This window comes from Haemaphysalis longicornis, unplaced genomic scaffold (assembly GCF_048455015.1).
Source record: "Haemaphysalis longicornis isolate Haplotype H1 unplaced genomic scaffold, Haemaphysalis longicornis Haplotype H1 scaffold_9, whole genome shotgun sequence".
In the NCBI taxonomy this organism is placed as follows: domain Eukaryota; kingdom Metazoa; phylum Arthropoda; class Arachnida; order Ixodida; family Ixodidae; genus Haemaphysalis; species Haemaphysalis longicornis.
This window is the reverse complement of record NW_027526460.1, coordinates 145,574,200-145,862,557: the sequence shown is the minus strand read 5'-3', so window position 1 is coordinate 145,862,557 and position 288,358 is coordinate 145,574,200. Positions and strand designations below refer to the sequence as shown.

The 288,358-nt window shown below is 48.7% G+C and overlaps 2 protein-coding genes and 1 non-coding gene across 3 annotated transcripts; all 3 read left to right on the top strand.

The window, feature by feature from the left end:
- Positions 1-45,013: 45,013 nt before the first annotated feature.
- On the top strand, positions 45,014-45,084 carry Trnaa-ggc (transfer RNA alanine (anticodon GGC)). Its single transcript has one exon. It is a non-coding gene; the product is annotated as a tRNA-Ala (tRNA).
- A 42,076-nt stretch (positions 45,085-87,160) lies between these two features.
- Positions 87,161-226,374, top strand: LOC144152804 (uncharacterized). Its single transcript, XM_077684269.1, has 6 exons — positions 87,161-87,569; positions 152,881-153,307; positions 157,046-157,445; positions 161,262-161,735; positions 165,085-165,456; positions 223,574-226,374. The coding sequence occupies exons 2-6, from the start codon at positions 152,928-152,930 to the stop codon at positions 224,075-224,077; spliced, it is 2,130 nt and encodes a 709-aa protein (XP_077540395.1). The 5' UTR covers positions 87,161-87,569; positions 152,881-152,927; the 3' UTR covers positions 224,078-226,374.
- Positions 226,375-272,498: 46,124 nt separating this feature from the next.
- LOC144153474 (F-box only protein 11-like) lies at positions 272,499-288,056 on the top strand. The gene is made up of 2 exons (XM_077685115.1): positions 272,499-273,722; positions 288,009-288,056. The coding sequence occupies exons 1-2, from the start codon at positions 272,499-272,501 to the stop codon at positions 288,054-288,056; spliced, it is 1,272 nt and encodes a 423-aa protein (XP_077541241.1).
- The last annotated feature ends 302 nt before the right edge of the window (positions 288,057-288,358 follow it).

Below are 288,358 nucleotides of genomic sequence, written 5' to 3'. Positions count from 1 at the left end.
AACCTAGAGGGGGGGGGGCGGATTGCTTATTAGTACTGTAGTACGTTACGAAGCCATATGGTGTGCCGCCTGCCCCATCTGATGTAAGGGCAAAACCGCCCTTCGGAAAACCCAGGCACCGTAGGCCTGAAAATAAACAAAAAACATACAGGTGACTAAAAGAACATATGTATGAAACACACGAAGAAGAATAAAACGTAAAAATTCGGTTGATCCCTCTTTCATAGGAATCGGTAAAACACGAAAGTGAAATGTGCCTTCACAGGAGCGTTTAAATGATTATTGTGTATCGATATGAACTTGCACATCGCTATTTATATTACGTCGGTATGGCACCATTAAACGTATCAACGTTAGACACTGCATTGTACGCGCCGGAACAGTGCGTAAATCCGACGGAAACTCCCGCCGCTTGAAATCCTTGCGAACAAAACCGAACGCAGTGTCAGCGAATCGTTTGGTGCACACACTGTCTGTTGCAGCGAAAGGAGCATAACTTCTTGTCTAGCTGTCTTGTGGGCATTCTTGGCGAGCGACGTCCTGTTGGCGGGTAACTGCAACAAAGGTGCGACCACTTCGCTCCTGCTTCGTGGCGTGTACGGCAGACGGTTGTGTTGCCACGAGCTCAGGTTGAGGAACGCGAGAGGCACAGTTCGTGTCTTTGACCGTGAATGCGTGAAAGCGTTCCGCTTCCCGCTGCCTGTTCTCTCGTTGCACCGAAGCAGTCACGATCGCGACATTCGACTGTCGGCTTCGTTGCCTTTCTGCAGTGCTTAATGAAAGTTTTCTCACACTGGGCCATCAGCAGCAAGTGGCGTAGGGGGCCTGAATTCACGCGCGTTCTCTGCACACGAAGACGCTGGCATCGAGGCGCCCACTGTCGGCATTCATTCGCGTCATGATGAACTACTTTTCTCCGCCTATCCTAGACGGCAGCACCTTCTGAATAAAGGAGGTCATGGGCATAGGTCGGCGTACTCACTCGTGAGTCCACTCATTTGTACTCGTTTGTACTCAAACTCACGAGTGAGTAAGATGACGAGTGAGTACACGCCCAGATTAAAAAAAGTGAGTACGATGACGAGTGAGTGCAGACAGTAAGTGCACTACTCGTGAGTACAGTACTCACGGGTGCACAGTACTCATGAGTATGAGTACTCATGAGTACAGTACGTGTGAATACTGTGTACTCATAAGTACGCAGTCCTCATGAGTGCTGCATTTGCGAGTGATTGCACTCGTGAGTACATGCACTCGTGAGTATATAGTGCAAACAAGTTTTATCACGAACTTGAGTCGGGAAGCCCGTGTACGAGTAGCAAGCATTTAGGGGTGCCACTGCGCCGCTTAAAGAGACACTGACATGAATTTGTCAAGCTCCCGTTTTTGCTTGCACTGCGTAGATTGGCTCAAATTCATCGTTTATCCGGTTTATTTTATCGTTTATTTCATCGTTAATCCGGTTGATAACTCGGTAATTATTTTATAAAGCGTGATAGAAGAAAAATTGCCATGCACGGTCAGCGGCAGCCGCACCAATTAAAGGTTGTGACGACGGGAGGAGATGCACCTGGATTGGACGATATCCAAGTTTAGCATTAAAACAAGTTTCCGTTTCTGTTCTGTAAAACAACATCCTTCACATCCGACGGCATCGTTGGATGGGCATTCTCGATACCTCAGTAATCGTCGTACCGCGCTTCTGCCATGTTGTCGGCTGTAATATGCCTAACATAAGCCTCCAAGGACGGCTTGGAATTGAAGCAATCACTAGCCGAGGCCTACCCAGTGGAGAGAGAGAGAAAAAACTTTTTTTTATTTGGCAGATAGAGCTTAGTGGGAGTGGAGCCTTCTTACAGGTAGCCATGAGCTGTCCTTAATGCTACCGCTCTCTCAACCAGCAGGAGCAGATCGCAAAAGAGGGAGCTAGACAGCAGCGTCTCCCACTGCTCGGGGGAACGGGGAAGGGTTGGAGGTGGCAATTCAAGGTTCTGGGTGCATTCAAGGATAATGTGCCTAAGTTTTCCTGATTGCGTACAGAATTTGCATTGGGCTTCATGTTGATTTGGAAACATAAGGTGCATCAGTGTTGGGTGGGGATACGTGTTTGTTTGCACACGTCTGAGCGTAGTTTCTTGTGTCTTTGTTATGTGGGTGGGGCAGTGAAGTGTTCTGCGACCGAGTCTGTAGTGCTCTTTAATTTCCTGGTAAGTCGTGAGTGGCATAGGTTCATTTGAGTCCTCCGCGGCCTGGTCGACGAAACCTCAGGCCTTGATGTGGGCTTGATCATTGCCCTCCATGGAGGAATGGGCCGGCGCCCACACCACTTCGACTACCCTGTCTGGTGGCTTGCTTGACAATATGCGGTATGTCATTGGAGCTACCCATCCCGACGTGAGACTCCTGCATACTTCTTGGGACTCAGTAATTATGACAGTTGCTTTCGTTTGTGAAAGAGCTAAGGCTACAGCTAGTTCTTCCGCTTCTTTTGTTGAGGCTCGTGGCAGGGTTGCTCCGACGACGAGGTCTGTCTTCGTTTTCCCCACCGCTACTTTGGCTTGTCTTTGGGGTATGCGGCTGCATCTGTGTAGACCACTGTGGGCAGAGATCCATAGTTTTTGTCCAGAGTTTTCGCTCTTGCTTCTCGCCTACCCTGATGGTGAACGGGATGCATATTCTTCGGTAGAGGACAGATTATGATGTGCTTCCGTCATTTCTCCGGCATTTCCTTTGTTGATACAGCGTCCCCCACTGGCATCAATTTTAATTGGGCAAGTACCTTCCGGCCCGTTTGGGTTTGTGCGAGGCGAGCTTTTTGGTTAGACAGGTGACCTTCAATTAGCTCATCGGCAGTATTCTGTAGCCCAATGCTAAATACCCTCTCGGTGGTCACGCTCATTGGAAGGCCCAGAGCTTGTTTTGTTGCTTTCCTGATAACGGTGTTAAGTTTGTCGGTTTCTTTCTTATTTAGAACTGCATACGGCACTGAGTAAGTTATTCTGGAGAGGATGAAAGCCTGGAGGAGACAAAGTGTGTCTTTCTCTTTCATGCCTCTGTGCCGGTTGGTGATTCTTCTGATCATGTGTGGAACCTGTTCGGATGTTTTTGTAAGCCGCTGTATCATTTGGTCGTTCTTCGCGTCCGATTGCATCACAAGGCCTAGAATTTTTTGTGATCTGCAGAATTTGATGATCTGTTTCTCAAGGGTCACCTGGATGTCATCTTCTCGTTTGCTGCGGTGGCGTCGAACCACAAGAAGTTCTGACTTTTGGGGTGAGCAAGCCAATCCGCAGTCCTTCGCATACTGGTTGACCGTATCGGCGGCGAGTTGCAGAGTGTCTTGCAGACCCCCTAATGAACCGGTCCCCGTCCACAGGGTTACATTGTCTGCATAGAGAGCGTGTCTTATGTAAGGAATAGTCTCCAGCGGCCCCGGGAGGCCCAAGAGCGCGATGTTGAACAATAGCGGAGACAGGACTGAGCCTTGAGGGGTCCCCCGACAGCCAAGAGTGATGGGGTTCGAGGTGACGTCCCCGATCTTGATTACGACTTTTCGGTTGGACAGGAAGTCGACAATATAGTCGTATGTTTTCTTTCCGTAGCCGGTGTTGTTCAGGTTCCGGAGGATTGCCTCATGTGCCACGTTGTCGAAGGCTCCCTTCAGGTCAAGTGCGAGGATGGCCCGCGGGGAGTGACGGGCGGCGGGGACGAGGATCTCTTCCTTCAGCTGAATTAGCACATCCTGGGTCCCGAGGTGTCTTCTGAATCCGAACATTGTGTCCGGAATCTGCTTGGTCTCGCCCAGGTGTTTCTGGAGGGGCTTTAGTATTATCTTTTCCATAATGTTGCCTACGCAGGACGTAAGATAAATTGGTCGCAAGTTTTCGATGTGTGGTGACTTCCTCGGTTTTGGTATAAAGCGGATTTCCGCCATCTTCCACTGTTCTGGAACTTTCCCCTCAGTCCAAAAATTGTTGAAGTGGTCCGTGAGAGTTTCAAGGGCTTGGTCGTCACAGTTTGCCAGAACTTTGTAGGTGACCTGGTCTAGTCCTGGGGCACTGCTTTTTCTGCTTTCGGCGATGGCTGCCCTAACTTCGTAGAGCTGTATCTTTTTATCAAGTTTGGCGTTCCGGTTCCCGGTGTATGAAGGAGGGGTGAAGTTACGTTCGGTCTTCAGGTATTTGCGTTCCAGATCTTGCAGAAGTTGGTCCGTAGTTTCCTGGTCTGTGCTGAGTGTGCGGGTCATGCTACGTTCTGATTAGCCTTTGCTCTTCAGCGGGTCGATTAAGTGGCGCAGCAGCTGCCAGGTCTTCCTCGTGGATAGAGTGCCCTGGAGGCCATCACACAACTTCAGCCAATTTTCCTTGCATAGGGCTGCTGCGTACTCTGCTGCTTGCTTGTTTAGCTCAGCTATTTTCTTGCGGAGCTTGCGGTGGTGCCTCTGCCTTTTCCATCTTCTGGTGAGACTGTGACGGGCTTCCCAGAGGAGGTTAAGTTTCGGGTCTACACAGGGATTCTTGTATGTGGTGGCGATGACATGGCTATGCGCCTTCACGTCTGAGACGATCTGCCGCACCCAATCCTGGTACGAGAGTTCTGTGCATTCCTCCCGAGATTCTCTGGTCTTCCGAAATCGGTTCCAGTCGGTAATGCGGGCTGTACCGATTTGGGCTTTATAATTTCTGCCTTTAACTACAAGACGTATAATATAGTGGTCTGATCCGAGGTTAGTTTCAGTAGTCATCTACGAGACGTCGAGCGAACCTGCGAGCAACGAGAGGTCTGGGCTCGTGTCTCTTGACGTACTGGTGTCAAGTCTGGTTGGGGTCTCAGGCTCATTTAGTAGGACAAGGTTGTTTTGATTGAGTACACTCACTATCGCCTGTGGTTTCTTGGTGTTGTTCTTGTACCCCCACATCTGGTGTGGGGCATTAAAATCACCCAGTATAAGTGCTGGATGATTCCTTGCTAACGCTAGGGCTTCCTGAACGGTTTCCTGTACTCCGGGTTGCTTGCGCGAGGGGCGGCAGTAAATGTTGAGAATAAATAGGTTCGTCCTTTCCTTGGTCGAGCATGAGTGGATCTCCACAAGCGTATGCTCAGTCCCTCTGTGGGGTCAGATGCTGTGACGCCGAAATGCTGCTCCGCACGAGGGTTGCTGTTACTTTTCCGGATGGGCCGGCGTATGTTATATATCCCGGCAATCTGGTGTTTCCATTCGTTTCTTGGAGGGCTATTATATCTGGTTGTGGGTCCAAGGATAAACGTATTGTAGAAATGCACCCGTCTTGTCTTTTATGCCGCGACAATTCCATTGCAGAAATGCCGTAGCGTCGGGCCTATTGTTTTGTGGTGGCATCGTGAGATCCAGTGATATCCTTGTATTCCGGCCTTGGATCCCTTGTGTATGGGGTGGGACGTTTATTTGAGCGGGTGTTAGTGCTGTAAACTCGTTCAGCGCATGCAAAGCCAGCTTCCAGTCATTCGATGCGAGCTACGTGGTTCTGCACTTCCTGCCCGACATTGTTGAGGCCTTGTTTGATAGCTTGTATGTCCTGTCCGAGAACATTAAATTGGGCGTCCATGCCATCGGTAAGTGATTTGGCAAAGTTGATCATAGCTGTTTGGAACCACCGAGGTTGTGTCGTTTGCTGGTCGCACTTTGTCCGGCTAGTTTCGGTGGCTGTGGGGTTGGACGTCGGCCTTGGTGTCTCAGTGTATGGAGGTGGTGGGAGGCTTGTGTCCATTGACGCGTCATGCTGTTTGTCCTGTCTATTCGGCCGCTTGCGCTTTTCAATTGTGTTGGCGGATTGAGCTTGCTCATCTGCTTCTAGGAGGGCTTGGAGAGTGGCTATGAGTGTGTGCTCTTCTGCAATCTGTGCGCGTTGCTGCTCGAGTTGCGATCGAAGTTGTGCGCATTCCTGGTACCCTGTGTGAGAGCTCACCTGTTTGTTCGTCGCGCTCGGGCCGGATGCCCTGTTCCTTGACGTGGATCCGGACTGGGAACCCGAGCTGTTCCCGCGCCTCCTCCTTTCCGGGGGGGGTAGACCGGTCGCGTGGCCGTCCCCGCTGCTCGTGCAGGTCCTTCCTGGAAGCCCACTCCTCCGCTCGACGTTTCTCCAACTCCCTCTTCCGAAGCAAGTAGGGCTTCTTGAACCGCTTGGGGCAACCCTTGGCCGCTGTGAGGTGGAAGCCGCCACACAGGTTGCACTTGGGCTCGCAAGTGTGACCCAGCTGGGGATCCCGGAGGCCGCACTGGTTGCAGACGTTCACACTTGGCTGTGGGCAGGCCGTGGCTCGATGACCGGACTCGTGGCATTGGGTGCAAACGGGGAAAGTCTTCTTGTACAAGGAGCAGGGGTATTCTACCCCGTACAGTGTGACGTAGTACGGGACCCTGGTTCCGGAGAAGGTGAGAACGATGATAGAAGATTGGCCAAGTCGGCGACAAGCGTAGACTTCGAACTCAGTTTGGTCAATGTTGGCTAGAATCTCTGCTTCGGTGAAACGCAACGGCACCCCTCGAATTATGCCCTTGGCGGAATCGTCTGGCGCCAGTCCGTACAGAATAACAACATGAGCGGAAGTCCCAATCTTGATTTGGGTGATATGGGTCAAGGCTTTGGCTGCTTCTGCCGATGGTGTGCTTATCGTTGCGATGTTCTGCGTGGTGTCGGGGCGCACCCTAATGTAGGCCTGGCGCCACGTGAACTTAATTGCGTTGAGCAGAGATAGCGAAATTTCTCCATTTTCCACGCTCCCGAGCTTTAAGCACTAGCTTAAAGTCATCTCTAAGAAGTGGGTTGGGTCGAGGAGTGGTTTTCCGCATGAGCGGGAGAGCCTGAGTTGCGGGCGAAACAGCCGCTGAACCAGCCCCTCTGTCTACCTTGCGCTGCCGGCACCGCTGGGCTTTGGTGACGACGTCGATCCAACTTGCTTTACAGTCTGATGAAGATTCTGAATATTCACCTTCTCTGGAGTCTTGCTGCATCGCAGTATCTTCGGTCGCGCTGGCGCTGAGGCTAGGGGAGGCTGGGGCACGCTCCCCGTCGGCGGAGGGCGAGGTCTGCATATGGTCGTTCTCGTACTAGGCCTACTTGCTGAGGTTAGGCCTAGCGCACTCGCCCGATGCAAGTGGTCGAAGTTCTGTCCAAAATACACCCACATGGTCCAAAGCGGTATCCACAGGTGCACTACATCGAGGTGAATCTGATGGAAACACCGAAGTTCAACCGGAGTCTGTTATTTCGCTCACTTAGATAGAAAAATGCGGAGCCCATACGAGGTGCAACTGCTCGCTGCGGCAGCAGGTGGCGCCCCCTACCCAGTGGATGAACGCCTTCCGCGTCACCGCAGACGCTCAAATGCCATGCGCTTTTCCCTCATATTTAGAGCTTGCCTCACTCATGCCTGTATCGTAAAAAGCGTGTTCGCTCCAAGCCAAGGGTCTGCTGATTCTGGCCTGTGCCCACTGCCTGCAAGCAGTCGGTGCTTATGGCAACAGCACGCCAACGAGAAGTGGCTAGCGGGTCAGTGCCAGTCTGCGCGCGTTCTGGGAACTCGCTCATGGAGAAGTGAACGTTACCTCCCAAAAATGGTGAACTCAGTATAGGAAACATCGGCCGAAAACAAAAAAAAAACATTTACTTACAAAAAAAAAAATAACCTCGGGGTTTTGAACTTGCGAATTCATACCTAGCGCTCGGGACCATTCGGCCACGGGCCAGCGCTGCTGAAGGCGGAAATATAAGGAATATAACGTATCACCAGTTTACACGTTCATTTAGTTTTAGCGTTTTAAGCAGCTTAGGTGACTATTTGTTTGAATACCGCTCGTGCAGTAAGCGTCCCCAAATTTCCACACTATCTCATGTCTAGCAATTGCATTACTTAGACGGAAAATGGTTCGCAGATGCGTAGTCGTGCTGCTGACCGCTGTGCTTGTTCAACCGGCCAGCGCAAAAAAGTGCATCCTGCTCCCTAGCTTTACGCTGTACGGTAAACGTTTCAGTTGATTTTACTTCCTTAGTACCTATATTGGCTTTGCTGACTTCTCATGCCTTCAAGTGGCCTTAGATATTCCCACTAGCGTACCAGTCAGCGAAGCGTGGCATGTGCGCTTGTGCAGCGCTTGTGTGGAGCTACCTGGATTTGGGGCTTGATACAGTGTACAAACTAAAAAACTAAAGAAACGCACATTCTTCCGATCACAAACTTGTCGTGGCTTAGTTTTAATTGAGCGAACGGATTGCGACGACCCGTCGGCGGCCGGCGGCTGTACCATAAACGCCGGGCCGACTGACTGTCGGAAAGTCGGCGAGCCGTGCAGTAGCGCAGTCAAGCCAAGTCATCTCCTCCTGACGTCACACGAAAACGCCACAGAAAATTCGCGAGGATGCGGAGACGAGGACAGCATTTTCGAACTGATTTTTCTACTAAATAAATTCGCGCAAGCGCGCTCAGAATGGACTAAACCTGGCCTGTGGACTCCTGACTACAATTTGCGCTAGTAATCCCGCAATGATTACAAATCACTTCAGTGTCCCTTTACTCTCACAGATGGTAAAATCATAAAACGAAAACTGTGCGCCTCTCTGCTTTTCTGGTCCTTGTTTGGCACTGTTAGCCTTTTTCGGCGGTCGCTCACCAAGGGACCGCGGTAAAAAGGGGGAAAAATTGGCCACGTATGTGCTCCTTTCGTTGAAAATGTCGGCAGAAAACTATAGTCTTTACCGACTTTTGCCAAGTACATGCCTCCCTTCGCTTTCCCGCTCACCTCTCATGTTGTTCCTCTTGCGTCGCGCTCCTCCCAAGGTAAAAACGCCATAGGTTTGCTTAGATCATTTTAAATTTACCGCGTTGCTCCCCGCCAGGCCGGGTGTCGCGATGCCAACGCTTGTTTTAGGAGAGAGGCGGTAGAGGTGGCTAACAATGCATGCACTAAGCGTACTGAAGTACCTCATTCTCGGTCTTCAGCAGTTTTTCTAGACGAACGTGGCGCTGTGTAGTCGCTTCGTGAGCCGAACCGCTCATTTAAACCGTCGCGATTAACGTGATTCGCGTCAAATCGACTGCATTGTTTCTGGCACCGTACCATTCCGCTGTGCGCATTCAAGCGATAATTTTGCTGATGTACGTGCTCCAATGTGGTTTTATTGGGCTCCCGCTTTGAAACATTGTGCTCGGGCTCGCTAGGACTACGGTGTCGTGCAGGGCTATTTACAATTGAACATATAGCGACACTGTGCAGGCACGGTGGTGGAATTGTCCCCTACAACGGAAACAAAACAGCAGAGTACAACTGAAGCCATTTGTGGGTTGTGAATCGAACAACATGATGCCACCTTCATGCGTGCGACACCTTGTTTTGCCTCGCTTTGTCGAAGAGCTCTGGCACCTTGCCACTGGAGGAGCGTTTCGCTTTCGAATGGCTTTGATCTGTCTCCTACACGATGCGCCGCTTCTTTATGCCACCGTGTAATGAGGAAGCTCACGACGACGGTGAATTTGGGTGGTTGTTCTTCCCCTACCTTCATCTGCTGTTTACTGGCGGGCTACCAACCCTCGCCAGCAAGTACAGCCGAATTTAAGCTCGCACTGTGGGAGGCCTCGTGAAGGGACCGTTTTTATATGATGAACGCCAACGCCAGACGCCGAGTTTTTCGCTTAAGCTCGCGTCTTGGAACGCCTCGTAAAATATGTGGCTTGCACATAACACACCACCGGTCGTTTTGATCGATCGCTGTCAATTTCATCAGTGGTGATCGATATAACAGCTGCAGATTTTCACTGTGCAACCAACGCACCAACACGGCAATAAAGCGACGTTAGTGCAAGCTATCACGCCTCCGAAAAACGCGTCTGAGAACTTTTTTTCGATTACACGAAGCACGGCAGAGCAGTTGGACAGTGCTGTAACGGCTGCCAAGCACCGGCAGCAACTGAGTGCACTGCAGCTCTCGACCACTGGTCAGCGACTTTGGCTAGTTCCGGATGATGATATGGTGAGGATGATGATTAGCGGCGTCCCGTTCGTAACGGGATGGCGTTGCGAATTAAGGAGATCCTAGAGGCAGGGTGCTGCGGCGTGGTCCCCCCTCCTCTTTCCCTCAGCGTTCCTTTCTTTCCACAAGGTCCACGATTCTGCGCCTCCTAACGCATGCGCAGCAGCTCCCTGGCGCCGATTTTTTTTTTCGTTCTCTCAGCTTGCATGGCGGGCGAGTTGGGCGCCTGAGCGAGCGAGCCAGCGTGCGCAGGGTTGCGCGGGTTGCCTAAACGTCTCTGCAGGCTGAAAGTTTCACTGCTCTGTAAAATATATTCGACTGCATTCCAAACGTGGGGCCTCGGAGAAAGGAGCGTCGCCAGTCCTGCGCAGCTCTGTGGTGCAGCAACACAGGGCAAAACACTTCGCACAAGTTTTTCGTCTTCCCCGAAGATGACAGGTAAGCAAATTAACTTTGTACATACAAGTTATAGTGAATTTAAAAAGAAGCCGACCGACGGCACTCTTCTGTTTTCAAAGTACTTCGCGCATATTGTGAAGTTATTGAGACATGTCAGTTGTCTTGGAGTGGAAACTAATGTGCAAATGTATCCTAGCCATTGCAGTACGCGATGCTTCAATAAAAGTGAACGCGCCTTCGGCACGCACACTCTTGCTCGTAAGGTGAATTTTTAGTGGAATTGTCGTTTTAGGAATGCCTTATTAACTGCTTAAACGTCGATTCACGTTTCTTATAAATGTATTTTTCTTTGTTTCGTGCAGCATGTTTGAGGCTTGGTTAGGGCCCCAAGTTGAGGACGGTTGAGCCTTCTTTCCTCCGGTGACTCTCCTCAAACCCATCCAGAGTCATCACGACGCACCTGCTGACAAATAAGGCAAGCTCAACAGTACGCGCTTCTTGCCGGTCACTGCGTACCTACTACCATGGCGATTGGTGGCGTGGAGATGCTGTGCCCTAACCAATTTTTCTGCGCCCTCTTGCTCCAAAACGTATATTTGCGACGAGAGTGCTACCAAGCGTTGCTTTAGTGCTCCAAAAATCTGACGCAATACCGCGGTGTTCAATTCCAGTCGATTTGCACAGGGAGCACTGGAAGGCCACCCCGAAATGCATGCGTTGTCTGCAGCCACAACTGCAATCGTTTCGCTCATTGAAAAAAAAGGACAATTGCTAGCTTTGCTGTTCAATCTAATCTGCGCGCTCGCGCCTTGTCATCTTATCGCGAGTGGGTTTGCAATCCAATAGCTTTAAACTTTGAGTATTTGAGTATTTGATTTTTATTTCTTGGCCAAACCAAGTTAGAACCACCGGACGGGAAGACAGGAAGAGTTAAGAGGCGCTGCTCAGGCACCGGCTGGAGGGTAGCTTGTGGCAAGCTAGTCGATATCTGCAAGTAATGGGCTCGGTAGATGAGGCTTACAAAACAGGAACCCTTTTTTTTTCTGCGCGTCTTCTCCCCTCCTCTCCCCCTTCCCCCTCCCCCATGGTGAGCAGATTGTTCACGCGCCCACGCACGCGCCTTTAAAAAGACGGGTATGTGCGTTCGATTTGTGTTCTGCGAAAATACGACGTTGTCACGCATTATTTTTGCACGCTGATAGAATCCAGCAATGAGTGGTCGATAAAGCGGTTATTGTGTTGCAACACTTTTTTCACGCTGCATTTTGTTAGTGTTAACATGGTTTCGCCGAAGTTTATGCAGGTTAATGGTCGAATCCACGGTTTTTTTTGGAGCTTGCCCTAACTGGCCCAAAGGCAGGCCTTGACGCATATCTCCGCATGGTTTTTTTTTAAATATAGCTGGTCGAATATTGCCTCTGAAAAGAAACGAATTTTTTGAACCTCTAAGGAATGTTCCTGTCTCGAGGCGTGCCCAGTAAACAAGTATACATTAAGCGGAACATTCAAGTTCTGTTCTTCTCGCGCCGAGGCTTGCGCGAGAAAATCTGTGTAGCGACTAGAAATTTCGAAGTTCGTCTTTCTTAATCAATTATTGTGTGCCTAAATGTGTATGTAGCACGTGTTTGCCTATCGTGCAATATTGTATGCCTAAACTTGCATATACCAATAGTGTGTACATAAAATGTTTATGCAATATATGAGTGTAGTACATGTGTTTTCATGCCTTAGAATCAAAGACGTGCTCATGTGAATTTTGAATAAACGAAAAGCAAAAAAGAATGGTTCTGTGACGCTCGAATTAATACCGCGACAAAGAGAACAATTCGACACCAGAAAACGCACTATTACGCGCATGTTTTCTTCCTTCAATTACTCAACACGTTAATGCACACACATACCAAACGACGGCAGCGGCTAATCCGAGGCATCGGCCGCCGCTCGCCCAACTTTCGCGCCTGGTGGGCGAGCGTCGGTTGCGGAGGCCGGCCAAGGTAACCAAAAAAGAGGCAAGGCAGATTGGAACGAATAAATGGAGAGAAAAAAATGGAAGCTAAAACGTCGTCAGAGATATACAGGGCTGAGAAATTGAACATCAGAAAGGAAAATTTCTACGATAATTCCCAGGGCAGTGCTTTGCTTTTTGAGGCTAGAGCAGGCTGCCTGCGAACTAAACGTTTTGTGGGGAAGTATTCACAAAATGATGGGGTATGCGTGGTCTGCGGAAAAGAAACAGAAACTATGCGGCACATAGTGTTAGAATGTGAGGGTATCCATCCAAATCTACATGAAGGGAATATTGGGCTTCCAGAAGCCCTAGGATTTAAGGGTATCACAGAGGAAGTTAACTTCGAGGCTGTCGAGGGGAGGAAAAGAAGATTAGAATGCTGGTGGACGAAAAGCAGAGAGGGGGACAGTTACCACCTGTAACAGGGAAAAAAAAAGTATTTCGGGCCTAATAAGCTTTAGTGCCTGCCCTAAGCAGCGCTCGTATTAAACCAAGAGTGTAAAACATGATTAGATTAGTCCTTTTTGGTAAGATGACATGTCATCACCCCGCTTCAAAGGGGAGACCAATAGCAATAATAATAATAATAATCATCATCATCATCACCGGCGGGCAGCGGGCCGGCCCGGCTCCCGCGGAAAAATGACGCCAGCAGCGCCCACGACGTCGCCAACCTCCTTTCTTCCCTCGCCCCTCGTTGCCATGACGAATAATGCAGCGTTTTTTAGACTCCATTTGCACTAGGGGAGGATTGGGCGCTGTTGGCGCGAGTTCACTTGATGTCACAGAGTATATAGAAGGGTTAGTCGATAGAAGAGTTCACTTGAGGTCACAGATTATATAAAAAATGACACCTCGGCGGGGTTTGCTTTTTCCGTTGACGTTGATTATTCGGCCCATCCGTCGCGAAGGGAAAAGGGGGCAGACACGGAAGCGCTCTTTCCCACCAAGTTGCGGCTTGTTTGCCGCGGGCGGTTTGACCAAGGCGCGAATCGTCCCCGCCGTCGCCGCGTCGCCAGTTGCAGCGAATTTGTGTCGAGCGCTCTGGCACTACAATTAACACACACGCATGCACAAATGCGTGGTAAAAATCAGCATGTGTGGTTTTTGCCCAGGGTCTTCACAGAAACAAACATAACGACGCGTTGCGCCGCTGTCCTTCGGCTTTCTCGCGGCAGGACCTTCCTCTCTGGCTTGTCGCGCGCTTGCCGGTTTTCGTCTTTGCGTTTTTCTCTTATTTGGGGGTCGGAAGCGGTGGCGAGCGGCACGGGTGAGCAATGGCGGCAGCGTCTCTTCGCAGCTGGTTATAAAGGGGCCATGCAGACAAAACACAAGTTTGGTTCATTCGGAAGATTCCCTCGTTCGAATCATAGTGACTCCAGTTTTGACGTAAACTTTGGTCGAATAAGCTATGTAATAACAAACAAAGGGAATGGCCATGCCACCAACTAGCTCATTTCCCGCAACAGAACCTATGATGCCATACGTGCCCAGCAGTGCGATGGAAGCAGACGGGCAAAAGCAAACGCGAATTAGGCACGGCTAATGAGCTTGTCGAACGAGCTATTTGCGCTTGAACGTAATGCATATTCATTGCACAGCAGTGAGAATGGCGTGGTAAACAATGAAAGTTACGGAATTACACGTAAACATAGAAGTACCAATGCGCACTGCTGTTGGTACTGGACGGACTACACTTGTTTTAGCTGCACGGTAGTCCTCTGCTTTCCACTATACCTGTTTTAGCTGCACAGCAGTCCTCTGTTTTGGAGTTGTCCTACAAGTCACTGGCCCATTGGCGTAAGCGATCTTGTCTTACATGACCCTGTTTGTCGAGTATACCCAATGTTTCACAGAACGACTACTTTCTATAGTAACAAAAATAAGCCAGGGGCAAATACGGCAAAAAACAAAGCGACGGCGGAAAACGGTCCGTGGATGAGTATGGTACCGCCATCTGGTTGGACTGATGGCAAGCAAGGCTGCTGAGCCGAACGACGCAGTAGAAGATCTTTCTATACGCGCACTTATGACTTCATTGCTGACGTCCCGAAAACACACGATTTGGCGGGAGAGTCAAGCTTTTAACCTAAACAGATTAATTTCTCAGTGAATACGGCATCATTTGCTCACGGACAAGCACTTGGGGCCCTATAAAACACAAAATCTTTCGTATAAAACAAACTTGTTTCTCTCTGCATGGCCCCTTTAAACACGATGGTGTTTTTTCGGCTACTCAAGCGCGCGAATGTTAGCCTGTCTTTCTGTCTGTGTCTGTCATAAACATAATTTATTATTGCAACTTCATATCAGGTCCCGCTGTATACATGTACTGCAGGAGTCGCCGCCACGTAGCTTTATGTATATAATGTGCATTCTCTACGACTGCACAACTCTATTTCCCGCGATTCAGCCGCTCAGCCAAAAGTTAACAACAACAGCTTCATTTCGGCAAAATATTCCCCAGCTACTACATCTGGTACCATATTTTCTTTTTATGAACATTGTTCAGCAACAATAAGACATTAGGTATATTTGAACCCAAACAGAAATACGGTAGTGGTATTCGCACTGTTCCTTTAATTAATATAGACGTCGGTGTACGTTTTGTGATCGCAAACAAACAAAAAAACGCGTTAAAATCAATGTCTCAACGGCAAACACAACAAAGTGGTGCAGCTTGTACTAGTGGTGCAAGGTTGGAGAAACAGCAGAGCTGGCGTTCCCCCTCCGTTCGTCGGAGGCCCGGCTGTCGCACCTCACATGTATTTTAGAACTAGCCGCAGAAGGTTCTCCATGACTGGCAGGACCGGGCCGTTTTGCCTGCAGCCTTTCACATCTCTCCCGAAGCGGAGCGCGTGCTAACTCGCTCCGCTTCGCGTTAGCAACCCACGGCAATCGGCTTCGCGAACTCTTCTGTAATGCCAACACGGCGTCTCTGCCCCACCATTTAGCCGCGAACGCGCTTGAACTGGCAAGATGAACAGCACGCGGGAGATGACGCCACGAATGCTGGACAGAGTGTTCTTGAAGGTCGATCTGGCCGACGTCGGGCACTCTTCACGAGGCGCAAGCTCAAGTGCGCTCTTTATTTTTTAAGTGCGAATGCACTTTATAAGCGACCCCAAACCATCCACCGCCGGCGTCGGCGGCGGCGGCGGCGTCGGCGTCCGCAGTGCTCCTCTATATTTAAAAAAGAAACAGCATCCGGCGCCAGGTTTCGATCCGAGGACTTTGCGGGCCGCAGCCCGACGCTCTACCGAATAAGCCACGGACGCTTTTTTTTTTTCTTTATTGGAATAAGCCACGGACGCGACGCTTATATCGGTGTCAGTGGCGCCTTATATCTTTAACGCATTCAAACTACGTCGTCAGCGGCGTGCGTTGGCGACTCAGCGGCGTTATAGCGGCTTGATAACTGCGTGGTGTACACGTGATACTACAAACCCGATGGAAGAGATGGAAGAGAAGGCGGCGAGGCGGTGGGCTGCGGGGGCCGAGCGCAAGCGCCGCAAGCGGGCCGACAACCGTGCATTCGCACTTTCACATTCTCCCCCTCGGGGAAATGCGGGGGAATTTTTCTTTGTATTTTAGATGAAAGCATCTCTTGCTCTCGGCTCCGTCGTCCGTCGTCCATCCATCCGCCGGCCCAGGAAGACACCGGCAACACTGCCACTCAAAGAGCCCTTTAAGGGGAAGCGTGCTCGTCTCGTGCCGGCCCAGGAAGACACCGGCAACACTGCCGCTCCAGCATCTCATGGTAGGGGCTATGTCCCTCCCTTGTTGTGGTGCCGTCCACACCCCCACTGCACATGCTCGGCTCATCTCGGGCCGGCCCAGGAAGACACCGGTAACGCTGTCGCTCCAGCAGCCATTAAAGGGTAGGACACCACCGGGCGTTCAGCAAGCCGAGCATGCGCAGTGGGGGTGTGGACTGCGCAACAACGACAAGGGAGGGACATAGCCCCGTCGCATCTAATAGAATTACACCATCTTCCCGTAGGGGAATCCTGAGTGGTATGCGGAACTGCCATGGGCTCAACGCAATTTCCCATTTCGTAGTTCCGGTAAGTGAAAAGTGTGGTAGTTACCATGGAAACCAAATTGTAAATAGAACGGTAGCTACGTACCTCAACCTAACGGAAACGGCGAACTGAAAAATAATGGGCATTTGAATCGACCCCATGGCTGCTTTGCATACTACTCAGGGTTCCCCTACAGGAAGATGGTGTAATTTTTTACGAGCTCCTCACGGGGCGCAAGCGCACGCGTAAGACTTCACGAGGCGCATGATCACGTGCGGCTAGTGAGGAGCGTTATGCGGCAGGGGCTACAGAAGACTATCGTCTTTCGATGAAATTTCGATGAGCAGATTCGAAGACAATTTTTGTGCTGATCAATTGCCTGCTTGTTTCCATTAAGGAACTTTCATTTTATTGAAGTACCGTTTTAGTGAAGTGCCGAAGAACCCGCTTGCTCTGACACCGAGTCAATCGACAAGCTACATCCTCCACGCGCAGGTCTTTCCAGCGACAAGCAACTAGACGCACAACGTCCGCAGCGCGCATAAGCCAGAACGCAGCACATGCTTGGCACCCGCTCTTCCGGACCAGACCTACACGAACGCAACATTCTAAGTGCGGAACGCAGCGGAGCCAGTACGAACGACATTTTCCGCGCGTGCTGTCCCAGCTCCGGTCCACGCAACCAACGACATCGCAGCCGGATTGGTGGACATGGCTACGACAAGCGGGACACACCGCGCACGAAACGCACCATACATGCAAACGACATCCAACCCGTACCGGTGGAGCTGGCCACGGAGAACTAAATCCACAGCGCACGGAACGCGACCAAGGCAACACACACGGAGGAAACGCTATTCGCGGCATCATACGCTCCCACTGCTGCTATCCGGGCTTGGCGAGCGAATGTCAAAACCGCAGAAGTCAACCTTGCCATAAGCAACAAAAAACCCGGCGCATACGGTTCACCCCTACCGGAACGTACCAGCTCTCCTGCACCCGCTACTCACAAACAAGATTTCGTACAAGAGGACGCAACCGCGAACAAGCGGACTCAAAACGAACGGAACGCTTTCGAGCCTGCTTGTAAGGGAATATTCTCAAAACGACGGGCAAAAAACAAGAACTTGAGTGACGACACGGACACAGCAAGAACGACAACGAATGAACCCGATCCAGATGTAGAAGAACGCATGGAATGCCCTAACGATGAAGTGACGCTTACGACGCCCAAGGAATGTGGGACCGAATGGACGAGACGGACTATGCCCGCTTCCCCACCTCAACGGCTTCACTTCCGATGCAACCACGGCATAAACGACCACGGGGTCGCAACGACTTTGGCCGATCAGCCACGCCAACCTACGACAACGCCACGCCACCGCACGCTAAAAGAAAAGACAGACGGCTCCCACACCATACGCAACGTACACCACAATCGAAGCAACGTCCTCAATGCCCTCAACTACGCCATCCCCGCACACCGCAGCTGGCAACCGGACAAAACGGTCGCCTACGCTGCAAACGCATCAAGCACGCAACGAGGTACACGAACACAATTGGCGACGGAAGCGACATGACTAACGCAACGCCGTAAACACTGCTGTGATCAACTCCGACGAAGTGAATTCCACGGTACGCAATAAAAATCAAGCCAATATGAAATTCCACGAACTTTTCATCGAGACGAACGCCTTCTTACGAAGTTTCTAGCGTCCGGAAGAAAGCATCAAGCAACCGTGAATAAGGCCGGGTTCAGACTGTGGCCGCAACTGTCGTAATAACTTTAAATAATTACGTCATTTCACGTCTCAGCCAACCGAACTGAGTGACATGCCGTTTTTTTACGTCCATAGATCACGATATGGCTTTTGCGCCGGTAGTCTGAACATAAACTAAGCGGGCAGTGATCTGGATACGAACGGACGTTAATCTACGCAGACTCTTGATTTTTCCTTGAGGCAGGCACAATTCTGATTCGGAGCAAGAATCGGAGGATATTAGCGCGCCGAGAAACGAAATCGGATGACAAAATCTCCCACCTGAAGAAAGGAACATAAAACAACAATTTACGGCCATGGCCGCGCCGAGAAGCCTCGAGCCCTCGCGAGAGCCCGAAGCGGCCCAGGCTTCGTTATTTTGATCCTGAAAACAAGAGGAGACGCCAGACGCAACGCGAATGCTTGCGTTCCGTTTCGCTCTCACGTGCACGTGCCTTCGCGCAGTGAGTCGCCTTACGAGAGTGCACCGCGTCAGACGTTTTCTTCCCGTGGCCCTCTGTCCTGACCTATATGTAACCTCAGTTTTTCTACTCAATTAGGCATTTAAAATTTTTCTATTTAGTCTTTAAAGTGCAATGCACTTCTTAAGCGACCCTGAACCTGCGTCCACCGGCGATGTCCGCGCACGTGGAGATGGGCGCGCGCAGCCTGGCCGCTGACATGGCACATACCCACGTGGGGGATTGGCCAGGAATCTCCTCGTCTTCCTTGGCAACAGGGGGAGATGGGCGCGCGCTGCCTGGCCGCTGACATGGCACATACTCACGTGGGGGATTGGCCAAGAATCGGGCGTGAGAAGGGCTAATGCACCTGCTTAAAGGAGTACTGACACGAAATTTTAAAGCTGAGATCCGCTCTAGCAATCAAGTACAACGACAACACAAATAGGTGTCTGTGAATAAATGCATCTTTCTTTCTTTGTAGTTGTGTGTGTGTGTGTGACCTCTCTTTCGCGAACATTACCGAACCGCGCAAATTCAACTCGTGCATTCGCACTTTCACATTCTTCCCCTCGGGGAAATGCGGGGATTTTTTTATTCGAGCCACGACCTAGCTTAGCTAACAGTACAGATAAGTTGAGTACTCGTGAGTACAAATTGAGAAGGCATGAGTACAGATTGAGTTCGAGTGCTCATGAGTACCGATTGAGTAGCCATGAGTACAGATTGAATACTCGTGAGTACAGATTGTGTATGGTTACTCGTGAGTACAGGTGAGTTGTGCACGAGTGACTGCAGATGAGTACGAGTACTCGTGAGTATAAATTGAGTATGAGTGCAAGTGAGTACGATTACAAATGAGTGTGTGATGAGTGAGTACGAGTGATATTGAGAACAGATGAGCTTTTTGAGTGTGAGTTTGAGTGAGTACGGCTTAAATGAAAAAAATTATGATTGAGCCTGAGTGAGTTTTGTTTTGCCGACCTATGGGACTCGTTCGAAAGATGTAAGGCGCGTACACAGAACTACTTGCACTTGAGTTCATAGCACAGTCGGCAGACCGCATTGTACTTCCCGTTGCGGCGAGAGAGTTCGTGGAATGAATCTGGGCGCAGCCGCGACAATGGAGCTTTCTCTGGCGATGTCATTTCCGTGACGGATACGACGTGGGCGAGATCTTGGTATATCCCGGCATAAAACAATCTCGTGTGAAAAAAATCAAAGGTTTAATCATTATAAGGCTAGATGTCATGAGCGATAGGAAAGACAATGCATACAGTATTTTGTGAAAGTTTGCCTCTGCTTGAGATTTCCCATCCTGCCGTCTACCTACATCTTATGGATTAATCTCTTCGCTTGCTTTGAAGGGTGTGCACATACAGCTCAGTCAGCGCACTATCGATGGCGCAACTGAGGGAGCAAGCACCGACAAAGAAGCCCTCAAACACATGGCCTAGTCACGTGGTTCGCTAGCGCGGAAGCCAACGTCGAAACGGCCCCACCGACGCTGCGCGATCAAGCGCAGGCGGAGCAGCCCTTAAACCCTCGACTAATCACGTGGTTCGCGGTCACGGAAGTTCATGCAGGGGCGGCCCATCCAGCGCTGAGGGATCAAGCGCAGACTCAGCAGCCTTTTCTACCTGGCCTAGTCACGTGGTAGCACAGCGCGAGGCTTTCTGAGAGCGAAGCGATCAGAATGGCGCAGGATGAGCGCCGGCCTCTGAAGGTGACTTGCGACGCGAGGAATGACTTCGAGGGATGTAGTATTGTGAGCTTTCGCTCTAAAACCATCGGCTGTTACGAGCAAAATTTAGTTTGAACCTTCACTCGACGCTGTGGCTCAGTGGCGAAGCTGCTCAGCCCAAGGTCACGGGTATGATACGACCGCGGAGGCTGCTTTTCTCAGGGAAGGAAAAAGCGAATGCACCCGTGTGGCGTGCTTCAATATCCCTAATTGGTTAAAACATTAAATATCCCTAATTGGTAAAAATTAATCAGGAGCACTCCACTGCTGCGGGCTTCATAGCCCACAAGTAGTTCCGGCGCGTTAAACGCCACAATCGACCGATAATTTTAAACCTCCCGAGGAAGTGACTGGGCGCGTTGGGTTCTATGGCGAGGTGATACACGTCATAAACTGTACGTGATGGGGATACCAAACAACCATGATAATCTCGTCTCTTACGGCCAGTGTTCGTGCAGAGAAACTCTCGAGCGCTGACAGAGGCCCCTGAGTCCCGCGCTAAGCCACAGGCTCGGGCATTCCCTCTAAGGTCACGGCGTGCAACATAGGCATAAAATGGCTTAGTGTGTTAACATGGGTGGAAACTCACCTTTGGCCATGGGGAAGCAACCAAGGGCTCGTGGGACCGTGCAGGAGCTGAACTGGCCCAGAAAGAGTTCGAGGTAAACCATGGGCACGCCCACGGTGGCGATTAAGACCCCGTACACCATCATGAAGACAACTGAAAAGAAGCCGGCGCATATGACGCTTAGTTCAAAGCCGCCCCCTTCTGAACTATGGCTTTGGTAAAACATGTTGTGACTCTCCATGCGGCCTTCTCTACAATATAATTTCGCCTTGCCAGTGATAAAGAATTTCTCTTGTAACATATATATTAAAATGGCTAAAAACCGTGCATCCAGAACTAATGTTGAACTTCCTATTTCGGCTACGCTGCGCACGCATCCAAATGCTCGTTCTAACCGTTTAAGTCCACCGAGACGAATACAAGGGGCACTGGCGCAACGCGGTCAGCAGTAACAAGACGCGCCCCTCATCTTCGCATTTCACTTCGTCCTGCGTACAAAAATAACAAGAAAGAAAATGAGAGAGTGATGATGAAACGGTGTTAAATTGAATAAGTGGACATTGTCATCAGCCCTGTCTATTCATCTAAAACACTGGGTAGGACACCGTGACTGCACAAACGCATGTCACACCACGAAAAGAACGCTGCGTTTTTTCATGGAAATGACGCGATTCTGTTAATACTACTTACACACGGTGACAGCATATATATCGACGTCCCTGTGAAGCAATAACAATGCCTTTTCATTTAAACCAGGGTGTCGAACCGAAACCGAACCAAACAAAAAGCGGAACCGAACCGATCGTTTTTCCTGAACTGAACCCGAATGCAAACCAAAATGCAATTGTTAACTGCGAAGTTGTTTAACAAATAGCATTTTTTTCCAGTCCGCACTTTAATATGCCAAGAAAATGTCTAGCGGGCGCACATAAAGCGCGTCTCTCGCGGCGACCGTAAGGCAGTTAAAAAAAATTAAAGCCGCTCCACTCGACGTGAACGCTGTCAGAAGTGCAGAGCAGTGATTCGCCATAATAGTCTCTGGCGCCGTTATCCGCTCACTGCTACCACAAATAACGCTCTTCGCCTGCCTGTCTCACTTCTCTCTTGATGAATTGAATGTAGGTTTGTCCAATGCAATTCAAATTTCCCGCCTTAGGAGTGTTCGCGCGCCCATGCCTGGAACAGAGTGAGCGGGAGTTTTCTTTTTGTGCTTGCATTCATCCCACACGAGACGGCGCCTTACTGTTTTTGGCGACCACTTTTTTCGCTTACTATCGTAAAAACCAACCTAACGGGGGTTCCTAACTAAATGGACACGGGGGCGTTCGTCAAGAGAAGCATGCCCACTTGGGGACATTGGCCAATATTGGCTGAAAAAAAAAAAAAAAAAAACTCCAGCGTTCGCCGTAATCATGGGCACACGTGCTCGGGATTCGAGAAAGACACGTCATAGAGAAAGCCACTCCAAGATGATGTCCAATGATTATCACTTCCAAAAAAAGTTAAAGAACCTCACACTCATAGTAACAATGATGGAGTACAGGTCGTTGCGGCAGCGAAGAAGAAGCAAATCGACTGCAATCGGGGACATAAATTGTCGTGATGGTCGTGCAAGTTGCGTACAGCTTCGCTACCTTCAAGTCTTACGCGTCAGTGTGAGCATCCTTGAGTTTCTTTGAGTCCGCTGAATCTGAAGGGTAACTAAACCGGAAAAAGAAATAACGGTTGCCGTTTCACGAGAAAACGGTTTAACCGTCCGTGGTTGATAATGAGTGGAGAATCCCATTCCGGGCGTTTCTGTATCACGCACCGTCAAATTCAGAACTTCTCACGCACTTTCCCCTTCAGATGTGTGACAACTTTTCCCTTCAGACTTGTCACAACGAAGACAGCGCGCTCTCTTAGTCGTTACAACATCAGGAAAAATGTTCCCACAAACGTTCCTATGGTTGCGCGAGCACAGTTCAAGGCTGAGTAAACGAAATGTCATAGTCTCGGGCAGCGATAAGGCATCAAGATTGTGCACTGCGCAACGGCGAAGGCCAACACACGGAATGTACATACTTGTTGCATTCCATATTATCTTTAAAAGGGTCGCATATCTGCAAGGTGTAAATATTGGACAAGTATGGCCAAGCCGATGGCCGGTGACCCCAAGGATGCGGGTTCGATCACCGCGCCCGGGTGCCGATTTTGGGGCGCTGTCAAAACAGCACACGACGAAAGGGCACGCGACAGAAGAGCACCGACAAAACAGCACGCGACAAAACAGCACGGCGTCAAAAGCGCACGCGACGGAACAGCACGTTGACAAAACAGCACAGCGTCAAAACAGCACAGCGACAGAACGGCACGATTTTATGGAACGCCTAAATGGGCAAATATTTTGATTTTAACGTGGATAAAAACACTTTAGTGGGCGCAAACTGTTCTCTCTGAGGTTCTCTTCACGTTTCGTTACTCTTTCTCGGGAAAAATACTACGGCTTTAATTATTAAAGCATGTGGGATATCTAAAATGAAAGAAGCAAAAGCCAGGGACGACATTTGGTAAAATTTTTGTTCCTTTTTAGGTAGCCCTACAATTTTTATGATAATAATAATAATCATATTAATAATAATAATAATAAGAAGAATAATTTTATTGCGATACTATTGTTCCTAATTGCTTCGTCACTTCTGTACTTCATCTGTACAGCACTCTGAAGCCTGTGTTTCCGGTGTTCCCGCGCCTTAAGATGGAGGGAAAGCCAGGGATGCCTTATCAGTGAACTTTGATCGCCCCCGCCGCGAGCTCGACGTGTAGGTGGCGACAGCGTCGCGCTGCTAGTGTGGATGCTCCGCTGAGCGGCCCGTAAGAATGCACACTGTGGGCGCGCTTCGTGCCTTTTTCTTGCCGTATGTGCGCACGACAGGTGCAAACAAGAGTGGTATGTTGTGGTTCGGTTACTCAACGTTCAATGTATAGCATGGAAGCGGCAGTCAGTTTTAATTATTACGCCAAAAAACGCTACGACCCATCGGGAATCTCAGAATGGCCGTAATTGTGACAATAAACTTGTACGCTGTGGCTCGTAGCAAGCTCGATCTTTCCAGACTATGGCTTTGAGCCTTCAATAAAAGCATAAATAGAAACAAATCAGGAAGCCTCGATCTCTGAAATTCAGTTTACAACGGCAATCTCAATCGCTTTCACTGGTAGCATGACGCATTCTTGCATTTGTGGGATGCTCTGAAATGGTAACACTACTTAACTGCCCCGAAATTCCTTCTAAGAGCTTCCGATATTTTTTGTGTGTTCAAAAGGCAACATAAAATTACTGAATTTTGATCAGCGCAGAGATATAAATGTAACCGCTCTAACGGGTCTTTTAAATGAAATTTTAGCGACTCTGAAGGAAGGTTTCATGAATAACGGTTTCGGATCACCTATTTACGGCTTTCGTCGCAAGTGAACTTGCGAATTGAATTGTCAACGCACGCAGTACAATCAACATCTCATGTTTAGCTAGGTTTTCGCAAAGTGACAAGCAGGCTTACAGTGTGCAAACCAAGCTTCTGGGACCTCACAGTGAGCAGAAATTTTCTGTGATGGTTGCTCTGTTGAAGATTTGCGTTCTTTTAGAATCTAACAGGTGCCTGCAACAGCGAGATGTGTTTGCATTCTTGCGTATAAGGTCGCTTACGAACCCTAAAGACGGCAATAAATGAAGTTGCGCTGTTGCAGATGTAGTAAAACATTTCCTTTTTACTTATCGTTGCAAATGAGCGTAACGGGTTCTCTGTAATACTTTGTTTTGTAAACTGAATATCGCCTTTGTCTTGGCATTTAATTCTTGAGGTTGGTAAAAAATTAAATTCTGCGCATTTCGTTTTTTTTTCGGGAAGGGGGAGGGGGGGGGTCCTGCCAACGTTGCAAGAGCAGCGAGAAGATAACGCATGTAACGCGCGCGAAAAGCCAAACTATGGTTATCAGTATTATTTACAATCGAAACTGTAGCGGTGAAAAAGCAGTACACGTATTTTCCAAAATGTATAACCCCCCTTTGGTCCGAGATTGTCCAGAAATTGTGGGATGCCTTTTTCAAAATTGTATTGAAAGCAAGCATTGTGGAAAAAAAAAACCAGAGAGTCATGGCACACACCCCACACACATGTGGGCAACAACGTGCATTATATATTACGCGTTTTCTCCTCTTTCTTTAAACTTAGGTCTACCTTAAGAGGTTAACACGTGACCAAATTAGGCATTTGGTTATGCTGAGTGAGACACGTTTCTGGACAAGGTGATTCATGCCGGATTTGAAAAAGATATATATGAAAATGACACACAAAATGCCACATGACTGATGCAAACTCACAACTGCTTAATTTTACCGAAACATTCCCCCTAAATACTCTTGCGCATCCATAGAAACGTATTTTAAATAATACGTAAAATTAGCAACTCGATACAGTTGAATAAGTGTTTATTCCTCCTCCTCAGTATAACCAACGACGGTCCAAAAATGGTATTTATTTTAGAAAAGGTACGGGAAGGACATGATCACACAGACGCTTGCGGGTGTAAAATACGTGTCCGGTAATGTATGGGTGATAGCGCACGGGTCGTGTGCAGTGTAAATGTTTTTGTTTGTTTCTTCTTTGTATAAGGACACAGCGCAATTTTACAAGGGTGTGGAGTTTGCACGCGTATGCACAGGTCTTGTCGCTTCTTACCCGTTTCGTGTACTAAACTTTTATCCTTTAAATAATCGCCACGCCACCTTCAAAAAGCACCCTTCGACGTTCCCGAAACGGCAGACGACTTCACTCAACAATAAGAAAAGTGCAATGTGTGGAAGCAATGTTTATAACACGTTTCGCACTCAAGCGGTGACCACAACGAAGATGTTTCGTGGAGTTAAACCAGCGCATTAACCCGCAACGGGCGCTGATTATTGCGTTTCTAGAGGAAACGAGCACGCAGAGGTTACTATGTCATTGCTTACTGCCAAACGAGCACACATATTGGTTGTTTTGTCGTGTGCAGCACGCGCCTTGCGCCGCACGCGACGTGAAAAAGCAGACGACGCGAGAGCGCCGTCCACACTAGGAGCGGGTCGTACCGCCGCCGCCAGGGGCCGACTGTGTTCGCGCTCGGGGCGAATAGCATTGGAGCAACAGCAACTCATTGTACGTCTCCGCGTGCGCATTGTACGCTCTGCGTTCCCCAGCAGCCACTGCCCCTTTGTTCGTCTTGGCGGCAACAAAAGCCGACCCAACCCTCGTTTTCGCTGAGGAGGAGGGAGGAGGCCGAGGGGAAACGAGAGGGGGCAGTTGCTAACATGCGCATTGAGTGGAGGGATTTTGAACACGAGCCAGTTTATTTTGAGAGCGGGACTTGGAAACAGGCAAAACGCGTTCGGGTTGTTTCGTGGTCCACCCGTTCTTGCATCAATCGTTGCATGAATCGTTGGCTTTTCGTTGTACCATGACAAGCGACAGTCTTTGATTCTCGCAATTTCTGGGAAAGTAAAGCCGTCAGAAAGATGCACACGAACATGTTTATATATTTTAGCGAATGAACTGCATATGTTTCTGCACAAATGCGGTTCCCAACAACAGAGTTTGTTGTTTATGGTGGGTGGCCTGTTTTTATGAGCTCACCTGCTGCCGTCAGCAATTGTTAGGCTCCCGCAACACGCCGGCAAATTGAACAAAGCATGTTAGCCAGCAGTCTTCTAAGCCTTGCAGCAAGATAATAGGCGTCATAGATAATAGCTATATGTCATATTTTCGGGGAAAATCAAAAGTATCGAAGCTGCAAGCTGCAAAAGTATCAAGGTCCAAAACCTTAGTGCCGCTTCGCTTGATTCTAACTGCAGATATCGAAGCATTTCAGATGAAGAGCACAGTATCGCAGCTTAGGTAACGCAATAAACCATTCATCGGGTAAAGTTCGTTTTTTTAAATAGCGAGAAATCGGCGAGCGTGATCGCTAGTACAGCTTTATGTTGTCTGATATTCAGTGGTGCCGGCCCACTCCCATTTTCGATACATCATGTAACCTAAATAATATTGTGCCTGTAAAAGCGCTCACTGCACAGCCTGAATCGTGATACTCGCTTCTCAAGCGTTAGTAAACGAAAGGATACAAGCAATGGAAGCACAGGAGAACATACTCGTACGACGACAAATTCGCATGCAGCATTTATTTCAAATAATTTCAGCCTTAGCAAATATATTATGTACGGACCGATGCAAATACATTGTGCACAACATGTAAAGACAAATAAACTGACCCCCTCCCTGCTTCCCTTATACAGGCGCTCATGCATAGGTGAAGTAGTGGTGGGACATTTTTTTCCTACTTTGAAGTTGGGACATGTTTTCCGGCACCATTTGTTCCGGGACTATCAGTTCCGGGGCCAGTAGCTCCGGGACCATTTGTGCCGGGACCATATCGCCCGCACATCGTGCGTATGGTCTTCTGCTTAGCAGTTACACAGGAAAAAAACAAACACGCGTCAAGTTTAACGTACACTGCGATGACGTACACTGCAAACACCCCACGAGATTAGCGTTGCACATCCTATAGCAGTTTTTTTTTTCGCAATAAGGCGGGTGTTCGCGAACCACTTCCGTGCGGCCGGAGCCATGCACAGCGGATTGCGTATAACGCGGCTCTTTTTACGCTGCACCAGGCACCCTGAAGCAAATTTAACGTTCTCTCGCATTTAGCAACATATGCCTGCGTTTATCTTTAATAAAGTAATTGTTTCTAGTACAATCTTAGGCAAAAAGGACTAAAATAGGGACTAAAATACAGCCGTTAGTCTTCCCGGGCAACCGTTCATCTTCAAGGGGAGTATCTGCGGCAGAGTACGTGCCGTGTGCATAAATACGGACTAACTGTTCGTCCCCGCCGATCTATAAGGAGTAACGGGAAGACGAAACGCATGCAGTTAGTCTCTTTGCTGCGTCGTTAATCCCCTAATGGCGTCGTCGTTGCCCTTTCGCGCATATGTCTGCGAACAGTTTTATATTTCCAAAACACAAGCCATTGCAGTCACTGGGTGCTTTAGATGGTGCCACCGGAGAAAATATTGATGTTAGTTATAAGAAAATCGCCTAGGGTTAGTAGACCGGCGGGTAATGGCAAGGAGCGGCGAAGCGCGATTGCCATACGCTTCTCGGCGAGGTTTTGTTGATACGCTGTGTTGCATACGATTCGTGCGAGGTAAAAACGGCCAATGAAAGCTTTCAAGCGCCTTAACAGTAACGCAAAAAATTAGTGACAATAGCAAAAGTGGATTCCTGAGCCTAATGAATATATGTATGTTTAACAGACGAGAAAAAACGCATGTTGCTGATGACAACTGCAAAACAAAAATGCTCGCTACAGGTAAGCGTCTCGAAGTTATCTTTTACACTCGGTACGTAACTGCCTTGGGCACCAAAGCTATGACAATGCTGCAACTGCTGTGAAACCCGCTTGCATTTCCCAGTGGCAATCGTCTAGCGACGCAAATTTGAAGAACTCAGGCAAGCAACACCGAATTCGCTTTCGCCGATGCAGGAAAATATGGCATGTTTCCTTATTCTGACACTCACACAGGCGACACCTTTCACATACGTTACAGAGAGCAATTAACATATGTATCGAACACTAAGAATGCACTTAGCTTGCGCTAATTTGTGCGGAAACAAATGAGTCGTCCGATCGCCCAGCTACCTATCTCAACTAGGCGACGACAAGTTGATTGTTATTTACGAAAAAAACTATGGTTGTGAGGCTCTACTTCGAATCGAACTGAGCAATAGTCCCTAAACCTAGCAAAGCGCTAAGCGCAAGGAGCAAAACGCGGTCACGTTCGCTTGCACAGATAGAAAATCGGGCACCAGTTGCAATGGATCTATTGCGTTATGCACAGAACTACACGCTATACACTGGAGTATTATCTCCCACTTTACCACCCGGCGGCGTGGTCCAGCGGATAGCTCGTCGGGTTCTTGTGTATATTCCGGGCGTCAGGGGTTCGATCCCTGCCGGTGCTGCAGTTTTTTCTTTTTTTCTGCACTCTACGCAGTTCGTCCTTGGGGAGTATCGGAACGGACCATCCGGGTGGGGGACTAACCGTTCGTCCCCTCGCAGTTAGTCCCCAAAGGGACTAATGATTGTGGCAGAGGCCGTTAGTCCCCGAAAGGACGAACTTTTAGTCCTTTTTGCCTAAGAATGTATAGAGCTACGGGCTTTTGGGCCTCTATTGATGCTGGCGCGCATGTTGGTATGAAGGCCGGATCACAGTCTAGCTGGTACGCCATGATGATTAAGATGATGATTATGATGATGATGATTAGAAGCCCTCCATCTGTATCGGGACGTTCGTTTCCACCAACCAACTTGCCTGTCTTACTCTACTCATTAAACCTACCCTTTATTACCCTAACGGGTTAGCCCTCCGCCTACCGGTTTTAAACTCACTTCTCCTATTGCCGTTTTCCGCAGCGCCACCTGTAGGGGCTGGAAAGAGCGGATAGCGTTGAGCCGCTGAGCCAAAGAAAGCGAGCTAGATGCCCGCAATGGTGGTTGCATTTCAAATGAAGGAGAAGAGCGAACACGCCGGAGTGTCGCCGTTTAAATGCACGCGAAGAAGTGTGAAGTCCTTCACTGCGGAGCATCCCATATTCCAAATTTAGCGCTCTGGTTGTGAAGCCTAAAAAAGCTGAGAGAAATGAAAGCTTTTGTGTGCTTCTTTTATTGAATCCGCACTGCGAATACAAAAAAAAAAACGGCATCAAGGCAAGAAAAGACCTTAACCCGGTACCGAGGCATGCTTTGCAGCGGCCGTGATCTTTCGGCTCCCACAAGAAGATCTTCTCTTGCTGCTGTTTTCTTTTTCTGCTGTTTTATCGAAAGTGTAAAAAAAGAACAAGTACCAGTTGCAATAGGCATGCCTCAGGTTATCATGAGCCGCTGCAACCCAAATCACCTGGAATATGATGGAAGCGAAAAGCCGAAGTGTAATCCTTAAGCGCTACTATTCTGACGGATAATTTGCTTCTTACTGAAGTCCTACACCACTTAATTCTAATTTATACATGGGGGTTTAATTTGTTTAACAGCACAGAGGAGCTCTTAGCGGGTAAGAAATATTTCCGCAACAATATTGCGCGTCAAAGCAGCGTCCGCGAATATGAGCTACTGTGGATCGTGGCTCATTGGTGACCCGGCAGCTCACATTCTTCACTTTAGTGAAAAAGACCGTCACTATACATCGAAGTTTTCAAAAGAATGACGTCAATGAGCAAATGAATAATTCAAACAACATTTATAAGAAAAGTAATTAAATAATAGAGGATCCAGGAACAATTCCCAGTAAATTAACACAGAAAAAAGTGTTCACGAAATATGCAGATTCATGGCTCTGCGTTAAATTACCATGAAAAGGGCACAGATGCCGTCTTCATAAAAATAGATCCCTGAATTCATGACCAAAAACCAATTAATACAACGGGATCGAGGAACCACCTTTAATAGGCAATTACTGGAGTAGTCGTTTCATAGAAATAATTGCACATATAACCATGCGTGAAAAAGAAAATAATACGAACAAGTAAAATCTGTAATTGATATCAACGGCTCACTATGTTGTGTTGCTTCAGCCTATCACAGGCACACCTAAATCTCTTCCTGTACCGAAATCGCCCTCCACTGGAATATGCGGGTGCCTAAATGTCCATGTACTGATATGTTCCTGCACAGATAAGTCTTGTAAAAATAAGTTCAAATGAATGTGCTTTTCTATTCCTTACTTGCCGCAGAATTTGGGTTCCGTTCCGGCGAGTGCACTATGCCATACTACCTAGCAACGCCACCGCACCCAACTTTTACAGTGCTCATCTCTTGCAGTGTGCTGTTTTGTCGCGTGCTGTTTCGTCGCCGTGCTGTTTTGTCGCCGTGCTCTTCTGTCGCGTGCTGTTTTGACGCCGTGCTGTTTTGGCGCCGTGCTCTTCTGTCGTGTGCGGTTTTGTCGCTGTGCGCTCTTGTCGCTGTGCTGTTTTGACGCGTGCTGTTTTGACGCGTGCCCTTTTGACGCCGCGCTGTTATGTCGGTGCTATTCCGTCGCGTGCCGTTTCGTCGCGTGCTGTTCTGTCGGTATACCGCCGATTTTCTGATGTATACGAGAAACGAAAACTTTTATGTGTAGATTACGCTCGTTAAACATTCTTCAAGCGTTCTTAATTGTTTTGCCGGCCTCCAATATACGGTGTGCCTCATACCACAGCAGTAGCTTCACGGCATCAAACCCACCAATATTTTGGTAAACTGTTTCTGCGCGAAAACCAATAATTTAGTGCCCACCACTTAAATTATTTCACGCTGAATTCGCGCACGAATAATTTCTGCCCCTGTTTCGTCTCTTTCAGCGGTGCTTTGTTGTTGAAGAGGCACTTTCACTTACAGGTCCATCTTGCTCCGTTGCTCCTACTATTCGTTCCGAAGCAAGATTGCGGGGAGGGGGGGGGGGGTACTGTTGCCGTGAAATTAGCGTCCTTCCAAAAGAGTTCTACCTGGTGATTCATGTGTCCAATTACCCTTCAATTCACAATCGCATAATCTAATACAAGATTCTGCAACTTAGCTGCCGGAAAGAGGGTGGTGGCCAGGCGGAACAGCGGAACACAGACGTATTGATGGTGACGCACGCATTCGTAATAACAATCTCAAAATGCATTCCAGTGATAAAGCAATATAAAGTCGCTATATAAAGCTAACTTTTAACAGGATTTTGTCTTACACCCTACAGAAGGTGACTGCCAACAAATTTTCCTAGGGGACCAAACAAATTCAATTCATATATAGCATTCACGTGGCCATTCCATGGTTTTTTCTTATGCTATAGAAATGTAAGAAAAACTATAGCGCTGGTATTTAAATACGTCCCCTGCTAATGTACGTAGGCGACTAACCGCTATGCAGGCCAAACTCTAGGGGTTTAACATTCACGATGATGGGTGATTCCAAAGAGGAGATTGCGATTTCAACAACAACAAACAAAAGGAAGAGGGAGAATTTATTTCCACGGACAGCCTGACCCTTCGTGGTTGCTTTAAGTAGTCTCTACACACAAAACACAAGTTAGCCTGAATGGGAGTTTCTTGGCTGGAATACGTCTTTTAAACTCCTCACGACAGGCGGCCTGCTCCCACATGTGGTAGTATGATGGTGGAAAAACTGCCAGTTTACACCGGGGGCCACAAGCCGTCGTAAATAAGCGCATTTACCACGGTTGTACCTCTTCACAAAACGCAGTATCTGGCTGTGATTACTGCGTTTTTTCTAATGGGAGTATTAAAAACTCCCACGCCACCTCCATTTCCTTCTCCTCCTCCTTCACCCCTTCCTCCTCTACGCGTCCTTACAAAATGGCTGCCAGTTGGTGTCGTGTGTCGTGTGAGCTCCAGCGTCCCCGAAAATTTATTGCCAGTGTGAACTTGCGGCCGGACGAACGGATGTGAAGTGATCCCCAACAACCGAAGCTCGTTGCGAACATTGTGGAACCAGCCTGGACTGACGTGCGACGGACTGCAACGTCGCCTCCGTGTCACCGACCTTCGAGCCGACGGAATACGCCAGCGAGCCGACGCGAGGCCTAAATGCAGTGATCGCTGAGAGTGGCACGTTAAAAACAACGCGGTTGTGCCTCTGCGAGGTGGTTGAAGGTAAGATTTTCACGTTTTTTATTGTACGCAACATTTTGGGAGACTTGTGCCCCTTCTAGCGTCAAATAAACTCAACGTGTTTCCCGCGCCACTGCACGGGCGATTCTCCGCCACTGGAGGTGAGCGTTGTGCGTGAAAGATGGCACCATGCCCGGAACGTCATTGGGGAGGCCGAACGGTGTGAAAGCAATGCGTATTTGCGCGGGTCTCGAGCAGAACACTCACTGGTTCACACTCGCAAGCAGAATGAAAACTGTCCGAACTCCGGACGGCTGTTAGGTGTTTTTGTTAGGCTGTGTCTGTGGCTTACTGGCAAGCGAGGGTGAAGTTGGCCGGTCAAACGTCGCAGGGCGGCCGCTTTTTTTGAGAAGTAGGTGTGGTGCCAGCCGCGCCTGCTACGAGGAGTGTGACTGCCGCGTGCCGCCGGCGATGAATTGCTTTCACTGGAAAGGGAGACTGTCGGGGCCCCGTGGGAGCTCTCCGTACGCTAGGCGCGTGTAACTATAACCAGCAAACGCCATTCGAGGGAGCATTCTGTAGAGTCGACAGACGGTTGCTTATTTTTTTTTTTTTTTGAAGGGGGGCACGCGCAGGCGTCACACCTTTTCCTTAACTTTCGGTGAGGGGGGAGAGGGGCAGTGTGGGGGGTAAAACCTGAAGCTCGTTCCCAGAACACTACACGCAAGGAAAAGAGGGAAAGGAAGCATTTTGAGAAGTTGGTCGCCACAAGGGTCGCGCACCCTTTTGAACAGCAGAGCACTTCGTTTTGACGAACTAGTGAGCGCAGGTGTCTCGGACAGAAGTGCAATTTTGCGTAGCTTTAAACAAACATTCAGACATTACGGAAAGTTGGACACAAGAGGGACAAGTTCAGCGTCTTTACAGTGCCGTTTCTTTTTTTTTTTTCAGGTCAGATGCCCAATATGCTTATGTATTTGTTACCGCAGATTTAAAGCGTTTTGCTATCCCTCTAATGAATGTGCTGCTGTGGCTTCCAGAAGAACGTGCCAGGGGGTGCGGCAACGTCACCGTTTGGGAGGCAGGTGCAAGCAAACAACGCACCGACGACATGCTGACCTCATTGTTTGCAAATGGCTTAAATTTTTTTCGTTGAGGAGTGTTGTAGTAGATAAAGTTCTTACCAAGATACCTTGTGTTCTCGATGTAGGTGTTTTGTTTATTCAGTGTTTTTATTGTCTTATTAACGCGTTCACACGTATATCGTATCCATGTAATTTTTATGCAATAAATTGACTGTGCAGAAAAGAAACTTTTCACGTTTCGCCATTCAACGTTTGAAGCGGAAAAAGACTAGAAATTACGTGATCCCCTACGAAAAATAAAAATGCGGCCTGTGCCCTTATTAGAACTCCCAAATGCAGTAATAAATTCCACTGCAGCGCATATATATGAAGCGCACAAAAACACACACAAAAAAAAACCTCGAATGCAGGTCAACACTGCTCCCAATGCGCCCCCTGAAAACTCCCAGTTGGAGGAAACAATACACTCCCAATGGTACCCCTGGAAACTCCCATTGTAGTGGCAGTAAAATGAAACTCCCATATGCTACTGAAAAAACTGCCGAAATAATGGGAGTAAGGCGAAACTCCCATTGGAAGGAGTTTTGAAAACTCCGAATTGGTACTGAGTTATGACACAAGCCATTTACTCCCATTCCGGCTTATTTGTGTTCTGTGTGTAGGACAACATAAGGGGCGGGTGGGAATGTAGCTGGTAAATCGTCACTACTTCACCTCTTTTCCCTAATATCTGGCCTCATTGCTAACTATTGCCTGTAAACTAGCACAAATATGATCGAAAAAAGCAAACGTTTGATTGCCCGCCGCGGTGGCTCAGTGGCGAAGGCATTGCGCTGCTGAGCATAAGGTCGCGAGTTCGATTCCCAGCTGCGGCGGCCGCTTTTCTGATGGAGGTGAAAAGCAAAAACGCCCGCTTGTGTGAGATTTCGGCGCACGTTAAAGATTCCCAGGTAGTCAAAATTAATCCGGAGCCCTCCACTACGGCGCGCCTCATCGGCTGCGTTGCGTCAAACTTGCAATCAAACTTTTGATTGAACCAAAATGATATTTAATTTTAATCGTCGCTTTAAACTAAAAACGTTTTTCGCACTTCAGCAATAATTTAACTCACCGAAAGGATTCGTGAACCGGTTCATGCTTCCGAACCGGTTCGCGAGCCGGTTCGGACTGTGATTTTTTCGAACCGGGACTGACGGGAACACAGTGAATTCTCCCGAATCCGAACCGTAATCGAACCGATATTAATGCGTAGCATTCTTTGCCGAGTATCCCAACAGCAAAGACCGTGTAACGCCCTTCATTTCCACAAAAATGCAGATATCACGGAAGCTTCACCTGTAATCGCTATAATAGCAAATGGAGATGATTGTTCGAACAGTAGTAGTAGTATAAACGTTTATTTGCCACAAATGAACAAAATAAAATAAAACACCCGCCGCGGTGGCTCAGTGGCTAAGGCGTTGCGCTGCTGAGCACGAGGTCGCGGGTTCGATTCCCGGCCGCGGCGGCCGCTTTTCTGATGGAGGCGAAAAGCAAAAACGCCCGTGTGTACGAGATTTCGGCGCACGATAAAGATCCCCAGGTGGTCAAAATTAATCCGGAGCCCTCCACTACGGCGCGCCTCATCGCCTGCGTTGCGTCGGCGCGTTAAACCCCACAATCACACAAACAAAACAAAACAAAACAAAAATAAAATATATATATAAAATACGAAAACTGCGGAATCGTGTAACCCCCTGAATTCCCACAATAATGTATATTTCGGGAAAGTACCGAATGTAATCGCCATAATTATGTAAATGGAGATAATTAGTCGAACGCAATCTTGAAAAACTGAAACAGAAGAAAAATAGAAAATAATTGCCGAAAATGTCAAAACATATAACGCATGGCGTTTCAACAATAATGCAGATATCGCGAAAGTTCCACCTGTAATCGTTATAATAGCGTAAATAGAGATTTTTTGAAAAAGTAAAAAAAAATTTGAAAAGTTTTGAAAATATAAAAAATTTAGAAAAATATTACATAAGTACGAAAACTACCGAAACGTGTAATGCCCTGCGTTTCCACAGTAATGCAGATTTCGGTAAAGTTTGAAATGTAATCGTTATAATACCGTAAATACAGATAATCGGTCGAACAAATTTTGGAAAAATAAATATTAGGATAAATATAGAGTAATTTTGGAAAATGGCGAACCGTGTAGCTCCCTGCATTTCCACAATAATGCAGATTTCGGGAAAGTTCTGAATGTAATCGTTATAACACCGTAGATTGAGATAATAGGGGGAACGAAATTTCGAAAAAGTAAAACAAGACAAATATTAAGCAATTCAGGAAACTATCAATCCGTATAACGTCCTGCATTTCCACCATAATGCAGATTCCGCGAATATTCCACTTCGAATCGTTATAATAGCGTAAATGGAGATAGTTGGTGGGACAGGATTTGAAAAAACCAAAAAATTGACTGTAAAAACTCACACTCAAAACAAGCAGCATAAGAAGGTAGATAATTCTCTGAATGCGTGCAGAATTTTTTTTCCGCTTCGACACACTGATCATAGCCTGCCGAAATCCAGCACAACAGCGACAAACCTAACCTAACCCAGCCCAACGACACGGAACACAACCTATATTAAACCTAATTCAAGCCATTCTAGAATTCCTGTGCCTCGATCGTTGATATAGTAATAACCGGAATAAACAAAACCTTAACAAAATTACGATGAGCGAAAAACATTAAAAATACCGAAAGCTAGAAAAAGACAATTGGCCCCTGGCGGACTCGAACCTGAGCCTCCCCGTTTCAAAGCAGGTTCTAATCCACATCGCTACAGGAGCAGTTGTAGGAACGCCTTTCTGGGGTATATGTGTCAGAGAATATCCGGGTGGCGTGCTTAGCCGATCAGAGGTGACTGCCGGGAGACATTTCTGACGCTAATTCTCACGGTTGCCGGGAGTATAGACACTACTTTTTTTCGACACAGCCAGCACCTTTTTTCTCACCTCTGCCATTCCTAGCATACGACTAAGAGCCACAACTGCGAACCCCACCGCTGTTCCAGCCTCGGTGTTCCTGCCTCGCCTCAGGAGCGTTTCATGCTCTCCTCGAAAGGGAGTAGCTGTCGCAGCGCCAAGTCGCTCGACGGATTCGCGCCTTCCTTTTGCAAGAGACTTACCGCCCCCGTTCTCGTACACGACGTATGGGAACATCCACAGGTTGGAGAGTCCAACGGACATCGCTGAAGAGGCGTACACAAATTCGGCTTGGCTTCTCCAAGCCTGCCTCGACGACAGCGTCATAACGGCCGTGGGGTACCGTCGAAAACGTTTCTTCTTCTGCTTGTTCGGGCCACGGCGCACGAAATATTTGAATTTTTTTCTTCTTCCATGGGTTCCGCATGCTTACCTAGAGGGATTGGCTTCTTTAAGCCAGTAGTTGTATGCTTCAGCCCCTTGCGGCGAAGTGGGCTACTTTAGCCCACTTCGCCGCGAAGGGCTAAAGTATACAAAAATTTAGCCACGGTGCTCTAACAAAACGCACTAAGGCAGCTTTCGGACGGCTCTACACATTTTCGATAATGTTGAGGTCTGAACCTTTTGGACACCGTGCCAGCAGCGGTATTTGTTGGTGCGCCAAGTAATCGTTTACCGCCCTGGAGTAATTAACCGGCGAAACGTCTTTAATTCCCATCGGGGAATAAGCCTTGGGCATAAGGTTTCAGACCACCGCCAAGGAGTTGATGTGCCTGCAACGCGGTACACAGGACCGAGGTCATGTCATGATAGCACGTATACCATTTCATACGTATGATTTCTAAGCACCCACGGTGATTTGGCTCTGCTATCCGAGGGTATCGCCTTGGGGCCATACCAGATGAATCACTTGTGAACAGTTATCTCCAGCAGTGCGGAAGCAGCGAAGAAAATGCTGGCTGCAGGTGGCATCAAAGTGAAAGCGCGTCGGTGCTTGGTCAGCGACCCAAGCAATCTCGGATTGCGTCTCAAAGTGCACTGGGCCTTTCGCGGAGTTGCGGAACGGAATGTGAGGGCAAAGTTTGCTCTACGCGGGAATGTGACCGACGCCTCTCAAGAACAGTGGCGAGTGTGTGTGGTTGCGTCAACGAAGGGTCAACGACGCGCCACGTTACCGTGAGGCTCAAGCCAAGGGTCACACTGGACGACCTCCGTCATCAGCCGCGAATAGCAAAAGACAACGCCTTCGTCACTGTACCGATCGTTCTGCCTCCGCTCTGCCACCACCCTGGTAGACCACCGCTGTGGTAGACCACCTCTCTGCCTCCGGTGCCATCGGCCTGGATGCGTTCGACGTGAGTGCCGTGTTTCACGGTGTTAAAAGCGCTATTGATGCCTTGTCCCTGAGCACGTTTCTACGGTTGTTCCTACGAAGTGTTTAAATGGGAATTTTCAGGGGCCTGTAGAGTAGTTAGGAAAGCCTATGAAGTAAAACAGCTGCCCATATCTTTCGACAAATCTCATATTGGTCCCATGCCTAAATCAGAGGAAACCATTGAATTATTATGGGTCTCAGCTCACCGTCCAAATAGCCTCACAAGCGTAGACTACAAGACTTTTATGAAAATCTTAGGAAAGAGATTAAGAGCCTTATAACATCCATTGTTGGCCCACATCAAACGTGTGGGATTGAGGAATAACTATCACGACAAAAATCCAGGTTTTGAAAGGCAGTTTAGAATGTGTAGACGCATTAGGTGCAAATGCTGCAATTTTGCTACTGGATTAGGAAAAAGCCTTCGATCGGGTAACGCATCGGCAAAACATTGGAGCATGTCAATGTAGGCTCTGTCATCCTACACGATGTAAAAATGAGTTACTGAATGTATGAGGCCAGTCTAGTAGTAAACAAAAACGTCACTGCCAGTTTCCCTGTCCCATGCTCGGCAAAGCAAAGCTTCCCCTTGCGCCCTTGCTTTTTGAATTATTCCTCGAACAGTTTTGTTTAAGGATTTTACACTATACTCGGTTTGAGGATAGGCTCAAAGATAGTGAAGTGAAGATGCTCACATATGATAATGAAATCGCGGTTGTTTGTGGTGACAGAGGAAGTTTAGGTGCTGCCGTTAAGTACGCAACAGTATTCTCCAAATTAATGGCACCTTGACGAACTGGAGCAATTATATTGCCTTCTGGCATGGATATTGGCGACCTAATCCAGGTTGTCTGAACAAAGCCAGTGGACCAACACACCAGTTAAATATCTCGGCCTTTCGTTGAACACTAGCCAAACACGACGCAGTACTGTGCGGGAGAAGCCCAGCGTGTTAAAGAAAAAAAAGAAAACGTCCGAATGGGGTAATCATGACCTGTCAATATTTTCGCGGGCGACGTTTCGTAATTTATTTTTAGTGAAAAAACTTGGTACACCCTGCACGCATTGTGTATTTTCCGCGTCAGGGTACAAAACCTTCCCAGAGTGTTCGGTGTGTTACTTTGGGGCTCTGCGTGGGAGCGCATGAGTCGCGCAAACTTGTTCCGCTCTGTTAATACCGGAGGGGCAGATCTCGCTAATCTTTTTTGAGAAAAGTCGTCTCAAGGTTTATTCTTCTCGCAGAGATTGACGTGACGATTTCCCACGTACACTGTGGCAAGGGCGACTCAGAGATGCCTTGCCGGACCACGTTGTGTCGGCGGATTGCACTGGAGGGGCAAGCAATTTTCTAAAAGTCCCGTTCCCGTAGGACTATTGGAGTGCTGTATACAATAATCTAATTGATATTACTTTGCCGTTATTTTTCTACAGGTAAATGTACTGGTCCGCGCAGAAGTAAACGGAGCGGGGGAGCGGTGGCCGCACTGCATTGCTGCCCCGCGTATGGGCGGTCTAAAGAGTGGGGTCGCAGCACTGCCCCCGCCGTCCTGTCTGATATGCTTAATCCCCGATCTGCTGGCGTGCAATGCTGGGGGTGACGGTTTTCTAAAGGAAGCGGTGGGCTACAGAGGGGCACTGGTTGCATTGGCGCTCGCAGGCATCAGCGGCGACTGAATCCGGTGCTCATGAGCTGGACGAAGCTGCGCGCGTCCGGAAACGTGCCTTGTTGCGCGCTGTAAAGGACGGCATAAAGTTGTAGGCCGGTGCGGTTTGACATAGGATGTCATTACGATATAATTAATTGTAAGCCGGCAACAAAATTGCAAGGTACAATATAGACAGCACATTCAACACATTTCAGTTGTGCGAAAAAAAAATATCGCTTACGAGATTTCTTCTTATATTTCAAGTTTGTCCCAAGTTATTGCTGCCGGTCAGTCCAGGTCTGTCCTGAAGAAAGTGAAATAAAAAAATATGCATGCCGTGGAAATTCCGTATTAGAGAAAACCATAAAGAATAGGTACAATCGTTGCCTGCTATTACAGCGGGCCTAATAGGGCGCATATTTTAAGTGCGAATGCACTTTATAAGCGACCCCAAACCTTCCACCGCCGGCGGCGGCGGCGGCGGCGTCCGCAGTCCTCCTCTCCCTAGCAACGGCGTGGAGCGGAGAGGAGCGTCGGTAGCAACGGCGCGGTGACGTCACTTCACCACGTGACCGCGCTCGCTCCGCCTCCTCGCCGTGGCTACGCGGGTGCGCGCCGCTCCCCGCACCGCTCCTCGCTCCGTGACGTCATGGTATGACGTCACAGCGCGCCTCCTCTCCCCAGCAGCTGCCGCGCGCCTCTCTCTCCACCGTGACGTCACACTCTCCCCTCTCCCCCTCGCTCGGCTGCAGCTGCCGTGCGCCGCTGTCCCTCTCCCCTTGCGCTCGCCTCCTCTCTCAGCCACCTGGCTAGGCGCGCTCGGCGCGGCGTACTCCCCTATATATGCAGCGATAAACTGCCAGACCTCCGTGGGTCGGCTCGCGCGCGCTCACGGGCGAATGCCAACGGATTTTAACTTTACTCCCCCTCATAGCATCACCCCGTGCATTCGCACTTAACCATGTTCACCCTCGGGGAAATGCTTGGGAGTTTTTTCTCTCTTCAGGTATTAACTGTCGCGTGTGCAGAAAGCCTGGGACGCTGGAGCACATCTTTTTGGATCGTTAAGATGCTGTTTTTGCCTTGGACATTCGGCAGAACACTTAAAAAAGATATTACCTGCCGTGCCTTAAGGCATACGATTCTTGATGACTCATTATGCGGCGGGGGTGCCATACGACATGTTTGTGGCTTTAAGCGGGCACAGTGTGTTGAAGATTTGGATAACTCTGCTACATGCAGACCCCCAGCGAACGCCCTACCAGAGAGTACTTCATCGAGAGGATTGTATTCATTAGAGTATGTAGAAAGCCCAGGCCGAAGAACCCGAAATGTTATCGTTCATGGACGTCTCGGTGATTCTCAAGCGATTTTATTCCTCCAGCACAAACAACCTGAAGGCTGGCAATGGTGTTATTGTAATGTTGTATTGTCTGACAGGTATAATGGTTTTTAGTTGAAGGCAGGCAGTAAAAAAAATCCCGGGTTATTTTCACTACAGCGAAACCTGGGGAGGGGCGAAGCATTCAGTGCATAAGTCTATTCTTGGCGCCTTGGCGATTTTGCCAACGGAGATGAAACCTTTGGGGGTAGAGGTATACACCTTTGCTGTAAAGGTCTTGTATCTTTGAAGCACGAAGCGTTCTATCGTGAGGCGTAAACGAGTTTCCCGGTGTTTAGCACCGCAACTACATGAGGCGACGATTACAACGACGACACGAGACGCCAACAGCCCGGAAGGGGTTCAGTGGTTCACAGGTAGAATACTCGCCTGCCGCGCCGGTTAGTCCCGGTTCGATTCCCGGCTACGCAGTTGTGCCTTTTTTACACGAATATTGTTTTAGAGGCGGAGCACCTTAAGGCCGAGGCTAGTCCGTCCGGCATCCGGCGTCTGTGCTCACAGCACAACACCGTGTAAATGGAAACATCCGTGAAGAAAAGGTTCACGAAAAGTTAACAAGAACAAAATAAAAGGTTCACATGAGGTTAGAGAGAGAGAGAGAGAGAGACGCACAACACCGTGTCAATCAAAACACCTGTGAGCAAAAGGTTCACAACAGGTTAACAAGAACAAAATAACCGGTCACAAAAGGTTAGAGAGGGAGAGAGACGCCCAGCACCGCGTAAATCGAAACATCTGGGAACAAAATATTTACAAAAGGCTAACAAGAACAAAATAAAAGGTTCACAAAAGGTTAGAAAGAGAGAGAGGGAGAGGGACGCACAACATCGTGTCAATCGAAATATCTGTGAACAAAAGGTTCACAAAAGGTTAACAAGAACAAAATAAAAGGTTCACAAAAGATAGAGAGATACACGCACAGCACCGTGTAAATCGAAACATACGTGAACAAAATATTTACAATAGGTTAACACGAACAAAATAAAAGGTTCACAAAAGGTTAGATGGAGAGAGAGAGAGAGAGAGAGAGAGAGAGAGAGAGAGAGAGAGAGAGAGAGAGTGCTCCTGGAGAGCCATGCTGTGCATGCGCGAGGAGCATTGGATTGGATTGAGTTTAATTGGAGTTGGATTTGGACTGGGTTGGATTGTATTGGACTGAAATGGATTGGATTGGATTGGAAATCATTTTTGCAGCAGTAAGCACTCTCACGGGTGATTTACGGTAACAACGATCCCCAGTGCTTCGCCCACTGGTCATGATTCACTTCGTGGAGATGCGTGAATTTTTTTTGGCTGCAAGACAGTACATTGCTGCGAAGAAGTGTAAGACAGGCTCACAATGCATGTCATGCGAGGAGTATAGTCTGACAGCTCTGGAACGAGTCAGCAGAGCCGCTTAAAATGCTCATCGAAGCAGCAGGCTGTGTGAAGTGGCGGCGAGTTTGCCCACACCCGAAGTGACGTAATTAGCACACCTAACCGGGAATAATTGCGAGCAACTGTTGCGACATCAGAAGAGTAATGCGTTCCGCTTACGGGGAAGTTCGTAAAGCGTGCGTTGTCTGATGAAAAACGTTACGCGAAGAAAAACGAACTCAAGGAAAAACAGTACAAAAACGTTGTTACGGCCGAAAAAGAAACGATTGAGCGGGCGTTCTTCGAGTATTACACTGAGCTGTTAGACAGACACATTCCAATGAACGATGGCTTTGCTGATGAATTTTTATCGCGTATGCCAAAGTTAGAACCAGAGCTTTGTGAAATAATGGAAGCACCAATTAGTGTGTGGGAATCAGAAAACGGAATAGATGATCTGAACACCTGTAAGTCACTCGGGCCAGACGGGTTAAGCGCGGAATTTTACAAGGCTTTCAGAAGGGATGTAGCAGTATCTTTTTATGAAGTATTGGTGGAGGCTTACAAACTACATGTTCTCCCACAGTCGTTTAAGGAGACGCACATCATCTTGATACCGAAGTGTTAAGATGCAGTAAAACTGCTGACCGTAAAGACGTACAAACCCATTAGTCTAGCCAACGTCGACTACAAAATTTACATGAAAGTCTTAGCTAGACGGTTGCAAAACGTAATTCAGTTTTTGGTAGGAACGCATCAAACTTGCTTTATTAAGCATCGCACGATAAGTACCAATGTGCACATCGCCAGAAGTGTGTTAGAGTGCTGTGATGCCTTCTCAGGTCGTGTGGCGATGGTACAGCTCGACCTTGAGAAGGCGTTTGACCGGTTGTCCCATGACACACTTTTTACAATCTTAGAATATACGAATGTTGGGTCTGGTATCTCGGAGGGTATAAAGATGGCGTATGCCGGATGCAAGGCAATTTAGTGAAGGAGTAAATGTTGGTTGTTCGGTCAGGCAAGGTTGTCCGTTATTGCCACTTCTTTTTGCGTTGTATCTCGAGTATTTTCGTTTAAAAATAACCAAGCATGAACGAATACGGGGGTTCGCATTACAGAACACTGAAGTAAAACTGCTCGCATACGCAGTTGATATAGAGGTTTTCTGTCGCGATCAAAAGAGCATAAGCGAAGCAGTTAAGATGGTTAAGTCATTTTGTGAAAAATCTGGGGCGGCAATTAACTGGGATTTTGGCACGGGAACGGGTGCTCACCCCCTTCCCCCCCGTTTTTGAATGCATACAATGGACCACGCGCCACCAACAAAATATCTAGGGGTGCCTCTGGAGAATCATAGGGATAGCCGAGACTACTGGAGTAACGAGGCCGAAAATTTGAGGGACAAAACAAGAAAATGGCAGGGCGCAATTTTCTATGTTTACCCGTGCCACTATCTCCACCCTTTTTTGTTAGCCAAAGTGTGGTATACGGGCTGCAAGTGTTGTGTATGTCACGTGCTAATGTCCAAAAAATCCACAGAGTATTTGCTTCCTTTATTTGGTCTTCCAGCTGGCAAAGAACCAGTCGCTCTAATATTTTTCGGCCAGTAAAAAGGGAGGACTTGGTCTTTCTCATTTATTTTTACGACAAGTTGTCGACAGGTTTTGTTTCGTGCGGGATCAAAAAGACGCCTTCTTTCGCACTATAATTCAAGTGCGATTGAAAAATGTGCTACCTGACTTTGTTTTGTCCTCAAGTGATATTGTTTGCAGGGGGGTTAAGAATATTTGAGAGAAGTGGCTCTGCCTGTTGAATTCTTGAAGGTACGGTTTTCTTTCGACTACCTGTGTAGTGTTTCCAGGAAGTGCCTGTACAAAGATTTAGTGGATGTTTGTTTGCAGGTGCCACTGTATAGGTCCTTATACGGTACAGGCACTGGGCTTGATGTTTTAAGGAGGGTGAAAAGTATGCCGGTGAAACCTGCAATGAAGTCCTTCTTTTGAACTACACAGTGAAACCTTTCCCGTAAATACTCTGTTAGCGGAAAGAGGCATTTATGTGCAGTGGACAACACACTTCAGTCTGTGCAAAAAGCCGGAGGCTATTAACCACGTCTTCATCGACTCTTGCGACCCAGTGTTCCACTGGGACGTCCTCCAACGTACGTGTAAGAAAGACGTACCCATAACACCACACGGAATTCGGTTCCTACCCGTGAAAAATGAGGGCGGTGTGCCGTACGATTTGATCATGGTCCTCAGTCTTCATAGTTTATGGAGGACGAGAATGGCGGTGAGGAATGCGGATGTAAATCCCCGCCTGTCAGGGAAACTTTCATCGAAAGCGTACAGTATATACGGGAAGTGTTTAATGCAGATGATGGACACCTTGAGGATGGACGCCTGTGCTTGACGATTTAATGTGTCTTAGAAAGTTTTAAAGCCAGTGAGTCAGCCAAGTAGGGTTGACGGATAATAACAAAATGACATGATGTGTGATCTACTGTAAAATGTCGAAGCCGGCAATAAAAAAAAGTCGGTGGTTCAGTGGTAGAATACTCGCCTGGCACGCGGGTCGCCCGGGTTCGATTCCCGGCCGACGCAGTTGTGCCTTTTTTCCACGAATATTTCTTTTTTGATGCAAGATGCTACATTGCTGTGGAGCAGGAGAGATAGAAGGGAAAACGTTCCGTGTTCCATTTTTTTCTTTGAAAGTGCAAGACAAGCTCCAATGCGTATCATGTGAGGAGTATAATATCACAACTCTGGAATGAGTCAGGAGAGCCGCTGAAAATGCTCATTGAAGCAGCAGGCTCTGCGGAGTGGCGGAGAGTTTGACCACACCAGAAGTGACCTAATTAAGACTCTTCACCGGGAAATAACACGAGAAACTGTCGCGACATTAAACTAGTAACGGGTCCCACTTACAAGGAAGTTCGTCGGCGTCGGTGGTTCTTTCCGCCACCGAAGCGAGCGGACGCGGAATCATGAGCTCCCTTGGAGCGGCGTTTGCTTCCCAGTCTGGCTTCGGTAACAGGATTGAAGTGAACGGCGATGACGAGTGACGAGTACCAAGTTATTTTTCCCCAACTGCCGACAGGACGTATCGTGTTGAATACGGTGTTTCTTCACGGGGACGTGAAAGCCAGACCGTTCCGCGTCGAGGACTTCAGAGACATGCTTTTGCGTGTTGGTATGCTCTCCGACGTGATAGCGTTGGGGGCGTACCAGATCAACCACGTGTGGGCTGGGACCTTCAAAAGGGCGGAGGCTGCAAAGAAGATGCAGGCGGCCGGCGATCAGGCCGTTAAGGGACGCCGGTTCCTCGTCGTGGATCCGCAGGACCAGCAGGTGAGACTGAAGCTTCACTGGCTGCTGCACGGCGGGGAAGACGAAGACGTCCGCACCGCACTTGCTTCTTATGGCAAGGTCATTGAAGTCACCAAGGAAAGATGGCGTGTCCACGGAGTGCAGCACAAGGGGTCCACAACGCGGGCGGTTACGCTGAAACTCAAGGCCGGGTTGACAGTGGAAGATTTGCCGCATCAAATCAGGGTCACAGACGAGTTGCCCCTCTTGGTGGCGCGAGGCAGGCTCATGCAATGTTTGCGCTGCCAAGGGAATGGTCATGTTCGCTGAGACTGCAAGGTGCCTCGCTGCTCGAAATGCCGTTGGTTCGGCCATGCAGACGCGGATTGCGTCCGCGCTTACGCCAACGTCACGGGGCCTGCGGGGAGAGAAGAGATTTCAGAGCACTTGGTGGACGTGGCCGAGGCGGAAGCAGCAGCACAAGGCACGGGAAACCTGGAAAAGGCGGAGGTGACCTCAAGTGCTAGAAGTAATTCCCATGACACGGAGCCAAAGAACCGGGAGGAGGCGGCAGCGTTTGTTACTGCGATTCCAGCGGACAGCTTAAAGAACCAACAGCCCACGGAAGCCGAGCCCGAACCAAGCGCGGATGAGACGATGGCGGGGGGCGGGCAAGCAAGCGCCGTCAACAACGCCAAGAGCGGCCTTGACAAGACGGACGAGAAAGGGGAATATGGGGCCACGGCCAGCAGCGAGGAGCCGCCGCTGAAAAAACCCGGGGCGACGCTCTTCCTCTGTGAAACCAAAGTCGTGACCAGACGCGGACGCCCAAGAACGCCGGCAATGCAACAACCGTCACCAGCAACGCCGTCAACGAAACGCGGTCGCGAAAGGGTGAGCACCATGCCCGCGATCTCTCATATTTTAGATGCGACTGCATCTCATTCACTCGCCTTGTCCTTGCATCCGGCGTCGGCGTTGTTGTCGGCGTCCGCCCCTCCCCCATTTTCCTCGCCGCGTGAGCTGCGCTCTCCGCCGCTCACCCCCTCTCCTCTCCGATAGCGAACACTCGCTGGCGAGGGGCATTGGATTGGATTCGAATGAATTGGCTTGGCTTGCCTTGGCTTGGATTGGATTAGATTGGATTGGATTGGATTGGATTTGAATTGGATTGGATTGGATTGGATTATAGTGGATTGTGTTGGATTGTGTTGCGTCATAGCCGCGGCAGACGCACTGGCGCCGGCGCGTCCCCTCACCGTTATGCGCGCTATAAAACGCGGTGCCTGCGCCGCTCCGCTCCATCGTTCCAGCGCCGTTCCTCCGCTGTCCAACGCTGCAACGTGAACCCCCTATGCGTCGCATCTACACAGTGGTTCCCGCGAGGGGAGGTGGGAGTAAAATGGAACGGTCTCTGAATGTAGCAACATTAACCGTCCTGGGTCTGGCTGCAAAGAGAAACAAAGCCAGGTATATCGCCTTTTAATAGTCCAGGACATCTATAGGCTTGCACTTCAGAAGACCAAGGTGGACGGGGAGGAAGGGACCGAGGGCATGGTGCGCCGTTTCACGTCGAGTTACAGCGCTTCTGTAAGTCCCTCTGTGGGGACGTCGGCGGGTTGTGTGTTGCCAGTGAAGAATTTGCCGGGCCTGGAAATGCGAGCGGTCACTGCATGTCTTTTTGGCCGCCTTGTTGTGTGCGATTGCCAGTGTAACTCTGCCAAGTGCAGAATTATTTGTGTGTGTGCGCCAAACGCATTGGAGGCCAGGTTAGATTTTTTTGATAGCCTCAAGCAGCACTTAAACACCGAAAGGCGGCTTATGTTATAGGGGGAGTTGAACTGTGTACTGTTGAGCCGCGATAAAACAAGCAAAACCACCTACATGCAGACGCTAGCACCAGTTTGCTGGCTGAGATGGTAGACGAATTCGGCTTCATCGATGTCGGGGAATGCCTTGGTGGTACGAGAGAACTGAGATTCACACATTTTGAAGGGTGCAGCCACGCACGGCTAGATAGGATTTATTTTTCACTAAATTTGACCCAACAATGTCACGGCGATGATGTACAGCTGATGTCTTTCTCGGACCACTGTTTGGTTAAATGCAGACTGGGGAGGAAGCAACAAAACACACCTTTCTAGTGGGATCTGTCGAAACTGAATGAAAAGCTGTTACAAGACGAAATGTTCATGGGTTTTGTAGTAGAAAAAATTACCGAAGTAGCTGAATGTCACAAAAATAAAATTGGGGAGAAATGGGAAGTGTGTAAGCAAGACGTTAAAATAAAAGCCATAGAAAGGTCTAGCTGTATAAAATATGAGGAAAAAAGAAAAGGAAACCTTTTGCGAGCTGACATACAAAAGTTGATTGCACTGGAGAACAAACATCCAGGCATGTTGGAAGACGACATAGGGCAGATTGAGCAAAAAGTCGAAATCATTGATCAAAACCTTTATCGCGGGACGCTAGTACGCGTGAGGGCGGAACATTGCACGACGGGGGAGGCACCCACAAAACGGGCATTAGGAATAGAAGTCAAGTCAAGTCAAGTCACCTTTATTTGGTATCAACAACAACAACAACACAGATACCAGGGGCACAGACAAAAAGCCAGAGAAAGAAGGCTTGACGGGGTCTGTGCCCCTTTCGTAGTAATGTACAAAAAAAAACTAATCGTGCGTGTGAAAACGGTAACAAGCTAATACACACAGTTGAAATTTTATACAGCAAACATTCTTGATCAGCACATGCGCGAAGACACATTTCAGACACAAAAATGAGAAATACTCTATAAATAACAGATTCACACAAAGGAATATCTATGTACCCAGCGAGTTAAGTAATGACGGCAATGTAAAGGAGAGCAACTGGCGACCATAATTTGTGCGTGTAAGGGGAACCACCCATGTGTCAGCATGGCGAGTATGACGAACAGGACAGTTTCGTTTCATAGTTGATAATTGATCGATGATAATGTTGTTTCGCTTCATTCCTGCGTAGTAACGCTTGAGGAGCGTGTCATTATAAAATTGTGGAACAGCGCGGATACAAAGTTCTTTAAAAATGGGTGCAGTGTGAGCATCATGCGGCAAATTTGAAATAGCTCTCACAGCTTTCTTTTGTAAGATATGAAGTTTGGTTATGTTTGACATTGTTGTGTTTCCCCAGACCAACTGGCAGTAATTTAGTTTGGATACAAAAAGGCAATTATAAATTATTAGCTTAACACTTGTTGGGAGATAGAAACGCAGCCTTGCAAGAACACCTGTAATACGCGCCAAGTTTGTTGAAATCGCTGCGATATGCCTATTCCACACCATGTGTTCTTCGAATATCACTCCCAGGCTTTTCGCGTGATCTACTATTTCTATTTTAGACGTACCAAGCATAAGATCCCCATCAACATTTTCTTTTCGGTTTTTTGCTCTGAAAAGGACAGCCTTCGTTTTAGTGGTATATATGTTTAACGAGTTGCATACGCTCCAACTATGCAGTGTACTTAATGCACGATTTGCTTCAACCAATAGCCTTGTACCATCCTTACAGGTTAGAAGTAGTGTAGTGTCATCAGCATAGATGACGAATTTGATTGATGGGGCAATGTTCACTAAATCGTTTACGTATAGAATGAAAAGTAATGGCCCAAGGATGCTACCTTGAGGAACTCCGGCTGTTATAGGTTTAATTTCGGACAAATGAGTGTTTATTGCAACGGTTTGGCAGCGGAACTGAAGATACGATTGAATCAAATTATAGAAAACTCCCCTGAAGCCATAATGGTCAAGTTTTCTTAGCAGCGTCGCGTGATTTATCCTATCGAATGCCTTTGAAAAGTCAACAAATACACCCAGTGTTAATAATTTAGCTTCGAAGGCGTTTAAAATAAATTCTTTTTGCGTTAGAAGAGCATACTCGGTCGATAGGTTTTTGCGGAAACCGAATTGGGAGTTTGTTATTATAGAATGTTTGTCACAAAAAGAAGTCATACGCTCAATTATTAGTTTTTCTAATCCTTTGGAAAAAACCGGCAGCACAGATATAGGGCGGTAATTCGAGAAATCATTCTTGTCACCCGCTTTAAATACAAGACAGACTTTTGCATGCTGCATGCGGGCTGGAAAGGTTCCATGCTGAAAGACAAGGTTGTAAATGTGTGCAAGGGCAGGGCAGATTATATCGATTGCGTATTTGACAGGCCCAATCTGTAGGTCATTTACATCAAGTGCTTTGCTATTTCGGAATGAACTAAACGTGGAAATGATTTCGTGCTCACTTGTAGGTGCTAAAAACGCACTTTTGCAGTTCCTGGGTGCCATATACTCTAAACAACGTGGGTCGTAATTACTCTCACCAACAGATACAAAAAAGTTATTAAAAGGGTTGGCCAGCTGCTGACCGGACATGCGTATCCCATTTTGCATTACTTCGGTGCCCACTGTGTTATCTTTCTCACGACCAAGTAAAGTGTTTAGATTCTTCCACAGTAAATCGCTACGTCTTAATATTTCAGGGCTAAATAGATTGTGTAGGTTATTTTGTTTGGCTTGCCTCAAGTAACTTGTAACTTTATTACGAAACGTTTTAAACGTGCGCAGGTCGGTAGGGTCTCTTGTCCGTAAAAAGTGCCGATAAAGGGCACCCTTTTGTTTAATTAATTCAAGTGAATGTTTTGAAATCCATGGTTTCCGCGCTTTTTTATTTGTTAAGGGCGTTTGAACGAAAAACTATTTGTAACTAGCTGTGAATAGGGACAGAAAAGTATCGTACGCAGTGTCAGGGTTTGTTTGCTGATGCACATCATCCCAGTTTACTTCCGATAGGTCCTGTCGAAATTGCTCCAGCAGGAGTGGGTTTACGCTTTGAAAAGTCCTTTGGGGGGTGCACTTTAAAGGCTTGGTCGATACATTGCTTTCTTCTATTAGGAATATTGGAAGGTGATCGCTGATGTTGACGCCAATAACGCCCGACACTGTTTTTTCAGGGTTAATATTTGTGATGAAGACATCAATTAGCGTTGAGGACTCTTTCTGAACGCGAGTGGGCGTATTAATGGCGTTGGTGCAGGCATTTGAATCCAGAAGCGTCATAAGACTACAGTTTTCTGATGACGGAAGTAACATGTTTATATTTATATCACCGCCCAAGACCACGTTCAAACCGTTATCGTTAACCCAGCCCAAAAACTTATCTAGAAAGGCTAGAAATACAGATACATTCCCGCTTGGAGGCCGATACACCACAGCATAAACATAGCGATTGCAAGAAAGTGTTAAAATTTCATAATCACGTGTGGTTTGACAGAACTCCTCAATGACGTCGCAGTGCAGTGTATCTTTCGTTTGCAGCAATATGCCTCCTCCCCTTTTGTTCATACGGTTCAAGCAATGCTTGTTATAGCCAGTCATCCTAGGTACTTCACTCTGGTCTTGGTACCATGTTTCCGTCAACATGATCACGTCAAAAGAAAAATTAAAACACGAGAACAGTGCATTGAGGTCGTCATTCTTATTCCTGGCAGACTGCGCATTTAGATGAAAGAAAGATGCAGGGCGTTTCTTAGTCTGATACAGACGAGATACATCAGAAGTGGAATACACAGCATTCGCCATGTTTGTCGTGTGCGATAAGGGCAACGCTGAGTAGGTATCAGGGCACTTATTGAATCTTTTCTAGGTCTTGTGAGCGGGTCACGCGCAGCACACGCGACGAGTCACTTTTGCGGGCAAAGATTTTGCCATCCCGCGTCCATGCGTACTTCCACCCTTTTTCATTTTTCCGTGCAACAACCTGGCCAAGCAAAATTTTGAGTGTCGGGCATAGATGGTCATTCACGAACACCGGGGAATGATTAACGTGCCCAAAGTCAGAGGTGCTAAGACGCTTTTTCCGTGATTTTTCGATAACCAGGTCGCGTTTCGCCCGGGAACGAAACTGCACCACAACGTTAGGGCAGCCCTCATCCCTCCTAGGCATGCGGTGACAGGCATCGATGTCCTGTTCGGTTATTTCCTCTGTGATGACATCACCTAGCTGCTTGAGGAGCTGTGGGAGGCTTTCATTTTCGGAGAAGGGTATACCTTTTATTTCTACGTTCTTATTTCGGGAGTATTGTTCAAGATCAGTTATGCGTTGCTCAGGGCTGGTTGCTAGCTCTTTCAGTGATTGACATTCAGTCAAAAGGGAAGCGTTTTCCTTTTTCAGCGCAGCATTTTCCTTCTCTAGTTTGGTATGACGCTTCGCCATTGCATCAAACTGTTAGCTAAAGAAGGTGATTGACGACTTCAGTTCTTTGTATTCCTTACGCAGTTCCTTCTCGAGTGCATTCCGCATTTCGCGCATCTCCTGCCTAAAATCTTTCAAGAATTTTTCCATTTCAACCGGAAAATCACATAAAGACATGTATTGTTACACTTTCACATTCACTTTTGGCGCTTTTGGCAGCAGCGGCAAAGCATCAAATGGGCAGTACACTAATGAATAGCGTGTGAACCAACCTGGGTTTAGAATGACATGCGTGAAGACGGGCGTCGATTTCGGCCGCTGCTGCCAAATGAGCCTCAGGCAGGTTCCAGCTGAACTTTTCAAGCCGGCGCGCTGGTCATTCCACCAATCGGAGGTTCCGTGGCGATTGACGTTTCAGTGCAGGCCCAGACAGGCTGCCCCCTCGCGGGTTGCGAGAGCAGTCCACGAAATGCCGACGTCACCACCACGTAGGAGACGTCACGGCTCGGGCGATGCACGTGCGCGATGCAGCGGTGAAGTGACAGCGGATGAAAGCAGCCGAAACACACCAGGCAGCAACGGGGAGGGACCTGGGTTTAGAATGACATGCGTGAAGACGGGCGTCGATTTCGGCCGCTGCTGCCAAGACGCAAGCCCGGCGACATATGACTAAAGAAATAGAAACCAACGGTTATGTAACTTTGGAAAGAGAAGAGGTAGAGCGCGCAATTTTAAATGCAGAGCATTTTAGTAACTCACGATGTCACCCGCGTTGGCGTCCGTAGTCCGCACCCTACACTGTATAAAGAAATAATACCTTCCGGCGCCAGGTTTCGATCCCACGACTCTGCGGGCGGAACGCAAGGTACACGGCACTTTACCGACTGCTCCACGGAGCCGACACAGAATGGAAGGTTAGCACGCGCCTTATATCCTTGACTCATTCAACCGTCGGCCACAGGTGCGCCCTCTCCCCCGCGTCCTCCTCGCCTTCTCTCCGCTCGCAACACCCTCTCTCGCCGCGTTCGGTTCGCGTATGTGGTGGCGCGATTTCGGCGCTATAACACTCTCTCGCGAAGGGCATTGGATTGGATTCGATTGGATTGGATTGGATTGGATTGGATTGGATTGGCTTGGCTTGGCTTGGCTTGGCTTCGCTTGGCTTGGATTGGATTTGGATTGGGTTGGATTAAAGTGGATTGTGTTGGATTGTGTTGCGTCATAGCCGCGCCACGTTGCGTCGTAGCCTCTCCACGTTGCGTAATAGCCGCGGCAGGGGGTTCACGGCACGTTTCACGTTTCACCATCGACTTCATCGACAATGTCTACGCTGGAAGACAACAATTACAACAACAACAACAACCAATACGTAATCCATAAGACTTGCAGGCACGCCCCCCGCGGAAATGCTCTGCATTTGATCGTGCCCCTCGCGAGGGGGATGTTTTGATTTTTTTATTACTATCAGGCACTGTTTGCTTTCAGGGGACTGCAGATTTAGAAAATTCAAGCTAGATTTTATCGGTGCGTTGACACGCTTGGATGGCGAAACAAAGGAATGGCTGGAACAACCCTTCTCGGCCGAGGAAGTTAAGTGTGCCATCGAAAACCTAAATTCGGGCAAGTCACCGGGTCCTGACGGGCTTAGTGCGGCGTTCTAGAAACTTTTGAAATCTTTGGTATCTCCTGTTCTTGCCGACATCCACAATCAAGCCTACGAAATTTGAAGCGCTTTGTCCATCTTTTTCTACCTCCCATACAATACTAATTCCGAAAACACACGACAAGCAAACATTACGGGATGTTAAAGCATACCCCGACCAATCTCGCTAACAAATGTTGATTACAAAATATTTAAGAAGGTTCTGGGGAAAAGGTTACAAATGGTAATCCTGAAAATATTACGTCCATATCAGACCTGTGGCATCAGGGGTCGTAACATATTCACGAATATCCACAAGGCGAGGTGCGTGCTGGACTGATGCGATGCATAGCGCTCGGGCATGGCAATTGTCAAGCTTGACCTGGAGAAAGCCTTTGACTGCGTCTCCCACAAGATCCTGTTTTATGTTTCAGAGTACATCAACCTTGGTTCTGTCATTGGACGGAAAGTGGCACTGGCGTACCGGAACTGCGCTATACGGTTGATAGTGAATAAGGAAATGGGAGCGGTCATCGAGGAGCAGCGTTCGGTGCGCCAGGGTTGCCCCCTCAGCCCTTTATTATTTTGTATATACGTTGAAGGGCTGTGCCTGAGTAGCAAAGTAAGCGGATTTAAGCTACAGGATTTAAAAAGCGGATTTAAACTACCCATTCATAGTTGCAAAATAAGCGGATTTAAACTAAAGGAGACAGAGGTCAAACTTCTAGCCTATGCTGACGACATTGCCGTTGTTTGTTCGAACAAAGAAGACGTGATGTTCGCCGTGGAAAGAGTGAAGCTTTTTGGTGAGGTCGCGGAAAGTCTGGTGAGTTGGGGAAAAATGCGTGGGTTTTTGGCATTCAATTCAATTCGAGTTTACTTTTCCAGAAACTGGTGTGGTTTCCCGGGTATAAGCTGCCTTAGCAGCTTGACAAAGCCCTGGAAACCACATACAAGGCAATAGCAGCAAGCACAGGAAAGTGTAATGAAACTCTGATTACTTAATCACGTAGAGTAACACAAGAAGCATATCATACAAACTGTAGGAAAGTACCACGGACAATGAAGCATAAGCTATGTAAGTTAACAAGATGTGCAAAGGTAACAGTGCATCTACATTCTTCCTACAGGTACAGTATAACAAGTAACAAATACTAGTAACGCTTTATACCAATCACGAAGAAAAAAATGAAATATGAACATTACCATTATGAGCAAACACGCAAGACATACCTAAATTAGGATGTAACAATTACAAGTACAGGATAGCAAAAACATCAATAGCAGGAAAAAACAACCCTGTACTTAAAATATCAGTCCAACTGAGTGAAAAAGCTCCGTAATTCTTTTTTGTTAGCTTTCTTTGTATGTCGATATTTATTGAGTAATATTGGGAGATTATGAGATAACGACTGCCACTTATAATCTGTTCGAAAATGAGGTATATGCCATAAAGCTGGATTACGTGTGTTTATTATGGTACTGGGATGTGTCAGTCCTGCTAGTGGTGTTAAGAAGGAAATCGAGGATGTTGATGAAAACAGCATTTTCTGTAGTAGACAGAAACCATAAAGACTGTCAATTATGATAATATTCTATATTGCGAAAAGATGCTGTGTGCTCTGGGTACGTTCAATATTTTCGATATAACGCATCATCTTCTTTTGAAGTGAGTTGACATGGTGAGTACATGTTAACGCCAGCGATCTTTGCTAATGTAACTTGGGTAAACACCCCAGTAAAGTACTTGGGAACCCCTCTGGAATACCATCGCGACACTGAGCCCTACTGGCGGGGGCAAGTGCGAACGCTGAAAGAGAACGCGGAAAAAGTGAAAGCAACTGGGCTGTCAGTGTTCACGAGAGCCACGACTTCGACTGATAATCTTTTCTGTGTGCAAAGCTTTGGTTGATTATGAAAGTGCTTCATTGTTCATATTTGAATGTCCAGAAGCTACATCACGTATGTGCTGTTTTTGTGTGGGGGTTCACGTGGGAGAGGAGCAGTAGGACGAATTTGTTTCGGCGAATTCGTGACGGTGGTTTATGACTGACTGACCTGTTTGTACGGGAACATGTAAACCGATTTTTGTTTTTGCGCGACGTACCGGACCCTTTTCGGCGCACTGTAATGCAAGTTCAGTTAATGCGTGCTTTGCCAGAATTTGTGGTTTCTTCAGGTTGCATGACAGGTGGTGTTCATGGATATTTTAAAGAAACTGTTTTGTCGTTCCTATTTTCAGCAACCCGTTTTTTTAATGCAATATCTGGCCAATGTAACCAGGAAAAAATTATATAACAATGTATGTGACGTAGTATTCCCAGCGCCAATGTACAAAGGTCTATACAACAATGGTCCAGGACAAGATCTGTTAAAACAAGAGAACCGAATGGAAATGTCACCTGGGGCAAGGACTTTCCTTTTTAAATTGCACACTGGTACACTTTCAGTCACCACTCGGATGAAAGAAAGCGGCTCTCATTGCCATGGGGAACTGACTGTCCTATTTGTAAACGTCTTTCTTCATTTGCGGGCAGCAGTGTTCCTTTGGGATGTTCTCCAACGGTTCCTTCGGAAAGATTTTCCACTTAGCCAACATGGCATACGTTTTAGATGCGGAGCGTCTTATGCTCGGAGGTATATCCCGCGGCGTCGGCGGTGGTCCGGCGTCCGCACACCACCGTTTCTTGGCGAATCCCCCACGTGGGTACGTGCCATAGAAGAGGAACAACAACAACAACAACTCCGGTTATGCTTGCGCTTGACTCCGGGATTCTTCAGATGAAAGCAACAGCCCCGTCAGTGAGTGTGCTGACGCAATTAAGTGAGAGCATCAGCGCAAACACTAACAGCAATTACACCCACCTACAATCCACGGAACGTGTATCGATCTCGTCTTTACCAACTGCAACGGCGACGACTACATACAACCGCTGCTACGAGATCCACTGACTGTGCACTTCAGCGACCATGAGGCCGTCATACTCACAGTAAGAAGACGTGCAAACCTAAATAAGGACCTTTAGATACCACTTCAATTTCGTCTCACTCGCGTATATACGCATACAATAAGGAAAATTACACCCATCGCCCCGAAGGGCACCATGAGTAGGATATATGAGCATTACGGGGTTCACTACATTTCCACCAAATTTGGCTAACAAACATAAGGGAAACGCAAACGGAACCCCCATGACGCTCCTCATCCTACTCATGGTTACCTTCGGGGAGATGGGTGTAATTTTTTTGTGCATTGATAGAGAGGACGGTGTGCCATTTCACAGTGCCATATTGTTGGGCCTGCACAGCATTTGGCTTGCCTTCATTTGCATGTAGACGTGCGACCAACGCGACAGTATTTTCCGGAAAGTGTCACAGTTTATTGAAATTCTGAGAGTGAAGAACACTCCACCAGAGTGGTTGTCAAAAATTGAACCCCTAGAACGACGACGAAGACGAAGCTAGGCTGAGTCAATCGCGACCTTCTCTCTGTGTTATTTTGTCTTATTAGACTTCAGTCGAACAAATTACTGGCAATTTGGTGCTTAGAGGCTTAAATATGCTCCCGGCGACGGGCGAGGCCGTGTGTTTGCCGCCGCCAACACCACTTCTTGGCCAACCATCGGGTGACCCACCAGGCCCTGCCACGGAGCCTGGAACCATCGCTGCCTCCATTGTTGCCGCCTCGTCAGGCCCGCCGACCGCATCAAGCCCCTGCAGCAGCGATCCTGGACCCTCCGGTACGTCGCTTCCTCCTCGACAAGTGAGCCCTTTTGTGGTACCTTCCGAGCAGCCTCTGCCGGACGACATGGACGATTTTTCTGACATCACTGACTCGACTTCTGGGACCATCATTTATGGAAACGAAAACGCATCTCAGAATGAAAAGTCCCAGCCGTTTCAGCCCGCTGCTCTGAAGCGCCACCGTGCCTCTAAACGTTCCTACAGGCCTCTTGACGTGAGCGCAGTCCCGAGCCCTCTTAGACACGGGGTTGTCGTGGTCGTAAAGCCTCTCGATTCCTCGAAAATATTCACACGTTACAATCCCCTTGTTCTCAAAGAGGGATTGGAATGCTTGGCTCCAGGCGGCGTGCTACAAGTACGTCCCAGCTATCGGCTGAACCTTCTTGCCATCGACACGCGCAATGCTGATGCCACCGAGCGCCTCTTGATGATTTCTAGCATTGCGGGGATCAAGGTGCAGGCATATGAGCCAAGGCCCAGCAACTGCGGAGTGGGAGTGATTCGGGGAGTCTCTACGGACCTTTCTAATCAAGGCATTCTTAATGCCTTGTGCCTGAGGGTGCCAGTAAAATCTGCCCGCAGACTGGGGAAAACATCAGAGAGTGTTCAGATTGTGTTCGGCACAGAAACAACACCCGAGCACGTAATCATCGGATACACGCGCTACCGGGTGTACAACTACATTGAAACACCCAGGCAGTGCAAAAATTGCCAGCGCTTTGGGCATGTATCTGAAATGTGTAAAAGTTCCTTGCGATGTTCCCGGTGCGGTGGCCGCCATGATCGTACAGGCTGTTCCACTGAAAATCTTCGCTGCCCGAACTGCAGTAAAAAGCACGAATCAACATCTGCTCAGTGCCCAGCCCGGCGTGATCAGAAGGCTATTTTTAAGATCAAGTCTGCTAACAACACTGACTACAAGTCAGCAAAATCGGCTTTTATGCAAGGGCGTGGCACAGGGCGCAAGGAAGCTTGGACCAAGCAAACTGCGGGTCCAATTTTCAAGAACGCCGAGGAGGACTTGCCGGCCTTACCGGTTCTTCAACACGGGCCAAAGCAGCCACCCCCTGCGGAACCAGCACTGGCAGAGCGCTCTCCAGCAGCTCAGCATGATCCTACTCCCAGGCACGCGGAACCACCTGCATCTACAGGGGTGCCTGTGATAGCACCGGCTACGACTCCAACTGCGCGGTCTTCAGCCTCTGCTCGCCGAGCTTCACTACAATATCAGCGTGAACCAAAAGACGAGCGAAACACTGGGGGCCTGTGTTCAGTGCTGTCCTCTCTCATTGAGGCTGTACGCATCCTCCTCGCTCCCCTTTCATCTCCGATAGCCGCGGCTGTTTTGACGCTCCTGAACTTTGTATCGCCTCTCACACAATGCCGGTAGCAGTCCCTAGAGAGCAGCAAACTCGGGACAACTCAAAACTCTCAACGTCAATACACCCAGGCATCCTACAGTGGAATCCTACAGTGGCCTCGCAAACAAAATCGCAGAACTGAAATTCCTAGTGCAATACGGTAAGCTACGGATATGGGCACTGCTCTTGCAGGAACATAATGCATTGCACCCACTACCTGGCTTTTTGGGGTATCATTTCCCTACCATACCAGATGGGGGCAAGAATTCCACGGATTCCCATCCCGGCAAGGCTGCCGTGTATGTATCTGCTCAATACCCACATACGCAGATAGACCTTAATGCTTGGTGTAACACCAACCAGGAAGTAGTTGCTGTCCACGTACGTCTTCCGTGCGGTACGGTTATACTCATCTCGATGTATATACGCCCTGCACCGTCGGCCCGTATTCGTCTTGGCTGGTTTGCTCATTTACGAAGAGCGTACCCGGGCGTCCTAATCCTGGTCGGGGGTGACTTTAATGCACCACACATGGAATGGGGATACGCAATGACCTCCCGTTGTGGCACAAAAATTTACGAGACCTTTTTCGACGCGGCGTGTCAGCTTCTCAACGCTCCTTTCACGCCTACCCGCACGACTGCTACAAATTCTCCCAATATAACGTGGTGGATGAAAAATCGGACGCCCTACTGGCAGGTACAGCCAGACGCCTGGGGCAGTGATCACCTCCCCATACTTATTTATTTATTTCCAATACTGCCACTCTCAGCTTGAGAGCATTGCAGCTGGGCACAACAAATACAATGCATTCATATGCCACAGTAGTTACAGGGAACAAAACAAACATACGTCACTCGTAGACGATTACTCACAACATAATTTTCTATTTTGCACAAAACCGCCGGCATGAAGTGTGTAATTCTAACATTTTCAACGGAAGATATCAAAAGAAGCAACCAAGATAAAACATTACAGAGGCTAAGACACTTAAAAAAAAAACACAATGAAAACGCAAATATTTCATCATTGAACATAGGGAAACCTAAGGCGGAACACATGAAAATGGGGCAAGGGTGCGAGAGAAATACGCTTTTTAGTGAGACAATAATCAGAGGATAATAAACATGTGTATCAGCCCACAACGTCAGTTAACAAAAAAAAAACAGTTTAGTGTCAGCTTTCACATAACTCATCGATAATTTTCGCGAATTCAGCTGATGAAGTGATTCTGGTGATGTCAGGATCTAACTGGTTCCATTCATGTATGGTACGCGGGAAGAATGAATATTTAAATGTATCATTGTGACAGAAATATTCTGTTAAAGTGTAGTCGTGTTGACGTCTCGTTCGGCGGGACTGTGGAAGTGAAATATACTTGGTAACGTCGATTTTGTAAGCGTTATGAAGGAAGTGGAACAGAAATTTAAGACGCGCCTACTTTGCCCTAGTTGCCAATGTATGCAGGCCAGAGGCCGACAGTAGGTTGGTGGGTGAATCAGTGCGCCTATACATATTATGAATGAATCTAATAGCTTTTCGTTGGACATTTTCTAAAGTCATTAGATGAGTTGTAGTATGTGGGAACCACACTGTATTGGCATATTCAAGAAACGGTCGAATAAACGTAGTGCAAGCTAATAGTTTGGTAGATGGTGGCGACAGTCGTAAGGATCTTTTAAGGAAAAATAGTTTGCGAAGGGCCGATGCAGCAATGTTCGAGATGTGGGTATCCCACCTGAGCTCGGATGTAATGGTTATTCCTAAGTACTTGTGTTGACTTACTTTGCCTAGTGGGGTGTCGGTAATTTTGTAGGTGAAAACAGACGGATTCTTTCGTCTAGTTACAGACATGGATACAGACTTCTTAATGTTAATGGACATTTGCCAGTTAGAACACCACTCGGCTATTTGGTTAAGAGATTTGTTAAGTTGAATGTGGTCATGGTTACTGGTAATTTTTCTGTAAAGAATACAATCATCGGCAAATAACTTGATATTACAGTCAATGTCAGAGGCGATATCATTAATGTAAATGAGGAATAATACTGGTCCGAGAACAGAACCTTGAGGAACCCCGGATGATACAGGCAGTGCTTTGGATGCCACGTTCTCAGATGAAACAAACTGTGATCTGTTAGCGAGATAATCTTTCGTCCATTCCAAAATTTCTCCAGAACCAATGGCATTTTCAAGTTTGGCTAATAATTTGCTATGACATAGACGGTCAAATTCTTTCGTTAGGTCTAGTAGGATGATGTCAGTTTCGCCGCCGTTATTAATGCTCAGGGCAAGGTCATGGACTACTTCGGTCAATTGAGTGGTGGTAGATAGGCCACTGCGAAATCCGTGTTGGTTGGGAGTAAAAACATTTACTTGTTCGAGAAATAAAAGCAAGTGCTTCAAAATAATATGTTACAGTAGCTTACACGACGTGCAGGTAAGGGAAATAGGCCGAAAATTACTAGGCTCTGCGGTGTCTCCTGATTTATGAATTGGGGCTAGTTTTGCAATTTTCCATTCGTCTGGAAGCTTGGATGTTGAAAGTGACATGCGATAAATTATTACAAGATACCTGCTGCACCACTCAGCGTATTTTTTAAGAAATTCATTTGGGATATTGATCTACGCCCGCACACTACCTCTAAAGTCAAGCGGAAGGCCTGTATTACCAACTGGGACAAATTCCGTTCACTTACTGCGGACGTGCCGCTATCGGGGTCTACATTACACAGTACACTAACTGCAAAGCTAAAGGAGGCTACGATCGAAACGTGGGTAGAGGAGTCCAAACAGAACCCTGACATGCACCTCCTTAATTTGTGGGCGGCACGGAAAAGAGCAGATATCGCTGCTCGGAGAAATCCGGACTCCCTCCCGGACAGGATAAGGGCTAACCGCCTTACAGCCAAAGCCCGACAATAGCAAAAGGTTCTTTCCCGTGAAAGGTGGCTACGGTGGTGCGACGGTATGAATAGCCGTACATCAAATCGCACACTTTGGAGCACATTCCGAGCAATGGAAAACGGTCGTCGACCACCCGATCCGGTGGCAAGCTCCCGCTTTCGGCTCGGGAGACTCCAGAAGAATTTGCCGAAGGGGCAGCTCGACAATTCTTCCCTCTACACGATGTGCCGCACACGCTCTCCCAAGATCCCCCTCTTCCTGCGGCAAACACGGACGGCCTGGAGACTCCGTTTACACTTCAGGAACTACTCGACGCTATTGAATGTTCCAAAAAGCGTACCACCCTAGGCCCGGATGGTATATTGTACAAGGTTTACCAAAACGTGGAGGGAGATATCCTCAATACTATTCTGGCTCTAATTAATGAAACCTGGACAACCTCAACAATCCCGGCCGAATGGAAGCACTCAATAGTTATCCCTTTAGCTAAACCTGGAAAACCTCCTAACCGATTAGAAAATTTCCGCCCAATCTCCTTGACACTCACCATCTGCAAACTAGCAGAACGAATGCTGGCGACACGTCTTTCTTGGTGGCTGGAGAAGCATCGCCAATATCACCCAGCACAAATCGGGTTTCGTCCTGGTCTTGGCACGGAAGATGGTTTGGCGATGTTGTCCGAAGACATCTTGAATGTTTCCTCCTACAGCCACGCCACTCGTACAATACTGGCAACCGATATTTCGAAGGCGTATTATAATCTATCCCACGACGCTATCATACCTGCTATGCTTGAGTTGGGCCTGCCACGTCATGTGGTTGATTACGTGGCCGCCTTTTAAAAAACCGTACATTCGCTGTCCGTGTAGAAGGGAAGCCAGTAGGACTGTTTCACTCAGTGCGTGGTGTCCCCCAGGGAGCTGTTCTGTCACCAATACTCTAACATTGCATTTATTTACTTATCGTGGCAGCTCGACACTGTGCAGCACACACGCTTCCTCATCTACACGGATGATATCACAGTATGCTCGACGCACAAAAACGTACAGATGCAGTATACAGCGCTGCAGAAGGCTCTTGAAGTTATCCAGGCACTTGCAGCGAAGGTTGGTCTAACTGTGTCTGCCGAGAAGACGAAGTACATGACAGTCGCTAACAAAGCTGGCCGCAAGAAGCTCGCCGTCCACCTTCCATCTATACGCATAGGCGCTCATCAGCTTGCTGAAGCAACAGAGCTCCGTATTCTAGGTCTGCATATTCACCAGGCTGGTACCGCTGCAGCATGGCTGAAAGCAGTGAGGCAAACGGCTGCAAATACCATTCGCCTGATTCACCGCATTGCGCCAAAAGCGGGTGGTGCAAGAACTGAGGTCGCTCGTAGGCTGGCGTGCGCTGTGCTCCAACCATGATTGGTTTATGAAGCCTAATTTCAGCGTCTAACCGTATCCCAACATGCTAAACTGGAAGCTAATAATATAGAAGCCATGCGAGCCAGCACCGGTCTCCCTCGCATCACCCCGATACCGGTCCTTCAGGAACAAGCTCAGCTCAACACAACTGACGAACTCATAAATCAACGCTGAGCTCTGCGACTGTGAAAGTATGCATGTCTACAGAACGGCCATGCACTGTACGACCACTTCAACCCGGGCAACTTGGCACCTCCGGAAAGTCAGGATGAGCTTCCACCCTGAGGTTATACGATTATAACCTCCAACAAAACAAGCCACCTGCAGAGAAGGCGGACCAAGGAGGGTAAGGCGCAGCTCTCTCCCCTCCCAAATCGCCCGGGACCAGACGATCAGTGCCTCCTCTACACCGACGCTTCATGCACAGGAACGCATGAAGTCACTGCGTGGACCAGCCCCATTCATCCCAGCATCGAAGGCCGTATTCCCTACGCCTCTGCCACATGCACCCCAATCCTGCTGGAATTGCAGGCTATCCACGACGCCCTACTATGTGCAGCCGCTTCCAATGAAGACTTTAATACCATCAATCTTCGTACCGACTCTACGCAAGTGATCCACTATTTGAAACAGGTTGCGCAGGCCCCCATCATCTGCCAACGCATCCACCAGCTCCACAGCAAAATGCCATCCAAAGTGGTTGTGTCATGGGTTCCTGGTAACACCAGTATTGCAGGAAATGAACGGGCTGACTTCCTGTCACACAACTGCCCGGCCCCATCATCCCCCGCCCAGCTCCCAAGTGACCCATGGGCCACAAGAATGGCTGCAGAGGAGGATCTCCGACGCCAAACGCGTGCTCTCATGCCTCCGTGTTCGGTTCTCCTCTCCCTCAATCTTACCAGGATGGAGGAGGTTGTACTACGAAGGATCCGACTGGGCGTGGCTCTTACTCCTGCCCGCACGAGTCGATGGAAAGGAGACTGCCGAGGACATGTGAAATGTCCAACCTGCTGTGAAGAAACGGTTCCGGCAGACCTTCACCATCTAATATGGACATGCCCTGGAACCAAGGGCATTTGAAAGAAATGTTTGATGGCAACAGGCCTAAATTTGCAGCACGACACGCATTACCATCGGTGGCTCCATGGTCCTGCCTACAGTTCCCTACTGGACTATATCCGGGAGGCCAACCGAGTTTCCTGGACATAGATCTCGGACCCACTTGATGTCTACTAAGCCTTGAGGCTATTAAATAAACGAACAAACAACAACAACAATTGAACCCCTAACTACGCTTAGGGAATTTTAAATGACAACACTGGCCCAGGGGTTCCTGCTGGCATTACTGTCGTTTTTTCTTACCCATTGTACCTGGTGTTGCTGTCCGAGATTGGCAATAAAGAAAAATAAGCGTCGGTGGTTCAGTGGTAGAATACTCGCCTGCCACGAGGGTGGCCGCGGTTACATTCCCGGCCGACGCGGTTGTGCCCTTTTTACACGAATATTTGTTTTTTGCTACAAGACACTACATTGCTGCGGAGAAGGAGAGGGAGAAGGGAAAATTACACCCATCTCCCCGAAGGGATCCATGAGTAGGATGCGGAGCGTCATGGGGGTTGCGTTTGCGTTTCCATTATGTTTGTTAGCCAAATTTGGTGGAAATGTAGTGAACCCCGTAATGCTCATATATCCTACTCATGGTTCCCTTCGGTGAGATGGGTGTAATTTTCCTTATTGTAGGCGTATATACGCGAGTGAGACGAGATTGAAGTGGTATCTAAAGGTCTTTATTTAGGTTTGCATGTCTTCTTACTTTGAGTATGACGGCCTTATGGTCGCTGAAGTGCACAGTAGGTGGATCTCGTAGCAGCGGTTGTATGTAGTCGTCGCCGTTGCAGTTGGTAAAGACGAGATCGATACACGTTCCGTGGATTGTAGTTGGGTGTAATTGCTGTTAGTGTTTGCGCTGATGCTCTCACTAAATTGCGTCAGCACACTCACTGACAGGGCTGTTGCTTCCATTCTACTTCATCTGAAGAATAACGGAGTCAAGCGCAAGCACAACCGGAGTTGCTGTTGTTGTTGTTCCTCTTCTATAGCACGTACCCACGTGGGGGATTGGCCAAGAAACGGTGGTGTGCTGACGCCAGACCACCGCCGACGGCGCGGGACATACCCCCGAGTATAAGACGTGGGGGATTGGCCAAGAAACGGTGGTGTGCGGACGCCGGACCACCACCGACGCCGCGGGACATACCCCCGAGCATAAGACGCTCCGCATCTAAAACGTTCCGTGTTCGCTTCTTTTGAAAGTGTAAGACAGGCTCACAATGCGCGTCATGCGAGGGGTATAGTCTGAGAGCTCTGGAATGAGTTAGTCAGCAGAGCCGCTTAAAATGCTCATCGAAGTCACACGCTGCGTGGAGTGACCGAGAGTTTTCCCACAGACCTAATTAGGACTCTTCACCGGGAAATAGCACGAGAAACTTTTGCGAGATTAGACGACTAAGGGTTTCCACTTACGAGGAACTTTTTTCGGCGTCCTTAATTGAAAGTTTATTTACAATGTCCATTTACCGTCAACCATATCTGATGATTTTAGGTGACAGTGTGGTGAAGCGCGTCAAGAAAATTTACATTTAAGTGGCTTCAAAAACTTTCTTGTTTAAGTTACACACATCAACATTGCCTGTTAAAAGATGGCTCATTAGTAAAGGTGGCTATGTGCCTTCATCTCTTAACTGTCGCTTGTGTAACCAGCCTGATACAATTGATCACTGCTTTGTTTTATTTCGGGATGTTGTGTTTTGTTGGGATGTTCTGCAGCGGACTCTTAAAAAGGACATGCAGTATACGATTCATGCCAGGGATGCAGAAGTGTTCCATGCCATATGATCTTTTCGTGCTGATCGGAGTGTTTACCCTATGGAAGTGTAGCATGATTGACCACAATGCCGAGGAACCTCGTGGAATTAACTCAACTTTTCGCGAACAATGTGTGCTTGGTTACAGTGTCTATGCGGCGCAATCGTAGCCGCCGGACTGATTGCATCATCTTAAGGCGTGGGTGTGCCTGCCGGACTTTTAAAATATGTGTCAGTGAACGTACCGTTATTGTAGTTAGGGTGGCAGGGTGGCACTTTAAAGCTCTTCGGGCTAGTTTTCCATGCAATAAAGAGGAAAAGAAGGCGTCGGTGGTTTAGTCATTCTGCTTCCGGCCGCGCTAGTGTGCGGACGCAGGATGCTTGGTTCCTCAGGAGCGGTGAAAGTGGCCATGTCTGGCGGCGAAAACTGGTTTTTTGGCCAGGAATCCGGATATTACCCAGTCAGTTGATCAATGCTGCAAACAAGTCGGTGTGTTTTAAACACCATTTTTCTACATGCGGACGTTCGTGCGAGGCCTTATCGCGTCGAAGACTTCAGGAACACTTTGGCTCGTTTGGAACTGCTCCCCGAGGTGCTTGCCTTGGGGGCGTATCAAATGAACCACGTATGGGCCCTGACATTCAGGGACGAAAGCGTTGTAAAGCGCATGCTCGCGGCCACCGACGTGAAGGTGAAGGAGCGCCGGGAGGGGCTAGCTTCGGCTAGCTTCGGTATCGCAAAAGAAAGTGCCACCATGACGCTGGTAACCAAGCGAAAATTCAGCAACTTTTGCATATGTAGCTTTATCTTTTCAACATAAGTAGAAATAAATTAAAGGGATGCCATTATGCGCGGAAATAACATGTGTTCTTTCCTATTTCCCTATTTGGCAGCCTATTCATTTATTTAGACGCTTCATTCGTTGTGCCAACGGGCGGTGCTTTCGCTCTTATCTCTTCTGCTGCCATCCTGTCCGTCTGCTCCTGTCGCTTTCACTGTGTGCGCATGTAAACGTTTTGTAGTATGCCTTGAAGTTGAAAATTTTGGTGACTGTGAGTGCGAACGGGCTCAGAATGTCAAGAAACTGAGAAAATGACACAACGCGTGCTTCAGTGCTGTGCGGTGCGACAACTCGGGAAGGAGTAGCGCAGCGAATTATTTCCGCTTGGACGGCAGGTCAGCACACTTTTTATTCAGTCAAAGTTATGAAGAACCAAGCGCTATCCTTATCAAAAAAGCTGCAGGGCGAACCGCAAAATCTTCTGTTGTTGCTTTACAGTGAATTTCTTTTTGTTTGGTACAAGGTATTTGTCAGTAATGTAGTAAGCTTGTGAATCTGCTTGTCGACACTTTCTCATGAACGGATTAATGCCAGTGGACACGCAGACGGAAAGCTCGCTTCGGTATCGGTTTGGTGAGCGGTTGCACTTCATTTTCCTTTCACCAGAGAAAAGCTTGGAAAATGTTTGCCTAGTGTGCTTAAATGCTTCTTCGACGAACTGGTTTGGCTTTAGAGCATTCCGACGATCAGTTTATTATACTTACATTACCACCTATGAATGCTTATTAACACGAAAGAAGCCCCCAAAATTATTTACTGACCGCTTGCATTCCGTGTTACGAGAAGTTCGAGTTACCTACGCGACGGCTGAACAGCGCTCCGCTTTTCAACCTGTGTCCCGACACATTTTTTGTTCCTTCAAGAGAGTGGATTGCTGGGCTAGTTGGTTCATATTGTTCAGTTGTTAGTCTAGTGGTGTTGTGTGTGTGCCTCCTCTTCTCGTCCTGCGTTCTGCAGGCTGGTTTCCCCTTTTTTGTACCTTGTTTGCACTCTCAATATTCATCTCGCTTTTACGTGTTGTTTTTTGTATCCATGGTGGTATTTCTTCCATTTACTAGGTTAACGTATGGCGAAATTACGCAGAAAAGTTGCTAGCTATAAAAGGTCTTTTGGGTGAGCTAGATTACGAGAATAAGAATATGGAGCAGTTAATAGTGGCGAAATAAGCTGGTCATCTGACTTCATAATCATTTTATTATTCACAAACACGTGTTTTTATGAAACATCGTTTCTGCAGAATTCCATTGTGTACAGCAAATGAACGTGGTGACCTCTGCAGCAATTTTCTGTGTACGATGAATTGTACGAAGATGCCTCTTATGTTTGTGTAACCGACACAGAATGCGGACATTTGTACTTACTATACGAGATACACAGCTCTGTGCTATTGTGGCATGAATAGAACTTCCCTTGCGATACGTTGCTAATAAAATCAGTGAATAAACCACATTTCCCGCCTGCTACTTTTTCTGACCCAAACAAAATTGTCACGCTTCAGGACGTGCTGGCTCGCGCGTATTCAACTAAGAAAGATATCCAAACAAATGTTTTGTGAACGTGCTGAAATTCCAAGAAATTAGCAACTGAAAGTTGTCGAAAACAAGATGTGCAGCAGCAACACAATCTGAAAAGCAAAATGCAAGCGGTGTTTGTTCACGCTTGCGGCACACAAAAACAGTAGCGCTCGTTCAGCCCATAGCAGACGATAAGCGGCACGGCGTTTGCTCCTCGCGCACCAACGAAAGCGTTGCCATAGAAGCATCAGTGAGTTTTTTTTTTTGTTTTTTGGTTTGCCAGTTTGGCCTACCAAGCACAAGGGGACAAATTGGTGCTGGTGGCGAAATTCTCGGTTACCTGCGGGGTATACCAGCTGTCCTAGCCGTGGCGCCCGTGCCTCGTCATCGATCCGGTGAACCAGTATGTGCGGATGAAACTGCACTGGATTCTCTACAACGTGCCGGACGACGAGGTGCGAGCGGCGCTGCTTCCCGACGGGCGTGTCGTTGACATCGAACGCGAGGGGTGTCGTGTCAAGGGCATGAACGAGAAAGGTTCGACGACGCGATCGGTGACCCTCAGGCTCAACGCCGGCGTCAGGATCGACGACCTGCCGCACGAGCTCCGGGATGCGGGCGGCCAGGCGCTCGTTTTCATGCCAGGCAGGGCCCCGCAGTGCCTTCGCTGCTCGGGGACGGGGCACATGAGGCGCGACTGCAAGGTGCCGCGCTGCTCTGACTGTCGCCGCTTCGTCCACCAAGCGACACAGTGCGTGCGGACGTATGCAGATGTCACCGGACCTGTCGGAGACGCGGACTCAGCCGAAAACCGAATGGACAAGGAGGAGGCGGAGGCGGAGGCGGCGGCGGCCGGAGGAGGTGGTGCGGCCGCACCACAGGACACTGGCGGAGCCAGACGTGCAAACGGAGGACGCAACACCTGCTCCCGCGGGGGAGCGGTCTACCTCCCAAAACGACCCAGCGTCGATAACACCTGTGCTCGACGTGAAAAGTGAGGAGTGTGTTGGGGCGGGTTCGACGAACACCGCCTTAACTCGTCAAGTGCGTGACGCCGCTGACGACGAAGGAGACGACGCAGAAGCCACCGCGAAGCGGCCGCGGAAGCAGAACGACAAGCGCGAGGGCACTGGTGACTCCGGCAACGTCAAGGCAACTGTGGGCGGGGTTATGCCGAGGCGCCCAAGCTTCAAGCCAAAGCCCAAAACCACGCCTTACGACAGAGGACCTGCGGCGGGGAAGCCTCCGTAAGCGAAACGTTTGCTGGTTTTTAGGGGAGGTCTTCTAATGAGCGTTACGGCACGGACAACACTTTTTCTTTTTTTGAGGGGTAGAAAAGGTTCCTGTAACCTGTAACCTGCCAGTGTTCCTGTAACGTGTGTGTAACATTGTGCGACTTGCCTGCATCTTCCATTCATGCGGTGTTCATCTGATTATTTGCATTGTGCCATCCTTAATGTACGCGGTCTTTCTGAGCGCAAACGTTTGAGTCAATTGTACAGACACATCAGCGAAAGGGAGTTAGACGTCGTAGCCTTCCAGGAGACGAAAGTAGAGACCGAGCAAAGCACGGAAAGGATGGTGGAAGTGTTCAGTTCTAGTTATGAAGTCTGTGTCAGCCATACCGTCGGTTTATCGGCTGGTTGTCTCATTTTAATACGTCGGAGCAGCGGCGCAGTAGTGCAAAACGTTGTTCCAATTGGTCTGGGCGATTTGTTATTTGTGATTTTATTTTAGCCTCAAAAGAATGGAGTACTGTTTTTGTGTACGCACTGACAAAAGGCGATGAAAGAAAAGTGTTTTAGGGGCGAAGCTCCTCTTGCTCGGGCCCTGTCACGTCCCTCGTTGCTGCTGTATACGGCACGGCACATTAATGATGATTGTGGCAGGATCCCCCTAGGGATTGGCCAATCAAAGATTGGTCGAAGAGGTCAAAACGTTCAACGCGTTCGTTGCTACCCAACAAGGAGAAGAGGAAGAACAGGTTGTCGTTCGTCTCCTGCGAGCTCAAGACACGTACCGGGGGTACACGACACAAGACGCTCTGCAGAAGGCGACGGCCAAGGTGGTTAAAATGTGACACACCGAATTCGCCAACTTACCCATGGAGATTCTCATCGTCCAAAACAACCCCTACATAACCACCACAAATATCGACGTCGACGACGGGCTTGTCAACGGAGCGGTGAAAAGCTTGACGTGTCGAGTCTTTATATGATGTTTGGGCGAATGTTTCACGGTTTTACCGATAAGCAGTATATAATTTCATCGATATGTAAATGATTACATCTTGTGTGTATATAAGTGTATATAATTGCATCGATATGTAAATAATAAACACCATGTATACAAGTGTGCATAAAAGCACCCCTACAACAACGTGTCGAGTCTTCAAATGATGTGCGGGCGAATGTTGCACACTTTTACCGATAAGCATTGGAGTTTCGCCCCTCTCATCATCATTCACTTCGTGGAGATGGCGGAATTTTTTTCGAAGAATTATGGGCGTTGCTTTGCACAGAACGGGTCGTCGTGTTAATGGGAGATTTTAACTGCGTGTGCTCGGCTCGCGATAAATCTACTTGTACTCCTTATCGCGACGGAAGCACGACTGCATTGAATGGTATCACGACAGATTTTGGTTGGTAAGACGTGGGGGATTCTTACATCGTGGGGATGCGTTGGAATGTAAGACGCAGATCGAGTTCAAAGTACGAGCCGCGCAAGATTAGACCGAACATATATATTTCATTAGAACTTCTGCCGGAGTGCTCGGAGTATAGTGTTACACCCGTGTCGTTCAGCGACCATTGCCTATTGTCGTTCTTGATTGGAAAGCGCAAAGATAAAAAGACGTTCCACTGGGACTTATGGAAAATGAACAGCCTATTGTTGAAGGATGAAGAATTTGTAAGAGAAGTAACGAAAAAGATTAGGAACCTTGAACAGGATTCATGTGACTGTGCCTCTAAGTGGGAATAAAAATGCTATTTCCTTTCCCAGTTTTACGAGGTATCAGCTCTGTGAGAGTTCCCTCCGTTCCGGATTGCCGTAGAGTGCGTTGCACTGCAGTTACCCTCTTGCTGACAAGCGTGTTAGTGTCGCCCCGTTCCGGGTCACCGTATGTGACGTAGCCAGGGAGTCTGGCATACGAATTGACTTCCTGCAATGCGATAACGTCCGGTTTGTCTGTGCACGACTCAATGTACTGTGAGAGTGTCCCAAGTTTACCTTTGATGCTTCTCGCGTTCTATTGCCACACTATAAGTTTTTGCTCTTGCCTCCCGTTGCGGCTATCCATGAATAGGTCGAGTGAAGTCTGCCTGGTCATGGGTATCTTGCGAGGACGGACGAAGATATGGCTTCTCCCTACGTGAAGTTCGCACCGCCGGTGCGCTTTGGTTTTCCAGTGCGTCTAGTCTGCTTTTTTATTCTTTTTTTATTCTTACTCATATTCTTATTCTTAATCTTATTCTTATTCTTATTCTTATTCTTATTCTTATTCTTATTCTTATTCTTATTCTTATTCATTTTTATTCTTATTCTTATTCTTATTCTTATTCATTTTTTATTCTTAACCTGTACTGCAGGCCAAAGAGGAAGCTGTCAGATCTCCGCAGTCTCATACAGCAAGCAGTACAGATGGCTGACGCATGTCCCTTGCTAATTTTAGGTGACTTCAATGCAGCTCACCCGGTATGGGGATACCACTACTCAAATAGGCGAGGAAACGAACTCATGGCTTCAATTGAAGAGCACGAGCTCACGCTCCTCACCGACTGGACTGCACCTACCAGACTGGGCAATAGTGTATCCAGAGACACGTGCCCGGATCTCACGTTTGGGCGAAACGTCTCTCAAGCCACGTGGGAAAACACCGGGGAATACCTAGGTAGTGACCACGCAGTTATAGTTACCGCTGTCGAAGGGGAGGAATACCGAGTACATACTGGTGTAGCCCGAATCGTAAACTGGACGAAGTTACGGGAGCATCGGGCGATCCAATCTACCTCAGAAATAGAGAACATAAATTATTGGGTTTCATCAATTCGAAAAGATATTAAATCGGTAACGCAAGAAATCAAGACTACGGTTCAGACTCCATGTGTTGACCCCAAGTTGTTACACATGTGGGAGGCCCGCCGCAGCCTCATCAAGAGGTGGAAGCGGCAACGCCACAACAAGAAACTTAAAAAGAGAATAGCCGCACTCTCTGAGCAGGCCTCAAAATACGCAGCGGAGCTCTGCAATCAAAACTGGCTCCAGCTCTGCGACGGGCTGCGGGGGACCCTCAGCGCATCCAAAACCTGGAAACTGCTGAGATACCTCATTGATCCGGCGAAAGGCAAAAGCGTGACTTCCAAGATAATTCAGACCATTATACACAAGTTCAAGGGATCGCAAGAGGATCTGCTCGGCAAACTGCAGCAGAAATACCTGCCCACGCACCCCCCTTACGCGGCCCCTGATTACACGGGACATCCGAACCCGCAACTGGATGCGCCCATTACCACGGCTGAAGTGAAAGCAGCGCTTCATAAAATCCGCCGAAATACCGCGTCAGGTCAGGACCAAATCACAAACAAAGCTTTGGCCAACCTCGATGAAGCCTCTATCGCATCCCTTACGCGCTACTACAATGGCTGCTGGGAGCGCGGAACATTACCACTCGAATGGAAATCCGCCGAGGTCCGCTTATTACCTAAACCAAACAAGGACCCCGGCATCGAAAACCTACGGCCGATATCGCTCACGTCGTGTATCGGGAAGCTGCTCGAACACGTCGTGCACATCCGGTTGCAAAACTTCCTCGAAGACACGAAGCAGTTGCCACCAACCATGTACGGGTTCCGACAGCATCTATCGACGCAAGATGTATTGCTTCAACTGAAGGAGGACATTATAGATCGCGCCAACAGACACACACCTAAAGCCATCCTAGCGCTTGATTTAAAAGGGGCCTTTGACAATGTCACTCACGAAACCATACTGACTAATCTCAATGAACTCGGATGTGGAACCCGCACGTACACTTACGTCAGGGACTTTCTCTCTGGACGCCAAGCCACCCTCAAGATTGGAGACTTTCAAACAAAACCCATTCGCACCGGCGGACGCGGCACGCCCCAAGGAGCGGTCTTGTCGCCCCTGCTTTTCAATATTGCCCTCATCGGCCTGCCTGCAAAACTGGCGTCAATCCCCGACTTACACCATAGTCTTTACGCCGACGATATCACGGTGTGGACCGGTGTAGGCTCGGTCGGGGAGATGCAGGACCGCATCTAAATGGCGGCTGATACGGTGAACAAGTATGCCAAGAATTGTGGACTCTCGTGCGCCCCAGAAAAATCGGAACTGCTCCTAGTGCGCCGTAAAGGCGGTAGGCGAGCTGATGCACCTTCAATGCACATCATGCTGGACGGTGCCACCATCACCCCGTCTCCGCAAATCAAAATTCTAGGCATGATTTTCCAAGCAGATTGCGCAAACACAACGATGATAAGGAATTTGGAAAGCACGAGTAGACAGATTGCTCACATGCTTCGTCGGATCACGGTCAAAGGAAGAGGCATGAAGGAGGCTGACACACTTCGACTTGTCCAGGCATTTGTCGTCTCAAGGTTCACCTATGTTACGCCCTATTCTCTACTAACGAAGACTGAGAAGAACAAGTTGGATACGCTCTTGCGAAAGGTGTACAAACAAGCGCTGGGTTTGCCATCCTACACCTCCAACGAGTGTCTCCTCAAGCTTGGGCTTCACAACACTGTGGACGAGCTGATTGAGGGCCACCTGCTCAGTCAGCGCTACCGGCTATCAAGGACGGATGTGGGCAGGGCCCTTCTACTGAGACTGGGGATGAACATCCCTGATCGCCCTCTAGAATCGACGGAAAATATCCCTGGTGAACTACGCCGTAACATCACAGTGGCCCCCTTGCCAAGAAACATGCACCCGCAGTTCCACGAGGGACGGAGAGAGGCGCGAGTTAGAGCCCTGGAGAAAAATATGGCTCCAACGAAAATGTTTTTTACACGGACGCTGCAGATTTTGCAAGACGCGGAGTCATGGTGGCGACCGTAACTAAGATAGACAGCCACGTCACGAGCCTCACTCTCACGAAAGTAACGACGCTACAGGCCGAAGAGGTAGCTATAGCACTGGCGATAACGCAAACACCTGCGGAAGTAGTCATCACGGACTCTCAGTCAGCGGGTAGGAGCTACCTTCAAGGCCGCATCTCACACACCGCAATGAAGATCTTAAGCCAGAACCCTCCAAAGAAAAGGGTATTGGTTGTCTGGACACCCGCTCACACTTCTCTCCGCGGCAATGTCTTTGCCCACGAGACTGCTCGAGGTCTGACCAGCCGAGCGCCGCGAGAGAGTTGGCTAGAGACGGCCATCCCCTTGACATCATTCCAGGAGGTAACGCAATACTACAGGCTAGCCCGGCTAACGCTTCCCCCTGCACACCCCTCTCTCAGCAAGAAAGAGGAGCGCTACTGGCGTCTCCTGAAAACAAACACCTTTCCCCATCCTACCAAGCTGCACTTTATCTGGCCTACGCAATACCACCCGCAGTGTCGATTCTGCAAAGCACCCTGCACTCTATACCACATGGTGTGGGAGTGCGAGCTCAACCCCTCAGTTTCCGCGATTTCTAACTCCTCGGTTGAGCAGTGGGAAGGAGAACTGGCCAGCTCGAGCGCCGAAGAACAGCTTCGGCTGATTCACCGGACTGAGACGGCTGGACGCTCCAACGGGGTCCTGGACTGAGGAAACGACCACTTAGCTCTTTTTTCTTTAATAAAGTTTACTCTGTCTCTCTAAGTGGGAGAACTTCAAAGCAGAAATTAAGATGACAGTATTGGAAAGGTCAACTGGTTTAAATTATGAGAAAAGAAAAAAGGAAGTCCTGCTGAGAGGAAACCTGGAAACGCTTTCTGCACTAGAGTGCAAGTCACCTGGACTGTTCAAGGACGACATTAAAACTTTGAAAGATCAGATAGAGGCTATAGAAAAAGAAAAATATCATGGCGCGATAGTGCGAGCCCTTGCGGAAAAGTTCATGTTATGGGAAGCCTCTACAAACAGAGCACTGAGCTCTGAAAAGAGATACGCGACCCGCAACTGTATGGCGGAAATACAGTATAAAGAGCAGGTTCTCGATGAACAACAAGCAATTAGCAATGCTTTTTGTGAGTTTTATGATGGTTTGTTTTCGTGCCAACCTGTAAACTCAGAACGGTTTAAGGAGAGTTTTTTTAAGATTCGTGTCGACGATAGATGACGAGGTGAAAGAAAAATTTAGAAGTACCAATTACACTGGAAGAAGTTAGGAAGGCTACAGACGAATTAGGTCCAGGAAAGTCTCCAGGCCCTGATGGGTTGTGCACGGCGTTCTACAAAGCTTTCCGCAATGACCTAAGTCGAGTGTTATGTGACCTGTATATAGAAGCCTACACACTGGAAAGACTGCCCCCCTCATTCTCACAATCGCACACTATTCTCATACCCAAAACACATGTAAAAGAAGAGCTCAGAAAAGTTACTGCGTATAGGTCAATATCTTTAACGAATGTAGATCATAAAATAATAATGAAAGTCTTAGCAACGAGGTTACAGAGTGTGATAATAGACGTAGTAGGCGAACACTAAACAAGTGGAATAAAAGGAAGGTATATAACTAGTAATATACACTTAGCACGGAGCATTCTAGAGTGTTGTGACGGCATGAATGAGGTTGTAGCCATGCTACAAATAGACCTTAAAAAGGCCTTTGATAAGGTCTCTCATCAGCTACTCTATAGGCCTCGAGCGCGGCCTGTAGGGGCGCAACTGAAATCCTCCTAGCGGCCCGTTTCGAAAGTGGGAGTTTCCGGCCCGCTCCCCACTGTCACCGCTGCTTTCGGGGCCCGTTCACGACTGAGATTTACCGTTTGTAGGCGCTGGAAATACACATTTATGTGGAGCAGTCACTCTGTTCGCAAATGTGGCACATTTACGAGAGTGTAAATGTGTCTGACGCGACATTAGTCTGGTGCATTCGCTCTGTACAAGCGCCAGGTGTGCATCACAGGTCGGTGTCGCGAAACCGGGATATGCATTTGGAGATGCTGGGATTCCACTGCCCTGAAATTTATTAACAGTGTCTCAGTCAGCAACGTTTCCTCACATGGTCACGCCATACTACGATGTAAATCAGTTTTAGGCGCTTATATAATTCAACGGAGCACTCATACCTGACAACACGCCAGTTATGCTTGCCAATATCCTATCTCAGATATTGCTCACTACCCTGGACATAACTTTCACCAGCATTCTACGAAATAAGTACAATGGATAATCTAAAATCATACCCGGGATCAGCGCACCACAAAAAAAAATCAATGCTGGGGCGTCTTTTCGCGAGCTGAGCACACATTCTTATTAGCTACATATATCCTCCGCGAGCAGCGCGGAGAAGGGCTTCTAGAGTAATGCGCGTCCGCGAATAAACGTTTCTTCGAAGCATAGTCATATGACGCAGGGATCCTACAGAATTCTAGCACAAACGGAAATCGGAGGGCTTTATCAGATATCCCGGCTATTCTAACGGCACCTTTTATCAGGTGTGCACTTGTATACCTCAAAAAATGCGTCCGCCATGTGATAAGCGGTTCGTTGAAGTCTAAAACTAGAGTAAGGTGGACGCGTAGCTTATTTGTGTGATTACTACAACGTTCATCCCTTAATTTCGCTCCACATTGGTACACAACGATAGTTAAACGTTCCCCTCCCCCCCTCCTTATGTCTCGCGAAATAGCAGTGAATTTCGAACACTATATTATAGCTGGTCTCGTGAGTCCTACCCAGCTTAAGTTTAAACGAACGTCTTTAATATTTCAGAAGCTGCACTGAGTTGTTTTTTTTTTTCATTTCCGTACGAGCTGTTCTGTTTCTTCCGGACTTGCAGACCATTTATTTTTCCGTGGTTTAATAAACTTTTAAATGCAGAGCATTTCTTTAACTCACATGTAGCGTCCGCCGTCCGTCCGCAACAGCTCAGCGCGCAGGTGCGCCCTCTCCCCCACTCTTCCTCTCCCGCATCACGCTACCCTCCTCGCTCTCAACAACAGGTCCGCACCCCTCCCCTTACACTATATAAAAAAATAATAGTTATCGGCGCATGGTTTCGATCCCACGACCCTGTGGGCAGAACGCGAGGTACATGGTGCTCTTCCCACTGCGCCACAAAAGCGACACAGAATCAAAGGGTACGAATGCGCCTTACATCCTTGACTCATTTAAACTACGTCAAGAAGCTGCTGATACACGGCAGCAGTTGCATCGATCTCGTCTTCACCAGTTGGTGCAACGCACGACCACTGCTTAAAGACCCCTTAACAGTACACTTTAGCGACCACGAAGCCGTCGTTCTCAGCGTCCAATACAACGACAACAGCAACAAATAAATAAATAACGACTTACAACAACCTACTCCTTGCCTACACTTCTTGCGTCACAAAAAAAAAGAAAAACCCATCTCTCCACGAGGCGGGATTCGAGTCGCAAAATCACGAAAGTAATAATTAATATATGAAAGAAATAATAATAATTAATAGTAATAAGCAATTATTGTTAACACATTCACTACCACCCCACCACCACCCCCCAAACACTAACGTTAACGCAATACACCCACCTCCTACCCGACGCATTTACTCGAGTCCCCTCTCGTGGGGAGATGGGCCCTATTTTTTCTTGGTTCTTGCTATAAGGCATGCAAGAGTGCACATCTTTCACGACGCAGAGCCTTGGAATGTACCTAACATTTTCGCGTGGCTTATATTCTTATAAAACGCAGAAGTTATTATATTGGGTAATAACATCCTCGAAAGGTATTTTTCTACGACGTATGTATTCGAAACTGGGCGGCATTCGTTGTCCGCGCTGTGAAACGAAACACACTTGTCACTGTGCCAGCATCAGGTCCAAATGAGGCTGCAATAAAATTCACTTGTGCCGCACATATTTCGAGGTGGCAGCGGTGGAATGCTGCGGCCGTCGTCGACACCGTAGCAGCGCCAAGAAGGGCGCAGAACCGCGTTCCCGGATAGCTATTGTTGGCGTTTGAGCACCCTACCAAGACGCAGCGGCTTTTGAAGTGCCCTAAACGTACTAATACTTACAGACGTCACCATAACAAGTTTTTTATGGCGCAGAAGGGCAAAAAGAAGCGAAAGAGAACCAAAACGTTGCATGAGCCCCTATCAGGTTGGGGCCACCAACACAGGCCCTATTCTGGACTTGGTGAATTCTCCGTAAATTCGCTTTATTTTTTGCGCAGGTGAAATTTAAGCATATAGTGATGTGTGCTCTGACGGCCTGCAGCGTAATCGGACGCCTAGCTAACAAAGACCACTACCAAGGTATCAGATATTGCGCACAACAGATACAGAAACACTAGCTACTTGCTCTAAAAATTACTACTGATGAGCAGGCTGCTAAAGGAAACACGTTTCTTGGGTTAAAATTACGGTCAAAACCACAATATGGTCAAGGAAGGTTGCCCGGAATGCTAGCGAAAGGCCAGTGTTAAACTAAAGAACCTGACACAATCTTTTTTTCGCTTGCCTGTTTTTTTTTCCTTTGGCTTCCTTTTAGTAACACAACTGAGCTCTCCGTCTCAATGTAAACTTACCAGGTGTGTTCACCCTTTTCCCATTCCCGGCCGTCGCCGCCGTCACGCTGTTGCTTACTGCTATGTTAGAAGTTTTTTTCCGTGACCACATAAAAAGGAGACTCGGTTCTCTAATGGGCTAAGGACACCGCCTGATAATGGCAAAACGCACTCGTTCATCCTATTCCCTTATTCACCTATTTGGAACAGGATCAACGTAATAGTAAAGCGAACTGCTGTTTTAACTCTTATATTTTTTTGCGGACTATGTCTACATTACTACCGACAAAAAAGCGTGCTGGAAAACCTTGGATGACTGCAAAGCTCCCTTCTTCAATAACAACAAAGTATCGGATATTCAAGAAGTACCGTAAAACAGACCATCCTGCCCTCTACGCCAATATAAAATCTATAAATAAAAAACTGGAAACCGAACTATGGCAAGCACAATTATCCGAGACTGGGTTGGGTAGCTTTCAGAAAATCGGTATGAACCTGCCTTCCTGCGAGAGACGGGTGCCTATGGCGTTCTGTTTGTGCCAATGGGCACGTTATAGAACATACAAAAGTATGAACGAGTGCGAGTATTGTTGAGGTAATCAAATGTGGTTGCGTTTCGTTTCTTGACTCATTGGTTGGTCGTAATCATCAGTAGCATTTTTGAAACGTATAAGAGGGCTAAATAAACATCGAAAGTGCATGATTGCTGGATTTTGAAATTTGAACCACGCCGTTGAAGGAAGCCGGAAATGTGTGGCCCCGCAACATGACCACGTAGTTTTTTATACATTGCCAAAAATACACACGCGCGCTGCTTTTTATTATGCCTGCTAAACTTATGGTGCGTATGTTCCCATCGCTACACTAAGTGGCATCAAAGAAAATGACTGCATGTACTGAGGCTGCCTATTTCGTGTGCAGTGTGGAATTTCTCATAAGTGTCGTGAGCTGTTAAAGTTGTTTTGAAATAGCTGAATGCGTTTAGTAGGAATGAACCAATTGTTTATCTTCCCTTTATGTTCATGCAGTTTGTGTGATGGGCTTTATGAGTTATAAAAATTTGTCTATTGCAGCTGTGTTTCATAGTGATGGCTGTACTTTAATGATTGCATTTTGGTGCTTGTGCAGTTTAAGTTTCAACAAAGGGGTTACAGTGTATTGGCAGACATTCAGATTTCCAGTGTCTCTGTCATGATAGACTGTTATTATACAGAGTGGAGGACATGTTTGAGCGTCTTATCATGGAGCATACTTTAATTTAGATTCAACACAGCTTCCCAGTTTTAGATGTTTTTACTGTTCCAGCAACTGTGGAGAGCCTTCAAACAGTGACTGAAGGTGCTTCAGGTTTAAGAGCTGCAGTAATAATTGCTAACACTTGTGTATCAGGTAGAAATTAGGTATGTCACCCCTTCAGAATGCTATGTTCATTATTTTCAAGCATTCACTGTTGATTCTGGTTATACAGCTGCAAGAATAATAGAAATCAGTGATGCGGCATATCAAAATGGTTCACCTTCAGGCCTCCAGAGTGTCATGTCGCTGCTTTCTGTGCGCACTGTTGCTTCCGGCTGGTTCAGACGCAGTAAAAATTGGAAAAACTTACTCAGTAGGTCACAACGATTTTACGTCACTTCTTCAAGATGCTATGTAACTCCTTTGCAAGGTTGAACTGTTCCTTCTAACTAGAAAGCTATGGTGAGAAGTGAAAGCTCTAATAAAATACGTTGGAATGTGTTTATGCCAGGCCTTCAAGCTGTGATGTCGCTGCTTTTTATGCACACATTGTAGCTTCTAGCCATGAAGTTGTGGTGAGGGTTGAAGACACTTACACAGTATGTTAGATAAAGTTCATGCCACACTTTCAGGCTATGAAATCGCTGCCTCTCTCGCGCACACATTGTAGTTTCTGGCCATGTAGTTGTGGTGAGAGTTCAAGATGCTTATGTAGTACGTTAGAATGAATCCATGCCACACCTTCACGCCGTGAAGTCACTGCTTTTCACATACACACTGTTGATTTTGGCTTTAAAGCTGCATTAGGCATTGAAAACACTGGTGCAGCAAATCAAAATGGATCCAATGTCAGGCTTTCAGGCTGCCACTTTGCTGCTGCTGGCTGGAAAGTGTGGTAAGAATAGAAAATGCTTGTGCAGTAGCCCATGACACCTTGACAAGGGGCAGTGAGAATTAAATATTTCTTCTCCCTGTTCCAGTTCGGAGCTCTGATTGGTCGCAGAAGTGGATAAAATGGAAATGCTTGCATGGAGATGTCGGCACATTTTTAAATAATTCACTTAGATCTCACGTTCATACTCATATTATTGGGCCTGTTGAGTGTGGTTGTCTAAATAGGTGCAGTAAGAATTGAGTGCACTTGTGTAGCTGTTCGTTCAAGTTTCGTATGGGGCAGTCAGTGTTTGACGTCACTGTTTGGTGTACTGTCGGGAGCAAAAGTCCGGATTCCACGCGAGCGGCGGCCGAAATGCATTGCAGCGCCACCCTGCGAAAGCTCGCCTGCTGTCGAGACACCGGCTGTAGGGCCTATCTTAACTGCACGCATGTTCGTTTGCTCGCACGAGTCTGATACGCTTTTTGTTCACGGAAAGACCGAACGGTGTCGCTTCGGCCGTGTCTAGCATTTACGACTGGGCAATTCCGTCGGCGTGTAGCATTTGCGATACGGTCTCAGTGAGTGGCAGTAAGTGGCCACTGATGCGTTGAACGGGTAGTTTTTCGTCACTCTTTATCAGCGTTGCACATCGAAAGTAGTTGCTATCTGCGACTGCACCGCAAAACAATAGTCTCAAACTGGTTTAAGGAAGCGTGTCGCTTCGCGACTGCTTTTATCGAATGAATCGAACGAACATGCGTGCAGTTAAGATAGGCCCTACAGCCGGTGTCTCGCAGCAGGCGAGCTTTCGCAGGGTGGCGCTGCAATGCATTTCGGCCGCCGCTCGCGTGGAATCCAGACTTTTGCTCCCGACAGTACATAGGGGAAGATTATTGGCTTCGGGAAGATTATCAGAAATTAAAATGCTTCCACAAAAGCTCGACATGACATGGCTGCAAAGCAACTACATGTTGAACCGAATATTTTCTTTATGTATGCTATTTCAAAAGCCTCATCAACAATAAAAATATCTTCACGGTAGGCTGCTGCACATCATTGTAAAGTCAATGAAAGTTGAATGTAGCACAACTTGGAAACGAACTTCGGACGGATGCATTTGTAAGTCACTATTCGTTTTTTTTTTTTTCATAAAAGCTTGCAACAGTAATTTTTTCAGGCGGCTGCTAGTGCTTAAGGGTGTTTTTCTATAAATTTTCACCGTCAGTTGGGGTTCTCTGCCTTATCCTTCCACTGTAAACTGCGCGGTGGTGATATGACACTAAAGAAACACCGCCAGCTCTTTTATTACATCGCCGGGAAACACCCCGGAAATGGTCGCCTGGAGTGAAAGCATGACACTCTAACCAACTGGCGTAGAGCGTCTTGCCACTCGCGTGTCTCGAGAAGTAGAAATGATTAGTCTTGTAACGTTTCACATCCCGCAGTTCTCTGCTCGCGCCATACGGTGTTGTCGTCTCGTTTAGGTGGAATAAAATAACGCATGTTTCTTCGCACCTACAGCTGATTTCGCAAGGCAGGACACCTTATGCGGCATCGCGACATCCATGGTTGCGTGCGTCGCCGCGGTAGGTGTTTGCAGTGCGTCACTTCGTTCGAAACAGTCGCATAGAACAATGCGTGGCCCGTTGATACCGCGGACGATTTCTGAAAGACACCGATGAATTTTCGCCGCTGGTTTCCTGTTCACCCTGGGCTTACACAGTCCGTGCACTGCATCTAGCCATTGCCGCGACGAACCGCCCCTTTCTTCCACCCTGCGTTTACGACGCTTGATTTAGCGGTGATGATGGCTGTGGAAGATATTGTACCGACTACATTTCTTGACAATGATTGCACACGCGAAGTAAAGAAATAGTCGAACTGCGACGAGCCCGACAAAATATAACGACGACCATTGATTATGTTTCTCCAAGCAGACGACGGCTAAGCGACGTGCAGCGGTCGAAATTCGAACTATTCAGACCCAAAAAATCGTGTGCGCGTTGTTTATATGTTTATTTCTGTTGTCTAACAGTAAAACAATCACAGATAGCTTTGATTTAAGTATAAAATACACCGGTAATAGTTTCTATCAAGAATAACCTTTCTTTTAGTGAGTAATTTTTTTTCTCCTGAGCCAGTTTTCAATGAGGACGACTTTTTCTTTTTCCTGTGAAAATCATTCATTCTTCGGAATGAAACATATATAAACGACATCATAATCAGATGGTTATACTGTTAGCCGCTCATATTAGTAATCATGGGTATAAACAGCTGCAATATAACGAACTATTTTTTCTAACCGCGGAGAGTCAGCTAGCGGCCAAACAACGCTTGTGGGCGGAGCTGCATTCTTACCCTGTCATCAACTACAGCCGTTCGCCATCAGCCGTGCTCATCAAGCGTCCACGGAAATACGTCACCGCTGCGACCCGGAAACTACGACTGAGGCGGCAAGATTCTGTTCAGCGCTCGTCCTGTGGTCCCCTTTCTTTGTCCGTGTCTAATTTGCGCTTTCAGTTCCAATTATGCATCACCAACAGGCCCAAACCATGGCCCTTTAAGATTCGAGGGCTCCGCTGAATGTGTATTGTGGCGCAACGGTAACAGAACTTTTGAACGGAGCACTTCGATACAAACGTCTGAAACCAAGGAAAGGACCTGCGTTTTCAGCAGGTGCCGCACCTGCGTGGTGAAGTTTGTTCCGTGCCCAGTCGGTGGTACCATGCCCTGCAGAGATGGCCGCCAGGCGTGTCCGCAACTTACGCCATCACATCAAATCGTACAAAAAAATAAAAATTTCCAGTGATTCGTGCCCCGAAGCTACACGTGGGCTACAAGGCACGCAGCAGCGGATGTCTTCGTAAGAATTCAAACCACTTTAGGATCTTTAACCTGCGCCTAAATGTCAACACACTAGCGTTTTTGTTTGCTGCTGCCATTATGAAAGCAGCCGCCGCGGCCGGGAATTGACCCCGCGTCCTTGGTATAAGTAGCTCAACGCCTTACCCACTGAGCCACCTCGGCGTGTTTTCCAGCGGAACTTATGCCAGCACCAGCATTGCGTGACCGAACTAAAGCAGGGGGCAAATGATTAGCGCCGGTCTTTCAGAAATCATGGAAGGCGTGGATTATAAGCATAAAAAAACTAATATAAGCCAACTATATAGCGTCTAATTAGATAACTCTCTCCTCTACCAGTAATATAGATTCAATCATACACCAGAGTAGGCGATATGGCAGGATCAAGTTTATTCGGGGAAAGTTCAAATATCATGGAACCACAGTATACACTGACTCCGGGATGTACAAAAGCACGAGGCCCCAATTGTGGTAGTTGACTACTCTGGCAATCTTTGTAACTGCATGCCCCTCCAAAACGCAAGAACAAACAAGTGGAAGTTGTAGCCGAATAGCGGAAGCATCCAATAGAAGCGTAACATCATTACAGACTCTCAAAGGTCATTATAAAGTTTTATCCAGGCAAAATGCCTAAGCGGTTCGGTAACATATTCCCATTCACAATGGAAGAAGTTAACGTCACCTGGACAGCCGGACCCAGTGGTCTGGACGAGAACGACGAACTGACCAAAACACACATGAACTCACATACTGTGCTTCTTGTGGCCATGACTACCGGACTGCCCTCCTAAAAAAAAACGTTAAGAACGAGTCCTCATACCTAAGAACACGATCTTTCCCTTTGCTACAACGAGGTCCTAATGCCGAAGGATCAGGAACTCTGCGGACGAAAAACCAACACAAGTATCCGAAAATCTATGTGCGTTAAGGTGTTCTGTGGGAACATCAGACAGTAACTTAAAAGTGTGGTAGAATAAGGAAAACATCACCCTCTTGCATGTAACCTAGCTATGTCCAAGGATATACTTAGGGGACAACGCCAACAAATAACATATTCTACTTCTTCGAGATATGGGAGGCAGCTTTGACCACGTCGTTACCTCAAGATCAGCGGGAACTGATTGAGAGGGCAAGGTAAACAGCTGCTGCATCTGGCTGCGTAGACTCTAATTCCACCTTCGAGCTCCCTGCACCTTTTTGCCCATTTTTCTTACCACAACCATTTCTTTCTGAACAAAGATCTTCTCTTTCACTCTCTCTCTCCAAAAAAAAGCAAAATTTTTTAGCCCTGCTTATACATCACAGAATATAGACTGACAATTACGCCTCCTCGCTAAATATTACCAACACCTCCCATCCGCAATCTTTCACGCTCACATTTTAAGCCATAGAAGCGCAAAGAGCCTTTGTCTCTCCTCGGCCACGGCGATTAAACACCCTCGTTGCTGGTCTTTCTCTTTTCGAAGAACTTTAGTGCTGTTGAATTATAGATCGCAAATGGTGCAACTGCGTAGGAAAACGCTCCGTGGGAGTCGAAGTATCGCTATCGCGCTTTACATCTTAGGATCCAAACGTAAATGTCTCTGCAACTTTGTTGGTACTGAGACATCTGACATCTAAAAATTAAATAGTTGTTTCGATACCTTCCTCCGGCAATTTTTTTTTCATCCCTTTATGAGTCTGAATAAATTTTTTTAGGAATTTTTGAACTGTGAAAAGTACTGCTAACGCCTGTGATCGTCTGCTCAGCGCAGAGGGCAGACTACCACAGTTAGAAGCGGCTTGCAAGCAGACGACACTAATTTTTCACTTTTTATTGCTAGAGAAAAATATTACAGTAGAGAAAAACTAAGCAAAGAAGTCACTTTCAATAAAAATATATTCTAACAGCAATATGATTCTTAAAAATGATTTAATGACAAACGTATTGAGGGCGCTGCAAGGTGCACTGAGAGGGCGCCACGATTGACCGGTGTGCTTTCGCGCGCTTTCATCACCGCGGCGACACACCGTTGTACTGGCGGCGGACTATCCGAAAGTTCATGTTCATCACGTAAGAGCTTTGGGGCTTAGGTTAGGCTGCGTTCCCGGGCGCGTTCGTTCACGGTCGGTCTGGAGTCGCGGGCGCGCGTCCAGACCGGCTGTGGTGCGACGAGGAGAGTGACACCATGGAGAGTGACACCAAGTGCGCCTTCCTGTCATGGCGGGCGCCTCGGTGTTCGTTTCCTCGAAACCGAAACTGGTACAAATAAACAAGGTTATAAACAATTGTATATGCTATAAACAATTGCATATCAGTGGGCTGGTAGGCACCCATAGCAACGGAAAAAAAAAACACTAAACTTTTGTGTCAGTACACCTTCAATGCTCTATCTTGAGCTACAAAATCCGGGATACGATAATTGAAAACCCTCGCTGCTAGTATTCCTCTCTTCGCTGACCTTCAGAGCACGTGAAGCATAGAACCTAAATGCATCAACTCCGTTCCAGAACTCTCACTAGACCTCAAAGTAACGCTACGACGTCGTACATACGAAGAGCCGCTCCTAAGCCATTCCGGCAGCATCACAAAGCCGCTTCAAAACAGACAGGTCTATGATTGTGAGCTAGTGTAAAGCGTTTCTCCTTTTAAGTTGCCTGAAGTTAATTCAGAAGAATGCCAAATCGTAACTCGCAAGCAATTTTTTTTGTTTCTGCCACACGTCGGTACTGCGACTTGTAAATATGGACGAGAATAAAGTATTGAAAAATACAAGTTCCAAGCACATTTGTCGTTGATTTTGTAAAACCGTTTCTGTTGGTATTTTTCCAAGTTTTCTGCCCAATTATGTGAGCAGGTTTTAGTGTCAATCGTTTTTCTTACTGTAGCAAGTTCCAGCATTACACGGTACTAGCGTTCGTCGCGCGTATTTATTTCTGTGTTTCTTAGGTACAGCTTTTAATGTGCTCATTATGTAGATAAAGGTTGGTGAATAAAGAACTACATACCGATGACCCGTTACTATGCAGTAACTGCTTGCTGCTCAAGATTGTTATCTCAGGCTCACGTAAGGGCAGCAGAGCAAGTACACTCCCCAAGAGGCACCCCTATTTGTTTGCCGCCTGGCGAGTGCGGGCGCAAGCTAGATGGCGGAAGTTCGGCAGTGGTCCACCAGATGTCAGGATCACGTGCGCCAGTTTCGGGCCGCGCGGACGTCTCTTTGATCGACGCCGCAGCAATGCTTCATGTTTGTTCTTTTTTGCCTTCCCGGCACTTTTTTGCGCTGGCGGGCGAGGAAGGAGTGGCGGCGCGTCGGTTGTTGGTGCGCTGGGGCATCTGACACGCGCGACTCACTGCGCTGCTCCTCGCGTGCATCACAGCGCTGGCGTCAAGGAAAGGGGGCTCCGCTCTTCACAACCACCGGCTGCGCCCGCTCTAAGTGCTCGCCGCCATCCGCAGTACGCGCTCGCGCTTGCCTTCGTGTGTGTGCGTGCATGTGAGTGCGGCGAAGCTGGTGCACTGCCGCGTGGTGCGCCGGGTCGCGTGCGACCGGCGCTGTGCACTCGGACCACTCCGGCGTCACCCAGGCTCCCCCGCCGTCGATCCGGGAACGCCCTCACGGATTCGGATTGTCCGCTCCAGAGCACCGGTGAGCGAACCGCCTCCGGCGTGTCGGCTAGTCAACCCGTTCAGACACCGATGTTCTCGGCAATATTCACAGCTTTAAAGTCGACCAAAACGTCGGGAAGACACGTGTTGGATGTGCAGGGGGATGTCTGTACGCGGGGACGTCGGTTGATGAAATATTAATTTGGTATCGAGTAGTGCACTCGAGATAGAAAGAGTGGTCATCCTGCAGTTTCTCTTCTTGAAATAAAACGTTGGGTTCCGTTTGATGGGGCATGCAAAGAACGTAGTACAACAGGTGGACAGTACCTGTAACTATTGTTGCCGATGTTCGGGGTACTTAAAAAAGAATTGATAGCCAGGTAATAGGATGAGGTTTAAAAATTCAGGGGAAAAGTATAGGCGACAATTAGTTATCAAGAGCCTTTGAAAATACCATTAATCCTTTTACCGCCGCCGAGAAAGTGTCTCTGGAGTACAGTGGCTTTTAAGAGGATATGTGTCAGTTCCGCTATTATATCTGCAGACTAAGCACCGAATGCTCCTGATTGCAAAAGTGGGCACAGCACAAAAGGCGCGATTTCAACCGATAAAGATGCAACTCCCGGCTTGGCCACAATTTTGTGCGCTGGCCTGCTTGGCATGCGTGCAGCGCCAAACGCGGTTTCCGAATGCTTACACTGGTAAATATAAGGGCAAGAATCTAAACAAATTCGCCCTAACAGCTTCTTTGATTTATCAAGTTCAAGAGCGGCGGGCAGCCTACCGGGCTGACCTCGCCCGTGCGTAAAAACATTCTCTCTCTCTCTCTCTCCCAGCAAATATTAATGCAAGGAGCACAAAATGCGCTCTCTGTGGGCTCCGTCTTAAACTGTAAAAGACACTACTTGAAAGCAATTGATCTCGATACTGAGTTTAAATTATTAACTGTAAGCGCCGCAGCGCAAGGTTACGAGTCGCTCTTTCGGCGCGCAAGTTGCCCTGAAGCGCTGAAAAAGTTTAGATCACTTTTTTGTGCTCTGTTGGATTAAATATGCTTGGAAAATGCTATGTGAGTACTTAACAAATTAGCGGCAACCATTCATTCTACACTCAAAAATGGCACACTTCTTGCCACAGGTGCTTTGTAGGGCAAAATTTAATTTTCGGTCGTCGATTTAATTGCCGCCTTTGCGTGTTTTTCCTTCTGTTTTTTCGACCTGGAACGCATACTACTTTTTCGTGATCGTAAAACCCGGAGGTTGATTTCCTACTGACGCCGACGGCCACAGTATCGCCGCACGGCTGGTGACATAGACTCATAGACTGGGTATGACCAGCGTACATAAACGTAAGAGTAAACTTTTTTCTCTCGCATAAGTGTTTATGTGATTTGAAGGAGAAAGCCAGTGATCATCGACTTCTTCTCTGCTGCGTCGTGTTTGCGTTTCTTTCTTCGCTCCCGTTTCTTCGTCTTGTGGAAGGAATTACCCCGACAGACAGGTTGGTTCCTCCACGCGGGAGCTTGCCCGCACAGAGCTCTCCTCCGCGTGCACCTTACGCACGTGCCGTCGCGTTCCCCGGTCAAGAGGCACGCGCCAGGATAATTCTTGTTGCATTCTGGCACGGTTTTTAAGTGCGAATGCACTTTATAAGCGACCCCAAACCATCCACCGCCGGCGGCGGCGGCGGCGGCGGCGGCGTCCGCAGTGCTCCTCTATATTTAAAAAAGAAACAGCATCCGGCGCCAAGTTTCGATCCGAGGACTTTGCGGCCGCAGCGCGACGCTCTACCGACCAAGCCACGGACGCGACGCTGATATCAGTGTTAGTAACGCGCCTTATATCTTTAACGCATTCAAACTACGTCGTCAGCGGCGTGCGTTGGCGACTCAGCGGCGTTATAGCGGCTTGATAACTGCGTGGTGTACACGTGATACTACAAACCCGATGGAAGAGATGGAAGAGAAGGCGGCGAGGCGGTGGGCTGCGGGGGCCGAGCGCAAGCGCCGCAAGCGGGCCGACAACCGTGCATTCGCACTTTCACATTCTCCCCCTCGGGGAAATGCGGGGGAATTTTTTTAACACGGAAGTGTTTTATTCCGGAATACGCGATTATTTCAGTGACGTCACATCCGTCACGGAAATGATGCCAGTACAACGAAGCAAGCCGCCGGCAAATGGTGCAGCGATGCACACAGGGGCGTCATGCGGGTAAACAACCTTTAGTTCTAAAGAGTACGTTATACTTACGGTTGTTCGTTTTCGGGTATTATATTTTAATACGAAAGTGTTTTATGCCGTGATACAACACGATTTCACTGACGTCATATCCGTCATGAAAATGACGCCAGTACACCTTTGCCGAAGCGACCCGCCAGCAGGACCTCACTCGCCAAGAACACCCACAAGGCAGCCGCCGGCCCGAAAATCATGCTCAGCTGCAGATTTCGCTGCAAATTTCACTTTCGTGTTTTACCGATTCCCATGACAGAGGAAATCAAACAGTTTTTTTTTTTTTTGTAAACGTAAAGTCGTGATGTTTTGTTCTGTGAAACCTCTGCACTCAATCGATATGTCTCTGCATCTACATTTGTAAATGGTTACTGTTACAAAAAAAGCAAGGTTTACGCTGTGGTTAGCGCATTGGCTGCTGCTCTGGCTACCCCCGTTCACCTCTCACAAAAGCGCCTGTGTGTTTTCATTTTCTCTTTAAAGCGAACGGCCATTTTGGTGCCATTCCTATGGACGACGACACTTACGGTCACTTTTCGCGTTTGATGGGAGGTCTAACGCATCTGATTTAACAAAACACAATAGTTACTTACAAAGCTTACTACTCGCTAATACTTGAATGAATTTTACAAAAAATTTTCGACATGGTCTATACATTTCGCAAAAGAATTACAGCCTGCTCAGATAATGACATTCTTCGCCAGGTTTATTAACTTTACTGCTTTTCTATTAATAGCTTTCCTGCGATTTGTCCTGGTTGAGTCCGCGTTATAAAGAGCAGGCTTTTTAAGTGTGCACAAATGCAGGCGTTGCTGTTTTTAAATCCCCGGGCACTTCAACCGTTAGCTCATTCTTCGGTGCATCATGATGCGTACATGTCACAGGGTTCACTGTTTAGTAATTAGGCTATTACTTTACGGCAGCGAATGAGTACAAATTAACTATAATTTGCAATTGATGAATTCTTAAAAGTGCATTATTGTCTTTTTTTTTCGGGAGAAAAGGGACGGCTGCAGACGATCATAGTTCGTTTGCCTACTACAAGGCATGCCCGACGTTAGCTTCAGTGTTCTGCATATCGGTCTGGGGCGTGCTGAAGCATTGAAGATGCTTCAGCTGTGATGGTAGAACCCAAACATTTGGACGAATGAGGTAAGGCATGGTTTGCAACCTACGTCGCCTCTAATTTTGACTTCAAGCTACTTGATATCATTTCGTAAGTTCCACGTTATTCAAATACCTGTGAGAATATGCGACTTTGTTGTAGCTGGCTGGAATTAGGACAAGAATATCTTGCAGAAAACGTTGTACACCAGCCCAATTTTTTCCCAATACGACGGGAGCGTCGACCGTTCGGTCGGTCAGCGCCGCGTGATGGAGTGATACGGCAAACTAGGCGAGAGTAGCCGCATGCGCACTAAGCAAAGACCGCTGATGCCGTCCTCTGCTAGGCTGTTCCAAAAGCACAGCGCCGCCCCCGATTTTGGTTATTCGCTCATCACACCGCCTGCAATACCAGACATTTTTCTTCAAAACCAGGCACGTGGCGCCAACTGAAAACAGTAATCAGCGTTGCAGAACGCCAAGTTCGTTCAGCGCAAGGTTCGTTCGGCAATGCTGACTACTCTATTTTCAGTTGGCGCCACGTGCCTAGTCTTGAAGTGAAATTTCGAGTACGGCAGACATTGTGATAAGCCATAGCCTCCTTTATAACGGCCTGTGCCTGCTCAGTGCCAGAAATTCCGCCAATCTCTCTGGTGGCGCCCTAATCCCAGGTTGTCCTGTGTTGGCGAGGGCACACTAAACATTTGTCTACGCACCTGGCAACAATGAGTGGTTTAAAAAGAAGTTGTCAAGACCTTTTGCGAACAAAAAAATACGTGTTGTATAAAAGGGTTTCTGGCTTTGAAATTCACGAGGCCAGAAATAAAGCCATCTAGCTAGGGTGACGCTAGAACTTAATAGTGTAATTATAAAAGAGATTATCTTTTTCGGGCTATCTTGTTCGTTCGTAAATAATTCAATGCAAAAAATTTTTTTCTGCGTTTCCCTCGATTCGGCCAGAAATGTTACGGGTGAGTTTACTAGTGGGTTTGTGACCCACTGGGAATTGATCGGTTATTCGGTATGTGATTGGTGAGGTAAGAATGAATGTACCGGGGAGAAGTAGCGAGAGAAACAAGCTAAGTGCATGCTGAATGTTTATCCTAAGCGTATATAGGGGCTCTCAAATACTGAGCATCGCCTTGAGCTAAAGCTTGAAGTCGTCATTATTTGCGCAGCAGAGCCAGGCATTGCCGATTACCGCGTCGTCAATATATCTACTACATGCGCGATGGCAACATTTCCTGGAGCAGCAGCGACGGAGAAATAGGGAAGGGATGGAGGAGGGTGGGCGCGTACCTTTTCGGGGACCCAAAAAAATTCCCCGCATTTCCCCGAGGGGAAGAATGTGAAAGTGCGAATGCACGAGTTGAATTTGCGCGGTTCGGTAATGTTCGCGAAAGAGAGATCACACACACGCACACAACTACAAAGAAAGAAATATGCATTTATTCACAGACACCTATTTGTGTTGTCGTTGTACTTGATTGCTAGAGCGGATCTCAGCTTTGAAATTTCGTGTCAGTACTCCTTTAAGCGGGTGCATTAGCCCTTCTCACGCCCGATTCCTGGCCAATCCCCCACGTGGGTATGTGCCATGTCAGCGGCCAGGCAGCGCGCGCCCATCTCCCCCCGTTGCCAAGGAAGACGAGGAGATTCCTGGCCAATCCCCCACGTGGGTATGCTATGCGGACATCGCCGGTGGACGCAGGTTCAGGGTCGCTTAAGAAGTGCATTCGCACTTAAAAGTATTAGCCGCAGAACAAGACTTAATGGACTCGTAAGTAAAAAAAGGGAGCTCAACTGTTTGGACTTCTTGATACAAAATTTAATTAGTATGACTCAATTATCACTAAACATCGAATCTAGAATCATTATTTTTCACTTATCAACTTTTCACTTATCAGCGGGAGAAATGTTAACTGGCTCTTATCGCAGTGACAACCATTAGGTCATGCATACATTTTGTTGGGAAACTGCCGTAGCGAACCCAAAAGGGCGAGCTTGCAGGCGGAAACAGTACACTGAACGCTGTTTAGTAGGTTTGCGACGCCACCCATAAAGATTTGGTCTTTAATACTGGCTCATGAAGTTCAAGCTCGCCGTTTTGCGGACTTTTGTAGCTCGAAGACGCCTTCGTGTAGCAGACGACGTCGAGGTGCGGTTCAGTTCACCTCCTCCTGAAACAGTAGTTCGCATCGGCATGGCCATCGAAAAACCTGGGAACTTGGCGCCCCCACAGTGAACGGGCTGCTGCAATGTGTTTCGGGGCGATAGAGCAGATACAGTAGGTTATATAGGAGGCTATGGATAAGCGAATAACAAAAATCGGGGGCGGCCGTCTGCTCTTCGAACAGCCTAGCAGACGACGGCAGTAGCGGCCTTTACTTAGTGCGCATGCGGCTACTCTCGCCGAGTTTGCCGTATCACTCCATCACGCGGCGCTGACTGACCGAACGGTCGACGCTCCCGTCATATTGGGAAAAAATTGGGCGGGTGTACACCCTTACCCTTTACAAAAACGTGAATAATGTTGGCTTGAGGGGTTCCACATAATTACTTCTTACGTATACTACGGCTTAAGCTGGGACATGCCAAGGCTGTTTTAGCGCAGGGGTATCGGAATGGTCCAACTGGGTTGATCATGTCTTCTTTGGGAATTGGGGGCAGTATTTAGTTATGAATATAATGTTGAAACAGAAGGTGTGTGGGAACCGAACCTTGCAGTATAGTCCAGAATACACATGCGGCTTACCAGGAATGCATGCACCTATTGCTTCCACTTGTTTTCCCTCTCGTCGAAAGCCGTGAATTCTTAACAGCATGTTGTAGTCAACGGAAACTGTTGGCTTTCCCTGATCATGCTTCGAAACTAAACAACGCTGCTTAAAAGTCCACACGTATTGCGTCAGACTGGCTCGAGTGATCGTAATGAGACACGAGCCATTTTTGAAGGCTTTAAAATGCCTGCCTTCAGTGCTGAAAACATTTTGGCTGCTTTCGTTATTAGAAGCGTTTGCCCTGTTATCTCGAAACTAGACATCTCACTCGCAACTTGAACACATTCTGCTTCTACACGCATAATGATTAGCTATTTGAATCACGAATTAAATTGAAAAGCTGCGCGGCCTCAACCCGGCATGAATGCAGTTTATTGCGAAAATAGGGCATTAAAGACACAACGAGTAGGAGATTGCAGATATCGCGCATGCTCACTACAATATACTGAGCGTATTTGCTCGTGTAGTTTTCAACTACACTTCCAGAAGCAGATGCATTCAAAGAGTAAACCGCGCGGTTGCTAGGCACGCCAAGTGATAGCGGAGAACGAACGAGACATGTCAGAAGCTCTTGGCAGCGACGCCAAGTCTTTCTCGCCAGCAGCATATCGTTCTGCCGCTGAACCAAGCCAGAAGCCGAGCGCAACAGCACGCACGGAGAAACAAACCCGAATACAGCACATGAGCCTTCCTGTCCTGCTTTCCTTTCTCGCCGGTACCTCCTGACTCCTCTGCAAGCCTCTCCAATCTTCTCATTCTGCGACAGCTGTGCTCTCTCGGCAGGGAACTCACGTTTCAAGAACTTCGTAGGGCCGTTTCATTTCGTACGCATTCGTTAAGCTCTTACCACGAATTCTGGCTACCCTTTGAACACTCAGAGCTTATGTGCAATTAGGTTTATTGGTCCTGGAAATAATGCGATGTCTCAAAGTTGCTCAGTGAGCTGAGACATGCGGTGCAATGCCCACTCTCATTCCTTTAAGGCGCCGGCTGATTGACAAAGGAACCCGCATCGACGATACATTTTTTGCCCAGTAGCTTCCCATGCGTAGCTAGCGCTGTTGAGCAGGTTAAGGACAGCTATAATGCTCCGAGCTCACCAGAGCCCTTCACAGAAGTGCTGCGGCAAGATTTTCCTTGGCTGGGATAATAGCTCAGATTGAAATTCGCCTTACAGATAAAAAAATACGGGGTATTTTTACAGCTTTCTAAAAATGGGAAGTCGAAAGCCTAGTTGGACCGTCTGTTGATCTGCTGTTGAAATTTCTGTTGAAATTACGTGTGGCTGTAGTCGGGCCACCGATGCGGCTTCATTCATAGCCCTTTCCTTTTGATATTGATATTGAATTTATTTCACTTATGAATACAGCATATTTCCTTTGCCTTCCCGCAGAAGCACTCAAGTGAGCTTGTATGCAGACGTGTCAGCTCATTAGATCACACAATCATCAAGAACCCAATGAGGTTATAACAACACACAAAACGCAGTTGACAGTGCAATTGAATAACAGAACGGTACTTAGACTATACACCCGAAAATAAGAACTGTGAACCACATATATCACGAAATAAAAATGACGAAGCATAAAGGAAAAGTTGGCACTACTTATTAAAATTGTATTTTCAAAAGAGCATATGCCACCTTCGTTCGTCTTTTTGTACATCAAAGTGGTTCGTTGTTCTTTTATTTTTGGTTCTTTTTTGTTCTCGTTGTTTCTTCTCCTTAGTTTCTATTACAGAAACTGTGGCGCTACAACGCTCTTATTGTTGTGATGATTTTTTTTCTTCTCTGGTTCAGCATAGGATGTAATAGGATACCGCTCGCTGTTTTTCGCTCTGCCAATGTACCAGGGTTTTAGCCCTTTGTCAAGTCTGAAAAAAATATTTTTAACCTGCACCGTCGCTTCACTGCTTGCGGTGTAAGTGTGTGGGGTGCCAAATAAACTAGAAACATGCCTTCTTGATTGTCAACCCAAAATAGACCACATGCAAAAGAATAGGCAATGCAATGCACCACAGTCGAACAACATGACAGAATGAAAATACAGCAATACACACTACTCTACGCTTGCTTGCAACCAATCCTTTACAACGTTCTTTTTCAGTTTATTAACAGAGTCTACTGCAGAACCTTCCAGGAATTTATTAAACTAAAAAGGTGCATAAAACAGGATCGTGTTCTTTTATCATATCCCGTGTTAGCTCCATCCCTGATGGAGTTGCTGTATGACGGAGATTTCGGGGAGGAGGGGGGGGGGTGTTTTTTATTTTGTATTCGTTTAAAAAAGTGTTTTGTGGACAATGTATCCACCAGACGTTTTTTCACCGTCAGCATAGAGTGACCAATCAGTATAAATCTTCTGGCTGCCGTCCTGGATGTGGAGCCAGAAGCAACGTTTCTTGCTTATGAATACTGTTATTTAGATCATTAAATTTCTTTCCTTTCAAGCGAATCAATAAATCGTTATCCCGTGCCTCAGTGTCGATTCACCCCAAGATTTGTACAGTGCTCTTTTGTAGATCAATGCCGCAAACCATTCTTATTTTTTAAATGATACCGCAAACTGCTTTCAGTTTTCCTCAACCTGCTCAATATGATGAATAAATGAAAAGCTACCATCGAGGGAAAGACCTAAAAATTTGAGTTCTGTAAAATAAATGAGAAATTTTCATGTGCAGTTGTTGTAAGGGTATCCATTTGGAAAAAGTTCTAACAAGGAATGAAAATTTTGGCGTAAGCTAGGAAAACAAGTGAGTTGCGCTTTTTCACGGTTAAGAAAAATATAATTTCTGTGAAACCATCCAGTTAATCTATAGATATCCTCCTGCATTTATTCAATTTCATTCATGTTACTCTCACTTGCCAATGAAAGTGCCGTGTCGTCTGCATACTGGAATATTTCAGACTTTAAAATAACTGTGCCAAATCGCTTATGTAAAAGTTAAACAATAAAAGGTCCTAAAATTGACACTTGTGGAACTCCGTACTTCACGGGTAACAAGTTACTATTGGTGCCATTAATCCTTACCAGCCTGATATCGTTCGTGAGAGTTGTTTGAAAAAGGCTCTCTGTAAACCTCGGGGAATCATAAACAAGATGTCTTTATTGTCAAAGTATCATCTATTGAATAGAACGCCTTTTTTAGATCTTTACAAACGGTGTTTCCGACGAGCGGTATTTCGAGGTGCTCTAGAATCTTTCGCTGTGGCGAACTTTCTCTGTCCGCGAATAGAATGTGGTGCGTCGTCACCCTTAGCGATGTAGAATGAAGCTCTGAGCCCAAGCGATCAGCAAGTTCTAAATGACAGTCTTGAAGCAATAAATAAATGGTGCGACCGCTAAAACATGAAACTAAACGCTGACAAAACCGTATTGATGCGTATTACCAGAGTCCTTCAATGCTTTACTGGTCACGAAACTGCTCCGTAACTCAATGGGAGAGCTTCATATGCTGTCTTTGGCCGCCGCGCGGTGGCGCCACCCTCTCACTGAGGTCACTCCTCGGGCGGCGTTGCGCTGGCGGCAACGGCGGAGCCGCCGCGAGTTGTGTTTGTTTTGTGCGGGAAAAAAATGTAACGTGCATCTCGCGCTGTTGTGATGCGACTTAGGTAGTGCAACGACGATGCCGAACATGTGTTGCGACCTGGGATGTCGTTCCTTGTACAACGATACCACAGAAAATGTCTTCTTGTTCTGTTGAACGAGCGACGGGGAGCTGCGTGAGAAATGGAGGCGCGCCATTCCAAGGCAAGCAACGGGAGATTTCAGCTTCGAGTATAAGTGTATGACAGTGTGTGGAAATGCACTGTGTGTGACAATGGAAAAAGCAATGTACCCTTTTGAGAGCATCGTGGACCTAGAATTATACAAGGCTAACTTAAAACCGGATTTTTGTCATATAAGTCAGGTTGTAGCGGTGCTTCATTACCTGTTTGCAAACTTGTATTACCCTGGGCTCAGGCTCGAGTGTAAAAAGGATTTGGGACGTCCTTGTGCTTTTACTTTTCATATTTCCGCGAATTATCCCTTAGGGTTCGTTTTGTTTGTTTTGTAATCGCGCATCCCTATCGAAAAAACCCTTATGATTTTTATATGGGCCCCATAAAATTCATATGGGCCCGTAAGAATTGATATAGGAACCCATATGAATTTTTATGGGCCCATATGATACGGACCCATAAGAAGTCTAACCACATATGAATTCTTATGGGCCCATATTAGATTCCCATATGGCATCTTACGGGCACATATGATACGGACCCATAAGAAGTCTAACCCCATATGAATTCTCATGGGCCCACATGAAATCTCCATATGGATTCTTACGGGCATATATTATACGGTCCCATAAGGGATCGATCTCTATACGAATTATACGGGCTTGTTTCAACCACCATTCAGGGTTATATGTGGTTCACGAAGTTATGTGGGGGCATACGGGGCACCATGCAGCTTTCTGTGGAACTTTCTGTGAGTGATATAAAGCTATACACAGACCCACGTTGTTACCACACTGTTGCAGATCGGGCCCGTAAGGTTGTAAATGTTTTAACACAAATTAAAATTCTTGTTCCACATGGGCATTAATTGTGGACTAAAAGTATACATTTATTTTTGTTCACTCTCATAATGATATTGCAAACAGCGCATTAAATATGTGCACCGTACCCAACTGATTCCCTGTCACAAACGGCCGGCCAGGCCCTCAATTTTCTCGTTCGGGCGGCCAACATGACGGCTTCCTCAGCGGAAGCGGCCATTTTTCGTCGCGCTTCTGGACCTGAGTCACCCCGTCCGCTTTTCCCGCGTTTGTTTGTTTGTTTCTTTCTCCTGCCTTTCGTTGGCGCTGCTCCGAAGAGGGCACGCGGCGGAGTCGCGGGGGCCCAGGGAGAGAGGGAAACAAAGGTGCCGGACAAGGGGGACAAAGGTGCGGCACCGCCGCGGGCGATCGGGCGAAGTTTATCGGGGTGCGAGCGGCTCAGCGGGGGCTAGGGGCAGTCGGGCTGGAGATTTTTCAAGGTGCAAGACGCTGGGAAGGGTCCGGCGGTGGCGCGGCTTTAGCGAAGTCCGTCGTTAGGCCCACGGCGGGACGACCAGCGCCTAATCTACGGGAAGGAGTTCGCCTCGTCGTCGTGGGTATCAGGCCGACCAGACCTCACACACCGGATCCCCGAAAAACGTAAGCGGCTTCCCGGCGAAGCCGACTCGACTTCGCCGTGACTTTCCGTCCTTGGACTCGCGGTAACCCATAGACACGCCTAGCGTTAAGACGTATGCCTCCTCCTGGTTTTTCCTGTGTCGCGCCCAGCTTTTGATCAGACCTAGCTGCTAGGTTTTTTCTTTTTTGTTGTTGTTGTTGTGTTGCATAGTGTTAGGATGTAAGCCCCTGTGTCTCTGTATTACCCCATGGTGTAATGTTTTTTGTTTGGTTGTCACCGGTCTAGTTAACGCCGTGTGCGCACATTGTAGTGTCCGCTTAGCGCCTGTAGTAATTCCTAAGCGACTACAGCTGCACGCCGTTGGTAGTGAGTGTCTTTGCTGGGATACTTGTTTTTGCTAAGTGCATATTAACCAGTTTTCACCTCATTGCAATTAAGCTTACCAAATTAATGTGAACATGGTACACTTTCAGGTGCATTCGACCACTTCATAGGTCAAGTGGACAGCGACGTGCCGGCAAAAACCCGACGCTTGAAGATGAACTGGTTTATTGCAGAGATGCGTAAAGACTTTAAATGAAAGCGCATCTCTGCAATAAATTTGTTCATCATTCAGCTCATGCATGTGTGTTTTTGTACACAAATGTGGCAATAAATGCCTTACAAAGCAGAAACCCCACTGTCTCCTTGCAAAGAGAAGCCGGAAAACGCGGCTAGGACATTCACCACAGCAAATATTTGTGTTCACACGTGTAAACAAGCGAAACAAAAGTTATTTGAGCTTTTTATATGGGGATGTAAAATATACGTGTCTGTGACACCATATGAAATCCCTATATGAAAGAAGCCCTATATGTTCCCCCCATATCACCATATCCCCATATACCCATATCCAATAATGCCATATATATGGGCCCCATAAGATCCCATATATGGTGTTTTTTGGTAGGGATGGCCGATTCCGGTTTCTTATCTGGCTTTTCAACCGGAGCGCCCGTTTGCTCTTTTTGTCGTACGTCCCGTCGGGCAATATTGTTTGATATGAAAAGTGTGCCACCTTGTCGCTAACTTTATTTTTTTGTTTCTTCGACAATGTTCTTAATCTTATTTCCATGGATTTGAAATTAATAGCTTTCCGAGAGTAATGCTTGCATAGCAAACACCGCGCAACTCACTTTATCGACGTTCATCTGTGCACGTCACACTGGGGACTGCTTCTTTGACGTTTGTGTTTCATTCTAGTCTTCTGTAGAGCAGGAGCTCGCTAGCTCGCTGCGTTCAGAAAAGCTTTGCGTCGTTCTTGGCTTCGTGGCAATATTCTGTTTCCTTCGTGTGCTGCACATCGCAGCGCGAAAAAATAAATTTTTGTACGCTGGACCACGCTCTTTTGTCTCCCTTCGTAACATTGAAATGTTTTGTTGCGTGTGATAAAATCAGTTTTATTGTTCTTTTTTCGCTCCCCGTTTTTGCGAGGATTGCAAAGGGTGGAAGCAGAAAGACACATGGTGCAATATATATATCTCTTCGCGTTTTGATCCTTCGCGTTGCTGTAGCGTTTTTAGATGTTCTCAAGTATGTACCCACTCATCGAAACGACAATACTATTGGGCTATCTCTTTCAGCGTTCTGTGCATTCCAGAGATATCAATGGATTCATTAAGCGTAGTCTGAACGACGCGTACTTGGTTTCTTTCAGTTTTTTTTTTTTGTATTATCGATAGGCCCGCAGCAGTCCGTGGCTACGCAGCTACCGTATGTGTGGTATTTACAACTTTTTCTATAAGAAAAGAAGTAATTGAGATTTAAAAATCCGTCAACACGACGGCGCAGCGCTTGTGCCAGAGCACTCAGTAGCCGTTGCCGTTCGCGGCCGAAGTCTACGGTAATTCCTTCGAAAAGTAAAACCCCATTGAAGGCACGTGATAAACACATTGACTGAACTATTTTTCGCTAGCTACTACGAAAAAAACACACTTAATCAGCGCGCCGACACTAAAAGCAGCGAGCGTTTACACGCCAAGAGCTGGCCAATACGCCGCACGCGCGGCGGCTGGATGACCTTCGTGCGGCGGTGGCGCCTGTAGTGGCGCGCGCGGTCCCTATATGAAACGAGCGCCGAAGTTTCGTGACCAGTAAAGCATCGAAGGACTCTGGTATTACTAACAAAAAGCAGCCATATGAATATCAGTACACAACTAACGGCGTTCCTATCTCTCAAAATGACAGCTTCAAATAACGATAAATGGCAATTTAACTTGGTCTACACACATCCTTAAAATATCCGCGTCAGCTCGGAGAAAACTGGGTTTGCTGAGACATAAACTGAAACGCTCCCCTTCCAACATAAAGCTTTTTGCCTACAATAATACGACCAAGTTTAGAATACCCATGCGTAGTTTGGGACCCGCATACTAAAAAAGGCATTAATAATCTTGAAAAAGTTCAAAAATTAGCTGTCCGCTTTATATGCAATCGTTATCGCCGTCTTGACTCCCCAACCAATCTAATGAAAATTAACAAAATCCCAACACTGGAATCTCGAAGAAAAATAGCCAGGCTAAAATTTCTTTTTCATTTAGCACAAAGAAGTTCACGACTTGATGCATCGGCCTTACTCACTCCGTTATCATCGCGTCCCACGAGGCACTATCATTCCGCTAAGTTCACGCCTATCTCGGTGCGCACTAACACATTTAAGTATTCGTCTTTTCCCAGGACTATAACCGACTGGAACAATCTCCCCCCTGAAATTCTTTCTTCCAGTAGCATCTTGAAATGTATTGATGAAATGTTTGATTTCTAAAAAAAAGAATTTTCACGTATGTACCGAATAAGTTGCTACTGCCTTGTTCACACGTTTTTTTTTTTTTTACCCTCTAGAAATTGTGTAACTGGTCTTAACACAATGTAACACCACCACTCCTGCTTAGGCCCATTCGTGGCCCGCAGTATTGTTTAAATAAATAAATAATTAAATAAATAAATAATAAATAAATAAATAAATAATCAAGACTCGTCCGGAATGTTCTACCGTCGGTTTTCGTTTCTCAGTAGCCTCCTCCGGCGCTTTTTCCCTTTCCTGGCGCACGCTCCCCGGCTTGCGGTCAAATTTTCTGTACTGCCTATTTTCTATAAACAATTCTGTACCTAATAATGTTTCGCAAAAAATGGATCACTTGCTTTGGCACTAAAAAACATTACTAGATAACCACTGCGGTACCGCAAATAATGAGAGTTTTAGGATAAGGGAGGTCATCGCGTGAAGGCCCCACTAGATTCGGTGACCAAAACGCGGCATGCTCGCCCCCGACGAGTTTTACAAAGGAGTTTTCCCATTTGCCTCAACGACTCGCACCGGTTTGGGTGTCTCGGGTGCAGGGAACATTAGGCGTAGCATGGCAGCAGGTGTTCGACCGCCGCTTTTACTAGCAGCGCTGACGACTATCCCAATCGCGACTTTTCACCACTCTATCATCCGCTTTCTCGCCGATGTAATTTCCGTTTCACTGCGAGTTTTGTTCTGGCAAGTGGAGACAAGCTGTAGCTGCTGCGGCCTGCCCCGGTTCCTGCACCGTTTCGTGCGCCGTGCGTGTAAACAAGGCCGACGAGCAAACATGGCCGACGACCATACGGAGCGTTGGCACGTGCGAAAAAAACTGGTTCGACCAGATTTAGGGGCATTACTCAAAGGGGGAGTAAGCTTCTACGAATGAAAGTTTTACATCCACCTGAAATGCAGCCGTACGGTTACAGTGGAAAGCTAGCTATACAGCTTCTCGGAAACTTCACAGTTGCAGGAAAACTCCTCCTGGTCCAGGATTCAAACCCCGGCCCACAGCCTATCTAGGGCAGTCGCTGTGCTGGTCAGGAGGATAGCCGTTTGTAACTCGATTGCGGAATTGAACTCCGCATCGATGACTCAGAGATACAGCACTCGGCTCATATGCGGGAGGTACCCGGTTCGAATCCACGTACCCCCGGCCACCCGCTGGTTTCTTTATGAGTACAGGCCTCCTTGGTAGAGTGCGGTCCTTTGGAAGGGTGCCCATGAGAATTCATATGGGGTTAGACTTCTTATGGGTCCGTATCATATGTGCCCGTAAGATGCCATATGGGAATCTAATATGGGCCCATAAGAATTCATATGTGGTTAGACTTCTTATGGGTCCGTATCATATGGGCCCATAAAAATTCATATGGGTTCCTATATCAATTCTTACGGGCCCATATGAATTTTATGGGGCCCATATAAAAATCATAAGGGTTTTTTCGATAGGGTAATTGACGCCTGGAAAGCTGCGTTTACCCTTGCGAGAAGCCCGTGACCTTTGTAGGTCTGCCGGGTCCCCACGGCCTTCTACAACATCGCGTTGCCATAAGGCGTTTACTTTTCACATTTCATGCTTCATAAAAATAGCTAAATAGCTAGCATGGAAAATGTTCGCATCTTTAGAATCTTTCCATAAACAGGGATATTTACAAAACAAATATCTTTCCAATCCTTCCCGGAAAGAAACTTTGAAGGAATAATGACTCTTGGATGAGTTGGCATTGCCCGTGTGAAGCGCATAGGAGCAAGGGAGGCAGATGAGATATCACCAAGCTTTTTTCGGCTCTTTAAATAATGCTTCTTAAAATGGCAGCTGCTTGGTTGGTCATGGCTCGTTTGTTTGTTCATTTGTTTTGAATAATATTCGCATATCCCCTCGTTCTATTCACAAAAATTGGCAACTGCGACGTACGCAGGGAAGTGACTACTTCGGTTTCCCTCTGGGGCAATGTATTTTTAAAGAAGCAATAATATGAAAATTACAAATAGTAGATATTTCGACAATCAAGGTCAGTGTAAATTATACGTCAAACATCATGCGTCGTGTATTATTAATGCGTTGATGCTTGCATTTTAGGAGGGGAGGCCTGTGCACTGCGTTACCCTATCCGGATCAGCTATACATTTCTTCCTTCTAATTTCCGGTGTAAATTATATTTCAGGGTGGCAGATGCGAAGCAGTCATTTTTTTACCCAAAAGGGAATGTTTAAACGAGAAACTGAACGTGGATTTACAGTTAACCAGCTGACGCGTTCACGTGCAGCAGATTTGATCGCCATTCCTATGGCAACAGAGAAACATGTCCTCTAATTTTAAGGTTCGGTCTGTATTTAGGGCTGTCACGACAGGTGTGTTCATTGAACTTACATCCCTTAGTCCTCACCCCCACGGCCATATATATCATTAGGCAATGTGCCAGGAACTGGACGTCGCTTTACATCGGGAGAATCACAGGCTGCCCTTTCTTGATCAGGCCAGGAAGAAGTCCGCTACAGGACACGATGGCGTAACTTAGCAGCATCTGCGCAACTTCGACGAAGTGGGACAGGAACGTCTTTTAGAACTCGCCAATGTACACTGGGAACGAGGAGAGGTGTGTTTATATCTCAAACTCAGTCTAGTCGGTCCCATACCAGAACCCAATAAGGACTCTTGCAAGCTCCCAAATCGCAGTCACATTTCTTTGACGCCCCAATATCCAGGCTTGCAGAGCGCATTATTAGCAATCGAATGCAGCATTATTTATAATATGTCCAACCACGGCCCCATCTCTGCTTGTACCGCATCTTGGAATCGACGATGCCCATATGGCTACTCAGACGTGTACTCAGAAATGTTTCAGAAATGTTTTTTGTTATTTTCCTCAGTGGAAAATAACCATTAAAGAACCCCCCCCCCCCGCATTGCGTATTTGCGGTCGATAAGCGAACGGTATTTGATAAAGTTCACCGTCAAGCAATAATAGAAAAGTCGGCCGAGGCTTACGCTAGCAAGCATACTCAAAAGTTTATCCCAAGCTCCGTAAACCAACGACCAGTTCGACTCGCAGTATGGGCACCGGGATGGACCCACGAAACCTCTTTCTTGGATAGGGGCGTGCCCCAGGGGTCTATCCTCGGGCCGATATTGTTCGATTTGGCCGTGACGAGAGCAGCGCGATCGCCAGAGGTGGATATAGCGGCGCGGTTTTCAATCTACGCCGACGATATAACAAGTTTCACACAAGCTTCGAACTTCGAATTTATGATCAATGCACTCACAGCCTTACCGACACCACTCTTCCCTGTCTTGGGCTTGCCTTATTTCCAGATTAAAGAGAATTTTGGGCTGTCCATGGGAGCAAAATATTACCTCCACAATTCCGTCAAGTGACATGCATATCGGGCATTCCTATTCAATCTGAAATCCGCAGGATCAGGCTTCTGGCATTTTCGGCGGCCGCTTTTCTGATGGAGGCGAAAAGCAAAAACGCCCGTGTGTACGAGATTTCGGCGCACGATAAAGATCCCCAGGTGGTCAAAATTAATCCGTAGCCCTCCACTACGGCGCGCCTCATCGCCTGCGTTGCGTCGGCGCGTTAAACCCTACAATCAATCAATCAATCAATCAAATCAGGCTTCTGGCATTTCAGCTGTCCGCAGAAACAGTGCCAAACAATAGATCAATCATCTCAAGTCAAGCTGAAACTTGACGGTACTCTTAGTGTCGCGTATGTCGAAGAAATTTGGCGCCGCATCTGAAATGACATCACTTACGCTGACAAGGGCAGTGTTACTGGGTCTAATATATTATGGGGCTCCGCTGTACGGCCGTACCGCCACGCACCTAAAACATCCTATAATATCCTACATCGAGCGGTTCGCCGCACAATAACTGGCCTAACTCGACACACACGTATAGCTGACCTGAAGGTTCCGTGGCTCTACCACTGCTGCGCGCAATAACCGAAGCAACCGTCATCCAGAACGCTGCGAGACGTGAACTCATAGCCGCACCATGGCCCATGTACAGGGTCATCCACTCTTGGTGCGAACACGACGCAGCGTGACCGTGCTTCGCGGAGCGCCAGCGTGCAAGCCGGGGCCCCGCATCGGAGCTAAGCGATGCAGGCGCTCAGGGACTTCGAGGCGGGGCTTCCTTTCGTCTGCTAAAGCGCGGAAGCGCGCCATGCTTGCTTTGCTGTGAAGCACGCCTGACTCTCGGCATGCTTGTAGCGTCTTAGCCAGGGTGTCGAACCGGAACCGGAACCGAACCGAAAACCGGAACCCAACCCGAATTTTTGCCCGGAAACGGAACTGAACCGGAACAGTATTCTTTCCGCCATTTTGGAACTGAACCCGAACCGGAACGAATCGAAGGAACCGTTCCGAACCGGTTCCGGGGCCTCAAAAATATGATTTCTAGTTTCCCATTTTGGTCCCTACCTTTGCCACTCGCCAGACAGAACCATGAAATATTTCGCATAGTCTGCTGTTCCCAAGGCCCATCATGTTCTCTTCTTACTATTGCCCTCAATTTAATGTAAAGTTGTCCGCATATACTATCAGTTTGCGTTAGGCACTGCCCATCTCGCCCAATTCTCTTATACATTTAGCATAACCTAAGTTAGAACGCATATTCCGAGGCAACATATCATGGAATATTCTTCATGGTTTCTATCTGCATGGTATTTAAAATCGTGTAAAGTTCTTAATGTGTTGTTAATTCGCATTCATCCCTGTCCGCTTCTGAAGGCCTTCAGGGACACCATCAACAATAAATCCATATATTCCACCTATTTTAGTTTGAATGACCAGTTATATACAAACAGCACTGAGACACAAACACTCGTAGTTCTCAAAATTAACTTCACTTCTGCTTGTATACAGTGCCGTTGTGTCATTTGGTTACTGCTCTAAGAGAACATGAGATATAAAAAAGGGGAATCCTAATTTCCATTTTTAAACTATATTTGATAGCATTTTCATGTTATCTTGAATCTGCTCAGCCTTAAACTTTAAAGGCGGATGGATTTAAGTCGATTAATGCGGGTTAGCGGGTTGACTGGGGTGGATTAGTTAGGTGAGTGAATGAGCTAATGTGTATTGGTTGGACTGGTGTGTTGAATAATTTGGATTCCAGGAACTAGCGAGTCAGTTAAGGCAGATTAGACGGTGGGACCACACATGATATCTTTGGGGTATTTGGCATTTGGAAATTTTGCAGCATTCTCCTTCTCGACCAAGCACAAAATTTTGTCAAGCACAAAGTAGCCGCAAAGTTATGTGACGACCACCTGAACGCTATAAAAATTCTTTCTTTATGCCCGTATTGCGCTGTTATGTTGTTTCTATAATAAAATTACCATCTCGCACTAAAGTTAATAACTAATTGCCTAATGCATATTTTATATTCATGAAAGGATTTTCAAAACGTGTACATATAAGAGGTGCGACAATTGGAAAGAAACTAAACTGAAAGAAAAAAAAAGGGAGGAACGATCAACTGGTTTGATGCAAGAGACGTCCGATAGCATTCTTCAATACCTTCTCTTTCTTTGTGCTACCGTTCTGCAGCCGCCCACAGGTGTAGCATCTCAACCCCCGAACACAGCCCCATTCAAGCTAAGGAAGCGGCGCCAAAACTCTTATAACAGAGTCTTAGCAGGCGTGGCCCAACTTTGCCAACGATCGATTGCATCTTACAGCACTTCCAATGATCAATCGGAGACCACCAACGAGGCAGTCACGATTGTATGGGCACCAGCTCATACTGGCATATCCGGCCAACAAGATCACCAACCTCGTGGCTCGAGATTTGACCCGCTTAGCCAGCTGATGAAGCCGGGCCCGAGTGCATGCATCCTGCAGTTACAGACCAGGAAGTTACTCAGAACTATAGCCTCTTCCGTAGAACGTATTCCTCCCAGCACAAATCCCTACCGATTAATTAGGAAATATTACTCCGCGCCCTGCGGGCATACTCCTTCCCACACACCACCAGACTCCACCTCTTTGACGGGACACAGCTCTCTCAATTTCGTCGTTTGTGTAAAGAGCCTGGGAACCTCATACACATAATAGGCGGCTGCGACAAGTGTACCGTAGATCCACCCAACCTCCACGTTTCCATAGAGATTTGGGAGACAGCCATGACCAGCTCCGGCCTTCAAGATCAGTTGCTCTTGATGGAAACGGCTGTCGATTCGGCCCCCTCGAATGAGGACGCCTCTCTGAACCTTTGCCTCAATTTAATTAAACTTCATTTTCTCTCTCTCTCTCTACAAGTGATCATTACTGCTGCTTGTGACTTCACTTGGCTATTATCTCTCCTAAAGCCCAATCGCTGTCTCCGGTCACTGAAGCGCCATTAGAAAGTTCATATCTCCGGTGGTTCCCTATCCAATGCCGTCCTATACACGCCGTCCAATAAGCCTTTATAACCGTTCTTTCTTTCCAACAGGTCTGTTAGCAGATAAAAGATCAGCAGAAAGAAATTGCTCTAAATGCCACCTGCCACGCTTGGCAGTCAGAAATTAACGCCGAAGCCGGACCGTTTTCTACTTCTAGCACTGCTAATCCTTTCGTGTTAAAGCTAAAGCGCCGTTGAAACTTGGGGTAGATGAAAAGCGTAATATACCAACCGATTTATTTACAATGCATATTTTTTTTGCCTCATTGTGGGAAAATAGGGGTGCGTGCGTGCGTGCGTGCGTGCGTGCGTAACATTTGATCGATCCAAAAAAAGATGGCGGGCGCGTACCATCTCCTGCCCGCCAAAGAGACCGCCAGTTTGCCAGTAAACTTCCTGCCCGCCTGCCTGCTTGCCTGCCTGCCTGCCTGCCAGGCAGAACATTCTGGTGAGGATGCATGATTTGGGGACGAGGGGCAGCCCGTCACGAGCTGCCGGGGGTGGGGGGGGGGGCGGAGGAGGGGAGACGCAAGATGCCCCACCACGGCGACACTCCAGGGTACCAAAAACGATTGTGGACGGGCGGGTCGTCTGCTTAGTAGGTCGAGGCAAAAGGCTGCCTGCAGGGAGGCTGTTCATTGCCAGAAGATTCTGGTTAGGATGCACTGATGGGGGAGGTGCTGGAGGCACCGGAGCGCTGCCCACTGGCCAGGAGGGTGCATGTTCGCCTTCGAGAAGACTGTGGCGAGGACGCATTATTTGGAGACGATGTGCGGCCAGTCACCGGTCGGCGAAGGGAGTGGATCACAGGGCGGCACAGCGGTGGCTCTGAAGAGCCATGCGTTAGAGCGCAGCCCTTAAGCGCCCGCTCGTGTGGTTTTGCGTAGTTTCTCAGCGTCGGCCTCGTTGTAACCGAGAGGACGAACACGCCACAGAAGATAGAGCGAGCAGGAAAGCGGAGGACGAAAGTATGGTGAAAGTGGGAGGGGAGGGCGAAATTTCCAGACCGCGCGAGACATGCTCCACGGCAGCAACGCCTTACGAGATAACGACAGAGTATACCGCATGCCGTCGTGCATTTGTTGTGGACGCGATCACTCCCTAAGACACAGCAGCTATGCGCCGTCGCCGAGAAGACTACAGTTTGCGCTGCGCTCAAATTTCGCATTAGCGACTACCGTAATCGTCTGCCATATTTCTTGTTTCCTCAAGAAAACAACTGTGGTGTTTAAAATTGCCGTGGTATAAGCCAAGTATAAAATAAAATGAAATCATGAAAATGAACGAACTTAAATTAATAAAGGTAAACTTGCGGCCATAAAGAGCAATGCTTTCACATTCATACAAATAGTACCCTTAAGTGGCCCAACGAACCTTTTGTTTAGCTTCAGTTATTGTTGTAATCGTTGACCTATCTATCACGATTTGGCCCGCATTCGGGAACGTGGGAGGGTCGTAGTACCCTCCACCCGAGGGACGACCCGCAGCGTGCTGGTGGTGACGGTGGCTGACCGCGAGCAGCTCTGCTCGTCGGTGTTTATTCGCCAGCCGTGCACAATGTTTCTTTCACACCGAGCCTGGCAGGGCCACGAACTTAGCGGCCAACGAAAATTGGGGAGGGGGCGGGGGCGCCACATACTCGTCAAACTACCATAGAAAACGTTTTGCAGTAGTTTGTACAGTTAAAGGAGCTATTGAAGACTTTAGATAAACTCGCCGCGGTGGCTCAGTGGCTAAGGCGTTGCGCTGCTGAGCACACAGACGCGGGTTCGATTCCCAGCAGCGGCGGCCGCTTTTCTGATGAACGCGAAAAGCGAAAACGCCCGTGTGTACAAGATTTCGGCGGACGTTAAAGATCCCCAGGTGGCCAAAATTAATCCGGAGCCCTCCGCTACGGCGCGCCTCATCGTCTGCGTTGCGTCGGAGCGTTAAACCCTACAATAAATAAATAAACAAACAAATAAATCAATAAATAAATAAAAAAAAATAAATCAACACTTTTGAGAAAGGCTTTCACCCTTCTGCGCATCTGGAAGCACTGCGAGAACTATAGCAAATTGCCAGCACAGAGCAACAGTGCGTGATTTCCTAGTCGCTGCAGATGCAGCTTCCGTTTCTGCTTCGCTTTTGTGGCTTTCTTTTTAAAGTGGCTATAAAATGCGTTCTATTCTGCAAATTAAGGAAAGACCCGCCGCGGTGGCTCAGTGGCTAAGGCGTTGCGCTGCTGAGCACGAGGTCGCGGGTTCGATTCCCGGCCGCGGCGGCCGCTTTTCTGATGGAGGCGAAAAGCAAAAACGCCCGTGTGTACGAGATTTCGGCGGACGTTAAAGATCCCCAGGTGGCCAAAATTAATCCGGAGCCCTCCGCTACGGCGCGCCTCATCGTCTGCGTTGCGTCGGAGCGTTAAACCCTACAATAAATAAACAAACAAACAAATAAATCAATAAATAAATAAAAAAAATAAATCAACACTTTTGAGAAAGGCTTTCACCCTTCTGCGCATCTGGAAGCACTGCGAGAACTATAGCAAATTGCCAGCACAGAGCAACAGTGCGTGATTTCCTAGTCGCTGCGGATGCAGCTTCCGTTTCTGCTTCGCTTTTGTGGCTTTCTTTTTAAAGTGGCTATAAAATGCGTTCTATTCTGCAAATTAAGGAAAGACCCGCCGCGGTGGCTCAGTGGCTAAGGCGTTGCGCTGCTGAGCACGAGGTCGCGGGTTCGATTCCCGGCCGCGGCGGCCGCTTTTCTGATGGAGGCGAAAAGCAAAAACGCCCGTGTGTACGAGATTTCGGCGCACGATAAAGATCCCCAGGTGGTCAAAATTAATCCGGAGCCCTCCACTACGGCGCGCCTCATCGCCTGCGTTGCGTCGGCGCGTTAAACCCTACAATCAATCAATCAACTTAAGGAAAGCCGGAAAAAAGCCGCTACGCCGCTGTAATGATGTCATTCAGCGGTCGAAGAACGCCAAGACCGGGAAGGAGAGAAAAATATTTTAAGCAAATTTCTAAGTTATCTGATGAGGAGAGAGCAGTAATTTTTGGCTGAGGCACTTTGCGACCCCTAATCTAAGTACAGGATGTGTTGGTTGACTACTTTCTGCAAGCATTTAGAAAAAAGTTGAAAAAACTGTTGCAGGGTCGCTTTAGTTTGGCCAAGGCGAAATATTTGCACAAAGAAAAATTCATTATGACTTGGTTTTATGCCGCCTTGATAAGGAAACGAAAAACGAGCACAAAAAAGTAACAGAAAAAAACACGCCTGCTTTTTTTCTTCGAACCCGTTTGAACACGTTTGAACCGGTTCGAACCGGAACGAAATGGTGCTGTGGAACTGAACCCGAACCGAACCCGAAAGGCTTGAACCCGAACCCGAACCGAACCCGAAAAAAGTCCGGTTCGACACCCTGGTCTTAGCGTACCGGACCTCGTTGCGGGAAAGCGCACTTCACTCACTGCGGCGTGTTGTGTAGTTTCTGCATACAACTGAATGCTTCCTGTTTTCAGTGCCACGATCCCAGTTAAATGCATGTATTGTGGCAAACATTTCAGGACTGGCTTGATTTGGTTGCATGAGAGACGCTGTAAAGGACGGCTCCAGGATTTAATTAATGTGCACTGGCATTACGCAGCACTAAATTAGAGCCACAGCGGCTGGGTTTCGATCCCTCGACTTTGTTATCGATGTCTGTCGGCTTTTTTCATATATGTGATCATCGTCCAGTGTCGAGACGGTTCACGCAGTGGCCCAGCAAGCGGGGCTCACGCAGTCAGCGGGATCGTCCTATTCTCCGGCAGAGTACTGGACTGGTCCCTCTGTAGACTGCTGCGTTATAATGCATATATCTTTGGTTGCGCTACCTAGCTGCTAGTTATTGGGAGACAGCGGCCCTACCCTTTGTTTCCATCTGCTGCGTATGCTTCTTCCTGATTCGACCCGTACTTCCTCGCAATAGGCCTACGCGAGTAACGGAGCTTTGGGTCAGTTTCATGCCCCACAATTGTGGAACAGCTTCTCCGTTCTTGAGGTCCATAACTTTGGCATTCTTCCCTTTAACATCCCCAAACGCATGGCCTAGCCGAACGCTAACAACAGAAAAATCACCAATATGTTCGATATGTTTTCAATGTGCAACCAATGACTTTGATATGAAATGCAATGAATTCAATGAATAATGCAATTCAATGAAATTCAATGAATAATGCAAGCAATGACTTTGATATGAAAGAAACACGTGCATTGTAGACGGAACATATTCCGATTTTTTCATATGTACGACATTTGTTGCAGATTTTCATGAGTTCATTGATCACATTCGAAATCGCATCTAGCAATCCGCGAGTGCCTTCGAGCTAGACTGAGCATGTGAACAATCCGGACAAAAAAAAAAGCGAGCCAGACGCCATATCCGGGTATATGGCCGTCACCTTTAGAGAGCACACACAGAAAATAAAGCTTTACTCCTAGACCCTCTTTACTTCCAGAGTACAGTCAAGTCCTGAGAGTGCACCGTGACGGTTGCTCAGTGGTTAGGGCGCTCGTCAATACTCAGCCGGGAGACTCGTGTTCGATCCCTGTAGCAGGTGCCGCGTTTCAATAGAGGCGAGATGCAAGACCGGGGGTTCGGTGGGCGGTATCAGACGTTAAAGAGCCTCGGGTGGTTATCCGGAGCCCTCACTTACAGCGTCTCATAGCCGGAGTCATTCTGCGGAATTAAACCCTATAACTCGAACCTAGCAAGTCAAGGAATGTTTGCAACAACATATGCATTTAACTGGGATCCTGGCACTGAAAAAAAGAGACGCTCAGTTTTCGTACGCAGAAACTACACAACGCGCCGCAGTGAGTGAAGTGCGCTTTCCCGCAACGCCGTCGCGGTACGCTAAGACGCTACAAGCATGCCGAGAGTCAGGAGTGCTTCCCAGCAAAGCAAGAACGGCACGGTCCCGCGCTTTAGCAGACTACACGAAGTCCGGCCTCGAAGTCCCTGTACGCCTGCGCCCTTAGCTCCGATGCGCGGCCGCGGCTTGTGCGCTGGCGCTCCGCGCACCACGGCCAGTCTGCGCCAAGTTCGCACCAAGAGTGGATGACCCTGTACATTGGGACAACAGAAGATAACGCGACACCGCCACGTTGCCCACTGCGCCACCGCCAGCCTGGGGACGCACCACACAGGTGCTTAATCATCAGAAGATCAACGTCCCGATGAGGCACCCCAAACACGACAACAATGTCAACGGTGACTCCAAATCAGCAAACGCTTTGGGGGAATCAATATATGTACAGACGTCACTATGTTCAACTGGCCGGTTGCTGCTTGCATGGAAATCGCCAGAGGCACCAGACCTGATAACAAAACCAAGAATATACCTAGCGCTCGATTGTGTGTGCGTGCCTCGCGACGACTGCCCAGCGTCCCTGTTGCACGCTTGTCAAGCCAAGCATTGCCACTTAGCGAAATTGACTAAGATTTGCAAAAAAAAAAAAAAACTTGAGCGTTCGCCGCAATCTTGGCAGCACTTACTCGGAACGAGAGAGACACGTCATAGCGTACGCCCTTCCAATGTGATGTCCAATCATTATCGTTTCCAAAAAATGACGGAAGCTCAAAATTATATCAACGATGATGGAGTAAAGGTTGTTGCGGCGGCGAAGAAGAAGCTAATGGGTTGTTGTTAACTTGATTAGAAAGGAAGGCCAAAGGCCGGGGGTGGGGGGGCGAGAAAGGGAATGTGGAGGGCGGAGCGCAGTCCTTATGACATCGTCCTCAAGGTATCTCTTCAGAAGTCGTGCAGACCACTGCGAAACTGCCCGTACTAGGCCACTTTTTGTCACAGAACAACAGCGCTTAAACAGGGCGAAAGAAAGATTGACAAGACAGCGCTTTGTCTTGTCAATCTTTCTTTCGTCCCATTTAAGCGCTGTTGTTCTCTGTCAAGTACGTACCAACAAGCCCGCACTACCACGCTTTTCCGTTTTTTGTGGTGTAAATGATGATTTCGAAGAGTGTGTCGTGAGAGTGAAAGGTTGGGTCGATGTAAGTTAAGGTGTCGTGGTGAGGGGTAGTGAATGTGCGAAAGCGAGAATACTTGGGGCAGTGCCAGACGAGGTGGTGGAGATCGGCTGCGATGGAGTGGTGGCAGTAGGGACATCGGGGGGCGTGCTGTGGATATTACCATTGTCGAATGGTCTCTGGTTCCAGGCAGGTGTTGGTCAGGAACTTGTTCAAGAAGATTTCTTGTGCTCGGGTCAGGGTGGGGAACAAGATGAGGTGGCCTGAAGGGGTGAGTGCCTTGAGGCGTTGTTGTTTCATTGGCCTGAATCTACTCCAATGGTGGACTTAAACCATCCTCATTATGATGAAGGTTGCGTACAGCTTCGCTATGTTAAAGTCTTACGCCTGTTCGTTATGTTTGCTTTTGTTCGCTAATGCATCGTATCAACTTTGTTCACTGAACAAAAATGGCAAGCTTGTAGACGCTTGCTCAAGCTGAACCGTTTCTTCATTTTTCTCCTGGCTGGATAACCGCATTACCGTTATTCTCTGTACGAACTTCTTACGGGCCCTCGCAACAAGGGTTTCCTTCCCTTGTTACGCAACAACTTTTATGCAACTGTGCCGTCAGTGCGTCTTAAGAATCCGGGTATTTGCATGGCGTCTATTTGTATATCGTCCAATATGCGTCTCTTGTGCGTGTTTTCCTTCTCAATAACGCCGCCCTGCGGGGGTGCCGCCGTCATCATGTGTGCGCCACTGCGCTGAGCGCGGCTCACGTCTCCGCGGGCGGCTTCTTCGTTCTCGGCAGCGCGTTCACGCTCTCACGGCTCTCAATGGCGGGAAATCTCGGCCGGCGAGTCCCAGAGCGTGACCGACCGCCGGGCTGCTGGCACCGACGCGCGAACTTGCGAAGCCGCGCTATACAGTGTGGCCGCTCAATGCCGCGCCGCTGACCCTTTTCCCTTCTCAGTTCACCCGGCACGCCTATCCGGTACACCCTTATCGCCGCTTGCACCCGACCAACGAAGCCGTATGAAAAGCGCTATGCGTTCGACTCCGGGGTAGCCGGAGCTACTTGAGATCGACGCGCTTGTGGAAAGTCTCGCCTAAGTCGATGAATGGAAGCGCCTCTCGACGCGCTCACCCTTTCCTCTGGAGCTAAAACTAGGAAAAACAAATTTCCACAGGCTCCGTCACATTGAAAAAGACAGGGACGGACTACGGCTTCGACGCGTGCCATGCCGTGGCCCCCGTTATTCGGAAGAGCCAGAGGTGGATTGAAAAGGCCTAAATTGCCTTCCTCCTTCACATTGAAAGGAAAGTCTTGTGAACGATTAGCAATACTCCTCACAATGTACCACTGGCAGTTTCGCGGGGAAAACAAAAAGAAACGGTGAGCGTTTAGTTGTGGTCCTAATAACGCGATTGTATTCAAGTGTAGGAAATACTCTTGGAGTCTACATAATCGCCTTTATTACGGCGGAGCAGCACAACTCTACCATCCAAGCAAATTTTCGTGGCGATGTCAGCAGAAAACTATCATCATTAAGAAGGCAGCCACATACCTCTGGTCATACCTGTAAAGATTGCAGTTGCGTAAGCTACTCCGAGTGCAAAAGTACCCAACAGCATATGAATCACGTAGTGACGTCACCGCGCTTCCATATATAAAAAGGGAGACCGGTACAGCGCGCCCTTCAGTTCATTCCAGGCTACCTTGGGTAGACCACGGAAAGTTAGGACGCCTGAACAGCCAGAAGGAGGAGAAGACGAACATAAAGCCGTCGTAAATATCGTTGTGCAGTAATAGAAAGTGTGGTTAAGTACATTTCACCAGCCTCTGGTTTCACTCTTTGTAGAGCCACGTGCGAGAATTCAAGTCACGTCGCATGGGTAATCGTTATGGGTGTCGTTTACAAGTTCGCAGTCCCACCATTTTCCCGGCGTGGATTGGAGCCACATTTGTTTTCTGATTTTTTTTGGGGGGGGGGAGGGGGGGGGGGAGGGGGGGTAGGGGGGGGGGGCACGAATAAGCCGCGTTAAGCAGCCAGAGCACTGAAGTGGACAGCACATTTGGATTTGGTATAGCCTCCGCTGGAGCCTGCTCGCACGCTTTATAACGATCGACTAAGTGACGTAATGCGACGTGACTAGAATGAACAGTTGGCCTGAGAAGCTAAGCATACATTGTGACCACGCTACGTGAGTAGGAAATAAACTGCCTGCTAAGCCGAACGTCTGGAACAATCTTGCATACAGCCCATCGCGTATGCAGCCGCACCATTATTTATGCCACGCAGTGTTTACAGAATAAAAAACTCGCCACTGATAACACGATCGGGAAGCGCTTTAATTCTCCTTACCTTGTTGCCTGTCCTGCGCCCCACAACTGTTTCTTAGCACGTAAGCACCTTAACTGGGCTCCAAATCTCCGAGTGGCTGTGCCCTCCATCTACAAAGAACATCGTGCTTTACTCCCCGTAAAAGTAAACAATATCGGGAGGCCGCTATGTCTAGCGTGCAACCTTCGGGCCAGCTGAAGTCATTATTCATTAAATATGTGTGCTGAAGCTTGAGTGCAGTTGCTGTTTGTTGGTGATCGCTTTACTTACCCGGTCTCGTTAGCCGCTTTAAGCAAGACTTCGCCAATCCCAGTAGCAGACGTGGGCGGCGGTGCTCGTAGGCGTACGAGCTTTGTCGAACACGAACATAGGGGTTCAGGTCCCAGCTGACAAATTTCTCACAATACCACTCGTAATGGCATGGTCATTCAAGTAAAATTTCCTTGTCAAGGGACAGGGAGTGCATGGTGCAAGTTTTAGCGGTCAATCCGAAAGGTATGTGAGGTCGTGCAGTGGCTGGTTGAGCGGGGTGGTACTGTCTTTGGACGATGTGTGGAGTAACGGCAGCACTTGGCACCACTTTGTTGACAAAAATCTCCGCGAAACGTGCAAACGGGAAACCCCAAAGAAATATACACCCCCTGTTGTAGCGGTTTCTGTGAAGCGTTTGCGTCCCTGCGGGGCATGGTGGAGCCGTGGTCGAGGGGCAAGCGTAGAGGGGCAGGGTTCAACAGCCGGGTGCGGAAGACTCAACCCTGCTGTGGCTTGGGTTGACGGTGTCGAACCGGTGAATCACATCACCTTGAGCCAGGACGATCCGCGTGTGCGTGCCATTTCATGATAAAAGGCCGACTGCATATTGGGTTTGATGCACGATAGGGTGGTTTGAGAAAGTTTTATTGGACTCTCCAATTGCGTCACGGGAGTCTGTACGCAGGCGGTCACGCGTTCTGCGTAGCCGACGTACTGACTGCCTTCTCCCATTACAGATATCCATCGCTGAAGCCCTCCACGTGCAAGCACACCGGTGCGACTGGCGCCGTATCTTACTCCCGGTGCTGCTCGCTTCAGCAAGTCGACAGAACCCGCGTAGGTCACTTGGCGGGAGCAGCAGCAAGACGCTTCTTTGTGCTTGGCCATGTTTCTTCTGTAATTACAGATGTACAGATAGTCATCCCTGTCCACGCACGTGCAAGTGCACCCGTGCGACAGGCGCAACATTTGTCTCACGAAACGTCGTGCCCACGTCATCACTGACATCATAATAAGGCTTGGACCTGCCACCAGGGACCAGCGTACTTAAACCAGGGACCGACACCAAAGTCGGTCACTTGGCAGAAGAGGCGCCAAAACGATCTCCGTGCTTGACGCAGTGGTTTCTGCCGTCGCATGCATAGAGGTATTAATACCTGCACCTCCACAGTGCCCTAGCGACTGGCACCGCAGATGTCTCAATAAACAGTCTGCCGACGCCATCACTGGAGCCATGCGACGGCTAGAAGGAGCCGCCAGGAACCAGCCTGCTTAAAGAAGTCAATGGCACCTGCTTCGGCCACTTGGGAGTAGCAACGGTTTGAGTTTGACGCTGCGCTTTCTGCGGTTACAGGTTTGGATAACTTTTCCCTTTGTTGGCTATCCACACAGTCTCTAGTGCTTCTTTGTCTGCTGCTACTACTTTCACCCGGATGTTTACTGCAAAGCAGTGTATGTCTACCACCCCCAGTTTTCATTGCGGTGGAGCAGATTTACTCGGTGCCGCTCCGGGGCTCCTCGCATCGCTGACCCCTCTTTCGCAACGCTTATCACAAGGATTATTCCCCTCGCCACCACTGATGCGTCTTTCACAAGTTGCGCAGTCGGCTGACAGTGGCCGTAGCGCCGTTATGAGATGATTGCGGAGAATCAACACCAGCTCGAATGGATGTAAAGACGCCGAAAGCCGCCGCCACCACCGCCGCCGAGAATGTAGCCGCGGCCGTTGCCGCTTCAAATTCCACATCGCCCACTAGCTGTGCGCCCCGGGCTGTTGAAAGCAATTTGCCCCGTTGGAACGCCGGCGTGAGCACATTATTCTTTAGCTTGAAAGCCATTCCGAGCAACATTGTCGTTTCTGCGGCCCTCGTTGGAAGGTGGTCATAGTTCTTAATTCTGTCGGACCAATAATAATAAATCTTAGTCTGGCTGCATATAAAGTCTTTCTCTTTCCATTCGTCAGTGTATTTCACGCCTAATTAGGCGCCTATCCCCCGTTGCCGGTTTAGGCGTGCACGGGTTGGGGGTGAGGGAATGCCCGCACAGCAGGCTTCATGCCGCTATCGAGGATGTACCCGTTGGGGTGGTGGGAGATTTAAACGTGAGTCTCATGGCTCAAAGGGCCCGGTCAGCTGTCCTCCGCAATCAAACGGTTTCGGTTTGGGCTGGTGTGTTGCACAGACAATGAGATGCCTACGACTGGGCAGTGAGAGGGCCCGTGAATTGGTGCGAAAACCGCGGGAATCCGCTGCCGCCGCCGTAGCCGCCTTAAGTTTAAGCTGGTCGTGTAGCTGCGAATCTGTCCCGGATGAACAGCAACTGACCCGCTTGGAACGCCGACGTGGGCCGATGCCACTCGTTCAGCTTAAAGGGTTTTTCAGAGCGACACGATCGACAGTATCTTTCACTTCTAAGCACCCGCTCATGACCGCTTTCCGGTTAATGCATGCACGGGGTGGGAGAGGAGGGTGGTAGGGGAGCGCACGTGCAGATATGGGTTTCATACCCTTACTGAAGACGTGCGTTGTGTCGGCGTGAGGGTTCAACGTGGCCGGAAAACAGCCCAACGCGAGAGGTCCGGTGTCATCTGTGGTAGAGTAGATTGGGCTGGCGCGTTACACAAACGGTAAGATGCCTACGACGCGGGAGGAAAAGAGACAGCTCTGCGTTTGTCCGCTAGGATAAAGCTCGGGTATGTTCCAAATTTCATTTAGGTTTCATTTCATTTCAGGGCTAGGAAGTATTCTCGGTCGTAAGCGTGTTTTGTTTCGTGCACTACGTGGACGGCGTGCTGCTTTCCAGGTCATCCTTCTTCACAGAGTGGAAGGGCACTAAATTTCTTCATGTGTGGCCCGTCAGGGACGTACCGAGGATTGTGCCCGCCCCGCCAACCCCTTTTGCAAATATCATCGCAATCATTCCTGAAGCAACGCCATACAAACCGTGGACGTCATAGCTACTGGGAGGTCAACACTGGGCTTCTGTTGAACATTTCGAGGACGCGCGTTCAATCTTGGCTGGGCGGTATGTTGTTATAATCAAGGAGAGAAAGGGTTCGACCCATGTGAAGTACCTGTTTTGTCTTATTCTGGTGTATTTTCGGTGCTCCTAAATATTAATTGCAAAACATCGTGTGGGCCTGATGATTGCCCAGATATGTTTCTAAAAATTAAAGCTGTTCCACTCAATGTAAAAGCTGCAAAAAGTGCAAAGCAGGGATTCGCCATGGGCTGCAGCGCCGTTACCCGCTCACTGCAGCATTTCAAATTTCCCGCCTTCGCAGTGCTCTCGCGCCCCCTTCCTTAAACTTCGCAGGCGAGAGTCCTGTTCTTTTTGCGCTTGCTTTAATTTCGCATGCTGGATCTTTTTTGTGTCATTTCGAACGCGTGATTTTTTTCTTCCGTGGTTGGAGCCTTTTTTTGCGTCATTTCGAACGCGCCATTTTTTTCTTGCGTGACTGGACCCCTTCTGCGACATTTCGAACGCGCCGTTCTTTCCTTGCGCGGCTAGAACCTTTCTGCGGCATTTCGAATGCGTCATTTCGTTCATGTGGGGCCGCTTATTATCGTAGAAATCAACCCAACCAGCGTTCCTAACTAAATGAATGCGGGGGCTTTCGGGTATATGCCCAGATTTTTCCTGAAATGTACGTGGTTTTCTTTGCGCTAAATAACGGGGAGATGTATGACAAGCGCCAGTGGTTTACGAGCTTTGAACGGTTATGGCTATTTAAACCGCGTGATTTTCGAAGCCTCAGCGTGACCCCGGTACAGAAAGGTCTACTTGAATCCGTTATTTTGCTGCGCCGTCTGATTCCTGCGGTCGCACCGACCGTTAGCGAGCTACGACGACAAGGCAAGCCCATAAAGTGATCTGCACTTAAATGGTATGCTGAACATGTCGCAAAATTTCTGTATAAATTTTTGTGCATTTCATTGCAGAAGGCCGCTCGCATTAGTCCTGTATCTAAAAAAAGGCGACAGTCTGTCTCCTGAAAATTATCTCTCTGCATTCTTAACCCCTTTTTGCTGTAAGCTGGTTCAACATATATAATCGCCACATAAATTATATATATTTTTTTAATCAACGTTCTATTTTGATACACTATCAGCATCAGTTTAGGAGGTATATTCAGCAGTGGTTACAGTAATTCGCTCATTCGCGCTAAATCTCGATAACAATTATTAAATTTACATAATTTTTTAGAGTTCCGTAAAGCGTTCGACAGAGTACCCCACGACAAATTGATGTTAAAATTAAGCGGATTGGCCTTTCAGACATCCTCGTGAATTGTATTGCAGAATATCGTAGCCATCGGGTGCAGTTTGTTGCGATTAATGAACACCGTTCACAATCTCTTCAGGTTTCATCAGGTGGACCCGAAAAAAGTGTCATGAGACGATTGCTTTTTTTTATCTACATCGATGTATCGCGAACGTCACAATCGCTTCTGCGCAAATTCGATTGTTTGCAGATGATTGTGTCTTGTTTCATGATATTGACTCTTTCTATGTTCAAAATGAACATAACACAAACATTTTCAATATACATGAGTGGTGTAATGAACGGGGAATGATCCTTACCATGTAAAATGTGTCTTCATGCGGTTGACACGCAAAAACAAAACCGCTAACTATGTGTACCAACTAGGGCCCACTTAGAATGGTCACTAGCTACAAATATTTGGGCTACCGTAGCTAACAATTTCGCTTGAAACCTGCACGTAGACTACATTTGTTCAGCTGCCCTCCGTTCGACTTTTTAAGACAAGCTGCGTAACTGCGCTCCAAATGTAAAGCTCCCGAGTTATTCTCCTTTTGTAAGGCCTAAATTAGGATGCCCCAGTATAGCATGGGACCCATAAACTAAGCTTAATATTGATGAAATTGAGGGGGTTTAATAAAAAAAGCAGTTCGCTTTATATACTCCAAATACTTACCATCTGATTAACCCTCAGCAATAAGGACTGCAAATGACATTCAGACACTTGCCTCGCGCATACTGAAATAATGGCTTGATTTCTTTCTCTTGCTACTTAACAATAAACTGGCCTGTTGAAACTTTATGAATAATCATCATCAGTGCCCGCCATATCATAAGCAGCTCTAGGTCGAGCTGCTTCGTCTTGCATCACCATTTTGAAAATCACCATTGTATCACCGAGGCGCAGCGGCCCTTGTTTTTTCCTCTTATTTTACACTTTGGTGCCGGTAAACCCGGATGAAAACCCTCCTGCAATTATTTGGAGTATTTCGAACTTCGGCCTTTTGAAGGGGGACCCCTACGATGGTGACCATGGACCAGTTTGATGGACAGATCCACGGTGGTGCTAGCAACGCGACCATCCCGATGGGCGGACGAGCTGATGATGAATCCGCACCTCTGAGTATTTTCCCGGATGTGCCCCGCAGCGATTCCCTAAACGGTTAGGTGAATGCCGCAGCTAATTCCGCCATGAAAGACGCAGTCCCTTTGATGCACGAACAGAGTGTTCCTCAAGCTACGACACGTCTGCATGAACTGAAGACGAGAAAAAACGCGGTTAATTCCTCGACTTTGCAGAAACGCATAAGCTGCATTGGGGTTACCCGCAGTGACGAGCGATGTATGCCACGTGTGACAAGCTTTCTCTACCAGTAACGGAAAAATGAATTGGATTAAGGTTGTTAAATGAGGCAGTTGAACAGTTCCTCGACATCGACAATTTAGGCGAGGAATTTGCAACAAACGTAGAATATGAAAACGAAATTGCTGACGTTATGATCCGGTTATACTGTCGATTGAAAAACCAAAGATGTGACACCATAGAACAGTACCTAATACCAGAAAATTTGAAGTGGTCTACAAATTTCAGGGCCTTTTTTTGGTTTTACCCGAACAATGCTACGGCACACATGGTTCTAAAAACTCCGATAAACAAGCGTATATGACAAGAACTCCGCTATCCTCCTTCAACCGCAAGCAGAATATGAGGATGCGACACCTTCGTTCGCTGCACTCGAACTTCAAACTGAAGATGCCTTCCTATCGAGTGCATTTGGAGAATTCACCGAAATGACCACGAGCAAGTCAGGCGGCTCATTGAACCCCACGAAGTCGGCAAAACCTGTGTATGGCGAATGTCTGAAACATAAGATCGCGAATGTTCCACCTGAAAGAGCTAGATAAGACAGAAATATTTGCAACTAACCAAAACGCAATGCGCGACAGTGAAGTGCATCGCTTTGAATACATCCATGCATATTTTGAAGTGCATACTGCTGTTATTTCGAGTCAACCAAAGAAGATTACCGTTGTGCGCACAACCCAGTTGAAGAGTTCGCGGTACGCATCTTTTTAAGAAAGGGAATGCATCTGACGTCTACAGTCAAAGCACAAAGATCAATAAACAAAATTACACCATCTTGCCGTGGGAAACCATGAAGAGGATGCGAAGCACCATAGCGGTTCCGTGTAGGTTCCATTGTGTTGCCGTTATGTTGTTTCATTTATCGGAGCACGAATGGGAACGTAGTGTGAACGCCCATGTAGAGACAGAGAAATGTAGAGAAATGTAGAGACAGCGAAGAGACCGACACCGGCGTTACCTGATCGAACACCTCCTGGTTCTCGTCTTTCTTTATTGCGTGCTCACGCTCCTACCCCGCTGCCTACCCTCTTCGTCCTCTTCTCTGGTTGAGCTGCAAGGCGCGTGGCGCTTCCTGCGACAGCTTTTACACGGGAAATTCAACATCCTCCTCTAAAGTTTTCAGTTCGTCGTTTCCATTGACGTTCAGTTTCGCGTGCCTTCGTTGTATCAGTAGCTTCCTGACGTAGTTTGAATGAGTCAAGGACATACGGCGCGTTCGTAGCACTTGCTCCTGTCTCGGTTTTGTAGCGCAGTGGGAAGAGCGCCACGTACCTCCCGTTGCGGCCAGAGAGTCGTGGGATCGAAACTACTTCTTTTTTTATAGTGTAGGGGAAGAGGTGCGGACGGACGCACGACAGGCGACGGAGTCGAGAGCAAGAGATGCTTCGCGACTAAAAGTACCAGTCGCAATGAAATTGTTCTCAGGCCATTGTATACAAGTCTGATCAATGCACATCCGAGTTCAAGGGCGTCGAGGATGGCCTACGAATTTCAACTTGGCTGCGTCGTCTGCACCGACACTGCCGGCATGTGCTAAGAAGTTTTGGCTTCCGATTGCCTCAGCGGATTTGTCAGGAACGAACTTGATGTACCTACTGGACGCGGACTGACCACGCCTTCTTTGTGGCGGGCAAGATGTTGAAACTTTATGAATAATCATTATCACCGATGACATCATCATCATCGGTACCCGCCATACCTCGACCAGCTCTAGCTCGAGCTGCTTCGTCTTTCTTGCACCGCCATTTTGCAAATAGAACCACCACCGTATCACCCGGAGGTCAAATCCAAACCCAAACGTTATAAGGCCTACGGAGTGCACATCCCACAACTGCTGGTGGTATTCTATAAAAGTGGTTAGTAACTCCACAGTAGCACATACTGGCAGTGTGGTATCGGCCAACCAAAGAATCTATCACGAGAAAGCTTTGTCTTTCTTGCACTCGTTCGGACTGCGCCCCGATCAGTGGGGCTTTGTGTCGTGCACTGTGGGGCTTTGTGTCGTGCACTCCTTTGGCCTGAACCACGCTCACGTGCATTATGTCCAATTTTTTGCATTGTCATTGTTCGCATGCTCCGTCCTGCAGGTGAGGATTTGTCAAGGTTTGAATCACTTTTGATACGCCCGGTGGTCCCTTGCCCTCATCGCACCAACTGATATTAAGGATAAATAGTAACACGCCACATTAAAAACAAATGTCTCTGTCGGCAATTAGCGGATTTGTACAAACGCCGACAATAACCCTCGTCGTAACTTTTGAGACGAAACTCTTGCTGCACCGGTGGGATTCGTTTTTTCGAGCCTTGTTATGAACTGGCAGGAAGCAAGAGGGCATCACCTTGATTATTGACCTCATCGCGAACTGAAAGTGTAAAGCGCTAAAGCACTGAGAAATGTAACAAGGGCTGCTGTAGAAGAAGCGCTGTAAAATGTCCAAAACGACATGAAGAATAACAAAGTTTACCTTTCAGCAAAGCATCAGCTGAGCGCATAAAATTCGACGATGAACCGTCCTTGCTGATCAAGCGGGCAAGCAAGCAAGTGTGCATGAAGGCATGGAAGCTGCTATTCGTAGCATTGTCCGCAGAGCCTTTATTCGTTCGTTGAGAACCTAAAGCGTATGGAACCGTCGTGTGTCCGTACGGAGCATTTTACTTCGTTGTCTAGCGTGAAACATGTGTAGGGTACACCGACCAAGTTTTACCACGCCTCTGTCTTAAGCCGATTTCACCTTTGACCGTTAAAAACTGGGTCGCGGTCTCGTTGCAGATGGTCGCGTGACACCGCCTGTGGATTCATGGGACAGGGAGAGCGGAAAAGAAGGTGCACAAGGGGAAGTGGAATATATGAAAGATGGAGATGGGGGGTGTCTCGGGGAAACGGAATATTGAGTTCTACAGCAACGCGAAACATCACGAGGTTAAAAGCTTCAATTTATTATGATTTTGCTCGCACTTGTTGCCTTGTCTGACATTTGCACTAATTGTTACGCTAAATGAGCCCTAAGGTATTTCTCGTAACCGACCGGTTCGTGCGTTCGTGGTCAATTCCAGTGTGGACACTTGCGATAAGTGCGCATGCGCCTGAGCCTGGCTTCGTGGAATTTTTCGGGAACCCATCGCTTTTAATATATTTCTCACCGGTTCTACCTGGATCAGCTTTTCTCATCCGGGAAAGAAACAGTGCGCCGATCAAAATAAAGCGAGTAGCCCACAACTCAAACGAAAAAAAAAGGCCATTTGGTGCAAGTCCGAGGTGACATTTGCCGGCTTTCCATCGCCGAGCCCTGCCCGTCGTTCAGACGGCCGGCGGCGGGACTCGGCCCCGGAGTCCGTTTCCTCGGCTCGCGTGCGCGTCTGGACGCTATCGATCAGGCTCGCGGTCGCAATCGATAACGACCCGGGCTAGGAGAGGAGCGGGCCAGTCCATAGGCGGCCGGGCTCATTATTCTCGGGTCGCCGCCACCTCGAAGCATGCGCGCCGAGTCAACGCAAACGGCACCGGCACTTCCGCCTAATCGCCGCACGCGTCACGCACGTGCGTGCGCTTGGCCAAGCGGGAACGTTTTGTCGCCATCCTAATGGGAAACCGTCGAGGAGGGTCTCAGTTCCTCCCGCTGAACTGAACTCGGCTCTGCGTTGCTGGCTGTCTTCGGGACAATTGTTTTCACTCGTCTTTCATGTACGTTGTGAGAAACAGAGGAGCCGTAAATGCCATAAACACCCAACAACCGCATATCGGTGTCTCATATATACAAACATTCCCGCATATGCCTGTTAAACAAAGATTTCTCTCGAAACAGCTCATTTTATTTCATACCGTGAGCTACAATGCCCATACAATTCTTGGGCTGCAGGACTCGTATAATTCAGAGGAATTGTATGAGCATCGTAGCTGTCTTCGCGGCTCCTTTGAATCGCTTGTACGCGTGAGTACGGGTCACCTTCGGCGAGAACGAGCGTACTTTTTGAGCTCTGTCGCTGTGTCCACCGCTGTTGCTGTTTCCGGTGTTCCCGGTAACTTCACTGCGGGCGTCCCCATGTTGGCAAACTTCGACCAACAATCCCATCAAAAAACGGCACCCGCCGCACAGACGCTGAGACACTGATTCGACCGTGCGTATGACGGGTCAACATTGTCCATTGAGGCGCACTTTATCATTTCCACCTCAAACCAGCATTTCCCAGCATAGCCAACGACGCCCACCGAAGCTGCCATTGTTGTTTCCACCACCGCTCAACATCGACCACGATTCCCACTAAAGTATTGACCACTCTGAGGATTAGGTTCCCTTATTGTTCATAACAAAAATGCGGTCACTGACCAAGTCAAAAGAATAAAATTGACGTTTCGGATCCCTTACGGAAACCTTGATCACAATCTACAATACAAATTAACCCTTTAAAAATGAAGGCCACACTGATTTCTTCACCTCTCGTCCTGTTGCTCTCAGTGCTAGCCCGTGCAGGAGATTACACAATCAACGGCGACGTTCTATAGGGGACTATGGGGCACCCCTCTCTCCTCCGGACTGAAAATACAAGTAGTTGTAATATCGGGTCCTTTTCCTTTGATGTTTTGTGGCCTTGTAGCCTTGACGTTCGCGAATATTTATGTCGAATAAAGACGCACAAGAACTTTATTCCCTACATATGAATAGACTACATATGAATAGAGTAATCTACCTGAAAGTATTGCTCCCAACGCGGAACCTTCAGGTGAAAATGCTGTATGACATTCTAACAGCGGAGCTGTTGTACCTGTCCGTATCGTGTGTCGCACAACGCGGTAAAAGTACCAAGAAAATGCCGAGCGTTCCTGAGCACGGGCCTCGCGCTGACTGCCCAGCGTACCCGGCTCGCGCGGTGGCTGTAGCAAAAAACAAACGAAAAAAAAAAAAACTGGCGGAAACCACGAGGAGCGCTTCGCGCCACCTAGCAATCAACAACTCTACAGTTAGTGCAACACCTGCTGCACGGAACCTCGACCCGACTCCAGGAACGCCGCGCATGCTTCGTGCAAGTATGCGCCGCCGCTGCGCCGCAGCTGTCGTCAAGCACGACGATATCGATGCGTATAACGATGACTACTAGTAGCACAGTGCAAAGGGACGCCGGAACATGTAAAATAAACATTTTCAAACTTGTACAAACGCGTGGTGGTGCAAGTCCTTCGGTGCTCACGTATAGACAAATCCCGCAGGTTCGCTACGGTGCAAGCTTCGCTAGTTCTTATTAAATGAGTGCTGCCCATTTCTTCTTGTGTTTGTGTTTTTTTTTTCTTTTTATGCCTTGTTTTACTCGTTTTCCCGGGAATTCGTACGCACTGAGTATATTGAGCGTTTTACTTGTTCGCTTTCTGTCATCAAAGTTTTTATCCCCTGTATCATGTTTTGTGTTTTTGCAATTCCGTACTCCAGTGCCCGTAATTTGGCAACGTATGTGTTCTAATAAATCAATCAATAAATAAGTAGGCTACCCCTCAAGCTTTTCGCTCGCGGGTGTTCTGTGGATGTAGCAAATTGGGTGATTTCACTGCCATCCTCTGCTTCCTTCTTGTAATGGTCTGATACCCGCACCGCACTCCGCATTCACGTGCGTAACCAGCAGCCCCACCACGTCATGCGTCATTAGCGTGACTTGGAGTCGCGCGTACGCCTTTGGAGTACGCGATACCGGTGCGGATTTCCTGCCGGGTGTCCCCTGTGCGTCGGCCTTTCCCACGCTCGTCACAAGGCCGCTGTCTGGGCCTGTGCTCGCGTCACGTTTCGCGTTCTCTTTCGCGCACTCTTTGTAAGTCACCGCCAGAGCTTTCTGGAACGTTCGCTTCCTCTCTTCTCATGGTTCGTCAATCGACGTCAGCGCAGCGTCCACGGAGATTGGAAACACGGTTTTTCGACCATTTTTTTTATTCATCAAGTCGCAGGCTAGGTCAGTGAGGAAGCGAAAAGGCAACGCAACGCTGTGCTGAGTCTATTTACGTGAGTTGTCCCGTACGCGTAATAACCAAAAACAACTGACTAAATGTAAAGGATACCAAACATTTCTTATTAAGGCTAGAAGGAAATGAATGAATGAATGAATGAATGAATGAATGAATGAATGAATGAATGAGTGAGAGTAAAAGAACTTATGTGGCATTGGTTACTACATGGGGGCAAAAGGGGAACATAGGTGGAACACTCGCATCTTGTGCCCGTGATTTATGCTCACGTGAAGAGCGGATATGGAAAAAATTAGGTTTGACTGCGCCGACCACGCGATTTCGCGCCAAAGCAGCATAATACATGAGTATTTATATCTTCGACCATGACTGTGCACGACCAAGGTATGCATACCAGCGGGGGCGTGACACCTTCGCATAGCCTTCAGACTACGCTCCTGGGATTCGGGGCACATGCGCATGTTTCTCGGGGTCTAGCCATCGCACTGCTTGCGCTTCAAGTGAGGTTGATTTATTGGTTAAAGGCTTGATGCATGACCCAGCAAGCAGCGCGCCCGACGGCGTCCCTAGCAAATCGCGTGCACCAGCACACAATTTTGCGAAGACTAATTCATATAAGTATTGTTTCTTTCCCAGAACGGTGAGTGAATGGAATGACTTTCCACCAAATGTCAATACCAACAATGTTTCGCAAGAGTTGGAACGGTTATTTTGTGATCTGTAGAAACCGCAGTTTTGTCGGTGCTTGCTATTTTGTGGTTATTAAGGTGCTATTACATTTTATGCTCTGTTATTTTTTCTTCCGTTTTATTTGTTGGTTGATTATGTTATGGTTTGTGCGTTTTGTGTTCTGCATTTTATTAAGTTTACGGTCTTGTGTTCTCAGTGTTGATGATGATTCAGTTACCTGTTTTTGTTTTGGCATTATGTCTGCCCATTGTGCTAGCCTAGTCCCCTGCGATCCATTTTGAATTAATACTGTTTATCATTGTTTGTATAATGCCCCTCCTGCCAGGGCCGAAGAATTGGCCTGCAGTATTCATAAATAAATAAATAAATAAATAAATAAATAAATAAATAAATAAATAAATAAATAAATAAATAAATAAATAAATAAATAAATAAATAAATAAATAAATAAATAAATAAAAAATAAATAAATAAATAAATAAATAAATAAATAAATAAATAAATAAATAAATAAATAAATAAATAAATAAATAAATAAATAAATAAATAAATAAATTCCTCCGCGTCAAGAAATGCCCAATAAACCACTGCGGTTACGGTCTACTCTCTGGGTATGTGTCACTTTGCTAGAATAATGCCAGTGAATGTCGGGAGGGCGTCGGAGCTAGGGAGAAAGCGGCGACTAATGAGGGAAATGCATTAGGGAGACGATCGATCTAAATGCAATTGAAGAGGAACAAAAAATGCAATATCAGGAGACAAATATCTATGAACCTGAAGATTAGAGGAGCTCGGAAGATCCCGAATTATTTGGAAAAGTCAAGAGATCCTTTGTTCACTCGGCCTTGTCAGCGTGATTCCGCCACGGTGCAAGAACGCGATCCAGTTCTAAAGCATCTCCTTGCAGCAGTCGCACAAGTATATTTGTTTTGCCCCATGTAGTATACTGCGTGCAGTGCGCAAGGAATTCCCTGCCAAATTGAGCCCACCAAGCACATCGGCGAATCCCCCCAGCCTATTTTAAACAAAAAGCTACGATAAGTGCAACGTCTACGCGCAATCGGTGAAGGGCAGCCTCAATTTTAGTAAGCCTAGCGGGAACTGGAAATTCCACTGGGAGTCAGTTTCATGCACGGACGGACTTCTAAGAGAGTCTTGCCAAGGTGGTAGGTGCATTCTCCGTCACAAGTCAGAATTAGCCCTGGTCTGTCTTTTCTGGAATACGGGACTGCAATAAGACACACGCAGACAATACATGCGCCTTTACCAGCTGCATCAGAGGTGATGTTCCCCTCGCTACCGGAATAACTAGGCAGCCGCTAAAGCGGGGTTTTGTGGCCGTTTGGTAGTCCAAGTGTGTGCGAGGGTTTAACCTCTCAAACAAGTTGGCTACGGCAGTAGGATAGCTTCACCAGGCAGGGCGCGAGACCACGAAGATTGCTCATTGCCGAGCGCAGTTACTGCCGAGCAGAACTACGGCTCTTGTCTCTTCCTGGTGTTTCGTTGTTTCGGTGCTCTTTTTTTTTTAAGTAGCGCCCTTCCATTCTGTGAAGATGGATGACCTGCGAAGCTGGACGCTGTCAACGGAGTGCACAAAACAAAACACGTTTGCTTGTAATTTGCGATTCAGCATACTTCCTGGCTATTTCTCTGAATGAAACTTGGAAAGACCTCAGCTTCATTCTGGCCAACAAACATGGGGCCGTCTGCTTCCCTCCCGCGTCATAGGCATCTTCCTGCCTGTGTAACACAGAGCTAGATCCGCTCGACCAGTGAGACACCAGACAGGTAGAATTTGGCTGTTTGCCGCCCACGTGTAAGCCTCCCGACAGGACAACGAGCGTGTCACCAGTGAGGTCATGAAACATATAGCTTCGCGCGCGTGCCCCCCGCCCCCCACTTCCTTCCTCCACTCCCCGCACGTGCGCGCATTACCCGGCAACTGCTTATGTGCGTGAGCTTAAACATGAAAGACACCGGCAAATAAATGTCGTGAAAGAGGGGTCGGCGGTGGCGAAAAGGAACGCCGTAGCGGCGCCGAGAAAAGCAACTTCACGGCAATGAAAACTGGGGATCAAGAACGTTAGTAAATCGAGTTGTTGCTTAGGCTGGTCAGCGCAGGCTACCACGATCCGAAAATGCGGCTCGGTGCCTTCCCACTAGAACAAAGGCGTCTTTGGAACGCTTGCACTTACGTAGCGCGAGACAGCAGTTATTTCAACTGAGCAATGCCATTATTTTGCCGCTCAGTAACGCAATCCCGAAATCTAGTGTCTCAGGCTTCACACTGACGTTCCCTTCCGCGCTCAATGTGCGTTCGTTCGGTCGCCTCAAAAAATAACCGACGCGAGGGCAACAAAGGAAATTCGTTTCACTGTTCACGTGGCGGTCGTTGTTTTGATGGAGGCGAGCAGCGCGCAGGCGTCGAGATTTCTCCGCACGTTGAAGATCCCCTGGTGGCCTTGGTTAATCCGTATGCTATGCTACGCCACACTTACATCCCCGCTGTGTAGCAGTGCTCTGTAAAGCGCCGTAAATATTTTTGTCAACCGAGGAATCAAAGCTGTGCAGCAGAATCTTCTCAAAAACAACAAAAACTTATGAGAGCCAGCAGGCCAGCAGCGAACTGAAAAGCGACAGAGAAAAGTAACGAGGGGAATTTGTTGGTTGAAAACAACACATTGCCGCCCGATATTCTGGTCACACGGAGAGCAGGATTACAATCTGTCGACAGTGGAAGTCTGCGGACGCCGTATCGCCTGCGTTAACGCCAAGAAAGGGGGAAAACCCAACATTGTAATTCAGAAACGAACGCGTTAAGATCTGCGTTGGCATAACTCTAAAGTACGCCCTGAGGACTTTCCCATGTTTATTTCTCTCCCCCCCCCCCCCCTCCTCCTTTCCTTCCCACACACGCTGATATTTATTGGGCTGCAAGACTTGTAGGCGTTTGCGACGCACATAAGTCTGTTCTACACGCATTAAACAATGCTGACGCGAAACTATGCTCTCCGGGCACTAGTCTATTACACCAAAGGTGAATGGTCTGGTCAAGCATATACGTTTATTTTATTAAACTAGACGCCTGGGCCGCGCCCATTTTTCTGTTGTAAATGGTCATGCAGGAAACTTGCCTCGGGGGCGGAAACTCCGGTTCGGTGACTGAAAGGGCAGGCGCGGAGGCCGCGAGGATTTTAAATCTAGAGTTCCCACTCAGTACAGAACGTGGGCGGCATGGATAAGCGTCCGCGCAACTCACCTCTTGCAGAACGTTAGTATTCAACTGTCGTCTAACGGTGTTGCTAACGGGCGGAACAACAGCTTCGGGAGCATCGCATTAACACTCTGTGCCTATGTCGACAGCTGTTCGTTGGCGTCTGGCTTTTTTGTTTTTATGTGTTTTGGCCTAGACGTGCGCAAAGGTTCGCGCTGCACGCCAGCCTCGCATAATGTGTGGCGTAAATAGAACACACGCTCGTCGAATACCATCTATTCCTTAAACGGAGGCAGCGGCAGAGGCCTCTTGAAAGACGCGTTTCCCGTTTTAATATCCATATGTGTCACTTCAGTAGCAAGGGTACCAACACGCCAAAGGTACTTTAGTGTGGGTGCCTACTCCGGGGCACAGTTTGCAACCTGCTGCAAACATTGCTTTGAGCATTGTTCAGGAAAGCCTACTAAGATCTTTTCGGAAACAAGGTGAAGGAAATTTTAACGGGTCTTGGGGAAATGTTCATCGGTTTCTCTGAAACTAAATAAAAAAAAATTTCCCGGTACTTCCCGAAGAGCAACCATCCTGGCACACCTTTCCTTCAACGCGCTACATTATATATTTTTCAAGGCTTAACCATATTTTAAAAAATGAAGGACGCTCACACTAACTCGTAAGAATTGAAGGTAGCGGAGGTATACGCAACCTTCACGAGCCTCGTGACGGTCTACGATTGTAGCCGATTTGATTCTTCTTCGCTGCCGCAACGACCTTTACTTCATCATTGTTGCTATAAGTGTGAGCTCCATTTATTTTTTTTATTTTTTTTTCAAGTGATAATCATTTGACTTCATCTTGGAGGGGTGTACGCTATGTGGCCTGTATTTCTCGTTCCGAGCAAGTGGCGGAGAAACAGCAAGCAGTCGTGTTTACGGCAGCCTTGGAAGCAGCGCGGGCTAGCGGGCTCCTGGACCGAGGCGGCTGAACTCGCCCCCCTGCTCTTCGTTTCTCGTCAGTAAATGTTGACTACTGCTGACTACCACTTGTGGCTCAGGTGAAGGACACGTGAGCACAGGGTGGCCTGCACGCTCACTCGGTGCGGTGGCGCCCGTTGTGGTGGCGGCTACGAGAAGAAAAATGCTATGTCGCTCATGCGCAGAAAATTCGGGACCGCGCTCTTTCTCCGTGCTGTTCTAAATGAATCTGTTACCATCCAGAACTTCGCGCCCAATAGCGTTGCCGCAACTATTGTGCGCAGAACAACCATCTGGACCTAAACGGTCATTATTTGGCGTACAAAGATAATTAGACGGAGAAACTGAGAAAACAAAAATCAAAGCCCCTTCTTTAAGAGAAAGATGGTCAAAACGCGAGGCTTTCTGCCATGCCATTTGAGTCTAAGTGAAAGTCCAAATCACAAACTGTTTCGACGGCGTCGAAATGGCGCAATCGGATAACGTCGGCTTCAAAACGCAAGGCACTCAAGTTCTAGTCCTACCGCGGGAAATATTTTTTTTCCTTGAGGCGTTCTTTGTGTAAGTTGGCTTTTCCTGCAGTGCGTTCTGGCGTAAAGATGGACTGCGCCAGTGAGCCATAGAACGATTCGATTTAAAAAGGACCAAACACTGGGCGTAGAGGGGAAACATGCGTGCTTTTAAATTTTGGAAAGGACTTTCCGCGACGGCCTGCGCTGAGCCACGCGACAAGTGTTTGTTCCCGCGGCCTCTCCCTGCCGCTAACCGAGGTGTTCCGGTTTCCAACGACAGGGCAGCCTGCCCGCAGTCGGTACTCTGCCTTGCGATACCACGCACAGATATACGAGATGACCCATGAAATTAGTTGCGAAGTCGCCGAGGGAAAGCCAAAAAAAAAAAAAAAAGAACGCATCTTTCCATCTCTAAGGCAACGAGACGCTAAACTACATCACGGCAGAATACACAAGTTCACCGGGTCCTGATTGAACCCTCTCGCGTTCTATCTCCAAGATCAAGTTTCCCAAGGCTATATTTATTCGGCCGGTCGTTTCGAAGATGATAACGTAAAAAAAAGTGCGTAAAAGCTGGGCTTTCTTTTTACACCCTCTCATTCTGCATGAGCAAACGAGCGCTGACATCTGCGCTCGACCGCATCGATCGTCCCGAATTGCGGTCGCCCCAGAGAAACCCCGCCTGTCGGCACTGCCGTCATTTCTCTGCGCCCGCACGAAGCCAGACGAACGTTTACGCCATCAGTGTCGTTCGCTGCCGTTATGATCGTTCCCTCGGCCGAGCGTGCCGTCACCCGCAAACGGCCTTCGCTTCTGTTTTGCGTATTCGCGCGGTTCAATTTGCTCCGCTCAGTGGCATGCCTTCGATCGAAACCCTCGAAATTACGGGTCCATTATGACGGCCGGAGGGGAATAAAAACGACTGGCTCTTAGTGCAGGGGGACAAGAAGCTGTCGTGAAGGTTGACGTCAGAGCTGAACAATGAACAAAAGGGAAAGTAATAAAATATTATCGCGGAAGCTCTGATTGATTCAGGAATTTAACGCGCCGAAGCTAACATATGCGCTATGAGGCGCACAATGAGAGCTTAGGATTAATTTCGGCCACCTGCAGGGGATCTTTCACGTGCTCTGAAATCTCGGCCCACGGGAGTTTTCGCGGTCCTAGGGCTCAGCAGCACAAGGCATTCACAACTGAGCCGCAAGGGCGGGTGAGCGGAAGGTCTGCCACGCGACGTCTTTCAATGGAGAGTTTTAGCAGTCCGTGTGTTCCGTCGTGTACGTAGTTGCCGTGTTGACCGGGACCCGTCTGGACTCTGGGCACTTGGGTATTCGTCGCGGTAGGGGGATTAGTTCCGCGGGCCGGCCTTCGCCTCCTCCTCACCCATCTTCCTAGCCCTTCCGCGCGCGCATGCGCAGTATGGTCCCGGTAATCATGGTAACAACGTACACAACGGAACAGACGGACTGCTAAAACTCTTCATCGCGTCGCAAGTGCCCTCCAGATGCCGGGGCGCATATTGTGCCTCAGTGGCGTCGGAATTATTTTTTCTCTGGAGGAACCAAAACTGGGCGTCCCCAATCATCATCATCGCCTACATAACCAGTATTATTATTGTTATTTCTATTTATATTAATATTTCTAGCAGTAGTAGTAGTAGTATCGTTCATTATGCTTAAGGACTTGTCAAGGCGCTTTCGAATGGCGAGAACAAATAAATAATCGCAATCAACACCTACAAAAAATTAGCTCGAACCAAATCAAATTTCCATTCAAAATCTCAGACGCTGGAGAGAACATTGCAAAAGTCAATTGGTTTCTTGGCGGTGACTGTGACCTCTCCACAAGGCATCGTTAGCCCGCACAATTCTATAAATTTGTTCTTGTAGATACAAAAAGGAGTGCTCACTTTACATATATAAAAATATTTTAAACAATTTCTAGGATAGTGCACACTTCCAGCGCAGACATGCCCCTTAACCGCGAACCTACATACCAGCCTGCGTGTCCATGCTAGCAGAAGATGGCATACACAACAAATGTTAAGAGTAAAATACGGAAACAGACAGACAAGTCAAAATCACATTTATGCTGTGGGTTGAAATCTATGACGTGTGCGGTCAGTGCGATGAATTTGTAATGTTCCGGTCTATTATTCGGGACAATCTGTATTGGAGCATGTGTCATATTAGTACGAGTACGCACAAGGCATACACCAGAGCTCCTTTGTTTTGATTTTGTATAGAGTCGTTGTGATTGTCAGTTGTGCTACTATTTCAAGAAATCTCCCTTCTGTGCAACGGGAAGTATGATACGGAGGCATTCATATTTCTTACTTTAAGACGCACTTGTAATACCCTTGCTGACAACTTATTAGAGGGTCACTGGTTATGCGATTGGTGTAAGCTCCTTCCCTTAGCCGTTTGGGGAAGCCGAATTTCCTCATGAAATTCGGTGTTAACTCACGACTCAAATTAAACTCACGACTTAAATCGAATTTCTGAAATCGAATTTCGAAGGTCGGGGCGCAAATCGGATATCACTCGGGGCGCAGCTTGGTTGTAATTTCGAGTCCCCGTACTCCGCTTCCTCGCCATCATCCACGGAGTGGAGATGCTGCCATTTTTATCATCATCATCACCAGCCTATCTATGCCCATTGCAGGGCAAAGTCCTCCCCCGTAGATCTCCAATTATCCCGGTCCTGTGCTAAGTGCAACCAATTTATCCCCGCAGTCTTCTTGATCTCATCTGCCCATCTAACTTTCTGCCGCCCCCTGCAACGCTTGCCTTCACTAGGGATCCACTCTGTTACCCCGGATGACCAACGGTTATCTTACCTTCGCATTACATGCCCTGCCCACGTCCATTTATTCTTCTTAATTTCTACTAATATGTCATTAACGCACGTTTGTTCCCTGACCCACACCGCTCTCTTCCTGTCCCTTAATGTTACACCTATCATTTTCCGCTCCATTGCCCGCTGAGTCGTCCTCAATTTAAGTTGAACCCTCTTGGTGAGCCTCCAAGTTTCTGCCCAGTAGGTGAGTAGGTGAGGAGTTATTTTATACACGTGAGAAAAAACATTTTGCTTCAAGCATTGCAACAAAGGCGGCAATTTTTAGTCGTTCTCCTCGCAATGTTGAAAAGCGTGGAGGCTGTTCCCGAACTCACCCTATACGCCTCACGCCAACCGTTCGATGAGGCACCATGAAACCGTTCCCGTCCGCCTGTTCTGTTTCATTCATGAGCAATATCGAGCGCATTTCACATTAGGGGTGGGAACTGAGTTCGATACAACTATTTCCAGTATATATGACGAGGGCATGTCGCAGTGATGTCGATCGTTACTTTCGTTAAAAGTTTGTGCTCTTCCGTAAGATTAGTTGTGTGCTATCACTATGTACAGTCCTGCACAAATGAAACGCGATCACGAACGTTTGAACCGGTGCACACAAATAGCGCGATTTCTTTCCACGCAGGACAAGTTAACGCGTCTCTTAAATGTAGTAACAGAGTTGGGAAACGTGGCTTTCCAAATACACAAATAGCGCGCCATTATTTGACCTCCACGAACCGTATTTTTCAATTTTGCTTATTCTGGCTCATATTTTCGTGTTCGCAATTAATTTGTGCCTTTTTTCTACTTCTGTGTAAACCTTGTCAAAAAGAAAGTGTAAACCCGTACAGACCCAGTATTGGCTGCGTTGTAACCACGGTAAAGAGGTATAACAAATTTTGCAGAGTTTTATGTTTAATCAAGTATGGTGTACAGCACGGAATAGCACTGCACACTGATATTTATTAATTTATATAAATACTGGACAGATCTTGCAAGCCCCGCTATCGCTGTCGCCTTGTGAATTTGAGATTTACAATCCTGCGGCCCTGTGGCCTACAATCCTAGACGACGGCCTTAGATCTGTACCGCGTCCGTAACTTCCAGCAACTGGGTTGGTTGTAACGGACTGAGTGTAGGGTTTAACGCGCCGACGCAACGCATGCGACCTAACGCGCGGTAGTTGAGTGCTGGGGATTAATTTTGGCCACCTGGGGATTTTTAACGTGCGCCTGAGACCGTACGAGAAATCAACACCACAGGATACTTTAAGTTTAACCTCGCATACTTGCCAACTTGTCGTCACACCCAATATTGGAAAACGGGAGTGCAGGATGGTATGAGGGAAACGGGACCTTCGAATGCACTTTGCGTGTCAAACTGCACGAAAATAGCCGCATGGTAGCGAAAGTGTTGCGGATTTTATTTTGGTAACGTAACGAGGCAACGCCCATAATTTAATTTTAATTCGGTGTGGGTTGAACATATCGCGGGGGTCTGCTCTATAAAATCTCACAATGGATAAAATAAACTATAAAAAATGTGTGAACCTCCATTAAGTACCCGTATTTCCAAAAGTTCATGAAGATATTCGTCGTAGGAGTTTCCTGTTCATTCCCTTCCTAATCCAGGCCCTGCGTTGATATTTGTGCCCCCGATAGAGATTCCGGGTTGATCTAAATTAATTCAAAGCTCCCCACTAAGGCAATCCAGGGTTACCTTCGGCGATTAAAACCCCTTTATATCTAATTTTAATTTCCTCTCCTTATCCGTGCCGCAGTTGTATACCTGCAGAGCCTTTAAACTGCATTTTAGATGCGGAGCGTCTTATGCTCGGGGGTATGTCCCGCGGCCTCGGCGGTGGTCCGGCGTCCGCACACCACCTGCGCATGCGCCACCGTCGTCATCTTCCCATAGGGGAACCGTGAAGACGAAGATGGAGAAGAAGACAAAGCTGCGAAGAGGAGGGCGTGTACGTTGCTGTCGCCCCGTCCGCAGCGCTTCTGATGATCATTTTGGCAGGATGCCCCTAGGGATTGGCCTAGGGATTGCCGCATGCTTCGCTTGACTCCGGTTGTGCTTGCGCTTGACTCCGTGATTCTTCAGATGAAGTAGGATGGAAGCAACAGCCCCGTCAGTGAGTGTGCTGACGCAATTAAGTGAGAGCATCAGCGCAAACACTAACAGACATTTAGATATACCACTTAAATCTCGACTCACTCGCGTATATACCCATGCAATAAGGAAAATTACACCCATCTCCCCGAAGGGAACCATGAGTAGGATATATGAGCATTCCGGGGTTCACTACATTTCCACCAAATTTGGCTAACCAACATCACGGAAACGCAAACAGAACCCCCATGACGCTCCGCATCCTACTCATGGTTCCCTTCGGGGAGCTGTGTGTAATTTTTTAGTTCCCATTTCGCCAACAGTACGATACATTTATTTATTTATTTATTTATTTATTGAATGATTGATGGATCGATCGATCGATCACCGAGGAAGAAAATACCTCCAGCCAGTTTGTGAACTGAGTACGCAGTATAAAAAAGTTTCCTCTACAATTTGTTCCCATATTTTAAAGCCCTTTCTTTAAAGCCTTCCTTGTGCTACTAAAACGTGAAAATTTGTCTGTCTGTCTGTCTGTCTGTCTGTCTGTCTGTCTCTTCTTTGCCGCCCACTTCGCGCTATGAAATGTACTTGTTTCCTTTCTACCATGCCTTATTTGTTTATATATTGATCGGCCGGTTTTAGTTTGCGCTTTGGCGTGATGTGCATTTTCATTATGTTTCTCCAATTTGTTATGAGCGAAGCTGTTTACCCAGTCATAATTTTTCGTGTCCGCAGTTAAAAATACCAAGAAATTCCCGAACGCGTGCACGTGAGCGCGGGCCTCACGGCGTCTTTCCCAGCATCCCCTGCGCACTTTTATCAATTCAAGCGTACCCACCTAGGGAGATTCGCCAAGATTGTTGCGACCGCCCGACAGTTAAAAAACACGAAAAAATGCCTAGAGCTCGTGTGCGCGTGCCTCGCGGCGACCACCCAGCGTCCCCGGAGCGTGTTTGTAAAGCCAAGCATATACCCACTTAGGGAGATTGGCCGAGATTGGCAAACAAAAAAATACTCCAGCGTTTGCCGTAACCGTGGCAACCTCCTTCGGACCGAGAAGACACGACGCCCCTCCAAGGTGATATGCAATGATTATCACTTCCAAAAAAATGAAGGAAGCTCACACTTACAGCAACAATGATGGAGTAAAGGTCGTTGCGGCTGCAATCGTGGCTGCAATCGTGGACTTAAACCTTCGTGATGGTCTGAAGGCTGCGTACAACTTCACGACCTTGAAGCCTTACGCGTTAGTGTGAGCTTACTTCAAGTTGTTTCCATCGGTCTGCATATTTGGCACTTTGAAATCTTCCTTCTTATGCCTACTAACTACTTTAACCGCGAACTTATTTCATGGAAAAACCACCTGAGGGATGATTTCGTCCACCTTGTTCGATGGGGCCGAATATCCAGCCCGTCATATGAGAGTCGGGTGCTCCTAAAGTAGAACGTCCCAAAGTACCTTAACGGGCAGTTATGCCTACGGCCTCTTTTCTGATCGGCGTTGTGGCAGTAGAAACTCAGTTCCGAGTACTTGTCTGGGGCCCCAAACTGGGACATTATACATAGACTGCATTATCTATTCTCAGTCGGGGATTTAGCGCTGTATCGCGTCTGAATACCCCAGCAAGTTGGACGGATTGCTGCAACTTTACTTGGTTGCCTCGGTGCCCATAACGGTGATTGACCTGAATGGCCGGCGCGCTCAGCGCCCATTTGTTTTGAGACAATGCGCCCATCACCATCGGAAGCTCTCCATTGTTGCTGCTCTCGTGTAATGATGTGTTGCCGTAGGACCTTGCCGGCAGGAACATTTTATTTGCATTTTGCGACACAACGAAGCCCGGATCTTCGTCTCCTTCGGCAGGCTGCCGTCAAACGTCTCGGAAACAGCCGCAATGTGCAGTGTTTTCGCTGCGCAAGAACTGCATCGTTAGGAGCGCATGTGTTCTCAATGACGTATTTGAGTCGCTTCTGGGTGTGGACTGGCCGGCCTGGACCGTGGCGTCGAAGATTCACTCCTTTAAACCCTCGGCGGAACCACTCTCGAGGTTTCAACTACTAAACGTGTAGCGTGTGCGCCGAGCTCTACTACCCTGAAGAAAAAAAATAAGAATTAGGATAACGTTGGTATGACCACTCAAGGCAGGAAGCGCATGTTCAATTTTCAGTCATGTCCATCATTCCAGGGCATCACGTATCCTTCATGACTAATCGCTGGATTGTTGTCACAGGTTGTGACTCACAGCTGCGCAAATCTCTACTCTCTACTCTACGGCCACATAAAGATGAAAAAACTTTCTTTTTGTGCAGTCTGACCTTTTAAAAATGCTTTTTTTTTTAGTTTAGAAGAGGTGGACGCCGTTAGCCGTAATGTTTTAGCAGATGGTTTGGATGATTAATAACGATTTATAAGACTATAATCAATGGTAGTATTCAAAATGAAAGCTTTTCGTGTACAATATCGGCTGTATATAAACCTGTTCTCCCAGTTTCGTGAGAGGTACACTAAATGTTCTAAAAAGTTACTTGAGCTGACCTTGCGTGAGTTGCGATGTCAAAGTTCTTGACTGCACCCTGTGAGGGGACGGCATCACTGCAAGTATGCCGTCCCCTCTGGACGGCAAGTATGTCTAAGTTTCTTATCACAACTTGGGACCCGAAAGTTGTGATAAGAGACCGAGGTGCTGCGTCCTCGAAAATTGGCCGCGGTATCTCCTCGCTTCGCTGCAAATGTCGTTGAAAGTTGATAGTCTTCTTCCGCCGCTGCCTGCCACGTAAATTGGTCTCTTCTCTCTCTCTCTCTCTCTCCCGGGGACATTTGGTTACTGTTGCGCTTGCCGCTCGAGCCATGAGCTCGAGGCGGCACGCAGCACGAGCCCTTGTTGCATTTTGTGGTGAGAGAGAGAGAAACAACCTTTATTAGAGCCTGCTGTGAAGACGCGGCTAGTACGTCGCAATAGCTGAGCCCCTGCCAGGCCTGCTCACACAATCTCCGTGGAGGCGGCGCTTGCAGGCCGTTGGCGTTCGAGGCCAGCCATTGCCAGCTGGACAGCCTGGAGTTGGTCTTCGTAGTTTCTATTCTTCATGGCGTCCATGAATCTTGGCGGAATTGTAGTGTTTCTGGCTTCTTGCGGGTGATTTTCACAATCCCATAGGATATGGGCCATGGTGGCTCTCTCTCTGTTGCATAGTGTACACATATCACTAACATACACCTCTGGGCAGATGTGTTTGGCTACCACTGGAGTCATTAATGAACAAGTCTGTAATTGTCTATAAATCACTGCTTCTTGTCTAGTTAGGTTAGGGTGTGGTGGTGGGAAAGTTCGGCGATTGATGCGGTACCACTCGAGAATGTCTCTATATGCAGTGAGTGGCTCCGTTTCTTCGGGCACTTGCGTCGCAAATCGGGGGCTTGGACTCCCAGGAGCGCCGCGGCTGGTGAGCGCGTGCGCTGCCCGGTCCGCCTCCTCATTGCGGTTGCCGTGTCCATCGCGTGAGTCCAGTGGACCCACGTGTGCCGGAAACCATCTTAAAGTCACTGGTGTCGTTCTGGGGGGTAGGGCCCCGCACACCCTCACAACACTGGGGGAGACACAGTTTGTAGCGTAATGCATGATCGCCGTCTTCGAGTCACTAAGCACAGTGGTGCATCTTGGATTGGTGATTGCAAGTGCTATGGCCATTTCTTCGGCGTGGTGTGCGCTTCTGGCTTTCATGCTGCTCGCAGTGTATACGTCACCAGAGACGGCGGCTATTACAACTGCGACGTACGCGTTTGGTCGGTCCGGGTATTGGGCTACATCGACGTAGAAAGCGCCCTTATCCGTGGCGTGCGTTGCTGTGAGTGTCTTTGCTCTTGCGAGCCTCCTTTCCTGGTTGTGTTCTGGGTTCATGTGCCGGGGAACTGGAGGCACGTGGAGGCTGTGCAGCAGATCTTGTGGGAGCGATGTTGGGACCTTGTTGTCCTGCATCTCCTGTCTTCGGAGGCCGAGTCGTCGTAGGATGTAGCTGAAAATGTTGTTACATGGCGGCAGGACACGCACCATGGTGAGCAATGATGGGCGATCTATTTGCAATATTGACAAGGCCGCCATAACAGAGACAGAACCAACTTTATTGCCCGCAGTACATAGGTGAGGCCATACCAAATCCCGCGCAAACTCTCCCACCCCCAGCTTTACCTTCGTCACAGGGCAGGCCCACAACGCTATGCCTCACTTCTGTATTCGCGAGTCGTCTCGCGACAGTTTGATTATTGACGCGTCTTTTTGTTGTTGTTGTGTATCGCAAAAATATCGCCCACAAGTATTTTTGATTGAAATAACGCTGCTAGTATCAGATGCGTATTTGTTTTTCTTCAAATATGCCCCATTTGTTATTTTTGCCGAACTATGTTGGCAATTATGAAGTATGTTACCAGGTTTAGCAGTGTGGAAAACTTTCGCCCATAGAAACGTCTTGTTCAAGAACCCTACAAACGTTTGGCAGGGCGGCTGTGATCAAGGGACATTGAGTAAAGAGGCATAGGCGCCTTCCGGAGCCACCTGAGTGTAACAGGGCAGACATACAACCAGACCAACCTTTTCGCCTTTCGGTATGGCCATTCTTCACGCACAGCCCACAGCAAGAGCACGTAAAGAAGGGACGTGGACTAAACGTCGAAACGTATAAATAGCAACTAGTCCACCAGTCAGCACTCGTCAATTGAGTACAGCCCAAAAAAAGACCGCAGTATTTAATATTTGTATGACGCCCCGATGCTGCGCCTGGGCCATGAGGCGCGCCAGAGTGGAGGCCCACCGATTGCTTTTGACCACTTTGGGGTCTTTGACGGGAGCCACAATCGCGACACACGGGCGTTTTCGTTTTCTGACCTGTATCGCAAAAGCGGTGGCCGCGGTTTTATTCCAGCCCGTGTCCTTGGGTTCAGCAGCCCAAGGTCTGACTGCGTCGTGCGTCCGATAAGTTACCCTCAAATGAAATTGGATTATGTAATCCACACAAACTAATCCTCTATGCCAGCGAAATTATATGTACGTACGTTCATATGTGCATCTCGGATCGCGTCACGATCTACGCGGGTGCCGTGACCTCACACTGATTTTCAACGCGATGTTAGGATATTTAAGCCCTCAAACGTGAGATTCGCTCGTGTATTATGATTGGAATACCTTTTTTTATTTTTCAGACACAGTTTTTACGCTTTAAATTCTGCTCATTTGTCCTGCGTTAATCCCGCTGATTTATCTAAAGTTTCAAATACAACGTTTTCTTTGTTCACACAGTTTATACGCCTTAATTCTGTTTGGAACATTTGAGCGTGCCATCACGACTGACGTCACCAAACCTGCGAGGAGTATGGTACAGGAGAAAGAGTACTCGTAGGCGCACTAAATAGTGGGATGAAACAAGTTGTAGGCACAAAACAACACTGAAAATTGTACGTTTAACTCTATGATCTTATTATTTATGTGATTACAATTTCCTTCAGAATTCCTATAATTAAGAAAAGTCACGACCACAGCTTGGCCCTGCGTAGATTAATATGCTTAAAAATTAGGTCGGAAGTCGTAGACACATCAGGCAGTCTAATCTTCTGATGATCAAGCAACGCTTGCAAAACTTGGATAAAGAAGCCTTGTAGGTCCTACGAAGAGCCCGTGCAAGAGCTTATAGCAGAAGCTGGACCCGCTTGCACGAACACAGGCGCTTATTGGCTGTCTTATTCACAGCCTAGTCTTATTCACGGACGTCAATAAGTCAGCGAATAAGATTCGGGCTAGTCCGCTTGCTCGAAATCACTCAGGCCAGGCTACAGAGCGGTCTTATTGAAGACTATAGGGACTGCCAGTACCTAGATGAGCACGAGAGAGGCCCCTAGCGAAAAATACGCCGCAAAACTGCTTGTTGCCGTCGCCGGCATTGGGCAAGCGTTTATTTCGAATCATGATTGGATAAATTCAAGGCGACATGTCCATCAGGCCGCGTATTTGGGCCTTTTCACAAATACGTAAAAATGATCCGCCATCCTTGGTAGGCCAACTCACGCCGCCAGGCCTTGGTCGCCAAGCCACGTAACAAAGATCATCTGCTGCGAAGCGTGGGCCCCAGAAACCCTCTGGGCTGACGCGAAAAGCATCCACGTTGTCTCATGTTGTCGCAACACGAGTCGTGCTTTTCATCTCACCGTGAATTATAAAGTTCCGAATTGGCTTCGGGTTCATCGTCGTAGACTCTGATGCAACGAGCAGTCCAGCGGCTTACGCCGCCTGGAACGGAGACACGATCGCAATAACCCGCTGCCTAGCCGGCAGCTCGCCCAGCGAGGGCTGCGGCTGTAAACAATCGCGCTGTAGAATGTAGCCAAATGTTGATATCATGCATGCTGCTTTTACCCTCAAAAGATCTCCATTGCTCAAGCAGAATGCGCAATCAAAATAAAAACTCAAACAACAAAGCTCCGTTACCGCCACTTTCAAAGGGACTGATGAAAAGACGCAAAGTCTGCGCAGCTTCTCTTTGAAAACGCGATTTTATTTAACGCTCTCTGGCAGAGGTATTGCAGGCTGCTAGCATTTTGCTGTTGTGTGTAATTTGGTGTCACATTGCAGTTTTATTGTGAACGGCTATGTGTTGTTTCTGAGTTAATGGGCATGATTTTATAAAACAATATATTTGTTCCGTCATTTCTGTGCCGCCTTTTCGTAGCCACTGCGGCGACAGCCGACATGGCAGACGATCACACATTCACACCACGCGTTCGGCCGCCTGATGTCGGCTCGGGAAAAATATCGGGCCGCTGTCGATCATCCCCGTCCGTCTTTGTTTGCCGTCAGGGAGAAAAAAAGCCGAGCTACCCGGGAAATACAAACACACGCCCATAGCGCACAACGAAAGTTGAAAACGGTGGTTTACTGCAGCCGTCGCTGCCACGTCAAAGTAGGTAGATCTCGCGGCTTCCGGCGCCGGTGTTGTCTGGCCATTACCACCCGCTTTCCCTACGGCGTTTCCAAAGGCGTTGATCTCCGCGGAACAGGCATTTATTTGTTCGAAGCAGACGGTCAAGCGTACGCCGCGCGGCATCGTTCGCCACTTCTTGGTTTCTTCACTCGTTTTTCGCGGTATGGAGGTCGATCTTTATGATGAAATGACCGATCACGTCAGAATAAGACTGTGGATAAGACTGCTCGGAGCATCCTTATTCGCAGTCTTATTCCGTTCTTATTTAAAGTCTTATTCGATGTCTTATAAGTTTCCGGAAAGGGTCTTATAGCCTAGGGAACATAAGACCCCGAATAAGACTGCCAGTAAGATTAGATTGTGAATAAGACTGTCTTATTGTGCTTCGAGCAAGCGGGCCCAGATGCAGCATTCGATCGCACAACTCAATTCGAACATTTCATACTTCGCTCGTAAAGCTATCTCTTGTGGCTATGTCGGCGACGCTGTCTCTGGTACCGACTCAATGTGAAACTTGCACATTCTCTCAAGCGTATTTCGAGGTATTGCAGATTCAGTGCTCGCCCTTAGGTTTATCGCACTCGCTTCGTCCGGCTGGCCGAACGTCTCAACGCCAGAGCTCAAGCGAAATCTGAACAGTCGGGCAGCTAGTCTCCGAGAACTGTCAGCGCGATAGGGGGCGATACGGGTGACGCTTCTAGTCGCGGCGGAGTTCTCTCCGTTGCACCATATGCTCACTTCTTGTGGCTGTGGCCGACCGCAACTAGCAGCTGCTCCGAGCCGCTCTCTTCTCGCATTTCTTAATGCTTGTGTCGTGTGCCGTCAGCGTGCTTGAGTGCACTAATAAATGAAACTGCCCGGTTTCGACAACGTTAACTTGAAATTTTAGGGCGTTCCCGTTGATTTGGCAAGGTAATTTACAGTGGATGCCTTCTCTCTGTGGAGTACTTCGTTGCAACTTGAGTGAAGGACGGCGTCATAGATGGGCGGTAATTTCTGAAAAGCGACATGCTGGGTAACATGCAATGCTCGCGTAATTTCACGCGTTTTTCTCGGCGGGAAGTTTAAACGTTACAGAGTGCAGCAAAAGGTGCGCATTTCTTCCCCGGAAGAGCTTCAGGTGAAAATAACGGCGAAACCTTTGCATACCCTTGTGGCCCCATTGCTGTTTTCCTATTCACTCCTGCAGGCACGGCTCGAATAAGGTCCTGGCGTCCGTGCATTTGCCGTCAATTCCGCTTCCCAGCCTTGCAAACGAGGAAATTTCTTTGGCGGCTCACTTTGTCTTGGTAATATGGGCGTAACAACAATGGAAGGCAGTTTAGTTCAAGTGCACGTTTTAATTGCGTAAGCAATTTCACCGTGTACCACAACTACACCAACTGCGGGTAATGTTGTCATTAAAAACTTCTCTTATATTTACTACATACCTAGATGTGGCAGCGACATTACTGTTGCACTCGGTATGACTGAAAATTTGCCGGGCGTTTGTTAGTTTGCAAATTTTAAGGGACCATGCAGACAAAATGCAAATTTGGTTCATTCGAAAGATTACCTCGTTAGAATAACACTAGCACCACTTTTATCGCGAAACTCACTCGAAAAAGCTATATCAAGCTATATTAAGGACTCAAATAAGCTATAATGTATTAAACTTAAGCGCACACCCTTACAAAAATGCCTTATGGGCGTCTATTGAAAACTGTATGGTGAGCTATGTCCGCCTATGGGTCTCTATGGTCACCCATAAAAAGGCATAAATTAGGCTATAGCCAGCTATTTAAGTTTTTATAGATCCTGCACTAAAGACTGTAAACCATACAATTCTCTTTAGACGATTATAGAACATCCTAATGTGTTTAGTCTATAGAGTCACAGCTATTCAGGTAACTGTAGCCAGCTAAAGAAATATGTATGGCTTTAGTTCTATAGACCAGCCGCGGCAAAGCTCTTTTGGCTGGCTATAGACCATTTTTTAGCTTGAAGTCTACAGACTCAAAACCATTCAGCTGTCTTTCGCCAGCTATTGAAAAGAGTTCGTCCTAAAGCTGTAGAGAGAAAGCCATAAAAGCTCATTCGGCTGGCTATAGGCCGTTGTTTCGCTCTAAGTCTACAGACTTCAAGCCATTCAGCTCTCTTTTGCCAGCTATTGAAAAGAATTCGTCCTAAAGCTATAGAGAGAAAGCCATAAAAGCTCATTTGGCTGGCTATGGGCCGTTGTTTAGCTCTAAGTCTACAAACTTGGAACCATACGGATGTCTTCTGCCAGCTATTGGAGAGAATTTGCTTTAAAGCTAAAGTGAGGCAGCCATAAAAGCTTCTGCTGCTGGGTACAGTACAATATATAAATGTAAACCTTTAGATGTGTGATAATTAAGCAACATTTTGCCGGTATTAAGAAAGCGTTTGGCGCAGAACTGACAAGCCTGCATCCATAAAGACTTCTTTAACTAACTACATAGTAACATACGGCTCCAAGTTTCCAGCCGCTAATCGAAAAGTGTTCGCCTATAAAGGTATAATTCGAGCAACCATTAAATCCTATTCTGCTGGTTTCAATATGACTTATGACGCGAAATTCATATACTCATGATTTACCTAGCTACATCTACAACACAGATTGGATAACGATGATGAGGTTGATCGGCCGGTTATATGAACGTATTTGTTCAATAAGGTTAGGTACTTATTATACCAACAATACGGGAAAAGTACAATTAAAAGAAGCTACTGATTAACGCTCAAATTCAGGTTGCAACTTTGGATACTGCGCGTCCGGAAAGCTTGCAAATGAACGTTGACCGAAAGACGTATAATTTCGTAGAATTATTCCTCTGTGGCCCTTCGCTGCCGCGGTCAAGTGAAAAAGCGGGCTTCTCTGAAAACGGCCCTCACAGCGTCGAAGCAGATTGGAAATAACTTTCGCGGCCCAGGGTACGCTCTCTCAGAAATATGGTGGAAGCTGCGAACAACCGCATTCTTTCTCCCGCGGACCCCACTTTCAGATTAGTCATTGAGAAAGGGGGGCGACCCACGCCGGGCGAAGGAGGCGCGGTGAAGAAATTCTGGGAAGCGATGAAAGGGTAGAGGGGACACCCCTGCTTCCTGTTTTATTTTCTTTTGTTTGTTTGACATACTGGTTTTGGCGATGGGTACCGAAGGACACGGCCGTGCGGCCCGCACTGTGTTAGTATTCCTGCGCGCAGCAATGCTAGTGACAGACAATGTTCCCTGAGTACTGAGAACAGATACAACTTTTTTCGGATGAAGAAAACAAAACGTTAAGCGATCTTGTACTTACCAAAAAAAAATTACCAGCAAACAAGTTAGAAAAAGATCGAAAGATGAGCATGTATCTCCGCACTATTTGCTATCGCGATGGACCTGCTTATACCTGGATGTACTCAGTCAGCCACATTTCGTCTCCTTGTTCATGTGCGCGGGCATGGCACGTGTTGCCTGGTGCTGGGAATTTCGACTCGACGGCAATGTGCTCGTGTAGATGGTGTGATGCCAAGCAAATGTGTCGGAATTTCGACTCGACGGCAATGTGCTCGTGTAGATGGTGTGATGCCAAGCAAATGTGTCGCTTTTTGGTGTCGTGAATTTCGGTGTTTACGGTGACAGTGTTACGATTAATTCAACATCAACTTCAAGTCATGCGAAAATGGATACCTGCGATACTGTGACAGGAATTTCATCGTACGCAAAACTCTAGGGTGAGTGATCTTACGAACTGAAGAGACTCTCTAGTGCGAGAAATGCAGGACTTTTTTTGGTGTTCACGAATACTTTTCTAAACTACCCTGCACCACATGGGCACTGCAACGTAGACAGAAGTGAAGATTAGGTCGCGGTGATGTGACAAAAATAATTTTTTCGCGAACTGAGAAAACTTACTAGGAACTAATTGAGTGAACTTGGAAAAACGTTTTTTTTTATCATTGCATTGTGTGCGACCATCTTCATTGTTTTATTGAGAGTGCATTTCCATTTTAGCCACCGAACTTGCAGCTGTGTGCGTTGAGTACTGAGTGTAATGAACGACTTCTGAGTGCTTTCTTTTCTACGGACTACCCAGCACCTGTAGGTATTTGTATCTCGGCGGACGTTCGCGGGGAATGTGCCGCGTAGTGTGGCTGTCGAGCGAGTCACTTAAGCGTGAGCCAGGGTGTTGGAATGCGTGTGCTGTGTTTTTCGATTGGCGTATGTGAACAACTGTTTACTGGTGGTGAAGTAGCGTAGATAGTAGCCATTTATGTGATGAATGGAATGAATAAACCCCTTGATTTTGCTTTCCTTGAATGCCTGTGTTTAAGCCTTTTGTGAATGAAAACTGGCGGAGTGTTTGCAATCGCAACCTCGCGCTCCCCCTATATCGCTGAAGTGTTCATGGAGCATATATTACAGAATGCACCTAAGTGCCACAGGAGAAGTTCTAGAGATCTGCAAGGCTCTATGCCGGCATGGCAGCGTGCTAATAATTTCTCAGCGGCTGCTGCTGTTGCTGTGTTTCAAGTAGTGGTGATTCTCTTCTGGCTGCAGCTCATGCAAAAATATTGTATGGTCGGCTATTGACAAACCTTCTTATGGTTGTCTTTAGCTATTTGGCCCAATTATCTTTAGACATTTCTATGGCTGTCTTTAGCCATTCCTATCGACATTCCTATGGGTGTCTTTAGATTCTTCTATAGCCATAGCGATATCCAAAGAAGACCTAAGACAGCCATAGAACCGGCTATAGAAGAAGCTAAAGACACCCATAGGGATTTCAATACGAATAGCTAAAGACAACCGTACAACCGGCTATAGAAGAACCTAAAGACACCCATAGGAATGTTGATAAGAATAGCTAAAGACAGCCGTAGAACCGGTTATAGATGAAGCTAAAGACACCCATAGGAATGGCGATACGAATCGCTAAAGACAGCCATAGAAAAGTCTAAAGATTATTGGGCCAAATAGCTAAAGACGACCATAAAAAGGATTTTCTATAGCCGACCATACAATATTTTTGTATGGGCAAACTACAGAATAGCCATGCGACCCACTAGCTTATTTCCCGCACTACAACCTATGACGGATTACGGGCAGCTGTCGCATTGGCTGCGGAAGGCAAAATCCAGCACAAATTAAACAGGGGTTATAAGCTTGCAGAACGAGCTATTTGCGCTTAAATATAATGCGTATTCTCCGAGCGGTTGGGTAATTAGTTACGAACGCGCACGTAAACATAGAAGCACCAGTGCGTACTTCGCGCACTATGCCGGTTATAGCTGCACAGACGCCCGGCTCGTTGAACTTACACTGGCCAACTGGCATAAGCCACATTGTCTTCTGTGACTCTGCCGAGCATACTCAATATTTCACTGAATGAGTACTATCAACCGTCACAGCGTATCCAGGAACAAAATCCGGCCATAAACAAAGCCAGCGGTCTAATGGCGCCATCTATGTGACTGAGAGCAAACAAGGCGTTGCGCCCGGAATCCGCCATTCGCTGAGCCCTAGTCCGCATCCATACATTCGCTTCAGTGCTTGCCATGAATACGTCATCTTAGACGTCATGAAACACACGATTCAGCTGGAGAGTCAAAATTACATCTCTGTTTAATTTATCCGTAAATAAAGTTTCGTTTGGCACCGGGCAAGCCCTGGTTGTAGTATAAAACACCAAATCTTTCGAATAGAACAAACTTGTATTTTGTCTGCGTAGCCCATTTAGGCCCTTTATCAGTAAAAGTTAACTCCAAAGCCACGCTCTGGCGGTTCTCATTATTGTCGTTAAAAAGGGGCATTTGAGTGTGCCATTTCCGTCAGTACCCGCCGTGGTGGCTCAGTGGCTAAGGCTGCTCAGCTCAAGGACGCGAGGTTCGGCGGCCGCTTTTCTGATGGAGGCGAAAAGCAAAAACGCCCGTGTGTACGAGATTTCGGCGCACGTTAAAAATCCCCAGGTGGTAAAAATTAATCCGTAGCCCTCCACTACGGCGCGCCTCATCGCCTGTGATGCGTCGGCGCGTCAAACCCTACAATCAGAATCATTTTCGTCAGTGTTGCTTTTCAAAATCTCCAGATTCATAGAATAGTCTGCTAATGCGTAGCATTCTTATGGCGCTTTTCTAGAGTATGAGTTCTTTACAGCCAAATTTTGTGGTTTTCCTTATTCTGTCCGACGAATTTTTACAGCTAAATTTTGTGGTTTTCCATATTCTGTCCGACGAATTATCTCCATTTACGTTATTATAACTGTTACAGATGTTACTTGGGCCAAATCTGCATGTTTGTGTAATTGAAGGGCGTTACGCGGTTCGCCGTTCTCGCTATCTTTTTATGTATGTTTCTGATTTCTTGGTTTTTGGAACTTCTGTGTGACCAATTAACCCAGTTTGCGCTATCACATTAAAAGTGGAATATCCGCGAAATCAGCATGATTTGTAGAAATGCAGGGTGTTACACGGCCCTGGCTTTGGGGGTGCCCGGAAACGAATGCTACGCATTAAAAATGCCAAACATTTGACCATTTGACGACTCAGTGGGTCAGAAACTGGCAGTTTTTTTTTCAAGCAACCCCACTTAGCTATATTAAGTGAGATGTAAGAAAACTTCTGCGGCACCCCGGTCTTACTTAGGTGCGCCATTGTGTTAAGAGAGCCGCAGCCACCGGCAATCTAATCATAAACTCGTGCTCAACAGCACAACATCTCTCACCCTGAGCCCGCCTCGCGGGTAAAGGGGACCGTTGGATTCACCGCCAAACACTTTTAAAGAGCGCAGTGTGGAAGGATAGTGCGGCGTTGAATTCATTCATGAACAAGAAATTTGTGGCGTATCTGCTTGCTTCGGTACACATGGTCTTCTGCCTTTCCGCCAATTTCCTCCTTACACCTCTTGCTTCCCACCCTTACTGCTGGCCCAGCAATGCTTATTTCGTTTCAATTTTCCCGCGTTTTCCCTGCTTGTACACCACCTGTCGGAACTTTTTGGTTTCTGTTGTGCTTGGAGCAGCTGGAGCAGACTTGTTTTATTATATTGTTACCTTTTATCTCGCCTCCTTTCCACAACGTTATTATTTCCTCATCGCCACCGTAGAAAGCAACCCAATCTGTATTATTACAACGGAACGCTGGTACTGTACACACATTTTTCCTCAACTATGCCTCTGGTTTCCTTTGCGGTGAAGAATGGGGACATGTACGAGCCGTGTGAGCAGTTTTGGTAGTGTGGGATGATCTTGCGTTTACATACTTTGTGTGCAACCATTCCTTCACCTGTTCTTTGCGAGGCGCCGCTTCCTAGTGACAGGCAGACAAAACTACTCGCGTATGCGCAGCCTGAGCAAGACCGTAGTCCTCAAAAATTGCGCCCGCCCTTTTTCCCGCCCAGGCCGCGCGAATAAGGGGACCGGAGTTCGCGGGATTCGCGCCGCAGCCATGGCGTCCCTGCGAGTCAGGGCCGCTCCGGTTCCTCTGCCCATTCTCGTGCTGCTCCTGCTGGCGGCGCCGTCGAGAGGCGCCGAAGAGTGCGGCGAGACCAAGGACGGTGCCGAGAAGGGCATCCTGCGGCCGCCCCGGCCGCTGGCCAGCAGGGGCGAGCCGGCGCCCGCGGTCAACTGTTCGTGGACGCTGCGGCCGGCGCCGGGCCTGCGGCTGCTGGTGCGGCTGGACAGCGTCCAGCTTCCGCCGGCGGCCCTGCGCCGAGCCGCGCTCACACTCATCGTGGACGGACGTGTGAGCGAGATCACGCGCGACTGCGTCCACTGCTTGGACGCCGCCCTGTCTGGCGAGACTGTGCAGGTTCACTTCGTGTCCAGGTGAGCGAACGCGCCGACAAAGCAGACGCTTAGTGCAACGATGAGGACTAGCATATACGGGGATTTCGCTGCGGTAGTGTTCTTGCCGTAACTGGCCATGGCAAGGACACGAAGATTTCTTAAATCTCACCGTTTGGGACCGCTTTTTTAACATAATATCAAAGCCGCCCCACTCAATGTGAAAGCTGTCGGAAGTACACAGCAGGCATTCGCCATAGTGGGCTGTAGCGCCGTTATCCGCTCACTGCTACCACCCACCACGCTCTTCGCCTCCCTGTCGCACTCCTCTCTTGATGAATTGAACGGAGGTTTGTCCAATGCAATTCAAATTTCCCGCCTTTGCAGTGCTCGCGCGCCCCCTTCTTATAACAGTGCGAACGGGAGTTCTGTTCTTTTTGTGCTTGCTTTCATCCTGCACGTGCCCGATGCCTGCACTACGCATTTTGGAACGCATTCTTGGCGGCCACTTTTCTCGCTTGCAATCGTAAAAACCAACCCAACGAGCGTTCCTAACTAAACGGACGCGGGCGCTGCCGGTTAATTACGTATATTTTGCGTCAAATGTACCTGCAGTTGTCTTTGCGCTAAACAACGGGGAGACCAGCGGTTCACGAGTTTCGAACGGTTGTGACTTTATAAACCGCTTGGTTTTCGAAACCTGTGTGGGAGGCAGTTACGGTACGCCGTCGGGCTCTACTTGGGTCCGTTGTCTCACTGCGGCGCCTGATTGCGGCAGCAGCGTGACATTGTGAAAGCCAGCTACAACGACAAGGCGAGCTCCTTAGTGTTCTGCACTCAGAAGTACTTAATCGGCTATCCTTTACTTCCACCTTTTTCTGGTTTCTGGGAGTGTTGCCATAAACAGTGCTGTTGCATCCGATTCCCGCTGCCTATGGTCCGCAGGGCGGTGCATGCCCCCAAGACAACGGGGCCACGACTGCTATCGCATTCCGTCGTACCACTGATTTAAGGCGCAAGTTTTGTTCTTCTTTTTTTTTTCGGCGTAGATAATAAAGCAGGAAAAAAGCCACCACTTGGCTGTATGTTGCCGTGGCTATTACTTTGTGCGTTGAACCCGCCCGTGAGGTCATAGTCGGCCGCTCAAGTTGATGTATTTATGTCGTAAATGTGTTCTTTACGCTCATGCGGTGAGAACATGGTGGAGGTACAAAGGCGATGCCCTATAAAGCAATTGCTCGCCATTCGCTCTAGCTTCTCCAATAGCCAGCGGGGACCTCGGAGAGCAGCGACTCGTGCACAAAGAAGAAAGGAAGAAAGGGTATTGCTCCGCTCCTTCTTGTCGCATTGTCGCGATTTGAGATTTTAAAAATGTCGTCGCCCTCGTCCTGCCTCATGACGTCAGCGTGGCTAGTGAAACGGTACATTTCGCTACCATTGGCGAAGAATACGGAAAATTTCGCTGCCCTTCACAGCTAAACAGGGTTCAGTGACCTCCATTCTGCGCGGCAAGGCAGGCGCCGCGGGCAAAATATGTGGTGATTGCAGCGTTTTCCATTCGTCGCGAGCTGCTCATATTGAATATAGCTAATTGAATGAATCGGGCACAAATGCTGTTCATCAATATATTAATGCTGCTGGCGGGTGCCGTGTTCGACGGTGTCTACGATGTCGATGTTTGGCAGCAATTACGGATTAGTAAATCACTGTACATTTTACATACGCCCGAGGAGAATAGTAAACGACGCGTAACGGTGCGCAGTAGATATATTTAGTACCTCGGTTATCGTTGCGTCGTCAGCGAGCGTCCGTGTAACTGTAGCCTTACTTTTCTGTTGGTTGAGTGCGTTTTATACTCACTCACTCACTCACCACATGCGCCCAGCAACGCGTTCATTAAACGTTTCCAACGACCCGCCGCGGTGGCTCAGTGGCTAAGGCGTTATGCTGCTGAGCACGAGGTCGCGGGTTCGATTCCCGGCCGCGGCGGTCGCTTTTCTGATGGAGGCGAAAAGCAAAAACGCCCGTGTGTTCGAGATTTCGGCGCACGTTAAAGATCCCCTGGTGGTCAAAATTAATCCGGAGCCCTCCACTACGGCGCGCCTCATCGCCAGCGTTGCGTCGGCGCGTTAAACCCTACAATCAATCAATCAAACGTTTCCAACCTAAAACATTTATTACAAGTCTTATCCTTTAACATGACCGGCCTTCTCCCACAGATGTTTAATCCCAAATTACAATATTTCTTAGGTTCTAGGCATCTACGAAAAACTTCGAAGAGCGCGAAGCATATATTCACAGTATCCTGGTGTAGCTGGCAGTTCGTTAGTTCCAAGAGCATGCACATGCTCACGGCCCTGTATGCTGATGTAAACTTGTGGACGGTGTTTTAAAAAAAAATGAAAGGGAACGACATGATGAAAACAAGGGTAGAGCCATTTTTGCGCACTGCGTTTAAATCATTCTTGCGTACCCAATGAAAATTTCTGTGGCTAGCCTAGCGCGATGATTTTTTTTTTTAACAGCTGCATTCGGGCGGGAGTTGCGACTATCCTCCGAAACCGCAGGCAAGACTCTGAGACCATTTTCTGACTGCGTTGCTGCCAAATATTGCTGCGTCATTCGTGACTAGGCGGCCTGTGCGCGTTCCAGGCAGGACTCAATTTTCTCGCCTTGCTATCTCTTCCTCGGTGTTAGAATATTCGGCGAACTATCATTACTACTTGATGAGTGAGTTAGGCCTGAGGTTTTGACTTCGACCTAAGCCAGCCAGTTTGAGAGTGAGTGAGTCTTCTATTAGAGCTCGTGTTAAATTGGCGTCCAAAAGCTGAGTACTTGTGATGCGAGAGAGAGAGTGCGTGTGTGTGGGGGAGGGGGGAAGGAATGGGGTGGGGGTTGAGGGAGGGGGTTTGTGGGTGGGTAGGTTAGTGAATATGGGATCATATGAAAGAGCGCGCAAAGGCGAGACAAACAAGGGAAGTACGCAGGACGATCTGTGACTAGCAGCTTATTATTTCATTCAAACAGGAAATGCACACAGGGTTGCGAGCGGAAATCATACACAAAAACGAAACTGAATGACACACTGCCGATATCACAGTTGATCAAGAAAGGCCGCCTCACCATCCAACAGCGCCGTTGACGGTGTACTATTTTTCCAGATGGCGAAGGTTTCTGCTCATGTGTGTCAACACAAATCTTGTGCGACCAAATTCCGGCGTGTAGCCACGCGTAGGACAATGGCCACACAAATAGGAACGTGGCGTGCCCTTTAATGAGCTTTGGTGCTCCCGCAGACAAACCTTAACCCAGCGTGCCGCCTGCGCCACAAATGTTTCCTAATAGTGGAACCCGGCATTTCGAGGTGGGCCTGGAATCGCTCCGCCCAAGCATAACCCTTTTAAGACTACTCTCGCATACCACCGACAGACACCAAACCCCTATAGATCACCAAGTGACACTGCGTTGGCTTCTGACAGCACCGAAAGAAGACAGCGGGACCAACGCCGAAACTGGCCCAGTCGGCGCTTCATACCTGCCCAATGTGTTTGGGCTTTAGTGCGCACAGGGGGCAGCACAGAGGTGATGGACGGGGAAACACGCACAGCGGGAAAAGGGGGGACGAAAGGGTGCCGATTCTCTGCAGGCGTCAGGCTTCTCCGCTTACGATACGTGGTTTCCGACCGGCAACTCCGAGCGTCCCTGGCACCGCTGGTTCACCCTGGAAACATGCCAGCGAGAGGTACTGTACCAACCCTGGTTTCCTCCGCTCGTTCGCAGCCCCGTGAGCAATGACTCCTCGGCGCTGCCGTCGCCCGATCCGGGCAGCTTCCAGCTCCGCTACCGCTCCTTCAACCCTAGCCAGTGCGAGAGGCCCCGGCCCCCGAGCCAGGGCTTCGTGGTGGGCCGCGACTGGCGGCTGGGCAGGGAGATCCTATTCTCGTGCAACCCGCCGCTGGACCCCGTCGGGGGATCGGCCAGCGCCCGCTGCGAGCCTGGCGAAGACGGCGTGCCCCGCTGGAGCCAGGCGGCGCCCCGGTGCGCGCCCACGGACTGCCGCAGGGGAGCCGTGAAGCGCGTGGCCGGTGCCGGGGCCATCGCCAGCCCCGGATACACGGAGAAGCGGCTGCCGGCCAACCGCCGCTGCCAGTGGGACATACGCGCGGAGCCAGGCTTCCAGGTACGCTTACGCGAGCAGTGACGTCCGCGATGCGCGCCGTGCTGGGGTTCACAGCGCAGGCACTTTGAAGGTGTATTCGTGTAAACTTGGAGATGCATTTTAAGTTGCTGAATTGCTCAATTCAACAAATTAATACGTCGTTGCTGTATTTTCGAGCGAACGCCATTCGCAGCGGGTGCACCAACTACCGTTATGTCATTACGTTGCAATGTGCTTCCATGCTATCTGAGCCGTCAAATTTTATCCTTTACCCTTAATAACCGTTAAAGTTCAACTGCACCAGATTTATTCTGAGCGTGCACAGGCTCATGAACGTGCTGCTACCTGTATGAAATGGCTTCGCGGTTAACCAATTAAAAATCGTTTGAAATGGCTCCGTAGCCGACGGCGCTGCGCCTGTCTCTGTAGCGCACAGCCATGAATTGGCCGCCATACTTCTGAAAGATGACATCGCCGCAGAAGATGAATACATAATCGGCTATTTAGCGCCCAACGAGTAGAATGCCGGTTTAAATCAGGGTGTTTCAAAATGTATTTAGCGGCCTGTTTTGTGGTACGCGGTTCGAACGTGCGGTTATGTAAAGTGGAGGCTTTCATTTTGACGTTATACCAGGTTATTCATTCTCACGTTATTTTGCCCACACACATTCTTACATATTCCCTCTTTCTTTTCAATACGGAGATCACGCAAAGTACAGAGTGGAGACATCAGATGCGTGATTTGATGGTTAAATTGAAAAACGCAGGCTAATTTCTCAATCATGCTTTTATGACCGTTAAGTGCACTGCGACAGACGAATGCTGAAAATACTCCAGCAACGCCTCCTTAGGTTTGTGGGGCGCACTACACGGTCGTTCGGTTCACGGACCAGTTTTCATTGCACGAATTTGTTTCTCATCTATAAACTGGAAACGAAAGTTTGACAGAACGGTTGAATTTGCGGGCTACATTTTACTACGTTATACCGAGGCGCAGATTCGTGGAATTTTACTCGGGCAGAGTGTCTAACTAACTGCGTTTTCCTTTGAATGTCACACCGTAATCCGCGGTCATTGACATTCACAACATGGGCGATACGGTCAGAACTAGAGCAAGTGGCGTTTCTCCCCGCGCGTGAGCACTTCCCTTCGTAAGTTTTTTTAAATTGAAATTTGGGCACAGTAAAGGTTGGTCCCTTTCTTTGCTTCGATGCCTCGCCGATGTTGTGGCGAGGGAGAAGTTTTTCTCTGATGATCGACGGCACTGATGACACGAGAGCGATCTTTTTAAAGGTTTTTCAAAACTGTATATTCAAGCGAAAGAGGTATACGGAACATTTGCAGAGTTAGTTGAGCTTAGCAAAATGAGAAATAAAGTGAGACGTTTTACACAGATATAACTTTGTGCACCGGCACCCCCGTCAGAGACACACCCCATGGCTTAAGACTACCGAGATCCTCCCTAGCCGAAACTGGATAGCTCGGCAATACGGCGACCGTGCATAGCACATTAAACCCTGAGGATCCTATTCCGAAACCTCGCATCTCGTGGTTTCAATCACTCACTAAGGCACCGCCCACGATTCGCATGCCAATCAGCATCTAAGGGCGATCTGATTGGTTGCACTGCCACATCCGAGCATAAACTGTGGCGGAAACGCTACCCTTAAAGGATGGCCACTCTCACCCACCAAAAAACAGGAAAGATCAAAAGCAGGTAACAAAATGCAGGTACCACAGGGAAGTGTATTTGGTCCCATGCTTTTTCTATTGTATATCAATGACATTGTAGATGTAGTTAACCCTGGTGTTCAGATTCGACTCTTCGCGGATGATTGTATCCTGTATAAAAATGTTAATTCGGCAACTGATCAAGACGACCTGAACAATAGCCTAGGAAACATTCTGAAATGGTGTGATGAATGGGGCGTGATTCTTAATGCTAGCAAGTGTGTGTATCTTCCTGTCACTCGTAAAAAAACAACACTCAAGCATGTGTACAAACTAGGTTCATTGCCGCTGGAAGAGGTGAATAACTATAAGTATTTAGGCGTGACACTAACAAATAACTTGTCCTGGAACCTTCACATCAACAACGTTTGCTCTTCTGCCTTCCGAAAGCTTTGTTATCTAAAACACAAACTTAAAAGTGCCCCGCCTAGCGTTAAACTTTTAGCTTGCGTAGCAATAATAACACCCAAGCTCGAATACGCATGCACCGTTTGGGATCCGTATACTGAAGTTAACATTTATAACCTTGAACGAATTGAAAGAAAAGCTGTGCGGTTTATACATAACAAATTTTCCCGAACTGATTCACCCTCCGAACTAATGAAAATTAACGACCTACCTTTACTCAAAATTCGAAGACAGCAATTCAGACTTGACTTTCTTTCCCTACTCGTAGGTAACAAACTAGCACTCGACCCTTCACTGTTTGTATCGCCCTTAACAACAAGAGCTACCCGGCACCGCCAACTCCACGCGCTTACTCCTTACTTTGCACGAACTAATCTTTTCAAGTTTTCTTTTTTTCCACGCACTATCAGTGAGTGGAATGACCTAGCCACAACAAATTTGCTGTCATAAAGTGGTGTATTGCTGTTGGACTGTGCTCACTTGTATCGCCCACCCTGCTTGGACCTAGTGTCCGCGGTATGTTGTAAATAAATAAATAAATAAATAAATAAATAAATAAATAAATAAATGAATAAATGAATAAATGAATAAATGAATAAATGAATAAATGAATAAATAAATAAATAAATAAATAAATAAATAAATAAATAAACAAACAAACAAACCCCCTCGAAAACAAGAGCAAGCGTCCAGGGCAAGCTTTTACGTACGCGGCCAGCGCTGCCTGTTCTCCCGCCCGCACGTATACGCGTATACGGCTCGCCCAAGGCCGGACTGCCACCATAAACTAGCGGTGACCCATAATCGTTCATCTTAACGAACGCGGCGCTCCTTCAAGACTACCCGCTGTTGACACGCAATTGTCTCCCGATAATTGGTCCCAACGCGCAGACAACACCGGACGCGGCCTTCCCCGTATTCACCGCGGGCGGCCAAAGGAATGTCTTCGCACCTCCTTGCTGTGCGCGTTGACGGGCCAACAAAGGCAGAACCACCGCCATAAATCGCCCGCCGTCCAAGCACCGTTGGCAGCGCCAGGCTCCCCCGCTTCCAGTAGCGCGACGGCCTACTTAGCTTTACAACCGTCCCTCAGGTGGTCCCCCGTCACGTCCACAGAATGTGCCCCCAGCCTCCGACTTACGTTTTGTAACACTCAAAGTGCACATTGTAACGCGTCGTTTAAAACAGCGCAACAACACTGTTGAGGCCCGAGACATTTGTCTTCGCGCAGGCGACATGACCCAGAGGCCGCTTGCCCCTGACAGGCTGGCTCTCATAAAGTCATTCATTCATTAATTCCCAATCGGGGAACCACCGCTTCCCGCGCGTCCGACACTTGCAGCGTCTCTACCTCCTGGAAACCTTACAGGGGCGTCGCACCCTGAAGTTGCACCTGGCATGCGAGGTGCCAGGTATAAAAATTAATTTGCACCACCTGTGGCACTCGGACGTACGCCGAAATCTCTGCAAAGGAAAGTTTTTCATTTTCACCCCTCTCAGAGAAACGGCCGGCACGGCCGGGATCGTGTTCTTGGGCTCAGTAGCGTTAGGCCTTCGCCACTGCTGAGCCACCATGGTGCGCCCTTTCCCAAATTTTAAAACCACAACCCTTATACTTATGAAACAGCTCCAAACCCCTCGACGACTTCCGTAGAAAGGGGTCGCCATCGACAACGGCCTTCTGTTTCCGTGGCGCAGGTGTGGGCGACGTTCACGCAGCTCCGTCTCCCGCACCCGTCGCCGTCTTCGGGCGAGGGCGGCCCCCAGCTGTACCTGTTCGACGGCGACGAGGCCACGCCGCTGGCCAACATGAGCGGCGTGCACCTCAAGCCGCCGCACGCCGGGGGAGGGGCGGCCGCGCCGCTCAACGTCACCACGGTGTCCAACCGGCTGCTGGTCGTTCTCCTCACGGGCCCGCAGCCGGTGGACGATGCCCTGCTGTACATGGACTACGCGGCGCGGCCCACCGCCTGCCCGGACCCCGGGCGGCCCGAGAACGGCGAGCTGGTCGCCTACAGCCTGGCCGTGGGCTCTCGCGTGGCCTTCCGTTGCGACCGAGGCCACGTCATGATCGGCGAACCCGGCGCCGAGTGCCTGCCTTCCGGAGAGTGGAGCGCCCGGCCGCCGCGCTGCGACCTCGACGAGCCGCGGGGCACTGGCGAGAAGCACCAGGTACGCGAGCTCTTCTTTAGCCGAGAAGGCAGTCGACCTGCAGCCACGCGTCGGTCTCTAAACCAGCATTCGCGGATGTCGCGGCGCACACCACCCCTCCTTCTCTACTAAAAAAAAAGTGCCCTGTCCGACGAGGATAGAGCTCACACTTCCGCTCGCACGACCTCTTTGTTCCTGCACTTTGTTCCAGGTGCCTCGTGCAGTTCAACCTGGATATAACGAGTTCACAAAAATTCGCCATTTTTCGTTACATGCAGGTCTATAGTTAAGGCTCGCGTGAAGGACATCAGTGACGGTGAGCTCCCATTCAAGGATTTATTTCACAATGATAAACGGCGTCATTTGCACATACTCCTTTCCCACACCACTACACGGCACCCTAGAGAAGCAATGCCACTCACCCCCGTATTCACAAACGTAACTTAAGTATTACTTTTGTCTTTTGGCACTTTTAGGTGCCTTAACGCGTTTCAAGGACCAAACTTAAGCTGAAAGGGAGGGCGCTTTTTCGGAAACTTGAAGTTTTTTTCCGCATTCAAAATTGGTGAGAGGGTGCTGGTTGGTGTACTGTACCGGGCGGCTACGTTCGTCTTTCTCGCCGGCGGAGGCGGCATTTAAAATTGCGAGTTGTGTTGGAAATGACTTTTTGTTTGCTGGCAGCAGAACTCACCACCGACGAATCGGCTCCACTGATAGCAGTGACACGGCCGTGGCAGTGGAGACGCGCGACTACACGCCGTCATGCAGGCCTATATAGCATCTAACCGATACCACATTCACACGTGGAAACGCACGGTATTTTGCGCTGCCGACGAAATTAGCTAAATTAGTGTATTTCTCCAGCCGATTTTTCAGGAAAAGCGCAAAAAACTAGCTCATCAGCGCAGAGAATTCTTACATCAAGATTAACCGTCGTAACGTCGTCGTTACATACAGCTCGCAAACACATGGGTTTCAATGGGGCTGGCAATTGGGAATGAAAAAACTTCCTTAAATTCGGAAAGTTGTTACATAGACGATCGCTACATTCAGGTTTAACTGTATTGGGAAACCTGTATGGCATTTCCCCTTATAAGTGCTTATACACTTAAAACCCGATCTAACTAAGTTACCTGGAACCGAATCGGGAATTTCATTTTACAAGAAGTAGATTTCATAAATTCGATGCCTAAAGGGAGGCACACCACAGAAGGTGCCGGGAAATTGTTATTCCGGCGGCCGCGCATAATACTGATAATTTAGCAATAATTTTGGTACCGATGATTTATGAATGCTCTAAATGTTCGCGGTTGAAATAATAACAATGAAACACTAGGGATTCTGGGAGAAAATTTATTTCCTGGCATAAAAGCGTGTGATTTTCTCCTCCTGCACTTTTCGTTGCATGCAACCGCGTTCAACCCGCCGACCTGGCTTCCTTCGTGAGAGCGATCTTTAAAGCAGCCATGAAGACAAAATACAAGTGGGGTTTATTAGAAAGACTGCTTAGTCCCGATAAAAAACATACCAATATCATCGCAATCTTCGAACAAATAACGGAGATATTAAAGAAAACATTTGAAGCAGTCGCGACCCCCTAGCCAATTTCTCGCAACTTTTCTACGACGTCACGGAACCTTGTTTGTGCGATTGGCGGCCGCCTAACTGACCTGTCGCGACGACACATGACTGGACGTCTGTAATGGGGCCTCTATTTCCATTTGACCGCATCACTTGAATGCTAACGCGCAGTTAACGCACTGAAAATGATGTTTTATTGTTGGTCCGTATGACGTCATTCTTGCTCAAACACGTCACTGTAGAGCAAAATTTGAAAGTTTTTAAATACTTCTTGCTTTGTTTTCGTTAAAAAAACACATCTTTTGTGACTGTAATGGAGCTTAGTGAGATACTGAATCCTAGTTCTTTCCAATTCAACCAGGTTGTATTTTCTCTTCATGGCTCCTTTAAGGAAGCCTGGCGATGTTAGCTGGGCTAAAATGCCTGACTTGCTACGCCAGTTGATGACGTGATGAAGATGATGGCGATGATGATCAAGAACTTGATGCGCGCAGAGACGGTGAGCTATTCACCGCGACTGGTCTATACCTGTGTGTTGCAGGTACTCTATCAGAGCTTTGGTAGCCCGTAAAGCAAGCAAATCGCGAGCAAGTCAATAGCCTTCATCACGTAGCTTGGAGCGGGCACGGGTCCTTCAGCAGTGCTTGGTTCGGGAGCATCATTTGGCACCGTAGAGTTGCGTAAAAACGAAACTAGATTACTCTTTTTTTTTTTTCTGATGGGGCGCAATAATCTTCGTACCGTTCTGAAGAAACACTGCAATTGCTCTTTTGTAAATGCCTGTCTGGCGAATGGCGCTGAATCTGTTTCGGTAGTTCGAGTTCCTAAAACATTGAGCAGTATAGGAACCTGCGGGGAAATCCGAATTTGTTCGTTAGATCGTGAATTTGTAAGTTCGGGTTTCGTTAGATCGAGTTTCGACTGTAATTATGTCTGGACGGATATGAACTTCTTGCGTCCTTGGCTTTAAAGGGGTTTCTAGAGAGTGGGATCACGATGTCAACTTGCTTTGGTCTACAGAGACAGAGAGAGAGAATAAATATTTTTTTATTTGTCAAGCAGAGGCTGATGTCACAGGCCTCGCCCCGTGAAAGGCACAGTCTTGATTCCGTCGCACACGCCTTGCCTCCAGCATTTGGCTTCGCTGCCACAACTTAACAATCGCACCTTCCGCGAAGTTTTAGCTACTTGGGCCGCATAATTTACTGTTCAAGTAGGAATAGGGAATCTTGTAAGTGCTGGCCAGCCGCTATGATTAATGTCTCTAGTATTGTTGGGTTTATTTTAAATATTATTATTTTACGGACAGTGCCACCCCGCTTCACCAATTTGTGACCTATTGAAAGAACGGCGAAACTTCTCGATTCACGGGCGTTTGCAGTGCAGGGAAGTTGCGTCATCGTAGTCAGTTATCCGCTCGTTGCGGTTGTCTGAAAGGACTGAGGAGCTATTCAAGAAAACCGCTTCCGTCGAAGGTTATCCTAGTTGATTCCTTCCACCTCCCCCAGATGATTTTATTGCCTCATTCCACTGTCGACTTTTCGCTTTTCTTATCTCCCGGTATCGTTGTTCAAGCAGCAACGTGCTACACTGCCTAATTTATTCAAGCTAGAAGGGCCAACAATCGACTAGACCTCATTCGATAAATTGCACTGCGTTTCGTAAATTTTGTAATAAAATGAGATATTGGAATGCTACCATGATTGTCCTGCCATTCGCGATAGTTCTGAAGTGGGGCTTTAGACTCGCGCTCGTTCACGCTTGTGCGATCCATATCATTCCGTCGCAGGATGTGTCGCAAGACGTGCACGTCGACACGTCGGCCCACGACGACCTCCTGGTTGCCCTCGGCGGTCCTCGAGGGTTCACGGTCGCACCGGCGAGCACCGAGACCACGACGACGTCGTCGACAGCCGCGCCGTTCACCGTCCCCGCTTCAGCAGCGGTCACCACTGCGGTGTCCTCTGAACCCACGCAGCCCGCCCCCTTCGTCCCGACGAAACCGCCATCTTCATCGCCGTCCAAGACGAAAGCGCCTCCTGCGCCGCCCAAGGCGCTGCCCGCGATTCCCACCAGGCCTAGCACGTCGCAGCCTGCCGCTTCTCCGTCCTCGTCCGAGGAGGCGCTCGACCCGTTGCCGCAGGACAGCAAACAGGACAGGGTAAGCAGCAGGCGCCGGCTCTCTCTATTTTCACCCTCTCTCACACACTATCACTTTGTACCTCCTGTTTACGGAACGCCGGGTACCGTGCTTCCAAACGCTTCACTGCACAGACCACCCGCATGACGTGTGATGTCACTGCGCTCGCTATTCTTTTGAGCGCCTGCTAAAGCGAACCCGCCGTTCGGGCTCTGTAACTTCGATGTCGAGTACTGAGCACTGGAGCTGGCGGCTTGGGTTCGAGCCTCAGCAGGTGTATCTCGTGTTTTTTTTTTTTTTGTAAATTTAATTTCTGATAAAAACTCTAGTATTCGCGCTTCTTTCGTTAATACTTGTGATATGGTCGGTCACTTTAGGCTTGGGGCGCAGCCAATGACCACGTTGAATTACCGTTCCCCATCGTGCGAACAGACATGTCACGTGGGTGCTCTGTGCAGCGAAGCGTTTGGAAATACGCCGTCGGGGTTCCTCCAAAAAGCGTATCACTTCGCCTCTTTATGCGTACTGGTCGGTTCTCTTCCGTCTTACGGTCGTCTTTGTGGTGTTTCGCATGGCGAGGGCGCGGGAACGTCCGAGGGGACAGGACGGGAGAAGTAGTGAGGAACCTATACGGAATTACAGCAAAGTGGCTCAGGCACAACGACAGCTGCCGCGCCGCCCCTGGTTACCTTTTCCACTCTTCTTGATACTATGGTCACGAACCTGGGGACCCGTTTCAGTCCCCGGCACGCGCGGGAAAACAAATACCCCTCGTTCCTGTGCATATCGCTGCTGCACCCACTGCGGAGCTCTGCGCTGAAGCTGCGAGTTTTGAATTAACAGTTGTCTACAGTCAAATCAAACCAGCCGAGCAAATCGACCTGTTGTGCATTGACATTCTTTCGGACGGCAAGATGACCTTTGAGCTGGCACACGGAACGCAATTCCACGAAAAATGAACAACTTCAATTTACTACGACGCACGCGTACCGTGCGTGAACAAACCGATAAAGTTAAGTTCGTAGTACAGAGTGATTGCTTAAACAGAGTGATTGCTTAAACTCTTGCGGGGTCTTGCCTTAGTGTTACTTAAGAGTGCTTTCGCGCGCTCTGCACGTTTCCTGCTGGTCGCCACAAGCGTTCCCAGTCGCTGCTTTTGCGGTCTCGTGCCGCAGAAGTTTACGCTGCTCCTGTTTAGTTCCCGACCTCGCCCTCTCAATATCTCGCTGGCTTGCTGCGTTGAAAAAACCATGTTGCTTGCTTGTGCGTTCAGTTTCACTTTCAATGTCACCATCCCGAAGCCATTCATACGAGCTCAATACAGGACGTCAAACGCTTCATACAAACGCTTGCCACCGTATTCTTGACAGGACGTGTAAAGTAAGTATGGCCCGAGTAAAGTAAGGATGGCCCGAGTAATTTGCGCGGGAGCGGTCGGCATCTGCGAAGCGTCCGTCTGGACGGGGTCGCAGCCCGCCGCCTCTGGCGTCTTTCCTTCGAAGAGCACGCGCCCCAGTGTACCGCCGGAGACGACGCACTGGGACACGCCCTCGCCGGTGCCTCGCTCGAAGTGGGTTAATCGCCGGCCGTCTATCGACCCGAGGCCGCCTCTCTCCTTCGCATCGGTCCTCGCCGGACAATCCATGGTCGCCAAGGACGAACGCGCAACGTCTTGCGTTCGTGCCACCGTGCGCGGAGCGAAAAAAGCGCGCTGTTTAAATATTGCACTGAGGACCATTCAGGCTCCATCATGCGGCGAAGTGATTGATGGACCGCGATGGTCCGAAGTTTTCCTTGGCACGTTTCCCGGCTGCAGGACTCATTAAATATCTTCGTCCTGCGGCATCGATAATATAAACTCTAAATTCATTAAGCAGACTAAAGTGTACTCCTCCCTTTTTTTAAATAAGTTATTTGAGCAGTCACTTCAACACGGCATCTTACCATTACAATGGAAAATAGGCAAAGTAGTTCCGCAGTATAAGGCCGGTAATAGACACTCTCCACACAACTATCGACCAATTTCACTGACCTGTATACCATGCAAAATTATGGAGCATGTACTTTACACTCACATTCTTAATTTCCTTGAATCGAACTCGTTTTTTTCTACCGCTCAACATGGTTTTCGTCGAACATTCTCCTGTGAAACTCAGTTAGTCCTTTGCACTCATTCCTTGCACAACATATTAGATGAAGGTTCCAAGGCAGATTGCATTTTTCTTGACTTCCGGAAGGCGTTTGACAAAGTTGACCACGCATTACTAATGTTAAAACTCCGTAGAATAAACCTTGACGAGAAAATATTAACATGGGTAGAATGCTTTCTTGCTAACCGTGAACAGTGTCTCGATTAATGATCACGACTCGCCGCTAACACAAGTAACATCTGGTGTACCGCAAGGTTCAGGATTGGGCCCTTTACTGTTTCTCATTTATATTAATGATTTACCCAGCTGTGTTTCTTCCCATGTACATTTATACGCAGACGACTGCGTTATTTATCGCGAAATTCATAATGATCACGACAGATTTATGCTGCAACAAGATTTAAATAACATTACGTCTTGGTGCGAAAATTGGAAGATGAAATTAAATTCAGATAAATGTAAGGTAATGCACGTCTCACGCCAGAATGAGGATCCCCCAATATATAGATATAGACTACAGGACATTAACTTAGAAAACGTAACTTCTTACCGTTATCTTGGCGTACACATAACTTCTACATTATTATGGAACCTCCACATTGAGACAATAACTTGTAGCGCAAACCGAATGCTTGGTTACCTGCGGAGGAATTTCAGTAAAGCCCCTGTTTCTTTAAAATTGCTTTTTTATAAAACAATAGTACGTCCAAAACTTGAGTATGCCGCGGCCATATGGGATCCCAATTACGCTAATCTCCAGCAAACAATTGAAATAGTACAAAATAACGCCTGTCGCTTTATCCTCTCTAATTTCAACCGCACTGCTAGTGTCACATCCATGAAGTCCACACTATCTTTACCTTGTTTATCTCTTCGTCGGAAGGTTTTTCGCCTTAGCCTCTTTTTTAAGATTTATAATCATGCTTCCATTAAAAACGAACTTATTTTGATGCCTGCCTACCGCTCTTCTCGTGTAGATCATCAACATAAAGTTGCGCTAACACAATGTCGCACGAATGCCTTTTTTTATTCATTTGTTCCAAATACTTCCAAAGATTGGAATCATCTTCCCCGTGACATCGCCCAGATATCGGACTTTTCTCTGTTTCGACAAACTGTATGTGCCTTCTTTTTGGTCGATGATGCCGCATGATTGATTAATTGTCGGGTTTTTGATACTTTTGCGTGTGCGTGGTTTTTGCTGTGTTTTGTTGTTTCTGTTGGTTTACTTTTGAATACTGTCATCAAATCGTTGACAAAGTCAGTCACGATTTTTTGTTGTATGTTTTTGCCGCATTTGTGTCAGCTGTATTTTCTTTTACCCACTCCCCTCTACAATGCGAAAGCGATTGAGGGTATGTCAAAGAAATAAATAAATAAATAAATAAATAAATAAATAAATAAATAAATAAATAAATAAATAAATAAATAAATAAATAAATGTCAAGAGCACACAGCGCATGCGAGACAGTACAGCAGTATTAAGGTCCCTTCGTGTTTCCGCCATAAATACGTTAGGTATAGTTAATTTGACTCGTGGTAAAGCTTGAAAGCGCACGGGCTACTCGTGCGTGTGCACGTGTGTGCGTGTGTGTGTGTGTGTGTGTGTGTGTGTGTGTGTGTGTGTGTGTGTGTGTGTGTGTGTGTGTGTGTGTGTGTGTGTGTGTGTGTGTGTGTGTGTGTGTGTGTGTGTGTGTGTGTGTGTGTGTGTGTGTGTGTGTGTGTGTGTGTGTGTGTGTGTGTGTGTGTGTGTGTGTGTGTGTGTGTGTGTGTGTGTGTGTGTGTGTGTGTGTGTGTGTGTGTGTGTGTGTGTGTGTGTGTGTGTGTGTGTGTGTGTGTGTGTGTGTGTGTGTGTGTGTGTGTGTGTGTGTGTGTGTGTGTGTGTGTGTGTGTGTGTGTGTGTGTGTGTGTGTGTGTGTGTGTGTGTGTGTGTGTGTGTGTGTGTGTGTGTGTGTGTGTGTGTGTGTGTGTGTGTGTGTGTGTGTGTGTGTGTGTGTGTGTGTGTGTGTGTGTGTGTGTGTGTGTGTGTGTGTGTGTGTGTGTGTGTGTGTGTGTGTGTGTGTGTGTGTGTGTGTGTGTGTGTGTGTGTGTGTGTGTGTGTGTGTGTGTGTGTGTGTGTGTGTGTGTGTGTGTGTGTGTGTGTGTGTGTGTGTGTGTGTGTGTGTGTGTGTGTGTGTGTGTGTGTGTGTGTGTGTGTGTGTGTGTGTGTGTGTGTGTGTGTGTGTGTGTGTGTGTGTGTGTGTGTGTGTGTGTGTGTGTGTGTGTGTGTGTGTGTGTGTGTGTGTGTGTGTGTGTGTGTGTGTGTGTGTGTGTGTGTGTGTGTGTGTGTGTGTGTGTGTGTGTGTGTGTGTGTGTGTGTGTGTGTGTGTGTGTGTGTGTGTGTGTGTGTGTGTGTGTGTGTGTGTGTGTGTGTGTGTGTGTGTGTGTGTGTGTGTGTGTGTGTGTGTGTGTGTGTGTGTGTGTGTGTGTGTGTGTGTGTGTGTGTGTGTGTGTGTGTGTGTGTGTGTGTGTGTGTGTGTGTGTGTGTGTGTGTGTGTGTGTGTGTGTGTGTGTGTGTGTGTGTGTGTGTGTGTGTGTGTGTGTGTGTGTGTGCGCGCGTGCGCGTGCGCGTGCGCGTGCGCGCGTGTGCGCGTGTGCGCGTGTGCGCGTGTGTGTGTGTGTGTGTGTGTGTGTGTGTGTGTGTGTGTGTGTGTGTGTGTGTGTGTGTGCGCGTGTGCGCGTGTGCGCGTGCGCGTGTGCGCGTGTGCGCGTGTGCGCGTGTGCGCGTGCGCGCGCGACAGCAGCGGACCTAAACAGGCTGCTGCTGATGATGATGGCGATCGCGCGGAGAACATGCTGTTATGTCCTGCGAATGACACTTCCTATTCCTCCTCTGAAGTGATTTGTATTGACAGCCTGTATGGAAAGAGTTGTGGGCTCAGTGGTTGCAGCCGCTTATGCCGAGCTCACTTTTTTCTTTTTTTCGCCCTCGTTGCCGGTGCGCTCCGGAGGGCGGCCAGAACGGGCGTGTTTCCGGGCAGCTCGGTATAGAAGCTGGTCCTGCGGAGCGGGCAACGCCGTGGCGGCGGATCGCGCGCCCATCAGTAGGGCGGCTCTGCACACGGAGGGGCGGCGCGGTTACTGAGCAGCAAGGAGGCATCTGTAAGCGGATGTGGCTCTGCGCGCCTCGCGTCGGTCTGCTTCCGGCCTGTTGCGAGCCTTCCCTCGTCTTCGCAGAGATGCTGACCCCTGCAGCCGTACTGCTGCTGCTGCTGCGGTACGGTTAAGGGAAGAACCTAGGTAGCCAATGCACAAACAACATGCGAGGCCAAGCCCGCATGACGGAATGCTCGGAGTAGAAACAGTGTGCATTCCCTCCTGCAGTTTTTTTTACTCTCTCTTTCAAGAGATGTATGCGCTACACGAATCCCCTTTTAGGCATTCGACACGCGGAAATCCGGCGAAATCTGGCGTTCCTAACTTGGAAGAGGGTTAGCGCTTAAACTTGATGATGTCAACGCGTGAGTCCAGGCGGGGCTCAGCAAGAGCATAGAACAAAACGCGAAAATAAAAAAAAAACAATTCGGTGGACTTTGCCCCGCGCCGTGTTCAAGGTCGTAAATTGGATAACTATAAATGAATTATACAGGCGCTTTCAGGCGTATGAATTCTTTTTCTTGAAGCATTGCTCGTCGACGTTAAGCGCAGTGTCGAATAATTTGATTTACGACTCCACACTATACAGTTCGCCTACAGCTGAAGCGCAGTAAACCACAATGCGATGCTCAGCATTCTATAGCTTAGCACCGTACCGACCAATTTTCCTCTTGGGTGGGCAGGAAGTCGTGAAATAAAGAAAAAATTTCTCGCTTTTGGTCGAATTTCGCGCCTTTTTCTAGTCCCTTATTCAAGCATCGGGAGAAGGACAGCTAATGGACCCCTGAAAGGCATCTTATTCGCATATCCCGCAAGCCCTTCGGCTGTGGCCGCACTCTGAAATGAGGCACTGCGAGAGATGTTAGTGGACCATTCCCCCAGAGGTGTCGTCACTTGTCTAGGCCAATTAAAGGTGACTGTCCACAATCTTGCACTATGAACTGGGCATGTCTGCATAGAGACGTTTTTAGCGGCGCTTTGCAAGACGTTCAGGGGTATTGTTGAAAGAAGCACCCGGTGAAAGTAGCTGCGGAGGTGATCTGCATTCTAAAATACTTTTTATTTTGTTTCTAACAGCGCGTTCCTCTTCTTAAGAGCGATTGTTAAACTTGTTTTGTGTAAGGCATACGCTGTGGTCACCTCTGTTTAAATTCCCGCTTTTCTAGCTAAGCTGTAATGGCTAGGATCCCAGAGTCTAAACAATTTGCTCAGAGGCGTGTGTTCAGCGTATGGAAAAATTCATTATAAAATGGTCGCTTATCTGCTCCTTTCGTTGCAAATGTCCAGGGAAGACGATAGTCCACTGCCGCTCCTGCCACGTAAACGCCTCCCTTCTTTTTCCGGCTCACCTCTCATGCTTTTCCTCTCCCGTATGGTTCCTCCCGAGAAAACACGCTATAGGTCTGCTCAAGTGAGTTTAAATATCCCGCGTTCCACTGCTAGAAGTCGGGTGCCTCGATGCCAGCGCTGTAGTACGGCGGAGACGTGCGTGCGTCGAGGCGCCCTACTACAACGTTTATAAAACCACGCCGCCCTACTCCACAAGCGTTCAAGCGGGACGTGGAACCTATCAAGTGGAAGCTTTCGTTGCCGTCGCCGTTTGATTTTTTTAAATGCCGCCAGGTAGCGCTGACAACAGCGGGTGACGGTTTTCTGCAGTTGATGTAGTATTCCCTTTGCTATCGCAAATACCAAGCATTCGTAATTTTTTTTAAATAAAGGAACACTGCAAATATCACTCATTTATTGATTATCTGCCTAATATTTGTCTAATGGCTTGTTCTTGTTCAACAATGTTGACAAGCATAAACATTAACACCGGTCTTTGACATTTAGATTTAGCTGGGGGTATATAAGAGTATTGCGCAGTCTCTGTTTCACTTTGGCGGGATGGGCGAATCGAATGGCAGACAGACAGACCAAAATTTCTTGGTTTAAGAAGCCCAAGAAAGACTATCCTCTCTAAAACAAGATGGCCTTAAGGCCTCCATATATTGATATAAGACGGCCTTCATCGCCCCCGAAAAGGACGTCTTCACCGTTATGCCCCTGTGTGCAGAGTTGAAACGGACTTCAGAAATATCGGTTGCACTTTGTATGCCGGCTTCCCCAACAGCCTCCGCCGCCGCTTCTTTTCCGAGTCGTGTATACTCGGGGCTGTTCGTTTCCAGATTTTATATATTTTGAAAATCGGGTGTATAAATCGGCTGCTATTTCCAAGCTGATAATCGGGTCTTCTTTTGTAAAACAATTCCGAAATTCGGGTTTTTTCGGGTTAAAGCTACAGATGTACTAAGTGATACACTAAGTTTATTTTATCAGAAGGTATCACAAGCGTTTTAACTCTAACGCGTTAATTAAAATTGCTGTTTGTTTCAAGCTGGTAATAGGAGGACGTCAAGGTTTTCTAAAATACTCTCCGATATTTGGCTTCTGTTTGAAAAAGGATCAGTAATGACGACAGTAGAGAGCATTGATGCCCTCCAAGATATTAAAGATTCTATGCATGAAAAGCTGGTCACCGATTTTTTACGCATCCTTCCTTGCATACATTATCACCTGCATGCGCAAAATGGCGTTCTCCGTTCGAAACGTGTCCGATCGATTAATGCATCTCGGCCAGGAGAAAGTTCTCTCAACATCAGAGCTTCCATTAGCTCGGCAAAACATTCTTAGAGCAGCACTTGCCAGCTTGGGGTAGCGAGTGGTTGAGTCATGCCAATACTGGATGAGTGCGAAAACTGTGTCAATTGTGGGGCCTGCTTCCAGCCAGTACTGGTTAAGAACGCCAGACCACCAGCGCACGATTGTGCAGATCGCTACCTTGAAAAGGTTCACGCCCGGAAAAATGGGTTTAACCTGATTTTCCTTAAACATGTTCGAAGTGCAAAAATCCGGTAAAATAGGGTTTTATTAAAAAAAAACTCCCCCCACATCCCCGAAGGGGATCGTGCGGAAATGCGAATGCATTGGGTGCACCGACGAGTGCGCTGCGGCAAGCAGTCACGGAGAGAGGCGCGCGCTCCACTGCATTTATATATATTTTTCCGAGCGCAGCGAGCGGAGAGAGGGTACGCAGAGAGGAGAGAGAGACCCGCGCAACACGCCCGCCCCGCGCGCGAGCTCTCTCCACCGAGCTCCGCGATGCGAGCGCCCTCACACGCCCGAGCGCGCTCCTCCTCTCCACTCACTCTCCGCTACTCCGCCCGAGCTCCGCGATGCGAGCGCCCTCACACGCCCGCGCGCGCTCCTCCTCTCCCCTTGCCCTCCGCTACTCCCGCCCGAGCTACCACCTGCTCCGGTTGCTAGGCGCGCCACAGCTATTGCTAGGCGCACGCCGGCCAACGCACGACAACCCCCGACTAAGAAATGCATTCGCATTTAAAACAACCACCATATGTATACTCCTCGCCACGCGCTGCGTCTCTCCACCCCATACCCCTACCCTTACATTGCGCAAGAGAGAGAGAGAGAGATAAAACTTTATTTGTCATCTTTGCTGAGCGTAATCACCCGAGAGGGGGGTTCCGGGTGGGCGCTTCGTCAGACGGCGGCCAGGAGCCCATGGCCCCTGGCGGCTACTTCCACCAGCCTGCACCCGGTGCAACTTGTACTTCGGGAATGCCGCTGAGCAGCGCGGCCTCCCACTGCTCGGAATTACTGATGTGGATGCCGGGGTTGGCGGACTGCAATATTGCGCACTCTTCGGCGGCTATCCTTGCGGTGCACTGGATCCTACGCTGTGATGGGCGTAGCCACGCTATAATAAAACGGCGTCCTCTCTACACCCATTCGTATGCCTCCGTAGCGCAGAGATCGCGCTACTCTCATTATAATTCAGGATGGGAGATCCCCTGTGTAACTAAATAAATCCGAACAAAGCAAATCAAACTAGAGCGCCAGCTTTGCTGTGCTTCCTTCTTCAGAGGGTGGAGGGGCTTTTATATTTCAAGGGACGCTTGTATTGACGTATTTGTGTTGTGGAAGCTCGTGACGGTGTTTTAGAAAAGCAAGGGCCTCAAGAAAGCGCGTGAATCGAGGCGCCTTACTTTGACGTTTATAGAACCGCGTTGCCCTAGTCCACGTGCGTTCCAAGCAGAACGTGGAACCTAACTGGAGGAACCTTTCGCAACAGTTGCCGCTTGAATTCTTAAAATGCCGCCAGAAGCTATAGTGGCGCCGGCTACAGCAGGCGACAGTGTGAATTTTTTTTTTGTGCAGTAGGTGTAGTATTTCAGTTCGCAAAAATCAAGCATCTGTTAATTTTTTTATAAAGGAACACTGCAATTATCCCTTGTGTATTAATTTTCTGCCTTTAATTTGATTAATGTCTTGTTCTTGTTCGACAGGAGCAGATACGTGGCCATTTCTGATGAGGTCATTGTTTATTTGGTGAGGGGGGATTTTTTATCTTATGTGTGCGTGCGTGCCTGTGCATGCGTGCGTGCGCGGGCGCTATGCTTTTCTTTTAAGATGCAGTCAAGCTCAGCCACGGCGTTGGGTGGGAATTGGTTTTGGTTGGGTGAGGGGTTGGGTTGGGGTTCATTGGGGACGGGTTTGCGTTTGGTTAAGGGTTAATTTGGGTTTTGAGTTTTGGTTTGGTTTGTACCGACTGGTGACAAGCTCTGCGCGCACCCGTGGTCTTTTTAGGGGAGGAGGTGATTAGTCTTTTTCTCAGCTTGTTCAGTGCAGTAATATGAACGCAATGTTTCCATCAAACTAAGCGCACTTCCGTCAAACTACGTGATAGCACAATTAGCTGGACACCAAGCTTTTCCAGCGTACCGCCTTGTTGTATCTGTAGTACGCATGTGCGCAAAGCCGTATCCGCGTCTCCGTGATACTGCAGTCGTGTGAGCCGGATGCATTGCTTTGTACAGTCAAAAGAGGCCCGTATAGTTCCGGTATAATTTTCGAAGGCGGTAGCTTCTGAGCGCCACCGGGTGTCTCCAAGGGTGGCGCACGACAGCACACAAAGCTCCGTCTCAGTTATGACGTCTAGAAGCCACCATATCTCAGTAGCCCCGTGCCGGAAACCCCGTTCTTTTTGTCCCGTTTTCGAAAGCCTGGTACCCGTAAGCCCCTAACGATTATGCTCCGTGCCGATTGGGCCGCAACGAAAGTCCCGTACTTTAAGCACCGTACTCATAATCTACGCCCACAGTATTCTATGCTTATTTCCGTTTTTTTTTTAATTTTTCTGTGCGGCATATGAAAGTAAACGTAAAGACGGTAGAAGAAAACTAAAGGAACGAGGACGTTGACCGACGTTGCTGGCTCGCCTACTGGTAAATGTTTTCGTCCTCTATGACTTCGTGTTTTGCAATTGTCAGTATAGTTAATAGTGTCGTACATTTTGGCATGACATACTTTTGTGGCCACGTATGAAGAGCATATACCGCCCTTTTTGGGTCGGAGTAACCCACATGGCACTGTAGTTCATTTGGTGCTGAACCTCGGCGAGGCTGTGGCTAGGCCGAGGTGGCACTCCCAGAGACCAGGGAGCGCCACTGGGCATCGCCATGAACGCAAGCATAACGAAGTCCACTGCGTGGTTATCAGTGTCACTTCCGCAGCAGTGGGATTCCAATCCACCCTACTTATTCCCCTGCCAAACGTGTCTATCTAAGTGCGCTTCAACAGAGTGCACGCGACTAAATTGCCATTCACGGTCAGCTAAGCAGCAAGCGCGAATGACAGTTTCCGCGGAACTCACTTAATCTGAGTGTGTTCCTGAAACACCTTACCGGGACCGGCTCGCCGAGTGATTAATCTCGTCAGCAGGCGTCTTAAAATCGGGAGAAATAACATAAAGCAAGGCATTGGAAGTGTTTGAATTATAAAGCAAGGAGCGTTGAGATTATAATTAGTACTGTTAAAAGCTAATTACAGATATATTGTTGATATATCTTCACAAAAACAGAAGCAGCACTGAAAAACAAGAAAATAACCCCGCTCTCGGAGACGTGCCAGCGCCGCCTAGTGGGGTTTTGCTCCATGGCGGCTTCTCTGAAGCGTTCTCGTAGTTTTTTTTTTTGTGGCCCTGTGGTTGTGTTCCCGTTTCAGCCTTTCTCTGTTATACTCCAGGCTTTCAGATAATTTCCCCCAAATGATAATGCTACTGCGATTTGCTGCGCAGTGAATATCTGTGAAGATATCAGCACGGGGTTCAGTCGCCGTCCTGACTTCGTTTTTTGTGGACTTTTGCGAGGCGCTGATCGCGATTTTTAACAATGCAAACACAACGAAATGTTAACAGGGTTTCTCACGTGATAAATAGGGAAAATTCGGAGTAATTTTGCGGTATATTTAAGCCGGCTATCGTAACTGATACCGTGACCAAAGGAAGTTTGCTTCGTCGTTTAGCAGCGCGCAGCCAAAGTGTCACTTGGGGAGCCCGAGTGCACTCGGCGTAAGTACACTTAAATAGGCACGTTTGACAGCGGTATTAGACCACGCATACAAAGAAGTGCTGCCAAGGGTGGGGAAGGCATGCTATCCTAGGGCTCCCTAGGGCTATCCTAGGGCGCCCTTCCTTTCTCTTTCCTGCTAAGCTGGGTTTGCTCCGTCTGCCTCTTTCTCGAGATGGCCGTCGAACTATATTTTACTCATTATAAAGTATTTAGGCACCCAAAAAGTGGCACTTCTTCGTATCGTCACGGGAGAATGGTTGGGGGCAAATGGAATCGGGGATGGTTGCGCGGTGCTTGCCCACGGGTATTTTGCGACGAGGCTTCTGGGCGCGGGGCAATCGTGATACACTGTCTCCAACTGCGTAGGTCGCCTTTCATGACAGTCCATTGAAATGTATACCATCCAACCGCTCCACCGTTCCATTCCTCCCTCGCTTTCCCCTGCTGCCTGTTTCTCAGCGTAAAAATGCGCTCACGTCTCCGCGACAAGAACTCGGCGCATCGGGACGCGTTACACTGTATTGTGTTCGAAATGCAGCCATTTTTTTTTCGCCAACTTTTCCTGCGCGGAGAATCTTTTTTAACTGTTTGTGTCATAGCGCATCCTATATTTCGTTCTCTGTTCCAGTCGTTTCCGCCCTCAAAGCGTTCGTTTGCCTCGTTTTTCTTTCTTCGGTGCTTTTGGTTTGATTTTTTTCTGTCTCGCAGTCCTGGGCGCAGCCAAGCGCCAACCGAACAACGATTCTGCGGAGCTGTAAGCCGAGAGGCGCCCTGTCTCGGGGCAAGGAAATGGAGAAGCCCGGGATAGATATATAGCGGGAGGAAAACCAGGCGGCACCGCAAAGAGGAATGCACCAAAAGCGGAATGGGAAAGCGTACACAAGAAAGCAGTCTTCCTTCCATTTTTTTTCTGTTTCTGTGGTTTTGGCAGCTTTGGCGTTGGCGCCGCAGTGGTGAGTTATACACGTGCGACAGCTGGGTGTCCGCGCCGTAGATAGCACCGCCGCGGTAAATATCGCTACTGAGATGGCGGCGGCCATTTCTGGCGTAAATCAAAACGCGGGAAACTAAGGAAGCGAGGGCGGGCCTCGCCATGTAGTTCCTGGGGCCGCTGTGTGTGTCCGCGTGCGGTCGTACACCCTACACACGCACACACACGTGTGTGTTTGTGTGTACATAAATAAGTAAACAAACAAATATACATACATACAGACACACACACACACACATATATATATATATATATATATATATATATATATATATATATATATATATATATATATATATATATATATATATATATATATATATATATATATATATATATATATATATATATGCGCCCTGAGGAAAGCAAGTTCTCTTTGCTGAAACGTAGGCCACAATCGTGCTTTCACCTTGTTCGAAGTTTTTCTTCTCTTATATATATATATATATCATCATCATCATCATCATCACCAGCCTGTCTACGCCCACTGCAGGGCAAAGGCCTCTCCCATTATTCTCCAATTACCTCGGTCCTGTGCCAACTGTGACCAATTTATCCCCGCAAACTTCTTGATCTCATCTGCCCATCTAACTTTCTGCCGCCCCCTGCAGCGCTTGCCTTCTCTAGGGATCCACTCTGTTACCCTTAATGACCAGCGGTTATCTTGCCTTCGCATTACATGCCCTGCCCAAGTCCATTTCTTCTTCTTAATTTCTACTAATATGTCTTTAACACCAGTTTGCTCCCTGACCCACTCCGCTCTCTTCTTGTCCCTTAATGTTACACCTATCATTTTCCGCTCCATTGCCCGCTGAGTCGTTCTCAATTTAAGTTGAACCCTCTTAGTGAGCCTCCAAGTTTCTGCCCCGTAGGTGAGTACCGGTAAGATGCAGCTGTCATACACTTTCCTCTTCAACGATAATGGTAGGCTGCTATTCATTATTTGATAATGTCTGCCATATGCACCCCACCCCATTCTGATCCTTCTAATTATCTCTGCCTCATGGTTGGGATCTGGGGTCACAACTTGGCCTAAGTATATATATTCGCTTACCACTTCCACTGCCTCGCCATCTATCTCAAACTGCTGTGCTGTCCCGAGGTTATTGATCATTACTTTAGTTTTCTGCATATTAATTTTCAGGCCCACGGTTCTACTCTGTTCGCCCAGTGCGGAAAGCATGCTTTGCAATTCGTCCCCCGAGTTACTTAGCAAGGCAACGTCATCAGCAAATCTGAGGTTACTGAGGTATTCTCCATTAACCCTTACTCCCACCTGTTCCCAATCCAACGTTCTGAATACTTCTTGTAAGCATGCTGTGAATAACATTGGAGAGATTGTGTCTCCTTGTCTGACACCCTTCCTTATAGGTATTTTACTGCTCTCCTTGTGGAGGATGATAGTAGCTGTAGACCCATTATAGATATCCTCTAGTATTCTTACATAATGCTCATCTACCCCCTGGTTCCGTAATGCCTGAATGACTGCTAGGGTTTCGACCGAGTCAAATGCTTTCTCATAATCTATGAAGGCTATATATAGGGGTTGAGTATACTCAGCGCACTTCTCTATCACCTGATTGATCGTGTGGATATGGTCCATTGTTGAATAACCTTTACGGAACCCAGCTTGTTCTTTAGGTTGACTGAAATCTAAGGTTGCAGAGATTCGGTTAGCGATTACCTTGGTAATCGCTATATATATATATATATATATATATATCGGTAATCGGTAATATATATCGGTAATCGGTATATATATATATATATATATATATATATATATATATATATGTGGACAGAATACCAGAAGCAGCTCGTCATTTTTTCTTGTTGGATCATATTTTTGGAGTGTTTTGAAAGAGGTGCAGAAAGTGGGAAAACCGATGCCCGGACGACACTCGTAACCACGACCATCGAAATGCCGTTCCACTATCAACTGGTATCCCACTTTCCGCGTTGGCAAACGGACCTGTGTTTATTCCCTTCACTAGACTTTTCATTGTACTTGCAACGCAAAGCGACAAAACAAGGGAGAGTGGGTAGTGCCACGCGCAGGCCGTCTCGACGTCCGCCTCGTTGCGTGCAGTGAAGCCGCCCCAAGTGTACGACTAAGTTTGCGACGTAGGCCACGCCTCGCGCAGCTACGTGGACCTTCGGAGCCCCAGAAACTGTACCCGGACTTGTGTGTTTAGAGGTCCAGCCAAGTGTGCGCAAGCTGGGTTACCGCAGCCGCGCAGGTCTTGTTCCGGCAGCGATTGCATATCTGCGCTGATGCGACGAAGTTGAGTTTCACGGGCGCAAAAGCGTGGCTCTTGAAGCGCGTAAACTTGCTGAGAAATTGGCATATCGGCACGAACACCAACTGTGTACTCGACAAAAAATTAAAGCTGTTCCACTCAATGTGAAAGCTGTCAGAAGTGCAGAGCAGTGATTCGCCATAATGGGCTGCAGCGCCGTTATCCGCTCACTGCTGCCACCCAGTGCATTTCAAATTTCCTGCCTTGAAATTTCCCGGATGGAGCCTTTCTGGGTCATTTCGAACGCGCCATATTTTCTTGCGCGGCCGCTTTTTTCGTTTGCTATCTTAAAAACCAACCCAACTAGCGTTCCTAACTAAATGAACGCGGTGGCTGCCGGTTATACACACAGATTTTGCCTAAAATGCACCTGCAGTTTTCTTTGCGCTAAACAAAGGGGAGATGTAGGACAAGCGCTAGCGCTTCACGAGGTTCGAATGGTTAGGACTATTTAAACCGCGTGGTTCTCGAAGCTTCAGCGTAACCCCCTGACGACGGTACAGAAGGCCCTACTTGCGTCCGTTATCTTTCTGCACCGCCTGATTCCGGCAGTCACATCGACCGTTAGCGAGCTACGACGACAAGGCGAGCCCATAAAGTGCTCTGCCCTTAAAATCTGCCGCGACGATATTGTAGCCAACGCCCGGTCGAAATAAGTGCAGGCTTTTGGGACCAAGCCGCAATAAGACGAATTCTAGCGAAAGCAATATAGACAATCTAGTGGTGACTACATGTACAAGCACAGTAAATAATGCGCAGTAGGAGATAGCTTGCACGGTACGTGCTAAAGAAGCGCCAAATAAGCGGCAGCCATTTTTTTCTTTCCTGCGCAGCGGCTAGCACTTCTGCCTTAACAGTTTTCTGTTGAGCTGTGCCTTAATCTCCCCATTCCTTCTTCAGGCTTATTTTAAGTGCAAAGCACTTTAGGGTGCGCCTCGTCGACGTAGCTCGCTCGCTGGACCCAAGTAGAGCCACACGGCGTTCCGTCGCAGCCGCTGTCGCCGCGGCGTAACCCACAGGCTTCGAAACCCAAGCGGTTTAATTCGAAACTCGTGAACCGCTGGCGCTTGTCATACAACTCCCCGTAGAAAACTGTAGGTTCATTTCAGGAAAAATATACGTAATTAACCTGCACTGCCTGCGTTCACTTACTTAGGAATGCTCGTTGTGTCGGTTTTTACGACCGTAAGCAAAAAAAAAAAAAAAAAAATGTGGCAGTGAAACGTCGGCACGTGCGGGAACAAAAGAGAGCACAAAATGAACAGAACTCCCGCTGCAGCAGTTTTAGGCAGGGGGCGCGCGAGCACTGCGAAGGCGGGAAATTTGAATTGCATGGGGAGGTAGCAGTGAGCGGATAACGGCGGTACAGCCCATTATGCATAATCACTGGTCTGCACTTCCGACAGCTTTCACATTGAATTGAAAGGCTTTAGTTTTTGGCAAACAAACCAGTGTGTTACAGGCTTAATTGGGGCCACTAGAGCTGCCGGGGCAGGCCAATGTTTGCTTACACACCCGAGGTTCGTGGATGCCGCAGCTGCAAATGTTCGCAAGGGATGGAAACGATGCGGCCGCCTTATTTACTCTCGGCTAGCCTGCTGTTTGCAGGCGCCTCGTGTGTCCGCAGCGATGACGTAACGCTGCAAATAGAACGGGGTTGCCCTGCAGGAGCTCGATGCCATCGGCCGGCCACGCAGCGCGCTATTTTCAACTCGTTGTACGGGCGTGTCATCGCTTTCCCAAGCTCTCTGAGCTTATTCACGTGATGGGAATGGTAGGGGGAAAAAAAAGCAGGTAATGGTTACTAGCTAGGAGGAGACGCGTAATTAGGCTGCGGCAAGAAGCGCGAAAAATAAGCTGAGAGAGGGCAAAATGGTTTTGTTTGTCCTATCCGAGAGGAGGGGAAAAGAGAGGGCTGTTAAAATTGGTCGCCACTCAAACGTTAGCCGTGCGACACTCGTTTGCTTAATATAGCGCACTGAAAACGCGTTTAAACTAGGCATTAACGCTCCCCCTTAACCAAAACAGTAGGGTTCGAGGTTCAAAAAAAAAAAATCGTGCATCCCTACGTCTCACGGCCACGATTGTTTAGCTCGGAGCTTTCTCGTAAGGGATTCATTGGTTCCCGCCAGATGTGGACTTTTACTCGCAGATGGTTTGGACTTTGACTTGTTGAGCTTTTACTCCGACTCGCACGTACGCAGTTCGGACTTTTGATCTCAGCGGCTTTGACTCTGACCCTTCACCATTTGATTTCGCACAAATCGAGCTTCGCATTCAACCAGCGTCGTTGTTACAGGGAGCGCTGCATGATTTTTCTGTCGTTCTGTGCGTCCATGCACCCCTCTCGAAATCGAGACTGCTTAGGCCGTGTCGGAATGGCGCACTGGGGCAGACGTCGGCGCCATAGCGCGTGGGACCCAGGTTCAGTGCTGACCACAGGACGCGTTTTTGGTTTTCACTTCACCTACAACCATTGCCATCGTCGGAAAAAGTTGGCTTTCCTGTCATGCGTTTTTTGTGTGTGTGTGTGTGCGCGCGCGGGCACCACCAGTGAGAGAAAAAAGGCTACGCTTTGCAAATAATAAATACCACTCTTAGCCTTTAAGCAGCCCTATTGAATACATCGGAAGCGCATAAAGTAATATAAGCATCAGGCTTTCATTAAGCGGTGCATCAGCCCGGAGATCGTGCTTGCTGCCTCGTGCTCAGCGACTACACGCCTCAGCGACGGAGCCATGCACAGACGTAACCGCCTGCAATTCCGGAAAGCGGCCTGATTCGGAGCAGAGCCGAAGAAGCGCGGGCAGCCGCTCGGTGGTGCGCACGTAGCCCGCAGACGGAGCCTGGACAGCATCAAAGCTTCCATGCGGCTGTTCAAATCGTGGCGCCCGGCCGTCGCTCCGAGCACAGCGCACCAGATTATGCTGCCGCAACTCCGCTGGCCACTCGGTGCGCCGGGTGTTCGCTTACAGCGTCTCGTTTCCGGCGATTTATTATTTCCTTTTCTCAGGGGGGGAGGGGCGAAGCAGCCGATAGGCCCTTACTCTTTTACCGGCGGCTTGTTCAAAACACTCGCGATGATGTCCAGTCCTGTCTAGGCTCATGGCACTCGTCTCAATTAGGGTTGAAAGTGCGCGCTGTTGGCTACTGTAGTTATTTTCCTCAGATGTAGTTATTTGTAACGGGCGGCAACCTTTGCGCTGCGCTTGACCGCGCTATTATCTGCTGCTGTGGAACAGGGGTTCGGCATACTCCTCTGCTCACAAGACGAAAACATGGGCCAAGTTTAACGCTTGTAAACCTATTTATCACGAGCAAAAGGTCTGCTCCCTTTGGTATTGCGAAGAGAATGCGCACAGTTTTTGATGAAATTTAGGCTAAAAGATTGGATTCAGTCTGTCGCTTTCGCTAATGCACACGCACTGACGACCCACCCTGCGCGTCAACCATGGCGAGAGTGAGCGGCCAAGCGTCGCCGAAGCAGCCGTTACACCCGCACCTTCACATGTAATACCGCAGCAGTGAGGCTCCGAGCGAGCTCATCTGTGGCGCCACTCCGCAGAGGATCACGTGGCGTAACGCGCTACCTGCAAAACTACTTGCGCTGCGGCGCCTTAAGGTCATTGCGACACGATGAATGACCTTGAGAGACATGGCGTAGTAGAACTTTCGCTCTAAAAAGAACAAGATGTCTTACACAGAAAAAAAGCACTAAACCGAAGCAATGTTTGATTGCGAAGAAGCCCGACGCGGTAACTTGACTTCTGTGCCTATCTCTCTGTCTTTCGGGTGGTTCGTTGCTCGATAAGTCGGTGAGTGCTTGTGTGAGTCTGGGGTTTTGTGAGTCTGTCGGTCTCAGTGCGGGTCGGTCGGTTTGTGAGTTTGGTTAGTTAGAGGTTGGAGAAGTGCAACTGATTTCAGAGGCCTTGCTGATGGTGACGATGATGAGCGTCACTGTATGTGCACGGCGATAATCACTAAGAAAACTTAAAGGCAAGATCTGGATCCCAGAAGCTGCTTGAAAAACAAGATTTGCTTGAAAAAGCGCAAGAGCCTACAGACAGTCTTGTGTGCACAATTGATGAAGCTGGGAATCACACAAGCGGACTGGCTCGAGCTTGAAAAAAAAAACAGGGGCCAAAGAAAAAAAACGCATGACAAGGAGAGCAAAATAATAGGTGTAAGTACTAGGTGTATAATAGGTGTACGTAATAGGTGTATCGTACTAAGAAGCAAACTTTTGCATGCGGTGGCCGAAACTTTGTCCAGGAAGTTGAAACAGCCTCCCGAAAATCCTGAATCACTGGAAAATTAACGCTGCAAGGTGCAAGTAATGCCCTATTTCCACGCAATTTCTCACAACATGAAAAGGGTAGCCCAAAAACACAAGGTAAAAAATGGCAGCATCTCCACTCCGTGGATAATGGCGAGGGTGCGGAGTACGGTGACTCGAAATTACATCTAAGTGGGACATCCGATTTGCGCCCCGACCGCCATTCGATTTGAGCCGTGAGTTGCAGCTAGATGATTCTCCAAATGAAACTGAAACTCACGGTCAAATCGAATTTCGCTTGATTTTCGCTTGATGGTGGTGTGCGCACGGATGAACGCGGAGGGACATTGGGAGGTCTTAAGGTACTCCGCACCGTTACAGGCGAGGGAGTAAGCCGTTTGACTATCGGTCAGACTTTCTCCAGTCATGGTCGTAGCCCAATGGGTAAGACGACTGACACTAACTCTGGGTGGTCCACGAGGCACAGGCGCGAATCCTGGCGGTGCCTGCGTGCTTTTTTGCTATTGTAAATGCTATGCGCACGGACGCGGACGACGGACATTGTGTGGTGCTAAGGTACTCCGCACCTAAAATGGTTTTTTCTGCCTTGCGCAAGCTCTCGGGCTTGTGTGCTCGTATACACAACAAGCAACCCAAGAGAAATTCCTGCGAAACGCAGCATCGAACAAGGTTCGTTGACTGCGCCGACCGTATCATATATTCAATTCCTTTACCCTGCGAAAATATGTACATCGGCCAAACGGGCTGATGTATTAATGGACGAGTTCGCGAACACCGTACGTGCTTCAACAATGGAAGGGGCAGCAACTTGGAGGAACATGTGCGCCAATGCCTTTGCAGCCCGGATCCGAAAAGCGTGTCCATAGTTCGGCGTGGAGCGACGAAGCAGGAGTGGGAGATTATCGAAGCCTTCTTGATATAGAAACACGATGAAAAATGTGTCAGTGGACCCTCTGTGGTAATCATCGAAAAATAAATAGCTTTTCTTAGCGGACTGCAACACGTGTAAGATTAAGTTTTGTGCCTTGCTTGTTTCCTTGTTGCGTAGGGTGTGGCTTTACTTCGGATGGGAAAGCGGAGAAAATTTCTATTTAGCCGGGGGAGACCACGTCCAATAAATCAGTTGTAAATACAGTGCTGTCTGTGCCTGTATCTTCTTTTGTGTAGCGTCCTAACACTCGTTCTCACTTCAAAGACCAATTTATTCCCGCAAACTTCTTGACCTCATCTGCCCATCTTTCTGCCACACACCCTGCCATGCTTGCATTTTCTTGAGATCCAATCTGTTACTCTGAATGACCGACGGTTATCTTGCCTTCGAATTACATATCCTGCCAACATCCATTTCTTCTTAATTTCTACTAATATGTCCTTAATACGCGTTTGTTGCCTGACCTATTTCGCTCTCTTCTTGTCCCTTAATGTTACACCTATCATCTTCCGTTCCATTGCTCGCTGAATCGTCCTGAATTTAAGTTAAACCCTTTTAGTGGGCCTCCAAGTTTCTGCCCCGTAGGTGAGTACGGGTAAGATGCAGCTGTCATACACTTTCTTCTTCAGGAAAAATGGTAGGGAGCCGTCCATTATCTGAGACTGCCTGCCGAATGCACTCGACTCCATTCTTATCCTTCTAATTATCTCTATCTCATGGTTGGGATCCGGGGTCACAACTTGGCCTAAGTAGATATATTCGCTTACCTCTTCTACTGCCTCGCCACCTTTCTCAAGTCGCTGTGCTGTCCCGAGGTTATTGGTCATTACTTTAGTTTTCTGTATATTAATTTTCAGAGTCCGCGATTCTACTCTGTCCAGTGCGGTAAGCATGCTTTGCAATTCGTCCCCCGAGTTACTTAGCAAGGCAACGTCATCAGAAAATCGGCGGTTACTGAAGTATTCTCCATTAACCCTTACTCCCACCTATTCCTAATACAATGTTTTGAATAGCTCTTGCAAACATGCTGTGAATAACATTGGAGAGATTGTGTCTCGTTGTCTGACGCCCTTCCTTATAGTTATTTTACTGCTCTCCTTATCGAGGACGATGGTAGCTGTGAACAGATTGTGGGTATCCTTTAGTATTCTAACGTAATGGTCGTCTACACCCTGATTCCATCATGCCTGAATGACTGCTTGCTTTCTCATAATCTATGAAGGCTATATAGAGGGGATGAGTATTCTCCGCGCACTTCTCTATCACCTGATTGATCGTGTGAATATGGTCCGTTGTTAATAGCCTTTACGAAACCCTGCTTGTTCATTAGGTTGGCTGAAATCAAAGGCGTGAGAAATTCTGTTAGCGATTGCCTGCGTAAGCACTTTGTAGACGACTGACAGTGAGCTGATCGGCCTGTAATTTTTCGAGTCTTTCATGTCACCTTTCTTATACATAGGATGATGTTCGCGTTCTTCCGAGATTCTGGTGCACTCGCGGTCATTAGACATTGCGTATACAGGTTTGCCACTTTTCAATTACAATTTGCCCGTCATCCTTCAAGAGGTCTGCCTTTATCTGATCCTCACCACATGCTTTGTCCCCTTGCATTTCATTCAAAGCCTTCTTTACTTCTTCTGTCGTTACTGGTGGGATGGCTATATCCTCTGAACTACTTTCTTGTGCGGCATTATCCTGGATGTCCCGGCAACTGTAGAGATCCCCATAGAACTGCTCGGCTACTGTAACTATTTTATCCTTTTTTGTGATGACATTGCGTTGCTTGTCTTTAGGTGTCTATTCTGATTTTTCTATATATACATATAATATGTGTGTACACGGGAAGGAGATTGGTTGATTGATTGATTGTTGATGCGAGACGATATCTGGACATGCAGCGCGGCTGCTAGAGTTCTAGAGTTTAGTGGGGCCACAACGCGCTGGCTGGAGCTATTGATTGACTGCTTTTCGTTTTTCAATGCGTAGCGGACATCGACACCCAAAGCAAGACGAAGTTACTGCTTGGGGAGCAAAGGCGACACGGTTCATTGCTTCAGCGCTGAACGCTTCGACCGTGCGTGGAAGCCAGAACCTGTTCCACCGATTGGGCTGTTTGTTTCGAAGCCGTAAAAGGCCGCAACCATGCCCCCGCTCCACACGAAGGCAGCCCCCCGTCGCTTTCACCCGAGCTAAACATAGGCAAGTGTCGCTTCCTGTGATCGACAGAAAGCGCGACTTCCTGAACCCCTTGCAGCGAAGCACCTTGGGGCATCTTTAATGCTGTCAACCACGTCTCCGCAAAGCCAAAGAAAAGCAAAATGAACGGGCGGAGTTTTATTTTTCTGTTCCTGTCCTTCACTTGTTCTGCTTCTTTTCGCTGAGTGTTCCGTTTTTTTTTTTATTCGTGCCGGGTGCGTCAATTTGCTTCGGGAATCAAGCTTAGCTACAGGGATGGGCGGGGTGTCGAACGTTCTCCTTCGGGTCAATGCGTGCTCTACGCGCAAGACAGCCCCCCCACTCCCCCTCCCGAGCTGTCTCAACTCCCTTCACTCTTGAATCCACTGGCGTCGTGTCAACGATGTCGGCGCTTGAAGCTCGTTAGGCCGGCGTACTCGTCGAACGCGTGAACTCGCCGCTCGTGGTGGTGACGCGTTCGCCGCAGATGTGAGCGTTGTGCTTCGGGGAAGCGCTTTGCTGCTACCCACAGTTGACGTGGGGTTGCGCCATTTTCTGTCCTCTCTTAGTTCATGCAAAACTTTCTTTGGAAACTTTTGGGGCCGCTTCACTGCGTTGTCTTGGTCTTTATACTGTTCTTGACGGGACGATTTGCGCTGTGTGCTTATCTTGCTAAATGATGTATTTATTCGTACAGCAGTCAAAAACATGTTAGGTAGAACCCATGTGCTATGACCGCCGATTGGGTGAGATCAGCATTCTTCTAGTGGACCATACCGCACCCTCGCCTGTTCCCTCTCTCCCACATCCCCGTCTTTCCTCCGTTTCGAGGTAACAACTCTGCTCATTCGTTGCTCTTCCCCGCATTCCCTTCCCTCCTACCACTGATCCACTCCCTCACGTACCTTCTATTGAAAGGGTGAATTGAAGCCCTACCGTGGAAAAACGGTTAGAGGTGCCGCAGGCTCAAAACTGGCCGAAGCATTCTAATAACACAGACCGCATTAAAGTCGACGAGAGAGAAAGCCCGTAAACTCCGTCGAGGAAGCCGTTTGTTACGAAATCGGGTTATTCCGCTACACTTAATAAGCTCAGTTCTAGCAAATGTAGCAGATTTATCCAACTTTTTAATTACTCGCATAAGCCATGGTTATCCTCTGTATCATACGGAGAGAGAGAGAGAGAGAGCATATGGGTCGGTGTGCACGTGCTTCCTCCAGTGACGCTCATTCGTTCTCCCTCTTGGCGGTCGCATCTTCCACTGCTGCCCCACACATATCCGAGACCGAGGTCTCCCTGATCCCCGCAACGACGGCCCACACAGTCTCCTTATGCGTCAGGCCATTGTTCGCCCCATCGCATTTCGCTGCCCCACCCCGACCATTTGGTTCGGTAATGGCTCCGTGCTTCTTCGTTTCCACATCTGCTACCTTGCTGGGCCGTCTCGCCGGCATAACCAAGCGCATAATTCTTTACCCCTTGTCGCCTTGTGCAGCAATCCACTAAATGGACCGTCTGTGTCCTCCGGTTGTTTCCTGCATGCATCGTAACTCCCTCTTCGCGCAGCCTGTACGGTACACCGGCAGTCGAGGATTGCCATCGCTGCCAATTGAGGCTGCCTGCAGCATTGTCGGCATCTCGCTTTGGAGATGAAACACGCCTGAACACCTAAACGTGTTGCGCCTCAATAAGTTATTGGCAACCTCGGAATGAAGATAATATAAGGCGTAAGTTAAAATCGAAAAGCGAGACAAACGGAGTGTACAGCACAGAAGCAGAGTCGGTCGGCTGAGTGTCGGCTGAAGGCTCAACTTCATTACATGGCACAAATACTTATTTCGAGGAACAAACAGCGGCACAAATGACCACCAAAGTGCGATAGTAGGTTGGCTTATATCAATAAAATTGATTACTGCAAATACAAATACTCCAGCTGGGGTGGCATTCAGTGTGTAATAATGTGAAAAATGCCACTAGCCTGAACACCGGTATCTCCAGCGTATGCATTTCTTTGCCGCACTTATTTGTTACATCACACATAACAAGCGTGAAAGCAAAATTGGTAGATGTTGCTTAGGCGCTTTTCTAAAACGAACAGTAACTAAGGACTGCGCATGCGTAAAATACATGTTTTCGGTAGCTTATCTCACTAAACGGTTCTAAAATGATCGTAACTTACGGGTATAAGCAGAGCCAAACAAGCAGACCCACACCTCATTCGGAAAGCTTTGTTGCAGCCTTCATTTCGGCGAGACGTTTTGCCTAGTGCAGTGGAGATATATATGAAGGCGGACGCGAATACAACGGCATGTTCTTAGCGACAAACAGTGGCAAAAACGGGATAATGGGCCTCCTCAATTATCAGTCCCGGATCGTCCGCGGTCTGCCCGAGGCGCGATCCGGTGCTCGATTCTCCCATGCATTCCTATGGGACTTCCGGCCCGAACGCAGCCCTCGGGCTGCCTGCGGACCGTCCAGGACTGGTAAATCGAGGAGGCCAAGCGGTGAGGCCAAGTTGATTGTCGGCTTCCTTGTCGTACTTTCTACTCGTACTCCACGTGCCGAATTTATCAGCGCGCGTGCTGTGCTTGCTCTCCGGTTGGGGCGCTCTGCTTACGTCACAGAAACGCAGGAAAATCGTTCACAAAAATGCCAGCGTCATATTTTTTTCCGTATGTGGGCAGCATCGATTGAGTCGTATACAAGCTCGAAAAGGTAGGAGAGCCTTATTCTTTGGTTAAAGGAGGCACAGAAACAAAGCACATGTTTGGTTCATTAAACAGACTGTTTGTCCTGATGGCAATGAAGACAATTTTATTGGAAACTTCGGAGAATTTACCTAGATATTACGTAAAACAGACAATGCGGGCACGAATCCGCAGCCCTTTTCTCATGGGGTGTTTATGACGTCACAGGTGGCCCCCAATCAAAGCCACCGCCCAAAAGCATCACTGTGTGATTGTAGTGCAACCTGTTCCGTGTAATAGGATCACTTGAATACTAGATTACATTTAACACACTGGTAACCACAGAGTTTTATACTGATATATACTAGAGGGAAATCTGGCGCCACTGTCTAGGCGAGCCGTGCTTCAGCGAACGTTCCGTGATCTACAGGGCAGGCACCTTCCACTTGTCCTTGGCATGGCTAATGAACAGGCTGTAATGTTGCCTCTGGCTGCAAGAAGTCACAATGTTGCTGTACAAGATTACTCTACAAGATTAGTCAAATTTGTTTCGTTGTTGTAAAATTGAAGCTTCAAAAAGAGTTATTTGTCAGAGGTTATTCAAAAGCTTCATGCAAGATGAACAAGAAAAAGATGTTTCCTTTTTTGTTGATTTGCGCTTCGAGCAACAAAAGAAGCCTTGTGGCCAGCCAAGCCAAGCAGACGAGGAACGTCGCTAGCTGAAATGGGGGCGCCCACGACGGCCCGCGATTGCAGCGCCAGATTTCCTTTTAGTATATAGTAGTAGGAAACTCTATGCTGATAACTATGCTTTTAGTGTCCCTATACCGCGTCCCTGCTGACGTCATGTAGCGCGAGATTCTATATTTCTTTCGTTTTTGGGTAAAAAAACTTGTTTCATTGCTAGAATGGAGTTAAGTGGGTTAGCAAAGGCCAGCGCTTTCAAATTGAACAAGATTCTGTTTTGTCTTCATTGCGCCATTGAACAAAAATGCATCTAATTTTTCTGTATTTAATGAATAGATGAACCTACGAAACAGAAGTAGCAATTGATCCACCTGATTAGCATTACATGTGTTCGCTATGATAATGGCAGGGCAAACACTAACTATGACTTCAATGTATTAGATTTCTTGGTGTTAATATTTTAAAAAGCCTCCTTTGAATTTACTCTATTATGAAGTACGAGTTATTCACAAAATAATGTCAGTGAACGTACTGCAATTTTAGCTTTGCTCTTATCTTGTACTTGGCGTTCTTTGTACCTACACTTTGTAGCTGAAGCAACCGTTGTGCGGTACTTCAGTGGTTTGGAAGCTGCTTTCGTAGCTGTGATGTCTAGTTTCCTGTATTATTACTTTGCAGTTTTGTTGCTCCATGCAATTTTGTATAAATATCTGCTAGGTGCACATAACTTCTATGTCGTATTTGTTCATTTCACATAACTACGGTGGTATTTCTTCATATAGAAACAACCATATGGGCGTTTTACTGGCCTGAGTGGCAGAATATCTGCAGTGGCTGAGTAGGATAACACAACGGACAGCGTAATGCCGAGTGGCGGTGGCTTCCTTGAAGAGCTGAATCGTGAGCAACGATCAAGCTTTGTGTTACATAAAAGGCTCAGTTCCTGGAGCAAAAGTACGGGACGTCCTTGAACGGGCCCCGAAAACAAAAAACAGCTTTGCTTAATTTCAAATACACTCGCCTTTAGTAACTCAGTCACTGCCGTTCCAGCAACTCAAGCAGCGTGTTTTTAAACAGAGAAGAGGCAAAAAGCATTGCAGCACTTTTAAATTTCCCGCTACAGTGACGTGTTATCGGCTAGAGGGACGTAATATGGGCCAGAACTAAAAACATACTGATCAGTGTGTTAACTGCACGTTGACATTCAAGTAATGCGACAAAATGGAACTAGAAGCCCCACTGCGATTTCCAAGTCAAGTTTCCTGGCGCTGGTTTATGTCCGGTGCTGCCGATAACGGAAGCAAGATTCCGTGACGTCATCGAAAAGTGCCGGAATGTGGTTAGGGAGTTGCCACTGCTTAATATGCTTTCTTTAAGATATCCGTTATTTATTTTAAGTTTGCGATAAAACTGGTATGATTGCTATCGATAAAAAGCAGACTTTTTAATGAAGCAAGCTTGTATTTTGCCTTCTTTCCCCTTTATAACTATGGCGTTGTGTTCACTCGTTACTGGCATGGGCGCGTCGACTCAAGAACTCGCTGAACCTTCGGAGAAGTGCTGCCTCTCTCGAAGCGATCACTTCGAAGCTTGCACACCAACACCCACCCGTGATCAAGGTCCACCCAAGAACTTAATTAGGCAAACTCACTTAAGCTGGGCGTGGTGTCTTGGTAACGGATGGCCCGTGTCGACGGGAAGTCACGCAGTGCTGGCCGGAACCTTCCACTGAAGAGGTAGGAAGCTGTACCGACGTGCTCTGAGGTCCGAGACTTGTATACTATGAGACGTCGCAATGAAAAAAAAAAAAAGCCTGGGTTGATCCCATTGCTGAACACCATAATTCACTGAACAGTTTTGTGACAGAGGTTACACGAACTGCCATAATTGCTATCCCGATGCAGCCATCACATCTACGCGGAGGTGTGCACAAACACTCCTTCGACCTCACCTGCATCAGGCTATATCAGCGCAACAGCATCTCCGATCTCTCACCTGATAGGGGCATTATGTAGTCAAACAATACTTCTGACACCAACCAAAGGGCCACAGGTCGCAGCCCTTACAAGCACCGCTAACAACGTGCACGACAGCGTTCACCCCGGTTTCCGGGAGCCACACAGCTTTGCGCGACTTGAGGGCCGTAGAACGGAAGTAGGGGCATCTTTGAAGCGAATATAGCGGCCGACTACGTCATTAATCGTAGGACTTTACTGGACGGTTCTCTTGACCCCATCACAATCCGTCTAGGTTAGCCAAGGAGTAGATTCGGCCCGTCAGTCAGTCAGTCAGTCAGTCAGTCAGTCAGTCAGTCAGTCAGTCAGTCAGTCAGTCAGTCGGTCGGTCGGTCGGTCGGTCGGTCGGTCGGTCGGTCGGTCGGTCGGTCAAAGTTATTAATGAATTAATCATGTCGTCCAAATGTTGTTTTTCTCTAGCTACAATATTCATACTCTTGAATATGACACAGAAAACTTAAGCCAGCAAATAAATAGTCGATCGTTCATCCGTGTTCATCGGCGCGGAGAACGTGTACAGCGGCCGAAATGTCCGGATAAAACCTTTGAGATCACCTTGGGAATGCGTCAATGCGTCAGCACGCTCTTTGCACGTAAACGGGTCGTGCTATTTTTGTGAATCCCTGGCCGTTCGCACTAAAGGAGGCATGACATAGGCCCGTGCCCGTTCTTAACAAGCCGCCAGGGTGGCGCCACCAGCGCAAAAAATCTCATGACGTAGATTGCGATGTACGCTGTTTGGGGTAAAGCGTTGGTACACTACTGGTCGTCGTTTGAAAAAATGACATTTTTGGGTACACAAAGAGCGTCCTAAGGGAGCCAGCAGGACGTCACTTTTTTAAGCCACATTTCGCTGTACTCGGGGTTACCAGGAATGCAGAAAACTCTCGGCAAAAGGGGCCCAACATGTGAACTGCAGAGCTTTGCGGAGAACTCACGCTTTGCGGAACACTCACGAGCCTATTTTAAATGGCACCAATGGTCAGTTTACGAAGCTAAGCCGGTTAACTTTATCGGAAACCACTGAACCCAAGGCATAAGGGGGGCCTTGGTGGTTTTTGTGCTCAGCAGCTTCGCTTTACGTCCTCTGCGTGCTCGTCATACCCAGGAGACCGCTACCTTATAGGCACGCAGTAATCCTCAAGTTGCAGTACGTTGAGCATGTGTCTTTTCGTAGCAAACCGAGATGTTATCTGAATATGCGCCTACTGAGCTCTGGCGCTCGTGAGTGCCTCCAGGCTGAATAAAATGTTCGTCTCGCTCCTCCTCCGAAATAAACCACCACCCATGACCGCATGATACGGACACACGTCATTCGACAGGATACAAAGTAACAAGATTTTAGTGGAGCCACAAGTCACGTGATGTAGCTTATATATGCACCGTATCATTTGAGCAACACTCAGAGTACTTGATATTTTTGTTGTTGTTGTCGTTGGTGCTAGAAGCCTGAGTGGCAGTGTGTCGTTACCAGTTCTGCCCCCACGGCGGCTGGATCAAAGAATGATTTCTCAGTATGTAATCCTTTTTAACGATTTCACTTGTGACTGTAATAATACTCCGGCCAATGTTCAATGGAGAATAGGTTGTATTTTTGTTCATTTTATTGATTGTAGCAACGAAAAATCCCCGCATCTCTTGGCTAGCGTATACTATTAAGTTTCTGACATTCTGATTACAATATTTGTTCAATTCTTACAGAAACTCGGCGTTGCAGTTCACCAGTTTTGTAATGGTTAGTTCATTGACTCTGTTAACTCTTGTGTTGAAACAATTATCTCTCAGCGCAGCTCGAGCACGAGCGCCCCTTGGCGACACCGCGTGCAGCGCGCACTCGAGTTCACGCGTAGTTTACGTCCTCTCCGTCAGCGTCACGCAGGCGTCCTGCATTTGCTCACGAACGGCGCTGGCGCGGCGGTGGTGGTGGTGGTGGTAAACATCCCGCGCTTCTAGAACACTGTTTCGTCTCCAGCTCAGTGGAGAAGTGCCGCCTTGTCGAAACTGCGCATCCGTGAATAGGCGCGCTGTGTCAGCAAACAGCGACTCTGCATGCGCCCTCGTGAACGGTCCGCTTCTCTGCCCCGCTCATATGCATTCACAAAGGCGCTCCCTTGGGGAGCCCGGAAAGCGGACCCTAATGACCCGGCGGCAAACGAACCTCTTTTCTGCGCGCCCTTGAATGGTTTCCCGGCGCGCGTCGGCTGAACAGCGCTGCGGGAAACGGAGGCGCGTGCCTCCCGCTGGGAGGGCCTGCGTCGTATCGTCCGCTCACCGACGTTTCTAGCAGACGTTTTTGGGCGCGGATGCGGAAAAGCGGCCGACCCCGCATCTGCGGCTTCCGGAACGCGGAAGTTTGGGAACAACAACGGCGCCTTCAAAACGAAATGCCGGGCACAGCTAGAAGGGCGGAGCGGCCTTTGGTGCGGGGCTCGGGTTGCGCACTCCTGGTCCAGACCCCCCGACGCCAGCGAATACGCGGAAATCTTCGAATGCAATGGGACCTCTTTTGGAGGAAAGTGGCTGTGCTTCAAGAAACCTTCGTGACGCGCCTGCTTTTTCATTTTGTAGCGGACATAACCTTCCCCTTTGCCCACCCGCAGGCCGCGCACATCAGTTTTGATTCGCAGTTCGCGCTTGCCTTGTGCACATTGCTTTGTTTCTTTCCCGCTCTTTCTATTACGCTTTTGGGCCGACCACGGGCCCGCTGCTGGCTGTCTTCGTACCTACGCACTAGCGTCAACCACTGATGTTTTGAGCGTTTGATTCTCCCGCCAAAATAAACATGAGACACCCCGCAATGCTCGTGGCCGGGTTACTGGTCAGCGGTATTACAGGGATCCCGTGGACTTGTTTGTCAATACTGCAGGTCTCAAAACGGAAACATGAATTGCCGCAGAAAACAAGACACCTGTAATTGTAAAGCCATAATCCTCGTATAAACTTAACCTCGAGAAGCATTTTATCTGATGCAGCCGTAAGTGCAGACACAGCTGAGTGCCTATATTAAACAAAAAAGGGGGAGAAATGCGGAGGTGTTCTTGTTTTCTTTTAAGAACAGGGCTCCTCATGCCGTTATTTCTTCGGGCTTGCGTGTTTCTATTTTAGCGAAAGCGGTTCACTTTTCCGCAGCCCGGTTCGCTCGCTTGGACACTGTCCTTGCCTTCACCGCTGAGAGAAGCAGCGTAAAAACTATTCCTAGTAGTTTTTCTGGTGTTTTTTTTTTCTTGTATTCACCGCTGCCGCTCTAAAAGGCCCCAAAGAACTCTAAATTTGGCTTTACGACGACGAAACTTTGCCCTTGGTATGTAAAGAACGGTGTTGTTTTGTGAGGCCGTTAGCACTAAAGAGCGCTGATGCAAAAGGAACAGAAGAGAACTCCTCCACCGTTTTAGAAAGTGGTTGGAGCAGTGGGCCGCTTCATCTGCGAATCCCGCTGCCAGTGAGTGAAACAAGCATCCCACGCGCGTAGGGATCCGGCGGGTCTATCTCACCCGCGACGCCCTTAGCGAGTTCAGTTTATCTCGACAATATTTCATGTCTTCCATTGCAAACACGCCTCTTCAACTCGATCAAGATCGCCGAGAGGTTTGGTCGGTGAACGCAGCGCGAGGCGTCGAACGCCAAAGACGTATGGGGCACCGGCGTGTGAACGGACGCAGACATCCGACTCCTCCGCCAGAGTGGCTGTGCTATCACTCGCGACGAGAGAAGGAAAGCAAGGTTTGAAATAAAGCGAGTGGGCGCGCTTTTCCTCGTGGGGCCACCGCATAAGGCGAGCGCCTTGTTGGTTGCCGAGGTCAGCCGCCTGTTCGCCGCCACGAACGATGACGTTGACCAGAAACGTCTTCGCGGGAGACGGCCTGGCCGTACGCTGCGGCGGGCTGATAGCGAGGGAAATATGCTCGGAGCCGACGGTTTCAGTGCCGGGGTATGCTATGTTAATTAATACGCAGTGAGGGCAAAGTCACTTAATACGCAGTGAGGGCAAAGTCACAAAGATTTATGTGCCCTGTTCTAAAAAAATGTGGTTGATCTCTCTTTCATAGGAATCGGTACAACATGAAAGTGAAATGTGCCTTCAAAGGAGCAGTTGAATGTTTATTGTGCATCGATGCGAACTTGCACATTGCTATTTGTATTTCATCGGTATGGCACCGTTAGATGCATAACATTAGACACTGGATTACACGCTACGGAGCATTGCGTAAATCTGACTGAAACTATACAGGCGCTCGCAAACAGTGCGAACAAAACTTAACTGGTAGTCAGCGAATCGTCTGGTGAAGTCACGGTCCGGTGCAGCGAAAAGAGCACGATTTGCGGGTCGGAAGCTGTCTTGTGGGTTGCTTGGAGACCGATGTCCTGGTGGCGGGTCGCTTCGGCTAAGGGGCGTGTACGCCATACGGTTGAGTTGCAAATAGCTCAGCTTGTGGAAGGCCGGAAACAGACTTCGCGGCGCGCCGCAGTAACGCTAACTATCGGCGTTCATTAGCGTCACAATGCACTACTTCGCTTCACCTCTCCTAGACGGCAGCACCATCTCAACAGAGGTTCTTATACGAAAGGACATAAGGCGCGTTCGTAGAGCTACAACATGCGTGAGTCGCAGCCCACCTTGCCCGATGCGAAACACGAGTTGGTCTGCTGCGTGCCGCGTGACACGGGAACGCGACGGAAAGTGCACGCCGGCAACGGAGGACTCTCAATCTAGAGAAGCTGTCTCATGACACGCGGCTGCTCTTCCTGTGGAAGCGGAAATGGATAGCAAGCATATCCCACAACACCACGCAATGTTTTCATCCGATAGTCCCCTGTTTACTTTTACCAAAGCTTTAGAATACAATAATTCCTCGTTATAACGAAATCGCTTCACTCGAAGTATCGCGTTATTCGAAATTTATTCTGGTACCAACCCAAATGCTTGCATTGTGGGCCGCATTACTTGAAGCGCGCGAAGAGCGTGACCAGCTTAGAGCGAAGTTGAAAGCGGAGGTGTTGCCGGGCGGCGGCGAACCAGCGGCGAGTCAGGCTGTTAACACGGCGGGTGAACGTAAGCCGGTGTTTCCACTGCGATTTTCTCGAGCCTGTCATGCTCGATTCGCGCCATCCCACTTTAGACAAACGGTCCAAATGCGAAGTAAGGTTATTTGATTTCGTTGCTTGACATTGGTCAACGGCGTGGACGCGACAGTGCGCAAACACAGAGTCACTCGAACCGTAAAATTAGCAGTGTCGTCGACAACGGGGCGCCAAAAAAACGCAAACTTCACGGCTGCACACCTGGGGGAAAATTACCCAGTGATCATGCAAAGCCCCTAGTGCGAAACCGGTCCCTTTTCATGATTGCGCTTTGTGCGCAATATGAGCAGTTAATCGTTTTTTAGCTCAACGAACACAACCTCGGTTTCAAGCCACGGCATTTGCGGCGCTTTCCAGCGCAAAACTCTCGCAGGGTTTCGTGACACCCGCACGCCCCCTTATTAAAGGGGCCACTGCCGCTGCCACTTTTTGTGGACGGCGACCACAGCCTCATGCAATGCTTGGTCAAATGGGAGCAGGGGTTGCTCGCGCACGGCAAGAACTTGAAAAAGCTAAAGCTCACTGCTTTTTCGCACCCGAATAAAGTTTTGCTTCACTTGCGCTGATTCCTCGCAGCTGTGGCGTAATTGAGGCTCAACTGGTTTAGCTTTTCTCAGGAGGTCGTTTATATCAAAATACCGCTTATAATTAAATTTTTGCGGTCCCGCTGACATCGTTATAACGAGGGATTACTGTACTTCCAAGATGTCTAAGGTTTGTTTTAAGAGGTAGTACCGAGTTGCTTCTGTATCGCTACATTTTTGCGCCCATCATATTGCTTGTTGGTAACTGTTTCTAACCATAGCCTTATAGATACATATAGCTAATTGCACGCCCCGTAAGCTTCCTCATTCATAAGCATTTCTTGAAAAAGGTTTGCTTAAAACAATATAATCTTAAGCGCTTTCGGCACTCCCCACCTAATACAATTGTGATCATGTTTCTATCCGATCATAGCAACGTCACTCTTTGCCCTGGTAACCTTGCTTCAGAAAAACTCCACTAAAGAAGAGAAGAATCGGTTTCCTACGAAGCTCCAGGGCTGCAATAGATGGCTCCCACTGCTCTTGTTTCTCATGTGGTGTTGTACTGCGTTGTCATGCATGAAAATATTTCCATGTAACATGGTAGCGTTCCGGTTTACCGCCGCAATTCAAGCACATATCATGATATCGTTCTTGGTGCATTATTGTGTACGTATGTAGATTTTACGCGGTGAGAGATGGGCTGCCCTTCGGGGGAACATGGTTTAGCATTTGACGTCACGTGTTAATATGTTACAAGGGCGGGTTCTCTCACCGAACAGATTTTACTTATATGGGGTGCCGTGCCTGTCCGCTAGCTTCTCGTCCTGTCTCGGCCATGTTTGCGTCTTCAGCTCCACAATAAGCTTTTGGTGTGCAGTGAGCAAGGTTAAAGGGTGATTTGCGTTTAGAAATACGTGTTCTCGAACACTGCCACAATTTTCTTACTTGCAGGCGGGACCAGTTAGGCACAAAGGGACGTGCAAATTGAGCTCAACGGAAGTGGCCCTGTCGGCTAAGTGCACTGACACTCGTCCATTCCGCGAAGCACTGTTTCACAGATTCAGCGCCGCAAGCGAATGGCCGAGACACTTCGTAAGCCCTTATCGAGCGGTTACAGTTCCAGATCTGAAGCGTCGTGCAAGTATTTCAGCCAGGCAGTGGTGCCGAGCCGCTTCGACGGTGGTCGTCGGCGCGTGCGCGAGCAAACAAGGCGACACGCCCTGTGCCAAGTGCCCACGGCGAGGCCCCCTCCACCTTGCGGGGCCCCGTGCGTGAATGGAGCGCCTTCATCCCCCTCGGCGCGCGGTGGTCGTGGCTGTCGGCGCTTTCACGCCGCCCGTTTCCGGGTCCTTCGTCTCTCCTGTTGACTCTTCTCGGAAGGAGAAGAGGGAGAGGGCCTCTTCCCCGCGCGCGAGGTTGATGGGCGCAGCCGTCATCGCCGATGCGTGTCATGCGGAGGCCGCGTGCGGCTGCGGTGTATCTCATTCCCCCGGAGATGGAGTTGCTCCACCGCATCACGCTCATGTTCCGCAGTTAATTGCACTCGCTCGGTTGTGTTAGGTTACGGCCGCGAGAGATGAGCGACGCCGGCGGGTTCATTATCCCCTACATTTCCGTGGCCTCCGAAATGGCCACGGGTCCCTGGCTGTTCCGGGATTCATCTTGAGGCACACTGGGTAACTTCACCGGTCTCAATCAAAATTCTGCTCCTTAATGAACCGGGTGTTATGGAGCACGATTTACGGAAGAAAGCAATGAACTCGAAACACGGAACTCCAACAATGAACTCGAACGAACAAAGAATTACAAAGTGATTCATTTCACCTGAATACATTCGCGCGGAAAGTATCATGACCTCGTTAATATAAACTTCAACGTCACCAAGAGCTGCTCGTTTGCCTAAAACCAGTTGCAACTGTGATGCGGAAGCACGTTAGACCGTCATTTTTAAACCTCGTTAGGTGTGAAACTAGACAAACGAATGACTGTTCAATGCCGCAGTGAGCAACACCACACCTTAACTGAACACCGCGAACTTCATGCTACCTGCTTGATCGGCCATCCTGTGTGGCCTCTTTTTTTCCCGCCTAATTATTGCCATCGTACTCATTTTTTTCTTGTTGTGCTTTTTAGCGATTATCGCTATTAATGTAGTAGGAGCAGCAGTAGTGGCGGCGCTGTTAACTCTTGGTGATCATATTGGCTCGTGTGCCGTGGTGGTTTTCCCGGTATCTACACAAACAACCGCGTAAAGCAACACAGAATTAACCAAACGTGTTGGGGCAATTTCATTGCGGCTGCTGAAATTTTCCTAATCTATACAACGAGAAGAATCAAGCGGGCGCTGCCACCTTTCGTGAAGACTTAGCCGCGTGTCCAATTCGCGTGTCATTAGAGGCCCGTCCAGTGAAAAGCTGCGGTGTCCGCGGGGAAAAATTGCCGCGCATATTTTCGCCGCGCTGCCATGTCGTCGAAAAACGGTGGCATTCTGCAGCCCCTGCCCCGTAACTGCCTGTCGTCTCTTCCCCGCCCACCTCTTTCGCTGTTGTCCTCCTGTATCGGTCCTCCCATGATAAAGAAAATATAGGTTTGCGGAATTCAATTAATTTTTTCCCGTTCGCACACATGGCGCGCAATCTGTTTGTTCTAAGTCTTTGGCTTTGCGCTCGAGGCACGAGCTCCGCGCTTGAGTGTGAACCCTTTCTGCATTTTGCGGTTAAAGTATTATCCTTGAAGGGCTTTTGTGCGCAAACGCAAGAATCCCTTCCCCGCCTCTTTTTTTCGTTTGGTTATTTATTTGTTTTGCTTAAAATCTGTCCACTATTTATTTTTGCTGAAAAATGTTGAAAAGTAGGCAGTGTGCTACCAGATTTAGCAGTTTGAGTTTTGGCTATATAAATGTCTCAATCAAGAATTTTCTAAAATTTTCATCCGGAGGTTGGATAAAAGAATATGCACATACAAGCATACATACATGCATGAATGCATACATACATACATGCATGCATGCATACATACATACATACATACATACATACATGCATGCATGCATGCATGCATGCATTCATACATACATACATACATACATACATACATACATACATACATACATACATGCATGCATGCATGCATGCATGCATGCATGCATGCATACATACATACATACATACATACATCATACATGCATGCATACATACATACATACATACATGCATGCATGCATGCATGCATACATACATACATACATACATACATACATACATACATACATACATACATACATACATACAAATGTGCATATATACAGGCATGCATGCATACATGCGCACGTACGTACGTACGTACGTATAACTTGTATAATCGCATAACCTGTAGAAATGCCTCGACGGGCTAAACTGGTCTGAAGAATTTGTTGAGAGCGGTAGTATCATTTCGCATAACGCACTCAAGCAGGCTTAACTTTGGCCAGATCCAATGGGCAGCCAGCAAATCGCATGCAACCAAGCGTGTATTCCGCGTCACCTTCTTGACTGGCGCGCGTCCTACGAGCACCCCTACGAATGAGCTTTTTTTTCACGTTTGTGGCATGAATGCGACGCTCCCCTGCCAATGTAACGTCTGCAGAGCGGTACTGAATTCGTGAGACTGCGTGCGACAGAAACTATATCAGCTGAAGCGAGCGGGATTGACCCCAATGCTAAGGCAGCGCTATGCCGTGGTATGGCGTGCAAACGTTAATATGACGCCATTTACTAGCAATGGCCATGAGGAAATCCACTTTCTTAGCCGTACATCAAATGAACTTTCTTTGGACACCTCGTGTTCGTTTTTAGCGTTACCCATGTTCGCTTGAGGCACGTATACAGACAGCTAGGAACTGCCCCGGACATCAACGCTGTTGCATATAAGAAGGAGAGTTAATTTTTCTCGTACATAAATAATTTCAAGACTGACGTTTCGGCACTTTCTGAGCACATTTCCTGCCATTTTAGGAGCACTGCGAAGCCGGCCACCGTGGATAGAATTTCCACGCCTCATATTAAATTCCGGTTCTGCACTCTAGGGACCTGTTGCAATCGCCCAGCGGCAATCGGGACTTGGCTGGCATTAGAAGCCAAGAATTAACCACGCCGTTTAGAAAACGGCGATGGGGAAGCAGCCTTGCAGGCATAGATGAATTGGTGCGGAATCATCAATTCCATTTCCTGTCCTCGAGGCCACCATCGGGTAGGTGTGACGTCCGATTCGCCGTGAACCAGCCCTGTGTGGATTGGCCGCGAGCCGTGCCCGCAATGTCTAAAGGAAATACTTGCCGAGTGAAATCAGTAAGCACTGTTTTAAAAAAACTTTCCAGTGGTGGACAATAAGAGAACTGGCAGAGCCGAACACATCGCGAAGGTGTTAAATTATACGCTGTTGCATTCGAACCAATTTCCTATTTCCCGCAATGTAGACATCCACAATAACAACGACGCCACGGAAAGGTCTTCTGCATTGAAATGTTACCGTAAAAAAAAAAAGGATTCGGAAAGAAAAAAAAAAGTTAGTATTTAGCTCGTTCTGTTTTTGTGGCTGCAGTGGTGGCCGAACACATACTAGCCATGCATAAGCGGAAGTCGCGATCTTTCGTCATGAGTCGTCCTGAAGTAAATTTTGACGCCCTGTCACTATCATCGCTTTACAGGCTCCATTGTTTACAGACGTGCCGCAACATGCATGGTGACTGTTCGCATTCAATCCAGAGGCAAGGAGGCTTTGCTCTTAGCATTAAGTTGGACGCTTTCGCTTCCGTTTTAAATACTTTGCGACGAATTCAAAAGATGCATAAAGCTTAAGCTTGTTTAGTGAGAAATAGCACTAATTTCTACCTTTCACGAGGTCATTAATTTTAGGCAGACTACACCTCTGGTCTTTTTTTTTTCTTTTTTGCCGGGACGTCCTGCTGCAGAAACAAGAACAGCCGTTTTCTTCCCTTTTTTTCTGCAATTTTTACAGTAGCTGTTCGTGCCACTTTAACAGCTATCGTTCGTACCCGTAGAAAAAAAACGAGAATGATAGGTTTAATTACATGTTTTTTATTTCCTGCTAATAGTAGCTTGGACTTGGTCCTTATCGGTCCGAGGGGGTAGCTCTCCTCAGTCCGGGAAACCTTTGGCGGTGGCTGCCGTCTTCGAGAGGGTAATCAGATTCTTCTGCATATCCGGATCCTCGTCGACTAGGAGTGCCTCCAACTTTTCAGCGGTTTCGTACCCGCCTGTTGTATGAGCGCCTGACAGCGGTTCTTCTGAGCTAGAGGCATTATCGTATGGTTTGGCAGTCTGGGCTGTAAACGAGGCTTGGTTATCGTCAGGTGGGTGTGAGTGGCGGTCCTCCCAAGTGCACATCTGGACCATGTGTGGCAAGGTGTCGGGCATGTCGCAGTAAGGGCAAAGATACGGAAATTGCATGGAGTATAGATCCGGCTTATGATTATTCCGCGTATTTGCGAATTTGTTTGGAGGCGACGAAATATTACACGCTCTTCGTTGGTGAGGCGGCGGTGTGGTGGGGGATACGTATACTACGCTCAGGTAGGCAGTGCTGCGGGCCTGCGGGTGATAACTATGGCTCCCGCGCCCATCGCGACAGCCGTGATATGTGGCAGGAAGGTCCGGCTGATATGTTCTCGGGCTGTAGCGCGTGCGGCTTGGTTTCTCACTATCCCTTCGTCCCCGGGGATCTAGGTGACGTAGTTGTCGGAGAGTTGGGGCGTGGGTTCAAGATTTTCAGTGCCGTCGTGGACACGCGTCCTCTTTGAAAGTTCGGGAGGTCGCTTAAGAGTTGGTCAGTATGAGTGCTGAGTCGCAGCAGTTTGTAATTGCCAAGGCGGCGGCTGCCTATTTCGTGGTATGGGGCTACGCGTCGGTTCTGTTGCCGACGTCAATTCCCTGTCTCGTTGGTTCGTGACGTATTCTGCGTATTTTGGGAGGACATCCTTCGATCTTCCCTGTCTACCTATTTTGTGATAAGTGGGGTGTATTTGATGTGGCATGGGTGCTATAGGTTTTTCTCAGAGTTCTGGGGGTAGCTTCGCTTTTTGGTCGGTGTCCACGATGCAGGTTTCACTGTATACAGTAATTGAGACAGCGGAGAAAGCGGACTTAATCTCATTCAGTCCTTAAACTCACTTCTGCTTGTAGGAGATAATTTTAGGAGTTCGGGTTGGCTGGCTTTGTGGGCTTCGGCCATCTCCCCCCATGTGTTGTGTACGCTTAATATGATTAGCCTCTCGGCGGATGGCGTGGAAGCAAGGCGCAGAGTGGTCTTGATTGCTTTCCGAATTTTTTGGTTTCGGCTTTTTTAAAGTGTGGATGGGGTGGGGGGGGGGGGGGGGTGAGGGGGGGGTACGTAGTCCTGCTGGTTGTCAGTGCTGAAGGATTGTTAAGGTATCTTGATCTTTGAGCCTCTTCGTTGATTCCCGATTCGTTTGAAGAGAACATAGAAATATTAGAGGGCTGTTTCCCGAAGTGAACTCTAACATCTCGCGTGGCCACTTTTTCTCATTTCTGCCGTCATTGTGTGTGTACTTGTTATACGAAACATGCCTGTAAATTTGTGTCGGTTCACTTCCTTCGGAAAACGGCTTTAACATTAAATGAGTTAGGTATAGCCTCATTCGAATAAAGTAGATTCTTTCGGCCTCAATAAATGCTACACGTGGCCAGTTGGGTTTCATCATTAACATAAAAGCTTCACCTCAACAGCCACTCTCCACATGCCCCCACCTTTTATTTCTTTTGATCATCAATACGAAACGGTCAATAAACCTTTCCATCGTTTTTCGTCTAACGGCAGCTATGTTAGCGGCCGTTAAAAGCTTCGGTGCTAATCACGTGCAAACGATACTAACCTGCTTCTCCGTTAGTACGGGATCGATTCATTTTATTGCTGGCACAACAGGTGCAGCCGCAGCAACAGGCGCAAGGAAAGTATCAATGAAGTCCGAGGCTGCCCTGCTTTATATAAAAAATTGTGGACGACCAAAGCTCAGAACCGGAGCGACGACTGGACGTTCCGTGCCTCTGGGTCGTCGACTGGCGCTGCGTGACCGCGCCACTCCCATCTCTCGCAGGCGTTCCCCGCGGCGGGGGCTGCGACGAAAGCAGGCCTCGGTTCGGCCCAGTTTTGTGCTTCCTTTCTTCTTCGCTGGCCGGACGAGCGTTGTCGGGGCAGCAGACGTGGCCTACGGTGTCTGGCTTCTGTCTCGCTTTCGACCTCGAAACAGGCGCAGCTCCGTCACGACGGCCGCCGCGTGCGGGGAAGAGTGCCCTGGCAGCGAGTGTGACTGCGTCGAAAGCCGACCGTCGCGCGCGGCACGCACTGCTTCGATTCCCGCCGTGGAGTGCGCTGCATTGGGCGTATCTGGCTTTTGTTCAATACGCATTGCGACGAAAAAGAAACTGCCAGGCACGTGAATTTTGTAACGTGAGCTACACTGGCCGAGGTTGAGAAGTTTCGCGTGGCTTCTTGGGAGCCGTGCTGCGCATGCGCGACGAGCAGTTACGTCACACGGCGCACAGAACGTTGCTCGCTGCCCGGTGTCTCTCACACACCCCACGCGCCCAGCGTCTTCGCCGACCTCCGTTCCGCACGTGGCGGCCCGGTCCACTTGATGATCATGCCAGGAGTGTGGAACCGATGGCTCGTGCGTCGCAGCAACACCGGCGTGCGCCTGTGGCACCAGCTTAGCTCCGGGGCGATTGGTGACGCTGCGCCGGAGCCGCTTTATAAATATATATGTGTCACATAATGCGTATACCGTGTGTGTGTCATTGGAGCAGCAGTAAGCATGATAATCAAGCTAATTCTAGACAACCAGGAAAGCTAAGAATAACCAGCTGAACCTTAGCTCACGCTAGGGATATCCTGATACAGCCGAGCTAAGCCACTGGTAATTTTTTAGGGCTCGATCGGGTGGTGTAGCAACTGGCTGTCGATTGAGTTCAATAATTTCAGCAGAAATTGCTGCTGCCAAGGCGCGCCTGTATAATCTTGAAACGAAGGAGCGGCCTTCAGTTTAAATCTAGGAAAGAACGATTTTTGATTTCTCTGAAGATCAACACTAAAGGCCTTCGTGTTAACTTGTACGCAGCCTCAAGTGGTTCTGGCGTGAGAATTCGGTACTAAACATCGGACGAATGCTCACTCACTCACTCACTCACTCACTCACTCACTCACTCACTCACTCACTCACTCACTCACTCACTCACTCGCTCGCTCGCTCGCTCGCTGACTTGTTCACTCGCTCACTCAGTCATCGTCAGCGACATGCAGGACACATTGCTCATCCAGAGGAGAGGAATGGTAGGACAGTTAGTCAAGTGTCGGCGCTCTCAGGGGATTTAATGTGGTAACGCGGTCGGAGCAATGTGGAGAGGGCGTAGCCTAGCGAGGGGGAGAGAACGCGCCAAGCACACACGCAGCAAGGGAAGAGAATGCTCAAACGAAACTTACACACGCAAAACTTTTCCACAGTAATAAATCTCGTGGCAATTTTTATACTTGCCAACATCTTTAGCAAAAAGACATGAACCATATTTTATTCATGGCGTGAATAGATAAGTGATATTTGCATTCTTCTTTTATTTAAGAATACACGGCTGCTTGATTTTTGCGATAAGAAATCGTAAGTACTGCGCCGCGAAAGAACTAAAAGCGCTCGCGGCGCACCGTTGCGGCAGTCTTGCAAGTTCAAAAGTGACAAAAGGTTCCAGTAGATGGCGCGACCAGTGGAAATCGGCGAAAATGAATTGGCGCGAACGGGAATCGCTCTGCTGGTTTTCTATTAGACTTAGTATAGCGATTAGGGAACACCGGACTGCTTCGCCGCTGACACCAGCGTTCGCGACGTGAAGTCAGTAAATCTGGGCTAGTTTTTCTTTGGTCGCATTAGATAGAATCGGGTAGCAGATCGTACATCATAGAAAAACTGAAATTTTGCTACAGTGTACGTCACATGTGCTACAGTTGTTGATACGTGTTGCATAGGTTTGACGCGCGCTACAGAAGTGCCGCGCGGCAATTTCCCAATTTTACTGCACGCCTTATTCTCCGACGTGTCAACTCAGTGTACCTCACGTTCTTCCTGAGGGACCGGGGCAAGCCGTTCTGCAGTACTGCTCATCCATATTCAGTACCTCTTCAAGAGGGAGGTGATGAGGAAGCCTGTAATCAAGGAACTGCTATCCGAACACTCTACAGTGGCGTACACTTATGCCAGCGATAGTAGGAAGCAGACGCTGCAGTGGTCGCCTCAAAAGATCAGCACCTCACCAGTCTTCAAATCAAGACCCATACACCATGCACGAAGCGCAAGAATGACCATCGCCTTTGTTAACCCGTACCACTGAAACTGAAACCACCGACATTACAGCAACGACCAACTGGCAAGCGGCATGCAGACGCTACGGGGCTGGTACAGGTTTACCAATAACATTGTCCCGCCTGAGCAAAGCACCCCCTATTGTACGGTCAAAATCGTGTGGACCCTCGTCTAGTCCGCTATCCCGGGAAACGACACTGCGGGCCCACACCTTCGCCCGTGCTCTCGCCAACCAGACCGCGCAGGAGGACCAGTGTCCGACGCCCATTGAAACCAATTAAGAAAAAAATTAAGCAAGCTCACACTAACGCGTAAGACTTGAAGGTAGTGAAGCTTTACGCAACCTTCACGAAGGTCATGAAGGTTTAAGTCCACGATTGCAGCCGATTTTCTTCTTCGCAGTCGCGACGACATTTGCGCCATCACTGTTGCGATAGGTGTAAGCTTCTTTCATTCTTTTTGAAGTGATAATCATTGCACATAATTTTAGAGGGGCGTATACTATGACGTGTCTTTCTCGTTCCGAGCAAGTGTTGCCACGATTACGGCGAACCCTGGAGTGTTTAGTTTTGGCCGATGTTGGCCAATCTACGTAAATGGGTGCGCTTGGCTTGAAAATGTGCGCCAGGGACGCTCGGTGGTCGCCGCGAGGCGCCCCCACACGAGCGCTGCGCATTTTCTCAGTTTTTTTTAACTGCCGAGCGGCTGCCGCACTCTTGGTCAATCTCCCTAAGTGGGTGTGCTTGACTTGAGGAACGTGCGCAGGGGACGTTGCGCGGTCGTCGGGAGGCACGCACACACGAACGGAAGACATTTTCTTCGTTTTGTTAACTTCCGGGCGGTCGTCGCGAGGCCCGCGCTCGGCAATTTCTTGGTATTTTTAGCTGTGGACTCGAAACTATGCGATTTGCTTAACAACTTCGCTGTTGGAACGAAATATTAAAGAGTGGGTAGGAAAACCTTCTTCTTCAGCCAAAGAAATTTGACCATAATCGGGAATCCAGAAGTGTAAGAGCAGTGCGACAGGAGCCCCGGAGTGGGGCTTTGAGACACGGCGACAGAACGCTGCAGCGCCGCACGTGCAACACGAGCCGCCGTGAGAGACCCGGCGCGGCCAAACAGGAGGCTGAGCGATGGCTGGTCAAGTTGTGGAGGGCGCGGCCGCAAAATTCCACATAGATCAACAGAAGGCCCAAGCGGGCTTCCGCCTTAACGTTCGCAGACCGTGCTAAGCATACCCCGTAGTTTTAAGTGCGAATGCACTTTATAAGCGACCCCAAACCATCCACCGCCGGCGTCGGCGGCGGCGGCGGCGTCGGCGTCCGCAGTGCTCCTCTATATTTAAAAAAGAAACAGCATCCGGCGCCAGGTTTCGATCCGAGGACTTTGCGGCCGCAGCGCGACGCTCTACCGACCAAGCCACGGACGCTTTTTTTTTCTTTATTGCAAAATTTAACAAAAGCACTTCAAAACCTCATATTCTCAGTGTAACAAACAATCACTTCACTTCACGGCAACTTAAATGATATTTACATGCCAATGCACTCTCATTTCAATCAATTTGTTAAATAAATCCAGAACATCATCGTCAAAACACATTTTTAAAACTTCACGGACCTTGGACACGTTTTCAATAAAATAACCATGAACGGATCGGGCATTTACATCGTTATGCCGTACCGCTACCCTGCTTTGCCATATTGCGTGCAACCCTAGAAGAAAAATGAGGTCGTACGGGATTACATCTGGTTGCAACTCGAGATAGCGGATGCCTTGAGCAGTCAAGGGTAGATCTTTCTTAATTGTTCTCTGCAGGACATCCCAGAAGAACACTGCATCCCAGCAGTCTAGAAAAACATGTTCTATTGTCTCCGGCTTCTTGCACAGATAGCAGTCAGCTCCCCAGGGCAGATAAAATCCTCGCTTTTCCTGCCATGTCATGACAGGGAGAGTGCTCGTATGCAAGTTGAAAAAGAAAGACTTAATCCCGCCCGGAACAGACATTTTCTTGACTCTCCTTAGCACGTCAGTGCCGTGGCTACTCTTATACATGGAGCGATACAATGGTTCTGGAAACAAGGTTTCCACTAAATCTCTAGATAGTCTTCTACGGGTTACAGTGGAAAGATACTCTAGAGAAAAACGCACCGACAGGAAACGAAAGGCTGACACCACTTCACGCAGGTACCCGCCCCCTCTGTACGATATGTAATCTACGGTTGACACAACATAATCCGGTAGTGCCGAGGCCAACAGGATTTGTACGCATGTTCGAACAAAAGGGTGTGACTGGTTCCTTAGATACAAAAATCTGGACACTACCTGCTTGACAAACAGGTGTGTAAGCCCCAGACCCCCATCCCCAACTCTTCTAAACAAATTACTACGGCTCGTCCGCTCAAACGAAGACTGCCAGACAAACACTGCAAATATGCGATGGAACTTCTGTACATGGACTCTGGCACATGACAACACCTGCATAACGTACCAGAGTCTGGCTACTAAAAACGTGTTACACACGGTTGCCCGCGCAAAAATGGACAACTGCCTACCTCCCCACGGTAACGTGCTCGCACGCACCTGCTGAACCCTCTTCCCCCAGTACGCCGTGTTTTCTTTATAACGATCTAAAGGCACGCCCAAATACTTGGATGGCGTGGTGAACCACTGCATACCACCATAAACCGACGGTGTTTCATCCCATTCGCCGTCTCACAAACCTACACATTTGCTCAAATTGACCTTGCTACCTGTGACCTCGCAAAATCTCTGTGTCAGAGACAGAGTGTTGCTGATGCTTTCTTTATCCGCGCAAAAGAATGCCACATCGTCCGCGTACGCCAGTGCTTTTATCTCGCATGCTTGCACGCAGAAGCCTCGGATACTGCCACTGGCAATTACCCTGGCACACAATGGCTCTAGGTAGAGAGCGAATAGCAGGGGACTCAAAGGACATCCCTGCCTCACTGAGGAGTAAACACTTATCTGTTCTGTAAGTTTCTTGTTAACTATGATGTTGGTGGTACAGTTATTGTACGCCATCCTTATACCTTTGCGCGACGTGATATCAGCGTTAGTGACGCGCCTTATATCTTTAACGCATTCAAACTACGTCGTCAGCGGCGTGGGTTGGTGACTCAGCGGCGTTATAGCGGCTTGATAACTGCGTGGTGTACACGTGATACTACAAACCCGATGGAAGAGATGGAAGAGAAGGCGGCGAGGCGGTGGGCTGCGGGGGCCGAGCGCAAGCGCCGCAAGCGGGCCGACAACCGTGCATTCGCACTTTCACATTCTCCCCCTCGGGGAAATGCGGGGGAATTTTTTCTGTAATTGTGCTATAAACACTTTTTGAACTCTCAGGATAAATCGAAGTTTTTGGTAAGTCGCCCTAATCACAAACGCCTCGCACCCTTGCGCCTTGCGCCTTGAAACCTTCACGATTGCACGCGTGCACCATTCCAGGAAGTGTAATTTAAAAAATGCACGCATGCTGTCCGTGCAGATGGTTCACCGCAAAGCTGTAAACACCGGCCCCATGTTACACTTCCATGCGCCGCTCGCACTCACCAGTGTCGCTAGACGCGATCTATAAACACAGCGCAGCTACGTCATCTATAAACACAGCCAATCTCCCTCTCTTGCTTCTGTCTCTCTCAACTTCTCTCAAAAGTGTTTCTTTCGCGCGTGCGCAAGAAGTTACGCCGAAGGAGGTTTCTGCGCACAAGGGTACACCAAATGTTCCTTTCGCCTAGGGAAAGCGTCGCTTAAAAAAAAAAAAAAAAAACAGCGAGTTACCCGTAGTTGTGGCGGGAGAAGAAATTGTAGCGGTTATTTTCTTTTGTACTTTGCGCAGGCAGTAAGTCGCGTAGCATTTCAACAAAAATGTCCATGCGCATTCACAGTCGCCTTTATATGCTTTGTAGCTTAAGCAGAAAGTGGGCCGAAACGATGGAAATTTGCACGCAATGCGGTGCAGTGGTTGCGAGCCCCAGTCTCCCTTCTTCAACGCATACTGTACGTAATCGGAGTTGTGATGGTCCGACGACAACAGTGCCATGTTCAGCACAGCTGGAATAACAGCGTGAACAAGTACGGAATGGTACAGTATCCCGGAAGTTATTTTTCCTCTCCTAACGGCTCTATCTGTGTGAGTATCTCCAGCATGTCAGGGCACCTGGGGGTATAAACAACGGCCCAGAGCGAAATGTCCGATTGCAACAGTGAATAAACTCAAGTGCTACTTGAAAAACAGTGCTAAAAGACGATACGAAAGAAGGAAAGACAAATACTGCGCTTTCCTTTCCCTCGTATCGTTTTTAGCGCAATTTTCTTTAGTAGTATCATGCACCAACTAGCCCGTCACTTGTTCAGTCCAAAGTGTTCCCTCTACAGATGTTAGTAATGAACGCCCCTGCGCTCCAGCAGAACGCACGGACGCATTGACCCCCTTTGGTCATCGTTGATCGACACATTATGCGCCGCCCGCTTGACATAAGCATGACCAGCTGGCCGAACTTTTTACCTGGCTTCGGAGGAAACGATATACAGAAAACAACATCATTTTGATAAGCAAACGAGTAATATGGAGACCGCCAGTTCTTACGAAACGGTGTACGCGAGCTGGGCTTGAAAAGACCATACACCTTCCAGCATTTTGCGGGTGCGACGCGGTTGGCGGGGTAGCACATTCCGCTGGTTGTGTTCACCTGTGTTCGTCAGGCAGACGAGGCGTGTCGGCTCCTCACTGCATGGTTGGTTGGACGGCCCGTATGGAATTTCGTTTTCTTTTTTTTTTTTTACTCCTGTGTGTAGCGTGCGAAGTGGGTGGGTCCGCAACGCGAGAAACGTTTTCCGGTCGGGCACTGGCGGGCCTAGCGCCCAAGTGAACTTGTTGCCCGACGCCATTGACCGCGAAAATCCTGGCCACGAGGCGAAGAAAAAAAAGGGTATCCTTGTCGAGCTGATGCATCTGTGGTCCAAATTTATACAATCGATTCCAGAAACGCATTCTCCTAGGTGAGTAGTCATCGGTTTTCGGGAACCAAACGAACAATACACCCGGTCGTTTTCTAAGCTTTAAGAGCTCTAGAGGTGTCATTGTGGCATTTTCGGCGTACAACCGCGTGCAGCAGTGAGGCCTGACGTCACTTTCGGCTGAGATAATTGCAGACATCCGGTTGATGTTTCCGCGGGAGAGTAGACAACTGCATTGATGTCTAAGCCACGTCTCGTCACGTGTTGCGTCTAGCGGATTAATATAACCAGGAACACAGCGCAGTGCACAACGATTTTAGGTATAGTTGAAAATGCCTGTTGAGTTTGAGTAAGAAATAAATTTAAACGATTGTGTGCGTCTGTTGCTGCTATGAACTGCGAATTAAGAGAAGGATGCGTTAGTCTATCGTACGTGGGCATAGCAACTGTTTATTTCGTATGCGTTGGCAATCCTGGCTTTTGTAAATTCAAGCCGTACTCCCTTTTCTATTGATTAGTGCATAAGTGGCGTAATTATGAGCCGCTAGTTCCGCCCCAAAGTTGGCTCTGCGCGTTTTTTAGTGTAGGAGACACACGGAGTGCGGAGGTATGTTTTGAGGGGAAGCGCGCAGAGGAGGCGGATATAGACAAAACGAGCAGCAGTTGTGTTAATCCCCGATGCTTTTCACTGGCGCCTTACAGCAGCTAGCGGAAATTTTCACTACTAACCTATGTTAATTGCGTAGTATTTATTTATTTATTTCTTTAATTTATTTTATTTCCCGTGCTGTTAAGCACAGTCGAGCGGTTGTAGCAGGGTGAAAATCCGTGTAATGCATGACACAATACTGGAGAATAATAAAATGGAAACGTAAAAAAAACGCAAGATTGAAGGTGATTGCATTCTGACCGGGGCGCACAGAGATCTCACATGCTGTGATGGAAATTCATCTCTTTCTCTCGTGAGCGTGAAGCCCGTTCTCGTCCAACAGGCAATGTATGGTAACGTATGACTGAAGCAAACACACGCGTGTGTTTGTTTCGGTTATATTTCAGCGACCGAAACTATTCTTCTCGCCAGAGGAAGAGTTTCGGTTGCGTCAGTCACATTGGCAAGCTACTTCGGTCCAGATTTCTATACACTGTTCAACACTTCGAAGATTTTCCCAAAATACTCATAAAGGAAGTACGTCCACAGAGTTCCGGCGTAATGTTAAGGCTGCGGCCGAACTTGATACGGTGTTAGAAGTTGGCTAAGCCGGTTAGTCGCATCGCCAGCTGCTACACGCTCTTGTACTGCATCGAATTCCAAGTGATGTGCACCGTCTTCCAATGGCACGCTTCCGGTATTTCGGTTGCCCCATCTTTCCGGGGTGAAATCCGCCGTTTCTGTGCGCTGTGCTGGGGCGAAAAAAGAGCGCGGCAGTCGTGCGGCCACCCGCATCGCCAGCTACACTGCCCCAAAGCGCTGCCCCACTTTCGACGCCATCCATTCACGGTCCCTGCGTGCGCTGAATGGGACACACGCGCAGAGGAAGGGCGCAGCTGCAAATGGCGCCGCGACTCGGCGGGAGGAGACGCAACAACCAGCGTCCTTTGTTGGTCGCCCGGCGTCATGTCCGGGCCGCAATACAAGGCAGCGTTGTGTTGTTGACCGATACGAGTGAATGGGGCCTGTCCAGAAGGGGAGCGAGCCTATCTATACGACGGCCATTCGCACGTCGACACAGGACGTTCGCCAGGGCATTGGGAGCATTCGTTAGCCGGCGCACGATGCACGATGGGACGTACTTTTGATGACCGCGGTAGTGAAGAGCGGACGTGTTCCCTATATATGCGAGTGCGCATCATTGAAAGGGACGTGGCAGCTATACTTACAATGGGAGAGCAGACGGAAGAGACAGCGATGAAGGGGCCAAGTCAGGTTGAGAATGTGGGTTAAGGAATCTTTGCTTAAACCAGCAAGGTGATAGCCTTCTTTTTTCCAGGAATTCGATAGAAACATGTGGCTTCCCCTATAATGGGGGTGGATTTGACTTTCAACGTATAATTGAATGTTTCCTTGCATTATTTCTAGCAATACCCGCCTGTCGGAAAGAAATGCGCCGTGTAAGTTGACGCCAACTGTTGTCTTTATTTGCCTACATTTGCCTATAAGGAGGCACTAACCTTCACGCTTTTTATCCACTCACCGTCCAACCCGATTATTTTGCGAGTGAAATATGTTCCGTCCGTTGCTGTTCTCGTTTGGGGGCTTTCAGTATGTTAGCATAAGCACGTAAAACTACTAAACCGCCAGCTTAGTGCTCTCAGTGCCAAGTGCACCAAGCTGACGTTTCGTGCTCCTTGGGAGCGCAGACATACAGCAAAAAATGAGAGAGAGAGAGAGAGAGAGAGAGAGAGAGAGAGAGAGAGAGAGAGAGAGAGAGAGCAGAATGAGAGGAGATCCCTCCGAAAATTACCGAGGGGAAGTGAAGCAGATGTTGTCAATCGCGTAGGACCGCTTACTTCAGGAGTGATCGATAGTCAAAGCATGTCTATGTATTTCAGAAGCAAGAGTTAATTTCGACAAGCTTAGCTTTGTTGCGTCTAAGCGTGCTCGTACCAAGCGGATAAGTATGCAAGGATAAGAAATACAGGAGATAAACGGGGCAACTACCTTAACCGTCCATCGGCGGCCAAGCCACTAGCAGCAGCGGTTCGGGCCATGTCAGCAGCACGTCTCATCAGAAAGATGGAAGCGTCCTGCAGGCGCTGCTTTACATTGTTTTTTTTTTAGTCTCAATATAAACTTCTATGGGGTCGTGCTCACCCGACGTATGGGGGTGAAACCACATAAGCGTAGTTGTTCGTAGCCCTACAGCAGAGAGCGGCTGTTCTATCTTTTTAAAGCGAAGTTTTATTTGTCTGCCTTATTGCGTCCGTGCACACCACGAAACGAACTGCAGGAAAGCCTGCTTTCTATGACGATGATGATGATCGTGAATGAAGGAAGAAAAATGAAGAAAGCTCACACTAACGCGTCAACTTGAAGGTAGGGAAGCTGTCCGCAACCTTCCTGACCATCGCGAAGGTTTAAGTCCACGATTGCAGCCGATTTGCTTCTTCTTCGTTGCCGCAACGACCATCACTCCATCACGGTTGCTATAAGTATGACCTTCTTTCATTTTTTTGCAAGTGATGATCATTGGACGTCACCTTGCAAGGGCGTATACTAGGACGTGTCTTTCTCGTTCCGGGCAAATGCTGTGATTACTGGGAACACAGGAGTCTTTTTCGTTCGGAGCGAAGGTTGCCACGATTACGGCAAATACTATGGAGTTTTTTTGTTGGCCGATCTTAGACTATCTTTCTAAGTGGATACGCTTGGCTTGACGAACGTGTGGAATTTTCTTGGGAGAGAGAGAGAAATAATTATTTATTGGAGAGTTTAGACCCAACCCAAACAAGAGCTGGCTACTCCAGGCTTTGGAGTATACAAAAGGTACAATACTTGCCCTAAGGAACCACAATATTACATTAAGCACAGTGAGGCAGCAGCGGCTGAAAGATCGCATGCGCACTTAGTAACTACTTGCTCTGTATAGTACACAAGCACACACACATATATATATACATGATTCCTTACAACAGCGGAATATAGTAAAAAAATAACCTATATACATCTATATACAAACAAAACAAAATATCCACAATGCGACACAGATAACACAGATACTTTTGCCAATATACATAACACCCTTGTGTGTTTCCACACCCATTCAGAGGAATGTGCACGCATTTAATAGTGTTCGCTGATCTTCGTCACTTGAAAAAACTCCTTTAAGGCAAGGAAGGCTTTTGTTTGGTTGGGTACATTGTCCCACGGACCAAACAGTTTCGCCAAAGATTCCCCTACAGATAGTCCGAGATAGCAGGCTAAGCTTGTCACTTAATTTTTTCCGCTCGGTCGCATATAGATGGCACTCAAGCAGGACATGATGCACATCTTGATTTTATCAGCAAATCGAATACGGTAAAGGAATTTCTTGGTGTAGGCCACGTCAAGACGAAGGCGATGTAATAACGTGTCGACCGAACGACCGAGATGAGACGCACGCGGGTATGCAAGGTACGGGTATAACAGCGATAAACGATATGTATCGGTCAACCTGGTTTCCAAAGTAATGTGTGTCCTTAGTTTTTTCAAATAATTTTTCACATCACCGGTGGTAAAAGGCACGGCGCTACGCGTGGAATTTGAATGAGCGGTTGCTGCTAGTTGGTCAGCTGGGGAATTTCCACTTATTCCAATGTGCCCGGGAATCCACTGAAATGTTATTCTCTGAGTTTTTGCCGTTTCAGTTGCCATCGCATCACAGATGTGTATTGCCAAGAGATTGTGATGACTGTAAGCCGCAATTGATTTAGGGCTTGAAGAGCCGCTTTTGAATCTCTGAGAAGTGCATGATAACTTCCGGGCGATTGCCGCGAGGCCAGCGATCACGTGCACGCGCTTTTCAATTTCTTGGTATTTTTAACTGCGGACACATAAAAATAACTTGTTGCTAAACTGCTTCGCTTTTAAAAACGCTTCTGGGGCCAGAATAGAACCCGGGTACCTCGTGCAATAAAGCTGACGTTTATCCTATAACGCCATCTGGACATGGTCGAAGCAGTTTCGAGAGGGGTGCATGGACGTGCAAAATTAGACAGAAAAACCATGCACCTTTCCATCTAACGGTGACGATAATTGAAAGCGAAGCCTTCTTTGTGCAAAATCAGATAGGGAAGGGTCAAATTCAAAGCCGTTGCGATTAAAAGGTCAAACTGTGTGAGAGTCAAACTCACAGCTCACGAGTCAAAGTCCAAACCACCTACGAGTTAAAGTCCTAACTCAGACGACAACAAAAGAATACTTTACGAGTAAGCTTCGCGTTCGACCATGGCCGTCGTTAGACGGAGGGGTGCATGATTTCTGTTCTGCTTTTACCCCTCCTCCTTGTGGTGCCGTTTCTAGCGTCTTTTGTATTGCTTTGATAAAAACCAACCTTACGAGTATTTTTATATAAAAGAACACTGTCATTTGCATTTATGTACTTTGTTGTCGCTCAGTTGTGCTTAAGATATGTTTTCGATAAACAATGTTGACATGTTTGAGCCGTACGACGACTTCTAGTGGTTTGGTCGGCCACTGCCTATCAGTTTCTGCAGTTGGTTTCACCTGAAAAAAAAAAAAAAAAAAAAAAACGAAGACAAGTGCGTCAGCTATACGTATGTGGCGCTAAATGACAAGGAATGTGTTTTCCTATCAAAAGCGATAACGTAAGGTTGTTGGTGTTTTTTTGTATGCGTGTGAGTATCGTAATCTTGTGTTTATCGCACCGCAATATCGAGGTGACGCCATGGGCATGTGTTTGCTCTGGTGATATATACTTGTGGTGATGCCTAATAAAAATCAGTTGCGAGTCGGCACCTCCGCGTCTTTTTTTTTCCATGGCACTGGTCTTGAAGCGCTGTTTAACGATCTATACTTCCAGCTCATGCTCTTTGTTATGGAAGACATGCTTAACGCAACCTTGCACAGTACCGAGGGAGCTGACAACGGCTTAAAAAAAGTGAGGCTGAAAATCGATGCCAAAAAGGTAGCCGCGTTTGCCAATTTCCGCCTCGCTCATAAAACCTCGAGTCACCATCGTGAGACATTCCACAAACGGCGGGTGAAATAAAACAACACATCCGGCCAACATAATTCTAATGGATTCTGCGCTATGCCGGTAAACACTGAAATTCGAGAGCAGGACTTGCGATCAAACCTTCGGAAAACAAAATCGGGAAAACTAAACTGCTCTTCTCACAAAATACCCCATCATTTAGAGCATTTTTCAATTGATTGAAAAATATGACTACAGTAGCTCACGGCAACCTTCATGACGCAAAAGTGGCACTACGAGAATAAATGATATCAGCATCGCAAATTAACTGTATAACGGAAAGAATAAATGGCACAATTTATAGCTGCCTCCTTGCTTCAAATCAGCAGCGAATAGTCGCCGAAGTTTCTACCCAACGTTCAGTATTTGTGCCGTCTAGAACGAATAACATCCTTCGTTGTCAAATGCTTTATCCTCGTTCTTTTAAGCGTCTTAAAATATCCCGTCCAGTCACGCGTCTCAATTTACGGTTATGGCTCTTGAATAGCTGCTTCACTGCTCTTTCATTTCTATTTGGGTTGCCCACATGACAATTCCTGGCTCGCTGCTATCAAAATATTCGCCATTCTGTGTTTGTATTTCGCACGTATCACACTTCGGTGTGCGCTACCTTTGCGCCTCCGAACTGTAGCAGAAAAAGGGTAATTTATTGGTTATGGGTGGAAATGTACTGTAGATGACGTTTTTATTATTTCTTCCTCTGTCTTTCCTCGGCTGTCATTTTTGATGTTGGGCAATACACAAATTTGGGCTCTTTAGTAATAGAATATTAACATTGTGAAAAGCGTGAAAAGACGTGGATGCAAGAGCACACATACACTCACACGTGCACACGCACACACACACACACACACGCACACGCACACACGCACACACGCGCACACGCACGCGCGCACACACGTGGATACCAGAGCATACACACATGACGGGGCTATATAGCGCCAGTCCTGTTTAATTGTTCTTTGTTGTGTCCCGTCTTTTCATCCCGCTTTTTGCCATGTTTGAATTCTGATCTGCCATGAATACGCTCTCGTCGAATTACGACGTTGAGGAAAAGCAGACATTTATTCAATTATTATGCTTGTGCTCCAACCGGAGTGCCTTCCCCAGTCGTACAGCGAAGTTGTCTGTGTAGACTGAAGTTCGTCACAACAAAACCGGGAATGTTTCCATGCGCCGCACAAGAATGTCGCCCATCCCCGCTCTCTTGTCCCGATGAGCATTGGGAGAATTTCAGCGTTAACTCTCAGGAGGCCATGCGACTACTTGTCAGGACATGCAGGGGCAGTGAGGTCAGTGGAAGAGGCCTTCGTCCTGCATTGGGCCTGATTATAGCTGTGGCTGATGATGATGATTCCATTTCCAGACCCCATTCACCGGTGCACAAATTATCTGGGCATTGAAGGAATTCCACTAAGGTGCACATGTATTGACACTGCATACGAGACACCGATGAGGCGCTGGTCTGCCTCCGTGGGAGCAGCGGATGAGCGCTTTCCTGCTTCTTATTTAGGAAGGGATGGGCAATAGCGCCTTTCCAACTTACGGGTCGAGAGGAAGCGTCTTCCCCAGCCAGTCGTCCCGCCGTGCCTGGTGGGCTAAGCCACATACCCGTATAGCGCGTGCCATGACGTTGTCGATGAGCGACGAGTGGGCTGGCATCCACACCAAGCTTATCTTTCTTCCCTGCTTCCGCTGAAGAGTAATCGTCAAGGCCATTTCGACTCTCTGCCACACGGTGGGCGGGTTTTCCTGTCCCCACTAGCCCAATTGCTCAGCGATCACCTGGGCTTTTGGAAGCGCCCTGACGACGTGGACGGCCTGGTGCATCGGACGTCAGAAGCGGCTGCGACCCGTGGAACTGAAGACACCGCCCCGGAGCGTGGTTTACGGACTTCTTTAATCGCTCTCACTCTCGCTAGGCGTGGGTCATAGCGGAGCGAAGTCGATTGGGCCCAGGCGCACGAGCGTTGTTTTTTTCACCGACCACGAGGTAGAACTATTTCGGGAAGACGCTCTTCGATTTGTTGACAGCAGCACCCCCTCAATAGAACCATGCAGTAGCAGCAGAGTAGCTATTTAGACTAGTCAGCGAAAGCGCATCTCCCAAAACAAAGCAGCGCTGAAACAGACGCAGCAGAAGAACAACCTCGAACTCATGTCAGCTGAAGAAATGGGATAGTGCGGGAGCAGCACGCCTTTATGGATGTGCAGTCTACGTTTCCAGCGCCGTCTTTTTCTTCAAGGCGAAGTACATAGCGCCTGCAAGGTTGTGGGGACAGTTTCTGGCAAAAGGAGGAAGTGCGTGCCACACGGGAACACTTTTCTCCACTACATTTCCTATTGTCATTATTTGGATCTGTTAAAAAACGCGAATTCGTTGTACGCGTCCTCAAAAACTGTTTTACCAAGAACCACGGTGCGCGCTGCCTCAGCCGTGGTGCCACGTTTGTATATGCGATAGGTCGGACAAAGGAAGGGATGCCTAGAGCGAAATCTACTTTTTGGTGTTTTGCTTACTCTAGGCCTGAATGCAGCAAGAAGTGCAGCAAAGTATTCGCGTGCGCGAAATAATTTTAATCCACGTGGTGGGCCTTTTTTTTTTTTTCGTGGAAGCACACTTCTAAAAAAATTAAAGCCGTTCCACTCAATGTGAAGGCTGTCGGAAGTGCAAAACAGTGAGTCGCCATATTGGGCTGCAGGGTCGTTATCCGCTCACTGCTGTCACTCAATGCATTCAAATTTCCCGCCTTCGCAGTGCTCGTGCGCCCCCTGCCTGAAACTGCGCCAGCGGGAGTTCTGTTCTTTTTGCGCTTGCTTTGATTTTGTATGGTGGACCTGTTGTGCGTCATTTCGAGCGCGTATATTTTTTTTTCTTGCGAGGCTGGACCCTTTCTGCGGCATTTGGAACGCGCCATTTTTTTCTTGCGCAGCTGGAGCCTTTCTGTGTCATTTCTAACGCGTCATTTCTTTTTTTCGCGGCCTCTGTTTTCGCTTACTATCGTAAAAAAACCAACCCAACGAGCTTTCCTAACTAAATGAACGCGGGGGCTGCCGGTTTTAAACGCCGATTTTGCCTCAAATGTACCTGCCATTTTTTTCATGTAGGGAATAATCAAGGTGCAAGGAGGAGGAGGAGGAGGAATAAACGGCCCGATGAAGCAGTTCGCCTTGGGGAAGAGTCCTTATTCCAGGACCCCTTGAGACCGTCCGGCTTTTTGGGCTCTCTTCACCAGCCAAAGCTGGTCGTCAGGTTCCGAGCTGGACAGTGCTCTCTCCCAGTGCTCAGGGGAGGGGAAGGGCAGGGGGGGAAGGTTGGGGTTCTTCTCGCAGCCCCACACATTATCACACAGCGTGCCCGGAGCCTCACAGAAGCGGGATTGCGAGGAGAACAGGGTGGGGGCTAGAATGTGGGCTCTAATTCGGGGGGGGGGGGGGGGGGGAGGTGTTGGCTTGGATACCTCGAAGGTGGCGTTCTTGCTCTTTTGTGAGGTTTTTGTGTGGAGGAGGGTACATTGTTCGCTGCAGGCGGTAGTGCTGCGTGATTTCTGTGTATGACAAAAGGGGACAGACATGCCACTGCTCGCCGAACTCCTGACTAGCCCGGTGTGTCAAATCTCGGGCATGCTGATGGGCAGCTTCGTTGCCGGGCACGTCGGCATGGGCGGGAGCCCAAATAATCCTTACGCGGTGTTTTGGAGGATGCTGCAGAAGAATTTGTGAGACAGGGGGTGAGACGAAGCCGCTGGAGAAAGTTCTGCGTGCTTATTGGCAGTCCGTAATATTGATCTCTGCAAGAGTTTGTGCAATCGCTAGGGCTATGGCCACTTCTTCTGCCTGTAGTGCATTGGTGGTAGGAATTGATGCACTTGTGAGGAGGGCTTCAGCTGTAGTCACAACAGCGGTCATAGCTCACGGCTGAAATCGAATGACTGTCGGGGCGAAAATGGGATGTCACTGGGGGCGTAACTTAATGCCATTTAGAGTCTCCGTACTCCGCACCCTCACCATCACCCACGGAGTGGAGATGCTGGAATTTTTTTTTCCTGGCCGCTAGCACCAAAAAAGAGTCTTTGGTGCATGACGTGTAGGTTAGAGTTCCTTTAGGAGCACGCGCTTTAAAGACGGCTTTTTTTTTGCGCTACTCTCAGTCCTGCGGGAAAATCAAGTACTGAAGAGGTAGGAATAGGATAGGTGGATGGGCTTGATATATTCAAGGCCAAGGATACGTAGGGACATAGATACGCAGGCTCGCGTAGAAATGGATCACTGTACGTACAAAATGCTAGGATGGTACTAAAGCGCGAGAGGCCGAGGGGTACACATTTGGTTTTCCAGAAGGTTTCTACGGCTGGAAATCTCTCGATGACTGCAATGTCATTGAGATCCTAGATATTCTTTTAGGAGCTTCAGCATTCGCAATTACGAGAGTTGCTCTCTGCAATGACAATTTCGGTATAGTAGAAGGAAATTAAGCCGAGTAGTTTGTGCGCTATGATACATCGCGTAGTTGAGGGCGGATGGGCCAGATGAGCCGCCCTCTTGTATGTGCCGCATCCATACACTGACACAGGTTCCTCGGTTGTGAATGACACGTCTACTGAGGTCTACAGCGTCTAGATTTGGCTGTTCTATGATTTATACAGGCAAAAAAAAAAAAAGAGCGCGTTGTATCCGATGCTGAGACACTCAACTATGCACGTGTTTGTTGTTTTCGCAGGGGCGCTGGAAGCCGCACGAACAGGACATCGACTGGGCAGCCGCAGCCAAAGCGAACGTCCCAGGGCCTCCCCGCAAGCCGTCCGCGCACATGGACCCGCGGCCGTTCTCCGAGCACGGCGGCGGCGGCGCCGTGGTGGTGCGAGATGAGCTGCTGCCCCACGGCAACGACCACGACGACGAGCTCGCGACGACCGCCGCGGGCGGCGACTACAGCGACGACCTGGCGCGAGGAGTTGGCAGCAGCGGTTCCGGAGACGGCTCCGGCGGCCTGGAGGACGGCCTCACGGTCACCATGGTGGCCGTCATTGTCGCCGTGACCGCTCCGCTGGCGATCGCCCTGCTCCTGCTGGTCGTGCTGGTGGCCTACAGGCGGCGTTACCCGGTGCGCATGGTGTTCGGCCGCAAGTTCCCCACCTTCGAGAATCCCGCGTACGTGCGCAAGGACGCGCAGGATCCGCGGGAGTTGGCGAGACTTTCGGCGGCCGACAGGGACCGCTTCTGAGCGCGAGACCCGCGCCGCCGCTTCACCGAGCGATCGCAGTCGTGTCTCTGAGACGACGGACCAAATCTACCGCTGCTAGAATTAGCAGATCCAACAACGATCCTCATGCCCTTGTACTTTAAGTATTTGTCGGACGACCTCATGTTGACCCCAACTCGCATTTTTGGGTGGCTCTAGTCTTAGCACTAGCTCTAGCCAAAAAATCAGATATACGCTCGGTGATCGGACGTCGAGGCATGCCAAGCCGCTTGGCACGGCGTTCAGTCTGCGCGGACGTACCATCTCCTCAGCTTCACCTTGTCGTTGCGCCATCCTCGAACCTGTCCTGAACGTCTTCGATGGACTCACGGCTGTGATGCGTTGGCGGCCTGCCGGATGTGAGATGAACTTCGGTGGCGCTGTGCACAGCAGAACTAGGCCATGACTCTGAATGCTTGTTATGTGGAAGAGGTGTTTGTGCCGGGACACACGCATGCGCACTGCAAAGCACTGATTTTGCGCGAATATCGGGGTTTTTCCGTACATGGCGCTACTCTTCGTTTTCTCAACGACGCTTCATTCCCATCTTTCCTTCTGGTCGGTAGCCGTGATGAGCACAAGGGCTGCCATTACGTCTTTGCCAAAACCGCTCTTTTGCGCGTGGCTAGTGTCACGTTGAATAGCGCGAACCGTCGTTTCATGTTATTTCAGGACGCTCAGTATGTCTTTAGCCTGCCATTCTGTTGGTTCGGATTGGGCCTCTGTTTTTTGCGTAACAGAGAAAGGCTGAATCCAGCGGTATACCCTCCAAGTCCTAGCGTGTAAGCTAGTATGCTCCAATTTAAGCCCGTCCGTAAGACTACATGTTCAAATGTCGAAGTGTACTTGCTGCCGTAGTTCGGACTCTTCTTTGTTTGCAACGAATGCACGGAATGGCAGGGCCTACAGTGTACTCTCAAGCTGCGGTGCTGTAGGTCGCTGTAGCAGTGCTTGCAGGCAAGCATGCAAATAGTCACCGATGTGCGTTGGCGCAACTTTCGAGGGTTAGGATATATAGTGCACTTGTTATGGCAGAGATCTTTGTCAGCTGCCAGTTTCAATTAAATTCCAAGTGATTTCCAGGTCTCGCCCACTAGTGTTCGGAGGATGTTCTCAGGAGAGTAGGAGGTGAACTGAAAAGATTTAGATGATTCTGCATAATTTTGGTAAAGAGGAAGCGGAATACTCGTAACACGGACACTGAAAAATATTTCCTTTAAGCAGTTCTTTCCTGGTCACCCAGAATCGAAATCCTCGCTTGTACTATATGTGTATAACTAGTTACCTTGGGCTTAACGTATCTGCAAACGCAGTGTACTGGAGTCTGTTGTTGAGACCATCTCGTTCTAGTTCTTTTTCTGGTTCATTCTGAAACACTTGACACTATGGTATTAATCTCCATAGTAAGAAAAAATTGTGTACTTGCGAAATTGAAGCAATACGAGGCCTGTCGAATACATGGCTTCCCTATATCCTAATATGAGGACCTAGTCTAGGACAATTTTTTCCGCACATCCTGCAGCTGCTTCCTCGATTTTGGCTTGGCCGCAAATTCTGCTTCAGCAGTATTAAAAAGTTCGGCCTCTCCTTGAGCATGTACCGTCATTATATGGGCGCCATAGCCAGACTACAAAACTGACCTGACAGTTTGCTGCAATGTGCTAGTGCATCAGTTTAATAGAAAGAGACCACTGACGGGCTGACCGCGAGGTCCCATTCAGTCGTGCACCTTGCAGTTACGTTAAAGCCTAACTCTGTTCGAGAAAACGGCAACGGAGGAAGCGCATATCTGGCGGGCCTCAACGCTGGCCGCTATTTACGTTCAGCTGAGGCGCGTTGACAGCGTTAGGCGCTAACTGTGAAATACTCGTCGCGCCTGCTCGCGCATACTTTAAATATAGTTTCAGTGTTTGTTGTGCTGTTTAAGAGGGAAGGACGTGTTTTTAGCCTCTCTTCCAAGGCTCGTTTTGCCTCGTGTAACCTTCTTTGAAAGCGCATACGTGAATCTCCCCTTGTTTATTTTTACTCATGCCGTTTTTAGTAATTACTTCGCAAAGTCTTCTTAAGTATCCATTTACTTTTTTTGTCACATGTTGCGCGCTTGTTTTTAGGCTGTACATGCTGCCCTCTCGAACTGTGCGCGTTTGTCGTGGATCTTGAGCGTGCTTTCATAATCCTGGCAGCAAAAGGGAAGAGGGCATGACTGTGTGTATGTGTGTGTGTGTGTGTGTGCGCGTGCGTGCGCCAGTATTTCGAATATATATATATACACATAAACATGCGTGGCCTCCTGTTACTGTGTACTTTTTTACTTCGCTGCACAGCGCATTTGATGGTTGCCCCCCGCGCGGTGCGTCCAAGGTTCTGCCATCAAAATCATTGTTATCCTGTCAATGGTTCAGCATCTCTGGCTTCAAGCGCCTCAAAAGGGATAGAGGGCGGATGCTTGTTTGTTGAATAGGCAAAAGGTGAACCTAGGTTCAATTATTTCGCACCGTTTCCTACCCGGGAAGTTTTACTCTCTGATGAAAGTGGCAGAAGATGTACGCAATGTCTTGAGAACTGCATACAGCGGAGCGGAAGAGCGAGTCCTCATAAGGAATATACAAGAAATTACTTGTGTACTTGTTTCTACTAAGATTATTACTCTTGTTTCATTTTCCTGTCACGGCACAGCTCACTTTATTCGTGTTTTGATCTCTACAAAACACATTTTTCCGTACCAGTCATACGCTACGCTTTCAAGGAAAGACTGTCCTAATGCTTCGGTTAGAGATGTTCGCTTTGATCCTCGGCTGCTTCTTTTATTGCGAAAGTAGTGCTATCCTAACGTGGCCGATTTCGCGCATGTAGAAACTCGTTCACCCCGGGAACTTCCACGTATTTTCAAATCAAATCGTTTATTTTCCTTTATCTTACAAAAGGAGAGCGCAACTGCAAAAAAGCCACTCTTACGAACAGCTCAATCGACGAGGCGGCTTCCCCTGCTTCCGACAACAGCAGATATCACGTCCGTATGCGATAATATTGCTTTACACATCTTCTGAATTAACCGAGGAAAAAACGCGCGCACACGCACGCACGCACGCACAAAACGGAGACATAATAATCAAATGCAATCAAATCACAGTCATGCTCATACTTACCGAAACCGGGAATGGTAATAAATATACAATTGCTACAATATTGCCAAAAGAAACACCTTTTTTTTTCAACAAATTGAATCAAATTTGTTTTGAAGGAAGGCTGTACACATAAAACATCGGAAACAGTGACCAATAATCACTTTATAGAACTGGTAATTTCTCAAAAAAGAAAAACTGACACACAAGGCTTTTTCAGGAAAGGAAGAGGGTTTTCAGATTTTTCGGAGAAAGGCACTATATAGACACAGCACGCCGAAAACACTTCCCACAACTATACAGACAACACATTCCACTACACCCGCCGGACTTTTTAAGGGACGACCCTATAATTACTTACAAGCGTACTCTGAAGTTTCTTAGCGATGTCAAGTTTTTACACCACATTACTTACCATGCATATTGACGCCCTGTTCCTTTATAACAGTCATCTTCATTGTCTTTTATGCCATTTCACGTATATTTTTATTTAAATGCTGTATATTTCGTACCATTTCGCCCTCATAAAACAGTTTTTCCTTGGCGCTCTTCGCCCTTAGAAGGCCTTGCACCATGAACACCCAATCATCATCATCATAACGGCAGTATATATCAATGGAAATGGTGTCGTACCTATTTAGCAACACCGGGAGGTTATACATTAATGACTGGAAACCGTAATTGTTGTGGGGTGTCGGAGTGTACCATAGGGACGGAAAACGAGTTCGGTACGCCACAGGGTTTTTTGTTAGGTTAGATATGTCACTAAAGAATGAGTTGCGGCTTTGAACAGCAACACGAAAGGAGTTTAGCAATCTGAAATCGTAATGACTTAGTACGTTAACGATACGGAAATGGGTGAAAAGCTCTTTTGTGTGGTAGGAATAGGAAACATTTGCAATAATTCTTAAGGCCTTTTACTGGAGCGTCAATAACCTGGTCATATTTCGTTGTGTTGTGGTACCCATTCTAAATGGGAGTAGGAGAGATGCGGCTAGATAAGGGAATTATACAATAAACGTTTAATGCGTTCCGGAAGTGTATATAGATTTCTAATAATTCGCCAACAGTTCTGCACAATTTTCTATTCACTTTATTGATATGTTGATCACAGGTTAAGTTGCAATGACTCGTGCATAACTCGCTTGCGCAAGGTTTGATTCGCTGCATAGAAACGGATTATATGGGTATGCGATGGCCAGACGTGAGGCCTGACGTGACGCTTTGTGGTCCAAAGGTCATCAGCCGGTACTATTTGGAAGAACGTACTGATTTCCCATCAACCTGTGGGTTCCGGTTGACGTCGTGAGACATAAAAGTGAAACGTTAGGCCTGAGCGGTGGCACGTACCCTGCAGTGGCTGCTAGTATTTTAATTACGTGATACACACCCACACAGTGACACATGGACGTTGGTATATTTCGCAACTTTAACCCATAACCTTCATATTGTGAGGGTGATATAACCGTGGTTGTACGCGGCATGGGTCGTGTGTACAACTGTACCTGGAATAGGCAAAAAGTCGTCTATGCCTGCATCTTCCTTGACATATTTTGTCCTGGAGCATATCCAAACCCGTCATCCGGACCGCATCCAAGTGTACACGGATGGATCCGTGACTTCGGCCTTTTCAGCAATCAGCGTATGGATTCCGTCAGCGGGACGGTTCAATAAAGAAAAGCTCAGCCACCGAACATCCTCCACGGCCACGGAGCTACCCGCTGTCAGAGCAGCACTTCTTTACATAAGTGGAAGTCCTGCTCGGTGGTGGGTAATTCTTTACGATTCCCGGCCAGCCTTGCAACTACTAAATGAGCCGCCTGATTGTCACAATCAATTTGTCTGCGATATGAACGAAATATTTTCCAGTCGGGTGCTAGAAGGACGTTAAATTTTCCTTCAGTAGATACCAGGTCATTCTGGTATAGCGGGCAACAAGATCTTCGATGCGGTCGCCAGAGAAGCCCACCACCTCAACATCACCGTCGGAATCCCGTTTTCCAACGAGCATAGCAAAGCAGCTGCAATCGACCTAGGATGGCAACTCCAGTTGCCGGCTTGGCAGGATCCTCTGAGCAGTTATGCGCCTCTTCATGCTGTAGACCCTCAGTGCGATTTCCGCATCCACGGGGTCTGCCAAAGCGCACTGAAGGCGTGCTACACCGGCTGTAACATAACGTTGCATACACCCGAAGCTTCTTGTTTAAGCTGGGCTGGGTAGAGTCGCCATTATGTACAGTGTGCTCTACTACCGACATCAGGCATATTTTAAGCCACTGCTCGCGATACGCCAGTCAGCGGGCAACAGCATCGAAGGCACTTGTGCGACTACGACGCGGAGGTCCTCTAAAACTCTCACACTTCCTTGGACCCTGGCGAAATCGTGATGAGGCAGTGCTGGGTACAAAGACACTGCTTACGTTTCTTGCGGAAACAGGGCTAGAAGAGGTTCTGTGAACCCTCTGAGCATATACATTTTGTTTATGTGAGCATTTCCCCTCTCCCTACCCCTTTCTTTCTTTCTTTTTCTCTCTATTTTTCTCTGTCACCTCACTGTATTTACCCCATCTGGAGTGGGAAGCTGTACCGTCAGTGGGGCTGACCTCTTCAGCTTTCATTAAAGGCTCTCTCTCTATACAGGGTGTTGCAACGATAACTGGAACACTCTAAAAAATTTTCCTGAGCGATCCGCCGCTCTGTTCGCGCTCAAACTTCACACAAAGGTCGCATTTTGTGGTCTATTTTGTTTGACACCGGGAACAACAACGGTACTTACCTGTTTATTCTGAAAATAAATGAAAACGATTTTCGCCTATGGGAAAATGGCCGCTGACTTGATCGTGCGAGCCAGCGCAAGTTGTTGTTGGAACGACGGAACCACCTGCAGAGTGAAACGCACGTTTGGGATTCACGTACGGAGCCAAATGGTGCAGCAGACGATCAGAAAATGCACCTAGAAATGAGCTAACAGACGATCAGAAAACCCGCTTTTCGGGCTCGCACGTCCAAATCGCCGCCATTTTCCCATAGGCGAAAATTGTTTTCATTTATTTTCAGAATAAACAGGTAAGTACCGTTGTTGTTCCCGGTGTCAAACAAAATACACCACAAAATGCGACCTTTGTGTGAAGTTTCAGCGTGAACAGAGCGGCGGATCGCTCACGAAAATGTTTTAAAGTGTTCCAGTTATCGTTGCAACACCCTGTATATATATATAACTTACCTACACCTAAGTGTGGGAAGAACGCTGGAAGGAACGTATGCATGCTGGAGAACGCATGCGATATGGGATTGAGTTACGTACGATATGATTGTAGCTTCCGCGTGGCTTTGAACCTCATTAAGATGCATGTGCCAAGAACACTGTGGCAACCCATACCTTCGTTTTACGTGCACCCGGTAAAGTTTTGAAAAGTAGGGACTCTCTGAATGACCACAGGGAGTCTAAGTGTCAAGGGCAGCATGGGTGAACACGTTCCTGCATCGTAGTTGGAGAAATTGGAACTTCAAAACGGTACACTTCAAAAGCAGTGTCGAGAACATGTTATTTACCTCTCTGGTAGACCGTGTAGCTCAAGCGTGAACTGAGAACATTGTCGGTAGAGTTTATCTCCCATTAGCGCCCCGTGTGTATCCACTGGCTTGGTCCTTGTGTGTGTGAGCGCTAGCGAACTTTTGTCATGCTCTTACAATAGGCGCAAACCGGCACAGTCGTTACTTCCGAAGATTAAGGAGTCCATCACCCGTTATTAATTCACGCAAATCCGCAAATGAGAATCCCTGTATCTTTGAAATAAATCATGCAGTGCGACTGGTCGGATTGATTGATGATTGATTATGAGGTTTAATGCGGCAACTCTACACAGGCGCTGAGGCGTGCCCTAGTGGAGGGCTGCGTGTTAATTTTGACCACCTGGGGATTTTTAACGTGCGCCTAAGTATGGAACATGCGGACGTTTTCGCTTTTCGCCTCCATCAGAAAGCGACTAGTCGGTGCAGTGCGAGTGTGACTGTGAGGCTAGTGGGAGTGATGCCTGCAACGTTTACTTCACCACCATAAGACCGCCTATGCTGGGGTGCAGCCTTTACAGTCAAGTGGGAGAAGCAACCCTACACCCAACCGTCGACGCGATTGAAGATTGCATCGAGGGCACGGGAATTCAATGCTCTCCGAGCAAGTCTGAACTCCATCTGTACCCCCTGAGCAACAGATACCATTGGGAGGGAATGCGGAGGGAACACGAGAAAATCTAAATTAGGACCAAAGCAGGAACGGTGATCCCGACGGTAAACAGAATCAGAGTACTGGGGATGACCGTCGAGGACAACGGGAGATACGGAGACGCCGTCACCCGCCTCATTGCAAAGCGGCAAATGCAACGAGGGTCCTCAAAAGAGTCACGACTAGGAAGAGTGGCATGAAAGAGGAAAACCTCGTCAGACTAATTCAATCATTTGTTGTCTGCGACAATGATATATACTATATATACTATATACTCAGATATCGCAGAATAACGAGAAAAGCAAGATCGGCGTAATCACACGGAGGGCCTACAAGACGGCCCTGGGACTGCCGGAAACCACCAACATGATCCGGCTACTGCAATTCGTGGTCCACAACACGCTGGAGGAAACAGCCGAAGCACAGCGCGCAGCCCAGCTCGAAAGGCTGTGGATCACTGAAGCAGGCAGAAAAATCCTAGTCATTCTCGGTATAGGATACCACGACCAGAAAGGCACCAAGAATCCGATGCCGGACGAAATAATACGTGGCTACAGAGGTGATCTTATCTTTAACGTGCACCCGGAATACAACGGAGGAAGAAGAAAAGCGAGAGCCAAGGCACTCATAGACCTACATGCCGGCGACGAAGGTGTCAGGTACGTGGATGAGGCCGAATACGCCGGCGCAACGCCTTCGCCGTAGCGGTGGTCGACGCTAACGGGAACATTGGAGCGGCAGCCAGCGCCACAAGCACTCAACTAGAGGAGGCGAAGATGGCCATCGCACTGGCCAACGCGGACAGGGACTGCCAGACCGTCCTAAGCGACTGTTGACAAGCCGCAAGGAACTTTGCCAAGGGGTGCATCGTGCCGGCGGCGATCCGCATACCACAAGAAGCAAGGAAGGACAGGAACATGCGAATCAAGTGGTTTCCGGCGCACGCAGGAAAGGTGTCGGAGAGAAACGAGAACCACAACGAGACGGCACACGCCGCGGTAGCCGCGGCACGAGAACTAACCGACCGCGACCGCAGCGGCTGTCGACCGCTGTGGTTCAGCATGAAAGACCGTATGGTGAACGACAGCGAGATGACGAAGTCTTTCAGACTGAGCCGCAGGCTTCTTCAACCTCCATGTAAAGGGCTGGACAGTGTCCAGGTGGTTTTGTTCCGACATCTGCAGACGGGCACCCTACCCACTCCAGCGTTACTAAATAGAGTGTACTCCGAGACACACCAGAGCGACAAGTGTGCGGCGTGCCGCCGGGAGGCGGCAACCTTCGTGCGCATGCTGTGAGGCTGTACCAAGAATCCCAGCGAAGCAAGGTAAGGAAGCATGCCGCCGTGACGGGAAGCCGTGACGAAGAGCGCAAACCAAGAAGAGCAACTTAGGGCCGGCCAGCAGGCCCACGAAGCACTGGTCAGGCTGGGGTCGCGCGAACCGGCTGTAAAAAAAAAAAAAGATGACGCCTCGACTCCCGCGTGCAATCATAATCATAATCAGTACCATGCTTTATTAAAAGCACGCATCAGAACGGGTCACGGCGGCTCTTCCCTTTCTCCACATTTTTGGTGCAAGAAACCCGGGACCAAGGGACCTCCCGAGGTGAGCCCACTCCGAGCGAATTTGCCTTATCTTCGACCGCCTACTCACCTCTGGGGAACACGAAAGAAGCCGCCGTCTCAACGATCCCGTAGATAAAGGTGGCGGCCACATAAAGAAGAAGCGAGCAGGACCCATTGGTTCTGACCTTTGCCGGCACATGAGATGCATCTTCACGCCTGCGGATCTCCCTGTACGATGGCGCCGACTACTGCCCCGTGAGTCCGATCCCCATCCCTATCGACGTCTGTGACACTGTACCGGACCATGCAGACCCTATACGACAGACGGCGGATAGTGCGGGCGAAACTTGCAGATGTGATCGGCAAGCTTGAAAACTGTCTTCGCCTGGATCAATCACCCATACGTAAGTTGACTCATCTATTGAAAACTTTGACTGAACAAAACGATTGCTTGACCGAGATTAACACAGATGTCCAAAATACCGTGGACAAGGAGAACCTGGAATTCGAAATGTTTGACGCATTTGAATTTGAGGCCACGGTGATTGCGGCAAAAGTGAAACTGGAAATGAAAATAGCCGAGAGAAGAACTAACCGGGAAGCTAGAATTGCGTCCATCGAACAACACGAAAACCAGTGCAGAGGAAGAATAAATTGGCAAGACATTCCTCCAATAAAAAACAGCGTTTTTGGAGTCTGTGCCGAAGACAACACGTGCTGTCCGACGTACATTGACTGTACGGGCGAAACAGAAGTGATAGTGACTGAAATGAGAAATGCGGGGCCAGGAAATAACGGCAGCGAGTTGACCGCAGGTGAACCGACATCCAAAGCAATGAACGCTACCTATCCTTTTAAAAGAGCGGTACGGAAGAAAAGCAAACGCAAAACTGTTTTCCCATACAAGGGAACAGATTCACGACGCAACCGCCACCGGAGGCTGCAGTTGGCCAGGATGGAGATGATGTACCGAGTCGGTAACAGCTCAAAGCGAACGAGAAGACAAAGAGAGATAGCAGCTTTGATACCAAAGAAGTCCCACAAGTGTTTCAAGCGGCTACGAAGAAGGCACAATTCTGCGAGGAAGGCGACTGCGGACTGGCGAACGAAGATCTGTGGACCCAAAGCCATCGTAGGAAGAATTGGTTTGCGTACTTGTTTTTACGGAGCCAGTTCAACTGGGATTCACCAAATCAGAAAACCAGCGCCGCAGTACGCTAAGAAGCTTCTTTATCATCGGTGGAAGGAAAAGTGGTGAGGCACCCGAAACTGCTTGCTTCAATGAACTTGAATTCTTGATGCCTGTCAACTGGACACACTTCTTTCCTGTAAACTGGAGTAATTTCTCGCCATTGACTGTAGAGCACCGTGAAACTTGCAGCTATTTTCGCGTGGGCGAGGATGTAGAAAAAAGATGACGCCTCGACTCCCGCGTGCAATCATAATCATAATCAGTACCATGTTTTATTAAAAGCACGCATCAGAACGGGTCACGGTGGCTCATCCCTTTCTCCACACCGGCAACGGCAAACGGGGTCCACGGCGGGCGCCTGCCCCGGGGATGCCGTAGGCTCAGTCTACGCGCGCGCGTACTGCAGGCACCAATAAAGTGTGTTCCAATCCAATCCAATGTCCTTCTTATGCCTGTTTTTACCCAAGCACGCTCTCGAGCCTTTCAGCACCAGTCTTTATGCGTCATTTTTAGCGCGGACAGTCTCTCTTGGGCTAATTAACGAAAAAATGTCTGTCTGTCTGTCTGTCTGTCTGTCTGTCTGTCTGTCTGTCTGTCTGTCTGTCTGTCTGTCTGTCTGTCTGTCTGTCTGTCTGTCTGTCTGTCTGTCTGTCTTTCTGTCTGTCCGGCCAAAAGTTAAAAGAGTTCTTAATCGAGACGTTTATATATAGCAAAACATTTCCAAACTACTAAGTCGGTGGCACTGCTCATACCTGTCAACATTGTTGAGGGAAAAGAAAACATTAGGCATATTTTGGGCAATAAGTTATTACATAGGTGACACTTGCACTGTTATTGTAATAAATATTTATGGCTGCTTGATTTTGGCGAAAGCAAAGAAAATACGTCTCAGAAAATATGATTGACCAAAAATAGAAGAAGCGCTCGTGGCGCCCCCTTCCGGCAGGGTTACAAGTTCAACATTTGCAAAAACGTTCCAGACGGTGTCGCGAGCAGTGGAACGCGCAAAACTGAATTGACTCGAGCGATCCTCCACTGTGTTTATCATGGGAGCTGAGCGAAACAGGAGGTGAAGAGCGCCAACGGGAAAAAGAAGAGAGGAGAGAAGAGTTGCGGGGGCGGCAGTGGAATATGGAATAAATTTGCAGCAAGGTTAGCAGATAGGTGGTGATTCGTTTTTTTATTAACATCGTAAAAACCAGTGCAAAGTGTATACCAAAGTCAAAGAACCTGGCGACTACCTCTTAAGTAGTTCCAGTTCGCCAGAAATGCGCATGTGGTTTTTTGTTGTTGTTCCAAAATGATGGAGACATTTATGACCAATGCCTGCAGCTTCATTATGTTTCAGCGGCGCTTCCTACACAATTCTTTTAAACAAATTATTTCAACTTTTGTCCGGAAGGTTGAATCAAGGTACCGACAGAAAAACCAAAACTTTTGCGATTGAGTAGCCAAAGAAAGGCTGTCCGCTGTAAAAGGCGTTGGAAACCCCAAAATACAAAACGTTCGTAGTCAAGCGTGGAGCTTGTGGCTCCAACTCCAAGCGAAACCGTAACAAAAGTTCCGAATAGATGCCGCGCCAGCAGGGCGGAGGAGGGAAGATTTAATTGAGTTGAACAAACACGTTCTGTGTTTAATATGGGAGGACTGAGAAAGATCGCGGAGAGCGTGAGAGGTGGTCGGGGAGAGAGGAGAGGCAGTTACGTGGCAGGGCTGTAGAAAACTATCGCCGTTCGTATACATTTGCAGAGATTGTAGCAGATATGGGTCCATTTTAAGTGCAATGCACTTCTTAAGCGACCCTGAACCTGCGTCCACCGGCGATGTCCGCGCACGTGGAGATGGGCGCGCGCAGCCTGGCCGCTGACATGGCACATACCCACGTGGGGGATTGGCCAGGAATCTCCTCGTCTTCCTTGGCAAGAGGGGGAGATGGGCGCGCGCTGCCTGGCCGCTGACATGGCACATGCCCACGTGGGGGATTGGCCAAGAATCGGGCGTGAGAAGGGCTAATGCACCTGCTTAAAGGAGTACTGACACGAAATTTCAAAGCTGAGATCCGCTCTAGCAATCAAGTACAACGACAACACAAATAGGTGTCTGTGAATAAATGCATCTTTCTTTCATCTTTCTTTCTTTGTAGTTGTGTGTGTGTGTGTGATCTATCTTTCGCGAACATTACCGAACCGCGCAAATTCAACTCGTGCATTCGCACTTTCACATTCTTCCCCTCGGGGAAATGCGGGGACATTTTTTGATGGCACGTTCCGATTAAATTCATCAGGTGTTGCTCCGGCCTGTCTAAAGCAAACACTGCTTCAATTTCTCTAATAGGTAATGGCTTTCCAGAACAAATCATGTCAGTATGGCTACAGCACGGCACATGTCATATGAACATATCTACATATAGACGTGCGCGCATGCGTGCATGTGCATGTGCGTGTGCGTGTGCGTGTGTGTGTGTATGTGTGTGCGTGTGTGCGTGTGTGCGTGCGTGCGTGCGTGCGCGCGTGCGCGCGCGCGTGTGCGCGTGTGCGCGTGTGCGTGTGCGTGTGCGTGTGCGTGTGAACAGTTTGGTATGTTTTGCAAAGCTGCATGTTGAATTTAACTTTTAGCGACCAGCCCAGGAGTAGTTGGTAACGCGTCACGTGTAACGCTCGCAGCTTACACTGCGGCCAGATCTAAAAAAACACCGATCACCCGCGTGTATGAGTCACCTAAACGTTAACAAAAGAGCACCTTCTTGGTATAGAAAAGGAGCATTGATATCTTCGATCCTTGGCGTGCTTTGCGCAAATTTTTCATCGATAAAAGAGAGCTTAAGGAAGCAAATATTATAACTGCAGGAGAAGTCATAGGCTTTAACACTTTCGGCCCTGATTTTGTTATTTGAAGCGAAACAGTGTTTTCTTTGTGTTTTCCTAAATTGTAGGGTCCCATAAGCCCACAAACGAAAAATGGAGCTGGAAGTAAAAGTAATAACAGGTTTATTAACTCAGGCAATCAATTACGACATCTGGCAATTTAAAATTTTGTTTGGAGCAATGACATCACTTTTGCACATTTTCCTAAACGTTATGACTACATGAACCTACAAACAAAAATTCAGCCTCGTATTGCACGTATTTATACATTTACAAGCTTTGGAATAAAACTGAGACAACCATTTTTTCAGCCTCAGTGTCGTAATTTCGACTTCACCGGAGCTTTACTTTGTAGCGAGTAGCTCCACTAAAATGAAATATCAGTGATATCTACCGCAATAGGCATCATTGAAGGACAATTCGCAAAAAAACTAGCAGTTTTGGTTTCGTTCTCTATGCGCTAGAGGAACTATACTGTGATGGCGTCAATTGACGCCACCGGGGCCGAAAGGGTTAATTACCTTCCTGCAATGGTGCTAACATTTTTCCTTCCCAGTGAATCGAAATTAATTGAGTGTCGTCGAAAAAAACTGGGGAAGCTTGCACGAAGTCGGGCAGCGCTTGAACCGTAGCAAGCTGCATGATTTCTTTATACGTAAGCACAGAAGGACACATCAAGACCAATTCGTATACGTTTGAAATTGTTTAATTACATGATTTTTTTCTTCGTCAGCAGGGAACGACACTGGGCACCACTGGGGGCGCTGGGCGGTCGCCGCGAGCACAAGCTCACGAGCGCTGGGCATTTTCCCGATCGTTGGGGTTTTCTCTAGTAGTAGTAGTAGTAGTAGTAGTAGTAGTAGTAGTAGTAGTAGTAGTAGTAGTAAACGTTTATTGGAGCAAAAGGGAAAGGGAAAAGGGTGGTGGTGAAGCGACCCTAGTCCAGGATGCCTCTCGACCGAGCCGACTCAATGGCCCGAGAAACCAAGGCCCTCTGGCGGGCCGGGTCCGGGCTGGTCAGCTCAGTCTCCCACTGCTCCGGGGTGGGGAAGGGGGTGGGTTAGGGGAGTGGGGACAGGAGTATACGAGGTGGAATGTGGTGAGTGGGGTGTCGCAGTGTTGGCATTGGCGGGGGTAGATAGTGGGTGCGATATGATGGAGGATGACGTGATTGTAAAAGGTACCGGTCTGAAGGCGACGATAGATTATGGCTTGCTGGTTGGTTAAGGAGTGGCGGGGAGGGGGGTAGACCCGGCGAGTAAGGGTGTAGTGGGACAGAAGGGCATTGTACGTACTATCAATAGGAATTTGGAGGAGGTCGTGGTCGTTCGTGCGGGGTGATGGGATCACCTGACCATCGGTGGAGAATGCCCGGAAGTGCAGAGCTCAGGCGGCGGCGTGGGCCGCTTCATTCCCCGGAAGGCCTGAGTGCCCGGGAGTCCAGACAATCGTAATGGTGGTCTCGTCAGGTAGACGCTGGAGGAGTGGAATGGCCTGGGGTGGGGCTAGACCTGCCTGGTAGAGGCGGCATGCCTGCTGTGAGTCGGAGACTACAGTGATGTGCGGATGCTTGGGGTGGGTGGTGGCTGCGAAGGCGATTGCCAAAGCTTCTGCCGTCTGTATTTTGTTGGTGTGCGTGGTGGCAGCCGTGGAGATTCGGCCGGCGTGATTTAGGGTAACAAAAGTTGTGCGTCGAGTGCAGGAATCATAGGCGACGTCAGTATAACGAACCTGGGGGTCATCCGCTAGCTTCTTCATGAGATAGCGGACCCGCGCTTCCCGACGGCCTCGGTGGAAGGTGGGATGCATATGGCGCGGTATAGGGGAAACGTGGATACGGTGCTTGATCGTAGTTGGGAGGCGTTGTGGTCGGTCTTGATTTAGTGGTGTAGGTTAGCCGAGCGTGCGGAGAACGGAATGGCCAGTTGGCGTGAAGCTGAGGCGTTGAAGTTGGGAGTTTTGCTGCGCCTCCACAAGCTCGCCAAGGACGTTGTGTATTCCCAGCTTCAGCAGTTTGTCCGTAGAGGTGTAAATGGGGAGGCCAAGAGCTGTTTTGTATGCTTTACGAATGAGGGCTTCAATTTTAGCGGTTTCTTGTGGTCGAAGATTGAGGTACGGTGTGGCATAGGTGATTTTGCTGATCAGGAGAGCTTGCACCAGACGACAAATTTCAATTCTGTGAGGCCGTGATGTCGGCTGCGGATTCTGCAGATAAGATGGGTTAGGCGAGTAATCGATGTCTGGAGTTGCGGTAAGAGCGCTGCACCCGTGCCGTCCCGATGGAAGGGGACGCCGAGGACGCGGAGGGTGGTCACCGAGGGGATACGTTCGCCTTGAATAGACACTTCAGGATCAGGTGTGGGAGGAGGAGGGCGGCCGCGTGATCGGGCCCGCAGGATGAGAAGGGCTGATTTTGCAGGTTCACAGGTCAGGCCCCTGGGACGCAAGTAGTTGACGGTGGTGTCTACAGCTTTTTGGAGGGCGTCTTGCTGTTCTCCACTGGAACCAGAGGTAGTCCAGAAAGTAATGTCGTCGGCGTATATGGCATGATGCAGGTTGGGTATTTTGTTCAGAAGAGTAGGTAGTTCAAGTAATGCGACATTGAAAAATAGGGGGGATATTACAGATCCTTGCGGTGTGCCTTTAGGGGGTGTTCTGATGATGGCCGAGGTTAGACTTCCGAGCTTTATAGTAGCCGTGCGCTCTCGGAGAAACGCTGCAACGTAGTTGAAGGTGCGAGACCCACAGTGGGTGGCGTTGAGGTTGTCTAGAATCGCTTGGTGAGTAACGTTGTCAAATGCGCCTTTTGCGTCCAGCGCAAGGATGGTGCGAGGCGCGGTACGGCTAAGATGGTCTAGCACCTGCTCCTTAAGTTGTAAGAGAATGTCCTGCGTGGACAGTTGGGTGCGAAAACCAAACATCGTGAGTGGGTATAAATTATTTTCTTCGAGGTAGTCGGTGAGGCGGTGATGTACAAGACGCTCGAACAGTTTGCCAATGCATGAGGTAAGGGCGATCGGACGTAGTGATGTTAGCGAAACAGGTTTGTGGGGTTTTGGGATTAAATTAATTTCCGTATGCCGCCACTGCTCCGGAAGGGTGCCATTCGTCCAGTGAGTGTTGAACAGTTGCAAGAGGGAGTCGAGGTCAAGGATGTCGAGGTTACGAAGGAGGCGGTTTGTAATGCGATCTTTGCCAGGTGTGGTGTTACGTTTCAGATTAGTTAATATGGCCTGTAATTCTTCCATGGTGAACGGGGCGTCGAGTGCAGGGTTGGGATTGCCGGTGTGTCTGGGTGGGGGGAGAGGGGTAGGTTGCGGGTGCGCCGAAGAGGTTCGTCTGAGCTGCATGGAGCAAATCTCTCGGGTGAAGAGAACTGTTTCGAATAAGCCTCTGTATTTGATGGTTACTCTGGGTACGGGACGGGGTGGCGAAGTAGGTGCCAGGTACGTTTAGTGCTTAGCGTGCCTTTGAGTTGGTCGCATAGCGAGAACCAGTTCTGCCGATGAAGCGTGTAGGCATATTCCTTCGCTTGGATAGAGAGGAGGGCAATGCGTTTCCTGAGTGATTTATTGTGGCGCTGATGCTTCCAGCGTTTAGTGAGGTTGCGGCGCGCCTCCCGGATATGTAGCAGGTGGCCGTCGACTGCTGGGTGATCGTCGGTAAGTGTTACTTCATGTGTATAGCGCTTGAATTTTCGTTCGAGTGCCTCCGCCCAGGCATTTAGATCATCCATAATGGGTGGAAGGGCCCACATAGTCCTCCTTTCTGAAGGAGGGCCAGTCTGTTAGTTTGGCAGTACCTCTGCTGAGCGGTTTCTTGTGCACCGGTAGCTGTATGGTGATGATATAATGATCGCTTCCGAGGGTTTCCGAGTGACAGGTCCAGTCGGTTTGGGGCAATCCCGGGACCATGTGAGGTCCGGAATGGTGTCACGAGTGACACTGTTGCCAATTCTAGTGGGCATAGAAAGGTCATTTTGTAACACAAGGTCGTGGTTGTGTGCGGCTCGGTTAAGGCTGAACCTTTTTTTGTGGCCCGTGGGCCCAAGCAGGGTGAGGGGCGTTGAAGTCCCCTAGGACGGGGAGGGGATCACGTTGCGAGATGCGAGCGGCAGCGTGGAGAAGTTTCTCGATCGCGTGGAAGTTCTGTCTGGAAGGGCTATATATGTTTTAGATGTATGTGCTCGGGTGGAGTGGTTGACGGGGCAGCAGTTCGACAAATGTGTTGGGGATGTCCTGATCGAGCGAATGCGACTGGGCAGGAAGGGAGCTGTGCACCAGTACTGCCGTCCGATGAAGGGCGTCTCGTGTGTAGGTTTGGTATCCGGGTAGAGTAGGGTGAGATGTGTCTGTTTCTTGCAGCGCTACGACATCGGAGTGAGACAAGGTGAGGTAAAGTGCTAGCTGAGATCTCTTGTTGTTGTACGAGCGACAGTTCCACTGCAGTATGGAAAGTCGGTCGTCGGCCGGCTTAGTCATAATACGGGTGATGCTTGGATTTCTTGGAGGGATGAGAGGAGTGAAGTGATTCTGAGATGCTTCGGAATGCTAGTTCTAGCTTGGCCTGTCTGTCAGTGAGAGTCTGGAGTCCTTCGCATAGCGGGGTAATCATTGCTGTGTGTGATTCTGTGATCTGTTTGACAGTTTGCGAGAGTTTCTCTTCCATGTTGGCAAGTATTCGTTCCAGGTCGATGGATGGTGGTGTGGAAGGGGGCAGGGGTTTCGCCGCAAGGTTTTGGATCTGCTTGGTGATTTCAGAGAGCTGCTGGAGGACCTCGTTGGTTTTCTGTTGGATGTGTGTAATGACTTGAGCGAAAGTGAACGGGGAGGCAGGTGGTGGGGAGTGGGGAGTGGATGGAGCAGAAGGAGAGTGAGAAACTTTGGCCGACCAGCTTACCGGTTGAATGTCTGGCTGGGGTGCTTGTGGCGGTGGCCTTCTTGTTTGTAGGGGGGGTAGGGTTGGAAAGTCCGCTTGAAAGTCGTGGGGGCTGTGCTTCGACTGTTGAGTGGCTGCATCTTGGCGGCGCTTAGGAGCGGCAGGAAGGTGGCGTTTCGGAGAGTCCTTACTTGCAGTGATATGGGGCGCGTTGCACAATTTGCACTGAGTCTGGCAGGTGTGGTCCGTAGCTGGATCTAAAGTATCACAATTAGTGCACAGTTGTCGTTGTGGATAAGGGCAGACGTCGAGCCGATGGCCCATCTCCTTGCAGACTTGAATGACACGCCGGTATGGGCGACATCGGATCAGTTCACAGTTCAATTTCACGTAATAAGGCACACGGGTACCATTGAAAGTGAGGAGTGCTGATTTGGAGCGGCCCATAAGGCGTGCATGAATGAGGTATGGGCGGTTTGTATCTAAGTAGTCCAGAAGCTTCTCAGGCGTGATGTCGTCGGGGAGGCCGTGTATGACCCCCCGTGACGTCCCTTGGGGTGGCTTCATGTAAGCAGTGACTTCCATCTGTGTTGTTCGGAGCGGGATGCTGGTGAGGTGCGCGAGCCTGTCGGCGACATACGGGTCTGGTGGGCCAATCACAAACAAGTTTTGTTGAGGTTGTACTTGCAATGTGATGAGGGCGCGAAATTGCTTGTCTTGGATTCCACTGGCTTGGGAGAGGCCTTGCGATATGTCGTGATTGGAGAGGTCTTGAACCCGATGCCCTTTTTGCGGCCGGAAAACAGTGACGTAGTGGGTAGATGGAATTCTGGGCGGTGGTATGGGGGGCTTGGTCGGGGTGGGTTTGGTAGTATCTGGAGTACTTTCCAGCTTGTCGTTGCGGTGGTTAGACTTTCGAGAGGCCACAGCCTCTAACCATGGGCTGGGGGCGTGAATAGTGCGCCCGCTGAGGGCGTCGTAACTGATGGAAGGATGGTCACTTGGTTGAGTGGCGTTGCCGGGGGCGTCCGCGTTGGTGGTGTCCATTGGTGCACGTGCGGCGGCGTTGTGCGAGGTGTCTACGTCGCAATCCATGGATGGAGTGTCTGTTGGCTGAATGGCGTTACCAGGGGCGTTCGCGTTACAGGCAGCGTTTTGCGAGGTACTCGTGTCTTCGTGAGGCATTACTGGGGACAGCTGAGCGCGCCCGGTGCGGGTGACGTGGCAGGAGAGAGGCGCAGGTGGCCGCGCTGCGCCGGCTGGGAAGGATGGCGACCGCACTCACTAGGCCTGGTGGCGAGGCCTAGCAGTGGGGCCGGCGTGGTCGGTTGAGAAGGTCCCGTTACCGAGCTGTCTGGTGAGTGAGAAGCCCAGACGTGGTGTCCGCAGGTTCCCGGTGATGTAAGGAGCCCAGTGGTGTAGTCAGCGAATGGCCAGAAGCGGTAGATTGTGTTTGGAAGAGCTTAAAACGGGAGCCGAAACAAGTCGTGTTCGACTATGTTGGCCCCCTGGCGGCCGATCTTTCGCCAGTTTTTTTTATTTCTTGCTAAAGCCACTGCGCGTGTCGCCGCAAGGCAAGCGCTCACGAACGCTGGCCATGTTCTTGGTATTTTTAACGCGTTATGCGTTACGCGCCACACATTACGGCCAGCTGCAACAACTCCGCGGTTAAAGTGTTTTTATAAATGATTTACCTTCTTTTGTATCTGCGAATTTCCAACAAACGTGTTGGCATTGTACACACAAGAGCGCCCAAACAGCTCTCACACTGGAGCAGCTGCCACACTTCGGTAACGCCACCTTCGCTGTACGCCATCCTTGCAGCCTTACTTTGCAGCCTTGCAGCCATCTTTTGGGCTACGGGGAGGGCGGGGGGGGGGGGAGGTATCTGCCTCAGAGTTTCGTATCAGAGCTAAGAGCCCTGCTCCCCTATCCTGCCCTCAAAAAACAGCTGCACCGTGCTCACCATCCCTCTAAGCGAATGTCTTGTTGCTTCCATGCCTTTACATTTTCCACTGACCCTCTTGTACAAATTATTGCGAAAATTTTGTTGCGAAACTTGTGGCATCAGTGCTTTCACCCTTCCCGCTTCGCTCGCAAGCGGTGTCCTCCCGATCATGATCCTCTGCCCTACTTTCGACAGTCGAACACTGCCACCGCGGCAATGCTTACGCTCCCAGGCCGGAACTGTTCCGCGTATTATATACCGTGCCGCTTTTGCCCTACCGAGTCGAACAAAGACTCTGGCTCTAACCTACGCCGATTCCGATTTCTGCGCTGTCCACGGGCGTTCTCCTCTTGGAAGTAGCCTTCAAAAATCGCCTGGCTGCAGTTCGTGACTTGTATCTGGTGCACCGCGGAAGGGGTTCTCCCTTACCAGAAAGTGAAAGCAAACCTCCCTTCCTACCAGGCTGTCTTTTGTAGCGTGAGCTACACTGGTTGAGGTTGAGCAGTTTCGCGTGGCTCCTGGAAAGACGAGATGGAAAATTTAAATGTGGCGCCAGTGGCGTGAACAACGGGCCAAGGTTACCCAAAAGGACCAGGACATACAGATCTAATGAACAATGAAGGATTGCTGTGAAAGACGTGAAGGGAATACTTAAGTTCATAGCTGAAGGCGGACCGATCCAGGAAAGAGCTGCACGAGGAGACGAAAGGTTTCCTGAGAGAGAGAGAGAGAGAAAAAAAACATTTATTGCCCAGTCACCGACCTAAGCTCAGGTCAGCTAAACGATGGATCCTGAGGCGTCACTGTCTTCATAGTAGTCCAGAATGTCCTTGGAGATCTTCTGGATATGAAGGCAGAGAGCCTTCTGGGCGGCCGGAACGTCTGTTCCGGGCGGGAAAGCCAGCCAAGTGTCCCACGAGGTCATCCGAGAGAGGGAGGGGGGAAGCTTCGGGGGGGGGGGGGGCGGCAGTCCCAGTAGGAGTGGGGAATAGAGGGGTATGCGCCGCAAGAAGGGCAGGTTGGGGGACCGGGGCACTTGCGAATGCGATGTAGAATGTGGTGAGATGGGAGGGAGCGGGTATGAGCCTGGTGGAGAAGAACGGTTTGGACGCGAGTTGGGTGCGGGTCTGGAGAAGGGTAGATTAGGCGGGCGAGGCGATAGGAAAGTAAAGTGGATTTACGGGTCTCACGATCATGAAGACGAGTGGAACGAGGATGGTATGAGGTTGGCCAGAGCATAGACAGACCCGAGGATAGATCTCTGGAAAGAAAGTTTACTCTTGCGTTGCCGTCCATTTTAGCGTGGCCAGGTACCCATACCAGGACAAAGAGGTGAGAATGATGTCTGTTGAGAGTGTCAGTCACTAGGTTAGAAGAAAAGGGGTTGACGGTATAGCGTAAATAATTTCGGATGGCGGACTGCGAATCTGTGAAGATATAATTGGGGTATTCGTTGGAGGTTGTGAGAGCAGCATGCTCTATGGCAAGAGCGACGGAGTGCTCTTCTAGGCAGGTGGCATCTGACGGGCATAAAAAAAGGCGTTTGTAAGGAAACCAGTGGCGAGTGGCGTAAAAAGGCTGCGGTCCCTATTTGCGTAGAGGATAAATGACTGGCGTCTGTAAAATGAACCATACTTGGTCCGTTTTACATACTTGGTCCTGCATGGACCATACTTGATCCGCAGTATGTGATAAATAAAAATAAATAAAATAAAATACACCACTGATCTTTGCTTTTCTAGAAAGGAGACACGTTTGGTGAGGGCTTTACAGCGTAGAAAGCGGTGGGTGGCATGCCTGGAGGGGTTCATATTCTTAGGCAGGGGTTCTATGCGGATACGAGGGAACGTGGCCCAAGGAGGGGAAGTTGTGGGGATTGGAGGAAGCGAAGACGTAGGGTAGGCCATCGTCTGCAACAGTGCCCGACCCTGGTGAGATGTCTGAAGAGAACTAAGCCAGGGGTGGCGCCTTCCGGTACATCGACGTCGAGAAACGTGGAAGCGCATCATCTTGGTGGTGCATGGTAGGAGCGTTTCTTGTGCAAGAGCACTTGAAGTTCAACCACGGAGGTAGTTTATCGGGCGAAAGGTGGACGTGCGCCGCGTGCCGAGAATGGACCGCCGTCAAGGCGATGCGCCACCTGTCGGCCCAGCGGGGTACCTTCGCCGCGGTAACGCGTGCATCACTTAAGCCCAGCATGACGGGCATGATCGCCTGACATTGGGATGAGGCATACCTACCATATTGTTTATCCAAAGTATAAGTTCCTATAAATAACTACTACATGTGAACGGGTTGTGCTAGAAACAAAAAAAAAATGACCTTCCAAGTGCTCGCCTTGTCAACATATCCCTACCGCATTTTACCGGATGTTCAAACACTTCCATCGATGCTTGAGTTTCTTGTTTGATTGCCCTCATTATGAACCTATTCAGCATTGAAGTTATCGTAAGTTATTCGAAGGAATACATACTGCTTTCTTCGCTTTTACCTCTTCAAATGATATCTATCTAACTGTGCAGCCAGCCCCGCCGTATTATATTAGCTGGTGTCATTCTAAGTGCCTGACAAATGTTGCCTTAACTCTTGGTCCGTGCTAGTGTATCAGTAATGTTTCCAGTCTAACGCTTGTTTGGGCGACAAGCTCAAGTGGCTCCCTTTGGGTCGAGATTTCGGAAATTGATTTGTCACTCCCTGAAATTTTCTGTAACTACATTCGTCGGGAAGGTATAACGTTCTCCAGTTATCTAAATTAGTCACTAATCTTGTGATGAGTTTCTTATAGACACCAAGGAAAGAAAAACTGCTTATGAGGTCACCTGCCCCAGCTGCGAGCTACAGAAACTCTGTCATTTGATAGAGTTCCCCCATATTGCTCCAACTATGCGTTTTCTCAGGGACCTTAGCGTTTTCAGTCTCCTTGCGGCATCTAGCAGAAACCTCTGAAGTAATACAAAAAGTGGTGCTCAAAAGAGCGGCAAGGTGGCGCTACCAGTGTCGTGTCAATCGATACCACCGCAGGCCATACGTTTGTTGAGGGGATTGCATGGCTTGTTGGAACGCAACAAAGCTACGTATGTGTAGCGGTTTTATCGTTTTATGTGCTTAGATAACCGGTCTGGACTATTATTACCTTGCCGCGTGGTTACTTATCCGGACACGTAAGCCGAACGTTTACGTATGCTCTGTGTCAAAGCCGCCGTGCTTAGGACAAAGTAATAAACTTCTTTGCGGCTTCAGCGCGCGAAACCAATTTCAGATCACTTTCACTTGGGCTTGAATATGGCGTCATGGAATGACAGTAGCGTGAGGACATAGCTCCAACATTCTGCATGGTCCAATGGTAACAGATTTATGAGCCCATAGTTCTCTGGGTTTGTTTTAGTTCCTACAGAATGTAAATTAATTTGTCTAGAGCATGCTTCACTAAAAAACGAACCAGAGTTGCCATTTGGGTTCTTAAAAAATCTACAAAACATTCTACGCGTGCATCATGCAACAAAAAATGTAGCTAAAAATTATCCCAGCCTTGGAGAGAAACTGCGTGTTTTTTGTATCAGCAACCGTCCCGCCAGCTGCATCGCGCGAGGAAAGAAGTCTGTGAAAATTATTTGTAGGCAACAGTCAAAGCGTCCAGGGGTCCAGTACGGCTCGAATGCGGCCCCACCTTTAATCAAATCATCTGAACGCATCAAAGTAACATCTAGAAGGTTTATTTATTTTTATTTATTTATTTGCATACCTACTTCGCCCGTTGGGCATTATAGTAGGGGGGACAAATAATCGGTGTAAAATACAACATTGCACACTCTTTGAAAGGTTCAAGAAAAAAAGAAAAAAAAACAATTGTAAGAAAACATACAAGGTTTGCGTTAGTAAGCCACACACTGCAGACCGTGAGTACAATACTAATCACACATGTGGTACATTCTGAGGGAGCACATGAGACAGCACTAAAAACAAATATCGGCCAGGTAACAAGATACATTCATTTACACAGCACGCTGGCTAACATTGCAAAGCATAAATATCGGCCAGGTAACAAGATACATTCATTTAGACAGCACGCTGGCTAACATTGCAAAGCATAAATATCAAAGAAAGTTTCAAATGGCGAGTACATTTTTATCCATAAATATATTCTTGAAGGGCAGTGGGGAACGTCACATCAGAAGAAACTTCGATTAGTTCAGGAGGCAGCAGCTTCCAATCGCGTATTGTACGGGGAAAAAAGGAGTTTTGGTATGTGGTTTTGCGCGCGCACATTCCTTTTATCTTGAGTAAGTTGTCGCGGCGCCCGGATATGTATGTTGGTGATTGTAGATAAGTCTCTTTGTTTAGTGGTGTGCGATTGAAGACGGCATCTCGAAGGAAAGAGAGGCGGGAAACAACACGGCGCAGTGAAAGATCTTCCAAACATATGTGCCGTTTTATTTCTGTGACACTGCTTTGGAATGAGTAAATGCCGGTTATGAATCGGGCTGCGCGTTTCTGTATCCTTTCTAAGCTATTGACAAGAATTTGTGTGTGCTGGTCCCACACAACGGACGCGTATTCCAGAATCGGGCGAACGTTGCTTAGGTAAAGTGTTCTCTTGACATCTATTGGCGCGTGCTTAAAGTTCCGTTTAATGAAATTTAGTACTCGTCCTGCTTTTAAAGTGATGCTTTGAACGTGGCGATTCAATGTCAGATCGGCGGAAAACGTGACACCTAGGTATTTTGCTTCGCTTGTTTCTGATAATGGGGAGCCGTTCAAGCAGTACTGTGTACCGATTGGTTGACGCTTGGGCGTGAAGCAAATATGCTTGCATTTTGAGATGTTCAGGGACATAAGCCACCTGTCACACCATGAAGAAATTTTATTTAGGTCTGTCTGTAATGCTACTCGGTCAGAGTCGTTATTAATTTCTCTGTAAAGGACACAATCGTCTGCGTACAGCCGGATTTTCGAAGTGATTCCTGTGCCAATGTCATTCATATATATAAGAAATAAAAGTGGACCTAAGACGGAACCCTGCGGAACGCCAGAAGATACGCATGCATATTCTGATTCTGCGCCATTAATTACCACTCTTTGTAAACGACCTGTCAAACAGTTTTTGAGCCAAAAAAGGATGTTATCTGGTAAATCAAGAAGTGAAAGCTTATGGAGTAAGAGAACATGGCACACTTTGTCAAACGCTTTCTGGAAATCTAATAGTATGCAGTCTGTTCGTAAACCTTTATCAAATGATGTAAATATGTCATGGGTAAATTCCACTAACTGAGTTACGCATGAATGACCAGCTCTAAACCCGTGTTGGTAAGGAACAAAGAAACTGTTGTTTTGAAGGTGGGTAAAGATGTTAGTGTAAATTATGTGCTCCAAGGTTTTGCAGCACACAGATGTTAAAGATATGGGTCTATAGTTCATGACACTGCCTCGGGGCCCACTTTTATGAATCGGAACAATGTCGCCCATCTTCCAGTCTTCAGGTAATTCTGAGGTTTCAAGAGATTTGTGATACAGTACTTCTAAATACTTTGAGATGGCCTGTGCGCAGGATTTCAAAACAAGATTGGGTATCCTATGTGGACCTGGTGCCGAGTGTGGTTTTAATTTTTGGAGAAGGTTGACTATTCCAGAGTAGTGAATAGCAATATCCGGCATATCATTAAGTGCGTTGCTCAAGAAGACTGGAAGATGTTGAGGTACTAGCGTGGAATACACTGAGACAAAGTAATCATTAAAACAGCTTGATTTATCTCTATCATTGGTTACAGCTGCACTATTGTGGATTAACGGAGGGATACCAACATCATCTTTGCTGTTAGATTTCACCAGTTTCCAGAGTTCCTTTGGATTTTCTTTAATTCTAGAACCAAGAGAGTCAAAATACCGCTTTTTTTCTTCTGTGATTTTGACCTTGATTTCGGAACCAAGCTGTCGAAGCTTAGAAAGTTGCAGTGGATCGGGATTTTTTCTATACCGTTTGAATATACGATTCCTCTTATTAAGTAGAACCTTTATGGGTTTATCAAACCAAGGTTTATTTTTTTCGGTGTTTCGCAGAAAGAAGCTTAGAGGGGATATGCAAGTTAATGAGCTTTAAAATTTGCTCTTTAAACAGCAGCCATACCTCAGAGACAGATACAGTGCTGCTTTGTTCTGAGAAACTATCGAAGCTTGACTCAAGCGCTTCAGAAATACGAGAGTAATTTCCGCTATCAAAGAAATAAACTTTCCTGGGTTTCGGAGGCGGTATGTACGGTTTGGAAGCAACGAGACGGGCAACCACTGCATCATGGTCGCTTATTCCGGGAACTATGGAAACAGATTGAAGCAACGAAGGAGAGTTTGATATCAGAAGATCTAAGGTGGAAGCGGCATTGCTATGACGCCGTGTTGGTTCCTCCACGAATTGATAAAGACCATGTGTTGCAAAAAGATAGTAAAAAGCCGACGACAGGGATGAGCGTGAAGGAAGTACTGGAAGTTTGTTAATCCACTGCACATCCGGCATATTAAAGTCACCACCGACGAGAAAGTAATCAGTTGAAACCGTAAGTAATATTTGAGAGAGGGTATTAAAGGTATGGCTGCTGTTGTCATTAGGCGGACGGTAAATGCTCCAGCTGTAAGCTGTTTGTTTTGTTCGAGAACAACTTTACACCAAACAGATTCACAGCTGTTAGCCTCAAAGTTAACTACGAAACTTGGCAAGCTGTGCTTGACCAGAACAAAAACGCCCCCACCGTGCGTATTCCGGTCTTTGCGATAGGCCACATATTCCGCAGGAAATACTTCAGAGCTGGAAATCGATTCATCCAACCAAGATTCAGACCCGATAACAATGTCAGGGCCAAAAGATGATACGAGCCCTGTTAACTCATCGGTTTTGTCGGTTAAACCTGGATATAAGGCAGTTGACAAAAATGTGCAATTTTTGGTTGCATGCAGGATTGGAGTTAAGGATAGTGTGAATGAAGTAGAAACGAAACCAAAATGCTATACATTAGTTACAGTGCACTCACACTTCAAGGATATATTTAACTGTTAAAAACTGCGTGATTTCGGCCTACTACTTTCCCACGAGCACCACACGGCACTCCATAGAGGCAGCGTCATTTACCCCCATTAAAGCAAACCTAACTAAAGTATCACTTTTGCTTTAGACGCTTTTCGGTGCTTTAACGCGCTTCAAGGACCAAACTTATGCTTAAAGGACGCCCTTCCGAGAACTTGATGCTCTTTCCCGCAGTCAAAATTCGCGAGCAAGGACACTGTACCGGGCGGCAACGTTCTTCGTTCTCACAGGCCAAGACGGCATTTAAAATTGCGGCCTTGCCGAAAGTTTTCGTATTCTGGCAGCAGAAATAATCACCGAAGGACCGATACCACAGATAGCACAGGAGACGCTCGACTACATGCCGACAGGCAGGCCTTGCACCCAGGGCCGTAGCCTGAGGGGGGGTTTGGGAGTTTGAACCCCTCCCGAAATCTTTTCCAGGCAGCGCGTAAGCAATACTTACTGTTGCTTTCAGCAAAACTACCCTTCCCAAAATCCATACCGCCCCCCTCCCCCCCCCCCTCCCAGAAAAACATTTCTGGCTATGGCCCTGCTTGCACCTAATCGACACGGCACTCTTACATGGAAACGCACGGTAATTTGCGGTGCGTGGAAAATCCGCTAAATTAGTACACTACTCCAGCCGAATTTTAAGAAAAAGGGAAGAAAACAGTATAGCTCGTCAGCGTAGCGAAATCGTCACATCGACACTGCAAAAACTGGCCGTCAGTGTCACGGCCAAGTGACCGTATTTTTGACAAGCACGAAAGTGTAAAGTTGGGCTTAATGGTGATGCATTCTTGCAGGCAAAGCGCGAGGCAGAGAGAATCTCTAGATGATTCTGTGTAATTTTTCACTATTTTTGCACGGGATATATATTCGTTTGCTTCTCGAAATAAACTTTGTTGGAAGTTAGCGTTCGTCCTCGCCCCATCTCTTCTCTCGTCTTGTGTCTGCCTCGCGCTTTACCTACGAGTTTTGACAAGCAGTCGACGTAAATGGTCAAGACTTGTTTCGCCGTCAACTCGATGGGAGATGGTATACATACAAGGAGCGAAAGGAGACAGGCAAACTGATTTCGGTAATCCGGCACTCTGATTGGCCGGTGGGGCCTTTTCTTTTTTTCTTGTCGACGCCAGCTTGTCGAGAGAGAGAGAGAAATAAACTTTACTGCGATGCGTAGTTAAGAGGGGGATGCCCGTTCCGCCATACTTTTCTGCATCTGCGGGTCGGAGCTACCAGATTGCGCGGCGGTACGGATGGGTGGGAAGGGATCTTCTTTGTTACATGCCCACACACAGTGTCTTTCAAGCCACATGCGGGGCAGTTGGGGGATTGACAGAGGGTGGGGTGAATGAGGTGCAGTTTGGCGCGACAGCGCAAAGTGTTTGAATGAGGCGCCATAAGTGTTCTACAGAGTGAGAGAGGGTAGGATGAGCCGGCGGGAATAGGCGGCGGACGAGGCGGTAATGCTCAGTTATTTCCCGATAGCTAAGCAAGCTGTCTCGGGCTGATCGGGCCCCGTGTAAGGGGACGAGGCTTAGGCCAGCTCGGGCAGTGTGTTCTTGAGCTGCTTTGTTGGCTGCCTCGTTGCCCCCAACCCTGTATGGGCAAGAGTGCGCATCGAGGCACCCTAGTATGGGCAGGAGTCCAGATCAGCTCCACGGCGTCTGTAGGGAAGAATGCTTCGTTTGTAGGGACCCTTCCCGGAGACGCCACTGCCTGCTTGCTGGGGGGTCTTTCCCAGGGTGGCGGACCGAAATGTTTTCCGTTCCGGTTTCTGTTTCGTTCCATAAAGAACAGTTCCGTAACAATTCAGCTCCGGAGCGAAAAAATAATGGTTCGTAATGGTTCATAACGCTGCGTGTTTCCGCGAGAAAAATTCCTACTTATGAAATGGTGAAAAAAGATCGCGAATTACGAAATTATGTTAAAAAAATGAAGTGATGCTGAATAATTTTTTGAAAAATATAATTTCTTAAAAACTCGTATAGTTGTAATGTTAGTGTGAAAAGTTTACAACGGTGTGTCTCATGAAGCGCTGTAAAACTGCCTCTTTTAATCCCAAGAGAGATTGTACGAGAGCAGGTAGCAATGGATGAACATGAGTACCTTCAGCAACCCCCCCCCCCCTCCCCTTTCCCGTATATATCCAGATGAAGGGATGGCAGCCATAGAGTTTCATACAATTGTATAAAACTGCATGATGGCAGCACGAAAATTGTTCAATATGTATGACGCACATCCGCATTGGAAGCGGATTTTTCTAACAATTATTATAGATAAGAATTTCCTGCCCGACACTGGTGGCTTCCGCTCCTTATGAAATGTTTTCCGCTGAGCTCTCGCAGCACTAGCGTGCAATTGCAGCATGACTTGTAGCTGTTTGCATTGAGTGTTCGGCTGTAATCTGCAGTTTGCGCTGCCAGTGATGCATGCTGGGGCTCACTCCAATCACTGTATTTTAGATGCGACGCATCTCATTCACCCGCCTTGTCCATGCATGCATGCATCCCTCCATCCATCCGGCGTCGTCGTTGTCCGCGCCATCTGCGCATGCGCTCTCCGCCGCTCTCACCGCAGCGTTATCTGCGGGTTAGCGCTCGCTCCTCGCAATGCCAGCTGTGCGTCGGCGCGCGCTAGCGCTCGGTTACGGTTAACGCATGCGCATGCGCTGCTTCTCTCATTCCCCTCACCGTTATGCGACTGTATACAACGCGGTACCTGCGCCGCTCCGCTCCGTCGTTCCAGCGCTGGTGCTCCGATGTCCAACGCTGCTTTGAATGGAGACTAACAAGCCTGCTATCGCGATGGTCGGTGCAACCGCAACAAGCACCGGCCAGCCCAATAACAGAACGGCTAGCAGCACCGACGATGAGGCTGCAAAGCGATGTGCACGGGCTGCGGGAACCCCGTAGTAGACGGAAATGCATCGTACGCGTTCATGGCACGTTTCACGCGATGTGAGAATCAACCCAACGGAAACGCCGAGGGAAACCCACGATGCGTCGCATCTACACAGGGTTCTCGCGAGGGGAGGTGGGCGTAACGTTTTTAAGTGCGAATGCACTTTATAAGCGACCCCAAACCATCCACCGCCGGCGGCGGCGGCGTCGGCGTCCGCAGTGCTCCTCTATAAAGAAACAGCATCCGGCGCCAGGTTTCGATCCGAGGACTTTGCGGCCGCAGCGCGACGCTCTACCGACCAAGCCACGGACGCGACGCTGATATCAGTGTCAGTGACGCGCCTTATATCTTTAACGCATTCAAACTACGTCGTCAGCGGCGTGCGTTGGCGACTCAGCGGCGTTATAGCGGCTTGATAACTGCGTGGTGTACACGTGATACTACAAACCCGATGGAAGAGATGGAAGAGAAGGCGGCGAGGCGGTGGGCTGCGGGGGCCGAGCGCAAGCGCCGCAAGCGGGCCGACAACCGTGCATTCGAACTTTCACATTCTCCCCCTCGGGGAAATGCGGGGGAATTTTTTCCTCCTTGTTCTTACGTCGTGAATATTATTGTTTATTTATATATGAAGGAAGCGAAGCCAATACACAATGCCGAAGGGTTAATGTGGTTATTTTATTAAACTAACCAGATAAATAAATAAGGCAGTTACGTCTGCATCGCCGCCAGATTCCCGCGGGAATCATGCGTGGAGCTTAGCACTGCACCTATCGGAACAAACTTCTAGAGTATGGAAGCAGGAGGCAAGCCTTCCGAAGGAGAATGGGCGCCAGACAGACGAAATACGATTTTATGCCAGAGAATCGACGGCAATTTCCCATTTCACTTCATGGAAATTTAAATGAATCCTGAAATACCTGACATTGCCACTCAAACCAAAAAACCGAAAGGAAAATTTTCCGGTTTCGCTCCTGAACGAAGTAATAAATATCGTTACGTTTTCGTTTTCGTCGCGGCCAAAAATATCGTTTTTTTGGTTTTCCGTTTCCGGTTTTCAGTTAGTTCCGAGACCCTGGTTATGCCCTGGTCTTTCCGGAGCGGCTAGAAGGAGGAAAGAAATTCTTGGGTCACGTGATCAAAACGTGACATGGCTGGACATTTTTGAGAGCCTAGGGACAACGCTGAAGTAGACACAGCATTTCCCTAGGTCGCCTCCCGCTCTACCCCCCCCCCCCCCCCCCAGTGAACGATTTGCGCTGTCAGTACACAGCTTGTCAGTTTGTGTTGATTGCTACCAAATGAATCTGCGAATACGTGAATATACCATGAATGCTAGTATTGGTGCGATCTACCTATACGATTAGGTGTCTTACATACCTACGTACTACTACGACATTTCAAGAGAGACTTGCAGCCTGAGCTCAGCGTAGATCAGCGATGCCGGTCTCCGGCGTTTGCCGTCACAAACACGGAAGTGCGGAAAAGAGGGCATCTATGCGGTCATTTTCCCAGCAAGGTCAGTAACGTCGTTATTTTATGTTTGTTGTTGTTTTTGCGTTTATACCACTGTACTGTGTTCCTAAAGCTGCGTGAATTCTTGTTTGCGTGGCCACCTGGCCCTCCTAGGTGTCATTCTCGTTCACGATAGTATTGTGATGTTAACAATTTATGCATAATCTTGAATTCAAATTTAGCGTGCGCTGCATACTTGGACGAGGAACAGAGACAGTGGAAAAGGACAAACCAGACGTTGGCGCGTTAGCCACCCCTGCTTCGTATAGCCAACGCGCCTGTGGTTTGTCTTTTCCCAGTCCCTGTTTCTGGTTCAAGAATGCAGCACACGCTAAATTCAAATTACGATGCTATGTCTCCACACACTCCCGCCGCAGTTTCAAGCATTTCATTGTTGTTCCTTTTGTGTAGGAGCCCATAACATTGCTCAAATTTGATCGAAGCGGTGGCGTGTACACCCCGAACCGCAGTCCTTGATGTGTGAGGTGCAGTGCCTCGATCGTAAGTATGCGTGTGTTTGATAGCGTTAACCTTGCGAGTATGTCGTGCGCACGGATCAGAGTTCGAGCTCTTCGGGCAGTAAAGTTGCGTTGCGGGAGATGAACTGGAAAGGTCGCTTCTGTACGGAGAACGTAAGGATATTGCGGTCAAAGGGAAAAAAAAAGCGTGAAACCATTAGCAAAAAAAAAAAAAAAAAAGACGGAAGAGGGAGAGAGAAGGCATCGACCAAATGACTGCGGCAGAATCAGATCGTCCGAGGGGCGGTGAAGGTTACGCGGCATTTTGGGCACTTCATGAGGAGGCACCAGAAGTAACAGCCAGTAAAGTGCACATTAAAGGTGAATGGAAGAAGCTGCGTATGGGACAAATAGTATGTGGCAGGGCATAAAGCCACTGAAAATTTGAAAGCGCACAAATAACGCGTACAGGCAGGGGGACACACCACAGTCTCGTCAAACAAAGGGTGACACCCACACTTCTCATAATGCGCAGGAAGATTTGCGCCCGTTGAATTCGTTATTGTAAACAAATTCTCTCCAAGATGGATGCTCCTGTCTGGCCCACATACACAGACTTACATGACAACGGAATTCTGTAAACCATGCCAATCATACAACGAACTAAAGGCTGGGCATGGTTAACACCGCACTCGTTCCTCCCTTTCCCTGGCCGATCCGTGCTATTAACAATGCGGCAGAGATTGTCCACTTTTGCTTTTGCAGAAAACAACACACAGGAGAATGCGCTGTGTGTTCTTTTTCTTGTAGTGGGTTGCCCTGTGTGGTCTCATTCCACGTCGCCATCTTTTACGCATTTTGTTTTTCAAAGATATATTATTAGCCTACCCAACTTTCACTTGTGCTGACACAGCATTTATTCCTGTTACTGCAGCATATACATAGGAGGGCTTCCAGTGGAAAAAAAAGAAGTGCTTGGACCTGGCACCTACGATGTGGGTGCAGGGCCTGAAGGGCAATCCTTGGTCTGCATCCTTTCTGGGTACCCATGGAAAGGAAGTGAATGCCTCCGGAAGTGGGGAGGCCACCGCCACCTGGAGGCGAGCTGTTCTGACAGACCCTACACTGGCTCTCCAAACAAAGGCGAATTTCAGCGGACATTTCCAGTTCCGACTGGATTCAACACTCGCATCGTGTTCATGAAGCCACCAGGAGCACGACAACATCAAGCTTGAAGCCGTACGTAGAACATTCTTCATTTTACGGCCAGTTCAAGTTTCGAAGCGGCGGAGGTCCGCCAACCCTAACAAGCTAGCGGCGAGGCATAGCCATGACATCGGCTGCTTCATCGCAGGAGATGGCGTCTGCCATGACTCTAGCGGACGCCGCCCAAGCTCACCGGTCGTCTGCAGACATCTCAGACGACGAAGAAATGGATTTGCGAGGTTCGCAAGAAGATGGAATTACTACCGGCGGGAATAATGACACCACGGACTGGATCACCGTCACAAGCCGGGCCCAGCGCCGCAGAATGAAATCACAAGAGATCACGCCGACGACGACGACCTTAACGCCTCCGAAATCGGATCTTCGCCCCAGCCGCTCACCGCGAAAGCCGAAACGGCCACCGCTGCCCGCCGACGATTACAAGCTGGTCATCAGACCTCGAAACGGCCTGCCACTAAGCAAGGTGAGCCCCATGGTCCTCTCAGATTGCATCTTGCGTGAGGCGAATCTCCAGCCCGAAGGCACAACAATCAGAGCCCGCATCGACGAAAATCAGAACATCCTCATCGTAAGCACCCCTTCCCCAGACACTGCCGCGGCACTGAGCAAGATAGAAAAACTTACAAATGGAAATGGCCCCTTTGAAGTTTCATCATACGGGGTCTCCCCGGATAATTCCTGCAAAGGCGTGATTCATAACATCCACCTAGAAGCAACGCCCGACGAAATAATGAAAGCCATCTCAGCTCCAGGATTCGAACCACTCACGTGCCGCAGGTTAGGAAATTCTACAACCATCGTTATAACATTTATGGGGACGAAAGTGCCCTTTATGGTCTACGTCGGTGGGGTAGAGACGAGGTGCTACCTCTACAAGCACACGGTCGCCCACTGTCACGTGTGCCACAAGACCGGCCACAGAGCAGACGTGTGCCCGCACCCCCCATCAACGCCCAAATGCAAGGATTGCGACGTTCAACTGACTTCGGACCAGCACGAGTGCCGCCCCCAGTGTACTCTCAGCGGAGGCGCCCATACAACGGCAAGTAAGCCATGTCCCAAGAGGTTCCTAGCACCGATCAACCGCATGAAGGGAGGAGGCCCACCCACGAATGCCAGGAGTTCCCGCTCACTGTCCGTGGAACATTTTGCATAGTTATCTCAGCTTCAATATTTCGCCTCAGTACTCCTTTAAGTAGAGCCTAATCATGTTATGAACGATTAATAGTGGTGCTACTTCTTAAGGTATTTTTTAGTTGTTTTAAGCTGACCTTTTGATTTTGGAGTTAAGAGAGGCCGTCACATTCGGGCTGCCCATTTCTGGCCATCAGTATTTCTGCGTCGTTCTTCAAAGTTTTTTTCTCTGTACTTCTCTGAAATGTTGAGGACAGCTAGTCGTGATTAAGACATTATCGTGCAAAGGTCAAGCAATCTCTATCCTTGCACTCACCTGGCAGAGGATCATCCTTACATCAGAAATGGTTTTGTTTTGCTAAGTCTTTGCCCCTTAGTACCACCATAGAACTTGCTGCCCACAGAGGAGTGCTCTCCAGCCGAAAAGCCTTAGGTGTCACAGGAGTGAGAGTAAGAACTTTAAAACAGTGTTAGAAAAAAGCACTATACAAAAGCTATCTTTTTTGGAACGTGTTAACATGTCGATCGGCCTCATGGCGACTGTAGGATGTGACTTGTTTGTAGAGGGGAAAAATAAAAAATAGAGACGAGTAAGTAGGTCGTCGCTGCACGACAGCTTCTGCGACACCAAAGTTAAGCTGCCTGCAATCAGTGGCGGTCCCAGGGGGGGAGGGGGTTCCCTTCCAAAGAATTCCTCAGCTTTTTTACTTTTTATTTTTTAAAGAATCCCATTTGTGCGAGGTCGCAAACGTGTTGCGACCGTCAGAAATGCTGGCTCCAACCAGCCGTTGTACCACCTTAGGGGAGCCAAAAAACACTGTGCCGCTAAGTGATTGTGCGCAAGCGGGTTACTCCGCATACGCGCGCATGCCGGCATGGTTATCACCTTCTCTGAAAAGCTAGTGCAAGGAAGGAGGGGAACGATTCTTTATTCCCCATCTCCCCCCCCCCCAAAAAAAAAGAAAAATTCACCCCCTCCGGAACCAATCTCTGGGACCACTACTGCCTGGAATTTACGTGCAAACAAAATTGTATGCAAGATGATTACAGTTTTATTGCCTGGTTCAGAGAGACTGGTATACAAAATTGTGAGGAAAGCTGAAGTTGGCCGTGTTTTTATTTGTATTAGGGGGTTTTGTGGAAACGGGCCATTTTATTATTCATTTTATAAATTTTTTAACTGCTACAGGATCGTTAGTTTGTAGAAGTGGTTCCATGTATTCGGTGTTCTATGTTTATTTATTCAAGATACCCTTATGACCCCACGGGCATTATTGAGGGGTGCGGCACCTGAGCAGTATGAATCAAGAATAATAACATCAGAGAATTCTGCCAAGAGTGTACAAGAAAAAAATAAAAAAAATAGAGCAGAAACGTCAGCATCCACACGCATGCTAAAAAACGTACACGCAAGGAATACAATAATAGTATACCTTGTTTAAGCTATTCCGTCATTTGAATTTTGAATGGGAGGCTCCTAAGAAAATATATGTAGTGCTTGACCAGTTTTCAAAATGGTATTTTTTTTTACTTTTCAGTGACAGAGGTTTCAACGAGCATCTGGATGCACCTGCAATGTTTGTGCTGGGCACCTCCGATATCTGTTTTCTTCAATGGCTGTGGAGCTGTGTGGATAAATATGGCTGTGTGGATAAATATAACTAAAACAAAATGTCTCCTTCATTTGGTATATTATTTTTACATAGTACAGAAACGTGGAAATAATGAGGAGGACAATACACGAGCACTCTCACGTCATCGCCCCCTGGTCTCTTATCTGGTATTTATGCTGCAGTTTAAACAACGAACTGCCAGTTAGCCAACATTCACAGCCATTTCAAATTGTACCTCTCAAGCTGAAAAGTTATAATTCATTTGTCCTCGGAACATTTTCAAGGTCTTCACAAGAGCACATGATTAAATATTGAGATGCTACACTGCAGGTTCACGTACAGCAGCAGGCTCTAAAGATTTTGCATATTTTAATACTGGCCTTCACGACTGCTCTTGAAGCCTGTAAGTTGAAAGCAATCTGATGTCTGCTTTACATCTGTTTCTACAAAGGGCTAGTGTCAATCAAGCATCCTGCAATAACCCAAATTTGTATAGACGTAGAGCCACTAAATAAGCTACGCTACCATCTATCGCCAATAAATGTGCATTTTGGAATGACCAGATCTGGAAACTGACTTGAAGGGGCAATATCTCATCCTACGTATTTGTTAAAGTGGCACACTGCACAAGTAAAAGTGCTATTGCGATTACTGTTCTCCCCGGCCGGTACACGCGCGCGCTTCTAGGCAATCTCGCAGCTCTGCACGGAATTTTTCTTTGATTTTGTCATCGTTCTTGAAATAAGCAAGAAACCTAAACGCAGAGGTAATTCAGTGTCGGTTGAATAAAGAAGAAGACGTCCTCCAAGCCTGATTTTTGTTGGTGCGGCGCAGCAGTAATATTAGGAACACACAGAGGAGAAAGAAATGTCCGAGGTTTTTAAGAATACAGGAACCAGCGCAGGACAAACTCGGGGAGATACCATGGACACAGTCAGGCAGGCACGCTCCGCATTCATACAAAATATCGTCCAGCAAGACACCCTTGAAAACAGAAAGGAAGCGTCACCTCCAGCCATTTCTCGCGTCGTCTACTGGTATACGCCGGCATTCAGCTTCTTACAGGGAATTCCCTAGGAGGCGACGCGCGAGGTCACAACAAGCCTGCTCGCTGCAACAAATTCCCTAAATGTCCCGAACGTTTGTCCCCAACTGACAGGGGTTTCAGGAGCCAATCAAAATGTGGAATATCTTCCTCCTTTTAGACGCATGCCGAGGCGTGCGGACAGTTTTAAAAATTATCCGCGCGAGGCGCGCAGACAGTCCTAAAAATTACCCGCGCGAGGCGTGCGGATAGGGACAGCCGACAAACTGGGCGGTGCTACCCTAGCGCCATCTCTTAAGCTGTGAAAGCAACTCATTAAAACGTTCACTAGTGGCTACGAAGCCGCGCAATATGACACAGCGCCACTACAAAGAGATATTTATTGAAAGCCAATGATTAATGTGCACACAAGCCATATCCGTCACATATGCGCGACAATGTGCGACAACGTTCTTCCACTGCTTCCATTACCTACAAGCTCCTCTCATCTTCGTTCTGAGAGCCTTAACGGGAGTGACTGTTATTTTCCGCCCTTCCGCTACAGCAAAGCATGCAAGACTTCGTGTTCTAGGCACTCCAGTAACTGTTCGTGTAATTCATTCGAACTAAACGAATGAAAAGCTCCAACTGGCTGGCCATGGAATCAGCCTTCTTGCTTTAAAGGAGCCATGAAGAGAAAATGCAAGTTTGTTTTATTCGAAAGATTTCGTGTTTTATAGTGCCCCCAGCGCTTGTCCGGATAGAAACGATGCTTTATTGAATGAGAAATTAATCAATTGATTTTAGGTTAAAATTTTGATTTTCCCGCTAAATCGTTTGTTTTCGTGGTCTACAATGACATCGCAGGAACCGACCGCTCTGCAGCCTAGAATACCTTCATTCATGCATCCGCCGTACAGGGTAGAGACACGTATACGCTGACGCCGCCATTTTGGTTCTCCCGCTCGCCGCCGAAGCAAGTCATTGTGTCAAAACCGCGCTAAAATTATCGCCGCAACGCGGTTTGCTGAAGTAGTTTGAATCATAATGTCTGCTTCGCGTTGCTAGGTCTCGTGGGAAACGAAAAGAACAACGCGTTGAGCTCGTTGGCCCAATTGCGGCGGCACGGGACCGTTCAAAGGTTGTGTCCACCCTGTATAGCGGTGGTGGTGGTAACACGCATTTATATTTTATGTACAAGGGATACAAAGACGCCATGTTACGCTTTAGCGAATTTTGGTGTTTAGGGGAGAGGGATTAGGTAATGGGAGTTGGGGAAAAAGTAGGATACATCCTATGGTACATCCAATCTGTACAGCGGTGTTAGCTTGTTCTCGCGTTTCTTTACGTTACCCGAAACTAGATGGCGCCACCATACTGTGGCAAGCGTTTGGTTAGTTTTTGCCCGTATTTAAACCTGGCTTGTTTTTGTTCTGGGAGAACATATTCGTTCCCTGAAACAGTGCTCGCTCGACAAATGTGGTCACATAAGACACCGTTGCTTGCGTCAATCGGCCAGTGTCGTCTGAGACAACCCTAAGCCCCGTAGTGCTGTGCAGCTAAACCAAGCATGGTGTGCGCAGTACGAACAGCAGTACTAGAGTGAACTATAATATTTCTAGTTCACTGTAGCAGTACGCATCAGCACTTCTATGTTTACATTTGCTTTCGTAACTTCCACTGTTTGTCCCATCATTCTTATTGCTTTGTAAAGAATGAGCCCTAAATTTAAGCGCAAATCGCTCGTTCGGCTAGTTTGTAAGCTCTACCTAATTTGCTACTGCTTGTGCCGGCCTCCGCCAATCGCAGAGCTGGCTCGAATGACGTCATAGGTTCTGTTGGGGGAAATGAGCTAGTGGGTCGCATGGCCATTCCCTTTTTTCCTAATTATGTAGCTTATTTGAGCGAAGTTTACGTTAAAAGTGGTGTCAGTATTATTCTAACGAGCCAATCTTTTGAATCAACCAAACTTGTGTTTTCCCTTCATGGCTTCTTTAAGTTCGCGTCCTGCTTTCCAATCTCTAGCCGTTTATTAGAGCCTGTTATGAGCCAATCGCGTCGTTGCCCGATGAATACGAAAGCAATCCACCCATGTCGGCAACAATCTACAGCCAGTTCCGCCTTCACACGCGTGCGCCGATGCTCCATCGCTGCAGCAAACGGCGGAGGAAGCCGCTTCGCCGGCGTCGTCCGCATTGCATCTGGGGATTGCACGCCGGCACACCGTCGACTTTCACGGTGCGCGTTGGGGCAAACAAAAATTGCCCCGCGACCCCCGCAACGGTGCGCCCCGGTTTATCGAGGACAGATGGTGCGCACCGGTGTGGTTTATCGAGGATGAAAAGGCGCACTGGTGTGCCCTGGTGTGCGCCGGTGCGGTTTATCGAGGATGCTAATCATAGAGATAATATACAGAAAGAAAGGGCGCAAATGACTCGCACATCGGCTCGCATGACAACAACGCTCGCCACACGGCTACATCACAGAAAAGAAGTAATTGTACAAAACATAGCAGGCGAACGTTCCTAAAATTGAGCTGCATTTAAAATATTTATGTTCGGCAAATTTGTAGAACATTTTTATGCATGCAAAACAGCCGGATGCGGATGTGACGCTGGGTGAAAATAACGCTTTTGGCGGAAAAGCGTTATATCCATCGGGTTGTATCAGACACTTGCCTTCTGTGAGCTGTGCATTCAAGTGAACCATTTGTGGTGCACGCTAAGGAGCAACTCGCTCTGGCTCAATGGTGCGTGAAATAAAAAGGTGGATGATCGAGCCCACTGGTGTCTCGTCAATGGCCATTAATGGCATTTGTACCAAGACCGAAGAGTTTGCAATCAATGAAGACGTTGTACTGCGCCTGAGCAATTATGACGTTGTCGCCGCCGCCGACGTGTGTTACCGTCTCTGTGGACAAATGAACCGGGACACTTGTTTGGACGCCAACCTTCCTTTGCATATAGTAAAGAAGTTCGAGAACGGCATGCCGCAAGGCTGGGAGCGAATCATTCAAGGTTGGCCCCAAACGGCACCGGGCAAAGAAAACCGCTGTGTGGAACGCCCTGCTTCAGGGCGCCACGGAAGCTCGACAACGACTCTTCCTGTACCAGGACGTTCAGCCAACCGTGGAAGACTGTATGGGCCTCGCAAAAGCAACCTGTCTTGGGAGGAAGTGGAGGTACGAAGCTTGCCGGGCGTCGCCCCGGTTACCGAGGAGGAACCCCGGGGGTCTCAGGCGGAAAGAGGCCAAGTGAGTGACAGTCACGTAGCCAACAGGATAAAAAGAGAACCAGCTACACCTAAGAAATGTCACCATTCTTTTAGAGTGTCTTCCCAATTTCGCGAGTTCCAAACGAGATGTCCAGGTATTTGCTAGCAAGCAAATTCGCAACACGCAAGTTCCCAGCGCTACAGTTTCGGTCGAAAGCCGTTCCACTTGCCTTAGCACCAGTGGTCAGAAAGGAAGTGAGAATAGGAAACGCCGCACTAACTGCAACGGAGCGCGTGTGGTTGCTGCAAAGGCCAGCTCGTCTAAGCAGGAGAAAGATTTAATGAACGCAGCCAGAGCAAAGAGAGAAGATGCTCCTGTGTTAGTGTCCAAAGGAACTGCTTCTTCAGAAGAGGCATCATGCAGCAGGATGCCAGCTCCCGAGTTGCACAGCGGCAGCAAAGTCGCTGCAGGGAAAACAACTGGAGCATCTATGGACACTCGGCGCCAAGGGGCCCCCTGCCCTGGACTCGTACAGTTGGGAGAGAGTGCCAAAGCGCCGGCGCAGGTCCATTTACTTGGCGCTCCAAGAAGTCTGCAAGAGGCTTCGGGAAGCGAGGAACCCAACCGGAAGAGGGCTGCAGCGCCGGGGGCTTCAGAGTGTTGCAAGGAGAAAAAAAATTTTGTGTCTGTGCCCCTTTAAACGATCTTATCAGTTTGTTGGGCAAACATGTTGCAAGGTGCTCGTCCAAAAGAAGAAGGGTGACCGTATCATCCCTATAAAATCGGAAGATTACCTAACATAAATAGTCTGAATACCTTAATGGGAAACCAGGCATTGCCTCCCTCATGGCTGAAACTTCATGCAGGTATCACGATGGTGTTTCTTTTCGTCGTATTCTTGCTGGAATAAGGTGTCAGCATAATTTAATGTCTATTTTTTTTCCTAATGGGCAAAGCTAGCGAAACAAGTATGTTTACATTTCTCTGTACATAGAAAAGCTGAAGCACAATATTGATGTATTAGCTTTTACGGAAACCTGGTTTAGCAAAAAATGAAGCTCTTATTTTAGGGCGCAGCCCTTTGGCGGCCGTTTCTGGGCTCAGCAGCGTCACCGTCCTAACTGAGTGAATGATGACAAGACGACGGGTGGAAGAAATGCTGAGCCCAAGGACGCGGGTTCGATTCCCGCCAGCGGTAGCCGTTTTCCTGATGGAAGAAACATCCCCCTCGCGAGGGGCACGATCAAATGCAGAGCTTTTCCGGGGGCGCACGACGTTAAGTAGTTTGCGTTACGTTAATGTTGTTGCCCTTGTGGCAACTGCTGACGAGAGAGCGCGGCGATGGGTGCGTTCCAGCCTCGCCGACAGCCGCCTTTATCACGCCACGATCGCGCCACGCGCGCGCGATGCTGACGTCACGATCACGCCACAGATGTTGTTGATCTCGCGACGCGCGCGCCACCACCTGTTGGGCGCGAACCGACCGCGGAGAGAGTGCGATGCGAGCGGAGAGTAGGCGAGGAGGAGCGGGGCTGACGAGATAGCGCGGCGATGAGCGCGTTCCAGCCTCGCCGACAACCGCCTTTATCACGCCACGATCGCGCCGACAGGGCGCACCTGCGAGCGATGCGGACAACTGCGGACGCCAAGAACGTTGTTAAAGAGCGTTGTTAAAGAACGTTGTTAAAGAACGTTGAACGTAGTGAGTTAAAGAAATGCTCTGCATTTAAAAGAAAGGAAGGCACCGCTGGTGGCAACCCTGCCGCTGCAACTGCAATCAGCAGGTCATCACTGCGAATGATGCCTAGAGATTCACTGCCAAGTGCAGGGCAAGGGCGCAGGGCGAGAAGCCGAAGCAGAGGAGAGGATTGCCCCCAAAGGGGTGGAACCACGCAAGAAACGAGCTCAAATTTCGCAGCCCAACCAAGCTTCAACCTCCGCAGCCACCAGGGCATTGATGGTTGCTGCCGAGAAGGGCACCTTGAAGCAGAAGGTCCACAGCAGTCGAAATAAAGGCACCAAAAAACCCGGTGCCTTCACTGCTCGGAAAGCTACCAAGGAAGTTCACAAGCCACCTGTGTCAGCTGCCTCGAAAGCACAATCAAGCCAAATGCAACCTCAAAACTCAGTGTGGCTTCAGCACTTGCAATGACAGAGCGGCTGAGGCGGACACCCCGGCGTGCCTTACATGGCACACCCGACAAGCCGATGCTCGGTACCCTACCCGAAAGTCGGGGCAAAGCATGGCGACCCAAAACAGGAAACGGCGACCCAAGGCAAGACTCTCCAGATCAAAAATCGGGAACTCAAGCAACTGGATGAAGGAACGGGGACGGATCTCAACAGACGGCGTCACAACACATCAATGTAAAATTACCAAGAATCCAGCTGCGCAAGCTCAGCGGACGGCGACATGTGTGGCAGCCCTTCTGGGAGCTCTTCGAGCAGGTCGTGGACCCAAACAATCGTCTTTCCACACTGTACAGGTTCCACTACCTGAAAGCATCCCTGGCAGATGGCGCAGCTGCCGTGCTGACGACCCGTCTGCCGGCAACGTCCCGTTGCTACACTGACGCGACGCAGCTTCTAAAACCACGCTCCGACAACAAAGAGCTCCTAATTTAGGAGCAAATGAAACTCGACACCTTTGACTGCATGCAAGTTGCTGTCTTGCAGACAGCGATTCCGAGAGACATTCTGCTGGACTTCAGCCGCAAGAGCGTAGTGACAACGTGCATCCCCTCCTCCGAACAACAGCCAAAACCAGACGGTTCATCGCCAACGACGGTGGGAGAGGAGAAAGAAACCGTTTGCACGTTTTCAAGGCTCTTAATCCCTGTGCGAGTTGGAAATCCACGAAAGTGGAAATCCACGAAAACCTTCCTGCACTGCCACGCTTGGACGTGAAACCCCCTAAGAGCCACAAAACCAACGGATGCCCAAATCCCACGCAAAGGACTAAGAAAAGCATGCTGCACCAGCTGCAATGCTACACCAAAATGCAACTCATGAATTCTGTTTCTTCTGTAAACCTAACGGCCATACGAGGCAACACTGCGGAGAAACAAAAATAAGAAGAAAAGAAAAGGCTTCTGCAGTGAAAAGGAGGTGCTTCAGGTACGCGAAGAAAGGTCATCAGGACCGCGCTTGCAGGACAAATGTTCGCTGTACGAAATGTGAAAAGAGACATGCTAGCACTATGCGCGATCCGACTTGCGCAAGGGCGAATGCACGGGAAACGAGCTACCCCGTCGCAAACGCGCACGTGACTCTTGAGGCTGCCGTCACAGAAAGTGGAACCTTTCCCAAACCGGCGGTTTTGCTCCACACTGCGACAGCTTCGTCTTGCGGAGAGGCTTCCAGAGCTCAAGTGCGAATCCTATTCGACGGCGATAGTGAACGCTCTCTTACATAAGATAGGCTATGTGGAGGAAATTGGGATGCAAATTGCTCGGCTACAAGAAGCTTACAGTTGGTATCTTCGGAGGTCACCAAGATGTACAAGAGAGTGACTGTGAAACTGCAAACCAAAGATCGAAAAGAACTTTGCTTAGACGCTCTTGAGACCGATGTAATTTGTGACCAAATTCTCTCTCACTTCACCACAATGTATGTGGACGGACCGTCTCACGGTCCTCGGCTACGATGTGGCTGACGTCAGCGGCCCCGAATGTATCGAGCTGCTCACCGGATCAGATCACTTCTGGTGGTTCACAATGGGATGGAAAACTAAGCATGAAGGAAAGCTGAGCGTAGTGGAGACGGCGGTCGGCTGGAGTATTCAAGGACCCGTGGAGGAAAGTTATGCGCAGAGGTCGATGGAATGACTCATGAGTCCACCAACTCACAATTATTTGGACTCAAACTCCCGTGTGAGTTTGAGTTTGAGTGAACGCGATGCTAGTGTGGCATGGTGAGTTTGAGCTTCAGTGAGTTTGAGCCCGACTGAGTTTGAGTACGCCTAAGATCGAGTGAGTTCCGAGTCCATTTTGAGTTTGAGTACATTTTAATTTTGAGTACATTTTGAGTTTGAGTCCATTTTGAGTTGTCAGTACATTTTCAGTTTGAGTACGTTTTGAGTTGGAATACATTTGGAGTTTTCAGTATATTTTGATTTTAAGCACATTTTGTGTTTGACTGCAATTTGATTTCTGAGTACATTTTGAGTTTGAGTACATTTTGAGTGTTCAGTACATTTTGCGTGCTGGGTATTTTTGCGTGCTGAATACATTTTGTGTTTGCGTACATTTTGAGTTTTGAGTACATTTTGAGTTTGAGTACATTTTGAGTTTGAGCAAATTTTGAGTTTGAGCACATTTTGAGTTTGGGTCCATTTTGAGTTCTGAGTACGGATGAGTATCTCGGGAGGCAGCTATGGTTGGCTGTTCAGTTTCATGTGTCGCTTTGGGCTCGCAATTCACGTTACCTGCGGGTACGGCAGCATTCGCGATGCGCATGATCGGTTGGTAGAGAGGTGGCGGAGGGGGTAATGGGGGTTGTTTGGTTTAGCGACTGGGCGTGTGACTGATAATCGACTGGTGAGGTCATAAAGGGTTCTCACCTCTTCCTCTTGATGGATCCTCTAAGAAGGTGGGAGAGGGTGGTGGGAAAGCACTGGGCGGCGCTTGCTTGCTGGTTGTTTGCCTGCTTCTGTTAACGGTTTGATATGCTAGGGTCAAAAAGGAAGGGATAAGGGCCGGGGGAATAAGGAACAGCGGCTGTCCCCTCCGCTGTTTTAGATGAGTTGTCAACTAAATTGACTCGGCGGCGCCCGTTCATAGAACAATGACCGCATTATGAGATAGATTGGGTGAAAATTCAAACTGATGTCGATAAGGCGTGTAAGGTATAAAATTAAAGGTCCCGATTAACGGAATGACGCGAAGTAAATTAAAAAATTCTTCCTGTGTATAGTCATCAGGCAGTCATAAAAAGTTATAGATTGGGTTAAAATTCAAAATTATGCCTCGATGGCATGTGGGGAATCATATTCAAGGTCTAGATGAGGGGAATCACGTCGCAGAAAAATGCGTTATGGTTGTATTGTGACGTGGCAATGAAGGCACTGTTCGTAATAAAATGTATTAATAGGTAAATACGAGCCGCTAGGTTAGGCAGCTCCATTGTCCAAGGAACAACGCGCACGTCCGCAAGGATCTCAGCGTCGTCGTCTCCTTTTTCCGAGGTCATGTGCCAGCTTGGCAGTGGCGCGTATCCATGGAGAAGAGGGGTCCATAACTGAACACCTGGATAATCTTCGCTCCTTCATTGAATTCCTTTCCTTTGCCAAGGTGCAATAGCCCGTGATATAACCTCCGGCGGGGAGAGCCCCGGCCCGGTGCAAACGGCGGAACAAGGTTAGAGGAAGCTTGGATCGCGGGAATGGTACGGCGTCAGACAGGAGACGTGCGCAAGTTGCGACGTTGAATGAGATGTCGGCGAAGGTGTGAGGGGTTCGATTGAGTAGGTCACGGAGTTACCATGCGTAAGATGCTGTAAGGGTCCGTGAAACAGCAGAGAAGTTTTTCAGACAGGCCGATGTCGCACGATGGTGTCCACAGGAGTACTAAAGTGTTAAGGGCGAAGTACACATCGCGATAGTGCTGGTAATAGCGCCCATTCTGGGCTGCTTGTGCTGTCGATATCCTGGCGCGGGCAACCTGTCGGGCCAAATCAGCGTGCGCTACCGCGTGTCGTGCATATTCGCTGGTCAACGTCCCCCAGTTAGGCAACACGGTGTCCAATGGCAAGGCAGGGTCTCGCCCAAAACGGAGAAAGAAAGGAGAATAGCCAGCACTGTCGAAGCCTGAAGAATTATAAGCAAAAGTAACGTAGGGTATTGGTACGTTCCAGTCACTTTGGTCGGCGGACACGTACATGGCGAGCATATCTGTGAGCTTATTACCAGATGAATAGCGCAAAAAGGCGAAGGACATAGAATGCACGAGGTCGTAGCGCTTCGTCCTCGTCATTGGCAAACGGTCAGTAAGTCCGTTTGTCTGTGGGTGATAGGCGGTGGTAAGGTTGTGCTTTGTACGGCAGGAACGAAGGAGGCCATCTTTAACTTGAGACGAGAGTACCGCTCACGGTCCGTAAGCAGTTGACGAGAAGCTCCGTGGTGCAAGATTACATTATGTAGGAGGAAGTCGGCTACGTCTGCGCAACAGCTGGTGGGAAGGGCACGTGTGATAGCGTAACGCGTTGCATAATGAGTGGCGACAGCAATCCACTTGTTTCCCGACCGCGACAAGGGGAAAAGGCCTAGAAGGTCCAATCCTGCACGAAGAATGGTTCTTCGGGGACATCGATTGGTTGAAGAGTGCCGCCTGGAAGCAAACGAGGCGTTTTTCCTCGATCGCAGAGACCACAAGCCGAGACGTATCTCCTTACACACCGGTAAAGGCCCAACTAGTAAAAGCGCCGACGCACGCGACCGTAAGTCCGAGCGACTTGCTATTTGCTCGCCAAATGGGATGCTTTCGAAAACGCCATTAGGAAGGCAGAAGACGAGAACCGCAACGGAGCTTCCGAATCCGTGTCATGCAATAGCTCTCGCTCTATGCAAAGTACCGCAGCATGTATCAGAAATAATCATATTGTCCGATTTCATGACAGTTATATTGGCATTAACTTCATCTTACGACTCTCCATTGTACCGCACACTATAGTTTTTTGTTCCAAGGCACGTGAAAGAGAGAGAGAGAGAGAAAACATTTTAATGAGCTCAAATGTGAGAGTGGAACCCTAGTCCGGGAATCCATGCGTTGCCCTCGCCGTCTTGGCCCGTGTCACCAGGAGAGTCTCGTCCTCCGGTTGACAGCTGGTCAACAGTGTCTCCCACAGCTCGGGAAAGGAACAGGTGGAGTGGGGTGGTAGGGCTGGGTTGTGAGCGCATTCCACAATTATATGCTGGAGGGTACCTAGCTGTAAACAAAACTTGCATAGCGCGGTGTACTGTGTGGGAAACAATAAATTCATTCGAACCGGGTGAACGTACGTGCCTGCTTGTAATTGTCGGAGTGTTATTTCCTGAGTTTTGCTGAGGGATGGGTGAGGGCACGGGAATTTTTGTCTGGTGGTCCGGTAAAATTGAGTAATTTCCTGATTGGTGAGAAGTGGCGTCGGAGCTGCGGTGACCTCTGGGGCTCGGTGGGCCACTTCGCGAGCCTGTTGGTGGGCGAAGTTGTTGCCCGTTACAGAGGCATGGGAGGTGTCCAAACGATCGCCACGCGGTGAGATGGACGGTATCGCTGAAGTAACCGCAGGGTCGTTGGTGCAACCCTCCCTGAAAGGAAACTACGGCAGGCTGCTTGAGAGTCAGTGATGATGACTCTGCTGGAGCATTGGATGTGGGCTAAGGCAATGGCGAGTTCACGTGAAAGAGGTACGCTTGTCCTGGGTCCCTACCCATACGGACATCAGGGGCAACGAGCTCGCGGACCATTTAGCTAAGCTCACGGCCACAGCTCCCGTTGAATTCGGCATACCTAATCCGGCTCTTCCTGCATCTTCAAGATTAGGACGATATTGTCGTTTAGACGCTACTTGTTCAGTCTCAGTTTTATCATTTGAAGAGAATCAACATTTAAAGTTCGGGGGGAATGTTCATTTTTGTGGTTCTCGGCAATGCTAAGTTACCTTCACGGAGGTGCGCTGAAGGATTCCAAGGGTTAATTTCTATCTGTTCAGATCAGGACTTTCACCTACGGAACTTTGTTTGTGGTGCCACGTCCCTGAAACAATAGAACATTTTTTTCTCAACTGTCGCCGCTTCTCGACAGCTACACAACTGCTTTAGAACGGCCCAAATGAGCGTTTGGGAGTGACTTTTTCGATTCCACTTATATTATCTATTGGCGCATCAAATTTGGGCTTTGCAAAAAGGGATATATATAATTGCATTCAAAAATTTTTTTTCACTTCAGGTCGTTTGAATTGCTGAAGGGTGCTGATTAATGAGTAATTCGGGCTTTCACAAGTGTTTTCTTTTACGGCCTCTTTCCCTAAATATTTTTTTATTTTGAGGTCCTCACGTATTTCAACAACCGATTTAGCCCGGACCTATACCCCTTGTGGGTGCGTTCTAAAGTTTTTGAAGACATCATAATCATCATCATCATGTAGTAGAGAAGAAGTGTTTGCAGTACATTGAACATTCAAAACGATTCTCTTTATGATTGCGATTGGTCACCCTCGCTTTGATTTTTCAGGGTTTTTTTTTCAAAACTTTTTCCAATCGGTCTAAATTATCTTTCCTAAGCGTGTCGTGATTAGATAAGGATTCCTTTCATTTTAACCATCCTGTGTTGATTGGCCGATCCCCTGATTGGGTATGGGCTATATCTAAAGGCGCAACAACAACAATCTTGCCCTCCCGAGGCATATGTTTCGTATCACTTGCGACGACGGCGAGCCAGAGGATCGCCATAAGGACGACGGCGCAGCGACCGAACTGGGAGGCGTGCCTGCGATGGAAGGCGATGCCCAAGACGCCAGTGCTTCTGCAGAAATGGCTGCAGGCCGCGCCCTCGAACCGCCCTGCGAGAAGCGCGGCAAGCGGCCTCCCCAGGACGTGGAACGTGACTGCTGGCTACCGGAAAAACGCCAACGACGTGCCCCCTCATCAGAGGTCATCTTGCCCAGCGGAGATGAAAACACCGCCGGGAGCGTACGGCTGCTGGACATTCCGGAAGAGGTCGTCGTGCTTATGCTGTCCTGCTTGCTGGAACGCGACCTGTGCAGGGTGGCGAAGGTGTGCCGCCGTCTGAACGAGATATCCAACACCCCCACGCTCTGGAAGAGCCTTTACCAGCGCGCCTTGGAATACAACCTGCCGCTTCTACACCCGGCGCCTGACCAGTTCTACTTTGTGTTCCCCGATGAAGCCGTCATCCCGAACGCTTGGAAGGAGAGATTCAGGCGGCTGCACAGAGGCAACCACGTGCGTCCACGCTACCAGGAGCACATCCCTGGCTGGTCACTCACCTGTACAGACAAGAATGTGACGGCCCTCAATTTATCGAGGGCAGTGAATCAGCCTGTGAGTTTCGTGCACGCTGGCACGTATCAAGAGGAGTTAATCACAGTGGACTCAAGTGTTGCGCTCATCGGGGCCGCGCCAGGTAATGTCGCGGAGAAGGTGATAATACAGCGTGGGAAGGGCTCGACGGTTACATTTGTCGAAGGCGCCAGGGCTGCCTACCTCGGGTATCTCACGCTCAACTTCAAGCCGCGGTCCCCGTCACCCAGGCGTAATCGGAAGCGCTGCTGCTTGCAGATCATCGCGGACTGCTCGCCAAGAGGGGAACACTGCATCGTGCACAGCACGTCGGCAGTAGATGCTGCAGTCTGCGTGATCGGTCAGGGGGCTGAGGCTCGCCTCCACTGGTGCGCTATCTCCGACTGCCCAAATGCAGGCCTCTGCCTAGCCGATTACGCCAAAGGCACGTATGAGGGCAACGACATCAGCCGCAATGGCCTGGGCGGCGTGTGGGTGAGCAACTACGCCAGTCCCGTCATGCGCCGCAACCGGATCCACCACTGCACAGGCGTAGGATTGTACGCCTTCGAAAACGGCATGGGACACTTCGAGGCCAACGACACATACGACATCAGCGCCGCGGTCGTCGAGGTGACGCTGGGCGCCGAGCCCAAGGTGGTGCACCGCGAGATCCTCAACGGCGAGATGAGCGGCGTACGCGCACAAGACAGCGGTCAGTTCGGGGAGAACGGGATTCGCGTAAACAAATTTCCTGCCGTTTGGATAACCTCCAACACAAACCCCATGATACGGCGCGGCGACGTCTCTAGATGGTCTGGGAATGGCTTGCACGTATTATACAAGAGGCTGGGAGTTATTGACAACTGAATCGCGGGGATCCAGATCGAAGGAAGTAACGACCCGACAGTTCGGAGCAACACAATCCGCCACGGTCATCAAGGGAACATCTCCCAGCACGAGGCACGCACGGGCCTAATTGAAATTAATGAAGTAAACGGCGTATGAAATTAAAGGTTTCGATGAGGGGAATCACGTTTGACAAATGCAAAAATGCTTCCTGATTATTATCATGACTTAGTCATGGTGGATCATAAATTGGGTTAAAATTTAAAATGACGTCACTAGGGTGAACGGGGCATCACATTGAAGGTTGCGATGAGGAATGTCACGTGGAAGAAAAATGCGGAAGGGCTATGTCATGAGATTGTCAGTATTATAAATAAATAAATTAGTCAGTCTTTGGGTTAACGGTCAAATTGATGCCACTAGGATGTGTTTGGTATTAAATTGATGGTCTCGATGAGGGGAATCACGCAGGACAAAAATGGAAATGCTTCCTGGTTATAGTTATGAGATAGTCGTGGCGAGTCTTATATTGGGTTCAAACTCGAAGTGGCCCCGCTAGGGCTTTTAGGGTATCACATTTACGGTCTTGATGAGGGGAATAACGTTGGACAAATAATAAAAAGGCTTCGTTGGTGTAATCGTGAGATACTCAAGGTGAGTCATAGATTGGGTTAAAATTCAAAGTGAGGCAGGTAAAGCATGTGGGATATCAACTTGAAGGTTTCAATTAGGAGAATCACGTGGGGCACATAAAAAATGCGCCCAGCTTGCAGTCGTGACATATTCCGATTTGATTAAGATTCCAAATAATCCTGCTACGGTGGGTGGGGTGTCAAATTAAAGGTTTCGTTAAGGGAAATCATGTAGTGCAAATATAAAAATGCTTTATGGGTATAGTTATGAGATAGCCATGGTGAGTCATAGATTGAGGGAAAATTCAAAGTGACGCAACCATGACTTTTTGGGTATCAAGATAAAAGTCTCGATGAGGAAACTCGCGGGGAATAAAGATATGCGCCTCCTTATCATCGTGCTGTAGTCATGGCTAGTCATAGATCTGGTTAAACTTCAAAGTGCTGCCGAGAGGGCGTTTAGGGTATCAAAATATTTGTCTCGGTGAGGGAAGGTTGATCGGATGCAACCTTGGGAAATCATTGCACTGAATAATTACCATTTAACTAAAAAAGTCTTACTGAGTGCCTCATAGATATTGCCGTGAACCATGCGTTGGGTTTGTTTATTTGTGTTTTGCTTTTGCCGCCCGGCTACGCCGGTCTGTGTTATCGGTGTTGTGTGCGCCAAGAGATCCGCGTTTTCCCTTCTTTCTTTCTGAGCCGCATGTGTTATCTCTTCTGATAGGGAGAGCGTTTTGAACTAACGCGAACAGCCTATACTAATCTTCGTTGATCTACAGTGTCCTGGATACAATTCGAGTATTCCAGAAACCCTCGCGCAAAGTGATAAATTCCCGCTGAGTAGATGCCGCGGCATTCGAATCGTCGACACCAGTCTACGCACGTTAATTTGTTGACTGCTGTTTCGCCGCCTGTGTATTCTTTGAGTTGTTAGGGGAGCACAAGTTCGCTCCAATAAACTTGTTTTTAAGTGCGATGCACTTTATAAGCGACCCTGAATCCGCCGTCATCCGCGCTCCTCCTCCTCTCCCCTAGCAGCGGCGCGAGGAGCGGAGAGGAGCGTCTGTAGCAACGGCGCAGCGACGTCACACCCCACGTGACCCGCGCGCGCTCCGCCTCCCGCGCCGTGGCTGCGCGCGCCCGCGCCGGCTCCCGCACCGCTCCTCGCGCCGTGACGTCACACTCCCACGTGACCGCGCGCTGGCGCCTTTGCGTCTGCTCCCCCTCTCCTCGCGCCGTGACGTCACATGCTCTGCAGCTGGCGCGCCTCTCCCCCCGTTAGGTTTGCACTCACCCTCGGCGCGCGCCTCTCCCCTCGCCTGACAGCTCCCCCTCGCCGGAACTGCGCCTCTCAAGGCGATGGCAGAATTACTACGCCGTGTACTCTCGGCGCAAGAAATGCATTCGCACTTCCTCACGATTCCCTTCGGGGAGGTGGGGGCATTTTTTCTTCAAGACAGCTGCGTCGTCTTTGGCTACGTGACATTTGGTGAAGGTGCTGGGTACGCACCCTTTATGCAACCAGCAACCCCTGGAAGCCACAAAGCCAGTCCAACTAGAGCCAGCCCCCGACTGCAAAGCCTCGCGCCCGGGTTTGATCTTCTGCCAGACGGACCTAAAAGAACGACCGCTGCAACCACCACCATGGTGCAAGAAGCAACATCGCCAATCGTCCTGCAGCAGCCACGGGAACCGCCATCCTTCAGAGGAGCCCCCGCAGAAGAGGCAGAAGAATGGTTGGAGAAACTGGAGCGCGTCCGGATATTCAACAGATGGGACGACGCAGAAACGTTCCGGCATGTTTTCTTTTACTCCAAGATTCAGCTCGCACTTGGTTCGAGAACCACGAGAGATCCTTGACCAACTGGCCTCGCTTCAAAAGCGAGTTCCTGAAGGCTTTTACTACCGTGGTCAGAAAAGAACGCGTGACGCTATTGTTGGAAACTCGAACGCAGCACACTAACGAAGGGGTCATGGTCTTCGTCGAGGAGATGAAGCGACTTTTTCGCCGTGCGGACCCAGAAATGACGGAGGAAAAGAAACTACGGTTTCTGATGCGAGGTGTGAAGCAAGAGCTCTTCGCGTGCCTTATTCGCAACCGCCTAAGACCGTCTCCGAATTCGTGTCTGAGGCCGCCGCGATGGAGAAGAACCTCAAAATCCGAACGAGGCAGTACAACCGCCCAATCAATGCGCTGGTTTCGGAGACGATTGGTGCCGCCGCTATTAACTCCCACTCACTACGCTGCACCATCCGTGCAGCGGTGAGGGAGGAGCTGCGGAAACGTTTTCCGACGATGACGCCACAACCTCAAGTCTTCCACAATCCGGGAAGAAGTGCAGCAGGCTTTGGGAACTTGTATGCCGTCCGAAGCACCCCGCGAGTCAGAGGCTATCACCTACTCCGCGGCTGTTCGTCGACCCCGCCCTGTTCCAACACGTCGTCAACAGGCCCCGCCGTACCGCCGCGCAATGTCGCCTTCCCGACCCCTGTAACCCGAGACCAGGCGCCAAGGAAGACGGAGGTGTGGCGAACGCCCGATAATCGCCCGCTGTGTTACCACTGAAGAGAGGCCGACCACATCTACCGCCATTGCCCTTACTAGGTTCGCGAGGATTCTCCGTCGACGCACTTCACCCTCTCCCTGGCCAACGATCACGTGACATCGACGAGTATCTCTCTGAAACAAGCCGTGGCCCAGCCCGTTTCAACCGCTCGCCGTCGCCCTACCCGTACCCATCTCCGAACCGCCGTAGCAATGCTGACTTCGCCCGTGGAAGGTCCCCCAGCCCACGCGGGGGGGGGGGGGGGGACGAAATCAGCGACTTCTGCAGGTGAAGTTGCTCTACGGCGAAAAACCGGAAACTATTCAACGACGCAAGGACGCGCCGAAGACAGTGATTCCCGACATTCCCTCATCCCGACGACCCGACCTAACCCTGAAGAGACTCCTGAACACGACGAAAGCTACACTGCACGACGCGTACCCGACATGACCGAGACTCCCGCTGAGAAGACGACGACGACGCACAGTGCCCGACCGTCAACACGCACAAGCCGAGATGCGACGCTCCGATGCACCCGGAACTCGAGGAAGGCGGCGTCCGACTTCAAGGTGACTATCGACGGCTTTTACGTAGTCGCCCTCGTAGACATGGGAAGTGACTACTCAGTAATGAGCGGACCATTTGCGCCTAAGCTGAAGAAAGTTATGACAAGATGGAACGATCCGCACATACGCACAGCAGGAGGCCACCTCTTGACGCCAAGTGGAACGTGCACATCCCGCGTCACCATAGATTGCACGACGTACCCTGCCGCGTTCGTTGTTTTGCCTCACTGTTCCCGCGACGTAATTCTCGGAAAGGACTTTTTGAAGGACAACGGCGCAATAATTGATCTGCAGACCAAGTGGATAACTTTTTTCTGGAATCACTCCATGACGCCGGAACCGAACCCCGAACACCGTGCCGCTGTAAGGATCGCCGATGATCATGTCACCCTGCCACCCCATGCATGCTTGATGATCACCGTCTACTGTGAAGGTGCTGCTCCTGACGCCGACGCTATCGTGGAGAGTGACCAAAGGTTGCTTCTCGACCGCGGTGTGTCTGTCGCAAGAGGCATTGTGCGGTTTAAGCAATGCAGCTCCAACGTTTTGGTCACCAATTTCACCGAGGAGTACCAGCATTTAAACAAGGGCGCTGAGATTGCGTTCCTCGAAGAAACGCAACAAGGAAGTGACGTGATCGCAGTCAGCGACTTTGAACGCGCACCCGAAGATACCTTCAATCTCCCGCATGCTTTCGACATGAATCTGGCGTTACCACAAGAAGAAAGGAACGAGTTATTGGCTTTGCTTCATCACTACAGCGAGTGTTTTTCGTCGAATTCAAAGTTACGTCAGGCACCTCTGGCGAAGCACCGGATGATAACCGAACATAGAGCCCGACCTACCCGACAGTCACCGTACCGCATGTCTTCACACGAGCGCGAAGTCATCCGGACTCAAGTAGACGACATGCTCAGCGACGACATAACACTGCCATCTAAAAGTCCGTGGGCTGCGCCGGTCGAACTCGTGAAGAAAAAAGGCGGCACTTTAAGGTTCTGCGTTGATTACCGGAGACTGAACAAAATCACCAAAAAGGACGTGTGCCCCCTGCCACGAATCGACAACGCCCTCGACCACCTCTGCCACGCTAAGTACTTCTCATCGATGTATGTGAAGAGCGGCTACTGGCAAATTGAAAAGGATGAGACAGAGCGAGAGATGACAGCATTTCTTACCCCGGACGGTCTATACGAGTTCAAGGTGATGCCGGTTGGGCTGTGCACGGTACCAGCCACGTTTCAAAGAGTCATGGACACTGTGCTAGCTGGCTTGAAGTGGCACACCTGCCTCGTATACCTTGACGACGTTGTGGTATTCACAAGGACTTTCGATGAACACTTTGCAAGGTTTGAGTCAGTACTTGAGTCTATTTGCTCGTCGGGGTTAAAGCTGAAGCCCGAAAAGTGCCGCTTCGCTGGCGAGGAACTCCAGTTTTCGGGACACGTCGTCAACGCGGCGTTAGTCCTGCCGGACCAGGCGGAGACATCAGCCATAGAGAACTTCCGAAGACCGAAAGACAATAAGAGCGTGCGAAAATTTCTCGTGCTATGCGCATTCTACCGGAGCTTCGTCGCAAGCTTCGCACGAATTGCAGAGCCATTCACGCGCCTGACAAAAAATAGCACCCCTTTCGCCTGGGAAAACGCTCAAGAAAAAGCATTCTGCGAGCTGCAACAACGCCTGCAAAACCCGCCCGCGCTCGCTCATTTCGACGAAAACGCCGAAACGGAAACGCACACGGATGCCAGCGATATAGGTTTCGGTGCCGTTCTCGTCCAAAAGCAAAGCGGTTGCGAAAAGGTAATCGCTTATGCAAGCCGTGGTCTGTCGAAGGCGGAAAAAAACTACTCTGCCTCCGAAAAAGCGTACCTGGCTATCATATGGGCCATTTCAAAATTTCGCCCATACGTGTATGGCAGACCGTTCAAGGTTGTGACAGACCACCATGCGCTATGTTGGCTCGCCGATTTGAAGGACGCCTCTGGCCGTCTTGGGCGGTGGAGCTTGCGCCTGCAAGAGTTCTACTTTACAATAGCCCAGGAATCCGGCAGGAAACACCCCGACGCCGACTGCCCGTCCCGTGCACCCGTCGACCCACCACCACAAGACACGTATGAACACAGGGCGTTCTTCGGAGTCGTGACAGAGAGCGATCTAGCCGCCAAGCAGCGTGCCGACCCCGACCTGCGCGTCATGATCGACTACCTCGAAGGACGCACTGTCGCCGTGCCTAGGGCGTTCAAGAGGAACTTACCAGCATTCTCCCTAAAAAAAAACTCCGTCCTCATGAAGGAGAATTTCAGCCCCGGAACGAGAGCTAATTATCTACTTGTGATCCCCGCAGACCTCCGTGACGAAATTTTGGAAGCGTTCCACGACGAACCGTCTTCCGTCCGGAAATCTCGGAACAGCTTGCAATATTACGAAAATCAAGGCGAAGTACTTCTGGCCCCGACTTACATCCGACCTCACCCACTACGTTCGAAGTTGCCCTGACTGCCAGCGACAAAAAACGCCGGCGACAACACCCGCCGGAATACTGCAACCGATCGCCGTCCCGTCAAGGCCATTTCAACAGATCGGAATTGACTTTCTAGGCCCGTTCTCTGTCACGATCACAGAACAAGTGCATTGTCGTAGCGACAGACTACATGACGCGCTACGCAGAGACCACCGCTCTTCCGAGGGGGACCGCACAAGTCGCCAAGTTCTTCATAAACCAAATTGTGCTACGACATGGAGCCTATGAAGCCCTAATATCGGACCGCGGAACGGCCTTCACTGCGGAGCTTATGCAAGTAATCTTACGCTACAGCAACACGGATCATCAAACAACTTCGGCATACCACCCCCAAACGAACGGACTAACGGAACGCCTGAACAAGACAATCACGGATATGCTGTCTCGTACGTCGTCGTGTAACATAAGACTTGAGACACAGTCCTTCCGTATGTCACGTTTGCGTACAACACGGCTATCCAGGAAACCACGCAGATGACGCCGTTCGAGCTTGTCTACGGAAGACGGCCGACTACGATGCCCGACGCCATGCTTCCGCACGTAGAAGACGACGAACTCAACGTCCGCGTGCAAGGATACCTTTAGCGTGCAGATGATGCCCGACAGCTCGGTCGAGTTCGCACAACGGACCAGCAGCTGGTGGATACGAGACGTTAAAAAACCTCCGACGCCGAGACGCCGAGTACCGCCGAGGGGATCGTGTGTGGGTTTGGACTCCCATTCGATGACGTGGACTCAGTGAGAAACTTCTACGATGGTATTTCGGACCCTAACGGATTCTACAACGTGTTGGCCACCTTACCTACGAGGTGATCCCCGATAGTGATTCCGGAACATCACGATGAGGCACGCGGCCCGAAGTCGTCCACGTGGAACCTTTCTACGCACGTTGACGGACTTCTATTTTTTTATCTGTTCGGACTGTCGCTTGTGTTAGTATTGGGTCGATGCACTCTTGGAGGTGGGTAATACCGCGAACCATGCATTGGGTTTGTTTCTTTGTGTTTTGCTTTTGCCGCCCGGGTACGCAGGTCTGTGTTGTCGGTGTTGTGTGTGCCAAGAGAGGCGCGTGTTCCCTTCTTTCTTTCTACACCGCATGTGTTATCGCTTCTGACAGGGAGAGCGTTCCGAACTAACGCGATCAGCCTAGAATAATCTTCGTTGATCTACAGTGTTCTGGATACAATTCGACTATTCCAGAAACCCTCGCGTCGAGTGGTAAATTCCCGCTGAGCAGATGCCTCGGCATTCGACTCGTTGACACCAGAAAACGCACGTCACTTTATTGACTGCTGTTTCGTCGCCTGTGTATTCTTTGAATTGTTAGGGGAGCACGAGTTCACTCCAATAAACTTGTTTTTTCTTCAAGACAGCACGTCATCTTTGGCTACGGGACAATATAATTGTGCTCATGAATGGTTGGCAAGCTATCTTGAAAATATAGTTGGTTTGACACAATACAGCACTCAACATCCTTCAACAAGCCTGCGTTCCCATGAAACAGTGTAGGAACGATTGGGCATCAATATATGGGCATCAACGACCCGATCGACCCGCTCCGAATTCGGGGCATGTGAGTCGGCGTACTCGTAAAGCTCCTGCATAGCACGGACATACTCGATCATCGATTCGTCCGGGGCTTGGGTGCACATTTCCAACTCTCTACGCATCTACGGGAGATAGTCGACGGGCAGGAATTCTTCCCTGAACAACGTGCGGAATTCGTGCATCGTGCGCGCCGTATGGCCTACCACTCGATACCACCGGGCGGCATGGTCGACTAGGGCTGCGGGAAGTACTCTGTGCAGCACCTCGCTCTTGCTGATGCCTGTCGCGTGCTCATAATGGCTCAGAGCCAGCAGGAGCGTTCGCGCTCACTTGGTCGCTGTAACCGCTATACGTAGGCATCGGTAGCTGCACCCTGGGAGCGGCTGAGCGCGCCGTCTGCAACACTTGCTTCATGGCGCATGCGAGAGCATTCGCGATGGAAGCTGCATCCACAGTCATTCCTTCGCTTACGGGCGCCTGCGTGCTCACTTCCACGACAGGTGCGCCGTATGGGGCTTCAACATCCGCGTAGCCCGGCGCATGGTGGTTGAACGCGTGGCGTCACTTGATGTAGAGCGCTCGCGGGATTCGGAACTTTCCCAAATTCTCGTCGCTGGGCAAGCCGCACTCGCGGTTGAGTAGGGGCCGTGGAGAAGGGGGACCCGAGCCGCTCCTGCGCTTGCGGTGGGCGCTGTTGATGCAGAGCATCGCGGGACCTCCCGGGAATGATCACAAAGGTCGGCCCACAGCATCAAATCCACCAACTCATAATTCTGTGCCACGTTCCTCAGAGCTAGCGAACCTCGAATTCACTTGAAGACGAGTCCCACGTTCGGGCGCCAAAAATGTGGGGACCAGGGTTCTTACGGCGGCCTAGCTCGATCCTCGACATTTGGCCGCAAGGCTAGCTCCGGTGAACACCACCACGGATCGCCAACTTGGGGTATACGGCAGCGAACAGCAAGGAACACATGACACAGAATTCGCCCACTCCGACGTTTATTGCACTGCAATAAGGGGACGTCAGGCGCGTCGCTCTACACCGCCAAGACCACCTTAGCCAGGACGTGATGAACAAGTACAAGGGCGGCAAAAGAAGGCCAAAAAGGAACAAGTCGTACTTGAGGCCACTCCCGATGATAGTTCGTAACCAAAGAGGCCCTCCCTCCGTCGGCCGCCCCGGACCAGGCTGCCGGAGCTTCTGGGCAAAACCTGTCACGTGAGGGGTTCGACCGCGCCCCCCCCCCGTTCTCACGGGCATCCTCCCGGAGGGGGAAGCGCACGGCCGCGAAAAGAGATGTATCACCCCTCTCGCCTCGGTGGCGGGCCGAGAGAGATAGAAAATCTGGCGGAGCTCCGCAATCCCCAAACAAGAAAACCAAGAGTCACAGCCCCGAAAGACAGTACATAAACACTCATACTCACACATTTCCAATCAAGACTGCAAATAATGGGAGGGAAAAATATAGGACAGTAGAACTGTAGAGGCGTCATCAAAAATCGTGACGATGTTTATGAGATACTGCATACTGTTACGAATAGGCCAACGCCGCGTATTTTCCCGCATCAGCCACCACGTGCGAAGCCACCATGTGTGTGCCACAGCCGTCAGGCGCCCGCGCGTCGGTGAATCATACTTTCGTGTCTCTACATGCCCGGCTTGGACGCTTCGCTATCGGCGCGATCAACATTCGGCGGCGCGCCCAGGCATTCTTCACGGACGTGCACCCCACAGCCGTCAGGTGCCAGCACGTCGGTGAGTCACGCCTCGACATGCCCAGCCCAGTCACCTCGCTTTCAACGCGCTTCAAACTTTGACGGTTACCGGCCCGGCGAGGCATGTATCAGCATGTTTGAAGGACACTCTCTCATCTCTCCCGGACTCCACGTGCGCCAAGGCCATCGATGACTCACGAACTGTGGAAAGAGCGTTGTGTGTGTCTGTGACGTCCGTGGCGTGTTGCTACTCGGCGTTTTGGCCGTTGCCGCTTTTGGGTATAAATAGAGGCAGCCCAAGCGCTGAAATTCATTCTTGTCTGAGCAGCGAATCCATGCGGTCGCTCTGCTCGAGTCCTGTATAGGGGCGTACGGCTCAAGTTTCGCCGCGCGCATGCAGCGCCGTTTCCTCCCCTGGCAGCCTTTGCTCCCATTTCATTGCCGCACACGGGGTGCGCTGTTCCGCAGATTCGCTTGGAGTACGCTGCTTGGTGCTTCGCCCTGATGAAAACTAGCGCGCCTAAGAGGAAAAGACAGGGCTCTAAATATTGTTGTGCAGTTGGGTGCCACAACAGCGTCGCAAACACGAAGGGAAAAGAGCCCATCGTCAAGTTCTATTCGTTTCCCGGCAAGTGGTACGAGACATTACGGCTGTGCGGCGGAAAAAGTGAGTGACCGTTTCTCTACCTTTCTCCTGTCATTCAGTAGCTGAACTGCACTAAATTACCTTACTTTCTAATAGCTCTGATGGCTCCGTGGCTCCCCCCAAAAAACACACGAATACGCAGCAGGCACTTCGTGAACAATGCAAAGAGCGAGAGCCAGGCCAACCCAGCCTACCTGCCGACTCTGTTTCCGGATGTTTATAAAAAGCGGCTGGTAAGCGGTGAGAGACACGAAAGGTAAGATGAAGGGTAGAATCAGCCAGATTTCGCACTGCCTTATACTTGCCCTGCTTTTACCGCAGGTGGGCAAAGCGGAATCGATCAGCTGCTAGAAATTTGACGTCGCCTCATCCGCCAGAGCAATCCTCACCCGTGGACGTGCTGTCGAACGTGTCGGAGGCCGAACACGTCGCAGAATGCAACGCTGCTAGCATGAAACTCATCAGTTTTCACTCGGTTTAACAGTAGAAATATGACGAGGATAAGTTTTCAAGTTCACGAAAGCAGGGTATGTCAAGAAAGCGGGTTCGGTTCCCGGCCGCGGCGGCCGCTTTTATGACGCAGGCGAAAAGCAAAAACGCCCGTGTGTTCGAGATTTCGGCACACGTTAAAGATCCTCAGGTGGTCAAAATTAATCCGGAACCCTGCACTACGGCGCGCCTCGTCGTCTGTGTAGCGTCGGCGCGTTAAACCTCATAATCAATCAATCACGAAACCACGGTGAAAAAGAGGGATCGAGCGAATGCATTCCTAATCGAAATACCTGGGAACAGGTCCGCGATGGTCTTGTTCACGTCCCGCTTGGGTTTTTTGGACGGTTTTTCCCACTGCTGGGGTCTGCTTGTGCAGGTATCGTCAGTTGCCTCTGTTGAGTAGTGTTTTCTTTGTCGAAAACAGTACGGAAACCGCAGGCGTGAACTTGCCTTTGGATATTAGCGAGTTCCCGCTCGACTGCGCGTAACTTAACGGGGCGGCTGGTGCCGCGCGCGCAGGAGATCTCCTAGGAACGATGCGAACAGTGTGGGGTTCACTTGAAGATCTGTTTTATTATACGCACAGGTATACACTACAGAAAGAGGGTAAGGGCACGAACAAAGAGGAGAGTCTCGGTGCCTCAAATGGCGATGGTTGGCGTGGGTTTGTCTGCAGGCGCGCACATATAAAAACACGCGTCGCTCGCTGGCGCCGCACCGTCCGGGGTTTGTGGTACTTCAGATGCGCCGCATGGTGCAAACAGAAGCCGCTTTTCGTTCCGATCCTCGTCTTCGGTTACTTGATCCGGGGTCTCCAAAGTCCTCCCGAGCTCTTCCCCGTCAGCGACGTATAAACTTTAGAAACGCCTTCCGAGAACGGAGGAATTCTTAACATCCTCCCCCCAATGAGCCTCTGCTCATTCTTATTACAGCTCCAGAGGGTAAAGCGCTTGAACTGGCCGGCGTAATTCTTTCTTGTTAGGCAGAACTATTCTGCAGGCCCGAGCCTTTCCGTCTCGTCCGGGAAACGTCTCGACCACCCTGCAAAGTTTCCACAGCTGGCGAGGTGTTTTATCTTCGCCGAGCAAGACAATGTCTCCCTCCTTGACGCTCTTCTGCGAGAGCCCCGCTGCGAAGTGCGCCGAACGTAGCTCCAGCAGATATTCGCGTCTCCATCGTCTCCAGAACAAATCCATAAGGGCGCTGCGTCGCTGCGATTGCCTTGTGACTGTACTTTTCGTAGATGTCGTTACGATATTACCGCCGGGGGAGGGCAAACTTGTAAGCCTACGTCCGATGAGTAAGTGCGACGGGGTCAAAGGCGTGAGTTCTTCCGCCTGAGAGTGCACGTAGGTGAGCGGACGAGAATTGACAACCGCTTCCGCCTGAGTGAGAATGGTTACTATGCTGTCGTAGTCGAGTGCACTTCTTCCAAGAACCTTTCGGAGAACGTTCTTGACTGTACGTACCATTCTCTCCCAGAAACCACCCCACCATGCTGCTCTTTCCACTATGAATTTCCAAGTTATTCGATGGTCACTTAGGTATGCCTGAGTGTCGCTTCCTTTGATGGCGTGGAAGATTTTGTTCATGTCCGCTGAGGCTCGCTTGAATGTGAGAGCGTTGTCCGAGTACACAGTTTTCGGTATTCCTCTTCTCGCAATAAATCTCCTCAACGCCATAAGAAATGTCTCAGTAGTGAGGTCTCTTACCAGCTCTAGGTGTACCGCCCTGGTTGTAGCGCAAGTAAAGAGCGCTATATAAGACTTCCGCATGCTTCCTTGGTCCGTGTAAAATATGGGGCCCGCGAAGTCTACACCCGTAACCTCAAAGGGGTCCGCCTGAGTCACCCTGTCAGCTGGTAGCGGGGCCTGAGCTTCCGCGGCAGGTCGACAACTCTGTCTTTGACACGGCACGCAGCGTCTTATGGCTGATTTCACGGCTTGTCTTGCACGAATGATCCAGTAGTTCTCACGGAGGTGGGATAACGTATCTCGTACTCCTGCGTGTAGAAGCCGCTTGTATTCCCCGCGAATCAGAAGGCCAGCGTAAGGGTGCCTCGCAGACAGAATGATCGGATGTATTGTTCTCTCTTGCTCTGTACTGTTTTGCAGCCGACCTCCAACCCGTAGCAGTCCCTCGTTGTCTAGGAACGGGTTCAAATCTTTTATCGGGGATTTTCGGTCGAGCGGCTTGGATGCACTGAGGGTCCGTACTTCATTTCCGAATGTTTCCATCTGTGAAATCCTCAGCCAGTACCTCTCCGCTTCGGTCATCTCTTCGGCTGACAGGCTCCCCATCCTTTTCTTCGAAGAGGTTCTGCAGTTGTAGAGGAAGCGCGTGATCCACGCTGTTGTCCGAAGCACTCTAGTGATGGAACTCTTTCGCTTAGGTTTATCAGAACAGCTGGTTCGCCGTCTGTTATGGTGTTTAGCACCGGCGTTCTGATTTCTTCTTGCCAGAGTTGGGGATCAGCAAGGCAGGGTTCGAAGGCGGGGTACGTTTTGCTTTTGTTGAGCCACTCTGGCACTTCCCACCATTGCTTAGCATTCACCAAAACTGATGGTAAGATAGCCCTGGTTAATATGTCTGCGGGGTTTTCCTTTCCGGGACAGTGCTTCCACACTGCGGGATTGGTCAGTTGTTGTATCTCTTGGACTCGGTTTGAAACAAAAGGCTTCCATTTGGAGGCGGAACTTTTGATCCAGCTTAAGGCTATCGTTGAGTCTGTCCAGCAGTGAACTGTCATGCCTTCAATTCCCAACTGTTTTGTCAGGTTTTTTGCCAGCCGTGCGCCGATAACGGCTCCCATCAATTCCAGTCGCGGTAGTGACAGTCGCTTGAGAGGAGCCACTCTCGCTTTAGCCATCAACAATGTCACCATGGTGCATGCATTTTCTGTCCTTGCTTTAACATAAGCAACAGCGCCGTATGCCTTTAGGCTGGCATCACAGAACACATGGAGCTCCATTTCTGTGCACGCAGGGCTGAGGTCACGAGCGAGCAGCCTAGGTGTTGCGATCTGCCTCAGCATAGGCAGATGGTGGCACCACTTGTCCCACGTCTCAGCCATATCGGGCGGGAGACTCTCGTCCCAGTCTGTCCCTCGTTCCCACAGGCTCTGAAACATTACTTTCGCAGTAGTCGAAATTGGCGCGAGGAAGCCAAAGGGGTCAAATACGCGTGCAGATGCCTGCAGAAGAAATCGCTTCGTGTCTTGTCGCTTGCTCAAAAAGTCAATCAGCGTGTTCATCTCAAACACAAAATCGTCACTTTCTGGCCTCCACTCGACTCCAAGAATTTTTGTCATCGTCACGTCGGAAATTCCGCTTTGGGTTCGATCTGTTTCCGACAATGCCTCTTCGAGCTTGAATTCGTTCGATTTCCATTTACGGAGGTTCATGCGAGCTAGCTGCATGATTTCCTGTGATTCACGACAAATCTTTTCCGCCTCCTCCAGGTTGTCAGCTCCCGTTACAAGATCTTCCACGTACAAGTGGTCACGTAGCATCTCTGGTGTTGCAGGAAACAAGTTATGCACAGAGTCGAGATGGTGCTTTAAGGTAGCTGCGAGCAGAAATGGACTAGAGGTAACTCCAAAGGGCACTCTTGTCATTCGATACTCCTTGATCGGATGAAGAACGTCCCCCCTTCTGGGAACGCTTTCGTACCAAAGGAAGCTTAGTGCATCGCGATCCATTTCCGCAAGCCCAACCTTCTCAATGTCAGCCATGATGGCCACATTGTGCATCCTGAATCTAATGAGGGTATCCGACAGGTTCGGATTTAGGTTCGGCCCAGCAGATAATA

Bases quoted from the DNA above. Each gene is read 5' to 3' on its own strand.
- LOC144152804 (XM_077684269.1), top strand. From the start codon at position 152,928: ATGGCGTCCCTGCGAGTCAGGGCCGCTCCGGTTCCTCTGCCCATTCTC. The intron at 157,446-161,261 runs GTACGCTTACGC...TCCGTGGCGCAG, and splicing joins GCGCGGAGCCAGGCTTCCAG to GTGTGGGCGACGTTCACGCA. The intron at 165,457-223,573 runs GTAAGCAGCAGG...TTGTTTTCGCAG, and splicing joins AGGACAGCAAACAGGACAGG to GGGCGCTGGAAGCCGCACGA.
- LOC144153474 (XM_077685115.1), top strand. From the start codon at position 272,499: ATGGAAGGCGATGCCCAAGACGCCAGTGCTTCTGCAGAAATGGCTGCA. The intron at 273,723-288,008 runs GTACGCGCACAA...CGCCTCCTCCAG, and splicing joins TCAACGGCGAGATGAGCGGC to GTTGTCAGCTCCCGTTACAA.